We start from the raw sequence: 288,358 nt of genomic DNA on the forward strand, positions 1-288,358 counted from the left end.
TCTCAAGCCGTAGATTATCCAAAGAAGAGAAGAACTATTCTACAACTAAACGCGAGGGGCTAGCTATGGTGTATGCGCTCCAGAAGTACCGACACTACTTGCTAGGAATCCATTTTAAAATGTATATGGATCACTTCATGCTGAAGTACCTGGTCAATAAGCCTGTGTTGGGGGGTGAATCTATAGATGGCTCTTATTGTTCCAAGAGTATGACTTTAAAGTTTTTGTGAAGCCTAGACAATTGAACGCAGGACTAAACCATTTGTCACACATTGAAACAGGGGAGGAGCCTACTAACTTAGAAGAAGGATTGCCTGATGCACAACTATTTGTAGTGCATGTCGCAGATGGCCATTTTGAGGATATAATATGCTTCCTAACAATAGGAACTGCAGTGAAAGGATATTCTGTCAAGCAAAAGAAGGAATTAGTGGTGAGCATAACAGATTTCTCTATCATTGTTGGGAATCTATACAAGATGGGGATTGATGAAATATTGCAATGGTGTGAGTACCTGAGTTAAAACGAGGTAACATCCTCGCGGATGCTCATGGGGGCATTGTAGAAGGACATTATGCAGGGAAAGCAACTACACAGAACATTCTATGCGCAGGGTTGTGGTGGCCAACCCTTCATTAGAATTCAAAAGAATATTGCAAGGCGTGTGATGTATGTCAAAGAATAGGCAGGCCATCATGGAGGGATGAAATGCCTTTGAATTTGCAAATGATGTTACAACTATTCGAGAAATGGGCAATAGATTTTGTGGGACCCATTCATCCTCAAGGAAAGAAGATGGGTGCACGATATATCATCACTGCGATAGAGTATTTGACATGAAGGGTGTTGGCGCAACCTATGAAGGATTGCATAGGCACGACAGCTACAAAGTTCCTATTTGAGTGCGTATTGATGCTATTTGGATGTCCAAAGATTTTGATGAGTGGTCGAGGTTGCTGGGTCTTGAAAATGTCATTCATTTCCATTACACTTTCACTATTATGTCCATTATATCACCTCCATTTCACTACTATGTCACTACATTCATCCCACTTTCATTATCATTGGGCCACATTTATGTTTTTCCAAACTTTATTAATTCTAATCCATTTTAAGTGAATTTGTGGTTAAAAATTAGAAAATAATGTGCATATGCTTATACCTAACAAGTGGGTTGAGATTGTTGACATGTGTAGGTCAAAAGGAGGCTTCTAGCAGAACTTTATGTGGCACTCTAAGGCCAAATTCGAATTTGAGTGGAGAGAATCATGGGATCATGAGGATATTTGTCACATCTCCTAATTGTATTGAAACTCTAAGAAGACATGTGTGTTATCAGTTCCTATTTTGATTAGGACTCTAGAGGTAGAGGGAGAGATTCATGGACTCTCATTAATGAGATGGCTTCTCATCTTTTTGTATAAATAGGAGATCTCTCTCCTTCATTTGTTAGTTTTAGCTTAGCTTGGCTTTTTAGTTCTTTAGCTTGAAGTTTTTAGTTCTTCCTTGATGGATTTGGAAAGCTTTAGAGAGCTTTGTTCTACTTTGTAATTTTGAAGAATTTGAATAAAGATTTGATGTTCTAAACATGGAAGGAGATGTGAAGTAGATGTCATGGAGCACATTAGAATGTAGGGTAGAGTAGATTTTGTTTTGTAATGTTGCTTTGATTTCATTATGTCATTTGATTGCTTTCAAGTTTGATAGATTAGAGTTTCCATTCATGCAATTTTAATTCATGCAAGTGTGTTCAACTGGTTGATTGTAGATTAGTTTTTCTTTACATGTTCTTGTATTTGCTTATTAGTTTTTGCTCGAGCTTTTTAATGTAGTTTTTGCATCAAGTATTGATCTGAGATTTGCTTGTCTGCTGAACCTTTTAGCCTTTAAATTTCAGTTGTTATGCTTTTATCTTAGTGAGATTTGTTCGCTGCTGTTAGCTAGTTTAGATATCAAATTCTGCATGTTATTTGACGTTATCTCCGGAGCCATGGCTTAACCCCAAAAGGCTACTTGGCGAGCTATCAAATTATAAGTGAAGTAATTTGATTTTGCTTTCATTAATCTGCAAGTAGGTAATTTAGATATCAAGTTCTTCATGTTATTTGACGTTACCTCTGGAGCCATGGCTTAACCTTGAAAAACTACTTGGCGAGCTATCAGATTATAAGTGAAGTAATTTGATTTTAGTTTCATTAATTTGCAAGTAGGTAATTTAGATATCAAGTTCTTCATGTTATTTGACATTATCTCCAGAGCCATGGCTTAACCCCGAAAAGCCACTTGGCGAGCTATCGGATTATAAGTGAAGTAAATTGATCTTGCTTTCGTTAGTCTACAATTTTTGGTTTGTTTGAGTGCAATAGTTTATATTTTATTTCTGTAATTAGATGGGCAGCAGAGACAGTGACTTCATGATCAACACTTCATCTTTTGCTTGATTTAAGTAGCTGCGTATTTACACTTTTGTTCAAGTACTGATTTTATCAATAGCATGTTTTGAGATCTTTTGAAGTGCTAAGTTTTAGAAGTTACTATAAAGGACATAAACCTTGTCTTGAAATCTACATCCATACTTGACCTTTAAAACTATTTTTAAGACCTTAGAATAGGATTTCCATTTGCATTAAACACTTTAGGAAACCAACACGACCGAAACCCCAAAAACAACATAAACTATAAAACAATGAAGTAAGAAAAAAGTTAACTAAGCACATATGGTGCACCACACTTCATCAGTTTACGATACCCTTATTGATAATTTATGTAGAGCAATTTAAGATGTTAAATTGACTAGACATTTTGGCATTGTTGCCGGGGACGTGTAATTATGAGACCTTATTTCTTACATCTAAAAAAAAAAAATTAATAATTTCTTGAGTATGCTCTCCTCCTGCACTTTGTGTGATGTGGAGGATTAGAAAAATGATTGTTATGTAAAAAAAAAAAGAAAAAAAAGGAGACAAAATAAACTTCATCATTTCAATTGATTAAATAAAAAAAAAACACTAAAAAAAAAAATGAAACCCAACTACTCTGATAGGTTCAACTGTCCAAGATTGACTGGTTATGGTTTGTAGCGGTCCTCAAAACATTGTGTCCTGTTTTAATAAGATTATGCAATTTAGCTGCGGAATGCAGTCTGATTCCGCAGCTAACTGTGAAATCCGCAAATAATTTCAAGGTTTAGCAGGTTACAGGCGTCCAATGAAGAAACTGACCACATGGGCATCTCCGAAATTGTCTCGACATGGATCCTATGCTAGTCACCGAGCCTAGATCGAAAAAAAAAAAAAAAAAGCTTATATGGCTATCTCCATTCCTAGTTTTCACTGTGGCCTCAACAGAAAATCTGCATTCCTGTTCAAGCTTTGGCCTTAAAACAAACCTGCAAAAGCATTTAAAAAAAAACTGCAATAGCCTCCTCTAGCTATTTTTCTGACTCTTGTAATCAGTAGCAGCAGGCCAATGTTAGTAAAAATCTTCAACATTCATCCATATTCCATCCATTGTTGAAGTATCATCAGCATTGTTACTACTGCTATTTGTCATCTCAATTATTTCTCCTCTTCGATTGAAAGAATTCGACTGAGGTTAGGGGTTCGATTTGCCTTGCGCTGAATTAGAAAATCAACTGAAGAAGTAGGTTTCCCACGATATCCGAAGCTCCGAAACTTGTGAAATTATTTTATCCCTCTGTCCAGCTGAAACATTCCAACTAAGACTATACCTATATGGAGATACCTGCCAACATTTATGAGTAAATCAATAACTTTCCAATGCGATGCAAGGATCATAATATAGGATTATATTGTGCTACGCTATCGATTCAAGAGAACATACCATATACAATATCAATTGAGCGGAGGTTCATTACAACGTAGTTATACAAAGAGTAGGGAGCACGAGCCAGAAAGCGAGAACATATGACCGAGAGCAAAATACCTGTTCAGGATGTCCTTGAAAAATTCCAGCACCGTTCATTTTCTATTCCCTGTGTTCAAATTGCAAATCAAATCAAAAAGCCGAATGCAACAATTCATAAAAGTACATAACAGTTAATCCATAAATGCGTAATAGCTCCAAAAACCTCAAACTTTGAATGCACGATCTGGCCAAACGGAGGCGAATTTGAAAAAACTAAAACATGGGTTTTTTCGAGAATAGGGTCAATTAGACAACCAGAAATGGTTTTAGGAAATTTTCAGCGGTTTGGGAGAATTTATCGGTTCTTTAAAGCCTCTTTTTACATGTCGCGTGAGGAAAAACGATTTTAAATTAATGAATAGTCTGTTGTTTTAACTCGGCGTGCTTGGAGAGGGAAAATTCAATTTGGGAACTTCAAATCATCCTAACTTTCTCGTACAAAATCAGATTTTGATGATTCAAATATCGTTGGAAAGATCTCAACAAGATCTACACAATGAGAAATCCATCATTAGAGTTTCAAATGGTAAATAATGAAATAAATTGCTGAAAAGAAGGAACATCAACTTGAGGCACTAATTCCAAAACATGTATAAATTCTTTTGATTTTTCCTTTGAGAACTTATTTCATTAATACAAATTCTTAGTTTTGTGTGTAAATATCATAACTAGAGAGATTTATCACCTCTCACCTTTGATAATCTTACATTCCATTGCAGAAGAAGTATTAGTTTTTTGCAGGTTCTAGGAGGAGGGACAAATGACTACAAGAGAATGGTGTCTCTCTAAGAGACCAATTTGTTTCATAAGAGGATGATCAACAACAAAGAGGAAATATGCTGATGCAAAATCAGATCCAAACACTTGAAAAACTTTCAGATACTATTGTCTCCATCACATCCATACCTCATAATAAACCATTCACCTCATTTCACTTCATATTTTCCATTTACATTCACATACACTTTCCATTTCTTTTTGTCCATTCATAACCCACAAATAAAAGCAAGAGGCTCATTCACATGCTTATTTCCCATTGCCATTTGTACTTTCCATTGCCATCTTCCATTTTCATCTTCCATTTCTTGTCATTTTCATTTCGCAAATAAACCCTGCTTCAATGCAAATTATTGAGTCCATAGTCCTTTGAGTTTAAGTTCCTTGTAAAGACACCTTGAGGGTTGCATGCCTTAATGGCAAGTTCTCATGCTGACAAACAATGGGAATAAATTAATGTCCCTTGTTCGTCAGATCTTCTAGGTGACTCAATATCGGCAAATTCATTCATACCTAGCAAGATGTGTTTGGGCATCTTGACTCTCATTGTCATCAATGGTGAGAGTTCTCGTGTTGACTAGTGGCATCCATTAATGGTCACTAAGTCAACAATTTCCTACTATGTTTGACATCAGAACATCTTTTCAAATAGTAGGAATTGTGCCAACAAGTTTTGAAGGCATGAAGACTATTATTTTCAGCATTTTGGAGTAAATTCAACAAGTTTTAGTAGAAGCAATAAAAAGTCATCTTAACTCTTTATCCATAACTCTTCTTGTTCAGCCACTTACAGAAGAATATGAACAGAATTTTGCAGCCACCACACATACAGCTCATCCATTCCAAAGGGTAAGTTAAGGTACATCATTTTCTAACTTTTGACCATAGAATTCCATAAAAAGCTAGAATGATAATTGTTGGAAAAACATTTCTCTTCCTCATTTGATAAAATTGCCAATACCATTAGTTGGGGGGAGAATACATTCATCTTCATATCTTTCCATGTCCATATCATACTCAGGAGCCCACATACTTCCAACATATATTAACTATTACATTGTTATTATGAGCATACAATGGCTTTTCAAAAGATGCTTAAAGGATAAATTAGATACAAACAAAATCATGGTTGTCACACAAGAACCAACCATCATGCAATCCAATAAAGATATACTTTGCAACAATAATCAAAATATCATTATGCAAAGTTCAAAGATCAAAATAGAATGCAACAAAAAAATTGGATGTAACACAAGAACCAACCATGTTGCAATTCAAGTAAAATACTTTGTAAAATTATGAAGTTATCAAATGATATCATGCAAAGTTAAGCCAAAGATCAAGGATCAAAAGAGTTAATGTAATATATATTGCATGAGGACATGCAATAACTTCAGTTGGAGGGTATGTTGGGTCTTGAAAATGTCATTCATTTCCATTACATTTTCACTATTATGTCCATTATATCACCTTCATTTCATCTCCATTTCACTACTATGTCACTACATTCATCCCACTTCCATTATCATTGGGCCACATTTGTGTTTTTCCAAACTTTATTAATTCTAAGCCTTTTTAAGTGAATTTGTGGTTAAAAATTAGAAAATAATGTGCATATGCTTATACCTAACAAGTCGGTTGAGATTGTTGACATGTGTAGGTCAAAAGAAGGCTTCTAGCAGACCTTTATGTGGCACTCTAAGGCCAAATTCGAATTTGAGTGGAGAGAATCATGGGATCATGAGGATATGTGTCACATCTCTTAATTGTATTGAAACTCTAAGAAGGCGTGTATTATCAGTTCCTATTTTGATTAGGACTCTAGAGGTAGAGGGAGAGATTCATGGACTCTCATTAATGAGATGGCTTCTCATCTTTTTGTATAAATAGGAGATCACTCTCCTTCATTTGTTAGTTTTAGCTTAGCTTGGCTTTTTAGTTCTTTAGCTTGAAGTTTGTAGTTCTTCCTTGATGGCTTTGGAAAGCTTTGGAGAGCTTTGTTCTACTTTGTAATTTTGAAGAATTTGAATAAAGTTTTGATGTTCTCAACATGGAAGGAGATGTGAAGTAGATGTCATGGAGCACATTAGAATGTAGGGTAGAGTAGATTTTATTTTGTAATGTTGCTTTGATTTCATTATGTCATTTGATTTCTTTCAAGTTTGATAAATTAGAGTTTCCATTCATGCAAGTGTGTTCAACCGGTTGATTGTAGATTAGTTTTTCTTTACATGTTCTTGTATTTACTTATTAGTTTTTGCTCAAGCTTTTTAATGTAGTTTTTGCATCAAGTAGTGATTTGAGATTTGCTTGTCTGCTGAACTTTTTAGCCTTTAAATTTCAGTTGTTATGCTTTGATTTTAGTTAGATTTGTTTGCTGCTATTAGCTAGTTTAGATATCAAATTCTTCATGTTATTTGACGTTATCTCCGGAGCCATGACTTAACCCCGAAAAGCTACTTGGCGAGCTATCAGATTATAAGTGAAGTAATTTGATTTTGCTTTCATTAGTCTACAAGTAGGTAATTTAGATATCAAGTTATTCATGTTATTTGACGTTATCTCCGAAGCCATGGCTTAACCCTGAAAAGCTACTTGGTGATCTATCAGATTATAAGTAAAGTAATTTAATTTTGCTTTAATTAATGTGCAAGTAGGTAATTTAGATATCAAGTTCTTCATGTTATTTGACGTTATCTCTAGAGCCATGGCTTAACCCCGAAAAGCTACTTAGCGAGCTATTGGATTATAAGTGAAGTAAATTGATCTTGCTTTCGTTAGTCTGCAATTTTTGGTTTGTTTGGGTGCAAGAGTTTATATTTTATTTCTGTAATTAGATGGGCAGCAGAGATAGTGATTTCATGATCAAAACTTCATCTTTTTCTTGATTTAAGTAGCTTCATATTTACACTTTTGTTCAAGTACTGATTTTATCAATAGCATGTTTTGAGATCTTTTGAAGTGCTAAATTTTGGAAGTTATTATAAGGGACATAAACCTTGTCTTGAAATCTACATCCATACTTGACCTCTGAAAGTATTCTTAAAACCTTAGAATAGGATTTTCATTTGCATTAAACACTTTAGGAAATCAACAAGAACAAAACACCAAAAACAACATAAACTATAAAACAACGAAGTAAGAAAAAGGTTAACTAAGCACATATGGTGCACCAAACTTCATCAGTTTACGATACTCGGATTGATAATTTATGTAGAGAAATTTAAGATGTTAAATTGACTAGATAGAGGTACACAATTTTTGAATGAAACGATTAGCGCGCTAACGGAAAAATTTAAGGTATCTCACCATAAGGGCACACTGTATCACCCACAGGCTAATGGGATGGTGGAAGCTGTTATCTCAAAATCAAGTCCTGCAAGGCTGCAGACCAGGAAGACTTCAAGTAACTGTTTCAAACCAAACTTTTGGCTGAGGCTTAGCCTTCTCAGCCTGAGAGGGCTCTCTCAAAGGGTTAATGATTTTGATTAAAGAATAAGATAGATGGCTAACTCTATGGTTTGTGATTGTATATGTTTATAGGTTGAAAGATGAAGGTTGGCTACCATTGGGCTATGGAGTCAAAGTATGTTCAGTACCACAGCAAGATCAGCTTAACATGAAGTCAGGGCGTAGAGAGTTTTTATACATCAACAAAACAAAGATACAATGCAAGGAAACACAGTTTATAAATACATGAAGGAAGTTAGAGCATCATTGATGAGTTCTAAGTAACATGTATTCATACCACTGCAAGTAAGTGAAAGAGGAAAGCCATGAGACAATAGGACATTAAAAACCCTCTTTGAATCCTGAGTAGTGAAGCCAAAACATTCTACCTAGCATGGAAGTCAAGGCATTATAGAGTTCAAGTGCAGAAATGCAAATATAAAACAGTGAAACACAGTTAGTTTATCTATGAAGGAAGTCAGAGCATCATTGATGAATTCTGAGTATCATAAGTAAACCTCACTGCAATGTGAGTATTGGAAGATGCCATCAAAACAAGAACATACAAGAACTCTTCATGAATCTTGAGTTGTCTAAGTAGAAATTCTGCATTAGGTTAAAAATATACACAGTCTGCACATAGAGCAGCAGTTGAGCCAAAAAGTCTCCAACCCTTTGCTAATTCGACCTCTTGCTCTATATAAAGCATTTACAATTAGGATTCCATCATCCCTCATCAAGAGAATTCGAATTTGCCATCAGTGACACCTATTCTAACCATAAAACCAACCATTAATTAGAACTAGCTGTTAACTAGGAGTGCTAGTGACCTAATACAACTAGGAGTGTAACTCCTTATTATGATTAAAACATCCTTATCTAAACATTTAAAGAATTATTTGACACCTAACACTCCATGAAGTCGAATTTGATGAAGCCTCCCACGTGGTCATCTGACTGCTAAAGACAAACCCTAGAAATTAGGGAACATGTTTCCCTGTTTTTAGGTTTAGGATCCCTGAAAATGGCACGTGGGACAGAGCCTTTATCTCTTCATCCATGACACATTTTATGAAAATGAAGGAGATTTTTTTAGCCCATGTTGTCCAGAACAAAAACCTCTCCTGGTTTTTTAAAACATTTCTCCAGCTGTCCAGAAACTGTCCTTGAAAAACACGTGGCAAACAGGAAAAATCCGTTTTCTGAAATTAGGGTTTCAAAGAAATCTTATTATCTCCCAACTGAAAACACTTATGAAGAAATTGAGATAGGTTATTGTATTAGGAGAGTTGATGAAGATAAACCTCCTTCAGAATTCCAAAATAACCTTTCATGTGACCAGAAACTGATTTTGAAAAGGACTGCTAAAACCAGTAGACAAAGCTTAACTTTCAGCAGTTTCGTAGCGCAAGTTTAACCATAAATTCCTCCCACCTCAGAACGAATTTGAAGAAACTGAAAGAGGTTTTTGTAGTGCAGCATGTTAGGAAGAAACGCCTCTTTCAGTTTGAAAAATTAAGTTCTCAGCTGCTCAGGAAAGCTTTTGGAAATTGACTAGTAAAAGCAGAAAACATAGTTTTTCTGCTAAAACAAGCTGCTACAGGGGTTTCGTAGCGCGCTACGAAAACTCCTAGTTCAGTGATTTCGAAGCTAGTTTGAAAATTTCTCCAAAGTAATGTGAGATATGACTTCCAAACTCATGGTGAGGCTTCTAGGACATGGAATGAGGCTGTCAAACTTTGATGGAAAAGAGATATGACCTTGAAAGACTTCTAACCTTATGACCTAACTCTTAAAGCATGAAATGACCTAGAGACCTTTTAACACCATGACTGAAAGAAGGGTTTGTAAATGAGAATGACACTAATTGTGATGAGCTGACTCAAAACTTATAAGACTATGATTAGAAACAAGGCAACTTACCAAAGCTTAGAGACAAAGATTTTAGGGTGATAACAGTGGCTCCACTAGGGATAGTGTGCCCTTGTGGTATACTAAGAACTTGCAGCTTCAGTGCCGCTATCCATCCTCCAGAATAAAACTCTGAACCTCTGCCCAATTTTCTCCCCAAGCCTTTAATGATTTCTGAATGAAGAATTCAAACTGCACCTACTGAAACAGATGCTCAGTCAACCTACCCTGAGCTTATTTGCACATTCCTACCTACCCTATCAGCTGCATTCTCCAATTGTAGCTCAAGGAACATGAAACTTCCAATGAAGCCAATCATCAATCTGATCTGAAACTTGGATCTCCTTACTGTGCTTGAAGCATAAATAAACTAGATACTGATATAACCAAGGAAGCATGAGGTGTAACTGTTCTTCAAGATGAACATATAATTGGAAGCCTGATAGTAAATCTTTTCCATGTAGTCAGCTATAGGGTCAAAAAACACATGGTTAGTTTGATGATTCTCATAAAATTCTATATCTTCAAACAACTTATCCTCAGCCACACCAAATTTATTTGATATGCTATCCAACTGCCTTTCTAAATGATGCCCACAAACAATGTAATTTTCTTCATTATAAAGATCATTCTTTGATGCAAGCTGCTGCAAGGAATCACAAAAATGAACAACCTTTTCCTCCGCCTGAGGGTCATAGAAAATTTCCTCCAGTATTTCTTTTTGTTGTGTGTAATCATTTTCATCTTCATTATGATTCGAAGACTGAGAAGTTTGCTGCATCTCTACATCAATCTCAGAGGATGTAATATGATTTTCATAAGTAAACCCCCGCTGATCTTCATGCTGCATTTCATGAGATGTTATACTTTCTTCTTAGTGCTGAAATGAATTGTTATGAAGAGCCTCTAAAATTTCTTCATCCATAAATTCATCATCATCATAACAATCCTCCAAGTACTGAATAAGACTTAAAGAATGTCTACAGCAATCTTTGAGCAACAATAAGGAAGGATGACATTCTTTATACATGTCATAGAACACATCATGGAAATCAGCAAGAGAATATAATGAACCATTTTCCAAACTTTTATACCAAGACCATGCTTTTCCTTCTAAAGTGGTCATAAACATCTTCATGAGACAATCCTCAGGAAAGTGAACCTTAAGACTGCGTACATGCATATGAAACCTAACCAAATGAAGAGCAGCATTGTCTTTCTTTTCATCTTTGAATATCGGAAGATCCTCTAACCAATCAACCTTTGGCATAGGATTTGGAAAACCAGGGATATGAGACCGATTCATAGGAGCATACCTGGCATTCATTCTTGCAGTGGAATTCATCTTGAAACTTCATCAAGCTACTGATCTTCTAGCAGTGGAGTCACCTTCCAATTTCTTATTCGATGTGTGGAGTCGCCAAGGTAGTTTTGCAGCCTCAAATAGATGTCTGAGCTCTTGCTACCTTCAGAAGTTCAACTTCATAATTTCGGGAATGAGTAATCTTCAGACTCCCGGCAGACGCACCAAAATTTTATCTCAAAATCAAGCCCTGGAAGGCTGCAGACCAGGAAGACTTCAAGTAACTGTTTCAAACCAAACTTTTGGCTGAGGCTTAGCCTCCTCAGCCTGAGAGGGCTCTCTCAAAGGGTTAATGATTTTGATTAAAGAATAAGATAGATGGCTAACTCTATGGTTTGTGATTGTATATGTTTATAGGTTGAAAGATGAAGGTTGGCTACCATTGGGCTATGGAGTCAAAGTATGTTCAGTACCACAGCAAGATCAGCTTAACATGAAGTCAGGGCATAGAGAGTTTTTATACATCAACAAAACAAAGATACAATGCAAGGAAACACAGTTTATAAATACATGAAGGAAGTTAGAGCATCATTGATGAGTTCTAAATAACATGTATTCATACCACTGCAAGTAAGTGAAAGAGGAAAGCCATGAGACAATAGGACATTAAAAACCCTCTTTGAATCCTGAGTAGTGAAGCCAAAACATTCTACCTAGCATGGAAGTCAAGGCATTATAGAGTTCAAATGCAGAAATGCAAATATAAAACAGTGAAACACAGTTAGTTTATCTATGAAGGAAGTCAGAGCATCATTGATGAATTCTGAGTATCATAAGTAAACCTCACTGCAATGTGAGTATTGGAAGATGCCATCAAAACAAGAACATACAAGAACTCTTCATGAATCTTGAGTTGTCTAAGTAGAAATTCTGCATTAGGTTAAAAATATACACAGTCTGCACATAGAGCAGCAGTTGAGCCAAAAAGTCTCCAACCCTTTGCTAATTCGACCTCTTGCTCTATATAAAGCATTTACAATTAGGATTCCATCATCCCTCATCAAGAGAATTCGAATTTGCCATTAGTGACACCTATTCTAACCATAAAACCAACCATTAATTAGAACTAGCTGTTAACTAGGAGTGCTAGTGACCTAATACAACTAGGAGTGTAACTCCTTATTATGATTACAACATCCTTATCTAAACATTTAAAGAATTCTTTGACACCTAACACTCCATGAAGTCGAATTTGATGAAGCCTCCCACGTGGTCATCTAATTGCTGAAGACAAACCCTAGAAATTAGGGAACATGTTTCCCTGTTTTTAGGTTTAGGATCCCTGAAAATGGCACGTGGGACAGAGCCTTTATCTCTTCATCCATGACACATTTTACGAAAATGAAGGAGGTTTTTGTAGCCCATGTTGTCCAGAACAAAAACCTCTCCTGGTTTTTTAAAAAATTTCTCCAGCTGTCCAGCAACTGTCCTTGAAAAACACGTGGCAAACAGGAAAAATCCGTTTTCTGAAATTAGGGTTTCAAAGAAATCTTATTATCTCCCAACTGAAAACACTTATGAAAAAATTGAGATAGGTTATTGTAGTAGGAGAGTCTATGAAGATAAAACTCCTTCAGAATTCCAAAATAACCTTTCATGTGGCCAGAAACTGATTTTGAAAAGGACTGCTAAAACCAGTAGACAAAGCTTAACTTTCAGCAGTTTCGTAGCGCAAGTTTAACCATAAATTCCTCCCACCTCAGAACGAATTTGAAGAAACGGAAAGAGGTTTTTGTAGTGCAGCATGTTAGGAAGAAAATCCTCTTTCAGTTTGCAAAATTAAGTTCTCATCTGCTCAGGAAAGCTTTTGGAAATTGACTAGTAAAAGCAGAAAACAGAGTTTTTCTGCTAAAACAGGCTGCTACAGGGGTTTCGTAGCGCGCTACGAAAACTCCTAGTTCAGTGATTTCGAAGCTAGTTTGAAAATTTCTCCAAAGTAATGTGAGATATGACTTCCAAACTCATGGTGAGGCTTCTAGGACATGGAATGAGGCTGTCAAACTTTGATGGAAAAGAGATATGACCTTGAAAGACTTCTAACCTTATGACCTAACTCTTAAAGCATGAAATGACCTAGAGACCTTTTAACACCATGACTAAAAGAAGGGTTTGTAAATGAGAATGACACTAATTGTGATGAGCTGACTCAAAACTTATAAGACTATGATTAGAAACAAGGCAACTTACCAAAGCTTAGAGACAAAGATTTTAGGGTGATAACAGAAGCATTCAATAAAGTGCTAGAGAACACACTGACAAAGGTTTGCAATGCTCAGGAAAATGATTGGGACCTACACATACCTACAATGCTATGGGCATATCGGATGACATGTAAGAAGTTAATGGGATAAACACCCTTTAGGTTGTTATACGGTGTTGAAGCGGTGATGCCCATGTAGTATATTGTGCCTAGTTTATGCATAGCAGCGCTCACGGGTATGATAGATCACAGAGCCCTAGAAGAGAGGCTCACGCAGTTGGATGAGCTTGAAGAAGAGAGATTTTTGGCTAGATTTCATCAAAAGGTCCAAATGCAGCGCGAAAAAGCATGGCATGACCGACATATTAAGATGCGCACCTTTAAGGTGAATGACTTGGTGTTTTTGGATGATAGTAAGTTTGATAAATTTCTAGGGAAATTTAGAATGCATTGGCTGGGGCCCTATGTTATCAAGGAGATTACCGACGGTGGTGCGGTCCAGGTTATTAAGTTGAATGGAGATCCCTTCCAATGAAATGTGAATGGCAGTCGATTGAAGCCATACATAGGTGGCCCGACCATCTGACTATGTAACAGAAGCATAGTCTTAGCGCCCCAGGCAGCTGAAAGGAAGCGCGAGACTATAAACAAAACTGCCCGGGTTGGGAAGCTGTGTGTTTTTAGGACTGCACGAAGCAGGAAAGTGTGACAGGGTCCATGATAGCGTGACCGCAGCTGCACTACTCATGGGAATTGCATGCAGGACTCCTAGAAAGTGACCATTAAAGTCATAGTTCACGATTTGATGGTCGGATTGTGGCCAAATGGAGCAGCCAATAGGCATTTAAGGCAAAATTTATGGATTAGATTCTTGAAAATCTGCTGCCAATCTAGCAGTAATGGGTTGAATGTGGTGGAAATGGTAAAATTTGAATTCAAAAGGCCCTATAAATCACTGGTGGTTGTCCAGCAAAAAACAATTGGCGTTTTGAAAATTCAGTTATTGCGCTATCAAGTGTGTATGGACCGTGTGAACTTTGAGGCTTTGAGAGAAAGTTCGATGTTTGAGAGATTGACGAAGGAGACGTAGTACCTCCTAAATAGAATGATGTCAACACCTACGGAATCCATGGACACATAAGCGGTGACAGCCGAGGAAGCCATGTAGGAAATTGAGGTAGTAGAAACTGCCCCAAAGAGTGTCAAAGTGGTAGTTGATGTCCCTAAATCACCCAGGATATAGAGACATAAGAAGGATAAGAAAACTATGCTACCCATGTGCATCTCATCAAGAAACCCACAGATGATGAAGCTCACTTTGCAAGAGAAGGGGAAAGTCATTAATCTGGAGGCAGATGATGAAGAATCTAAAGAAATCCTGGTCATTGAGTAGGATTTGGAAATGGAAGTTGAAACCCAAGGCGTGGACCCTATTACCAGGTTACCAGAATATGTTCCTCCTTGCAAGGGCAAGGGCGAGGTGCCAAAGGACATAGACAAGAGCAAGAGCTCCCTGTAAACCCCATTTCTCCCAGATGACATTGTTTTTGAGGGGTTGCGCGTAGAGCAGGTTCGTGTACTAAAATTTGAAGATTAGGACCTCACAGATCATGAGAAATTCCCGCATTTAGTGACTGAGGAGCTAATGCGCCAATTGATTGACATGACTACTGGAACGATCGAATTAGAGCCATGGACATGGCTCAACGGTGTAGAGAAAGTTGAGCTACTCAACCTGCTCTAGGTACTGCATTACCACCGCACCCTAGTGACCATCTTCTTCATCAGGCAGCTGCTCTGCTTGGTACATGATGGGTGTTTGTGGTTGGAGGAGCCCATTCCCATCACAGACCACTTGATCCATCGGATCACATGGCTACCTTACTTAGTGTTATAGCTCCAAATCTCACTCTTATGGTTTGTGATGCTGCACTTATGGCCTAGGGCAACCCCTCCTTCCAGACCTGGTCCAAAAATTTAAAAAACAGTGTTTTATTCCCTGTACGCGACTTTGCCCTGTGTTAAACGCGTGTACACGCGGGTCTGTCATACCCAACCCGCGTGTATCTATTAAAACACTTAAAAAAATATAATTTCCTCTTTTTCGGGCGGTGATCGCGGGTTTACCTGCTGGATCACCTGTTAGTGCCCGTGGCCCAACTGTTCCCAACCAACTCCTAACTAAAAAACTACTTTGGAGAGGGTATAAAAAGACATCAAAGGGAAGGCCAAGAGGAGAGAGAAAGGAGAGCAAGATTATTATGCTGAGATTTTTCCCTTAGACCAGGTCTGAAGTCTTTGGTGCATCCTGCACTTCCCCCATTTTGCATAGGAAACCCTTGTTTCCATGTGTATTGGTGATCATTCATCCTTGACATCATCATTGAGTAAGACTTGGAAGGAGCTCTTGTTGAAGGCTGGAGGCTGGAACGAATCCGGGAGGAAGCTTGCTTGGAGCCTGCTGAAGGTGTTCAGGTGATATCTTTCCGATATATGTACTTTATTTGCCTTTATATATAAAGAAACACGTCTTTGTTCCCGAATAATCTTTCTTTATGCTTATGAGATTCTTGTGTTGAATTCTTATGAAAGTAGTTACTTAAAGATTATTTATAACTAACTTTATAGCATAAAGATGATTTATACATAAACTTCTATACATGTACTGTTGTGTTCTTTGATTTGTTTGTCTTGCAGGTCAGAGAAAGAAGAAGGGAACTCCAAGAAGGGTTTGCACCCTAACGGTCTTCTCGGACGTAGGACCTTAGGTATGTACCCTAAACATTAGAATTTGCTTAAAAGTAAAAAAGATGGCTGTGTGTGTGTGTTTCTTTGTATAAGCAATTTTCAGTCTGGTAGAGTCTCAGCCCAAAGGACTCTAGGGGTACTTTCCCTTCAACCAGAATTGGCGACTCCGCTGGGGACAACATTCTTGTTGTTCCTAGTTTGGGTAGTCCTCAAGCCAACCTAGGCTCAGTCCCTCTGTTTGTTGGTTCTGACTGTTTGATATTTTCTTGAACTCCAAGCTGTTCCAGTTTTTCAGTTTGTGTTTTTTATTTTTCTTGAAACACTTCATATACGCACTTTTTCTGGATTACAGAAGCGTATATACGCAAGTTTCACTAAGTAAACCCGCGTATACGCAGGTTGCCTTAGTTACAGTCGCGTGTACACGCATTCTGCAAATAATTGCAGGCGCGTATATCACATAATTTTCAAGATTTATAATTTTTCTTTTGGCTGAATGTCTGTCTGGTGGTTTGGGTCAGTTTAAAGCAGTCAATTCCCAGTGACAGTTCTCTGTTTAACAGGGGGCATCTTGTTTCGAACTCTCTCTAGGAGTGCTAGTCTTGTTTTTCGTTGATTGCAAGCGTCATTGATTTTTGACACACAAGGTTTCTGTTTAAGAATCTTGATTGCTCTGTTTCGGCAGAGTGGGAAGATTGTCTTAAAATCTTTGTGTCCATTTTGTTTTCATGACATTTGTGTTTGCTTAACGAAATCATTTTTATGACCATTTGCTCCTTCGTTTCGGGAAAGTTGTTTGTTACCATTTCCTTGAAACTTGTCTTTTGATTTCTTGGACTTTCATTGCTGCTTTTGATTGTCAAAAGCGACTTCGAACACATTTTATTTTTGTTGAGTTCTCATCATTTCATTGGTGTCAATTCACAAAAGTGTTTGGTTGCTTGTTTATCAATCATTGGTGTCAGTATTTTTGAGAGTTTTTCCTTTGAAAAAGACTTTTTGGTTTGATTGAAAGAAAATCTTTTGAAAGTTTTTGAGTTTTGCTTTCTTAAACTTGCTTCTCATCTGATTTCCTTTTTTGCGAAGTGAAAGTGCTTTGTTTTTTATCTTAAAACTTGTTTTTATTGTTTGGACGAAATGATTAGTAACAAATCATCTTCTATCTAAGCATTTCAGTGGCAAGACAAAATTTGGTAAAGCAGCAACTTTCCTTCTTTGTTTTTAGAGTAGTCTTTGAATTGTGCATCCACATTTAGTTCTTGCATTAGGGAAAGATTTGCATCTCTTTTTAGGCATATTTAGTTTTGTTAGTTTTTGTGAGTGTGGAGTCTGAAAAGAAAAAGGAAAATTTTTTGTTTATATTACAAGTGCCTTCTGAACCTCATAGAAATTGCTATTCATCGAAAACAAAAGTGCATGTGCATGTAGCTAGGTTTTATTAATTTCTTTTGCGTCCATAAAACACCACAAGTTTCACCTCCATTACCTTTGACTTAAAGAACAGCCTAATAAAATCAAGCGCTTAATTAAAATCCACTAGAACTTTTTGTTTTAGTTATTACACCAACAAGTTTAGGATTTTAGGGCCTTGGATTAGGCGAGTGGAGAGTTAACTCTCCAAGGCCACACAAAACGTCAAACATAAGAGTCTGATTAAAGAGAGTAAATCCAATAGCGTTAGGGAGACCAGGAAGACTCCGGATCTGGGAGTTAAGCACGAGGGTCTGTGAAGACAGGGAAGAGAGATACCCCCTCTCCTACTTGTCCGAACTTACCTCACGACTGTTCCGCCTGGCTTCTGCGACGAGTTGGTACCCATAGTTGCCTTTCCTAGGGATCTGCATAGGTGGCTGCGGAGGGGAATCCCGTGGCACCTGAGGTCGACGTTGTATCACTCTCGACAGTACTTCCGGAGGGCACCCTTGCGAAGCTTGGGGGCTTGCACCGGCGCAGACTGTTGTTAGGAGGTCAGCGTAACTTCCTCTGATACCTTCGCTGATAGGACTGGGCCCTCATCATCCCAGACTATCCTCGGAAGGCCCTTTGATTCACTTTCTCGTATTTTGGTGTCCGGTCTCAATCACCCGGAGCGGAAATACTTGAAAGTTGTTTGACTGGCTGTATCTTTAGGAACTTTTTAGTGTGTGCTCTGTGCTCCTAGTTGGCCTAGCTTTTAATTTTTTGAGTCTTTAGATAAGATCATAACAAAAAATTCAAAGTGGCTGACCGGTCTCCAAGACGGTCTCGAAGACTTCGTGGTCTCTCGCCACCTAGTTTAGAGCCTTCTCCTAGAAGGCGCAGAGGGAATACTACCGGTGGGGTCCGTCCCACGCCGGCTGACGCATCGGGGATTGATCCTCCTCTCGGGGATATTAGCGGCCAAGCAAGGCCTGGTACTTTTGAACAAGAGAGGGACGCTCCAGTCTTTTCTCAAGTTCGCTTTCAAGCGGAGGATAACGTAGAGGTAGAAGAACTTTCAGAATCATTAGTGATTCCAAATTCTCCACTACCATCTAGTTACCCAGACGTATTGCAATACGTTGGGCCTCCATTATATAGACCAGCGAGTCCAGGTTACGCTACGCGCTTACCATTTATGATCACTACTGGAAGCATGGCTTCCACAAGTGCTGCGACTATGCAAACCCCAACATCGGTGCAAGGGGGAGGAACCATTTCCATCCCCTCCGCTTCCTTGTTCGGATCGTTTGCTAGCACATCCTTGGTTGGGTCTACCTCCATTCCGTCCACGAGTGGAAATGCCCAAACCAATGCTTTTAGTACTGGTTCCTTCCTTTTTGGCACCCAATCACAGGGTATTCCGTCAGTTCCGTTCAATGCCGCTACGTCCATGATGGGCGGATCGGCTTCATTTCAGGGTTTTCCTTTTGGAAGTGGTCATATTCCACATTCCAACCCAACGGTAGGATCCATGCCTTTTTCTTCAATAGGACAAAGCAGCAATCCTTTCCAAGGTTGGAATAACCCTGGGGCTAGTAACGCAGGAACTGCGAATCCATTCATTGGCCAACAAGGAAGTAGGCCGTATTCCACAGTTAGCATGTTTCAAAGTATTCCTCCCCTCGCTTCGGCTTGGAACCCATATCAGGGGTTATCGACTCCTTACAATTCTATAGGAGGAAACTTTGCAAGCTATGGAGCTTATACGGCAGGAGTTGGTCAAACTCCGAATTTTGCTGGACCACAAGGCTTGCCCTTTGGTTCAGCTGGTTCTACTGGTCACTTGGGGCAGCCTGGTGCCTCTCAAATCCCAGGACAATCTTTTCAGAACTTGGGGAGTTCTGCCCAGTCTGGGTGGAATCCCCTAGGTCCTCCTAGGCTTCCATTTCTGGCAACGTTAAACTTGCCAGATCTCACTAAGCTAACGAACGACCCTATCAGATACAATCCAGCCTGGCCTCCGGTCCCAACCAAACTCCCTTCGGACATCCCAAAATTCGAAGGGAAGAGTGGTGAAGATCCGGGCGATCATGTAACCACATTCCATTTGTGGTGCTCATCTAACTCCCTCATCGAAGATTCGGTTAGGTTGAGACTTTTTCAGCGCACCTTGACTGGTAATGCGGCTAAATGGTACATAGAGTTGCCAGGGGGCAGCTTTACATCGTTCGCAGACTTAGCTAATATCTTCTTGAATCACTTTCAGTTGCCTGTCCGCTATGATGCCGGAACTGAACTTCTGGCTACCTTTCGTCAGGATAAGGCAACCCACATTTCTGATCACATACAGGAATGGAGACGGAGAAAAAGGCTCATTAAAGCCGAAATCCCTCCGGAGTACCGTCTAGAGTGGTTTTTGAAGTCTTTGCAACCTGAGATCTCCAAGGATGTCTCCATGTCTGGGGTCTATTCTGAGGAGCAAGCCATTTTCAGGGCCCAGCAGTTAGAACTGATCTACTCTCAGTCTGGGATCCTCCAAAAGTACTTGCCAGATGCTCCTGGATCTAAGGTTGATTTAGCTAAGCCAAAGCCAGGTCCGCATGCGGATGGTATCGTGGGGTCTGTAGACTCAACTACAGTGAACTTGCTGAATCAATTGCAGCAGTTGTCATTACAAACTGCTCCTAACAACCAAGTCACAATGTCTAATCCTCCTGCTTCCCAAAATTCTTCCATTAACGCCGTCCAATCCAATAACCCCAAAGGAAATCAAAATTCCGATGGGAAAAAGAAAGGACGTGGTAAAAAGAAGAACTCGGATGGGAAGCCCGATGCAAATAAATCCGGCAACAACGCTGGTGGTGGTAAGGGTGAGTCGAGAAAGAAAGTCAAGTTTCCTTGCAAGTTATGCAGTGGAGACCATCTAACTCATCTTTGCCCTAAAATCGAAGACGCTCAGCGCTTGTTAGCACAGCAAGGGACTTCTAGTTCGCAAGCTGTGTTGACTAACCCGTTTCCCCAAGGGCAGCAACTTCTTGCTGGCGCGAATTCGAATCCTGGGACCTCCTCAGGGGGCAACCAGGAAGGGGAAAAAGCATCAAATGTTTTTATGATGGGTTCAAACGTTAACGTGACTACTCGGTCACGTGATTATGGTGAAGCCGAAACATCTAAGGATAAAACGGTTCCCGGAAGTAATGACCTTCATATTGAGCGACCTCCTGTTGAGACTGTACCTAGGATACCGAAAGGTTCCGCCAAACGCGCGACAATTAACCCCAATGCTAGAGCTGCTCAAAATTACTCCATTGTGGAGGATTTGGCTCAAAGCCCATGTGCTATGTCCGCTTTGGAAGTTCTCCAGTCGTGTCCGTCTCAGAGAAGTGCTTTACTCTCCGCCATTGGAGCAGTCGATTCAGCTAACTCTCTAGTGCTCTCTTTTGACATGTCAAATGTCAAAAAGAGACTCCCTCATCATATGGCTTTTCAAGTAAAGTCAACATACCGGAAAATCAATATTTTTCGCACCGTTATAGATGAAGGAGCTTCCACATGCGTCATGTCCATGTCTTGTTGGAAGGCTATCGGTTCACCTTCGGCTGTTCCTTCACCAACCGTCTTAACTGCATTTGATGGCCATTCTCACAAGCCGCATGGGATTATCCCGGCCTTTCCTATATGTGTTGGAGGGAAGGTCGTTAATATCGAAGTTGAAGTCGTAGATGCTAACCTAGACTATAATCTCCTATTAGGAAGGAACTGGGTGTACGAGATGGAAGCCGTTGTTTCGACTTTGTTTCGTGTCATTTGCTTTCCTCATGAGGGGAAAATCGTTAAGGTTGATCAATTGGACTATGCTCCAATCGATCCTCAAGCAACCTCCGACTCTACTGTTCCTTTGGTGGATAACCCTCGCCCGCCGACTGAGAATTTAGGAGTAGGGATGTATTCCTCATTGATGGGTACGTTTGATCTTCCCTCTCCTTTTGCAAGAATCAATGCTATTTCATCATCCAAGGAATCTTCTCGAGAGGGGTTCTTCCGAACTCATCATTTTTCCGACCCTTGGACCTTGCCTTCACCTACGACCACATTAGTTGAAGGGCAAGTTAATGGAATGGCGTTTCCTATATCTGCAGCTGAGCTTAGATATCAGGCTATCGTAGACTCTGCAGATAACCATTCTACTCCCTTTTCCGAAGAGGAGCTAGATGGTCATGTGGCCCCCGCTTGGAGCTTTGATTCTAACTCTGCCTTGGACTGCTTAGATTCGGTTCTACCTTCTGAAGAAGCAATCCTCGAAATTATGATGGGTATAGATCGACCTTGGGAAGACTTACACCATCGCTCATATTTTCTTCCTCCATTGCAGGAAGTAGAATCTAGATTCTCCGAGCTCGTTGGTAGTGATGTTTGTACGGTATCGAACCCTTTGGCTCCAACACACACACGTGCTGAAGGTAATATGTCGGTAATCTCAAAAACGATACCTATAAACATCTCTAAAAATCCTAACATCATCGAGAATATCTTCATCGGAAGTGAGTGTTCCCCTGAAGAAATTCAAATTTACACCGACCTATTCAAGGAATATCGTGATGTATTTGCTTGGTCTTATGAGGAAATGCCCGGCATTGATCCTTCTATAGTCCAACATGAGATCAAGACGTACGAAAACGCAAAACCGATTCGTCAAAGGCTTCGGCCGGTTAACCCTAGGAAAGCAGCGGCTATCAAAGCTGAGGTTGAGAAGCTGCTAAGGGCGAGTTTTATATACCCTGTTCCTCTTACGGATTGGGTTTCGAATCCAGTCCCTGTGGACAAAAAGCAAGGAACAATCCGCGTATGCATCGATTTTAGGGACTTAAACAAGGCTTGTCCAAAAGACAATTACCCCACGCCATTTATTGATCAAATTATTGACGAGTGTGCGGGTAATGCGATTTTCTCCTTTATGGATGGTTTCTCAGGTTATAATCAAATCTCTATTCGTCCTGAGGATCAGCATAAGACTGCCTTCATATGTCCCTGGGGTACCTTTGCATATCGAAAGATGCCCTTCGGTCTTAAAAATGCTGGAGCCACCTTCCAGCGGGCCATGTCTTACGCTTTCCACGACATCAAACATATCATCGAGGCATACTTAGATGATCTCGCTGCTCGTTCTCGAAAGAGAACTGATCATCCTAGTCATCTTCGATTAGTCTTTGAGCGATGTCGTTTTTACAAAATCCGGTTGAATCCTAATAAGTGCGTTTTCGCGGTTACATCAGGTCGGTTGTTAGGGTTTATAGTTTCCAATGAAGGGATACGGGTTGATCCCTTCAAGGTTGAGGCAATAGTTCAGTTGCCTCCCCCGTCTTCAATTCGTCAACTTCAAAGTCTTCAAGGGAAGGCCAATTTCTTAAGAAGGTTTATAGCAAACTATGCCGAGATCACTAAAGGGTTCATGCGTTTGCTACGGAAAGGAGTTCCATTCCTGTGGGACGACTTTGCGCAGCGGTCGTTTGATGCTTTGAAAAAGGCATTAGTCTCTGCCCCGCTTTTGAGTCCACCGGATTACGGTAGAGACTTCCTTTTATATCTCGCTGCCGCAGAATCTACCATTGGTATGGTTCTAGTTCAGGAAGACGATGCTCTTGTCGAGCACGTGATTTATTATTTGAGCCGAGGCTTGATAGGCCCTGAACTCCGCTATTCTCCTGTTGAGAAGTTGGCCTTGGCAGCAGTCCATGCTGTCCAGAGGCTCCGTCATTACATTTTGCTACGCAAAACTTTTGTCTTAGCGGCGGTCAATCCATTCCAATTTGTCCTCAGTAGGCGAGTGATTGGGGGCAAATATAATAGATGGATAGTCATTTTACAAGAATTCGACCTCGAGTTCTTGTCCGCCAAGTCTAAGAAATCTATGGTCTTCGCGGAGCTAATTTCTGAGCTTCCTTGTGGAGAGGATGTTGTTTATGAGGAAAGTTTACCCGACGAACATATATTCCTCATCTCTTCACAAGACCCTTGGTATGGAGATATCATTGTTTATCTCCAGACTTCGAAGTTTCCCTCTACTTCCTCCAAGGATGAACGTCGCAAGTTACGTCACCTGGCTAAAAACTATGTTATCATTGGTGACACTTTATACCGTCGAGGGGTTGATTCAATTCTTCGACGTTGTTTAACCTTAGAGGAAGCAGAGTCTGTTCTTAATGATTGCCACAGTGGAGCTTGTGGTGGTCATCTATCCGGGCTTGCTACAGCCCAGCGCATCTTACGTGCCGGCTACTTTTGGCCTTCACTCTTTAAGGACTGTGTGGAAGCGGTAAAACGCTGTCACCCGTGTCAAATTTTTACTCGCAAGATGCGCGCGCATCCAGCTCCCCTTTTTCCCGTTGTCACCGTCGGTCCCTTTACGAAGTGGGGTATTGATTTTACGACTTGTAATCCGCCTTCAGCGGCAAATCACAAGTACATTATCGTGGCTGTAGACTACTTCACGAAGTGGGCTGAAGCCATGCCTACTTATAAGAACGACAGTGACACGGCAGCTTTGTTTCTTTTCAATCAAGTTATCTCAAGATTCGGTATCCCAAGAGAGATTGTCACTGACCATGGCAGTCATTTCCAAAATCAGCTAATGTCCGAATTGGCTTTTAAATTAGGTTTCCGTCAAGAGCATTCGTCTCCTTACTATCCTCAGGCCAATGGACAGGTCGAGGCGGTCAATAAAACTCTTAAGACGATACTCCAACGGACAATCGATAAAAATCGGTCCAATTGGCACATTATGTTGTATCCGGCTCTTTGGGCATACCGAACCTCCGTTAAAACGGCTACTGGTTTTACTCCTTTTCAGTTAGTTTACGGGGTGGAATCTATCTTTCCGGTCGAATGTGAAATTCCATCTCTGAAATTGGCTGTCGAGCTTCTTCCTGAGACTTCGAGTCTCGAGGAGCGCCTAGTTCATCTGGAACATCTCGATGAGCAGCGTCGAGATGCTGCCACGACGAATGAGGCCCATAAGAAAAGGGTCAAAACTCAGTATGATAAGTCTGTCAGACCTCGTGTTTTTTCTGAAGGTGACCTTGTCTTGGTCTATGACCAAGATAAGGACGCCTTGGGGGCAGGCAAATTCAAGCCTATGTGGTACGGTCCTTTCATTATCAAACGAGTCTTAGAAAAAGGATCGTATGAGTTAATTGATTTCGAAGGAAACAAGCTGGCGGAGCCCCGAAATGGGCTCTATTTAAAGAAGTATTTTGCTTAGTTTTACCAGGCAATGGCTTCTTTGTATTTTATGTATATTTGTACATATCTTATCGAGCGTTTTTCTGATATCAGCACTTTTGGTCTGCTTTGGCAGGTGTTGATGGATGATTTGGTTTATTTTGGATTCGCCGATGGTGCTAGTCGGCACACTCGGAATCTTGCTTCCGCAGCTTGGGTACTTTATTACCCATCTGGTCAGTTGATGACATCGAGAGGCGTGTGTATCGGTCCTGCTTCAAACAATATGGCCGAGTATACAGCTGTTATCAATTTATTATCCGAGGCAATCTCTTACGGGATCGACTCGTTGGTAGTGTATCTTGATTCTCAATTGATAGTGTCTCAGTTAAATAACATTTATCGGGTTAGAGATCCATCATTATATCGCCAATATTTAAGGGTGAGGTTGTTGCAAAGATCATTTATTTACATTAATTATTTGCACATTCCAAGATCTCAAAATTGGTTAGCTGATTCTATCGCTAATCAAGCATTAGACTGGCATATCAATCATTCATCATCATAAAATCATGCATCAAAAAGTCAAACTGTATATATATATATATCACAAAGCGTCTCGAGTGTACATATGTGTGTCCAAAAATATACAAAATTGGGACTCAAATGCCCATAATCATGTCAGGCATATCTAATGCCTCGGCTCTGGATGAGCAGCTAAATAACTAACTATAGCATTGGCCACGCGCCGAAAAACGCGAACCCAGTCACGTGGCATCCCAACCACATGACGCTGCATATCTGGAGGAAGGTCCTCTATCTCGGCCATCGGTACTTGATAGCTCAATCTCGCCAAGTGTCGCTGGACGTTGGCGAGGGTCCTTTCCGCATCCGCAGCCGCCTCTTCGGCTCCTCGGCCACGCCGTCCGTGCCGTGGGAATCCATCTGGTCGCACAGGCCCAATGTCTGAAACATGATCATCATATCAGTCATTTGAATCTCATCAAAAAAAATATATTTTTCAAAGTTCATCATTATGCTTGAAAAATCCTAAAAATCATAAAATCATAAAAACCAAAAAATCTTACCGATCTCGCCCCATGCTGCATCTGGTGGCAGCACTAGGTCAGGATCTCCTCGGAAATCCAGTCCAGCATAGGGGTAGTCGTCTATGGCGATGATCTGTTGCTCCCACCAAGCAAAAAAGTCGTCGTCGAATGCATTCCTGGGCACTTCCCCACCCCCCAGACGTTTCATCAAGTCAGCCCACCGGCCCATACGTGGATCACGTGGACTACTGATGGGAACTGCTACCCTGGGGCGGAGTGCAGGAACCTTCTCGAAGAAAAATGTGCATAAAATGGTCCCATACCCAAAGTTCTTGGTCTGTCCCTTCCTGATAGAAGCAAGCTGCTCCTTCATGTTGGCAAGTAGGGGAGTACACCAGTCAAACACCGTGGTGAGACAGTCCACTGCTACGCTCATGTTTACTCGTGATGCCTGATGTAGCGAAGATGACCCGTTCACTCGAGCTATGGTGAACAGGATTATCCGCAGTGACAAACTCGCCACGTGTGGGATCGAGATCTGACTCCCGACCTTCCGATGACCTGGGCAGTAAAGTTGTACATAGTCGTCTACGCTGAGACTATTCCGGGTCCTGCCCCGGGAGTGGACTACCTCTCCCCTTCGGGAAAGGCCCGTGATGAAATATATATCTTCCACTTCTATCCTGAGTGGCATTTGATCAATCATAAAAGCTTCTTCCTCGACATCCCAGTAATCAATAAGTCTCTCGAGCAGACGCACATTTGCTTTCATATTCGGCAACTTAAAGAATTTTAACAATCCGCATCCCCGTAAGGCATCTAATGCCTCATCATTCTCCATAACTTCATTATCTACAGCTGAGTGCTCTCTTTCACGCCACGTGAGAGTCATCCTGGAAGAAAAAATCAAATTCATCCATTAGTTTTTTATATAAAAATTTTTCGCTGCGCACACGCGGTTTACCCTATACACAGTCGCGTGTAGGGCCGTCGTATACGCGATTTATATACATCCAACCCGCGTGTACGCCGCAGAGCAATTTTTTGCAAAAATCTAACGGTGAAACATTAATTAAACTTCCTAAAAACTATCACAATTGATTGCAAGACAAGTTTAGTGCTTACCTGGAAGTTTTCGGCAAGTTTGAACGGTTGAATAAGTCACGGGGAAAGTTTGCTCCTTTTGCTCCACAATTTGCTCTCCAAGTCAAACGGTGAAAATGGTAAGTCCAAAATTTCTTTTTATAAGTTTTGAAAATGCAAAATTTTTTCAAAATTTTATTTTGTTTGGTTTCATGTCACTTTTAACTTGGGAGCTTGGAATGTCGAGATTGAGTTGTTTTTCAGGACATTTTGGACATTTTTTCGACGGTTCGAGACGGTTCCATGACTGCTGACCCGTCATGGCAGGTATCGTGTTCTCACTGGCATATAGGTTAGGGACACCATTTTTCCGTTGCATTATGCATACTAGCCTCCATTTGACCGATACATCTGCCGTAGGGTCGACCCCATCATGTTATGGTTCGCAAGCCATTTTCACTCGCCGATTCTTTAAATCATGACATGATGGTAGAGCCATCCTTTTACATGGGCATCCTAGTTAGCACCTCACTGACATTTGTTGCCCATGCTGCTTCGTTTTGAGTAGGCTCGGGAGTCCTCTGTAGTCCCGCCATGACTTATGCGTTGAAGACTCATTCTTCCTTGCTTCTTCGCTTCGTTCTGGCCTTATACCCTAGAGGCTCCTATGTGTGTTGAGTTGTACTTCTGCATTGCATGTTGACCATTTGCACCTTTTGGCCTATAACCGGCTTCACTTGGACTCGTGTTTAAGCCCACTTTTGACCATGACGTCTGCAAAAAATCAACCTTGCATACCCTTGACCTCTGCAGCTTGACATACCCAGATCCGTGGAAGGGACATACCTCTGAGTGTCACTGACCAGTTTTTCACCTCCCTGCATTGAGCATAGGAACGTTCCTTTCCCAGGAACTAGAGCATCTGTTTCACCGACACTCGTTCTTTCCACTGTACCATAGCATTCTTTTATTCTTTTTCCGGCTTATCAGAAAAAGACAAAAAAATTAAATATTCCAAAAAGAGCGGGAACAGGGACATTATTTCCATTTATTGTTGGCAGCTAGAGTCAGTCGTGTCGCCCTTGAACAAAGCACTCAAAACAAAGTCTCCTCCGCTTGGGTGGGATTTAGTTTGACTTAGGTAAGCCATAACCTTGTTATCGAGTCAGTTCTCCCCCGATTGGTTATCTCTTCCAATCATATGGAGGGTTCGTTCGTGCCTCCTGCATGACGAACTTATACAGATTCATTATATGCTGCCACATAGTCACATTGAGTCGTGCTTTTGTTCAAGGGAAGTTAGCCTGAGTCGGCCTTTCTGCGGTGTCTCTTGACTCATTTTTCAGTCGGCCATCCCTGGTTGTCAGTGTCATGTCTATCATCACATCAGTTATATTGGTCCTTCACTCGTGCCGGTTTGAGAAGGTCCCCATTGACTTCTTGCTGGCGGGTCTTGTCCTTATCGACGACGACACATTGCTCTGAGGGCAGACCTAGAGACCGCACCCTGGCCCTATTTTCATTATTGATAGGTCACCTTGTGCTCAGCATCGATCAGTATCATGGGTCTTTGACTGAGTGGTTTCCCTTGTGTTCGACATCAGCATACATTATCACACATTGGGATTCGTGCAGTACCTTGGTTTCCATTTGACCCTATTGGTGGATACCTCGCCTCTGTGTCAGCTTTCATTATTGGTTGGTTCAGAGGGTTTCTGCCGTGCGCTAGCCACATCTTGTGTACGCCGGAAACGTACTTTCGGTTGGGTTACTACATCTTTTTCGTCCGATTCCTTCCACATTATTGGCCTACGGGTTACACTCGCGCTAGATTGATGGAGGATGCCTTAATGCCTTCCTTCTAGCGGATCTTTCCCTATCGACTCCGACTCATTGCTCTGGGGCAAAGATCTAGAGTCCATTTGGCAGTACCTTGGGGTTTGCAGTCATTAGTGGCAGATTCCTCGCTATCGACAGTGGGAAACCATCATTGTCTCCTGATTGATAGATTCTTACAGGTGTTCGACTTCAGCTCATCTATTCACACTTGTTAGATTGTACTGGGTACCTTGACGCTCATTATCATTATCGGTGAGTAGTCTCGCGTTTGTTAACGGTATACATTAATGACCGGTAATCAAACGATTTCTCACATGGTCGACTTCAGATCATTTATTCCCATGGTGTAGAAATGTACCACGGCGGTCGGTGAAGACCTCAGGTTGTATCAGCATTCATTGGTTCACTTGACAGTTGCTCCTGTTGCTGCTAGTTGATACCATTCCACCTTATATGTTGCAGTCAGTCATGGCGACATTCTATATGCTGGCACCTGAGTTTGCAGTGTAGTACCATCCTATTCCATCATGTTCAGTTGGTACCTTATGGGATCAGTCTTTGATTTCAGTGATCCGTTGCATCTTTCAGCATCATTGACAGTTTTATATGTGATATTCAGACATGTACTTACTCATTATGATCAGATGATCCATTATGTATTTTTACAGTCATTTATACTTGTATACTTAGTGGATCCGCTTGTACTTGATATGCGGACATGCTTTACTTTTCCTGAGCATGGGTATGCCCGCCTCAGACAGTGTTTCTTTCTGATCTCCTTTCGGTGGCTTGGCAGGCTGAATTCTGGTGAAGTCCTCCTCGGTTTTTCGGCAGAGTTCCTTTCCTTGTACTTACTTAATGTATTTCGGCCATCATGTTCCCCTTCTGACCTCATACATTAGGGGGCATCTGTTATAGCTCCAAATCTCACTCTTATGGTTTGTGATGCTGCACTTATGGCCTAGGGCAACCCCTCCTTCCAGACCTGGTCCAAAAATTTAAAAAACAGTGTTTTATTCCCTGTACGCGACTTTGCCCTGTGTTAAACGCGTGTACACGCGGGTCTGTCATACCCAACCCGCGTGTATCTATTAAAACACTTAAAAAAATATAATTTCCTCTTTTTCGGGCGGTGATCGCGGGTTTACCTGCTGGATCACCTGTTAGTGCCCGTGGCCCAACTGTTCCCAACCAACTCCTAACTAAAAAACTACTTTGGAGAGGGTATAAAAAGACATCAAAGGGAAGGCCAAGAGGAGAGAGAAAGGAGAGCAAGATTATTATGCTGAGATTTTTCCCTTAGACCAGGTCTGAAGTCTTTGGTGCATCCTGCACTTCCCCCATTTTGCATAGGAAACCCTTGTTTCCATGTGTATTGGTGATCATTCATCCTTGACATCATCATTGAGTAAGACTTGGAAGGAGCTCTTGTTGAAGGCTGGAGGCTGGAACGAATCCGGGAGGAAGCTTGCTTGGAGCCTGCTGAAGGTGTTCAGGTGATATCTTTCCGATATATGTACTTTATTTGCCTTTATATATAAAGAAACACGTCTTTGTTCCCGAATAATCTTTCTTTATGCTTATGAGATTCTTGTGTTGAATTCTTATGAAAGTAGTTACTTAAAGATTATTTATAACTAACTTTATAGCATAAAGATGATTTATACATAAACTTCTATACATGTACTGTTGTGTTCTTTGATTTGTTTGTCTTGCAGGTCAGAGAAAGAAGAAGGGAACTCCAAGAAGGGTTTGCACCCTAACGGTCTTCTCGGACGTAGGACCTTAGGTATGTACCCTAAACATTAGAATTTGCTTAAAAGTAAAAAAGATGGCTGTGTGTGTGTGTTTCTTTGTATAAGCAATTTTCAGTCTGGTAGAGTCTCAGCCCAAAGGACTCTAGGGGTACTTTCCCTTCAACCACTTAGGGGAGTATCCAGCCAATATATCAGAAGGAAAATGTAGTGAGTTGGCCCTGGTGGAAGCTATGAAGAAGAAATTCAAGTTGGAGAAGAAGAAGCGGGGATATGCCATCTCCAACATTAACAACCCTGCAGTCAAGGTACCTGTGAAAATATTAGCAGGGAAGGTGATGCGGAAGTGCCACGCGGATGAGGTGCCTGTACCTGTGATTGGATTAGTAGCCCAATGCACTGAGGAAGTCCAGTTCAACTAGGCGAATTATCTATGCGGCGAGTTCCTTGCGAATTGTCACGAGGCATAGGAGTAGAGCAAGACGTTCCACTACATGTGGATCTTTCTCCCAATTGTGCTGGTGGCATGGGAGCTTCCAGAAGACAGCCAATTCCCTTCGGTTGTGCCAAACCTTCTAGAGGCAGCGAAGTATGCTTCATTGTGGGTGACCTAGGATGCATAGCGCGTAAAAGAAAGCAAGATCTTTTGGATCTTGATGGAAATGAGTATCCAGATGGGGATCAATCGCAAGACACGGTTGTTGCCCACAGTATACGCTAGTTTATAGAGCTTTGCAGAGTTCAAAGCGGATTTCAACCATGTCTTTATCAATGCGTGGAAGGACCCTATGAAGACATGGCATAACTTACCATATTTTGCAGTTGATGATGTTATCTTTGTAGTCCTTGAGTCTTGGCCGCCGGAGTGGCATGCTGTAACAGGCTCCACGGTGGAAATGGAAAAGTCCATCACGCAACATAAGAAGGAAGAAAAAAACTTAGAATGGCGCAATTGGCTGAGAAACGCAGGAAAGAGGAATCGAAGGCTAAGACCCAGGTAGCGCACGACACCACAAAATTGGGAGAACAACAAGAGACATGAGGAGAAGAGCGTGAAGGACAGAAGTCACCTTCGCCCAAGGCTAAGGCAAAAAGAGATGAGTCGACAGAACAAGGCGACGCAGACCCGTAGTCGATGTCCACCAAACTCAAGGATCAGCGACCGCAACAGAAGGCAGTGTCATGAAAGAAAACCAAGGCTTCAAAGACATCCTTGGACCTAATCACCGTCACTAAGGGGGATTTGCATGATATTGGAGAAACGGTGAGGAATGTCACCACAAAAGACCTCCAATAGTTCAAAGAGTAGTAGGAATTGGTATTAGGGGCTCTCCGGACAGAGTTGCAGGAGTTGTAGGCTCCACCCCATAGGTTGGCACAGTGTCCACCAGCCTCATAATTGGAACTCTAGCTGCCACGGGGATGTTGCGCACAAAGGTGACCAACACAATAGTGCTACAAGATGGGGCACTTACTATAGAAAATGAGGTTGGCAGGCCCACACTAAGTAGCTTGAAAGGGGTGGGATTGAATATGGCCATGCTCCCTCGAGAGACGCTCCACCTTTTACAGGATGGAATCACTGCGGAACTTAGGGCCTAGGAGAATTGTGCTCTGTAGGTGATGAGCAAGCAGTGCATAAACATTGAGCAGTTGGCCCTACAGTGCAATGAGGCAGTGGAACAAAATAAGAAAATCGTCCAAGTAGTGGAGGAAGCTTGCTGAATGGTCCCAGAGTTGGACATTCAGCCAGAAGAACCGGTTGAGGCACGTGTCTGCAAGTTGGCCATAGGGGTGCGCGATGCTCGGACAGAGATGACCAGGATTTAGCTGGAGCTGAACCTGCAGATCGCAGAATTGCAGTTGAGGGCTTAGCCTTCAGTTCTACTGGAAGTTAGGGAACAACGTACCACCGCTGTTACAACAATAATAACGGTGGTCAACAGTGCAGTAGCAGACTAGACGTGACTTTTTGAACAATCATTCGAGGTCCTGGCCACCCTGTAGGAGGACTCAAATCTAGAGCACCTGGAGACAGAGACGTGCGAGCTACAACAAAGAGATGATGAGGTCAAAGGGACCGTGCAGAAGATCACCCTTACACAGAGCCTCGCACAAGTGCAGGAGGCAAAGGTGCTTAAGGAATAGGTGGATTTCGCTTGGCACAAAGAAGCGATCCCAAAAGTGCACCTACAACCATGGATAGACGAGGCATATATGATCACAACTTCCATTGAAGGAAAGCTCGTGACACTGCAGGAAACTTAATAGAAGATTTAGGGTGGCAGTTCAGCGTTTGCCACCGAGTAGAGAGTGGAAGAAGTCTAGCAGGCAGCCACTCAGTGTGCTGCAAAGGTTACGGTCATCCAAACGAAGCTAGGAGGTCTTCATGCTAAGATCTTCGTGCATGTAAAGTGACTTGAGGGTGATTCACGATGTTTGTGTTGGGGGCCTGTTGGGTGTGGGATCCCCCAAGTGTACTTTTGGGGCTAAAAGCCCATATTTTGGTCAAATTTTGTAATCCAAGTGTAAAGAATCCACATTTTGTGGTCGCGGAGCATGTAGGTGTTAAAGAGTCATGGGGTTGTCTGCCCTTATTTTGGAAATGTAATGTCAGTTGTGTTAGAGTCGGTCTTTACATCCCTCTGTCAGAGATCATTTCTCTTATTACATTTCATTCTTAGGTGTCTCATTCAGCTCGATTATCTGCATTCTGCTAGGGGCATGCCATAATCTAATGGGAGGGTCTTGTCATTTACTACCCCTCATGCGTTATCATTGCTGGCTCAGGTCTGTTCATCAAAATCAAGTTTTAATGTCACTTACAGTCATGTTTTAGTCTATTGATCAGCAAAGGTCATTTCAGTAATTAGGTCTAGGGTTAGTCAATTTGGTCTTCAACAATGTCTAATAATGACAACAGACTAATGAGGGAGGTCCTTAATAGGTTTTCATTTCCAATATTTTCATCATCATATGCTTGACTATGACTTTTCTTCAAAACTCTATTTTGAAGAAAATTCGTCATTTCGCTTTGTAATAAATTGTCATGTAATTTTCAAAAAGTTTTTCAGTTGTTGAAATCTCCAGGTGCAGCCTTGGTCTTCCTTTGTCAAGACATGCCACTATCCCTGCAAAAAATTGACAAAAGACTCATCACTCAAGCCAAAAAATCAAAAGGGAAACAAAAAGACAGAGTTTTATTAATTGTGGAAAAAGTGCCAAGTCAAAACATTACAAAGTGGGTTTGTGAGAAGCAAAAATCAAATCCATCACTATAAGATGTTCTCATGGTTTTAAAACATTCATTTGTATCTAAGAGGTCAAAGAGAGTTGAAGTTTAGTGTTGAGAGGGAAAACTTGCAAAGTTTCAAGCCAAAGCTGTGTTCAAAGCCGGCGCGGCACATAGAGCTGGTGGCGCGGCACGCTGGGGAGGCACGGTGCATTGGGTGCGATCAACCAGTGTAAATTAACACGGGCACGGCACACTGGGATGGCGTGGTGCGTTGGGAAATCTGCGTGGCGCACTCAGCTGTCTGGCCCAAAAAATTCCAGAACGGCCTCCAAACACCCAAAACGTGCAAATTTCTCTTGAATTCAAGTAGGTTGAGCTCCTCCTTCGCTGTTCATCATCCAAGTTTATGGTGTATATTATGTTTGATGTGGTGAATGCTAAAACAAAAACTCAAACCCTACCATGTCAAAATATTCACATGAAAATTGCTCTTTAGGGTTTAAAAAATTGTTTGCCACCAAGGTTACTCTTTTCCATCATTTTCCTTGACTCCATTTTTTCCCCTGTTTTCATTGTTCCCTATCCCCTAAAATTACTAAACCCCTATCCCAAATTCCCTTTCCCAAACTTTTAAATGTGAAACCCTAAACCCTATTCTCCCACATAAATCTCAAACCCTCTCCCATATTTCCCTAACAAATCTATCCCAATAGTTCCTAATCCCTTACTATTATTTCCCCTTCCTAACAGTCCCTATTTCATTTGTTTTCCCCTTGGTGGCAGAATTTAAACTCATCACAAAGAGCAGTCCAACACAGTTTATATATAGCAGCATCTTTTTCTTCAAGGTATTTTGTATAGCAGTCATGGCATCTGAGCATTCATCTGATTATGAAATGGAAACTGAAAGTGACTCACCCATGGAGGAACATGCACCCTGGAGGCCTCATAGAGGAGGTAGACATATCAAAGAAGAACCAATCACCCTCACTGAATTACAGGCTTGCCCTCTTGCCATGTTTTGTTTCCAGCATCAGTCATGCTATGAGTTTTGTAAAAAGGTGGCTAGTGTTCAATTTCATCATGAGTTGGCTTGTCTATTTGTGCTGCATTTACATGGAGATCAGGCTATCTTAGCTGGTGTCACCTTCACACTTACACCAGAATCTGTCTCACTGGCAACCGGCATACCAAACATTGGGGAACCATGGACCAAGAGGAAGAAGATTGATCGACAGCATTATGAGCCATACATTAAAACCGGTTTCTTGAGGCAGCTCAAGAGAGTGTTTCCATTCCGATATCTGAAAGATGAATATGATCCACTAATGAAGTTGATCATGAAGTATTTCAGCTGTGAGAGACGGTTCTCTCGTTTATATGCTTATCACATCAAGTTGCTCATGCATTTCACCAGGGTATAGATGATGAACATTCCATATTTCATTTGCCGGAACATAGAAAGGATGACCACTCTTGTGCAGCACAAAACCCCTCAGCAGCAACTTAACAGTGTTTATCATTTTGCTCTCATCAAGATTTTGGTGGTTCATTAGCTTGGATTGCAGGGCATCACTTGGGATGATTTCATCTCTCGTGGCTTCTTCATAGCTTCACAGGGATTATCAGAGGTTAAGCATGAGACAAGTGGACCTTCTCACCAGTATGAGTGCCATGAGACTGCTAGTGTGCCAGTATTCATCACATATCAGAGGGGCACTAGAAATTTGTTTGCAGCAACGAAGCGAGTGTTATCTCCACCCGGTGTGGAAGGGGCCGCGCTTCCGACATCAACACCATAGGTATAGGGCAAAGGCAAGAGGCCAATGCAGGATGAGAGGCCTTCAGGTGAACAAGAGACTAACTTCATTCTCATTCATGATGATGATACAGATACGGGCCCACAAAATGCACATCTTAGAGAGATCATTCAGGAGAAGAAAACGGAGATCAAAGCCTTATCCCTTGACTTGGAGAGGGCTAAGTGGACTATGAAATACTTGGAGCAGAGGAACAAAAAGCTTGAAGATTAGCAAGCAATCATGGAGTTACAAAACATCCATGAGAATCGCCAAGCTGCACAAAGGAGAAGGGTTGAGCTCACTTCATTGGAGCAAGAGATTAATGATGATCGAGAGTCTTGGCTTGAAAGAGTCAACATCCACTTAGAGGGACTGCTGGACAAGGCTGACAGAGACAAAGCATTGTTGAGACACATGGCTTTCCACTACATGGCACGGAACAAGGTCTGCAAGGCACGAATCAGGAATCTAAAGGCAAAATTAAAGAAGGCAATAAGGAAGAAAAAGAGGCAAAGGGAGCTTGATCGTCTTTAGATATTTGCCGAAGCCTCTTTAGCCCAGCATGACGCTTGATGGAGAAGCTCTAGCCCAAATTTCAAGAAATTTGGGGCATTTTTGGCATTTTGACAAATTTTGGCATAAAAAACAAGGTTTTTCTCCCAATGTGCCGCGCCACGTGGCGCACGCTTTTGCTAGGGAGCTCCAAATTGAAAAAAGTTTACATTTCTAGATTTTTTATGAAAAATCATGGTTTCTGGTGCATGGCCAAGAAATTTGGGCAAGTTTTGAGTCCTCAGGAGGTCAAAAACACTCAAAAAATGACCTCACTGCCCCTATTTTGACACACAGGAAGCAGTCTTGGGAGATTGATGTTTTGGAGGGGCAAATGACATCCAAATCTAGAAATTCTACTTGGTTTGGAAAGTAGAAAGGTAGGGCGTTCCAAAAAGCTATCTTGGGCTCAATTTGGACTTCAGGAAGGGCCTCAAAATCATCTCCAAAGTGGCAAGATGCATAGAGAATCAGGCGCAGTGCATAGAGGATTTTTACCTGTTTTTCACTGTTCAGCTCAGAAATTCACCCAATTTTGACTAGTTTTGCTTCTTGAAGTTACTCTTCACCTTTCATGATGTAATTTGATAACCATGATATAATATTGGCACATTTTTACTTCTTCTAGAGGATTCATTCACTAAAAGGTGAAAATTGAATGAATGAATCAGTTTCCTAGCATATAGGGGTAAGTTGTTTGACTACCTAGATTTCAGTTCCTTGCTTAGAATTAGTTCAAACAGCTCCTAGAAGGATGAGCTCGACCCCTAGAGGCAAGGGAATAGGTTTGGCTTGTCTATATTATGTAATTTCTAAGTCATTTTCGGGGTTGGACACTTGGGATTGATAGCACTTCATTGTACATTTCATTTCTGCAATTTTGGCGAAGGAAAGACTAGGGTTTTGCAGAACTTGTTGGGATCCATGTGGCTTTATGTTTTGATGGTGTGTTTCTATATGTATTTGTAAGTTCACTAATGTTATCATGTATCATTTTACCTTCTCTTGTTTTCTGCAATTAAACAAACAAGAGTGTAAGTAGAATTCATTGAAAGTGCAATGCTCTACTTGAAGTTTGCTTTAGTTGTTTGATGTTTTCAACTGTTTGGGGAGGTTTCTTGATTTCCCTTGCCCTCTTCAACACCTCACCTGTCTTTTCCCTCCATCTCACTAAAATTTGAGTGCTAAAACGATTGCCTACCTTGCCCCATCGAGATCTCTGCAGAACTGAGCCTCAATCCCCGCACCCCAAAATTTGCCTTTCCCTTTTTCCAACAAAAACCCCCAAAAAATCAAATCAAAACTTTGCACTTCATACCTAGCCTAAGATTAGTTGTTAAATTCTGATATTGACTCGGAGAGAGCCCTCTCCTGTCCTCATAGGGCTAGCTAGGAGGCTGAGCGTGGTTTGATGTGGACCTAGAATCTTACCTTTTCAACCTGAGGTAAATCTAGGTTCTAACAAGTTGTAAAAGATCTACCCATGGTCCATGCATCATGGGATTATATAAATAGAGCTAAGCTCTAAGTAGTTTGATATCAAGAAGAATCGAAGATGGACAAGAAGATATGATGTGTGAGAGATATCTCTGAAGTAGAAGTCCATGTTTTGGGTCGTAGCGTAGGTAGAGGCTCTGTAGCTAAGAGCACAGACGCCTAGGGTGGAAGTCTGCAGCTGAGTACATAGACCTCTATAGTTGAGTTCACAGGGTGGGTCGAGTCTGTAATTGTCTAGAATTATCGGTAAAGAGAAGTATTCTACAATTTCTATGTCTTTATTTCATGTTTATGCATCTTGTTATGTTGGGTATAAATTTCACCTATAATGCTTATATGATGTGTGAATGTATGTAAATGTGTTGGTTAAGTGAATGCAAGTAAGAACATCTATTTAATTGAAGCTAACTAAGATCAGTTAACAAGATAAGTAAGAAACTTAGCCTAGTTTGGGAGATATTGCAATTCGCTACCCTAACAACACAAAAGTCCCTGAGCCATAGGTTAGGGCTGCGTGAAAGCCAATTGTACCCTTTCGCGAAGGTACTGGAGGGTGGAATAGAGGGCTAAGAAACCTACACAAGGGTAGGTATAGCCAGAATAAACCTACATCACAACCATCTCTAGGTGTGGAAACTTGTTTCCAGCATCCCACCATACTTCTTTGGTGAGACTTCAATCTACGCTCCACGGGCTAATGCTGAAAGGGCCAGTAGTGTAGGGATTTGTTTGGCTAATTAACGTTGAACCTATTTCGAGCCTCCTCATGCGAACATGTATCAATAGTATATGTGTGACATAAAATGTGTCCTTCCTTTGTTGTCATGAGGTAATGGAGTGCATGTACTGAAGTCAAATCCTAAATTAATCGAAGAGAATGAAATGTTCAAAATGAAACCTTAACCTATTGCAAGAAAGAAAGTACAAGGAAAGATACTGAAATAAAATGCTAAAATACACCATCTTCTAACTAACTTCTAAGAGAATTTGCTTCAAAAGAATGCTAATTTAACATGTATGCAATCCTACTATCTTAAGCATGCAGATTCAAACCATCAAACCTTCTACTGTTGTGAATGAAAATGAATAAAATAAATATGTTTTTATTTTTGTCTTTTTTTATGTGAGAGTGTGAAAGCTAATCCATTTTGTTGATGTGGCAGGTGGCTTGGAGATGATGGTGAATTGTAAAAAGGCTTGGGAGACCCTTAGGTGACCTTATGTGGCTTCCTGGAGGTTTTCCCTCAATTCGGCCTCAAAACAGGGCACTACAGGAAAACCTACAGGATGTACTAAAAACCTACAGGATTCCCTGTATTTCTACAGGATACAGCCGAGAGAAAAATAATGGTTGTTGGAGGTTATGAAATGCTTAGGGAAGGTGGATGGAGGATGGAATGGAATGAGAAAATGTCTAGGATCACTCAAAACTCAAAACCAAAGTTGGGAGATGGATAGATTTGCTCAAAAATCTTGGAGAAATTTCCTTATAAAATGATGAAATTGACGAGGGTTTAATGACAAAGAAAATGAAATCTAAATTGGATGGGAATTTTTTTTATTAACTAGGATTTCTTAGGTCATTATTCCAAGTGGAACCACTCAAAAAGACGTCTGTTAACCCATGCAAAAAAATAAAAAACATTACTAGTCAAAAATCTAGAAATTCGAGAACTATGAGCTAGTAAATCTAAAAAATGGCTAACCAAATCAAGTAAAAATGCAATGGGGTACTTTTTTTATGAACTAGAATGTTTTTTTGATCTAATGCAAGTGGAATCAATTTGATTGAATCTCGTTAGCATGCTCTAAAAAATAGCAGAAATTTATTGTTCTTTGCTAAAAAGGAGGTCCAACAATCTAGATTTGGGAATAAAAAGACTAATCCAAGCAACTCAATGGTTACTATGAACTTCCAAAGCTTTTCCAAGGATGAAATAATGCTTGTGATCCTTCAAAAGAACCTTCGTTAACCATTTAACTCAATCCTACAACAAGAAATCATTAATATTTAATGTAGAAGTAGAAAGAAATAAAAACTAGAGATGCATGTGAATAAGTAGTGAAAAGAAGGAAATAAAATGATACAAAAGGGCTCCGAGGTTCTTGGTGTTAGTGCCTAAATCTACCTTAGGCTAAAGGAAGGCAGGTCTAGGGTGACATCAAACCATGCTTAACCTGGTAGATAGCTCTACCAGGTTGGGAGAGGGCTCCCTCCTTGTCAATCTCAGTTAGAATATGGCAATTAGGGCTTGAGATGATTGATAATAACTGCTGATTTTAGGCTAGGTATATTAGGTCAAAGGATTTTCTTTGATTTTGGTGGTTGGTTGCTGGATCAAGTGAAGAAGGCAGCTTTGGGTCTGGGAAATCAACTCAGATTTGCAGGAGGTTTTGTGGGGCAAGGTAGGCAGGTGTTTTGGCACTTTGAATTGGGTGTGATGGTAAGTCTAAGACCAGTGAAGATATGGAGAGGGCATGCAAGGTTTCATGAGTCCTCTTCAAACAACAGAAAACATTTAAAGCTAAATGTAACCTCAAGGCAGAGCATTGAATATCAATGGATTCCACCTATTAATCTTGATTCATTTAGTTATGAAGAAAAAGATAGATGCTGACACATATACACATAAAAGACACTAAATAACAAAGGAAGAAACAATGCCAAGACACATTACCACAAGAATCCCACAAAATGCTATAAAACATGTTAGGTGTGGAGCTTGATTATCTTCTGTATTCAAAGGTTTTAGTCGAATGTATACCCTAGGAATATTGTACACCCCTCCACGCGGGGAGGGTGTACGGGGGACTTGTCCCCCCCATGGGGGTCCGGGGGGGCTAATCCCCCCCTGGCTGGGGGGTCCGGGGGCTAGCGGTCCCTCGACGGGGGTTTGGGGGCAGCACCCTTGAAGCTAAAAATAGATGTAAAATTGCCGTGTAAAGTCTAGTAATTTCTAGTCAATCTGGGTCATTCATTAGGTGGATGATCTGACAGTATAAGTTATGTTTAATTTAGGGTTTTTTCCCTAGAAGGAAAACCCTCACTATATAAGAGGGAATTGTATTGCAGCTATGTATATCTGTATTCTAACTGAGAAAGAGAGAGGAGATTGAGAGCAAAGAGGGTGTTACAGTAGATCTACTGTAGGTTGTATCTCTTCAGTTTGTTGGATAATATAATAAAAGAAGGACTGGCTATTTCTCTGTGGATGTAGCCGAAACTGGGTGAACCACATATATTTATGTCTCTCTTGTTTTATGCGTTTTCTGTGTTTATATTTCTGCAATATTTTATGTGTTCCATTGCTCTATAATATATAATTTTCTAACAAAACCCTAGTTCATTTCCTTGCCAAACTGTAGAAGTGATTTACAATGAAGCTCAAAGCATCCACAAGAGTCAAACCTTGACAAATGACTGAGAAAGTACATGATATAGGCATCAAACCACCTATGCTAGCCATTAGGGGTTGAATCCATGAGTCAAGGAGTTGTTTCAACAACATCTAAACTAGGAACTAGAAAATAGGCAGTGGAACAACTTTCCTCTAAAACTATGGAAACTGATTCATCCAACCTCAAACCACCTCTAACTGATGTATCTACCCCCTCAAGTCATTTTTCATCATATTTACATTATATTACATCATACTACATCATTGATTTACCAAGGAGAAAAGAAAAAGTCAATTGATAGTCAAACTAGGTGAAATTCTAAGTTTTTAGGCAAAATTGGCAAAAATTTGCCTGATGCGCAGTGTCGTGAGCCTGACGTGCAGTTCCACTTCAAGGCTAATTTTGAAGGCCTTCCACTTCACCAAATCAGGCCCACGATAGCTTGTTTGAAAGCTCTACTTGTTTAGTTTCTGGAACACTTTGAATTTTTTTTATTTGGATTTGATTTTCCCCTCCAAAAGTCATTTCTCCCAAGACTAGTTCCTATGGGTCCAAAAAGTGGCAGAGAGGGCATTTTTTAGGTCTTTTTTTCCTTTTAGGTGACCCAAATCTCCTCCAAATTTAATGAAACTTTCTGGGTTTCATTTTTTTTCCATGAAGAATGCAAAAATGCAAGCCATTTTGCAAAATACTAAGCCAACTCAGTGCGCAGCACCGGTGGTGCTGCGCATCAGCTGAAAATTCCTATGTTTTTAATTACAAAATTGTGAAATGACAAAAATTTCTCAAAATTTCTCCAAATTTGGCAAGAGGCAAGCCTACTAACTACTTTTCTGAGCTAATGAAGCTTCAGCCAAAATTCTAAGTTTATCTTGTTCCTTCTTGGCCCTCAAGGTTCTCCTTAACTTAGCTTTTAGCCTGTTTATCCTTGTCTTGCAAATTTTATTCTGAGCTAAGTAATGATAAGCCATATGGCACAACATTTTCTTTTCCTTGTTAGCTTTCTCAAGCATCTTCTCAAGGTGAATGTTCACCCTTTCCAACCATGACTCTCGGTCAGCCTCAATTTCTTGCTCAAGGGATGTCATTTTGATTTTCTTTCTCTTTGCCTCTTGCCTATTTTCTCTAATTGTTTGCAGCTCCATAATAGCTTGCTTGTCTTCCAGTTGCTTATTTTCCTGCTCAAGATAGTTGATGATCCATTTGGCCCTCTCAAGGTTAAGTAATAAGGCTTGGATTTCAGCCTCCTTCTCTTTGATAATCATATCCTTGAGGATTGAGCTTTGAGAGCCCAAATCAAAGTCGCCCTCCTCAATCAATACAAAATCCCTATCTTGCCCTTCAGTAGGGCCCTCTTCATGCATCTGTTGCTTTCCTTTGTTTCTACCCTGTACCTATTTAGCTGGAGAAGAAGGAAAAGCCCCTTTCACCCTCAGTGAAGATAGCATTTGCCTATGGTCCGGTGAAGAGAACAAGACACCTTCCACCCCTAGTGGAGATAGTACTCATTTGGCAGTTGCAAAAAGCATCCTAGTGCCTATTTCATAAGCAATAAACATAGGAATATGAGCCTCTTCTATTTTGCTTTCAGGCTCTTTTTGTAGCCCGGAAGGTTCACCTTCCTCTTTAGGATCTGCAAATATTTGAGGCCCCTTGAAGCATTCATGGGCAATGAAAGTTTCCCATGACACTCCCAACTGAGTGAGCTGATGCAAAACAACAATTTTGATGACAAAAAAATGATAAATACTATTGAGCTGCTATGGATATGGTTTTCTTTTTGCAATCACAATCATCCTCTCTATGTTTTTACATATGAAATAAGGAATACTCATCATTCTGACCCTGGTGAAGTGCATAAGTAATCTGATATGGTAGGCATAAATTCTGGAGAACCTACCCTCACATGTGAAGTATTTGATGATAAGTTTCATGAGTGGAACATACCGGTCCTCCAAGAATTTGAAAGGAAACACCCTGTGAAGTTTACCATGATATATGGTTCATAATGCTGCTTACTAATATTCTGCCTTTTGTTCCACTTTTCCCCTACATCTGGCATTCTTGTAGCTTTTGCAATGATAGCTGGTGAAAGGGTGAAATTGACCCGAACAAGATGCACAACATTATTTTCCATGTTTATGACAAACTTCCTTGCTAACTCATGGTGATATTTGACCTTCTCAACCATATCACAAAACTAAAAAAAGGACTGATATCTAAAACATGTGGTGGCAAGAGGGCAAGCAAGGAGTTCAGTCATTCTAATAGGTTCCTCCCTAATAATTTTTCCACCCTTGTGAGGTCTCCTGGACTGTAAATTTCTTTCCCTTGATCTATCACTAAGTGTTTCTTCTTCAAAACTGGATTCATTGCTCCTTGCCATGATGTTTGACTTAGGGATGTGATGTGATGATGATATGGTGGAAAATGATAATGGGTTGGGACAAGGAGATGAGTATGAAGATATTTTGCTAATGTGGAATGGAGTAGGGGAATGAAGGGACAGGTTTACGAAATTAGGGTTTTGACTTATGAGGACTTAGGGTTTGATGAAGGGAGTGAGATTTCTTAGGGGAATGGGAAAGGGAAAATGGAATTAATGGGTTGATTTAGGGCAATGAAGTGTGGAAAAGGGGAAAAAGATGTTAGTTTTGTTATGTAGTGAAAGTTTTGCAATGAGATGCAAATATATGAAGACAAGCTAGGGTTTGATTTTCAAGATGCAAAACTCATGAAGAAGACACGAAGAAGACCAAATTTAGCTCAAGATCAATGAAAACTTACTTGAAAGAGTGAAAGGTAGTGTTTGGGAGAGTTGAGGGTGAATTGGAGTGATTTTGGCACCTTCCTGGCTAATGCGTAGCGCACTAGGCCCAATGAGCAGCGCACACCTGATGCGCAGTGCCTATGTATTTTTATACTGGCTGATGCGCAGTGTCGGTTTGATGCGCAACGCCAACCCTCTGATATGCAGCGCCAGGAAAATTTGCTATGAAAATAGGGTTTTCTCCTTCCTTTGCTCTATTTTCCTCCAAATTGCAATTTTGACTCTTCAAAGATGTTTTGCACAATGAAATGGATGGATAACATGAATTCACTTTATAAATGGATGCACTTTGATTTTTCCTCATTGCAAACCCACTTTTATAAAGTCTTAGTCACTTTTTCTCAAAAAATCTATTTTTCATTTGAAGTTTGACTTTTCTTGATCAATTGATGGACTGATGCATTTGGTGCTTGTGTTTTTGCAGTGGGTGGAGTTGGCAAGGTGACCAAGAGCAGCTGCTGAACTTATTACATATAGAAGCACTTAAATTACATGAAATTTGTACATGAAATGAAAAACTCTGTTTTCACCTCAAAACAGAGTTTTGAGGTAAAACAAATTTATTGAGCATATCAATAGTAAATTCATGATTCTATGAGCTTATTAATCCTCCTCATGTGTCTGCTGACCTTTTATTCAACTCTTGGATGACCATGATGACAAACCCTAGACCTAATGAGACTAAAAACCCTAAAACTGATTTTTGTAAATGAAATGAAACAGGATGAAAATAAATAGCCTGAAAAGTATGAGTAGAGGTTAGCAAGATATATGTCACGAGGGAAAAAAATATGAATTAAACCCTACCATTAGTTGATCCACGACCTAATGGAATGCAGCTGATCGAATGAAACACCTAATATGTGTGCAAAAGAGCAATTTGATCACTGATGGAGGTATGAAGATACCAACACTAACACCTGGGATGGCCAAGCCCAAGGAAAATCAAAGACCTATGGAGGAGAACAAGATTTAGAAGCTAAACATGACACCAATCTTCATTATTCCATCAATACGATTACATCCCTACAAGAAAATACAATGGAGCTGTAGAAATACGAGTTCTCTCCACAAGGAGACTAATGAAAATCTATGCCTAGAAGAAAATTCGACTTGGTACTTATAAAAAATGATTAGGAATCATTCCCCATGAATGGAGGAATCTTTGCCCACCAAAATGCCTTGATTAGTGGATATGGTCCCTTGATTAGTGGAACACATTCCTAGATTTTCTCCATCATTGGAGTTCCACAATATGTGCCATAATTCCATAATATCTTGTTGATTTATTATTTATTATTGATCCTCCCATAGTAGGGAACAAGTCCCTAAATTATCTCCTCCTCCAAATCTTCATAATCTGCCCAATATTCTCATAATATTCCACAAAAATAAATAATATTAGGCACAAATATCCAATTATTCATAAACCTTCCTAATGAATATATTAAAGTTAAAAATAAAATATCTAATATAGAAAGAGAGGTTTAATGCGCTGAAGGATGGTCATAAGCCTTAATTTATGTTTATTTTAGAGGCATGGGCCTTAATTTATGTCTAATTTAGAGGCCCATGACTTTGTAAATCCCTATATCACATATTCCTTCTACTTCAAAAGTTAAACCTCCATCTACTCTTGTATCACATACTCCTATGTCAAAAATTCTTGCATCACATATTCCTTCTACTTCAAAAGTTCCAACCCAACCTTCAAGAATTATGTCTGCCAAGTTTTATCCCCTTGCTCTTCCTTCTCAATTACATGTCCTTCCCCATACCTATGGTCAACATATTGTGATGTATAATGGAGAAGGAGACTTTTCAAATCAACAACACTTAGAAAGATTTAATGATTTATGAGACTTGGAAGAAGTATATCATGAGGATGTTAAAATGAGATTATTTGCATAAATGTTTTTTGATGAAGTGAAGAAATGACTTAGAGGGCTTCAGGTTGGGAGTATTTATAATTTCCAGCAATTTGAAGATATTTTCCTCGGGAGATGGGAAGAGAAGAAAATCCCAATATAGGTTTTAACTCAATAAATAATTTGAAAAGGAATAGTGGTGAATCAATGTAAGAATTTTTTGCTAGATTCATGAAAGTCTATAATTCAATTCTAACCCATGTCAAACCACCTCCTAGAGTTACCCATATTCGTTATGTTGATGCTTTTGATAGTGATTTTTCTTTACTGTTAAGAGAAAGAAGGTTTTCACCGTGGCTGATATGAAAAATGATGTTATAGAAGTGGAAGTGAATTTAATGGCATTAGGAAAGATGAAATAGAAATATAAAATTGAGAGGAAAATGGTTAAATGAGATCCTTGTTCTTCTCAATCTGATGGTCTAGATTGGATCATTTTACTTTTTTCATCCATATCAATGCATTTGGAGTGGAAAAATTAGAGTCAGCTCAGCGGACCGTTTTTACCGTTGGGACCCAGTTTGGAAAAATGGGGTCTGCAACATTTCATGAGCGTTTTGAGGCACCAAACAACATTTTTTGGGGGTAAAACCTTGGCACTCTAGCACGACACCATCAAACAATGTTTTTTTGGGGTAAAAATTGTTTCTATAGTGCAACACCATTTAATGCTATTCTACACAAAGATATTTCCAATGGTGTAAGAAACACGTCACTCAGAGTCTGTATACAAAAGTTATGTCACTCATAAAATTTGAGATTCCTATTTTCACACTTATAGTTCAGGAGGATGTCGCAGAAGCTCCCATTATTCATGGAAAAGGGTATAGCTGGGGGAAGGCCCCCAAGATCTTAAAAATTGAAATGCCAGTAGTAAAAGGAGGACACACAATGAAAAAAACTACGAAAAAACATTTTTTTATTAAAACAAAGAATAACTATAAAAGCTACATTGTGGTGGACAATATGTCCTTTTACAAAATGTGACTTGTTACTTATAGCTTTTTTTGTTACAATTTCATAGGTAAATTCCATGGGTGGGTAAATACCATAGGTGAATGAATACCATGGGTGGGTGTCACTTACAGTACCATGGGTAAATTCCATGAGTGGATAAATAACATGGGAGGATGAATAACAAGGGTGGATGCCACTTACAATACTATGGGAAAATACCATGGGTAAATTCCATGGGTGGGTAAATACCATGGGTGGATGAATACCATGGGTAAATTCCTCTTACAATACCATGGTTAAATTCCATGGGTGGATGAATACCATGGGTGGATTCCATTTTCCATTCGAATCAAAAATACTCTAGAAGAGTCTACTTTGTAACTCTAGTTAAGAGTTGATGTAGTCAAAATTAGCCACTAGTAGGCTATCACGTTGTGTTATAACTGAGCCACTATGAGGAAGAGGAATTCCATTCTTTCGAGAGAATTTTTTTCCATAGATGAGAAAAGATAACCAGAAGAGATAAGAGTTAGAGAACAAAGAGAGGATCTATGCATTGTAGCAGCCCACGGGCTATAAACATTACTTATTTATACCTACAACCAAATTTCTAGAGAGAGAAACAGAGCAAAGTGACCTCACCTTCCAATTCATTTTTCTCCTAAAAAGGTTTACTTGAGAGCATATCTTGTGTCTTATGTGTGTGCAATCTTATTTTGACATTCTCTACTCTTCTGCATAATTTTCATTTTCCTGAATGCACTAATTACAGTTAAATCTACAGATCCTAAATTTTAATAAAACTATAATAGTACAGAATATCATATTTTTAATATAATATTATCATATCTGATATGAAAAATTGTCATAGTTTACGTATCATATGAAAATGATAAATTCAATATCATGGTTAAAACTATGTAAATAATTGTGGATAAATTTTCATTAGACAATAGACCTGCTCTAAAGAATCCAGCAGACCCTCAAATCGGAAACCTAAATTTCAAAAGGCCTGTAGTTCCACAAATAACACAAAGAGAACAAAGGAATCTAGATGATCAATAGGTCATACCTCATCTTCTAGAGATATTTTTTATTGAATAAGGTGTTGACCATCCTGAAGATAAAATCAATCATTTTGATGAGAATGGATGAAAAGTCTATTTAACTAAAGAAGAGCATGACAAAGAAGAGTATGACAAAGTGGAGCATGATAATGGTAGTGAAATTTTGGTTACGCATTAATATCAATATAAAAAAGGGTATCAAATTGTAGTTGTAGATATTAAGAGGGAATACAATATTGGAAATAGTGAAGTTCCTATGAGACCAAACAAGCTTCATGTTGATCAACCCTTAACAATACAACAAAAGAAAGATGACCCAAATAAAGATGTACAGAAGAAACTTGAAGAAAGGAGAAAGGAGGTTAATATACGAGAATCATAAAATGTTTCTCCTCATTTTAGTCATGAAAATGAAATCTCTAAGATTAAAATTTCCATCCCATTCAATGAGCTTTTGAAATTTTTTTAGCATAAAAAATAGATCATTAAAATGGTTAAAACACCAGAAGATGAATAATATTCATATACTTTGAATCTTGAAGATGATACCCCTATGTTCTTATTTGGCCCTTGCATTGAGAACAATGTTAATGAATAAGTACCTCCTTTTTATATCAACCTAAATATTTGTGACATGACTTTACATAATGTAATGCTTGATTTCGGGATCACATAATCTAATGCCAAAAATTATCATGGGTTCTCTTGGGTTGGGAATTACAAAGTCGTACAAAAACCTATTTTCTTTTGATTCACGAAATGTGAAATGTTTGTGTTTAATTAAGGATTTAGTTGTGTCATTAGGCCAAATTCTTGGAAAAAACATTCTTATGGATGTTGTGGTTGTTGATATTCCACCTAAGTTTGGGATGTTTCTTTCAAGGTCTTGGGGACCAATGCTGAAAGGCACCTTAAAAATGGATATGTCCTACATAACGATTCTGATTTTTGGTGAACATAGAAGAATGTACAGATAATTGCAGCTAACATACATAGTTAGTATCACAACCAAGCCCAATAATCAACCTTTATATGTTGAGGATACAGATTTTGGTTCATCAAATTTTTATAATGATTTTCATCTTGAAGAAGAAAACCAAAATGTAAATGATCTTCTTGAGAAAAGTACTGAGCAACTAGAGGCAAAACAAATTTCAAGAGAATAAAAAATGATGAAGGTTTGTGGAACATGAGTTTTGGTGGAGCTGTCAGTAAATAAGGTGTTGGAGTAGATATTTGGATCATTCCTATTGGGCACAACCCAACTTGGTCTAGTTTTGGTTATAGACTCTGCATTTTGAGGAGTGAAGTATGTGGAGTCGATGAATTTCTATTTACCTCACAGTCTCTAGGGGCTTTGGGGTGGGTCGAAGCCCCTCATTTTGTAATGAGTATTGGGGTTTTAGTTAATTGTTTTGTTGAGTCCATGGTATGTGGACCATGGTTTTTGTAGCAATGTAATGTATCTAAGGACATGTAATTATTTGTCGAAGATCAAAACATAGAGAGAGCACAAGTGATCGAGTCTTTTGTTATGTGTTTTGGGTCTTCAGGAAAGGCTTTGCAGCTAAGTACGCAGAGGCCTTGGAAGAGTTTGCAACTGAGTGTGCAGACCAGTTGCAGCTAGGTGTGTAGGTCAGGAAGTTGTATATACTAAAATATCTATCTTAATAAAGAATAAGAATTTTTGGCAAAGTATTTTGTTTCTATATTTGTTATTTGCGTTCTGTCTATTTATGCAGAGTAATTGCAAGTAATGGGTATGCTAGTGTAAGTTTTATTATTATGAAATGAGTTTATATTAAAAGGAATGTGACAAAGTATGTAGTTAGAATACAATGTGCAATAATTTTATGAATGTTAGAAGGATGATTAAAGTATATAAAAGTGAAGTTAAGAGCCACTCTGTGCAATCCCTCAAGGCTGCAAAAACCTGGCTCTGGAGTCACCCATAGCCACATTGGGTGAGAATTCCACCTACTTGTGGGTCATTGCCGAAAGGGCCAATGTCTAAGGGTTTTGTTGGTACGAAGGACAAGCTAAACCTATGTCAACCCCAACCAAGCCAACAAATGGTTTCGTTGTTGGGATCAGGATCTGTTTGAGGGATGTGGATGTGGCATCCATTAAAGAAGGAAATACAAGATTGGGTAGATTAGAAAGAATGAGAATTCTCGGTTTAGGGAAAAAAAATCCTTGATTGTCCATTGAAGCCTAGTTGCAGAAGTATCTCTTTATAGAACAACACGAGATCTTCTTCACGAAGTTTCCTAATGAACTATATGAATGGGTATCAAAGTTTACCGAGCATAAGAATTACTTCAAAAATGACAAGCCTACTGGGTGGAGCCCTGAATTGATACATCAAATCAAGAATACTAACAACAGTATCTCAAGAGCGGTTGATTTTTGGATTGACAGTATCTTGGGAGGATTTATTACTGAGTTTTCAATAGAAAAAATTATGTCTTATAGTGAAGTTGAGCGAAGAATTTCATGGGTCTATGAAGTAAGTACCTAAATTCTTTGAAGTTATGGATTAAAATGATTTTTTGTGAAAAGGGCATACTATGAATGTAGTCATATTAATGTTTGGATGAAGAGGGAAAAAGTATGAACCAGGACCAGGGTCTACGCAAAGTGGAAAGTGATATAGAGTAGAACGTGAACCAAAGAAATTTATTGAGACTGAATATAGTCCCTTTTTAGGTGGGTCTGACTGTGAAGAAGAAGGGAGTAATGCCGCAACCCCGTGGTATTCCCCCTCCCATCATGATGGTGCGTTGAAGTTAGGATTTGAGAAAAATCAGGGCATCTTTGGGACTCCTCATCCATCTACTCCCATTACCCCCCACCCTACTCCCCATAATACCCCTAGGCCCTCTCCCCCTACCCCTAATCACCCCCCTTCCGCCCCCCCCCCCAAAAAAAAAAAAATAACCCCTCTTCCCCTCCCCCTAACCCCTCAAGAAGAAAAATGGTCAATTTAATTAAGCTACCTATCCTTAGTGAAATGGTCATTGAAATTAAGCTACCTATCCTTACTGTACTTGGATCAGAGGACCCTAAGTAGTTCTAGTTTGTAGTTGATACAGTATGGAAAGAAAAACACGTCATTGATGAAGATGTAAAGAGGGCACAACTCATCACGATGTTGTGAGAAAGAGCACTGACATGGTACATGAAGTATTTTGTGACTAATCATGTTGCTTCATTGGATGATATTAAGAAAGCACTGGTATCAGAATTCAAGAAGCCGAAATCAGAATCACAGTGCATTATGGAGCTAAAGGAAATCAAACATATGGCTATTGAGTCTATTTCAGAGTTGAATCAATGATTCAAGGTGTTAATGGGACAAGTAAGATTTAACGTATCCATAGAACAACATAAATAATGTTTTATAGTTGCATTGTTGCCACATATCAGGTTACCATTGACGCAGTAGCAGATAATGAATCAAGACGAACCATTGGAGATTGCAATGAAGTTGGAAGCCTTGCCGATCAGAGATACTCATGTAAAAGTATAGAAAATTCATAGTCAACTAGAAAATTTGACCTTGGAATTGAAAGATTTCAAGAAAGGTAAAGAAACCAAATCAAAAGTGTGGTGTACAAAATGCAAAGCAGATGACCATTGTAATGATCAATGCCCTGTGTTCAGAGATTACTTGGCAAGTGGAGCACTTAATCTAGTAAACCCAGGATCAAGTTTGTGGTGTGTGATTTGTATAATGTGAGGCAAAAATCACTATGAAGATTGATATTTATTACAGAAGTACGTGTAGACCTCAAAAGAATGGTTTTGTAACTTTTGTAAATTAGTAGGCCATGATGAGAGAAATTGTCGAATTTATCACTTGATGTTGGAGTGCACTACTGATGCTTATAGACTACAAGATGAAGCACATGCACACGAGGTGCTAGGCCAACATGATAGCCGAGGAAGATTCCAAGGATGAAGATGAGGACGAGGATGAGGACGATGAGCTGGTCGAGGACATGACTAGATTATCTATTATAACTATGGATAGACATGATACTTCGCAAGAGACTGTCAGAACTCTACTACAACCTACAACTATTGCAAATATTTTGATCACATGATAGAATAATGTCCCATCCTTATCGTGAAGATGTGGGAGAGAAGGAACCAATAGCCCACAACAAATATTCAAATGATGACCGCTGAGCAAAGGGAGGATGAACCCTGCATCAACATTATAACAAGGAGTGGAGTTGTGATGTGAGACGATCAAGGTAAGAAGAAAGTAGAAGAGACATGGGTAAGAAAGACCGCAAAAAATTCCCCTAGGTTCAATATACAAAGGGAAAAATAAACATTGATGGGAGCGAAGTGAAGCTTAATGGATGCTAGGGCTTTAACATCTAGTGTGCAACCAAAGTTAATGCCAAAGAAGGATTGTGACATGTCTACTCCAATGCAAGAATTAGATCCAAGTATTTTGAAGTCATTTTTATAGACTTTCATGAATTTGTTAAGGAATCATATGGTTGTTGAAGGACTCTAAGAATTGATAGACTCTTGTTCTTATAAAGAGGTACAGTGAAGTGATATGCTTATAGTGAAAATTACATAGGCATAAGAAGAGAACATAGAAGAAAATGAGATTAACTGCATAGCTCATGGAATATGATATGGATAAGGTATTCCTAGATTTATGATTTGATGCCAACGTGTTACTTAATCAAACTTGGGATTTAATGGGAAGACAAAAGTTTCAATGGTCATCGATACATTTGAGGATGGCCAACCAACAGAAGATCATCCCTATGGGAAGGTAACCTAGCCTCATAGTAGACATCGAAGCAGTCTAAATAGTTGCAAACATGGAAGTGATTCAAATTGTAGATGATAGCAACCCCTATCGAGCGCTTCTTGGATTGGATTGGGAATTTTATAATTGGGTGATAATCAATTTGAAAAAGACGAATGATGTTCAAAAAAGATGATATGAGGGTCATTGTTGCTCTAGACCCCTTGGAAGGAGTGCGTTATACAGAGTCTGTCTTGGATGAGTACTGCGACACAGATGTTGACAACATTTATCAAATAGAAGCTAAGGAGGAAGATTGGATTAATCCCACTGTAGATGAAAAATCGGGTTGGGAAAAGGACAACTCTTGTACTTTAGATTTTAAGGAAGAATTGGAAAATTGGTAGAACAGGTTATATGAAGTCTCTACCACAAAATCGCTTCGCTACATAACTTCTGAGGTATGTGATATGTGTTATTATGATGGGATCAGAGATGTAAGCATGTTTCTTGAGGAATGTGTTCAAAGAGAAATACCAGAAGAATAGAGGTCGCAAGCTTTGGATATAGGAGGTCACGAGGCCTATTCTTTCATAGATGTATTTTTGGGGTAGCATCAGATCATAATTGCACTAGAAGATAGACATAAGACAACTTTTTCAACAGAGTGGGGCTCATTTTAGTACATGGTGATGATTTTTGGCTTAAAGAATGTGCCTGCCATATTTTCTAGAGTTGTAGTTGCATCATTTAAGGAGTACATACATAAATTTTTGGAAGTTTACTTTGATGATTGGAGAGTATTTGGGCTATTAAAGAAGAATATTACGAGCTTAAGGCTTATGCTAGATACATGTAGGCAGCATCATATTTCACTAAAATTGAAGAAGTGTATATTTTTTGTGCCTTGTGGCATACTATTAGGAATATTGTGTGCAAACAAGGTTTGCTAGTGGATCCCACAAAGACAACAGTCATTGTGAACTTGTCAGCACTAAAAACAGTGAGACAACTGTGCATTACACTTGGACACATTGGCTATTATAGAAGGTTTATAAAGGGGTAAGCATAGATAACTGTGCTAATGAAGAATTTTTTGAAGAAATATGTCACTTTTAAATCGGATGAAGAATGTCATAAGAGTTTGGATATACTGAAGGAGAAGATGGTAAATGTGCTAATATTATTCTTTTCCTGACTGGAAGAAGGAATTTCATGTACATGTTGATCTATCTTGCATAGCATTGGGTATAGTGTTGGCACTACCATGAGCAGGTGAAGTTGATCACCCCATAGCTTTTCCAAGCTAGAAAATTGTCCAAGGCAGAAAGGAGTGTTATGCTCTACAACAAACCCCCATTTCATACAATTTTATTCACAAAACTATAATAGAAATGGGTCCCTTTTTATTTTTAATTGGTATCAACTTTGTATTATTCAATAAAGGTCTGAAAACAAAATGAAAACATTACAAAAAACCTTTTTGACAAACTAATTATTTGGTCTTATAATATAAATGATTAATTCTTTATCATTGCGATAAAGCGATCGCAAGATCGCATATCTCAATGACAAAGGAAGCATAACTCAAAGACCCATTAGTTTTCCCCGACGCGATGACATGCAATAGGCTATCGGATATCGGCATTAATAATTTCCCATAACAAAAGTGTCTCTCGCTCTAATGCGATGCGATCAAATGCTTCTCGCTCTGATGCGATGCAATAATGTCCCTTTCGCCCTGATGCGATGCGATATCGCTATCGACGATCGGGGATATACCATGCATGCCTTCTAAAGTGCCCCAGTTAATACTCCCGATGCGATGTGATGCGATATCGCTATCAGCGATCAGGGATTCCAAAAGGTGTCAATTTAAAGATTTAAGTTTTCCCCAATGCTTGATTGCGATAAAGCTAAAAGCAAAAACTTCAAAAAACCGTTAAAGCAGAGGTATTGTGATTAATTCGTATTAAAAGCCTTATCTTTCAAACAATGATTCACCTGCGCTCAACCGCCAAAACATCCAAGGCACGCTTCAACAAATCATTCGGCTGATAAGTGATATGATGGGCATTTAAAAGATTGGAAGGTTTTAACGGCCATTCAATGAAATAGTAAGCTCAAAAAATCTTCTCATAGATTATATCCATGGCCACTTCAAGTTAATCCTTCATCATGCATTGATCAACATATCTCACTCGTATTTGGTTTTCACTACCAATTCTCTGTGTTACGCTTATTTCTACTACTGTGCAGAATTCTTTCGAAGTAATAGATTCAAGTAGAATGGGGAAGAAGTCTAAGAAAACCGCAATCGCTTCCACTACACCAACCACAGGACAAGCCGTCGCTGATCCAGCAACTAAAAAGAAAGGATTAATATCTGATACTACATGTTCAGGACTTGGCAAGACCACTTGGCAAAGTACCTATAATTTGATCGAGGCCGAAGAACCAAAGGTGACGGCAGTACAAGCTACAGCGGGATCCAATAGAAAATCTGATGGTACTTTGAAAGACTTGGCCGACTCTTTCCTTCATCGGATAGCGGCTCGGGAACAAATTCTCCCATATACAGATGTGGTGAGGTGGGCAATTGAGGAAATCCCAATCACAGACAGAACCTTCTGCACCAGAGATGGGAGAATCTTCGGTTCATTCAAGGCTAATGATTTGAGGCAAATGTATCATTTTCCTGAGCCAGAGAAGAAGTACAACAAGGCATTTCTGGAGAAATTCCGAAGTGAGAACGAAACTGAATCCGAACCCATTAGGGAATGGAGACAAAATCCAGTGAAACATAAGCATGAAACTTCTAGTAAGTACTCTATTGATTCTCTATGTTCTCTGTATTGTTATGCTGGGATAATGATGTGTAGATTGTGGGGGTTGCACGATTCCGCTAATTTCACAATAGAAATGGTTCCCTTGATGGAAGCGGCATGTAATAGTGAGATAATGGATTGGGCAACCATACTATCAGATAAGCTAGCGACAACAGTTCTTAGTTTTAGAACTAAAACTTCCGTCTCAGAAAGTTTTATTCCCCCATTCTACTATAGTGCTTATATACTAGATACCCTGTGTTTTAATTCTGATTTTCCTGTACTCGGCTGGAGGTGGACTATGCAAGACCCCACGCCTATTCACATATACCATTAGAAATTGTGGAAGACCTCCTATAAGCACCATTTATACCAAGTCTGCAACGGCTTCATGTTACCCATTCATTATTCTATTTTTAATAAACCTGCTCCAAAATTTCTTACCAAGCAGGGATTGATTTGACATCAATAGGAAGATGGTTCGGAGAGGAGAAATTTACTTATATAAGAATTTTCAGCAGCCAAGCCAAACCTCATGTCCTTCCTTTGTACATACCTGATAAACTGCTGGCAAGGGAGATAGCCTATCAGATTATTGCCGAAGGAGTTACACAAACTCTGAAGAAAAATAAGAAGTAGGTCTGGCCCTCCTTTCCTATGAGATGTGGTGTCTACACTTTGCATGATTTCAAACATGCAGAAAAAGAAGCTACGAAAATGAAATCATTAACTCTAGCAACTCTCCCAAATAGGCGATTTGATCCCAACAAAGTCGCCTATAATGCACATGAACAGGCCAAATTGACAAAGTTTGATCATGTAGAAGATAAGATTGATGACCTGTTCTCTTCAGCTAAATCAATGTATCAAATTAGATCGTTGGCCATAATGCAATACAAAGATGAAGGGTTAGTTGAATTCAACAGACTTAGAGAACAGAGGTTGCAAACTCTGCCTCTAGATCTGTTAGCGACAACCCCAGTAACAAGACCAAGCGAGCCTGAATAGCGACATACTAAGGAACCTATGGTTACAACAAAAGAACAGGAGAAAGTTCAGGAGGAAAGCCAGACTAAAGAACAGGAGAAAGTTCAAGAGGAAACGCAGACTAAAAGGCAGGAACAGAGCAACATAGAGGTAAATGTGGATACTCAAATTGATCCCAAATTGCTCTAGGAATGGCAGCAATTTGATTCAATTATCAGTAATATTGAGTGCTCAAAAGACAACGAAACTACAAAAGTGGCAGACACACAGGAGACCACTTCAAAACAGGTTCCAACTGGAACCAGCGGCCTACCCAGTTCAAAGGAAGTAGAAATAATCCCAAAGGATCCCTCCGATCAAATTATTTTGCAGATAGAAGAAATTCCTCATTTGGATGTCTTCTATAGTCCAAGACACAAAGCTGTGGTAAAACGATAGAGGAAGAGGAGAAGGACTGATCAACCTTCCCTTTTCCTAGAACAGACGATCATGGGCAATGTGGTTTGGAAGGAGGAATTCGACCCCTCTGATGACCTAACAAAACTATCACAATATGCTGGAGCCTATTCGGCAGTAACAATAGACAAGGCATCAGAGGTGAGTCTTTTATTAAAAACAAAAGACCAGGAAATCTTTTTATTGCAAGCACAGCTAACAAAAGCACAGCAGAAAGCGGAGCAGGTAGAACAACAATTGTTAACACAACAACAAATAAATAATCAATTAACTCAACAATTGCGGGAAGAGAAACAGAGGATTGATCACAGCGCAATCCAAAAGCAGAAAGAGTTGTCTGAGGCCTTGGCACAACTGAGGGCAGCAAATGAACAAATCCTGAAGTCAAAAGATGAGCACATTGCTCAACTATCAGCATAGCTTGAGAAGACAAAGGATCTTCCACAAATAGTCGAATTCAAATCAGAAGCATTACAGATAAATAAGGCATTACACACACAAATCAAGCTTCTATGTCAAAAAATCACCCAGGCGGAACCATTATGCAATTTGACAACATCTATAAGTAAACAAACAGAAAAGGCTAGAACAGACTTGGATCAAGTTGAAGAAACATTAACTGAATTTCCTGACTGGCAAGATACCGATCAGGGACAAGTGGCAAATTTACCAAGGATTTTAGAATCACATAAAGAAATATTATTTACAGAATGGCAGTCCCAGTTAATGAAAGCAGAGAGGGAAATTTCAAGATGCAAATCAACCACAAGTAATTTGGTTGATTTGGTTAATAATACTCTCTATTTGTCTAACATGATTTCCCAATGCAGTCCAGGTAAATTGACAGTGGCGAAAACATTGGAGCAGTCATGTTATCCAGATCTAGAGAAAAATGGGAGATTAATTGCTGGAATCAACAGTTTAACATGGGACGCCTATTGGTTCTTCTTGGTAAAACCGCACAGTCAAAGAGCCGCCCTCAAATGCCTTACAGATGCAATCGGGTATATTATTCCCGATATCCAGGATGCCACCTATGCCAGCCAGCTTAACTCTCGCCTCAACAGACCACCCGAAGTGGAGCCAATGCTTGCGATAAGTCAGCTCAGGTTTAAAGGCAAACAACCTACTTGATGATTCATGCCGCCGACTGCCAGGTTGCTAAAAAAAAAGATATTCAAGATCATTTGATACCAATTAAGTAGGATTTCAGTTTCATAGATAGTTAGTTTAATTTAGTATTTATAGACCCTTTCATTGTTTTGGAAAGGGTCGTAAAGTTTTGTACTTGACTTAAAGCCTGAAGTTGCACTACTGTACTTCAGGCATATTCTTTTATAAAACTGGACCAATTATTCTAATTTTGGCAAGGAAGCTTTTATGCAAATGTGCACTACTGTCTTTGTTTGAAAGTATTTCTGCATTGGAAGAAGAATCTCAAATAGCGATTGATATCAAGAGTGACTAGCAGCTCATATGGTACTATTATCTATGTCTGAATTCATTCCTTTTATATGAATTGTCGTTTGGTCACCTTTGCTATTATCGAATATATGTATGTGTTTCAACAGCATTTCTTTATTTCCTCCACTATTGGATGTTTATGGTAATGCTTTTCTTTTGATCATATATATATTGATGATATAAATGATGAGTGTAGCAATATTACGTTAATCACATTGTTTAACTATTTAATCAAAGTAATCCTTGAATGAATAAATGTCCATGTTTATTAGGTGGAGTCATCTATATGCCTGTTAATAAACATAGATCATCAAGCGCTACACTTCAAAGTACAATAGTTCCCAGGATTAGTAGTAGTTCTTTTATTCTGCTGATAAATTAAGTTATTTGCTTATCATTAGATTAGTCAATCAATCATTCATTCATCTCGTTTATTCATTGCTGAGAAACTGGTCCCATTATCCCCAGTTGGAGCCACCATTCCAAACGGAAAAGGAGTTGTATTAAGGTCCGGACTGGGTGGTTATCCCCCAATGTTGATACAACGATTTTCGGGTCATCAACATTTTTGGCGCTAGAAGGAGGGCATCAACTGTGAATGGCAAGAAAACCCAAATCTACAAACCATTCTAAGAGTAATTCTCCCTCCGCATCACCTCCTACTTCCCAATTGCATGCTGGTACTCCAGTATCCAAACAAGAAGAAGAGGAATCAACTACCACTGCTCAAACCCATCATACTCCAGAACAATTAAGTCTTGAATCCCCTGAAGTTCAGTCTCTCATCCACAAACTTCAGAGCTTCTCGATTTCACCACAGAAATCTGAGGTATCTCAAAGCAGTGCGACTTCACAGTTTAATTTACCTCACCCTCTCACCAGACTTCAGAGTGGAAAGCTCGGTATTGAACCCACTGAGTTCCCTTTACCCAAAAGGAAAAAAGCTAAGAAAAACACTGAAGGATCTGATAGTGAAGAATTTTCATCCACATCCTCCATCTCACCTTCCCCCGTGCGAAGTCAACCATCCACTCCTTCATCACACATAGTTGTTCATCAGGGATCAGCAACTGCAACATCCCAAACTACGCAATCCTTAATATTAACTCCTTCCCAGACTTTTGTAAGTTCAACAGTGATATTATCCACTACTGCAGTTACAATGGCAGATCCATGGACCAGGCCTGGTGCAATCAATATGCCTGCTCCATTGCATGCATTACCTGATGCACCTGAAAAATGGCTACCCAAGTTTAACCCAGATGATGGAACACAAGCTGAGGAACATATTAATAACTTCATGTTGGCAGTTAATTTGAAAGGAGTAACGGAGCAAGATGTTGTTGTTAGGCTTTTTCCTTATACCTTGCAAGGATCAGCAGGATCCTGGTATTTTTCTTTACCTTCTGGTTCCATTACCAGTTGGACAACTTGCCAAGAACAATTTCTTACTAAGTATGGTGATGATAGGTCTTTGGCTACACTAATAAATGATCTCTCCAATCTTAGGATAGAGCATAGGGAACCAATTAAGGAATTTAATGCGCGATTCAATAAACTCTTGAATAAAATCCCAACGGCCTCCAAACCAACTAAGAAAATCCGAAGCGAGTGGTATATAACTGCCCTACCTACCAATATAGTTATTTTTGTAGATAGGGCTGGAAAACCTACTTTAGCTGAAAACATGAAAGAAGCACTTGCTGTGGAGAAACGTATTAATGCTCATCCCAAGCCAGCGTCCTCCCATCCATCCTATCTAGCCAGACCAGTCACTATATCCAAAGCCATATCGAGTCGGCCAAAACCAGCAATAGATCCAGATAGAAACAGAAGCAAAGACAGTAGCAGTAGCAGCATAAGATTAAGCCGTTGAAGAAAAGAAAGCTGCTCTTGAAGATAGAAAAGCCAAAAAGTTTCTTTTAAAGATGATTCAAAGAAGAAAACCCCTAAAGATCCATATGACATGGAGGGTCTACAAAAGGTCCTCAAAACTATGTCAAATGAAATGGTTGAAATCAAAAAACAAGTAGCCGAAACCTCAACCAAAAGACCCTTTAGAAATTACAAGAAAACTGAATCAAAACCACCAAATGTTATATGAAATGCAGATTCAAATCTTGAAGAAGGAGAAGAATGTTTTGGGTTGTCTTGGCAATAATTGGATGGTCATGCATCGAAATTCCAATGCCCTCACCCCCTCAAAGAGGTGAGGTGGAGCAAAAGTGGTTAGAAATTTTTGTCAATTGCTCATTTGCTGCCCAACCTAAATAAAGTAGTTTGGGACATGTCAATCTGGCAAAGACTTCATGTCATTACGCAAAACTAATATTGGCCTCCAATTACCTAAACCGGAGAGGTGGGGGAAATGTTGAATTCCTTCATCTACCCCCTCAATATGTAATTCTCCTCATTAAATTTTCCCAATATAAATTCCCATGTCGATGTTCAACTCTAATGACACCCTCTTCCTCCTGGAATGAGAAACTATTTTCAAAGAACTTTACATAATTCTCATCTATATTTAATACATAGTCATAGTCAGACGATAAAAAGAAATGAGCCGTGAAATTAATTATCAAGTTAATATAATATAATACTTTATAATTAATATTATAAAGTCAGTTTTATTTAAAAATTAATTTAATTAGTATTATGTATAAACACAATATAAATTTAAAATATTAAGAGGTTAAAGAATACTATAAAAGAAGTAGGTATGTTAAATAAATAAAAATATAAATACAATGTTGGAAAGTAAACAAATCGGTGATGTTTTGGAACTAAGCTCTACAACCCTAAAGTTTAAGCAGCCATGAGTTAGGTAGTGCTTTGGAAAAACTACAAACTGCTGAAAGCGGCAGACCCAGAAACTAAGATCCAGAGGAGAATGAAAGAGGAGGATAGGGGGGAGAGATCCCCTCGTATCAAGATGCGGTGGCAGGAGAATTTCAAAATACCAGTAACCAACAGCAGGCAGGAGAAACAAGAAAACTAAGACCAATCCTTAGAGTGTGATGGCAGGCTAACAACAGAAGTAAATGTTTACCATGTGCGACGGAGAAACCAAGATTCATAATTCCAATGAACAAACTGGAGTGATACAGAACCATTGGCCTATTAAACTCGAAATCGCTATGAACGAATAGAACCAGAATAGACCCTTTAGGTTTGAGGCTTCCTGGCTAAGAGAAACTACCTTTATTGATAAAATCAAGGAATAGTGGAGATGGACTGAGAATGTGATGGAAGTAAGAAACCAAATGCACACTTTTAAACTCAGATTAAAAGATCTAAAAGGAAGGATAAAGAAATGTAACAAAGAAGAATTTGGGAACATATAGAAGGAACAAGAGATACTTCAGATAAAGATGAAGCAAATACAACAAAAAATCATAGAGGAAGGAAGAAGTGAAGAGCTTGTAGAAGAGGAGGGACTGGTTGATCTGAAAATTATATCTAAGACAAGTAATAAGGTATTACAGTCTCATATGCATGGATGTGCCTATGTTATTTTATGCAATGGATCAATCAGATTGCGAAATACATAGACTTTGAAGCAGTAAAAGACTATAATAGAAAAACACATAAAAACATAGCAGATTTAATAAGGAATTCACCCAATACTCCTGAGCTACATCTCCTAGACCAGCCTTCAGTGGTGGCCTCCCTTTTAAGTCTTCAAGCAGAGTTTTTACAATAGTGAACTCAGTTTGAGCCTCACACACAACAGATGCAATTACAAGAGCTTCACCTGAATCCCTCAAGCTTCCTCTGAGTACAGAGACTCCCTCACAGCTCTCAATCGCTGTCCTAAGTCTGTCTCACACTTGCTTGCAACATTGTGTGCTTGTTTTCTCTCTGTCTGTGGATTTTAAAGCTAACCACGCTACCTGTTCTTTTCATATCCTCAGCTCTTAGTCTCCCTGGCCTCTGAACGCTTTTAATCCCTCTGCCATTGTTATGCAATCATTGCTTAATGCATGGAGAGGAGGTGGCCACCCATTCCACAGCGCTAGAGTGCCTCGGGCCTCTAAAATGCTTGTAAGGGTCGTGCTCTATTTTTACAGTGAAAATACATTTTAATAAAGAAAACCCACCAAAACTCAATATACGAGACTTCAAAGTCCTTCAAATATGATTCATTCCCCTGTCGGGTCCACCCACAGGTCGCTATCGCATACCGAGAGGAACCATTCCTTTGTATTTTGGAAAAGACGTTTAAACTGCAAAAATGCACTAAAACACTATAAAATCCCACATACCAGACTTGAAAATATATGCAATGACGCCTATATTATTATCGAGTTCATAATATTGCTGCCATTATTGTTATCGGCCTCGCTCCACTGCATAGTTCTGATGTGATGCGGCGATGCGATATATCACAATCGCTCATCACAATAACCCTCGGGCTGTTATAAAGTGCTCCACTGAATTCTCTCATAGCAATCCACCGATTTAATATGGGTCCTCGATCTGCATGCTTGATTGAAGGTCCATATTCACTCTACCAAACGCCTCACAATTTATATATATAAAGCGTCGATATACTGTCGATAGTCTCCACCGATTGCGATTACTAATCCAATCTAGACCGTTGATCAGCTAGATTGGATGACTACTGTGCATCACTTATTCTGACTTCAATTACTTTGTTTTTTAATTGATTTCACAAGTTTTGGGCCTTTCGATAGTGTCTTTCTTCATTCTGAAGGTTTTCTCCGCCATGCTAAGGGCATCCCTTTTGTGATATTTTTGATCCTTTAAAGGATTTTGGGCCTTGAGAATGATTTTTAAAAGTTTCATGAAGACTTGGAGAGTTCTTTCGGATCCATTTGGATCACACCTTCCCACTCAAAAAGGATTTTGGACTAGCAAAAGTTGGTTTTCAAGCATCAACCAAGTGAGGATACAGTTGCCTCACTTGTCCAATCTCTATCCATTTTGCACTGCTGGGTTTTGAACCTTTGAGTTCATTCCTTAGGTACTTAACATCTCCTCTACGTGTTGTCCTCACCTTCCTATCCATAACTGTATCTTCCTGCATCTCTTTGAGGCATTCAGGTAACGGATCATCAATGGAAGGCAACTAACATTGCTCTTCAGGATCTTCAATTAATGAAGGTTCAAACAGTCTTAAATTTTCTGCATTTACTACTGAAGAGATGTGCATGTATGCTAGCAGATCAAGGCTGGAAGCATTCTCACCAATTTTCTCAAGTACTTTAAAAGGCCCATACCTTATTGGCTTCAGCTTGTTTCCTTCACCTTGCATTCTATCCTCGCTGATATACAACCAGACTTGATGACCAACCTAGACGTTGTGCTCCACCCGATGTTTATCATGCCTTGCCTTGTATTTGGCTTAGATATTTTCCAATTGTTCCTACACTGCCTGGTGAATCTCTTGGATTTGTTTAATGAATCTAGTTGCTTTGTCCACATCACTGTGTCCGGCCACTACTATGTCTTTTTCAAAGACAAAATCCAAGGGAGACCTTGGTATAAAACCAAAACAGATCTCAAAAGGATATCTTTGTGTAGAAGAATGTTTAGCACAGTTGTAAGCATGTTGCACATAACATAAGTGTTCATCCCAAAGCTTGGGATGCTTTCTGCAATAACCCCTAAGAAACTGGATCACTGTCCTGTTGACTACCTCTATTTGGCCATCTGTTTGTGGATGAAAGGTTGTGCTTTTATTTAGTATGGTGTCCATTAATTCCCACATACTTTACCAAAACTTCCCAACAAATCGGGAGTCTCGATCAGATACTATGGAAGTGGGTAATAAAAAATGCACCCAAACATGCTAAAAGAACAGTTTAGTTGTTTGTTCAGTTGTAATCTGCTTATTACAGGGTATTAAAATACACATTTTGCTGAACCTGTCCACAATAACATATAAATAGTCATGTCCCTTTTCAGATTTTAGCAATCCCCCAACAAACTCCATGGAAAAAACTTTCACAAGGACGGGAGGGAACTGGAAGTGGAGTGTACAAGCCTAGTTTTCTATTGTTGGGCTTGCTTTTAGCACACATGGTACACCCTCTTACATATCTAGAAACTATTTCATGCATATTTGGCCAATAACAATATCTTTGTAGTTATGCAATTGTTTTTCTTACACCAAAATGACATGATATCAGAGAAGTATGTGCTTCCCTAACTACATTAATTCTCTATGTTTATGGAATGCATAGCTTTCCCAAATGATACAAGAGTTGGTCCTTAAGATATACATCTTTAAAGTCTATATCTTGAGCATATTGTTCAATGTAGCTTTTGTGCATTACTAAATTATGCCTAAGTATAGTAGATGCATTTATGATTAGTCTAGACAACATATCTACAACATTATTGTGTATTCCCTTTTTATATCTAATGACTAAATGAAATTGTTGTAGGAAACCCATCCACCTATAGTGTCTTGATTGCTGCAATTTAGTTTGTGAATGCAAGTACTGAAGTGGCTAATGATCAGTATGTATTATTGTTTCTTTGCCCATTAAGTAATGTTTCCACTTCTTCACACTCTGAACTAATGCATACAATTCTTTATCATATGTAGGATAATTAACTACTCCAGAATTAAAAGTCTCAGAATGGTAGAAAATGGGTTTACCATGTTGCATCAACACTGCTCCCATGGCATAATCACTAGCATCTGTTTCAATCTCAAATGGTTGTTGAAGATTTGGCAATGCTAGTATTGGTGTCGTACTAATTTTTCTTTCTAGGTGTCGAAGGCTTTCTGCTATTTTCCTCCCCACTAGAACACCTTGTTCAATCCTATCAAAGCATGTAAGGGAGCTGGAATTAAGGAAAAGTTAGCAATAAACTTTCTCCAATATTGTGCTTCCTCTAAGAAGCTTCTAGCTCCTATAGTAGACTTGGGCTTAGGCCAATTTACAATGATTGCAACCTTAGAGGGATCTATCTTTAATTCACCACTCCCTACAATATGACCCAAATAATTCAAAGATGTCTTACCAAATTCACATTTTGATAATTTAACATAGAGATTTTCCTTTTTCCAAACATCTAGAGTCTGCTTCACATGTTTCAAATGTTCTTCCCATGTTTTACTAAATACAACAATGTCATCCAAATATACAATTACAAAATCATCAATAAAAGGCCTGAGTACATCATTCATAACCCTCATGAAAGTGGCAGGAGCATTAGTTAAGCCAAAAGGCATAACTAGCCATTCATACAGCCCTTACTTCGTTTTGAAAGCAGTATTCCATACATCTTGCTTTGCTACTCTGACCTAATGGTAACCACTACATAGGTACAACTTGGAAAAGTAAACAACTTCCTTCAACTGATCCAATAGATCATCAATGTGAGTAAGGGGATAACAATTCTTGATCGTTATTTTATTCAGTGCTCGGTAATCAATGCACATTCTTCACGAACCATCTTTCTTTCACACCAACATGGTTGGAGATTCGCATGGTGATGTGCTTGGTCTTATGAACCCTTTCTCGAACAACTCCTGTACCTGCTTCTTTATTTCTACATTCTCTATAGTGGATAACCTGTACATTCCGATGTTAGGAAATGGAGCGTATTGCTGCAAATTAATATCATGTACAATTTCCCTTTTGGGTGGTATTCCTTTTGGTTCTTCAAATAAGATATCATATTCTGAAACAAATTTTTCTAAATCAGCTTGTTGTTTAGCATCGCAACCTTCAAATATATTGGTTTTATCAAGTTTCTTTTCCTTTACAACCATCAATAAAAATTTCTTGAATGAATTTACAATTCTTTTCATCTACACTGAGTTTATGAGAGTAAAATTATTCTTGAGTTTATGAGCTCTTACAATATATTCGATTCCATCTTTAACAAGTTGATACTTATTTTCAACTTTATAGAAAATGGATTTTCTATCACACAATTAAGGCCTTCCTAAAAAAATTCCACATATATCCAAGGGAACAATATCTAACTCAACCTCATCCACAAATGTCAACGCAAAAGAAAACCTAAGTTTGCATTGTCTAGTCACTTGTAGTTTTGCTTTATCATATACCCAACCTAATGGATATGGCTTCTTATGACGCGTGGTTAGCAGTCCCAATTTCTTTACAATTGCTTCAGAAATTAAGTTTACTTGTGAGCCATTATCAAACAAAGTATCAATCTTTTGATGCTTGGAAATAACTCTAATGTGAAAAAGATCATGCCTTTTCCTCTCATTTTCTTCACTATCAATAGTTTGTGTAGAATTACTCGTAGATGCTTCAAAATTTTTACCTTTCATACTTGTGGCTGCAATTTTTGTTTCATCACCTAAGTCTGACCACAAATCTTTTTGTATAACAGTAGCAGTCTTATTCTTCTTGCCATCGAACTTCTTGGGTTTCAGCTTTGGATGCAATGACCAACAATGTTCATCATCATGTCCATCCTTCTTGCAGTGAGTGCATGTAGGTTTGGGCTTTTGTACAGTATTTTCCTTTCTCTCTTTCCATTTCTGCTTCCTCTTTTCCTTGTTCTTGCTTGCAGTGGGTTTTGATGATCCCCCAATCTCTGGGTTCACATTCTTGCCTCTAGCCTCTAGATGGGTAGCCTAGACAGATACCTCATCTATGCTAGTAGGGTTAAACATGAGAATGGTATGTCTCAAATAACTGTGTAGACCACCTATATACTTCAGCAAATTTTCAGGTGAGTCTAAAGAAATGCCTAGAATCAAAGCTCTTTTTCTAAATTCTTAATTGTAGCTTTGTACACTTTTCCCTTTTAATTGGAAAAGAGTTTTCCAACTCATCATAGCTTGCTGCATATAAGCTAGTGGATAGAATCGTTTTTTAATTGCAGAAACAAATTCACTCCAAACAGAAAGAATTTTACCATGCTTCTTCAAGTCAGCTTGTGTCCTGCCTTCCCACCATACCAAGGAAGTTCCTCCAAGGTGTAGGTTGGCCAGCTAGATTTTACTCCTGTCTAAGTCAATATTTTTCACCCTGCAATACACATCAATCTGTCTAATTTAGTTATCTAACTTATCTGCATTTAATACTCCATCATACATTGGCAAATTAAATTTAACATCTAATTTAATCAAATATGTTTTCTTCTTTTTATTTTTAGGGCTGTCAAGAGGTGTGGATAGAGGAATCTCTTTTCCTTTCCCTTTGCCTTCAGAATGGCCATCTATAAGAGATTCTTCTATTCCTTTGTCTTGTTTGGAAGTAGAAGAATCTTCAATTTGACCTTTCTTAAATTCTCGGTACACTTACTCTACCATGGCTTTCATGGTCATGAAACTATCCATGAACTGAGAGTCTAACTCCAAGGGGGTTTCTTCTGCCATTTACCTCCTAAGATGGACTCTATCAATTTCTGGGTTAGTTTCAATCAACTCTCATTCTCCTAATTTAAGCTTTGATCTACTGAGAATTCACAAACAGTCCAGCACAAGTTGTCTAACCTTAGCAACCTAAAGCTTTGATACCACTTGATCTGAAAATGAGAACTAAGACAAGTAATAAGGTATTACAGATTCATGTGCATAGATGCGCCTATGTTATTCTATGCAATGGATCAATCCTATTGTGAAATACATAGACGTTGAAGCAGTAAAAGACTATGAGAGAAAAACACATAAAAACACAACAGATTTAATAACGAGTTCACCCAATACTCTTGGGCTACATCTCCTGGTCCAGCCTTCAGTGGTGGCCTCTCTATTAAGTCTTCAAGTAGAGTTTTTACAATAGTGAGCTCAGTTTGAGCCTCACACACAACAGATGCAATTGCAAAAGCTTCACTTGAATCCCTCAAGCTTGCTCTAAGTACGCAGACTCCCTCACAGCTCTCTCTCTGTCCTAACTCTGTCTCGCACTTGTTTGCAACACTGCCTGCATGTTTCCTCTCTGTATGTGGCTTTTAAAGCCAACCGTGTTGCCTATTTGTTTCATATCCTTAGCTCTTAGTCTCCCCAGCCACTGAACGATTTGAATCCCTCTGCCAGCGTTATATAATCATTGCTTAACGCATAGAGAGGAGGTGACTGCCCATTCCGTAGTGCTAGAGTGCCTCAGGCTTATGAAACGCCTATAACGGTTGCCCTCTATTTTTACAGTGAAAATACATTTTAACAAAGAAACCCCACCAAAACTCAATATACAGTAGTTCAAAGTCCTTTATATATGATTCATTCCCCTATCGGGTCTGCCCATAGGTTGCTATCGCATATCGGGAGGAACCATTCCTTCGTATTTTGGAAAATATTTTTAAACTGCAAAAATGCACTAAAACACTATAAAATCCTGCATACCTGACTTGAAAATATATGCAATGCCACCTATATTATTATCGGGTCCATAATATCGTTGTCATTATTGTTATTGGTCCCGCTCCACTGCATAGTTCTGATGTGATGCGGCAATGTGATATATCGCAATCATTCATCGCAATAACCCTCGGGCCATTATAAAGTGCTCCAATGCGTTCTCTGATAGTGATCTGTCGATTTAATATGGGTCTTCAATCTGCGTGCTTGATCGATGGTCCAGATTCACTCCACCAATCGTCATTGCAATTTATATATATAAAACGCCGATGCCCTGCCTATAGTCTCTGCTGATTGTGATCACTAATATGATCTAGACCATTGGTCAGCCAGATTGGATGGCTACTGCACATCACTTATTCCACCTTTAATTGCTCTATCTTTTTCATTGATTTCACCGGTTTTGGGCTTCCCGGTAGTGTTTTTCTTCATTCTAAAGGTTTTCTCCGCCATGCTAAGGGCATCCCTTTTTCATTATTTTCGATCCTTTAAAGGATTTTGGGCCTTGGAAATGATTTTTAAAAGTTTCATCAAGACTTGGAGAGTTCTCTCGGATCCATTTGGATCACTGGTGATAAATAAATTGGAAGAAAGGAGAAAACAAGAGGAAATCATTTGGAAAGAAAAATCGAGAATTCAATGGCTAAAAGAAGGAGAATGAAACATGAAATTATTCCATAAAGCAATGGTACAACACAGACATCAGAATAGAATTTTCTCCCTAATGGACCAGCAAGGCAATAGGCTAACTCAGAAGGAAGAGATGGAGAATCTTCTTGTTCAACATTTCAAAGGGCTTCTGATAGAACTAAATATCAGAAGGGAGGATAACATTCGCAAAATTAGTCAACATATCCCTAACCTAGTGAGTAGAGATCAGAACTTAGCTCTACTAAGAGTAATAACTAAAGCGGAGGTGGAGGAGGTAATTAAAAATATCGTGAAGAATAAAGCACTTGGGCCAAATGGATTTACTACAGAATTCTTCCAAGCAACTTGGAGCTTCATGGGTGAAGACCTAGTGAATGTAGTAGAGGAAACCAAATGCATGAAAAGAATGCACTTGGCCCTGAATGCTACATTTCTAGCCCTGATACCGAAGACAGAGCACTCGGAAGAACCACAAGGGTTCCAACCTATAGCTCTTTACAATGTTATATATATAAAATCTTAGTTACAATAATGGTGAATTGACCAAAACCCATACTACCTGGATTGATATCCCAAGAGAAGATAGGGTTTGTTAAAGGCAGGCAAATAACAAACGGCATAGTGGTGGCAGAAGAAGCAATACACTCCTTGAAAAATTCAAAAACCAAAGAGATGCTGGTAAAATTAGATTTGGCCAAAGCTTATGATAGACAAAACTGGGGATATCTCCAAAAATACCTAAAGGCATTTGGCTTCGATGAAAGATGGATAAGTTGGGTAATTTCAATGGTAACCACTCCACTTCTATTAATTCTACTTAATAGATCACCTACAAAAGCTTTCAATGCTACCAGAGGGCTCAGGCAAGGTGACTTGTTATCGCCTTTATTGTTTATCCTAGCAGCAGAAGGTCTAGGAAGATACATCAAAGAAAAACTCTACAGTGCACAATATATGGGCCTAAGACTCTGGGGGAATGATCTTCCTCTAACCCACCAACAATTTGTAGACGACGTAATGCTATATGGATAGGCAATGCTCAAGGAAGCCAGAAAAATAATGGAAATTCTCACAGAGTTCACAAGTGCCTCTGGACAGAGATAAATAAAGAGAAATCAGATATTTATTTCTTTAACACCCCAGTACCCTCCCAAGCTTTCCTAGCAAGATCCATGGGATTTAGAATTGGGAATTTCCCCACAACTTATCTAGTTATCTAGCTAAATGACCAGCAAAACAGAGTGGCCAATTGGAGTACCTCTTTGGGAAAGATTCAATGGAAAATACAAAACTGGACATTCAGAACGTTGAACATCTCGAGCTGCATAATTCTACTAAAATCAGTTCTACAATCCATTCTGATATACCAGCTAACCAGCCAAGCCACCGCTAAAATAGTTTGTTAGGAAATGGTAGACATGCTTAAAAAATTCTTATGGCAAGGGCCAGTACAACAAAGAAATGGGCACTCCTATCTTGGAGCTGGCTCAACAAATCCCTAAAAGAAGGAGGCCTTAGACTCCGAGATCCTTACATCCTGAATTAGGTACTATGAGCAAATCTATGGTGGAGATGGGTACAGGGAGGGGTAGATCTTTGGAAAAAACTAAGGGAGAGAAAATTTGATATGCCTAGGTCCCTCGAAATAAAAATGAGAAGCTAAAATGATAAGAAAGGATCTACAATCTTGAATATTGCCAGTGCCAATAGGAACCCGATCAGCAAACATAGCTTTTGGGAAGTCAGAGGAGGGGATAAAGTTAACTTTTGGGAAGAAGCATGGCAACAGAGGGAAAAACTCAACAACCAGCCGCAGTTCAGAGATATCCACCGATTCACCAACCTCCATGGGGGAAACATAGTACAAAACTACTGGTGCTAGGAACCTAATGGATACTAGGGAAAGTGGAAACAACAGTAGGATTGGCCAGAAGCACGAGAACCCCCCCAATGGGAACTTTATGACAAGGGAATGGAAACAAGGAAAATAGCGAGAAAAGAAGATTCACACACCCTAAGATGGGACCACAGACTCAAAGGCATGTTTACAATAGGAGAAGGCTACCAAATAAAAGCAGAACACAATAGACATCCAGAAATAAAAAAATGGGAAAACATATGGAAAGTAAAAACATGGCTGAAGATAGCCTTCTTTGTCTTGATCCTGAGCCATGGGAGAGCATTAACATGGGACCAACTGAAAAAAAGGAATGCAAGGCCCATCGAGATGTGCCCTCTACAGAGAACATGAAGATACAATGGAACACCATACCAATGATTGCAACTTCAGCAAAAACATGTGGAAACAACATCAACAACTTTTTGAAATTAGTGACAGGAATCCAAAAAACATGCAAACAACAATAGAGAACTGGAGGAAAAAACCATACTAGAATACGATCCTGAATAGGGCTTAGAGTCTCTCGATAGAATTTGTCCTATGGAATATATGGAAAAAACGAAACAGACTGATCTTCAAGGAGGAAAGTAGATCAAAAACAGAAATATGGAACCCGATAATGCAAAACATCACAGAGACTATTCTAATAGAGAATTGGTTCGAGGAGGACTTTAAAGCTAACCTGAAGGAAGCAAAGATAATGACCCGCTTGAACCTAAAACCAAGAATGATGCATAAGACAGCTAGGAAACACCAAACAAATGAGGTAGAGGAGGTCAACCAATTCAGAAGACCCCATAAGGATTTCATAAAATTAAACTCCGATGGTGCTGCAAAAGGAAATTTTGGCGAAGTAGGGATAGGTGGAGTATTCAGGGATGATAGGGGGAGGACACTCAGAATCTATGCTATGGACTGTGACAATGCGACAAAAAATGAAGCGGAGCTTCACGCCCTAAAAAAGGGTTGGAAATCGCAATAAGAGCAATATCAAAAACTACAGGTTGAAGGAGATTCAAAAACGGCAATCGAAATAGTCAAATAGCTATAGCAAGGAACCCAGTGGGAGAAGATCAAGTGAAGTTGGAGAACTACATGGCTAGTTCAGGAGATTGGTAAACATACTGGAGCAGAAGGAAACACAATGCACCAACTGACAACCTGGCTAATTGGGGAAGTAGCCATGTAGGAAGAACTGTAGATGCAAATGAGGAAGAGTTACACCAAATGCAGGAGATGGAAAACCTAGTAAAAATTTTGGAACAAGACAAAAAAGGAGAGGGGAACCCTTGATCGAGATCCAACACAAGGAAAAAAGAGGGATCGGCGAGATGGGACCAGGATGGGGGAGGAAGAGGCCAAGTGTGTGAAAGGCAAGACGAGGGAAATGAAGTGAGAGGATAGGGGCGAAGGCATGTGGACGAGTAGAGTAGAGAAGGAACAACCCCCAAGAGAATGAGGGTGGAGATGGATAAGCATGACAACAAAGATTGCAAGGAGGACAGTAGGAGGGCGGGCAGAAGGACACTAGCAAGTGGAAGAGTGAGGGCAGTGAGCATACGACAAGAGTTGTTGGGAGTAAGTGAGCGTTAACGTGAGGAGGTGGTAACCAGGATGGAGGGTCATTATTCTGAGGTAACAGCGTAGGGATTAGTGCAGGGAATGATGGTAAACAGGTGGCAGCAAATGGAAATGATAGGAAGGGGATGGGCATAAACTATAAGGGAGATTAGTTCATATATAGACGCATGCAGAAGAAGGAGACGAGAGCCGAGAGAGGAAAGGTGGTTGAAGAAAGATGCTTTAGCCTGCAGTCAGAAGTGGAACCAATCCTAAAAGTTGGTATGTTTCTCCTCCAACCCCTAGGTTCGTAAGGCATAGGATGAATCTCTACAGTAATATAGGAAATTTGATAAGGAAAATGTATGAGTCTAGCAAGGAGGTTCCCAGAAACTCCTGCGACCCTGGTCAGCCAAAAACAGTAGAAGAGGCAACGAAAATCTGGGGTAGGAAGCTAAGGTGGGAGGGAATAGAACCCACGATGGGAAAGGTATACACCACAGAAATTGCTCGAAACAAAATAAATAAGAGTGAGACTATAATCATCCCTGTTGGAAACTCTGAGAGAAAACCAAAAGGTAACAAGGAAAAACCTCGGAGATCAAGTAGAACCGAGAAAAAAGAGAACCAGGGAGACAAAATACCTCTAGGGGAGGAAAAATATAGGGTCAGAATTTTGAGGGAGAACATACCCAAACCCAAGAGACCCTATGAAGCGAGGAATAACAAACCAACCTTCCCTAGTGACGAAACCATGTGGAAGCCCTGGACAGGTGGTTTGCGTGACGGTTGTTGCCATGAGGGAAAAACTTCAAGAGAAATAAGAAAGGAAAGAACCCATAACTTTGAGAGGCCTGGTGAAATTCAAAAAGTAATCTCGAAGAATACTAATTATGGCAATGGAAGGGATAACAAAAAGGACATAGGTAAATTAGAAATTGTTTTGTTTTATTATTATCAAACTAATAATCGTAATGGCTATGTGATAGGTATCACCTCACAGCATGCCCAGCATAGTGAGAAAGATAGAGAAAAACAAGAGGCAGACAACAACAGGCAGGCAAGCTGTAACATGGGAACCATGAGGGGTGAGTGAGACAAAAAGATGATAGAAGGAACGAGCGGCTCGAATAAAGAACAAAGGAAAAGAGGGAGAAATTCAGGCTCTGAACACAAGAAAACCCTCATTGATGCAGACATGGCAAGGAACCTGTCAGACATCAGAGCCCAAATTGTTGGATGGGAGCAAGAACTTAATGACAATATAAAGAATGGAGACATCCCCATGGAGGAATGGGAAAGTATGGTTCCCGATCCAGGGAATTCTCGAGGTCGTCACTTCCTGTTCAGACAAACAATAAAACAATATTGGGTCATGAAGAATGTGGTGGCATGGGCCATGAACATTAATTGGGAACAAGCAACTAGTGGTGGAATAGAGGCAAAGGAGAACACCAAGGAAAAGGATCCTGTCAGGGCAGAACTCCTCAAGGAAATTACAACAGTCTAAATACAGATTTACAGAAACAACTTGGCCTTGCGAAGAATTGAGGAGACACTACAAGACATGAAGAGGAGCGAGATTCTTGGCTCCAGTGCCAAAGCACCAACCCTAGTAATATCCTCGGACGAGGATTGAAGCAGAGGTCTAGTACTTTTTGATTATTTTTTTATGAAAAACTTTTACTTGTTTAATTTGATTAGTAGTATAGACAATTAAGACAATGTCTCTATATGGGTAGGGAAAGACCTTTTCAAATTTTGGATATGTTTTAATGCAGGCAGGTGGCTATTTGGTTTCCCTCAGGTAGGTAAGCCACCTGGAGCAAATGGAAGTTTTTGATTTTGAAAAGCTAATATAAATAGAGGAAGCACCACCAAGTTTACAAAAAAAAAATTATAAATACACTAGAGATATGATAAATAAATAAAAATATAAATAAAATAGAGGTGTGGTAAATATATAAAGCCTCTTTTTATAATTAATCTATAAATCTCTTTATATCTAGGAAAACTCAAAAAATAAGTTTTATTTTGGTGAATCTTATGGGTCAATTACCATGAGAAAAATAGTTATTAATACATGGGTCAAATAAAATATTTATAAAAGAGGAAATGGACGGCGCTAGAAGAGAGGCGAACTAGGGTTTCTGCAACCCGTCCTAGGGTTCTTGCAGCCCCTGCTACAACAGGCTCCACTGACATAGCTCAATATTGACAGAAACAGGGTGGATCAGAGGTTTCGTGGTCCTGCCATAAGCGCGAAGGAACATGCAGCCCCCTCATGGGGAGGGCGATGCGCCTCCCCCAAAAAAGGATAGCCAAAAGCAGCAGACCGAAAACATTAACAAAGAAGACAGACAGAATGAGGACAATACGAACAGCATCAAGCAACAGGACAATGAACAAGATCAGAAAGACAAAAATAAATCAAGTTCCTCCACATGTAGACCGATGGCCACTCACAGGCCAAAAGTGGAATTTCCCAGTCACCGAATCAATGATAGAATACAATTTATGAGGGATCATGCGCTGATTGGCAAGTTTATTGGAATATGGCCAACTGAGAGAGAGTTAAGGAGCTGGATAAATACCAAATGGAAACCAAAGGGACACATCACTTTGCATCTAGAACCAAAGGGGTTTTTTGCTGCCGTTTTTAACTGCTTGGAAGATCGCAATAGGATTCTTAATGGGGGTCCTTACTTTTTCAATTCTGCAGGTCTATATCTCAAACGGTGGGTTGAACGGTTCAATCCAGACAAGGAAGACCTCAGTTATGCTCCCATCTGGATAAGGCTGTACTCGCTTCCTTGGGAATATTGGGAAGAAAGTTCCCTCCAGGAGATTGGAAATGCTCTGGGCGAATTCGTTAAGGTTGCCGAGGAAAAAAAATTATGCAGATACACGTCTTATGCCTGGATCTGCGTTTATATGGACCTCAAGCAAGCCCTGCCAGACACGGTAAGTCTCTTCCATGAAGATGTTGAATGGATTCAACTAATAGACTATGAGAACGTACCATTTAGATGCAGGAAATGCCATGACCTAGGACACCTCTACAAAGATTGTCCTCTGAACAAGAAACCCCCTCCTCAAATGAACTCAGACAACCAGGCGTCTGACGGTTTTACCAAAGTGGTAAACTGCAGAAGAGGGAACAAGAAATCGATAGCCAATCCCAAGACCAATAAAGTTAATATGTCAAAACCCTGAACGAGTAACAGCTTTGCGGCTCTGGCCAGTAATGATATGCAAGATTCTGATAATGGACCTCAAAATGACAAATAAACTAGCAAAGAGCAGCTGGAGGGGACTACACAGCAACCAGGGGAAATCTTATTCAATAAATCAACCCTTCAATCCCAAACCAAAACTCAGGCCTGGAATTTTCAAGGAATGGAAGTTGATAATCCTGAACCCAGTACCAAGGTGCTGAAGGAAAGAGAGGAAGACTCTCAAGAACCCCAGATCATGGAGGAAGACCCTGAGAATATTGATATTGGTGAACTGGATATTCTAGGACTCGAGTAAGCATGCAAGACAGGGAAATTTGACAAAATACCAGACCGCAAGTGGACAACCTGGTGGAGGTCCTCAATCGAGCACAAAAGAAATACTCTCTAGGAGTCCAGATAGGCAGTCAATGGGATAGAAAGTTCATCACCAAAGACAACAAGAAGCAAGGAAGAAAAAAAACCCTCGAAAGAACCACCAAGATAGGCGAAGTGCTAGTTGAGTCAGGTAGGTACGCCAAGCTGACCAAGTACTTCAATGTCAATCCCAACCCTTCTCAATGAAGCTTTTATCATGGAACATTAGGGGGCTCAATAGCCCTAGGAAAGGCAGACTATTAAAAAATATGCTTATGCAGGGAAAACCAAATATACTCTTTTTGCAAGAAACAAAATGTAATTCAACAGTTTTAGAAAAAATAGCAGCGAAATCTTGGCCAGGAGGGCTAGTAACAGCTGTTGATGCTCAAGGGGCATCGGGAGGACTGGCAATTCTCTGGGATGCACGAGTAATTCAACTCGACAATATACATGCAAACAAGAACTTCATCCAGGCAATATTTCATATAATGTTGGAAATAATACTGAGAGGGGGGGGGGTGAATCAGTATTATCAAGTCAATAAAACTTTTTCATTTCCAAACTCTGATTCATATATTCTACTTCCACAACTTCTTATGATTAAGTTAATTGATTTTCAATGAGTGCATTAGAACATTAACAACCATATTATCAGTTAACATATGCAGTAACATAGAGTAGATCATCACACATAAGGCACACACATGAACACCATGATATAAGGTGGAAACCCAATGCGGGAGAAAACCACTTGCTGCAAGTCATCTCAATCTTCTTCTTAATAAGCAAATCCTTTTACAATATTTTGTACTGGTGCAGTCTTATACCAGTACGGGAGCTACAACCCCCTTTGCTATTGTACTAGCCGATCCATTTACTAGTACGCAGGCTGCTACCTGCTACAATGCTCCAAGGATTTCCTTTAGCTCTTGTACTAGCTTAGATACTAGTACGTAGGTGCTGACCTACAATCTTCTCTCCTCCAGGTACTACGTTTCATCAATTTTCAGACTGGATACACTGAAGCACAACACATAACCTGAAAGGCCACTTTCATCCAATTTTGATACTGGACCCAACAACAACATTGAAGCTCATAATCAAACAACCTTCTGAATCACCCAATCACTAGATCAATACATATACAATGAGAGTTATCAACCAGATCTAGTCCACCAGATCATATAAGGATAAGTCATTATGAACCTGATCCATTCATCTATCAATACTGAAGCTAATCATAATCATTCAATCAATCACTGCTGTTATCAGAACATAATACCAGACATCACTTCAAAAACCCATAACACAACAATAATAAATAGGGGCAGCTAAATAGATTTCATGAAAAGTCCGCAGCTTCACCCATAGAACACCTGCGTACATCCGTACTGTTTCCAACTACTTTCCTGCGCACCCACGCACTGTGTCTCACGGACTTCCTGCGCACCTCTGCTCTGTGTCCAATGGAATGCCTGCGCCCCTCCGCATCTTCTGCAATTCTGGGCCTGCGAACCTGCGCACCTGTAGCGCTTCTGCGCCTGCGTACTGCGCACCTACAACGCTTTTGCGCCTGCGTATCTCCACACTTTTCTTTCACTGCACTTGCTGTCCTGCGGGTATAGACAATTTTCAGACTTCAAGAATAACCTAGACTATCAGATCTACAGATCTGATCATGCGCCGAGGAGATATCAACCCATTAGTAGATCCGACTTGTAATTCTCATGTTTCTCCTTGATATTGATTCAACTCTCTCTCACAAAACCGATTACAAGAATTTCAGATCTAGCTTCTCTTAAGATCTTCTAATTTCACAAGTGTCTAGCCAAATGATCTCCTTTGCTTTATATAGGCAAGCTCTTGCTAAAACCATGAGTCAATACCATAGATAACCAATACAAGGGGCCCACAAACATGGGGCTCAATAATAATAATATAAAACAATACCACTGACCAAACCATAGGATCAAAAACGTCGGGCTAAATACTATGGTCCACCATTGGATTCCCACGTGAGAATACTTTTTCACTGCATGAAAGTGCGTGAACTAGGGTCCGCACCTTTTACATGGTGTACCTGCGGATATGTACGCACTTTATCTATGATACTCTTGCGGGTCCGCGCCTTTTGTACTGTGTACCTACGTACTTCTTATTTTCTTCAATATTGTGAGCTAATCATCAATCTCTGCTACTGACTGGTTGTACTGTGATCCATCACCTGTATGAGTTGCCATTAAGGACAACACTTCAGCCATAATGCCAACAATCTCCCCCTTTGGACTTGATGTCAAAGCTTACTTGTGAACTGTCGTCTGATCCCTTTGTACTGTCCTACATCCATGTATTATGTCATATCTGATATCTCTTCTGTGGATTCATCTGAATGTATACAAGTGAGATGATCTTCTATGAGAGGGTTGCCATCAAGCACAACACATACATCATAATGCCAACAATCTCCCCCTTTGGACTTGATGGCAACAACACCACATTACTCTCCCCCTTTGACATCAAGGGCAAAGGGTTATGCTCCCCCTAAGAACATGCTCCTCTTGACTATAAACCAGATTTGTTGAAGTCTCTGAATGAGCTCCCCCTTTGTATATGCCATGGTGCACCAATCTGATCATGCTCTTTCTGAGAACAAGCTGAAATGTCTGCTCTGCTATATAGTGTTGTTTATGCTCAAGCTTCCCCTGACTGTAAGCAAGGTCTGCAAAAAGATGTTCTATAAGAAGAGCATGACTCTATATATCATAAATGACCTTCCTATCACCAAAAGACTCAATACATACATCCATCACCCAACCAAGTGGGGATACATCAGGAACTAAATATATTACATCTTCATCCCAGGAATAGTGGGGAAACCAACATAGGTCGTTACATGACCTGAAGAGATGACTACAATAGATAGAGACACACTATTACATCATGAGTCGTGATATGATATTTATAACAGAGACCAATCACCTAAGATAAGATCATGATAAACATCAGCAACAACATTGTATGATCTGCTTCATAGTATCTGTCAACAGCAATTAGTGCATGAATCATCAAGGTATGTCCGCATCAACATAATTTCACATTCTATGTGAGAAACACCATAGCCATCATGATAATCATTTGGGAATATCTGCATCAATCAACATATGTACGAAACAACCTATCATCATATAGGTAAGAGCTCATCATCATCATGTCTCCAACAATGCAACTTTGAATAATCACCCCTGTATCCAGCCAACAATCCTCATCCATTTGTGCCAAGAATGAAAGGAATCATGCATCATAACTGTAATATATGATCTTCATGCATATGTCAACAGCAGCATATGAGTGACTCATCATCAAGAAGATGTGAATTCAAGCTAAGTGCTTCTCCTTATCCTCATGAAAGTTACCATGTAAGCACCATTAGAGAATCAATCCACAAATCTGATGCAAGAACCATGTGAACAACTCATAACAAGATGAATCATTTATCTATATAAGTATCATCACCAAGGACTATTAACCATAATGCCAACAATGCATTAAAAACATATGCTCCCCCTAAACTGGTGCCATCTGTCAGATCTTATCAACAAGAAAAGTCAGCCAATAAATGCCTTAAGACAGATACGCAGTTTCTCATTATATGGCCTGCGTGGCTCCGCACTTCACCTTCCGCTCCTCTGTGTATCCCTGCATTTGACTTTCTGTGTTTCTGCGTATTCCCATAGAGAGCCTTCTACTACAGTGCGTACCCACGCACTGTTTCTTCAATCACGCCGCGTACTACTACGTGGCCACGCACCCTCAGATGTTATCGCACCATGTATCTACACACCTGCGGCTTCTGTAGAGCCACGTACTTTCACTGTGCCTCCGCACCTGAACCTCTGCCACGCCACGTACCTTTGCGGTTCTTCCGCACCTGAACCTCTATCGCGCTGCGTGCCCACACACTGCGCCTTCTTCTGCTGTGCGTACCCACGCACTGCGCCTTCTTCTGCTGTGCGTACCCACGCACTTGCACTGTTAATCACCTGCGAACCTCTAATTAGGACCAAATTGGCAGTCCACCAGTGTGCCACAGATAGTCAGATGCCCAGATCTGATCTTGTGCTCGAGAGATCATACTTCATAGATTCACTTCCAACTTCACTTTCCCTACTGCCTTTCTTCAAACAGTCATATACGCGATTGTGCAGTATCCAACTCGTGTATATACGCGACTTCCCTTTATGGAGTTTGCATATGAGATTCAGGACACTGAAGTTTTGTACTTTCAGCTCCCTCTGATTCTGGTATATCTGTACGTTGTGCTGTGCCGCCTTTTTCTGATTGTACTTCCTTTTTCCTCCATATCTTCAAGCGTGATGATGTTTTCTCCTTTTGGTGTGATGTCCGTGCTTTGTTCCTGCATTCATTAGCTATATGTCCAAGCTTGTTACATGCATAACATCTTACATGTTTCATATTCCTCCTGTAACAGTCAACAGCTTTATGACCATACATATTGCAAGCAAAGCAATATCCATTAAACTACCTTGAATGCGATGATCTTTCTGCATAATGGTCTTGAACCCTTCTTCTACATCTAGTTGCAACATGTCCAAGATTATGACATACATAACATTCAACATTATTCATAGGAGGAGTAAAGGATTTTCTTTGAGGAATATCTTTCCTTGGTTGATGATGAGATTGATCTTTCATTTCTTCGTTGATCACTTTAGATTTCTCTTTAGAGTTCCTTGCCTCACCTTGCGAACTAGATTCACCTTCAACAGATTCATGGAAACCAAGACCAGTCTTTGTAGCAGGAGACCTTTGACTTCTAAGAATATCATCCAAGACTTTAGAACTATCTTGAAATCATAAAAGCTTATCCTTTTCTTCTAATTTACCTTTCAAGATATTTACCTCAACCTGAAGCTGTTCTTCCTTTTCAAGAGATTTCTTTTTCAAATCTTCTTCAACTTTCCTTCCTTCTTCCATTTGTTCCCTTAGTTTGAGAATCTCCTTTTCTTGTTCTTCATTCAGATCCTGTTGCATTTGACGAACTCGGAAGGCACATTCCAGCTGAGATTTTAAGTTGATGACTTCGTTGTCTTGTTTTTCAATTGCTTGATGTAGATCTTCATTCTGCTTGTTTGATTCTTCAAGATCTCCTTTTAGTGAGAGGATTGTAGCTTCAAGATTTTCATAGTAGCTGGATCTATCTTTGAGTTTCTTGATGGTTGTGCTTCTTTCGTTGACTTCTTTTGTTAATGATGTCACTTCATGCTGCAATTTTTGACATTGGTCTTCCTTGTCCTTGAGTAGTTTTCTTACCTTGTTTCCTTCTTCTAGTTGGGCATTTAGTTTGGTAGCTTCTTCTTTGAAGTCACATTCCCTTTTGTTCAATAGATCTTGTTGATCTCTAATTTTGTCTGTCAGCCTTTTAAATTCTACCTCTATTTGATATCTTTCTTGTTCACCCATAAGAGCAAATTCAGTAGTTTCGCTATCACTTTCATCTCTTCCAAAAGGAAAGATAGCTGGAACATCAGAGGATAATATATTCATACCTGATAGTTCATCTTCATTCTGAAATGATTCTGAATCTGATTCTGAATCTGAAGAGCTTCTTATACCTAATCCCCAATTGATTCTCCCACTGCCATAGTTCTTCTGAGATGTCTTCTTCTTCTTATGAGCTTTCTTCTTAAGCTTCTTTCCCATTGTTCCATGGATCTCCTTCAAGCGATCAAGCTTATATCGAAGGACCGACTCTGATACCAATTGTTGGAAATAATACTGAGAGGGGGGGGGTGAATCGGTATTATCAAGTCAATAAAACTTTTTCATTTCCAAACTCTGATTCATATATTCTACTTCCACAACTTCTTATGATTAAGTTAATTGATTTTCAATGAGTGCATTAGAACATTAAAAACCATATTATCAGTTAACAGATGCAGTAACATAGAGTAGATCATCACACATAAGGCACACACATGAACACCATGATATAAGGTGGAAACCCAATGCATGAGAAAACCACCTGCTGCAAGTCATCTCAATCTTCTTCTTAATAAGAAAATCCTTTTACAATATTTTGTACTGGTGCAGTCTTATACCAGTAGGCTATAACCCCCTTTGCTCTTGTACTAGCCAATCCATTTACTAGTACGCATGCTGCTACCTGCTACAATGCTCCAAGGATTTCCTTTAGCTCTTGTACTAGCTTAGATACTAGTACGTAGGTGCTGACCTACAATCTTCTCTCCTCCAGGTACCACGTTTCATCAATTTTCAGACTGGATACACTGAAGCACAACACATAATCTGAAAGGCCACTTTTCATCCAATTTTGATACTGGACCCAACAACAACATTGAAGCTCATAATCAAACAACCTTCTGAATCACCCAATCACCAGATCAATACATATACAATGAGAGTTATCAACCAGATCTAGTCCACCAGATCATATAAGGATAAGTCATTATGAACCTGATCCATTCATCTATCAATACTGAAGCTAATCATAATCATTCAATCAATCACTGCTGTTATCAGAACATAATACCAGACATCACTTCAAAAACCCAGAACACAACAATAATAAACAGGGGCAGCTAAATAGATTTCATGAAAAGTCCGCAGCTTCACCCATAGAACACCCGCGTACATCCGCAGTATTTCCAACTGCTTTCTTTCGCACCCACGCACTGTGTCTCACAGACTTCCTGCGCACCTCCCCTCTGTGTCCAATGGAATGCCTGCGCCCCTCCGCATCTTCTGCAATTCTGGGCCTGCGCACCTGCAGCGCTTCTGCGCCTGCGTACTGCGCACCTGCAATGCTTCTGCGCCTGCATATCTCCGCACTTTTCTTTCACTGCACTTGTTGTCCTGCGGGTATAGACAATTTTCAAACTTTAAGAATAACCTAGACTATTAGATCTACAGATCTGATCATGCGCCGAGGAGATATCAACCCATTAGTAGATCCGACTTGTAATTCTCATGTTTCTCCTTGATATTGATTCAACTCTCTCTCACAAAACCGATTACAAGAATTTCAGATCTAGCTTCTCTTAAGATCTTCTAATTTCACAAGTGTCTAGCCAAATGATCTCCTTTGCTTTATATAGGCAAGCTCTTGCTAAAACCATGAGTCAATACCATAGATAACCAATACAAGGGGCCCACAAACATGGGGCTCAATAATAATAATATAAAACAATACCACTGACCAAACCATAGGATCAAATACGTCGGGCTAAATACTATGGTCCACCATTGGATTCCCATGTGAGAATACTTTTTCACTGCATGAAAGTGCGTGAACTAGGGTCCGCACCTTTTACATGGTGTACCTGCGGATATGTACGCACTTTATCTATGATATTCCTGCGGGTCTGCGCCTTTTGTACTGTGTACCTGCGTACTTCTTATTTTCTTCATTATTGTGAACTAATCATCAATATTTGCTACTGACTGGTTGTACTGTGATCCATCACCTGTATGAGTTGCCATCAAGGACAATACTTTAGCCATAATGCCAACATATAATTGGCACCAACACCCATGGCCATATAACTAATGTATATTTCCCTCAGGAAACCATACACAAAGCTGAAATTTTGGATACCTTGTCGGAGCTTAACTCAAATAGGTTATACCCGCTTTGGAGAGATAGGGGGAGTGACAAGGGAGAGATGGAGATAAACAAGAGGGGATGGGAGAGCAGGAGTGATGAGAGAGAGAGAGAGGGAGAGGAGTGAGAGATGTAGATAAGGGTAAGAGAGGGAGAGGAGTGAGAGATGTAGAGAAGGGTAAGAGAGGGAGAGGGAGACACAAAAATGTTGGGGGGGTGGGGGGGGAAGGAGAGAGGGAGAGATATAGTAACATAATTGGAGAGATAGAGAGAGAGAGAGGGGAGAGAGAGAAGGAAAGAGGGAGAGATATAGTAACATAATTGGAGAGAGAAAGAGAGAGAGATAGAGAGAGAGAGATGGGGGAAGAGAGATGGAGTAGGAGAGAAAGGGAAAGAGGAATAACGGGAGATGAGAATTGAGAGAGAGGAGGAGAGTGATGGGGGAAGAGAGAGGGAGGTAAGAGAGAAAGACAGAGAGAGAGGAAGTACGAGGGAGTGAACTTAATATAGAGGAGGAGAGAGGGAGGGAGAGAGGAGGAGAGAGGAAGGATAGAGAGATGGAGTTGGAAGGGGAGAGAGGGGGGAAGAATAAATACATAGAGAGTAAGAAGTGGAGAGAGAGTGTGTGTATGTTTAAGGTGAGATAAAGAGACAGAGAAGGAGATATGGAGAGAATGGGGGAGAGAAGGAGAGAGGAGAGGGAGGGATATAGTAATAGAGTTGGAGAGAGAGAGAGAGAGAGAGAGAGAGAGAGAGAGAGAGATGGAGTTGGAGGGGGAGAGAGAGGGAGGTAAGAAGAAATAAATAGAGAGAGAAAGGTGGGGAGAGAGAGAGGGAGAGAGGAAATCGGGAAGGAAGGGAGATAGAAGCGTGGGAGAGGGAGAGAAGGGGAAGAGAGAGAGAGGGAGAGGAGGAGGGAGGGATAGATATATAGATTAGAGAAAGAGAGTGTATGTTTTGGGGGTGATATAGAGAGACAAAGGGAGATAGAGCTATAGATAGAAAGTGAAGAGAGGCAAGAAGAGAGAGATAGGGAGAGGGAGGGAGGAACAAAGAGATTCATATATGGAGTGAGAGAGTGTGTGTGTGTTTGGGGGGGTGAGATAGAGAGAAAAAGAAGGAAAGATGGAGGGAGATGTAAATATAGATGGAGGGAGGAAAGAGGGAATAATATTTCTTGCACTAGATGCATTGATTTCAATATAGATGGTGATTTCTAATCCTATTTGATTGCTTGCACTAGATGCATTGATTTCAATGTAAATGATTTCTAATTCTATTTGATTGCTTGCACTAAATGCATTCATTTCAGTGTACATGGTGATTTCTAATCCTATTTGATTACTTGCACTAGATGCATTGATTTCAATGTAGATATTGATTTGTAATAATATTTGATTGATTTCACTAGATGCATTGATTTCAATGTAGATGATTTCTAATCCTATTTGATCGCTTGCACTAAATGGATTGATTTCAGTGTAGATGATGATTTCTAATCCTATTTGATTGTTTGAACTAGATGCATTGATTTTAGTGTAAATGTTGTTTTCTAATCTTATTTGAGTGTGTGCATTAGATTTATTGATTTCAATGTAGATGTTGATTTGTGATTTGATGTAATTTGATGTATGATGGGACATTATATTTAAAGTGATTGGATTAACATTGTGCATTGATTTCAGTGTAAGCATAAAAAATTATTGACAATGTACATTGGTTTTTGTGTTATAGTAATTAAACCTATTGAGAAAGAGAGACAATGTATGATGTTCATGACAATAACTCAAGCTAAAGATTTAAATTGTTTATGGTTTAACCTGTCATTTTATTATAATCTATATGAAAAGATGAAAAAAGTAACAACGCTGACAATAAGAATAGTAGAAGAAAATAGTTTGAGATTAACCACAATGAAGGCTATTTATAATTGACTATATTTTCATTATTCACATTTTCTATCATTCAACACTATTACATTGTCACTTTACATTCAAAATTTGTATTTCATCACTTTTCATCATTAAAGTTATTAACAATATTTATCATCAACTAAAAAATTTTAAAATACATCGGCACTTTACATTCAAAAATTGCATTTCATCATTTTTTAGCATTAAAGTTATTAACAATAATTATCATCTCAACAAACTGAAGTAACTAAGCAATTTTAAAATTAAAATTACCAGATTAATCTCAAACATACTTAGCATATTCAAAATGATTATATTAATATTATATGAATTTACATATTATTAATAAAATTAATCATATGTTCATTAGATTTTCTTTCACACACAACTGAAACCAGCCTAGATCCATCTTAACTGAGGTGCAAACTTTTCCTCAATTTTTCCAATTCCTCTTGCTCACTTATTAAGTTGTAAGATTTTAAAATTAAAACCTAAAAAAATAAGTTACTTCATCATACTAACAAATTAAAACACACATACTCTTCAATGATATTCATTGATTTGAAGCATTCAATGATTAAAACATCCATTGGAAAAACCTATATGCTATCCAATGATGTTAACTAATTGATTTTAATAAAGCATTTATGAAAACATAATTAACTTTGAATTCCTAAAACTCAAGGGAATCATAATTATAAAGTGACAACTGATTTGAAACAATTTTTTTTTAATAAAAACTATTGAAACATTCATATAAACAATATATTGAAACATTCATATAAACAATATAAACATTATGATTTTTAATAAATCATGATTCTTATATTAATAAAATATTTAAATTTTAATATTAAAAAATATATATATCTTAATATTAAAAAAAAACTATTATAAAAATAATTATATAAAAATGTTTAAATTAGAAATTTAGAATTTTTTAATTAATAACTTTTAAAATTAATTTTGATAACAATAAATTAAAATATTATTGTATTAGATTTTTTTTATTGTATTAGATTTTTTTTTATTACCAAAAAGTATGATACAATAATATACTTTAAAAAATATGATTCCATTTTACATCAAATAAATGACGCATCCAATTTAAATAACATAAAAACAGATTAATTATTTATATATAACAACATGTAAAAGAAATTAATTAACCTAAATATATTTTAAGCTTAGTTTAAATGACGCATCCAATTTAAATAACATAAAAACAGATTAATTATTTATATATAACAACATGTAAAAGAAATTAATTAACCTAAATATATTTTAAGCTTAGTTTATAAGTATTAAGTGAAATCAAAACCATGAAATCAGATTTATTAATATGTAACTTAAATTTAAATAATTAAAAATTTTAAAGTTTTTCAATATTTAATAAATCTAAATTTAAATAAACTGCAAAAATATGTAAAAATGATTATCTCAAAAATATTTCTTTAACTAATATTATTATATTTGAACCTGTGCCACATATAAAAATATAGAAGAGCAATGTTAAATAAGAATATTGTATTAAAAGATGTTGTCTTATTAATTTCTCTATATTATTAGACTTATTTTATTACATTAAAGTATTATTTCAATTTTAAATATCATTGTGATAATGATGTAGAATTTGGTATTATTATTTTTTAATTCAAAGAGAATTTGACCTAAATAATTTTTTTTTCATTTTGGTTGAAGTAGTTCTATTAAATGCTTTCATTATTACAATTTCAATGTCAAATACCATTGTGATAATGATGTAGAATTTGGTATTATTATTTTTTAATTCAAGGGGAATTCTACCTATTTACATTTTGGTTGAAGTAGTTCTATTAAATGCTTTCATTATTACAATTTCAATGTCAAATATCATTGTGATAATGATGTAGAATTTGGTATTATTATTTTTTAATTCAAGGGGAATTCTACCTAGATAGAATTCTTCTTCAATTTGGTTGAAATAGTTCTATTAAATGCTTTCATTAATTTCTCTATATCGTTAGAATTATTTTATTATAGTAAAGTACAATTTCAATTTCAAATATCATTGTGATGATGATATAGAATTTGGTATTATTATTTTTTAATTCAAGGAGATTTCTATCTAGATAGATTTTTTCTTCATTTTGGAAGTAGTTCTATCAAATGCAAGGAGAAGATAATGAGAAGACTAAGATAATTTTCATTATTTTATTAATGGTTTTTTTTATTATTTATAGCACATTAAAGTCTTAACTAAAATTAAATGATCACATAAAATTAAATTAATTATCACCATTCAACATCAATAACCTAATGTAATTGTTCTAAAAACTCCTCTCCATCCATTCATAATCTTCTATTCACATGCATGGATGAGATTGGAAATGAAAACCTTGAATTTTATGAGTTATCTATTTTTTTACTTTATTAAAGTACATAATACAAATTAATAATAAAAATAACATATTTAACAATAAAATATATTTTAATTTAACTATATTTAAACTAATTTAATTCAACTATTTTAATTTAATTACATTTTAATCTAACACCACACATCAAATTTTCTCATAAGAGTGTTTCTAGAAGGCAGTTGAACCTTTTGTCCAAAAAAATAAATTTTCCATATAAATCTATACAAATAATAGATTAAAATAAAGAAAGAAGATTAGAGGTCATTTTTTGGGATTCCACTCTTTTAACAAAGTTATTCATCTGTAACTATTTCCATTTCAAAATTTAAAAACAAATAAGATATTAAAATTTATAGAAAAATATCTAAAAATAGAAATTTTATTATTTCGACGTAGCCAAAAATAATATAATCATAAATTATTTTGACATTTTAATTATAAATTTTATTAATATAAATTTGTATGTGTTTATTGTTTTTTTATTTTAATTCAACTATATTTAAACTAAACTAAGGTAATGATTTTGTAACCATGGTTTAAATATAAAAAAAAATAAAAATAAAAATTCAATAATTAGACTAAAGAACGAAACCATTTATTTATATATTAAAAAATAAAATCATTCTAATATATAGACCACACCTAGTGGGCATATTCCATGTTATCTCGTGACTATTTAGAATCAGAGTATGTCACGTTTTGGCTACGTCAAACAAACGGCTGCAGATGAGATGAGTACTAGGGAGAAATTGGAATTCGAAAATCGAATCTCGTGATTAAATCATATGTTATAATCAAACAATGGCAATTCAACTATTGATGGAGCTCATATTATTAATATTATAATGGAATATTAACTCAATATTAATATTTATTTACTAATGGAATATTAGTATTAACAATAAGTTAATATTATTACAATAAGTTATTTTTAATGAAACAAATAAAAATAATAGATTTAATAGATATATAATATTTATATTATTTTGTGTTTATAAATTAAATTATAAGGCAAAGTTTACAAATTTAAATGTTGTGTGGTTATACTTTAATTCAATTTCTCATTAATCTTGATAAGTGATCATCATAATTATAATTAATAAATTTATAAAAATAGTAAAATAACTAGTGAGTAGAGATCGAAACTTGGCTCTACTAAGAGTAATAACTAAAGTGGAGGTGGAGGAGGTAATTAAAAATATCACGAAGAATAAACCACCTGGGCCAGATGGATTTACTATAGAATTCTTCCAAGCAACTTGGACCTTCATGAGTGAACACCTAGTGAATGTAGTATAGGAATCCAGATGCACCAATAGAATGCACCTGACCCTAAATGCTACATTTCTAGCCTTGATACCGAAGACAGAGCACTCGGAAGAACCACAAGGGTTCCAACCTATAGCTATTTGCAATGTTATATCTAAAATATTAGCTACAATAATGGTGAACCGACTGAAACCCATACTACCTAGATTGATATCCCAAGAGCAGACATGGTTTGTTATAGGCAGACAAATAACAAACGACATAGTGGTGGCACAAGAAGCAATACACTCCTTGAAAAATTCAAAAACCAAAGGGATTATGGTAAAATTAGATATGGCCAAAGCTTATGATAGAATAAACTGGGGATATCTCCAAAAATACCTAAAGGCATTTGGCTTCGATGAAAGATGGATAAGTTGGGTAATGTCAATGGTAACCACTCTAGTTCTATTAATTTTGCTTAATAGATCACCTATAGAAGCTTTCAATGCTACCAGAGGGCTCATGCAAGGTGACCTGTTATTGCCTTTCTTGTTTATACTAGTAGCAGAAGGTCTAGGAAGATACATCAAAGAAAAAGTCTACAACGCACAATATATGGGCCTAAGACTTTGGGGGAATGATCTTCCTCTAACCCACCAGCAATTTGTAGATGACGTAATGCTATATGGATAGGCAATGCTCAAGGAAGCCAGAAAAATATTGGAAATTCTCACAGAATTCACAATTGCCTCTGGGACAGAGATAAATAAAGAGAAATTGGATATTTATTTCTTCAACACCCTAGCACCCTCCCAAGCTTTCCTAGAAAGATCCATGGGATTTAGAATTGGGAATTTCTCCACAAATTATCTAGGTATCTAGCTAAATGAACAACAAAACGCAATGTCTAATTGGAATACCTTGTTGGGAAAGATTCAATGGAAAATAAAAAACTTGACATTCAGAACGCTAAACATCCTGAGCCGCATAATTATGCTAGAATTAGCTCTACAGTCCATTCTGATATACCAGCTAACCAGCCAAGCTACCCCTAAAACAGTCTGCCAGAAAATTGTAGACATGTTTAAAAATTTCTTATGGCAACGGCCTAGTATGACAAAGAAATGGGCACTCCTATTCTAGAGCTGGCTCAGCAAATCCCTAAAAGAAGGAGGCCTTAGACTCTGAGATCCTTACGTCCTGAATTAGGTAATGTGAGCAAATCTATGGTGGAGATGGATACAAGGAGGGGTAGATCTTTGGAAAAAAACTATGGGAGAGAAAATATGATATGCCCAGGTCCCTTGAAGGAAAGCTGAGAAGCTAAAATGATAATAAAGGATCTACAATCTGGAATATCGCCAATGCCAAAAGGAAGTTGATCAGCAAACATAGCTTTTGGGAAGTCAGAGGAGGGGATAAAGCTAACTTCTAGGAAAAAGCATGGCAACAGAGGAAAAAACTCAACAACCAGTCGCAGCTCACAGATATCCACCAATTCACCAACCTCCATGGGGGCAACATAGTATAAAACTACTGGTGCTAGGAACCTAATGGATACTTGAGAAAGTGGAAACAACAGTAGGATTTCCCAGAAGTACCAGAAACACCCCAATGAGAACTTTATGACAAGGAAATGGAAATAAGGAAAATAGTGATAAAAGAAGATTCACACACCCTAGGATGGGACCACAGAATCAAAGGCATGTTTACAATATGAGAACAGTTCACAGCCTTGCTGTCACGCAATAACTTCATGCAGGTCTCCAGGAAGGTTGTAAGCATAGAACGGTCCATCTCCTGATCAGGCTTACCCTTGCTCCCTAAGGTGGAGGCCACACTGAAGCTCTTCTTAGCTTCCATTAATGTTTCGCATTTGCACACCAAATCAAACTCAGACTCCTTCGTTGGAGCTTTACGAACCCATGCGTTGGCTTCGGGTTGTTTCCCCTTATCATCCCCTATTGCAATTCCACTTTAGAGCACTACATTCACATTCGGATCCTCTTCGTGAGGCTCAAACCTCATCATCTGCAGGTTTTGAGTTGGCTTAGTTGGTAGCGCGCCTTTGTCGCATATCCTTGCTGCTAGCATAGGGCAATCCTCCGTTTCATGATCAAACAAAGTGAAATATTTGCACGACGGCATGTAGGGTTAGTGCAATCACATGCATAGTGTCCTGGTCCTCCGTAATTGTAGCAGATTAGTTGTCCCCGACCTCTGCCAGGTCCTCCTCCTCCTCAGCCTCATTCGTACCCTTGAAAGCCTGTTCGGGCCATCCCCTTGCTCTAGTCAGCGGGCCGCGTTTCTGCCTAAACCCTAGAGGCAAGAGTTCTATCCATCATCAATTCATAGCTTCTACAATTGCGCTCATCATACCCTACCAACCTAGAGAAGTTGCAGAACAGTTGTTGTGGCGTTTGTACAAACTTCTGTAGAAAATGATAGTTATCCAACGTATGTTTTCCTGCTACCTAACATATAGCGCACCGCAATGTAGGCTCCGCGTTTAGTCATGCTTGAGCTTCTGGCATCAAAGGCATGGGTCCTTGTCTTGCAATATAGTTCGCAAAGACTAGGCAATGGTCCTTGTCATGCCCTTGACCCTTGCATTTTAAGCACCAGACCTCTTCACGCACCTACGGTCTAACTGTTCTTTTCTACTTCAAACTTTGCATCTCAAGGCAAAGATTGTGCAGCCATCCATGGATTTGGTGAACCCCCATATTTTAATCCTACATCGGTGTTTCATGCAGTCTCATCAAAATTTCCAAGGCCTCTACCTGAGTCATTATCTTATGTTGTGATAGTGCAACCCTTAGGTGTGGTAGGAGTGAAGCTATGAACCACTCGCATTGCTGTATGTATATTAAGTTCATGTTAGCTTCACAAATTTTACAGTTCAACCTATGATCTAATTCCCAAGGTGTCTCGCCTGGTTTCATCGTGATTTCCTTGAACCCTACTATCGACTGTGCCTCAGATTTAGGCCTACTGAATTCTTTATTCAGCGTGGTCTAAATGTCTACCACTGCAGTATTTGGGTTATCATTAAAGTACTTGATGTACCTGGTTAGTGCACGATCCTACAGAGCACTAACCAGTGTTGTCTTCTTCATGTGATCATCTGTAACACCCTGAGCTTCCCATACAAATTTCATGACAAACCAGAACTAGTTTGGGTCCTCGTTTCCCAAGCCTTTGAACAAAGGCAGCTTTACTGAATTTGCCATGCTGAACTGCGGTGGAGGTGGAGGTGGTATGGGTGAAGTCCTAGGTGATGGTGGTGAAGTTGGAGGTGGTGTGGGTGGAGGTGGTAGTCGCCGGAATCCTTGTCTTATTAACTAAATAGCACTTTGTGGAGAAGTCTACACTAATCCCTCTTTGTCACCCAACGGAGGTGAAACCAATGGACTATATTCATGACCCTTTCTTCCTTCATCCCTGTAAGTTTATCCACTTCTCGTAGCTCCAAACATCAAGGTAGCTACATAACCCGTTTTCCGCACAATAATATCTTAATCTAGGTATTCATAGACTTCAAGTACTTACCTCGCAGACCTTTGAAAAAGCGTCGCTCCGCCTCACTGTAGCGAATGAGGTATCGACCACGAATTCAGTCACAAATCCTCCTATGATGCAATTGAGCCAATGATTGATAGCGTGGGTGATTTTATCCATAGATGCTTCCAATCTCTATACTAGCTCCGAGATCTAAACAATAGGACCATTAAGTCTCCACCTTCCTTGGCTATTCGCTAGCTTCATGATCCACTCATATAGCTCAATCGGAAAGGAACATAAAAATTTCTCGTGGATTTCTATATACATGTCCCTGTCAGGCACTATTCCTTTGTCAGTCGCAGGTTTCTATTCTTCGACATCGCGAATTCATGGATCTTCCTATCCAACCAGTCTTCGATCTCTTTCTTAGTTGGATTCCTGTGATATGACATCACACATCTCTTATGCATATTCTGGTCCCAGCAACGAAACCATTTGTTTGCTTGGTGGGGCCTAACCCAGGTTCAACGTTAGTTAGCCAAACAAATCCCTACACTACTGGTCATTTTGGCATCAGCTCGCGGAGTGTGAGACCGAAGTCTCACTTGAAGTAGTATGGGGGGATGCTGGAACGAAGTTTCTGCACCCTGAGATGTTCGTGATGTCAGTTTATTCCTTCTATTCCTGCTTTCGCTCAGGTCATTTAGTTCTAGGGCTTTGCCAAACTAGCCCTTTATTCCACCCTTGAGTACCTTTACGAAAAGGTACGATTGACCTTCGCACAGCCCTAACCTATGGCTTAGGTACTTTTGCACTGCTAGGGCAGCCTATTGTGCAGATTCCCAAACTAGTTTAAGTGTATTACTTATCTTATTAAATAGTCATAGTTAGCATCGCATAAATAGATATCCTATTTTGCGTTCAATTATCCAACTTAATTACATACATTTGTGCATCACATAAGCATTATGAATGAAATTCATACACAATATGACAAGATGCATTAACTAGACATAAAGACACAGAATTTGTAAAATACTCCTCTTTATCGATTTCAAGTGATTACATACTCTATCCATCCTGCAAACACAGTTGCAAGGGTCCATGCACTCAGCTGCGAACTTCTACCCTAGGTCGCTACGCACTCAGCTGCAGAGCCTCTACCTATGCTATGACCCAAAACTTAGACTTCTCTCCTTATCTCTCAAGACTTATTTTACGACATATGACTATGTGTCTCTTTAGAGCTTATTTACTTAGCTCCTTTTATACAACCCCATGGTTCGTGGACCATGGATAGATATTTACAGTCGACTTTTCTCCATCTCTCTGTGTAGTTCTCTAGATTATTCTCACGATCAGAGTTCCCCTTATACTTCGCAATCTCCAACGGGCAGTGTCCTTCTTGCCTAAACCTTTCCCTCATGGCCCCATTGATCTTCTCCCAGTCACGAAGGGTGTTGCGATGTGCTCCCCACCATCTTGTTGAGGTGGCTTGCAATGCAATATCCAATAACAGGATCTTGTGGATTTCCCTTATTGTTCTGTCAACTTTATTCAGAAAAACATCCACTGATTTTATGTCTTGGAAGGTTGGATAATTACATACCTATTTTCAAGTCCAATTTACTCAACATATCTTGGCACAGCATTTGGTATCAACCTCACATCCTCCTTGCTGCCAAGCATCCCAAGCAGCTTCTGAGCTGACTTCTAAGCTTTATAGGATTCTCCAACTGATTGATCCTCCTGTCGTGGGATTGATGTAGTCTTCTCCTTTTCTTGCAGCTATTTTGTACAACTGATCTAGCACTCCAGGTTCATCTTGATCATCTATGGGTTTAGTTAATCTTGGCCCATGGTACAGATCTAGTGGTTGTATTACCCACATCCCTTCTACCTCAAAAATCATCAACTCCTTTTTAAGGTCAATCATGGCATATTTCTCATATGCCCATTCGATACCAAGAAGTGTTGGGTAAGGGTCCTTGTCACCCATTATGTCTATCAATTCAAATTCGATGTGTGTCTTAACCCCTGTCACATCTACCTCCACATCTTCTAGCCCCATGATGGGTAAGATGTACTACTGGTTTTCCATCCGTAGTTGAATTGGTGAGTACTTCAGTTGCGGCTTCCCTACCACTTCCCATGTTTTCCTACAAAGGATGTTAACGTCTGACCCTAGATCTAGCATTGTATATTTAATCTAAAATCCTGCAACTTGAACGTCTATCTGCAACTCCCTACTGGTCATTTTCTTTTTCATTCAGATTCTCCTCGTATTCCTTTAGGTAGATTTGTTGATATTTCTCCTTCTCTTGCTTCTTCTTCCAGTAAAATTGTTATTAGAATCTTGTTCAACTCCCCTAGCATTTTTTCGTTATCAACAATTTGTATGAATAGTCTAAATCATTCCTCAATTGGTTGAAAACTTGTGGTTATGCCTGAGTCTGACACCTTGTTCTTTTGAGACTTTGTTAAGTTATCAAATAGTCTGGCTGCTTCTTAATAGTATTTCTTCTGTTGAGTAGGGTTGTATGACTGCTTCAGGGATGCCACTCAAACAATTGAGTGTTGGTTTGATGCTCCCCAGTCATCCCCTATCTTCTTACCCCCTCTCGTAACTATGTCTATATTGGAGATTGGGACAATTTCAACGGTCTGTGGTTCTGTGTTGATCAAGTTAGTTCCCTATTGCCTGGTTCTTTCTTCCCATCCTGCAATCATATCAGGGAAATCTTCTGTGGCATGTGCATTGACCCGACATTGTGAGAACCAAGGCCTTCTTGGGAGTGGGAATTCCCTTGCAACGTGTCCCTCCTAGTCGTGGTTGTAGCACCTCACAGATCCTCTACCCCCTGTTCTTCATCCTCTCATGCCTCCTCTCCTTCCTCCACGACCATTTTCATTAACCCTGAATGTCAACTAGTCTAATCATTCTACCAAGGCATCAAATGCCCAACACTAGTCAGTGTGGTGAGTCATGGATGCATAGAACTCATAGTAGTTTTTGTTGGGTACATTGGAGTACTACTACAATATTGGGCATAGTTGTGGTAGGTGTCCATAGCTTCTATAGACTTCATAGTAGTATAGTGAATTCCGGCCCAGGAAGTCTCCTCGCAATCCTACCGCTGCAACACCTATTGTTAGGGGGTCCCCTGATGATCCTGCAAGGCCTACTGAACTACTTGTGCCTCTCAGTCTTGGGTATTCAATCACTACATGACCCTCTATCAAGAAATGAGTGCACCATACATTTGGTCTCATCAGCCGAAACGGATGTAAGTATTTAACTTCTCCATCATACTTGTGATCTGGTTTTGGAGGCCCAAGATTGATGGATCCTGAGATCCCATTCCTCTCCAATACTCATCAAGGTACCTTTCCATAGCCTCTATGTGTGTTGCTTGCTCTAGAGTATCTTGGAGGGTTTCGATCCTTTGTTGTGTCAATTATTTTCAAGTAAAGAGTAGGAGCGCCTTAATAAACCAATACCTCTAGTGTTTGAGGTCTATTGCATAGCTTAACGTTCCAATCGCATCTTTGAACCTATGCATTAATTCCCAAGCAGTCTCTCCTTCCTTTTGCTTGATCTCCCATAGTTCTGACAGTCCTTGTTGATCTATTTGCGGCAGTTTGAACTCTTGCACAAAGCTCTTCTTGATGTCTTCTATAAAGGGATTTTGATTCCACTCCACCCTTTTGATGAACCACCTTAAATATCTCTCCCTAAGGGTAGTTTGGAATTCAATCGACTTCACGTTGTCCGATGTTTTTCGAGCTCTCCCTATTGCTTTGCATAGGTACCAATGTTGTTCTACATCTTCGTTCCCCCTACCAGAGAACTCTGGATATCTAGTAAAGGAGCCTATCATGTTGGTTCGAGTATGTGCCAAGAGCACAAATCCTTGGGCTCTGAGCTAATAAGATCCTTGCAATCCCAAGTTACTAACACTTCTAGTCCCACTACTGTTAGATGTATCGAAACTTGTCTTATTTCTAACATGCACATTGTGTACGTGTATCACTTTAAGTAACTTAGAAACAAATTTACTAGGGATATTGTGAAGAACTAAGGGAAGGTTTGGGTGAACACTACCGAAACTTTGGGGATTCAGTCACTGAATTTCATATAGAATATCATTCTCCGCAAACAATTGCACATCTCATCTTCCATTTCTTCCTTGGGATTGTTGTAATTACTTCCTTTTGGTATCTTCCCCGCAACTTGGGAGGGAGGACTCCTATCATTCTCTGAGATTATATATGTCATGTTGACATCCCTCTCTTGCTCTAGGTCATTTACCATATTACTTCTCTCTTTCAGACTCTCTGACATAGCTCCTGCTTGGTGGGGTCCTGCAACTCTATCTTTCAGCGCCTGTACCACTCTTTCCTACCACTTCTCTTCTTTCAGCGCTCTCCTTTGCACTTTGATATCTCTAGCTCTTTGAGATTCTCCTATATCCATTCCTTCAGTAGCATCCTAGTTCCCAAAATGGTAGCATCCTCCCTTTATATCCTTCCCCCAGCACTAGGGTTTTACGTTATCATGCTCACTTTGTGGAAAGGTATCAAACCTTCCTCCACCATCAGAATCTTAATCTAAAGGGGTGCCTCTTTTTGCACTTTTCCTCTCAACCTCGATCTGAACATCGCATCCACTTTCGAGGAGGATTGGTAGCTCTTTGTTGTGACTTGACCACGTACCCCTCTATGGTAGCATGCACCCAGAAATCTACAACCCTTGTTAGGTCATTATCCAAGCATTGGATCATTGTGAGATCTACAAGGACCCAATCATGACATGTTGGCATCGATTCTTCTGGTTAGTTTTTTAATTTTAGTCTCCTTAACTAGTTGCATAGCTCCTCCGAGAATTTACACCAGAAGATCTTGTACTAATCGCTTTCCACCTCCAATTACAATATTTCTTCGTTCATGTTAGCAGTAGATCGATTTTGAAGGGTGGCCTACTCTGACATGAATCGATCCACCAGATTATCCCACTAGCCCTGTATTTCCTTCTTAAAAATTCTTGATACCATATTCCAAACCACTTCTTGTGATTTCAGGTCCCGGCAACAGAACCATTTTTTGGCACAAAAATGTCATGAGGGAAGAGACCCTGGGTTCAGGCACAAGGGTCCAACAAGGATCCGTTGTAGTCTAGGACAATGCTAACATTTTCACCTTACCCGAGGGATAAGGAGTCTGACCCAAGGTGTGTCATGACCAAAACTGGGAAGGGTTGTAGGGATATCAAGTGAGATCCAAACATCAACCATCAATAGCTTAAAGAGATCATTCATCACAACATCATAGTATTACAATCACTATATTCATAAAGAAAAATACCATTAATTAAAATTTTGAGCAGGTCCATAAATTAGAACAATACACTTTACCATAATACAACACCCAAACTATTTCATTCATTCATTAACATCAAAATAGGGAAGATTCAATACAACATACATAAGCCACAAAATCTTTCATCAGATACATAAAATAACATAGACACAAGATGCCTCAGACCTCTTTCTGAGTCTAGCTCTGGCCCTTCCATAATGGCTCGGGTCCTTGGGACCTTGTTTTTCTAAACTCCTGACCCTTGCTGGATACCAACCCCTTTCTCTTGATGTCTTCTGATTTTATCTTTTCTTTCATCGTCCCCACTACCTGTTCTGTTCGGTTGTCCTTGCCCTCGGTTGTTTTTCGCTCTCCTTCTTGTCCGCTCAGTTGTTTTTCTCTCGCCACCTTGTCATAACTTACTGTTTGATGTATGTTCATGCCTCCATCCCTGGTTGTCATATCTGCAATTGAACCATTGCTCCTTACACATGTTCTCCATATTGGTTCCCTCAAAACTTCAAAATTCAAAACAAAGGCCCCAACAAAAAAATTCACATCTCTACATATAGTTACATGTTTTATAATTTTTATAATTAAACCTTTTAATGTGATATGCATAGTATTGATGATATATATAGATATATATGTACATATATAACTTAGAAAAAAGAAATTCAATATTGAATTTTTTTATTAATTAAATTTAAATATGAAGTTATGAAATGTTAAAAGATCTTCACTCTAATTGTTTGGTTTGGTGAACAATTCTTAGACTTAGCAGTCATATCGTTTCTCATAGGTGGGTCCCTTGTTCCACAAACAAGGGGGTCTCATACACCAATTTGGTGTCTAGCTTGGCCGTGACCTTAAAATTGAATAATAATAATAATAATTAAATTGACATTAAAATGTTTACACTCATTTATGAACACTACAACATGACACTGCACAACAAACATTAAAATAACTTTTTATTATTAAGTTTTTTAAATAATATATCATAACCTAATTATGGAAAAAATTAGGCATTTACTTTATCTTAAACAATTTTTTCCAATTAGCATATATATATATATATAGATATATAATCGAAACTTAAAATAATTTTAAAGAATTCAAATTCTAACAAAATATACATTATTTTTTCCTATATTTAAGATAGGGAAGAAAGAAGAGAAATATGAAACCTTAATTTTAACTTGGATTAATGAAATTGTTTATGTTTTATCATTGTTTTAAATGGAAAATTTAATAAGATAAAAATATATGATAATAGAAAAAAATAAGATATAATTAAAAGTGAAAAAAATTATTATTTACATTAATTTATTTACATTTATTGTGCTAACGGGTGCTCTACTATCCCATATGGGGGAGATTTTACTTAACATGTATATATTTCAAAATTAATTTTTATTTTTTTTTAAGTTTGGTTGTTGAGACATTTTTAGGGAAATTGAAATTTCTATCATTTGGATTTACAAGGGCTTATCAACATGATTTCTGTCAATTAGGCATTTGGAGATTTAACTCTTATTTGTTTTGTGTGCATTGAATGAGATTCCTCATCATAAATGTAATTTGGTTAATTATTAATTAGTTGGATCTAAGATATTTAGTCCAACTAAAATAGTTCCTAGATTAGTGTTTGGTTGAGATATTTTCTCAACTAAATAATTGTGTGGTTAAAATAGAATTTTTATCTTCAATCAATAATTGATGTATTTTTATGTGCAATTAATCTAAATAATTGTGTGGTTAAAATAGAATTTTTATCTTCAATCAATAATTGATGTATTTTTATGTGCAATTAATCTAATGCAAGTGTGAAGTTTTGATGTGCAATTGGCTTCACAAAATGGTATTGGAGCCCTTTTGGGATCAACTCCCTTAAAGGAGCAGCCATGATTAGGCTAGAGATATATGTGAGATTGGTATAAGTTTGTGTTTTGAAATTTGTGTGAAATTGTATGTTTCTGTGTGAGATTTGTTGACGCATCTCTGTAGATGCAAGATCAGAGAGATATTTTTTCAAGTCATGAATAAAGTTTTTCATGATGAGTAGAATTTTGATAAACGGCGGCAACGGATATGTGGAAAATATTTTGCCAAAGCCAGTGCTTCAAAAGGTTATTCAAAATTTATATTTTCCATCCCGGTACAACTGCAACTCAGGTTTAGTCCTGTAATGTTTGTTGGTGTTTCTGTGCAGGTGGTTTTCCTAAAGGACCTACAAGTGTAAAGATCCATAGCTAAGGAAGAGCGTTACAAGAAATAATAAGTATAACCCAGTAGGAGTTGCATTCGCTGGAGCAACTGACAGAACAAAGAATCAAGAAGGATTGAGTATTGGCATGGGATCTATTGAATATTTGCCTTGGAAAGTGATCCTACAGAGACATGTGTGGAGCAGACACTGAATACCTGTAAAAGTTCAATGAAGATATGATCCATATGATAGAGGATACAATGTGAGGCCACTTTCAAGGTCCAATAAATGATATCAAAACTCATGATTGAGGTGGGTAGTGGGACAACGATCATGAATATTATCGAGATTGAGGTGGGTGGCGGGACAACGATCATGAATATTGGCAACAGCCAGAAGATATGGATACCCCTAAAACACCGAAACAAATCAACTAATCTTTCCCGACATCAAGTTTACCACCGATGCCTTTGTATTCGTGTCATCTGTAACCATTATTTGGAATAAATTTGATAATGTTCTTCAACGATCATGAATATTATCGAGATCGAGGTGCGTAGTGGGACAACGATCATGGATATTATCGAGATTGAGGTGGATAGTGGGACAATGATCATGAATATTGGCAACAGCTAGAAGATATGGATACCCCTAAAACACTGAAACAAATCAACTAATCTTTTCCCAGCACCGAGTTTACCACCGATGCCTTTGTAGTTGTGTCGTCTGTAACCATTATTTGGAATAAATTTGACAATGTTCTTCAATCTACTCTGTTAAACTCTAAGGATAGAATATGTGGGGGTTCTTTACAGCAAAAAAATGGCTTCACAATTCATGCTCCTTTTTTGAGACATGGTCAAGTTTTGGAGAGATTTGAAAGGTTGGTGAATACAATGCTGGAGACAATCGCGGACTTATGCCATTATATTGTTAGTCGGAGGACTCTACATTAATGTGATCTATTTGCAAGAAGGATATCTCAATTTTAAATCATCACATTGGTAACAAATTAGCACAAACCATGGACTTATTTTTTGTTGGGAAACAATGTATAAGTCATTGGAGTAACTATTGGTGGTGATATAGCTATATTTTTTTTTGATAGAATAAATTTTGTATTATATTTTTGTTTGTAAAATTAAGTGATGATGAATTTCATAATCAGATAAAGAGGTCATATTGTAAAACTGGTTTTAGATACATTTTGTATCTAGATGGCTTCCCTAGATAAATATCGAGTATAGCAGCTGGAACCCATAGAAAGCGGTGGATGGGAGCTCACCCATAGAATGACTAGTAGTTTAGTTATTGCAAATAGAGGATTGATTGTGTCTGAAGCAACTATTTTAAGAGATTGAGTGGTGTAAAACTCAATATGGATGGTTTGCCAAATAATTTGGTAGTTGTGGATCCAAGGAAGGATTCCTCATTTGTTGAAGACATGGGAGTGGTCTTCTCATGATGTTGTGTGACAGCTTGGGATGATGCCCAGTAATTGACTTCAAGATATCCGTGACTCAGGAGTTCGAGAGTGGAACTTGAGAATCCATTTTATTGACTACACCTTTATGAGGGTTATGAGACAACTTGATGGAGTTTTCTCTATGCAATTTCGAAGATGTTTAAGGATGCTAATGAAGAATTTGCAAACATGAAGATCAAAGACAAGTGTTCGTTAAGGGAGGGACTTGGAGATTTAACACCTACGTGTCTATTGCACATTGAATGAGATTCCTCATCATAAATGTAATTTGTTTTATTGTTAATTAGTTTTGTCTAAGATATTTAGTCCAACTAAAATAGTTCCTAGATCAGTGTTTGGTTGAGATATTTACTCAACTAAGTGATTGTGTGGTTAATATGGAATTTATATCTTCAAACAAATATTAATGTATTTATATGTGTGATTAATCTAATGCAAGTGTGAAGATTTGTTGTGCAACTGATTTCAAAATGTGTGTTACCACCCATCCATCTTAATTCTTGATCTATCAGGAGCATTGAGGAACCAAATCTCTTAAGGTGCAAAATTCTTGATTTTTTGCACTAAAAAGAGGTTTTCATCCTAAAGAATTTAATTCCTTTCCACACTTAATATATCTAGAGTTAAGATGAATCTAGATTGGTTTTATTATATTTTAATATATTTTAATTTTTTTTCTCAGCTTGTGGGACTACACCTTCATCATGTCCAATATATCACCCGATCTAGGTGATTTCACATCGAGGAGTGCCTTAACGTAACACCCAATCACTATCTATCCAAGACCTGGTGGACTAAATATATTTTAGTTTTATATGTATTCCATTTGTATTTTAAAAATTTGATTTATTGAGTGTCTCTAATTGATATCATTAATTTAGTGTATTCACATCATATAAATCCACAAACATACCATAGAACTCTTTCGTAACTTTGTGGTAAGTATTAGAATATAAATGGAAAATAGACATTCTAATATGTGAACACAAACAATGGATTATATACATGAAATTCAATGTATGAATAAAAACTAAATTATAATATACCAAATTGAATTGAATAGATTTACTATTTCTGTTACTTTGTTTAATTGAGATGTTATTGTGTTTTATTATTATATTAATCTTTTTATATAATGCTCCATTTTACACACCACAACATCCTTTTACATATTAAGTTGAAATTTAAATCTTTACACTCATTTATGAACACTACACCATAACACTGCACAACAAACATTAAAATATTTTATTATTATTAAGTTCTTTAAATATTATATCATCACAAGAACATATATTTCTCTGCTAGTGTTTCTGATGTGATAGGGTTTCAAGGCTTCTAAATCACCACCACTAAAACTACATTTTTCTGCTTACCCAACTGATAGACAACCTTGACGCCACCCTATAGCTCAATGGGCATATGTCAGGCCCTTCTGGGGGAAGGTGTTCTACCCTCTCCTTCAAATCTATGGTAACCGGTTCTCATCATACCAATAATGGTCCATCTTCCAGTGCATGGCATTAGAAGGGTAAGAAAGCAGACTCACCAGCTCTGGGAGCTTAACGGTAGTCAAATATTTAGGGTCACAGTGTCCCAAAGGCATCTAAAAACTGGCGAGTAGTGATCCCAAACCACTACCTAGAACAACCTTGACAATTAATGCAAGATCATGGAATAATCTGTAAATTTATGGGCATCTGGCCTAACGAGTCAAATATTCTTAGATGGATCCAACTCAAATGGAAACCAAAAGCTCCATTTGATGTTCACCTCCAGGAAAAGGGTTTCTTCACAGTGATATTTGAGGATCTAGAATAACAGAAGATAATTCTGGACAACAAGCCTTACTTCATGACAAGTGCAGGGTTATTCATGAGACATTGGGAACCATGCTACAACCCAGAGAAGGGAAAGTTCCTGGCAGCGCCTATTTCAGTTCGACTTTACTCTTTTCCAGAGGATTTCTAGGACGTGGACATCCTGGAATCAATTGGTAATTTCTTTGGAAATTTTGTGCAATTCTCAGAGATCATCATACACCTACGGTTTTCATCCTAAGCCGTAATTTGTGTTTACATGAACATCTCACAACCCCTTCCAAAATTAGTGGACATTGAGTATCAGGATGAATTTTGGTCTCAACCATTGGACTACGAACATGTCCCCTCAAATGAAAAATATGTCATGAGTATGGGCACTATTCCATGACTTCCCTTGGTGGTAGCAAGAGACCCCCACTCCTCTGGCTAATCCTCCTTGAGACGACTTTCAGGAAGTTCTGCGGCAGTGCCCTTTAGCCAATAAAGGTCATCCCACTAATTCCTTTTCACCACCTCTTGCGGTGACCTTGTATTGCCCATCTAGGAATCCCTTTGCTCTTTTGGTAGATTCCAGTGAAAAGGATCAACCAAAAGCACCAAAAGTTGTGTCTCAATACCAAGCAACAATTGAGGTTGAAGTGACTCTAGAAAACCCTACGAACAAATATCCAAGAAAAATAAAAGCAATAGAAGGTCTATCAACTAGCAAGGGGATTCATCAAGTCCTCATCCAATCCCAGTAAGCCTTAGAGCATGAATTCAAAATGTATTAGCTAAATTCCGATGAGTGGGTTGTGGTAGCTTTCCTACAGAACTGGGCCAAAGCTAGATCAGAAGACATTCCTCAAGAACAATAGGATCAATTCCACTAAATCTACAAATAATGAGAACAACGTCAAGCTACTCTAGAATCCTCCCCTCACCTAGCCTTAGCCTTCTGTGATGAGGAAGCACCCACTAAGTGCGTTGAATCCAGCTTGGGTTCTAGGAAGAAGGGCAGAAAACCCACCAGTGAAGTGATTAGAGAAGCAAGGTCAATCATAGTTAACTCAGGACAAACCAATGTCCTCACGGAGTATGAGCAACATTCTCTACCCCCTCCTCAATGAAGGTTTTTTCTTGGAACATAAGGGGCCTCAACTCAAAGGGAAAGTTAAGGCACCTGAGAGATAGAATTCAGCAGGAAAAACCAGATATCGTAGTCTTGAAAGAAACTAAGGTAACACATGAGAAACTAAGTGAAATCATGAGAAGAAGCTGGCCCATGGTATATTGTATGGAATTGGATGCCAAGGGTAGTACAAGAGGGCTAGGAATCCTTTGTGACTCTACATATATCTCCTTTGGGGCCTAGATCGCTTTCACTAACTCTCTTTCAGGTTAATTTTAATGTATAGGCTCCTCAAAGAAGGTTTGGTTAACAGGGATGTATAGTCCTACTCTTATGGGGTCGAAGCCAACTTTTCTCAGCATTTTATGGCAGCTAAAGGATATTCTAGTTGCAGACAGCTGGATTCTTATAGGTGATTTTAATCTGATCGAGGATTTGGGAAAAAAGAAAGGAGGAGTTAGTCGGTTGGATCCTATCTCTCTCTCCTTTTAGGACACTATTCAATATCTCAAAATAGAAGACATTGATTTCATTAATGGCTCTTTCACATGGAATAATTGACGAGGAGGAAAACACCATAGCGCGTCACATCTGGATCGCTTCCTTATCTCAAATGTTATCCTCTAGCAAGACCTATATTTTCAAGCTTCAATCCTTCCATGCATGGGATCAAATCATAGGCCTATCTGCCTGGAAATTAACTTTAGGATGGCCCTGAGGAATATACTTTTCCACTTTGAATATTTGTGGCTAGAAAGACCCAACTTCATTGCAAATTTAGAGGAATGGTGGAAGAACATCAGTTTGATGGGGCGTAGTCATATGGAAACTTTCCAATTGAAATTGAAAGAAATTAAGGGAAGGATTAAAGCTAGGAATCATTTTGATTTTGGAAATATTCACTATGAAAAGAGGTTTTTGGAGGAGGCAATGTGGTCAATCCAACAACAAATCATCCTAGAAGGTTGGATTGAAACTCTTGCTACATAGGAGGATAAGGTCCTAATGATTTGGTGCAAAGGAGAAAGCAGGATGAAATCCTATGGAGTTAAAAATCGATGATACAATGGCTCAAATAAGGTGAGTGAAACACAAAATTATTTCATAGGAATATGTTAAAGCACCAATAGTTTAACAGGATCTTCTCTTTCAATAAATCAGGAGTTCAATGACTTGTTCAAAATGAGGAGATTTCAGAGGAGTTGATCACCTAGTTCCATACCATGTTCATAGACCCAATGGTAGAGCGAAATGGGGCCATCTCCAGAGTTATGTAATGCATTCCCCAACTAATTCCAGGAGATCTGAATGAGGATATTATGAGGGACATCTCCTAGGTAGAAGTTGAAGAGTTCGTTTGTGCGCTCCCCTCAAACAAAAATTTGGGCCTTGATGGATTAACCTCAATGTTCTTTAAACTTAGTTGGCAATTTCTTGGGATAGAAATCCATAAATTGGTTGAGGAATCACATCACTCCCAAAGAAAATGGTCAGGTTTGAATGCCACATTTTTCACGCTCATCCCAATGAAAGGTGTCATGTTGGATCCTAATGGGTTCAGACCAATTGCCCTATGTAATGCTATATACAAAATTATTTCAGGCATTTCAGTTCAGCTTCTCAAACCTTTACTGAAAACTATTATTAGACCTGAGCAATCAGGCTTTGTGGAAGGTTGGAAAATTATGGATGATATCCTAGTGGCTCGTGATGTATTTCATTCTCTGTATTCATCTAGATCTCTAGGTACTCTTGTTAAACTCAACCTCTCTAAATCGTACGGCAGTTTGAATTGGAATTATTTCTTGTATATTCTTAATGCTTTTGTTTATCTCATTCATGGATCACTTGGGTTAAATCTATGATCAAGACTCCATTCTCATCAATGGTTTGTCATCTCCCACCTTTCTAGGTTCTAGGGGCCTGAGACAACGGGATCCCCTCTCCACCTTTATTTTCATTATTACAGCAGAGGGTTTGGGACATCTCATTAAATCTACATCTAAGCCTTGTCGTCTCCAAGGCTTAAGGCTTTCTCTATAGAACGCTCCTATAACACATCAACAATTTGTTGACAACAATATGTTATGTAGGAAGTCAACTTTAAAAGAAGCTAAGAAAATTGGTTTTGTCCTTAGGGAGTTTCAGCAGGCCTCAGACACACTTATCAATAGGGAAAATCATATATTTTCTTTTTCAATACCCACCCAAGGGTGCAAAGTCATATGGCCCAGACCCTTGGCTTTCATATCGGTTCGCTTCTTAGTAATTATCTAGGAGTTGCCTCAGTCTCCAATTCTCTAAGAATGACATGTTGGAAAGAGTTGTCGACCCATATTTATCGGAAGCTTTCTAGTTGGACCTTTAGGGTTCATAACTTTGTTGGTCAGCTAGTTATTTTAAGAGCAATCTTATAGGCTATATTGATTTATCAATTTTCAACCCTTCCATCCCCTCATAGTATTTACAATGAATTAACAACTAAGTTTTAGATATTTCCTTGGTTGGGGCATAGATCGGGCAGAAGTGAGAGATGGTGGCCTGGGATAAATTATGCAAACCCAAGATCCATGGTGGTCTCATCCTAAAATATCCAGAGCTCTTATCGAAATATTTCAATCACAAAATTTGGTGGCTATGTTTGTAGGGTGGACAAGAGATATGGAAGATCCTCTAGTCATTAATCATTTAGCAGACATGTCCCATTATCTAATCACCAGCATTTGTCGAATGACTCCTCTATCTGGAATATGGCTAAAGCGAATCAGGATATTATAAAGGATCATGGCTTTTGGGAAGTCAGGAATGGATGTAATGCCATATTTTGAGAGGAGGATTTGATGCAATACCCCAAGCTAATCCAAGAAGAGCACATATGGGATATCCAAACATTCACCTCTCAATTAGGAGTCCTGCAGATCAAGGACCTCAGGCTATCAAAATGGAGAGCATGGAAGTCCCCAATGAACTGGCCAGCTCACAATCCCACTTTGGATTGGGAGGTCTTGATCCTCCAACAATGACCTATATTAAACAATGGAGCACTAAATAAAATCAGATGGGGTCATCCTCTGAAAGGTATATTTTCTTTCATGGAAGCATATTCTATTCATTCTTCTTCTGTGTATTTGGCTCCATATTCTTTATGGAAAAGAATCTGGTATTCTTGGTTATGGCCAAAATTTTCTTTCTCTATTTGGTTAATTGGTCATGGAAAACTTCTTACTTGGGACAAGATTAGGAAAAATGGATTATGTTTTCCTTCCCAATTTCCTCTTTGTCATAGCACAAAAGAAATAACGGACCATCTCCTTAACTGTTGTCCCGTGGCAGTGGATCTTTGGGAACAAATTTCCACACTCTTTGGGGTTGTGGATCGATCTGAAAATAGTTTGATAGAATGATTGGAGTCATGGTGTTGGACACTCTTCCATAATCCCATTGTGAATAGAGCATGGTGTCTCTCATAAAGCTTTTCCCTTTGATTTTTTGGAAAACTAGAAATAGAGTAGTGCTCCACTCAGAGTTCATCAGGGTTGATCAGGTTTGGGAAGTAATAAAACGAATAATCCATCTCTATTTCCCCTTGGTCGGAGAAGGATTTGAAAGTCGAGGGTAGGGAGAATGACATTCTAAAGGTCTGACCCCTTAGCCCGAATTCTGTTGCACCGGGGTTTGCTCACTTGCCCTTGATGAGGGGAAGCTCAACTGAAACCTTTATTTTCCCCCCTCTTGGGTTTTTTAAGCTAAAACTTGATGGTTCTTCTAATGGAAACCTTGGTCTAGTTGGCCTTGGTGGTTTAATTCATAATGATAAGAGGAAAGTCATGAAATTTTTTTGCGGCCTCGTGCGGAAGCTATACCAATAATGTCGTTGAATTCATCGTGTTGGAGAAAGGGTTTCAAATTGTAACTAAAATTGGATTAGCTAAATTGCAGGTCTCTCGGGATTCCCAAATTGCAATTTCTATGTTGCAGGAGTTTATTAATGGGTCCCCATAGGATAAGGTGATCAAAATCTAGAGACTTTATCTTATTGGAGAACATATAGAGTCTTGCATTTCCTCCTTCGACTATGTAGTCACAGAGCATGTGGGTCGCGAAGGGAATTAGGCAGCTGATAGGTTAGCCAATTGGAGAAGTGATCACCAAGGTCAATAATTTCTCAATGACTAGCCTTTCAAGTCACAAAATGCCCTACTTAAGGAGTTCAGTATGATAGTGGATTCGGAAGAGGCTTCCCTGATGGGGGTGACAAACATCGAGGTTACTCAAATGTGTGGGTTATGATGATAAACATCTGGTAGATGGTGTGAACGCCGGTCACCTCATCCTCCCATTGTGTTAGTAGTACAGGGTAATTAACGGTGTGACATGCGAGTTTTAAATCGGTCTGTTTGGGATTAAGAGTGGGTGAGGTTCATTGGTATATGGTTATTGTCGATATCCAAGTTTGGTATTGTGTTGTGACAATTTTCTGGTTAGTTGTTCGAGGATTGAGCTTTGGTGGTCTCACAAGTTTCTCTGGTTAGTGTATTTTTTGGGAATGGTGGCAATTTCATAGCCATCGTCTCCTCCTCTGCCTTCAGGTTATAAAAAACAATAAGTTCCCTTCCCTATGTGTGATTTCCTACTTTTTTTAGAGGTTTAAGTGAATTGTGTTTCGTTATCAAGTTGGCCCTCAAGCCCTTCCGTGTGTTGTTAGTTAATTATCTTCCTAGATCCCTTCTGTGTTTACAGGGGTGTTTGTGTATTTTGTCGATCGGTTTTCTTCTTGTGTCTCTTATTTTTATGGCTTTTGTGGACTCCCACGACCCACTGCTCGGTGAATAGGTATTGGTGCTAGAGGGAGGGGGGAATTATCCTAAGGTGTCTATGACAATCAATTATCAAGTGGGGTTCGTGCCTAGTGGGTTAGTGGTTCGATGTGTTGTTGCCTGGCCTGTGTCTTTGCTTCTTATTGCTTCCTCTAATAGAGGTATCAACAAGACTCTGGATAGCTTGGTTTTTTTTCCTAGTTGTGGTATCATTTGTAAGTCCCTGAGCTAGATATAGTGGATCAATTGTTCCTTGTCGCCAAAGTCTTCTGGATAATTAAGGGTTCTTTGTTTCTTTGTTGTGTGTTTTGGTGCATTGGGCGATGATATTGTTTATTGTTGTTCCTGTCTTGAAGAGTTTTCTTAGGCTTTCATAATGTGGCCCATGTCGAATAACTCCCACTCCAAACCCCAAAAGAGCGGAATTTTGGCCAGCTAGGGAAGGCACCATAAGAATTTGAAGGTGGTAGTGGTGGACCATGTGCCTGAGCATTCCGCGTGGGGAGGTAGAACCATTGGTAGCATGGGTTGGGTGATATCGGGGGCCCATGGTGCTAGGGGTGGCTCGAGAGAAGCAGTGATTGGGAAGAAGGGAAGTGTGAAGAGTGGTGGTGAAGTTGGTGGTCGAGGCAGGACATGTTGGTAGAGGTGTGCCGGGGTTGTTTGTCAGCAATGTTTCTCTAAGGATTGTAAGGACCTGGTCTAGCCTGTTATGGATCGATTGGAAATTCATGATAAGGCTAGGAAGGAAGAACATGAAGCTATCATTTTTACGCTCAACCAGTTGCATTACTTCCAATGCCATGTTCAGAAGAGGATCGTGGTGGTATGGCGAGGTCAAAATTTGATATATGGAAAGGTGGAAAATTTGGAGACATGGTTGCCTCATTTCGAGCAGCACGTCCAGTGCACTTACCGTCCCCCTCCTCCTATAGGCCCTGGACTAGGTAATCTTACCTCTATTACTTCTAATGACGGAGCATGGTTACAGGTGTTCTACTCATTTTATTTATCTTTTGGTGTTTTTGGCCTGTTAAGTTGTGGATTGTGTCTCTAGTTTTACTTTTGTTTATTTTCCATATGTTGTTAGCAGTAGTCAAAACAACCTTCACGCTAAGACTATGATAAGTCATAATATTAATAGAACAAAAACAAAAATATTAATAAAAAAAAACAAAAAGAATACCATAATTACTCCCAAATCTAACCATCAAAATCCTCACCACAAAAATCTCCAAACTCACGATACAATAATTATTATAAATTAATAATGAGTTGTAGTGTGAAATATATACTCCCGCATCGAGTGTGATGAGGAACATTTCTGCCGCAGCTTTGAATGACGCTAACCACCTTGGATACGTTGATGAGCTTTGCAATTTGAGGAGTAACCTTGGGACACACGCATCCCATGTTTGCACTTCTTATGAGACCGCAACACGCAGCAGAAGGAGACTTTCCCAACACTATTGAACTGCACTTGTTCACCAAATACTATTGAACCTCATCTCCACATTTTTCGGCTTCTACAGCAGCAGCCAAGATGAGGCAGATGCATACAAATACAAATCCAAATCCTCTGAAATTCGCCATAATTCTGAAATCCTCTCTACAAAATTCTGATTGCAGAGAGGTTGTGTGTGTCTGTGATCACATTATTGTGGAGGAGTGGATTGTTATATAGAATTTTGGAGAGAAGTAAAGTGCGATGACCGTTTACCAACAGAACACGCCTCCTTCCTCCTAAGAAATTGGACTTTGGAATACCGAGCATGACTGACTCACATAACAAAGAGAAGTTGTGATATTGATGAAGGGTTGAAGGCAAGGATTGCATAGACGAAGTCAGAAACCTGGGAGTTCTATGCACTTATTTAATAATCCTTTTCATATTATCTAATGGATATCAGTAGTTATATTTTCATATTTAAGTTATTTGTTTTAATTGATATACATCATATAAACACAAACATATTATACATCTTTTCCATTCCGAAATTTTAACTCTTCACAAATATTACATAGAAAAAATAAACATACTTCAGAATATCTAGAAATAAACAGTCCATATACATGAAATTACAGTACATGAAAACTCTGTTGAAAGTTCGAAAGTTCGAAGCTGAGATTAGAGTTCAGATTCCAAGCAATTCAAATAGTCAATCAAAATATCATATTCTTTTCTTTATATTTGCGATATTCAAGAAGGAAAAGAAATGTGAAAGACTCAATTTCAAGTGGAATTGTTGAATTTCAGGTCCATCTTTATTTATTGGCTTACAAGTCGCCATTACCAAGAAAAGTCGTGGGCAGAAACATGGAATCTGCCATGAACTCTCATGGATTCAGACATATGATTTAAAGAAATATCTACTGTAACACTTGCATAAATAGTATTTATCCTTAAGCTAAATCTGTAGAATATGTGATAGATGGACGCCATTGCAAAGGAGGGCAACTTTTCATCTCCAGGGGCTGGAACTTATACACTAGGGTGTTGTAATGCCTGCATAACAATTGAAATCAAGAACATATGAATAATTACAACATTTAAGGGTTGAAAATAACCAAAGCAATACAATGATTATTATAAATTATTGAGTTGCAGTCTGAAATATATACTCCCGCATTGAGTGTGAGGAGGAACGCTTCTGCCACAGCTTTCAATGACGCCAACCACCTTGGTTACGTTGACGAGCTTTGCAATTTGAGGAGTAACTAGGGGACACACGCATCCCGTGTCTGCACTTCTTATGAGACCACAACACACAGCAGAAGGAGATTCTCCTAACACTACGGGACTGCAATTGTTCTCCAAAGCTTGGATCTCATCTCCACATTTGTCGGCTTCTACAGCAGCAACCAAGATGAGGCAGATGCATACAAATCCAAATCCTCTGAAAGTCGCCATTCTGCCTCGTTTTCTACAAAATTCTGATTGCCGAAAGGTTGTGTGTGTATGATTACAATTTTGTGGAGGAATGGAATGTTATATAGAGCTTTGGAGAGAACGTAAACTGTGATTACTGATTACCAGCAGAACAAGCCGCCACCTGAAAAGCATCCATGTATCAAAATAAAATCATTCACGTCTGTAATAATATTATTCACAGTAAGTATTCACAATTAATCCATAAATAAATAAATAAATATTTTGGACGATATGCATGTTCCTTTCCTAGAATTTAGAATCAGAATATGTATGTCAGAAAAGTATGTCACTTTCTGGAATCGTTCGGTGGTAAAGTTTTGGTTTCCACAGATTTTATATTCCAATGTTAAATAGGATTATATATGCTCAAGTATGATTCTTTTTCTATTAATATTATAATCGGTTGAAAAAAAAAATCTATTCACCTAGTTATTTCTATTAGTTATTTCTATTAATATTATAATTGAATATTAACTTAATATTAATACCTATTCAACCATTTAATAATAACTTTTAACATTGAGTTAATATTAGCACAATAATTTATTTTTTTGGAAACACAACAATTTGGATTACAATGGGAAAAAGAAATTACATATCATGCACCATAAGATTATATATGGTTGCTCTAAAGAATGATTCCTTTTCTATTAATATTATAATTGAATACTAATTCAATATTAATAATAATTTAATAATAATATTAATATAATAATTTTTTTTGTTTTTGGAAACACAATATTTTGTATTATTATTGAAAAAGACATGATTTTTCAGTGAAAAAAAAAAAAAAAAAAACTTATTTATATAGTTATTTTTATGAATATTATAATTGAATACTAACTCAATTTTAATAGTAATTTAACAATAATTAATATAATATTCTTTTTTGTTTTTGAAAACACAATATTTTGTATTATTATTGAAAAATGCATGATTCCTTTAGTTGAAAAAAAAAACCTATCTACCTAGTTATTTCTATTAATATTATAATTGAATATTAATTGAATATTAATACCAATTCAATAATTTAATAATAATTTTAACACTAGTTAATATTAGCAGAATAACCTATTTTCTTGTAAACACAACAATTTATATTACTATTCAAAAAGGAAATTACATATCATGCACCATTGATCTCAAGAAGGATTATATATGGTTGCTAAGGGCGTGATTCTTTTTCTATTAATATTATAATTGAATGCTAACTCAATATTAATAGTCATTGGTGATCGTATCAATACGTGACCCAATAGCCCGATCCGAAGTGAGCGGTGGGATCGGAAGGAATTGATGAAGGTGAGTGGAAAAGTTTTTATCCGGGAGCAGATAAGGTATCTGAATCTGGTATCGTCGGGTGGAGCAAGGATAGAACTTCTGTCACAAAAAAATGGAAAGAGTTATACAAAAATTGGATCAATGACAGCGACCCAAAAACTTGAAAAAGAAAAAAGGGGATACTTTTTATCAAAAACTTACAGCAGCTTGCCAAACAAAGGCTAAGAGAAAAGAGAGAACAGGAATAATTGGCATTACATCGACAATTGGATCAGAAATTGCATAAGCCTCAGGTAATTTTCCAAAAAAGGGATTATTTGAATGAATAAAGGCATCATCTAGAAAAATATTGAACATAACTGGCATTTTTATTCTCCAATAAAAATTAGGGGGGGGGTAAAGCCAGAAAAGTCTTTGATTGATCGAATCGATCGAAGCTCTTCGGCAAGTTTGACCGGACTTGGGGTTGGAAGGGATGATTCTTTCATACATACAACATTTTACCCAATCTAATAGAAAATGATCAATGAATGGATATTCTTGTCACTTTTTCTGTTTCTCCTATTATGTCCAATTCCATCAATAACCTATTTTGTTGAAATATCCACAAAAATTTTTCCCCAATTGAGATCTGATCTAATGAATCTTGGATACTAATGGGTTGACAAAAAATTTGATATAAGTATTCATTAGCATATGAATAGGGAAATAGGATGGGAATGGGGCGTGGCCAAGCGGTAAGGCAGCAGGTTTTGATCCTGTTATTCGGAGGTTCGAATCCTTCCGTCCCAGACTTATTTCATTGGTTCCTGTTTTCCCTTCCTTCGCTCTTCCCTTTTTTCTTTCGTAAAAGATCCAACTTTGTTTTCCTTTTTATCATAATTTAACCATACTTAAAGTTCAGAAGGGAATGTGATTACAATAGGGAAGAGATAAAGGGATATATCTGTGGTGCAAGATGGGAATACGGATCAATTTGAGATAAGGTTCAATTTATGAAATTAGCCCATTGGATGTATGCTGGTCCTGCTCATATTGGAACTCTACGAGTAGCTAGTTCATTCAAAAATGTCCATGCCATTATGCATGCTCCTCTAGGAGATGATTATTTTAATGTAATGCGTTCTATGTTAGAACGGGAAAGAAATTTTACTCCTGCAACTGCTAGTATAGTAGATCGTCACGTACTAGCACGTGGATCTCGAAAAAGAGTTGTGGATCATATTATTCGAAAAGATAAGGAGGAAGGTCCCGATCTGATAATATTAACACCTACATGTACCTCTAGTATCTTAGAAGAGGATTTAAAAAACTTTGTGGATAGAGCATCCATAATCTCCGATTGCAACGTCATTTTTGCGGATGTGGATCATTATCAAGTGAATGAAATTCAGGCAGCGGATAGAACTTTGGAACAGGTAGTTCGATATTATTTGGAGAAATCCCATACATTGGATCAATTCGTAACAGATGCACCTTCTGTAAATATAATTGGGATTCTTACTCTGGGTTTTCATAATCGACATGATTGTCGTGAGTTGAGACGTTTATTAAAAGATCTGGACATCAGAATTAATCAAATAATTCCTGAAGGAGGATCTGTAGAGGATCCGAAAAATTTACCAAGAGCTCGGTTCAATTTAATTCCTTATCGTGAAGTGGGCTTAATGACAGCGATGTATTTGAATAAGGAATTTGGAATGCCTTATGTATCTACAACTCCTATGGGAGTTGTAGATATGGCCGAGTGCATCCGACAGATAAAGAAATCTCTTGAGACCTTGGCGGCTCCTATTTTATCGAGCAAAAGGGTTGATTACGAATCCTATATCGATGGACAAACTCGATTCGTTTCCCAAGCTGCTTGGTTATCAAGATCTATCGATTGTCAGAATTTTACGGGGAAAGAAACAGTCGTTTTTGGTGATGCAACTCATGCTGCTTCAATCACTAAGATACTTGCTAGAGAGATGGGAATTCGTGTGAGTTGTACAGGTACTTATTGTAAACATGATGCAGAATGGTTCAAAGAGCAAATTAAAGATTTTTGTGATGAGATAATCATCACAGATGATCATGCTGAAGTAGGAGATATTATCTCTCGCGTGGAACCCTCTGCAATATTTGGTACTCAAATGGAACATCATATTGGTAAACGTCTTGAAATTCCCTGTGGAGTTATTTCCGCCCCAGCTCATATCCAAAATTTTTCCTTGGGATATCGACCCTTCCTGGGTTACGAAGGTACTAATCAAATAGCTGATCTAGTTTATAACTCATTCGCTCTGGGTATGGAGGATCATCTTCTAGATATTTTTTGTGGTCATGATACGAAGGAAATAATGACTAAATCCTTATCCACGGATATTAGTCCAATTTGGGATCCTGAAAGTCGGCAAGAATTGGGTAAAATCCCCCGTTTTGTAAGGGACGAAGTAAAAAGAAATACAGAAAAATTTGCACGACGAAAGGGCATTTTGAACGTTACTGTCGAGGTAATGCACGCAGCTAAAGAAGCATTAAGTTAAGTACCTAATAAATATCAATTAATTGATTACATTGAGTGTATTCTATACAAAAAGAGTGGATCCGATTCGATACCTATTCCTATCATATCATTTGAGTTAATGACTATTCATAATCACGTCTCGAATCATGATTCGAGATCACTGATCTCGATCATGATTCGAGATCAGGGAGGAATCTTCAAAACATCGTCTGAAACGATGCGGTAGTTTACATAATGGGTTTCGTGGATATGGATTATGACATCATTTCATATTCGGATCAAATGCCCTTGGCTCAACATTATTCTTATTTTATTATATACTCTCCAAGTAAATCTCGTTTCTTTCTTTTTTTTGGAAACACAACATTTTGTATTATTATTGAAAAGCCCAAGTTTAAAAAAAAAAAAAACATATTCACCTAGTTATTTCTATTAATATTATAATTGAATACTAATTCAATATTAATACCAATTCAATAATTTAATAATAATTTTAACACTAAGTTAATGTTAGCACAATAATCTATTTTTTTGGAAACATGACAATTTGTATTACTACTGAAAAAGGAGATTACATATCATGCACCATCCATATCCAAATGGCTCTAAAAGGCAATATAAAAAAAGCTAGAGGACTATAGGGAATTTCACAGGACTGGACTACACATTACAAATCAAGTCTAAATACTGAGCTCCCAAGAGTTGAGACAAGAGAAGACATATGAAAAAAAACCAAACTCTAGGGGCCACATAGTCTAAGCTGGCTAAATGATCACAGATACAATAAAAATTTAGCCTTGAATAGAAAAAGAGCCACTTTGGTAAGGCAACAATAACATAAGCCATAATTTTCCATAGGTACAGCACAGAGATAACTACTTGCAAAATGAGTTTTCCACCAAAGATTGACCTTGTAAATTGCACCAAGCACAAATATCTTGATCCATATAGGTGGAGGTCAACCATGTTCAGTTTTCTAGTGTTTTATGGCTAACACAATCACTTATTGCAATTCTTCTTCAATTAGCAATCAATTTCCAATATAATTCAATCTTCCAGTGCTATTTGTTTTGTTCCTCTTGAAAAAAAAAAAGTAAGGCACTACAAAACCATGTGCATAGCAAAACAAGAGCCAAACTAGGAGAACCACAAATATATCTTCATTTCATGATCCATCTACATTGTCCAAAGATAAAAAAAACATCAGCAACGTTAAGGCGTGTTCAGCCATATAAGCTAAAATGATAAAATGATTTCCTAGGCTTAGTCTGAAGAAATAACAATAAGGTCAAGATCACTGCAAACTAGAGCGTCGGTAGGGTCTCTAGGAGGATCAAAGATATCTCCTGAGGATGAGTCTGACACCAAATAATTCTCCACATGATTCTGGAAAGCATCAACATCATTAAGTCTCAACCTGTGATTCTGTAAAATGTGCTTAATATCCTCTAGTGCAAAAAGGACATTGTAATTGTCAACTTGTTTGTCATTGAGAAATAAGTTTAACATAGTGTCCATCTATTGATGCAATATCTATTGATCCAAAGAGAGAGAATACAAGAAATGAAATCATCTCTTCCGAAACATACCTAGGTATAGAACCTGTTTCAGAACATCACCCCCCACATTCGAATTCTTAATGGTATGGGTGTTCTCCAAACTCTTATGACTCCAATAGGAAATTTTCTTTACACACTTTAAGGGGAACATTATCAAATAAAGTTGCTACTCTGTCAAAAGAAAAGGTTCAACCACATTTTATGACAACATTACCACCACCACCTCTTATACTTGTCATTCTTTGGCGAGCAGGCATGATAGAGGATGCACAATAACAATGTAGATAACCGCTTAGAGTACCCTACCAAAAAAAACAATAAAAATGGACGAGTCAACACTCCTTCAATACCAGACCAAAGAACAAACAAGTCATCCCCCAATTTCCATGAAAGAGGTCCAAATCCAAGAATTTTTTGAAATTCACAACTTTCATTTCACATAATATACCAATAACGCGACCACAAAACTAACATTCAAGAACCAAGAGTACCTGCACATACCACAATTACAGACACAACCCTAAAGAGAAGTGACAGCATAAAAAAGGTGTAGTCAAACTGAAGGAAATAAATTTAAGCCACAATTAACTTGAAACTTACCCAAATCACTAGCCTAGAGAAATTTAAAGCAATAAACTAGAGAAATCAACACAAAACACGAATTGAGAATTGGCCCTTTATTAATAAAGCAAGAAAACCCTGCACTTCAAAACCAGACTGAGAAATAGCCTAGATACCAACAACCACAAACCATAATAGTTAGGAATAACAAATACCTCTAAACTCGCTATCAAGAAGAGGCGAATTAAAGTATATAACCATTAATTCAAAGACATGCCAAATATCTGTAAAATGTAAATAGAGAATGGAAAACATCAGCACCATGCTTGAACCAGCATAGAAGAAAACACAAAGAGGGTTCCCTCCTCATAGATAGAGTTCACAACCTTAGAAGGCAAACAAAGCATTACAAAAATCAAATAGAAATATTGGATGCAAGAGGTTGAGGAGTGAGCCTTTCCTCCGCTTCTCTTCTTAACTTACCTCTTCCACCTTATAACACCCAACATGCATTTACAATGAATGGGAATCATGTGTAAAATCAAGTCCCATTACCCGTCGTGTTCCATGCCATTGCCCAACGATGACAATTGTAAACCTGGCACATGACAATTGTATGTCTATTAAATCCTTTTTTTTGTTAATAATAAGTTATTGTTAATAATACAATAACCTATTATTAACAAAGAAAAGGATTTAACACACATATAATTCTCATTTTTTTTTGTATTACTATTACATGGAACATGTGTCCCTAAGGAATATAGAACAATAAACTAAAAATAGAGACAAATAATGTTTCATAAACCAAGCTATAAGACAAGTTTCACAAATTTAAAAGTTGTATAGTTATATATTGATTTCACTTCTCATTAATTTTGAAAAGTGATCATCATAGTCATAATCATAATAATAAATTTATAAAAATATTGAATAAATGTGAAAATGTGAAAATTTAGAAATGATAAATAGCTATTACTAAAAACTCCATCCTATCATTTAAAAGGGACTAGGAAAATACAACAGCATCTTTCATCCAAAATAATAAATTAAGAAGCGACTAAGAATATACACCAACATCTTTCATCCAAAATAATAAATTAAGATTTATAATTAGAAGAGATTAATATGTGAACATTTAATAATAGGGATACCCATCAACATAACTAGGACCAAAGGGACTTTAGGCTGAGACATTTCATGACATGTGTGCATTAAATTTAGATTAAAAGACTTTGAGTTTTGAGTTTTAATTGATTTATTATTTTATTTTTAATTTAAAATAAATCTAAAAAATCATATATATTGTATTATTAATAAAATTTTGATTATAATATAATTATAATTTTTATTAATTATTTTTTAGATTAATTAAATTAAAATTTTAACCAGAAAGTACCTTGGGTGTCAGGGTCAATTATCATGAGAATTATCTTAGCTTTAGTCTCCTTTTCATTTGTAATTATGTTGTCATGATCTTGCATGTCTTCATTTCTAAGAATGTTGTTATGTAGAACGTTGATTGTTCTGTAAGATATGCCATGTGTATCACAAAATGTTAGTGATCACAATTTATAAGTTGCAACGAATAAAATCATATGTCTATTGGATATAGATGAAACATGTGTATCTGTATTTATTTCTTTGGACGAACATTTCTCAAGTTTCGAGGATTCGAAGGTAACAGATCGAAAAAAATAATATTAATGTTTTAAATCTTTTTTATGTTTTTTTGGTCAAGTAAGAGTGGAGCCTTCAATTAACCGATAAAATGTTACATATGGTACACGTATTTACAAGTGTAAAGACCAGCAAAAGGCAGACCCGTTGATTGTTAATAGACAACAAGGTGAACAAAACCCAAAATCATATATCACATCACGGAGTTACAAAGACTCAAAAGCATATGCACACAGGATTCCCGACTTGCGATATGCGATTTCCCTTTTCCACCGTTGATCTCATCCGATAGATCTACGGCTGTCTAAATATCGCATCGCACCATCATGTAATTTCATCACTCTCGCATGCGATATGCGATAACATCCGGGCTAAATTGAAACCGCACCTATAATATTCTCAGCTCCCCTCGCCCAAGCTTTATCGCTCAATCTCCACTGTTTATCTTACCTTCAATCCGACAGTTAAGACTTCCTCCGATCAACAGAGTTCCTCGGTGATCCAATGCCGAAGATCGAAACACATTTGATCTGACGGTCCACAATGACATTGCATCGGACCACTTACATGACATTTAATAGCCTTACGAAGCCGATAAGAATTATACAACCTTAATCTATAAAATTTCAAGTTCACCCTTGAGGTTAAAGTTTGATCTCTTTATGGCCCGATATCCATTAGATGACGAAGGCCATTAAATCCTAGAGTCTACGACCCTTCATCTAGCATACGGGTTAACTAGCTCTCGACCCCCGTAGTTGACTATGACGTAAGCATTGACTGTGGGATTGAAAATTAGGATTTATTGTGGCATTTCAGCCAGACTCAAGGACTTCCACTCTCGTCTACTCCCACTAGTCTACTAATCATTGTCGATCTGATGGTCCAGATCAATTCTCGCCTTTCACCTTCCACCAATTTTAATATTGAATCTCCTTCATTCATTTTTTAGCTCCATCTTATGCGACTTAAACCTGGCCACCCATCACGAACAAATCTCGTCCATTGATCTTCTATATCCAACGGATACATGCATCAACACTTCACTTCTTCGTTATTCTCTTCATTTGAGTTTTTACAGATAGGATTTACTGCAGCACTTCAACCAGGCACAAGGACTTCCCTTCTCTCCTACTTCTGCTAGTCTTCCTCCTGTTCATTATTCATGGTCTGGAAGTGTGTCATATCTTTGGTAGCATGTCGTTGACAATAATCACGCAGTTTACCAGAGGGTATAGAATTCCAATCATACCGAATATAGCTTTCCTTACATAGCACTCCTTCATTCGCCAGATGATCAGCTAACATACTGGATTTTCTTCGCACATGAACGAAGCTGAAGGTTCTCACGGTTCGCAAGTGGGAATGAATCCACTGAAAGACATGCGATAGCCTGCAATTTTTCTACACTTTTCCATCTATCATTCCATTACACATTTTCTTGGCCGCATTAATGACCAATTCAGAGTCAGCTTCAATGATGGCATTGTGTAAATTTGACTGGATCAGGATTTCCACACACTGCTCTAAGGCCATGAGCTCTGCCATTTTATTAGCGGCAGTCCCCAAATGACTATGAAAGATATCCTTTATGCGCCCTTGCTCATCTCTTATGACACCTCCAAATCTAGCCATCCCTGGGTTGCCCTTAGTAGCCCGAACAATATTGATTTTCAAAAAACCATGAGGAGGAGGCTACTAGATATCTTTACCAAAAGTTGTTTTTCTCACACCCTTATCAGTCCCTTGCGGAACCAGAGAATGGAGACCCAACTGCAGTAATATGCTAGCATCCAGGGGCAATGGAGGGTCCTCAGGAATTTTCCACATAAGGGCTCCTACGGTATCTTTGAGCTGTCATAAAATTTGGCCAATGATGTTCTGTGTTGAGCTTGTTTTTTCTCTTGAAAATATTGCCATTACGTTCTTTCTAAACATCCCATATAATAAAGCCTGGAACCAGAGTCCAATCCTTGTTAATTATTTCATTACCTAAGAAGTATTTCCTCCAATTCTTCAAAGTTTTGGTGATGCTGAGTCAGTCCTTGTCAGTTTGCATGAAGACTGAGGTCGCCCAATCCCACAAGGTTGAGGTGAAGGGGTAAAGGTTTAGTAAATGTTCCATCGTCTCCTCCTGTAAGACACATAGATGGCATTTGGACGGGACAACAAATCCCCTTTTTAGAAGATTCTCCCATGTGAGAATTTTCTTTTGATGAACCAACCACATAAACAACTTGATTTTCATCCATTGTGAGTTCTACCAAAGGTCATTCCAAACCTGATCAGGGTTTGGATAATCAAAACATAGGGCCATGTGTTTAGCTTCTTTGAGGTTAAAGGTGCCTTCAGCATTTCTAGCCCATCTCAGTTGGTCAGATGAGGATGACACCAAAATATTCCTTTGCTCTAAGTCAAGAGCAAGGGAATCTACCTAGGCCTTCAAAGGACTCTCTTCACTATAACTAAGATCCTTCCACATTATCCATTTACCATTGTCCCTCACCTAATCCCAGAAGTCACTAACCATAAGTAAACCTTTGTTTTCAATGTCATTTTTGAGAGCCGATAGTTCTTCTCTAAAAAAATCTAGTTCCTACTACGTGTTATCCTCCCAAAATTGTGCAAGGTTCCCAACTCGAATCTCCCAAAAACTATGCTGATGGAAAATGGCTCTATTCTCCCAAGCAAGGTTCCAAATGTGGGAGCCCTTGATAAGCCCTAACATTCGGATATGATCCCTCTCCTGCCATTTATTTTCATATTTCCGTTTCCAAAGCTTGGCCCAAGGGGTTGCTGATTCCTTGAGCCACATCCACCAAAGTTTGGCTCCCAAAACTCTGCTGAGGATTTCAGGGTCATGAAGCCCCAAACCAACATGGACCTTAGGTTTGCAGAGCTTGTCACAAGCTACCAAAGCCCACTTATTTTTATCTTCTCCCTTTCCCCAAAGAAAATCTCATTCAATACTCTTGATTTGTTGCATAACTCCTTTGGGAGGAGGAAGAGCTGAAAACATGAAAATGGGTATAGCCTATAGGACAACCTTTGTAAGCACAAGATTCCATGCCAAATTCAAAGACCTGCAGGTCCATTTTCTGACTTTTTCCTTAAGTTTATTAGTTACCCACTCCCACACTCCCTTGCTCATATGTTTGTCAGTAAGAGGCATTCCAAGGTACTTGGAAGGTAACTGATCCCTTTGAAACCAAAGAATTTGGGTGAGGTTCCTTTGAATAGAAATGTTAGTGTTGAAAAAAAAACACCTTTGATTTGTCGAGGCTTACCTCTGTACCAGTGGGCAAAGCAAATTCATTCAGGATTCGTTTGAAATCTCTGGCTTCCTTAACCATAGGAATGCCCTGGAGCATTGTGTCATCAACAAATTGTTGATGAGTAGAAGTAACACCATTCGGGGTAAGTTTCAGACCCTGGATTCTTCCTTCAGCATTTTCCATTTTGATCGCTCTGTCTTGCCCTTCCATCATGAGAACAAAGAGGAAGGGGGAGAGGGGATCCCCTTGCCTGAGACCCCTAAAAGGCATAAAGGTTCTAGAGGGAGAGTCGTTAAGCGAAATGGAGAATCTAGCCATGAATACAAGGGCCATAACCCCTCTTATCCAGTTGTGGTCGAAGCCATAAGCTCTTAGCACTACCCTAATGTAATACCATCTTAGCTTATCATACGCTTTTCCTAGGTCTACCTGCATGATCATACTGGCTTGGTTATTGCTCTTAAGAGAGTGTACCACCTCGTGAGTTTGTATGATGTTGTTAAGAATTTGTCTTCCTTCCACTAATCCAGTTTGCTCCTCTAAGATGAGAGAAGGAAGAAGAAGCTTGAGTCTATCAGCGATCACTTTGGAAATAATTTTATACACCACATTACATGAGGCTATGGGTCTGAATCTATCAGGTGTCAGCTTTTTCCTACTTTGGAATCAAGGCTATGAAAGAGGCATTAAGATCTTTCAAAATAGTTTTGGATATTCTAGAGTCTTCCACTACATCAAGGATATCTTCTTTGACTATTTTCCAGCAAGCTGTGAAGAAGTCCACATTGAAACCATTAGGGCCAGGAGCTTTCCCATTTTGCATCTCATTGATAACATCACTAACCTCATCTTCAGACACTGGCCTGTTAATATTGTGGTTGTCTTCCCTGGTTACAAGCTTAGGAATGAACTTTGTGAATTTGTTAATGAACCAGGTTCTATCGATGAGAGGCTCCTTTGCTATGCTAAGGAAGTGTTGAACTAGGAAAGATTCCATTTCTTTATGAGATATGAGCTCTTTCCCTTGAGAATCTTTAAGTTTTGAAATTATTATTCCAAGTAAAAGTGCCATTTATTGTTTCTGAGTCCACTAGCCCCATGTTATGCATGAAGTTATGGAAGGAAATGGATTCTCTGCTTAGTGTTCTGGTACAACCTTTTTTCTCTGTAAGAAATCTGATCATATTAAAATCCCCAGCCAGAATCCAGGGCATATCCAGATATCTCTCTCTCAACTCCTCAAGGGAGGTGAGAAGCTTAAGTTTGTCTTCTAGTTTTTGAGGACCGTAGACATTAGAGATCATGCAGATATCCTTATCACCCAAAGGTTGAATCACCAGGGATAGATAGTTCCTAGAAGCTTCAGCATCCAGGATTCCAAGTTTTTGAGGATCCCATAAGGTAATAATCCCACCCGCCAAGTTATCCACTTTAACCTCTAGATACTCACACTTGATTAACCATTTGTTGTGTATCTGTCTGATCTTGTACATCGAACATTTTTTTTCCCGAATAAAAATGATATCTAATTTTTCTTCTTTTATTCTACTGCTAAGAGTTCTTTGTTTCCTTTTACTTCCTAGACCCATAATGTTCCAAGTTGTAAGCTTCATTAAGAAAGGTTTGTAAAGGAGTAACTGGTGAGATCCCTCATCTTAGCTGAGTTAATCATAAGTTTCCCACATTCGGTCAGCAAGTCATTCTGTTTTTTCCTTCCCCTTTTCCTACCCGGGTTCTTGGAAGAATGCATCAGTATATCCTCCATAATTTTCACTCCCCTATTCTCCTAGATATCATGGTTTCTTTTGAGTCCAGAACACCTTTTTTGTGATCTCTAGAGGAAGAGTTGTTGAACCCTGTCAAACTCCTCTTTTGCTAGAGAGTCTACTCGTTTGGTGATGCCTTGTTCCAGAAACTTTTCTAGATATAAATTCTCCCTCTCTAGAATCTCCTGCAGTTCATGGTCTTCCATTCCAGCCTCACTTGGGGTCACCTCATGGTTCTTTCTGAGCTCCATAATGCTCAGCATATCATCCTTTTGTTTGTTGTTTTCTAGTATATCCTCCATATTAGCATCCCTTTCCTTCTTAGTGGGAATATTCTCTAATTCCTAGTTTTTCCTGTTTTTTTTTACTTCTTCTTCTAAGATCTTGAAACTATTGTGGCTCAGTTGTCCGTCTTCATTAATTTTCTTTTGGTATCACTTGCCTCCTTTCCCTTTACCCCAAACCTTAGTAAAACCTTTAGGATCCTTTCCTGTAGTGGTTTTCGTATTTCTCTCCAGCTTTTTCAATGGGCAGTCCCTGTATAGGTGTTTGTGTTCATGGCACTTACGACACCTAAATGGGACATGTTCATAGCCCACCGTCTGCATCCATTCCTCGTCATACACTTCTAAAATGATTGCATCTGGAATTTCCCTAGATAAGTCCATTTCCACACATATCCAGGTGAAGGAAGTGTATTTGCCTCTTAGAGTAGCATTTGAGATCTTTACAGAATGCCCTAGCTTGTTTCTGATAGCCTTTAGAGACTCCGGCAACCAATAATCTAAAGGAAGGTGTTATGAAACCAAATCACAAAAAGATAGAAAACATAGATCAATGCCTTATAATTCAGCCTCTTTGAGGGGGAAACCTCCTTTACATTACACAAATGAACAATTCTTTGATGTTTCAAATGACAAAACCTCCTTTCTATATATAGGAGTCTAAGGGGTCACAATATAACCAAGCCGGCCTAACAATAATAAAGGCACAAAAACAACAATAGAGGGATTCTATGGGTCACCGTAATAACAATATGGGGACAATAGGGGCACAACAATATTAATAAGGGGTTCAACTACAATAGTAATGGGGGAATCACTAGTATTATAGGGACCCAACATTCCCCTCTCCTTCAAAAAATTGTTGTCCTCAACGCTTTTGTAGTTCTGGATGCTTTTGTATAAAATTCTCATCCTCCCATGTGGAATATTCGGTGGATAAGTTCTTCCACTTGATGAGATACTCCGAAATTGATTGATTTCGTAGCTGTCAAGTTCTTGTTTCTATAACTTCTTCCAGTTCTAATATAAATTTTCCTTCCTCGTCAAGTTCTGGCAATATTCTTTGAACTGGAGCTTGTTGCTTATAACCTTCTTTAAACATGAAACATGGAAAACTGGGTGTACTCGAGAAGCTACAGGAAGATCCAATTTTTATGCCATAGTACCAATCTTTTGTAACACCTTGTACAAACCATAATACTTTGGTGATAATTTATTATCCTTCTTAGCTTGCTTGAGGGACATTTTTTTATATGGTTGTAGTCATAGGAACACCCAGTCACCTACATTAAAACTTCTTTCACTGTGATATTCATCTTCCTGTTGTTTCATTCTATTCTACGCCAACACAAGGTTATCCTTTAAGAGTTGGAGAACTTATTGTTGATGCTCGATGTGATGTTCCACTACTTGAACCTTAGAATTTTCTTTCAAATATGATGTGATATATGGTGGCTAATATCCATAAAGTTCCATAAATGGGGTCATTTTTGCTGCAATATGGAAAGAAGTGCTATACCACCATTCAGCCAGAGGCAACCATTTGACCCATTAAGTCTATTTATCAGATACAAAGCAATGAAGTTATCCTTCCAAACATTTGTTTACTATCTCAGTTTTCCCATCAGATTGAGGATGATAACATGAGCTATGAGCTAACTGAGTACCAAGACATGAAAATAATTCTGTCCAAAAATTTCCAGTTAAAACGGGATCTCTATCACTTACAATAATATTTGGTCTTCCATGCATCTTTTGAATTGTTTCCATAAATGCAGTAGCAACTATACTGGCTTTAAATGTATGTGATAATGCATAAAAATGTGCATACTTGGTAAGTCTGTCAACTACCACCATGATGACAGTCTTTCCTTTAGACTTGGGTAAACTTGTGATAAAATCCATTGAAACCTCCTCCCAACATTAGCTTGGAATGGATAAAGGTTGTAATAGACCTGAGGTCTTAATTGTTTCAACTTTATTTTTTTGGAAAACCAAACATTCTGCCACAAACTTTTGAATATCAGATTTAAGGCCAACCCAACAAAAATTCCTTCTTAACCCTGTGGTAAGTTTTTAAAAATCCCGAGTGCCCCCCTAAGGGAGAAGTGTGCAATTCCATAAGAATTTTTTGTTTGAGTTGGGAATTATTACAGAGGTATAAGCAATATTTGTACCATAACGAATCATTTTTCCAGCTAAATGTATCAGATGTACTGGAATCTTGTTGTAACTTTCGAATAAGTGGCCACACTTCTTCGTCATTCTTCCATTCCTCCCTTGCTTCATTTATCCAATCTGGTTGGATAATAGAAATGGCGCACAACAATGCTTCCACATCCTCATCCTTTCTTGAGAGCGCATCTGCCACAACATTTTTCTTCCCTTTTTTGTAGATGCTTTCAAAGTCATAACCCAACATCTTTGTGACCCATATTTGTTTTTCTTCAGAGGATAATCCTTGTTCTAGAAAGTATTTAAGGCTATCATGATCCGTTTTTACCTTGAAGTGTCGTCCCATTAGGTAGGGTTTCCTTCTCATAAATAGCTTTGTGTAAATACTTTCCCTTGATTGGACGACTTTCGAAAGCACTGGGTCTTTCATCTTGCATTAAAACAACACCAATTCCATTTCTTGAAGCATCACATTCCATAATAAATGTTTTTGTGAAGTCCAATGTAGCTAAGACCAGTGCTTGGCACATTGACTCTTTAAGATGTTCGAAGGCCTTTGTTGCTTCTGGAGTCCATAAAAATGCATCTTTCTTCAATAGTGTTGTTAGAGGTGATGCTATTCTGCAATAATTCTTCACAAATTTGTGATAATACCCTGTCAACCCAAGAAATCCTCGCAGATGCTTTATGGATGTGGGGATCTTCCATTCCTTAATGGCTTTAATTTTACTAGGGTCTACCTTAACACCTTCATGAGATACAATATGACCCAGATATTCCACCTCTTTTACTCCAAAGAAACATTTGGATCTTTTTGCATATAATTGTTTGTCCTCCAATAGTTGTAGCACCCTGTCAACATGTTCAACATGATCCTTCCAAGACTTGTTGTAGATTAGTATATCATCAAAAAATACTAACACAAATTTTCTAAGGGTTTGAAAATGGAATTCATCAAACCTTGAAATGTAGAAGGTGCATTGGTAAGGCCAAAAGGCATGACAAAAAATTCATAATGACCCTCGTGAGTTATAAATGTTATATTCGGAATGTCTTCAATCTTCATTTTGATTTGATGATATCCTGAAGAAAGATCCAACTTGGTGAAGTGAAATGTAGAAGGTGCATTGGTAAGGCCAAAAGGCATGACAAAAAATTCATAATGACCCTCGTGAGTTATAAATGTTATATTCGGAATGTCTTCAATCTTCATTTTGATTTGATGATATCCTGAAGAAAGATCCAACTTGGTGAAGTAAATTGATCCATGCAATTCATCCAATAATTCATCAATGATAGGAATGGGAAATTTATCTTTAATAGTGAGCTTGTTGAGCTCCCTATAATCTGGACACATGCGCCATGATCCATCTTTCTTGTGCACCAATACTACTGGCGAAGAGAAAGAACTTTGACTAGGTTGAATTATACCCGCCTCTAGCATTTTTGCAAACATATGTTTAATTTAACTCTTTTGGGCATAAGGATATCTGTACGGCCTAATGTTTGTAGGAACACTTTCTGGAATCACATGAATAGCATGACCTTGATCACAAATAGGTGGGAGACCTTTGGGAGTCTCAAATACCTTGGAATGATTGTCCAAGACATTTTGGGGATCTGGAGAAATAGGTGATTTCTATGTGGAAACATCTAGCGAAGAGAAATGTTCAATTACACCTCGTTATTCCTTTTTTATAAGCTTTGTCATACCATTAGAGCTGATTATATTTACCGGTTTCCCTGCAATACCCCTTAATTCATCTTCCTTTCCATCCATAGAAAATTTCATGAAAAGTTCTTGAAAATTAAAAGCTATTGTACCCAAGGATTGTAGCCATTAGACTCCTAGTACAACATCAACACCTCCCATTGGAATGGAAATCATTGGGCTATTCAATACATATTCTCCCATGGACAACTTGATATTATGGCACTTTCCAGAGAAATTTATGGTTCCTCCACTTGTAACCATCACTTGACACTTTGGCACTAGATATAAGAAGCAATTCAATTCCTTGCATATCTTACAATGAACAAAATTATGGGTACTTCCTGAAACAATCAACACTATTACTTTTTCTTCTTGATATGTCCTTCTATCTTGATAGTTTGAGGAGTGGTAACTCTAGCCAATGCATTAAAATATATAGTTGGATTCATTTCTTCTTTCTCTAGGGTTTGTACCTGGTGTATATCCTCTTCTTTTGGTGTTTCTTGTTTCTTTTCTTCCTCCTCTTCATAATCTATGTAAAATATTTTTTTCTCATCACACTTATGACCTTTAGCGTATTTTCTATCACAACTATAACAAAGCCCTTTTGCTTTCCTTTCTTCCAATTGTTAGGGTGTCAACGTTGTAGGTTGTGGATGGCTGGGGGAAGCAACATTTCCATCCTTATAGTTCTGAGTGGTAGGCTTCCTTGTTGCCATAATTTTGCTTTACATTTTTCTTGCCAACCTAAATGCCTTCTCCAATGAGTCAGGTTCCCAAAGGGGAACCTCATGTTGGATGTTATCCTTTAAATTCTCTATGAACATATCAATCCTATGCTCCTCTGGAATATTTTTTACCCTTATATTCAATTTTTGGAAGTCCTCAATGTATGAAACCAGCTCACAAAAAGATAGAAAAGAGAGATCCACATCTTAGAATTCAGCCTCTTCGAGGGGGCAACCTCCTTTACATTACATAAATGAACAAATCTTGGATGATACAAATGACAAAACCTCCTTTCTATATATAGGAGTCTAAGGAGTCACAATATAACCCAACTGACCTAACAATAATAATATAAAGCCACAAAAATAGCAATAGAGGGATTCTATGGGGCACAGAAATAAAAATATGGGTGTAATAGGGGCACAACAATATAAATAGGGGTATAACTACAATAGTAATGGGGTAATCACTAGTATTATAGGGACCCAACATGCCCCTCTCCTTCAAAAAAGTGTTGTCCTCAACGCTTGAGCAGTTCTGGATACTTCTGCATAAAATTCTCATCCTCCCATGTGGAATCTTCAGCGGATAAGTTCTTCCACTTGATAAGATACTCTGAAATTGATCGATTTCGTAGCTGTCGAGTTCTTGTTTCTGTGACTGCTTCCGGTTCCAATATAATTTTTCCTTCCTCGTCAAGTTCTGGCAATATTGTTTGAATTGGGAGCTTGTCACCTATAACCTTCTTTAAACATGAAACATGGAAAACTGGGTGCAATCGAGAAGCTGCAGGAAGCTCCAATTTGTATGCCATAGTACCAATCTTTTGCAACACCTTGTACGGACCATAATACTTTGGTGATAATTTATTATCCTTCTTAGCTTGCTTTAGGGACATTTGCTTATATGGTTGTAGCCGTAGGAATACCCAATCACCTACATCAAAACTTCTTTCACTGCGATGTTGATCTGCCTGTTGTTTCATTCTATTTTGTGCCAACACGAGGTTATCCTTTAAGAGTTGGAGGACTTGTTGTTGATGTTCGATGTGATGTTCCACTGCCTGAACCTTAGAATTTTCTCTTAAATATGATGTGATGGATGGTGGTTGATACCCATAAAGTGCCATAAATGGGGTCATTTTTGTTGCTGTATGGAAGGAAGTGTTATACCACCATTCAGCCAGAGGCAACCATTTGACCCATTGTGTCTGTTTATCAGATACAAAGCAACGAAGATATCCTTCCAAACATTTGTTTACTATCTCAGTTTGCCCATCAGATTGAGGATGATAAGATGAGCTATGAGCTAACTGAGTACCAAGACAAGAAAATAATTCTGTCCAAAAATTTCCAGTGAAAATGGGATCTCTGTCACTTACAATAATCTTTGGGTTTCCATGTAGCTTTTGAACTGTTTCCATAAATGCAGTAGAAACTGTACTGGCTTTAAATGGATGTGATAATGCACAAAAGTGTGCATACTTGGTAAGTCTGTCAACTACCACCATGATGACACTCTTTCCCTCAGACTTGGGTAAACCTGTGATAAAATCCATTGAAACCTCCTCCCAACGTTGGCTTGGAATGGATAAAGGTTGTAATAGACCCGGTGTCTTAATTGTTTCAACTTTATTTTGTTGGCAAACCAAACATTCCGCCACAAACTTTTGAATATCTGATTTAAGGCCATCCCAAAAAAATTCCTTCTTAACCCTGTGGTAAGTTTTTAAAAATCCTGAGTGCCCTCCTAAGGGAGAAGTGTGCAATTCCATAAGAATCTTTTGTTTTAGCTGGGAATTCTTACAGAGGTATAAGCGATCTTTGTACCATAACGAATCATTTTGCCAGCTAAATGTATCAGAAGTACTGGAATCTTGTTGTAGCTTTCGAATAAGTGCCCACACTTCTTCGTCATTCTTCCATTCCTCCCTTGCTTCGTTTATCCAATCTGGTTGGATAATAGAAATGGCACACAACAATGCTTCCACATCCTCATCCTTTCTTGAGAGTGCATCTGCCACCACATTTTGCTTCCCTTTTTTGTAGATGATTTCAAAGTCATAACCCAACATCTTTGTGACCCACTTTTGTTGCTCTTCAGAGGATAATCTTTGTTCTAAAAAGTATTTAAGGCTATCATGATCCGTTTTTACCTTGAAGTGTCTTCCCATTAGGTAGGGTCGCCATTTCTTAAGTGCATGGAGTATTGCCAACATTTCCTTCTCATAAATAGCTTTGCTTAAAAACTTTCCCTTGATTGGACGACTTTCAAAAGCAATGGGTCTTTCATCTTGCATTAGAACAGCACCAATTCCATTTCCTGAAGCATCACATTCCACAATAAAGGTTTTTGTGAAGTCCGGTGTAGCTAAGACCGGTGCTTGGCACATTGCCTCTTTAAGATGTTCAAAGGCCTTTGTTGCTTCCGGAGTCCATGAAAATGAATCTTTCTTCAATAATGTTGTTAGAGGTGCTGCTATTCTCCCATAATTCTTAACAAACTTGCGATAATACCCTGTCAACCCAAGAAATCCTCGCAGATGCTTTATGGATGTGGGGATTTTCCATTCCTTAATGGCTTTAATTTTGCTAGGGTCTACCTTAACTCCTTCATGAGATACAATATGACCCAAATATTCCACCTCCTGGACTCCAAAGAAACATTTGGATCTTTTTGCATATAATTGTTTCTCCTCCAATAGTTGTAGCACCCTGTCAACATGTTCAACATGATCCTTCCAAGACTTGCTGTAGATTAGTATATCATCAAAAAATACTAACACAAATTTTCTAAGGAATGGTTTGAAAATTGAATTCATCAAACCTTGAAATGTTGAAGGTGCATTGGTAAGGCCAAAAGGCATGACCAAAAATTCATAATGACCCTCATGAGTTCTAAATGCCGTTTTCGGAATGTCTTCAATCTTCATTCTGATTTGATGATATCCCGAACGAAGATCCAACTTGGTGAAGTAAATTGATCCATGCAATTCATCCAGTAATTCATCAATGACAGGAATGGGGAACTTATCTTTAATAGTGAGCTTGTTGAGCTCCCTATAATCTGGACACATGCGCCATGATCCATCCTTCTTGTGCACCAATACTACTGGAGCTGAGAAAGAACTTTGACTCGGTTGAATTATACCAGCCTCTAGCATTTCTGCAACCATACGTTCAATTTCACTTTTTTGGACATAGGGATATCTGTACGGCCTGATGTTTGGAGGAACACTTCCTGGAATCAGATGAATAGCATGATCATGATCACGCATAGGTGGGAGACCTTTGGGAGTCTCAAATACCTTGGAATGATTGTCCAGGACTTTTTGGAGATCTGGAGAAATAGATGATTCCAATGTGGAAACATCTAGCGAACATAATTGTGCAATTACACCTCTTTGCTCCTTTTTTAGAAGCTTTGTCATGCCATTAGAGCTGATTATCTTTCCTGGTTTCCCTGCAATACCCCTTAATTCAACTTCCTTTCCTTCCACAGAAAATTTCATGAAAAGTTCTTGAAAATTAAAAGCTATTGTACCCAAGGATTGTAGCCATTGGACTCCTAGTACAACATCAGCACCTCCCATTGGAATGGAAAGCATTGGGCTAGTCAATACATATTCTCCCATGGATAGCTTGATATTATGGCACTTTCCAGAGCAATTTATTGTTCCTCCATTTGCAATCATCACTTGACACTCTGGTGCTGGATATAGGAAGCAATTCAATTCTTTTGCTACCCTACAATGAATAAAATTGTGGGTGCTTCCTGAATCAATCAACACTATTACCTTTTTCTTCTTGATTTGTCCTTCTATCTTGATGGTTTGAGGAGTGGTAATTCCCGCCAATGCATTACAAGATATGGTCGGATTTATTTGTTCTTCATCTAGGCTTTGTTCCTGGAATATATCCTCTTCTTTTGACCTTTCTTGCTCCTTTTCTTCTTCCTCTTCACAATCTATGTAGAATAATTTCTTCTCAGCACACTTATGACCTTTTGTGTATTTGCTATCACAATTGTAACAAAGCCCTTTTGCTCTTTTTTCTTCCAATTGTTGTGGTGTCAACCTTGTAGGTTGTGGAAGACTATGGGCAACAACACTTCCGTCTTTATAGTTGTGAGTGGTATGCTTCCTAGTTGCCATAATTTTGCTTTCCATTTTTCTTGCTAACCTGAATGCCTTCTCTAATGAATCAGGTTCCCAAAGGCGAACATCATGTTGGATATTATCCTTTAAAGACCCTATGAACACATCAATCCTATGCTCCTCTGGAATATCTTTTACCCTTATGTTCAATTTTTGGAACTCCTCAATGTGCTCCATTATTGAACCCTTTTGTTTGAGACTTATCAATTGGCTAAAAAAAGTGTTGCTTTTTGTATCCTCATAATGTGCTATCAATTCTTCCGTAAAAATTGCCCAAGTGATAAATTGTTTACGAGAACAAAGCCATTGATACCATACAAACTGATTTGGTTCCAAATATAAAGTTGCCATACGTACCTTTTGTGTGTTTTGCACATTATTGAGATCGAAGAATTGCTCCATCTGTAATATCCATGTGGCGGGATCCTTGCCATCAAACTTCCTCATATCGATTTTTGGAATATGGTGAGTCTTCGATCCAACATTAGAGTCTATGGAATCATGATTAACATTTCTTTTGTTCTCATCATGAGTTTCCTTTACTACCTTTTCACCATTAGTGACCCTTTCTTGTAGCAACTTCTTCAATTCTTCCATGTCTGTCTTCAAATCTATCTTCAAATCATCCATCTTAGCTTCCACTTCAATCATCTTAGCTTCTACACCTTTCTTTAAATAGTCCATCTTAGCTTCTACACCTTTCTTTAAACCATCCATCTTAGATTCTGTTCCTTTTTGTGAAGGGACATTTGTTGCACTTGTTCTTGTAATTTTGATATATCATGTAGCATTTCTTCCTCTTCTTCATGAGTCATGCTAGAGCTTTCAGGTTCCTTACTAGGTGTTTGCATTTTCTTTCCTCGGGGCATCAGTTACCGATAATAATGCTCTACTATGCCCTTTGAATTCCTTCAAAATAAAATTTCAAACCAAGCTTAAGCAAAAATTTAAGAAAATCTACACACCTTTTTTCACTTTGTAGGAGCTCGATATTGCCTCTGATGTATCTCTGTACTTTCTGATCATCTAGTTCTGAATTTGTGACCTATAGTAGCCCTTTGTGTCCTCTTTCCAATGCCACAAGTCTGACCCAAATTGGATTCTCCAAGGAAGAGTTATGCGAAATCTCCCACAGTGACTTGATTATAGACTAGTTCAGTAGAGCGAACTTGTACGACGTGCCACGAGTCACTGTTTCGATCTTTCGATCTAAAAACATCCAAAAGAAACTACAGTCCGTCCTCTTTCTGTACCTTCTTACGAAATTTCAATCCGATCCCCAGAGAGAAAGTTATGACGATTTTCCCCAGGTCACCTGTTTTGAATGTAATTCAGGAGTCTGCAAAAAGACCAACTTCCTCAGATCATATCTCCGCAAATATCACGTAAAAGCTCTGAAATTCGGACCCAAGGTTCAGCGCGATTTCTTCTCAAATGGGTTTTTTTTGCGACTTCTGAAACGTCACAGAAAAAAAGTTATAGCGAAAATTCCACGATGACCTGTTTGGAGCAGCGAAACCCTAGAATCCAAAGCTCTGATACCAAATGTTATGAAACCAGCTCACAAAAAGATAGAAAAGAGAGATCCACGCCTTAGAATTCAGCCTCTTCGAGGGGGCAACCTCCTTTACATTACATAAATGAACAATTCTTGGATGATACAAATGACAAAACCTCCTTTCTATATATAGGAGTCTAAGGAGTCACAATATAATCCAGCCGACCTAACAATAATAATATAAAGCCACAAAAATAACAATAGAGGGATTCTATGGGGCACAGAAATAAAAATATGGGGGTAATAGGGGCACAACAATATAAATAGGGGTTATAACTACAATAGTAATGGGGTAATCACTAGTATTATAGGGACCCAACAGCTCCCTCATTGAACCCTTTTGTTTGAGGTTTATCAGTTGGCTAAAAAAGTGTTTTTTTGTGTATCCTCATAATGTGCTGTCATTTCTTTCATAAAAATTTCCCAAGTCACAATTTGTTTATGAGAGAAAATCCATTGATACCATACAAACTAGTTTGGTTCCAAATATAAAGTTGCAATGTGTACCTTTTGCATGTTTTGCACATTATTGAGATTGAAAAATTGCTCCATCTGTAGTATCCATGTTATGGGATCCTTGCCATCAAAATTCCTCATATCGATCTTTGGAACATGGTGGTTCTTTGTTCCAATGTTAGAGTCTATGAAATCATGATTAGCATTTCTTTTTTTCTCATCATGAGTTTCCTCTACAACATTTTCACCATTAAGAAGCCTTTCTTGTAGCAACTATGTTAAACCTTCCTTCAATCCTTCAATGTCTTTCTTCAAATCTTCCATGTTGTCATTCTTCAAATCATGATTAACATTCCTTTTGTTCTCATTATGAGTTTCCTCTCCTACCTTTTTTCCATTAGGAAGCCTTTCTAGTAACAATGTTTTCATACCATCCATCTCAACTTCCATCTTAGCTTCCATGCCATCCGTCTTAGTTTCCATGCCGTCCATCTTAGCTTCCATGACGTCCATCTTAGTTTCCATGCTGTCCATCATAGCTTCCATTCTATCCATCTTATTTTCCACACCATTCTTCTTAGCTTCCACGCCATTCATCTTAGCTTCCACACCATTTATCTTATATTCCATGCCATTTATCTTAGCTTACGTTAGCTTTTGTGAGAGTGATATTTGTTGCACTTGGTCTCGTAATTTTGATATATCATGTAGCATTTCTTCCTCTCCTTCATGAGTCATGCTAGAGCTTTCAGGTTGTTTACTATGTGTTTCCATTTTCTTTCTCCAGGGCATCAATTACTGATAATAATGCTTCATTATTCCCTTTGAATTCCTTCAAACTAATTTTTTGAACCAAGCTTATGCAAATATTTAAAAAAATACACACATTTTTTCACTTTGTAGGCACTCGATATTGAAGCTGATGTATCTTTGTAATTTCGGATCTTCCAGTTTTGAAATTGCGACCTGCAGTAGCCCTCATGTCCTCTTTCCAATGCCACCAGTCTGATCGAATTTAGATTCTCCAAGAAATAGTTATGCACAATCTCCCAAGATGACCTGATTATATACCTTTTCAGAAGAGAAAACTTGTATGAAGTGACACGTGTCACTGTTTTTACCTTTCGGTGTCCATCCTATTTCTATAACTTCATATGAAATTTCAATCTGATGCTCAAAACAAAAGTTATGATGATTTTCACAAGGTCAGCTATTTGTAATGTAATTCAGGAGTCTATAAAAAGACCAACATCCTTAGATCATATCTCTGCAAATATAACACAAAAAACTCTGAAATTCGGACCCGAGGTTCAGCGCGATTTCATCTAAAATGGTTTTTTTTTTTGGCTTCTGAAACATCGCAGAAAAAAATTATAGCGAAAATGCGAAAATGACCTATTTGGAGCATCGAAACCCTAGAATCCAAAGTTCTGATACCAAATGTTATGAAACCAGCTCACAAAAAGATAGAAAGGATAGATCAACACCTTATAATTCAGCCTCTTCGAGGGGGCAACCTCCTTTACATTACACAAATGAACAATTCTTCGATGTTTCAAATGACAAAACCTCCTTTCTATATATAGGAGTCTAAGGGGTCACAATATAACCAAGCCGACCTAACAATAATAATATAAAGGCACAAAAATAACAATAGAGGGATTCTATGGGGCACAGTGATAACAATATGGGGACAATAAGGGCACAACAATATTAATAAGGGGTACAACTACAATAGTAATGGGGGAATCACTAGTATTATACGGACCCAATAGAAGGGAATAAAGTCTTATCCATACCAGCACCGAGGTGAAAGTTTCTCATTCTGGGACAAAGTTCATTACCCATGGTCTCATACAAAGGCCTGCAGAAGCGTAAAAATAGGGTCTTCCCTCGAACTCTCTATCTTTATCCTCTATGCTTGTGAACACCACCGTGAAGAAGCCCTTGGACCCAAGGTGCAAGTTAATGTTCCCCTTTGGTTTCTATTGGTTCCTTATCCATGCTTGCAAAGCCTTCTCCGTCGGCCAAATCCCCATAAATTTACAAATTACAACATATTACGCCATGTGTTCTCTATGCACCTGCATCACTTTGTCACTTAAGACAACTTGAGGAATAGTGGTCGACTTGGGTTTATAGACCCCAGATCTACTCATAGGAGCAACTTTCTGACTGTTAACCTTTGTCCTCTTCTCCTTTCTAGCTTCCTCATGATTCTCTTCCTCTCCTCGAGGTCTGATGGTTTTCATTTTTCTGTATTCGTAACCTCTGTTACCATCTACGTTGGTTTCTTGAAGTGATATGATCCATCTCCCTTGCTTCTGTCTGAAACCACTTGACTGTAGGAGGGAGCTGAACTCCCTCCTCCTTGCCCCACCATGGTGACCAATGACAAAATGCTAAAGAAAAACCCTAGTTTAGATTGCAGACCGGTGCCAAGGTGAAAAATCCAATCATTTTTATCTTTTATTTTTTATTTAGGAATTTTGTTTATTTTATTCTCTCTTTCGCAAGTAGGTGTATAACGCATTCGATAATATGTTGGAAATGAATTATTTTGGTATTTGACCAAAAGTTAAAATGCATATTGCAATATTTACATTATAGATATATATATATATATATTGAAATTATTTTAATTTTCATTTTCATTAGTTGAAACAGGTTTGGTTTTATTTTCCAATCATTGCAATTCTAACAATATTTCAAATTATAGGCACGACCCTCATCATCAAATTGTTTGAATCATATTAATTTATATATTTTGTTTCACTGGTAACTTTATTTCTTCAGTTCACACAGAAAATTTAAATGATGTCTCACAATAGCCTATCACGTCATCGTACCCATGCTTTAAAAAGTATCCTGCAAAATAATTTAAATCTTATTAAAAACAAATCTTGACTAGGGATATGATTTTTCCAAAATTTAATTCAATTTTAAAATGAGGAAATTGTGTATATATATAATTAAAAATATGTTTACTCAATGCCCTAATACCGACTAACCCACTCTTCATCGAGAATCAGTCTTTTCTCAGCCTTCCCTTTGTGGCTCAGCTCCAAGGGTAGATCTTTGGCTAGTCGGGGTCGGGTATTTTTATTGGTCAGAAAGTTGAGTTTTGCTAAATGTTATATTTGTTATTAATTTTATTAATTTTTACAATAATATCTAAAGAAAGAAAAAAATAAAGAAATTATTTTAATATTTATCACGCTAAAGATAGTTTATGGAACAGATTATTTCTTTATCTGCTTGATGTATTAGGCTATTTTTCTATTTCTTTAAGCAAAGAACAAGAAATAAAATTCAACACCATTAGTTTAATATCCTAAACTGATCCATGACCTAAAATTGAAGTTCATTTACAAATTTGTTGTGTAAACTGTCTCAAAATAATAATATTTTACATTGGCGTTCTCTTTAGTGGAAGTAGAGAATATATAATATATGCATAGGAACGACTAAATAACACAAATTTGCAACTATAAATTCATTGAGGGTGATTGCATAAATCGGAAATTGGACTGAAACAATACCTAAATAAATTTAAAAAAAAATAGAAAAATAATTTAATATGTTTCTCATCCATTACCATCCATGAAGATACTCAAACTATAACACTTGAAGGAAGATGTTTATGTTTTGGGTTGTCTTGGCAATAATTGGATGGTCATGCATCGAAATTCCAATGCCCTCACCCCCTCAAAGAGGTGAGGTGGAGCAAAAGTGGTTAGAAATTTCTGTCAATTGCTCATTTGCTGCCCAACCTAAATAAAGTATTTTGGGAGATGTCAATCTAGCAAAGACTTTATGTCATTATGCAAAACTGATATTGGCCTCCATTTACCTGAACCAGAGAGGTGGGGGAAATGTTGAATACCTTCATCTATCCCCTTAATATTTAATTATCCTCATTAAATTCTCCCCAATAAAAATTCCCATGTCGATGTTCAACTCTAATGACACCCACTTCCTCCTGAAATGAGCAACTATTTTCAAAGAACTTTACATAGCTCTCATCTGTCTTTAATACATAGTCATAGTGAGACGATAAAAATAAATTAGCCGTGAAATTAATTATCAAGTTAATATAATATAATATTTTATAATTAATATTATAAATTTAGTTTTATTTAAAAATTAATTTAATTATTATTATGTATAAACACAATATAAATTTAAAATATTAAGAGGTTAAAGAATACTAAAAAAAGAGGTATGTTAAATAAATAAAAATATAAATAAACTAGAAGTATGGTAAACAAATAAAACATTTTTTATATTTATTTAAGAAGTATGGTAAATAAATAAAAATATAAATACACTGTTGGAAAGTAAACAAATTGGCGATGTTTTGGAACTAAGGTCTGAAACCCTAATGGTTAGGCGGCCATGAGTTAGGTAGTGCTTTGGAAAAACTACAAACTACTGAAAGAAGTAGACCCAAAAACTAAGATACAGAGGAGAATGAAAGAGGAGGAGAGGGGGGAGAGATCCCCTCGTATCGAGATATGGTGGCAAGGGAATTTCAAAATACCAGTAACCAACAGCAGATAAGAGAAACAATAAAACCAAGACCAGTCCTTGGAGTGTGATGGCAGGCTGACAATAGAGGTAAATGTTTACCATATGCGACGGAGAAACAAAGATTCATAATTCTAATGAACAAACTAGAGTGATACAGAACCATTGGCCTATTAAACTCGAAATTGCTATGAACCAACGGAACCAGAACAGACCCTTTAGGTTTGAGGCTTTCTGGTTAAGAGAAACTAGCTTTATTGATAAAATGAAGGAATGGTGGAGAGGGACTGAGAATGTGATGGAAGGAAGAAACCAATTGCACGCCTTTCAACTCATATTAAAAGACCTAAAAGGAAGGATAAAGAAATGTAACAAATAAGAATTTGGGAACATATAGAAGGAACAAGAGATACTTCAGATAAAGATGAAGTAAATACAACAGAAAATCATAGAGGAAGGAATAAGCGAAGAGCTTGTAGAAGAGGAGGGACTGGTTGATCTAAAAATGAGAGCTAAGACAAGTAATAAGGTATTACAGACTCATGTACATGGATGTGCATATGTTATTTTATGCAATGGATCGATCAGATTGCCAAATACATAGAATTTGAAGCAGTAAAAGACTATAATAGAAAAACACATAAAAATACAGCAGATTTAATAAGGAGTTCACCTAATACTCCTAAGCTACATCTCTTGGTCCAGCCTTTAGTGGTGGCCTCTCTATTAAGTCTTCAAGCAGAGTTTTTACAATAGTGAGCTCAGTTTGAGCCTCACATGCAACATATGCAATTACAAGAGCTTCACTTGAATCCCTAAAGCTTCCTCTGAGTACACAAACTCCCTCACAGATCTCAATCTCTTTCCTAACTCTATCTCACACTTGCTTGCAACATTGCGTGCTTGTTTTCTCTTTGTCTGTGGATTTTAAAGCCAACTACATTACCTGTTCATTTCATATCCTCAGCTCTTAGTCTCCCTGGCCTCTGAACACTTTTAATACCTATGCCAACATTATACAATCATTGGTTAACGCATGGAGAGGAGGTGGCCACCCATTCCGTAGCGCTAGAGTGCCTCGGGCCTCTGAAATGCTTGTAATGGTTGTGCTCCATTTTTACAATGAAAATAAATTTTAGCAAAGAAAACCCACCAAAACTCAATATACGAGACTTCAAAGTCCTTTAAATATGATTCATTCCCCTATCGAGTCCACCCATAGATCGCTATCGCATATCGAGAGGAACCATTCCTTTGTATTTTGGAAAATACATTTAAACTGCAAAAATGCACTAAAACACTATAAAATCTCGCATATCGGACTTGAAAATATATGCAATGATTCCTATATTATTATGGGTTCGTAATATTGTTGCCATTATTGTTATCGGCCCTGCTCCACTGCATAGTTCTGATGCGATGCGGCAATGCGATATATCACAATCGCTCATTACAATAACCCTTGGGATGTTATAAAGTGCTCTACTGCATTCTCTGATAACGATCCACCGATTTAATATGGACCATCGATCTACATGCTTGATTGACAGTCCATATTCACTCTGCCAATCGCCTCGCAATTTATATATATAAAGCACCGATATCCTATCGATAGTCTCTGTTGACTGTGAGTACCGATCCGATCTAGACCGTTGATCGGCCAGATTGGACGACTACTATGCATCACTTATTCTGACTTCAATTACTCTATTTTTTTAATTGATTTCACAAGTTTTGGGCCTCCCGATAGTGTCTTTCTTCATTCTGAAGGTTTTCTGCCATGCTAAGGGCATCCCTTTTGCGATATTTTCGATCCTTTAAAGGATTTGGGCCTGGGGAATGGCTTTTAAAAGTTTCATGAAGAATTGGAGAGTTCTTTTGGATCCATTTGGATCACACCTTCCCACTCAAAAAGGCTTTTGGACTACCAAAAGTTGGTTTTCAAGCATTAACCAAGTGAGGATACAGCTGCCTCACTTGTCCAATCTCTTTCCATTTTGCACTGCTGGGTTTTGAACCTTTGAGTTCGATCCTTAGGTACTTAACATCTCCTCTGTGCATTTTCCTCACCTTCCTATCCGGAACTATATATTCCTACATCTCATTGAGGCATTCAGGTAACAGATCATCAATGGAAGGCAACTGACATTGCTCTTCAGGATATTCAATTATTGAAGGTTCAAATACTCTTAAATTTTTTGCATTTACTACTGAATAGATGTGCATGTATGCTAGCAGATCAAGGCAGAAGTCATGCTCACCAATTTTCTCAAGTACATTGAAAGGCCCATACCTTATTGGCTTCCTCTTATTTCCTTCACCTTGCTGATATACAACCAGACTTGATCACCAACCTAGAAGCTGTGCTCCACCCGATGTTTATCATGCCTTGCTTTGTATTTGGCTTGGCCCTTTTCCAGCTATTCTTGCACTGCGTGGTGAATCTCTTGGATTTGTTTAATGAATCTGGTTTCTTTGTCCACATCACTGTGTCCAACAACTACTATGTCCTTTTCAAAGTCAAAATCCAAAAGAGACCTTGGTATAAAACCAAAATAGGTCTCAAAAGGAGATCTCTGTGTAGAAGAATGTTTAGCATGGTTGTAAGCATGTTGCACATGACATAAGTGTTCATCCCAAAGCTTGGGATGCTTTCTGCAATAACCCCTGAGCAACTGAATCACTGTCGTGTTGACTACCTCTATTTGGCCATCTGTTTGTGGATCAAAGGCTGTGCTTTTATTTAGTCTGGTGTCCAATAATTCCCACAGACTTGACCAAAACTTCCCAATAAATCAGGAGTCTCGCTCAGATACTATGGAAGTGGATAATCCAAAATGCACCCAGACATGCTGAAAGAACAATTTCGTTGTTTGTTCAGTTGTAATCTACTTATTACAGGGTATTAAATACACATTTTGCTAAACATGTCCACAATAACATATAAATAGTCATGTCCCTTTTCATATTTTGTCAATCCCCCAACAAACTCCATGGAAACACTTTCCCAAGGACGGGAGGGAACTGGAAGTGGAGTGTACAAGCCTAGTTTTCTATTGCTGGGCTTGCTTTTAGCACACATGGTACACCCTCTTACATATCTAGAAACTATTTCATGCATTTTTTGCCAATAACAGTATCTTTGTAGTTATGCAATTGTTTTTCTTACACCAAAATGACATGATATCAGAGAAGTATGTGCTTCCCTAACTATATTAATTCTCTATGTTTGTGGAATGCATAGCTTTCCCAAATGATACAAGAGTTGGTCCATAACATATATATCTTTAAAGTCTATATCTTGAGCATATTGTTGAATGTAGCTTTTGTGCATTACTGAATTATTCTTAAGTATAGTAGATGCATTTATGATTAGTCTGGACAACATATCTGCGGCTTTATTGTGTATTCCCTTTTTATATCTAATGACTAAATGAAACTGTTGTAGGAAACCCATCCACCTATAGTATCTTGATTGCTGCAATTTAGTTTGTGAGTGCAAGTACTAAAGTGGCTAATGATCAGTATGTATTATTGTTTCTTTTCCCATTAAGTAATGTTTCCACTTCTTCACACTCTGAACTAATGCATACAATTCTTTATCATATGTAGGATAACTAACTATTGCAGAATTAAAAGTCTCAGAATGGTAGCATATGGGTTTACCATGTTGCATCAACACAGCTCCCATGGCATAATCACTGGCATCTGTTTCGATCTTAAATGGTGGTTGAATATTTGGCAATGCTAGTATTGGTGTTGTACTAATTTTTTCTTTCTAGGTGTCAAAGGCTTTCTACTATTTGCCTCTCCACTAGAACACCTTGTTCAATCCTATCAAAGCATGTAAGGGAGCTGCAATTAAGGAAAAGTTAGCAATAAACTTTCTCCAATATTGTGCTGCCCCTAAGAAGCTTCTAGCTTCTGTAGCAGACTTGGGCTTAGGCCACTTTACATTGACTACAACCTTATAGGGATCTATCTTCAATTCACCACCCCTACAATATGACCCAAATAATTCAAAGATGTTTTACCAAATTCACATTTTGATAATTTAACATAGAGGTTTTCATTTTTCAAAACATCTAGAGTCTCCTTCACATGCTTCAAATGTTCTTCCCATTTGTTACTAAATACAACAATGTCATCCAAATATACAATTACAAAATCATCAATAAAAGGCCTGAGTACATCATTCATAACCCTCATGAAAGTGGCAAGAGCCTTAGTTAAGCCAAAAGGCATAACTAGCCATTAATACAGCCCTTGCTTTGTTTTGAAAGCAGTATTCCATGCATCTTGCTCTGCTACTCTGACCTAATGGTAACCACTACGTAGGCCCATATTGGAAGAGTAAACAGCTTCCTTCAACTGATCCAATAGATCATCAATGTGAGGTGTTAACACCCAGGTTGTTCCCTTTGACTCCCAAGGGAATACAGCCGGGGTAACCACTAACCAAGCTTTGGATTATAGGTCCTAGCCTACCTATAATCAGAGAGGGCTCCCTCTTTAAGTTTTAGCTCTGTTTGTGAAAATTTTAGGCTAGTTATGAATTCAGCTTTTGTTTTTAAGGTTTTGGTTGTGAACTGTTGTTTTGAGAAGGGCATGAAATGTTTGAGGGATTTTTAGTCCATTGGGCATATGGAGTTAGAAATTGAGTAGGTCCTGATGTCTGTGATGGAGAAAGATTTACTGCAGAGCTAGATAGCTATTCATGATACAATTTTTGGTTTAAAAATGAAACAGGGTGAAATGGAAACTTATACACGGTGTGACTGTAAGTTGAAAAAGGCCGTTTCTATTCAGTAGCATCTAAGAATTACTGCACAGAAACTGTTAAAGATTTACAGTAAGTTGGAGCATTTAAGAATTCCAATTCAACAGATAAACCTGAAGAAAACATTTATAACAAGGAAAGATTGAATTCAGGGTGTCTCCATGGACAAATCCTGAGTTATTCTTCTTCTTTCTTGTTGAGATTAGACCACATACATGAGAAATGAAATAAACAAGAATTAAACACAGACAGAGATAGAGAAACTTATTGTATCAAGCTATAGCACTAGAATTCTGCAGCATTCAATGGTTCCAACACAGCATACATCAGAAAAGACAATCTCTGAAATCCCGAAACTTCTTTGTATTATCTCTCCAAAAATACAACCAAGTTTCTCTTTTTGAACAAGTAACAACCACCTGCAAGCTTATGCGAGGGGGAATATATGCAGTCAGCTTTTACAAAATATCTGAACTACTGAGTCACTTGATAAATTGAATACGCTCACTAACTTTACAAAATAGTAGATAAAGAAGTTATTACTACTCTAAATACAAAATGAATGCTCTTTAATTCTGTCAGAAGTCTTTTTGACCTTTGGAGGCCACTGAGTCGGTTGAGCGTTCTGCATAAATGCTGAATGATGTGTTTTTACGGCTTTGTCATGCTGTAGCTTTCTCGGCCCTGTCATTTGCAGCTGTCAGTATTGCTTTAGTGGCTGAATCTTTCTGCTGAGTTGGCTCAGTCCACTCTTCTCTAGTCATAGTGTATTCATCACACTTTCTGATCCTGATGACTTATGTTTTTTGATGAAAAACCTGATGAGAGGCTCTTGTTCACAGTATCAACTATATCATTTTGGTCCACCATTCCTGTGTGGGAAATTGATGTCTCAAAATTGCATCTAAGGTCTCATCTGCCTCTGTATATTTGTAGAAGTTTGGAGGCACTTCAAACAAATGTTTGATCTCATTCATAATGAAAAATAAGTTCTCTACTCTGTTATAAAGACTTTGCTAGATGATGGCTCTGTTTCTTCTGAAGTACTTGGTCTTATAGTGATCTGATTGGTAGCAAATGTATTGACCCTTTTAGCATAGTTCTCATGTGAAAGTAGTCTCCCTGCGCTGTTCAGTAAGCCAGGAAGACCTCTGCTTTGTAATGCTGCAAACTTGTCCATAAATTTGTTTACTTCTGTCTGCATGTCCTCGCTTCTTCTTTCCAGTGTTTGTACCAGGCTTCTCAATGTAAGGACCCTCTTTATCAGCAGGATAGTTTCAGTTCTGTTAGGGATTCCTATTGTTGCCAGCTGAGGACCTGTACGGTTATTGAGCACGTTAATCATTCTATTGGCTATCTCAGGCATATTGCCTAGAGATGCCCTTGCTCTCTCGACTTCCATGTGTGCTCTGCCTATGAGCTCCATTTGCTCATGAATGGTCTCTATATATTGCCACTGATCTATGATTGATTGGCCAATGTTGGCCCATAAAACTATCTTGAGCTCAGCCACCACTTTGTCAAGGGTGAGCTCTTTCTCCAGCTCCTTTATCTTCTCTTTGAGAGCCTTCACTTATCTTCCCTTTTCAGCTATGATTTGCTTTGACTTGTCATATTTTTCATTCAGCTTAGCTAAATTCTCCCTGGCTTCATTTAACTCTGCCATTTGGGCTTCTAAGGCCTGAATTTCATTCTTCAACTTCTGCATATCAAGGCTTGGAGCCTGCTCTATTGTTGGTGCTGGTGCTGATGTAGATGGCGCTGTTTGAGCTGTCTGCTCTGTAGGAAGAGCAGTAGTTTGAGGAGATTCCTCAAGGTTGATTATTTGTGGAGGGGGCTGTGATGTTTGGCCTCCTTCCTTCTGTTGTAGGGCTGTCTGCAGCGCAGCCTCTGACTTTCCCAATTTCTCCTCTGTCTGGATCAGCTATTTGTTCTTGCTGCACTGGCTGCTTCTGTTTTTGTTGTTCTTCTTCTTGCTGTACTTCTTCATGAGGTGGTTGTTCTGGCTCCATCTGTTTCTCTTTGCCTTTGCTGGAAGCCTGATAAGTAGCTTTGGCTGCTTGCTGATGTGCTGTAGAAGATGAGGCAGCTGCTCCAAGTTGCCTTTGATATGAAGAGGAAACCTGTCCACAAGTTTCCAAGTCAGCCTCTTTTTCAATATTCTTTGCCTCTCTTTGAATCATTTTCTCTCTAGTAATTGCCTCTTCTAGGGTGCCCTCTTTCCAACTTAGTAGATTGGCATATTTCTCAATATGAGGCAATCTAATGTGAGCATAGCCACCCAATTTATGTTTTACCCTCCTGAGAGAAATGAAATGATTAGGGTCATAAGGTACCCAACGAAAACTGGTTTCCAATTGGAGGGCCTCTAGCATGCCATCTGCTTCCTTCCATCCCTACTCCCTTATGATGTAAAGAAAAGGGCCTAGCTGGTTCCTGACTTTTAGTTGCACTTTCTTGTTTTTACTATGGAAATGGATTTGGTTTGCATTTCCAAACTGCCTGAAATACTCCAAGGCAAATAGTCTCATAGGGACATATCTTGGCAGCCTATAAGGGTTCAACTCACAGCCATATATTCTGATTACTGTATGGTGTTGGTAAAAGTACCAATCACCAATGTTGTAGGCCTTAGAGAGATGGATAATTCTTTGCATTTCATCGGTCAATCTTGGAGGAGGAACACCAAATAACAAAGTCATAGCTGGATGAATGAAAAGGTCTATGAATTCACAGTATGTGTATGGTGAACAAGAGGTATGATGAAAAACTGAAGTCCAAAACACAACCGACCTTGGATTTCCCTGGGCATCAAGTTTCTTGATAGGAATAGGGAAACTGTCAGGTTGATAAAATAAGAACAGATGATATATGTATGAGGTGTATCTAAACACCTTTTCCCTTTCTAGATTCATCAATTGCTCATGAATCTTGTTTGCAATGTATTCAGCATAATCATAGTGCACAGCAGGAGGCTTCCCAGGAGAAAATATGGATAGCATGGCCATAATGGTGTTATCAACATCCTCAACTCCCTTGTAGCCCAGGACATAGCTAATCAAATCTACAAGCATTTTGCCCAAGTCATTGAGATATGGATTTCCAATAGGAGGCGTTCTCATAGCTTCAGAGCTTGGCTTAATAAATAACTGATTAATTTTGATGATTTGGGCACTGGACAGGTTGCCCCCCTTCTTTAATAAGTCCAACATGGAGAGAGGAGTCAATGGTCTTGCAGTGTGACAGTGCAGCATCTCATTTATGGCCTTAGGGGTAATATGGAACAAGACTGAGCATGTGGGACTGAGAACAACTCTCTGACATGGATCATAGCATTCACAGCATATATGGATCAAGTCTGGAAGGGAATTGACTTGAGGAAGGTTAAAAATGGGCAAATTGGAGTCCCAAATCCCCAAGATATCAGCTCCACTGAGGTGTTGGGCCTTTAACTCATTCAGCATATGGATGTTAAATTTGGAATTCATTGGAAATGACTCTATCATCTAATAATCTTTATCACCCAGAGCCTTCCATTCTAACTCTCTCTGTGGGGCATTTAGACGTAGGATATTTAATGCTATTGGTGTTTCCATGGTTAATTGGGACTCTAATTTGTACATGAACTGGTGTTACTGAACAGAGCAACACAGAGGCGTATGTCTCGAACAGAGAGGCGAATTGCAAAGGAACAGAGGGTAACTGGTAGTGACAGCAATTGAAATACTGCACAGAGGACTGATAGAACAAATTCCAGGCCTGGTAAACTCTTTCCTTGGTGAATAAATGGAGCTCGGGACTTTGAGTTCACGAATGCGCGAACTAACTCTGAATTTAGGTAAATTTGGCTAAATGCAGGTTCTGCAGAGGAATTTCGACCCAACAATTGAAAATTGACACTGGCACCGGGGACTGACGGGTAAATACAGTGCTTTCTCACTCTTTTTAAGCTAGCTTTGGACAATTATGGGCAAAACCAGGCGTGGAGGGAATGATTTGAATAAATACCTTGTGAATTGCCAGCATGCAGGTGGATTGGACGCACCCCTGGTCTTTGTAGCGATTTCTGCAGGTTGGCGACGGATTGGTCGTGATTCGCATGCAGGGGGAGCAATAGTTGTTTTTGCAAAAAGTGAGAAAGACGCAATTTTCGGTGAAAATTTGGACTGTTTGGGATATTGGCGCTTTTTTTGGATGACGTCAGCATGACGTCATCAGGTGGGGTCAGGGTCGGGTGACGTCAGCATGACATCATCAAGTGACGTGGCGGCCTGTGAGTGGTCCACGGGGATTGCATAGGTGGCGGAAATGTCGGAGCATTAGCGGACGGGGGCGCTGATGCGGCGGCGACGTGGCGATGATGAGGATGTGACGTGAGCGTGACTGGTCAGCGGAAACCGGAAGTGGTAAGTGGTAAGTTCTCGGACCGCTCTGGATACGGAAGCAGTATTGTCAGAGGGCGACCCGAGAAAATTTGGGGGCGATGTGTGGCAAAGGCCTGACGTCACCCTCTGACAGTTTCTCGGGAGGTAACTTACGGTCGTTGGGGCCGGCCCGATATGTATATGGGCCGTCGGATGGGAAAACCTAGATCCGACGGTCGACGGGTCAATCAGATGCCAGACCGATACGGAAGCGGGCGGGCATATAAAATAATATTATTCGGTGAAATTCGCGCTCGGAAAAACATTGGAAAAGTGGGTTTTTTAACTGTATTACGGGAAAAATGGGTTATGCACACGTTTAGTCACAAAACTGAATTAAGGTTATTAATCCAAGCAGATTTTGGATTAATCCCAGGATTAATATATCAGCGCTCTTTGAGTCGCTCTCTAATGTTTTAGCGCTTAAACCATTTAAAACCAAACTTAGAGCTATAATGCTCGGGGAAGGGGATACATAGGTATTTTGGGGTTTTTTGCATAATTTACATAGTAATAGGGAGAATAGGGTGTATAGGGATTTAAATAATAGGAAATTAGAAGTTAATATGAGTGGAAGAAGTGGATGAGGAGTGGAAACACTAAGTTTTATATGCAATCAACTTAGTTTAGGAAGTAGATCAAAATGAAAAGAATTTCACACAAGAAATGTGGCTTTTAAAGAAACAACAACCACCATAAGATTTTGACTTCTTTCATGAACACAGTTGGTAATGGGATGTTAGTTAATGAATGTGAGGGGGGGGAACAGGCAGTTAGACATGCTCCTTTGTACTGCTGCAAGATGATGGAGAAGAGGAACTTCTCTATCCACTGATGTTTCCTTTATATTCGACCATCAAAATTCAATTGCAAGGAATGACAATTCTGCAACTCCCTCTACCTACCCATTAACTTGCCTAGCATTTTTTGTTTCTTCATGGAGGGTGCACTTAGACTTGCATAACCTCATGTGCCTTTTCTTTTCTTTTGGCTTTTTCTTTTTGTTAGCTACCTATACCAATAGGTTTCATATTTCATGATTGGCTATGGAAGGTCTAAATATGCTCTGCTTTGATGACTCAAACATCACATATTTCCTACAAAGTTTGATTTGTGACAATAACTTGGTAAGGCCTCAAAATTTTGATGGATGGTCCAAAAGTCTAATCTGGATCATGCCATGTTTAAATTTTCTGTTGTAGAATAGAGAAAGGAGTCTGTCCAAACTGCTTAATCTTGGCAGACAACTAGTTTAGGTAGAGAAGAAAAGGATCCCAACAGCCTAATCTGGGACCTTGGAAGAGATAAGGGTAGAAGTAGATAGAAAAGAATAAAGAAAAAGCCAAAGAAAAGAAAAGGCAAGTAAGGGTTTGCAAGTCCAAGTGCACCCTCCAATGGAGAAACAAAAAATGCTAGGAAAATAGCTGGGTAAGCAGTTGTGGTTGCAGAAAGGGTATTTTCACCATTGCACATATGTCAAAAGGTGTTTTGCCAAGGCAAAATCTGTCAATGGACAAAGTGGTTAATTCCATCAAATTGCAGCAAGGAGCATGACTAACCTCCCTTTCCCCCTTCATTCCATTACTAACATTCCCTTTTCAGCTGAGATTTATGGAGAGAGATCATGGTTTTATGGTGGTTCTTGTTCATTCAGAAGCCACATTTCTTGTCTAGAAACTTTTCATTTTGATCTACTCTCTAAACTAAATCAATTTCAGATAAACTCAGTGAGATCCCCTTCATTTGCTCCCTTCATTCATATTAACCTCTAATCTTACTATATAGCTCCCCTATCTTACCTTTCCCCTAATAATACTAACACTATGGTGTATAAAGCCCCAAATATTATAAATACCTCTTCCCTTGGCATTATAGCCATATGTTCTTAAAAAAGGAACCAAAATGACCTCTGGTCACTTTGGTGAACCTATCGCATCCCACTCCCCCTTGCTACAGCCCAACTTACCTTTTGAAACCCTCATTTGCATTAAAAACCTCATAAGAACCCCTTTTTACCCCTAAACCCTCTTTGCAAAGATTACCAAGGTCCAACCCCCCCCTTTAGCGTTTATTCCAAACATCAGCGCGCGGGTTCAATTCAACTGAATTACATTGAAAACCTTACAAAACCCATAATCCAAAGTTTTCCGCCCGCGCATATAATCCGAGCACGTTGTTGCTCCGCCCACCGTCGGATCAAGTCCCGAGGATCCGACGATCCACAATGATATCGGAGCAGCCCCCGCAGCGGACCGTTAACGCCCGAGAAAGTGACGTTGCGTCACGTCAGGGCCAGTCCACGCGTCGCACGATGAAGGCTCTCGGAGCCAGGTCTGACACTTCTGGGACCGTACCCAAACCGCCCCGAGAGACCGTAGCGGCTAGCCTTAACCGTAACCGCTACGGTCCTAACCGCCAACCGTTTTCCAACTGTATATCGCCACGTCACGTCCGCTTGTCCTTGTCTCCGTTATTCGTCCACCTCGCCGTTGACATGGCTGCCACCGCACCATCCCCTGTGGACCAACAGCATACCGCCACGTCACCTGATGACGTCAGCTGACGTCACTTGACCTTGACCCACCAATGACGTCATGCTGACGTCATCACTAAAAAGCGCCAAAATTGTAAAAAGCCCATATTAAGCCAAAAAACGCCTATTTTTCCCATTTTTACGCATTTCTCTACTGTTTTCTCTGCATGGCCGTTTACGTCCTGAACTCTGCCAACCTGCTCAGTTGACCAAGGCGACCTCCACAGCATCAACCTTGCACGCATACACGACCTCTGTTCGTGATATTACCAGGTATTTTTCGTTTTCTATCCTCCATACGCCTGCAGTTGAAAGTAAAATTACTCAGAGGGCTAGAGAAAAGATAAAACTCATAATTTCACCGGCCATTTCCCTCTGCATATAACCCATTTGTAATTGTGAAGTCCAAAAACGCCAGCTGAGCCTTGTTGCCCGTATTTTCACTAAAAAAGAGGTATTGCCTGCGCATTCCCGAAAGACTCTTGTTTACGGAATTCACCTATTGAAGAGGAGATAGTGAGACCACACAGTAGCCTTGATTCCTGATATAAACAGTATTTCAATTGCTGTTGTATAATTTCCTGCTCTGATACCTGAAACTCAACACTGTTTGTACAAAAGCACCTCTGTTCTGTGCTGGTCCTTTTGAGCCATTTACTTAGAGTTGTTGAGCTTAAAGAAAACCATGGACACTCCTATTGCTCTGAATATCAAGCCCCTCAACGCTCCTCACCAGGAATTAGCATGGAAAGCCCTGGGAGATATGGATTATCAAATGCTGGACTGGTTTCTTATGGGCTCCAAGTATAATATTCAGATGATGAATGAGTTGAAAGCCCAGCACCTGAGTGGAGTAGACATCTTAGGGATTTGGGACTCAAACTTGCCCATCTACAACCTCCCCCAGGTAAATCCTATGCCAGAGTTGGTCTACAGCTGCCAGGAATGTTATGACCCAAACCAAAGAGCTGTCATCAGCCCCACAGGCTCAGTCCTGTTCCACATCACCCCAGAGAGTATAAATGAAATGCTGCACTTCCATACTGCCAAGCAATTGACCCCCCTCCATATGCAGAATTTGATAAAGAAAGGGAGCAAGCTGTCAAGTGACCAACTCATTAAAATCAATCAGCTGTTTGTAAAACCAGGCTCTGAATCCATCAGAACTCCTCCTATTGGATATCAGTACTTGAATGAATTGGGCAGGATGTTAGTGGATTTGATCAGCTATGCCCTAGGATTCAAGGGAATGGAGGATGTGGATGAAAGCATAATGGCAATGCTGTCTCTATTCTCTCCTGGTAAGCCCCCAGCTGTACATTATGATTATGCCACATACATTGCAGATAAAATCCATGACCAGTTTATGAACTTGAAGAGGGAAAGACTATTCAGGTATACCTCATACATATACCACCTATTCTTGTTTTATCAGCCAGCCACATTCTCTTTTCCTTTGAAGCAACTCAATGCCCAGGGAAATCCAAGGTCAGTGGTGTTCTGGACCTCTGTTTTTCATCATACCTCTGTATCACCTTACACATACTCTGAGTTCATTGATTTATTCATTTATCCAGCCATGACAGTATTGCATGGTACTCCTCCTCCTAGACTAACTGATGACATGAGGAGAATTCTCCATTTGAATAAGTCCTACAGCATTGGTAATTGGTACCTCTACCAAAACCACACAGTCATCAGGATATATGGCTGTGAGTTGAACCCTTTTAGGTTGCCAAGGTATGTCCCCATGAGGCTTTTTGCCTTGGAATATTTCAGACAGTTTGGGAACTCAGACTACCTCCATTTTCAGAGCAAGAACAAGAAGTCACAGTTAAAAGTAAGGAGCCAGCTGGGTCCTTTCCTATATAACAGAAAAGAGGAGGGGTGGAAGGAGGCAGACAATATCTTGGAGGGCCTCAGACTGCAAACTAGTTTTGAATGGATACCCTATGACCCCAATCATTTTGTCTCCCTCAGGAGGATAAAATACAAATTGGGTAGCTATGCACACAAGACACAACCTGAGATTGAACAGTATGCCAATGCATCGAATTGGGAAGAAGGTACCCTAGAGGAGGAAATTACTAATGAAGAGCTACTAGAGAGAGAGGCTAGAAATATGCAAAAGGAAGCTGACTTAGAAACTTGTGGACAGGTTCCCCTCTCATACAAAAAGCAGCTTGGAGCAGCTACTACATCATCAACAACACAGCAGCAAACTGCTGAGAAAGCACCGCAGACAGCCAGCAAAGATAAAGGGAAGCAGGTGGAACAGCCACCTCCATTGACAGAAGAACAAGTGGAGACATTGCTACAACAGCAAGAAGAGATGGAGCAGCAGGAACAAGGGCAGCAGCAAGAAGAGGTACAATATAATAAACAGCAGCCCTTGCAGCAAGAAAAAGTGATTGATGCTCCAAGTTCCACTGAGCAACAGGCTCAGAAAATAGTGCCTCCTGGGGCAGAAACTACTTTTGATACCTCGGTCCTCCAAACCCCTCAGAAGGAGGACTTAACCAGGAAAAGAGATAGAGAGACTCCCCTGACTTCATCCATCAATCAGGGAGAGAAAAGACAAAGGTTAAATGACTTTCCAGAGGATGACATAGCAATAAGACAAGCAATGGGCATGGGCCCACCCAGCGGAGAAGTTTCAGCCAGTTCATTCCAGCATGAACATGATAGAGCTATAGGAGGAGAGGTCAGCTCCTCCAGCCAGCACAAAGAAGGACAGGTAAGCATCAAACAGCAATTTATTGACATTAAAAGGAGGAGTGATCCTATTAAAGTGCAGCTGTACAATCATTTGCTGAACCTGGCTCCCACCAATCAGCAAAGACTCATGTCTGCCTTTGATGTAAGTGAAGGCAAAATGATCATGAGTCACTTCATGCCCACAACTCTGCATCCCCAATCTACCTCGGATTACCTAAGGACCAACATGGAGGTTCTGGCTAAAGACATACACCCTATGGATAAAATCGAACTGCACAAACAAACTGGTGAAATGGTGTATGCCTCCTTGGCAGATGAAACATTGGAAAACTACAAATTGAAGAGCAGCCTTGATAATACAGCCTCTCAGCTGGAATTGGAGAGAGCATCATCACAAGCCAAGGACAACAGAATCAAGTCCTTGGAAGATGTAATCATATAAATAGGACATGATCCTAAAGATGTTAAAGGTATCCAAGAACTGTTGAAGCTAAGGGATGCAGACATGGCGGCCTTAAGAAAGAAAATCAAGCTCCCAGCTACCATCCATCCACAAATAGATGAGGTTGCCCAGCAAAGGCTGGAAAAGGATGCCACAGATCTAATGATATCTCTGTACAAGGAGCTGGTTCGGACTCAAGACAAACTAGGAGAATCAGAAGCTGCAAAGGCAGCACTACAGACAGCATTAAAGCAAAAAGAAGAGGGCCAAACCTCCCAGCCTCCTCCTGAAATAATCAATCTTGAGGAAGCCCCTCCAACAACTACTCCTCCTCCTCAACAGACAGGGCCTACAGCACCAACTACAGCAACAGCTACGCCAACAACAGAGCAGACTCCTAGTCTGGATATGCAGAGGCTGCAAGCCGAAATCCAAGTTCTTGAGGCTCAAATGAAAGAGCTTGATGAAGTCAAAAAATCTTTGACTACAGTGAATGAAAGATTTGATAAGAGCAAGCAGAGTGAGGCTGCAAAGGAAAGAGAAATAAAAGTTCTAAAGAAGAGGATAACTGAACTGGAAAAGGAACTCACACTAGAAAAGGTAACAGCAGAGTTAAAAGCAGTCCTCTGGGGTAACATTGGTCGGTCCATCACCAGTCAGTGGCAGTATATTGAGACTATGGATGAGCAAATAGTACTCATTACAAAGGCAAACAGAGAAAGACACAGAGCTAGAGCAAGCCTTGGCCACATGCCAGATGCTGCCAGCAGAATGATCAATATTTTAAATAACAAAACTAGCTCTCAACTAGCTACCATGGAAATTACTAACAGGACTGAAACAATCTCAGTAGTTAAAAGAGTCCTGACACTAAGAAGCCTAGTTGGAACGTTGGAGAGGAGAACACAGGATATGCAGACCAAAATCAACAAATTCCTGGACAGATTCCTGGCATTACAAAACAGAGGCCTCCCCAGCATATTAAGCAGTGTAGGAAGACTGCTTACCCTGGAAAATTACATCAAAAGGGTTGATGCCCATGCTGCAGCACAAATTGCAAAACAGCCCAGTACCTCAGCAGAAACAGGGCCAGCATCAGGGCAGAATTTGTATGATAGGGTGGATAACCTGTTTTTTATTATGAATGAAATTGATCACCTGTTTGATACACCACCAAATTTCTTTAAGTATACAGAAGCAGATGAAACTATGGAGGCAATCATAAAACACCAATTGCCCACACAGGAAGTATGGAGGAATTTGACACAGATAATCTTATCAGGCCAGAACCTGTAGTGTTAATTTTCTCCAGTTTATGAACAGTCATGCACAGGCAGAATTTTGGTGGATAAATCCACAAGGAAAAGACAGATGCTGAGCCAACTCAGCAGGGCTATTTACTCACCACAGCAGCAATCACAATCACAGGTGGCAGACCCAAAATACAGCGCACGAGCCATAAAGTCGGGTTCTCCAGCATTTGATCAAAGTATCCCAACCGACTTAGCAGCTCCCAAAGGCCAAAATATCTTCTGACAGAACATCAAGACGCCTTTATTTTGTATTCAATGCTGTAATAAATTTCTGATGATAATATCTCAAAAGTTGGTGAGAACATTAAGTCTGAGATAACTTAGAACTCAGATATTTTTGTAAAATCGTATGTATATATTCGCCCCTCACTGAAGCTTAAGGGGTTGTTGTTATTTTCATTTTGGAGATCTAACTTGCTGTAAAATTCTCAGAGAAATAATACAAAGGGTGAATGGAATTTCCAAAGCTTGGCGTACCTTGATGCATTGTGATGAATGGTGAATGTTGCAGGATTCCAGAGTGTTTCATAAAACAATAAGTCTTTCTTAAATCTCTGTGTTACATGTTTTCGAGTCTTTTGTTCTCTTTTATCGTTTAAATGTTTTACACTTAATAGCGAAGTAGAAGAATAGTTCCAGGATTTAATCACTGATTACCCTGAACTCAATCTGAGCTATTATCCATGTTTTCTTCAGATACAGTGAATGAAGTGTAATTCTTAATTGCTGCACTTTAAAACTATATCTTTTGCAGTGATAGACATTCCCAGGGATTCAAGTTTGCTCCTGAGACATCTATCCGTTTCTTATACCTAGTTTGGTGGAAATACTTAAATACTTTAGTGAAAATTCTTAAATGCTTTCACTGCTTGTTTCATCTGTTCATGTTATAAATCAAAAATTTTGTTGTATGAAGCATCCAAATGGCCCTGTAAGTTTCACCAATTCACCCCAAGGTTCCTAGACACCTGCAGCCACAGACTCCATTGCCCAATGATATTTGACTCTTCGAACATTATATCACAAGACCTGAAAGAAAACCTTCAACCAAAACATAAACAAAACCTGTGCATAATACCTAGCCTAAAACACTATCATAACCGATACAAATCATAAAGAGAGAGCCCTCTCTGATCACAGTTTGGCTAGAAACAGTGATCCAAAGATTGGTTAGTGGTTACCCCGGCCGTATTCCCTTGGGAGTCAAAGGGAACAACCTGGGTGATAACACTTTTGATTTTCTATCTAGAACTAGCCTTATTGCTTCCAAGGTCCCAGATTAAGCAGTTGGGAACCTTAATTCTCTACCTAACTACTGGTCTGCCAAGATTGAACAGTTTGGACAGACTTCTTTCTCTATTCTACAACAAGAAATTGAAACATGGCATGATCCAGATTAGGCTGTTGGATCACCCATCCAAATTGAGTCAACATCAAGCTATGTACACATATTACCTTCTCTTGAAAATATGGGATCTTTGCATCACCAAAGCAGAGCATATTTGAACTTACTTTACCAATCATGAAATATGAAACCTATTGGTATAGGTACCTAACAGTGGCTCCACATGGGGATGGTTTTTCTTCTTGAAAGACCAAGAACAGCAGGTCAGAATGCCTTGGCCCTTTGACTTCTTTTTGCCAAAACTTGGAGTTTTCCTCCTTGAAATCTCAAAATTGGAATCTGTCATACTTGTGGAACTTGCTGAACTAAAAGTCCTTTCCTGATTCTGCAAGACCTTTCAAACTGAGCTATTCGCATGCTGAAAGAAAACATTATATACAACAGATTATGTACAGGGGAACAACCATGCTATGTTCAAGGAAAGTAGTCAAAATAGTGCTTCAACATCCTGCCATTCACGGGACCTTCATCCAAGTCAGTTTCATCCAGATTTTTTAGGAAGTAAGTATTGTTTCCTTGTACTGCTTGAATAGCAAATGGTCCTCTCGAAAGGGAATCAAATTTTCCATGTTTTCCTTTATCTTCCCTTCTTGAATCCCAGTTGAGGACTTTGTCACCAATGTTGAAATCTTCAGCCTTAGTCCTTCTATCAAAAGCTTTCTTTAACTTTTCTTGTAAAACTTGAACTCTGCTATAAACTTGGTCTCTAGTTTGCTGCAAACATATTATTTGATTGATCCTTCTTTGCATGTCATTGGGCTCAGCTTGACTTTCTTGAAGTAGTTTCATAACAGGGACCCCTAGTGATGAAGGAAATCTGGGTTCTAATCCATATACTAACTCATATGGGCTGACCCCAATTGATCTCTTGGTTGTTAGTCTATCTGCCCATAAGGCATTGACCAGCTTCTTATGCCAATTCTTCTTATTTTCTTCCAACACCTTCTTTATGATGTTTACAAGGCTTTTATTTGATGATTCAGCAAGGCCATTTCCTTGGGGATAGTATGCAGTAGAATGGCCCAAGGTAATGTGGAATTTGTGGCAGAAGTTCACCATCTTCTTGGATCTAAAGGCAGCAGCATTGTCTGTTATGATCTTATCAGGACAACCAAATCTAGACAATATGTTATTTTCCAAAAACTGAATGATTGTTGAATCATTTGCCTGTCTACATGGGATGGCCTCAATCCATTTAGTGAAATAGTCTGTGGCTGTGAGGATCCATCTATGTTGGCCTGAAGATGAGGGATGAATTTCCCCAATGAAATCCAAGCCCCATTGTTGAAAAGGTCTCTCTGTTGCAATAGGCCTCAAAGGAAGTGGCAGTAACTTTCTCTTTCCTTCAAATATTTGACACTTATGGCATGAGGTAGTGAAATTTTTAACATCAGAGAACAAAGTGGGCCAATAGTAACCAGCCCTCAGTATTTTATCCATAGTGGACTTCCAATACAGGTGTCCACCACAGTCACCTGCATGGAATTCTTTCATGACATTGTTAGTCTCATTCTTAATTAAAAAGTTTAACAATATACCCTCATGGTTTTTCCAAAGCAAATTGCCATCCATGACATAAAATCTTGAAGCTTTCATTTTTAGGAACCTACATTTAGTTCTGGACAATCCTAGGGGAGCACACAGGTTTTGCAATATATAACAGATATCAGAATACCACAAAGATTGTTCAAAGGCTACATTGATCTTTGGAGTCGCCAGCTCCGATTCATTGTCCAGTTGGTTGATGTCCAAGGCTTGGAAATTTGTTTCAAACATTAATTTGGCCAAACCTTGCCCTTTTATCAGTTTTGTAGGTTTTATTTCAATGTCAAATTCTAAAATGTTGGCAATCCATTTTCCTCTTCTGCCCTCTAAGTTCTCTTGAGTAAGCATGTCTTTCACAATGGGACTTGGTACATAAGCTATAACATGGGAGTATAGGATATAAATCCTAAAGTCTTTGATGGCTTTGACCAAAGCATATGCTTGCTTTTCCATGATCTGATATTTCAGGGGTGCATCTCTGAGAGCTCTACTAAAGAAAGCAATAGGTCTCTCATTTCCTTGGTCATCTTTCTGTAATAAGACAGCAGCAATAGTATGCTGGGAGGCAAAAGATAAAATGATAAACTCTTTGTCAAATTCAGGATTTGTTAAGACTGGAGTTTGGGTAAGGGCCAATTTTATTCCTTCAAAAGCTTGATTTGCTTCTACTGTCCATTTTACTTTTGAATCATTTTTTAGCATGCTATTTAGTAATCTGCTCAATTCTGCCAAATTTGGGATAAATCTCCTTAGGAAGTTGATCTTCCCCAAGAATGCTTGTAATTCTTTGATGTTTCTTTGGTGGGGCATTTGCAAGATGGCCTGTATTCTGTCTGGGTCAATCCTAATGCCATCCTTTGAAATAATATGACCCAATAACTTGCCTTCTTCCAAACCAAACAGGGATTTCTTGGGATTTAAAGAAATTCCATATTTCCTACAAGTTATGAATATTTTCCTTAGATGTTTCAAATGTTCTTGGTCAGATTTTGAGAAAGGTGTGAGGTCATCTAAGTAGATGACAAGGAAATCATGAATTTCTTTCGAAAACGCAATATCCATTGCTCTTTGAAAGGTAGCTCTTGCATTTTTTAACCCAAAAGGCATTTTGACATATTTGAAGGCTCCCCATGGGGTTGTGAATGATGTTTTGTCCTGATCATCAGGGTGAACTAAGATCTGGTTGAAACCTGAGAATTCATCAAGTAAAGAAATTCTTGAGGCCCCCACTACTCTTTGCAAGATGTGATCCATCTTGGGTAAGGGGTAATTATCTTTTAGGGACACTTGATTTAAGTTCCTTAGATCAACACAAAGCCTTATTTCACCAGTTTTCTTTCTTGTAGGGACCAAATTTGAAATCCAATCAGAAAACGTGATTGGTGCTATGATGCCAGCTTTAAACATTTTTTGTAGCTCTTTCTCAATTGAAGGGAGAAGAATGGGATTGATCCTTCTTAGCTTCTGCTTAAATGGATTTTGATTAGGCTTGAGAGGGATTGTGTGCTGGATCACAGAGGTGTCATAGGATTTTAAATCCTCATAACTCCATGCAAAGACATCTTGAAACTCTTTGAAGAGGTCAATGTATTTAGGCTTCTGATCAGGAGGTAAGGATGCAGACAATTTTATTATCTTGGGCTTCTCAATAGTTCCAATGTTGCACTCTTCAATGGCAGCATTAAGAGACTGCAATTTTGGTTTTCTAGGGACATCATTTGAGTAAAAAATGTCCTCTAGTGGAGCTAGGCCTGCTGGAAGAAAATTGTCTCTCAATTGTATAACTTCAGCCTCAGCATCAGCTATTTCCTCAGAATGTAATTGTTCAAGTTCTTGTATTTTCTCCTGGTTAAAGTTTGTTGGACAAAGCATTCGATTTGCTGTTTCGAGTGAGATATTTGTTTGTTGTTGTTCACCTAGTATTTGTGAATCACTTGCAGCCTCAGTATCAATGTTTATTCCTGAAAATTCTTGCTGCAAAGTCAAGAAATTGTTTATTTGTGTATCATCCTCAAACACTTGCCAATCCTTGACATTGTTTGGGACAGAAGGGCTGTGTTTTATCTCAGCTGTAAAGCAATGCTGGGGTTCAAAAGGTAGTTTACAAGTGCTTGCAAATGTAGCCAAACTATGAGCATGAAGATTATGGGTTCTAGGAATTTTGGTAATTTGAAATTCAGTGAAGGAATTTAGTATTTCAGCAGCAGCAGACCTATAAGATCTCAGTCTTTTGTCATTAGTGACAAAATTTCCCTTTACTTGTTGGATAATTAGGTCTGAGTCTCCTAGGATCGAAACTTTTATGGCTTGTAAGGATTTTACTAGCTTGAGGCCTAGTAAGAGAGCTTCATATTCTGCCATATTGTTGGTGCACCTAAAGTTTAGCCTGTAGGCTCGGCCCTCTGCATGACTGTTTTGTTTGTTATGTATCCAAACCCCCGCTCCTGCCCCTAATTTGTTGACTGATCCATCAAAATCAAGGAACCATAAGATCTCCTGTTTTAAGGAATTTTCAACATTCTTTCTATAATTTGGGATTATAAGTTGGAGTTCTTGTTTTTCATCTGGTTTATCTTTTAGGAGTGACTCATCAATTCGTTTCTCAATTTGGATCTCTTGGGGACTTGGTTGCTTACTCTCATGCATGTTTTGTTCAAGTGTGACTGATTTATTATCACTCTCAGGGCTTGTATCATCATTGAACAGAATAAAGGAATGCATATCTGAATGGACTACATAAATGGGGAAATTCTGAGGCTTTTCTTCACTGCTCACCATGTATTTCATAAGTGACTCTCTATATAGCCTCTTGGGTTGACCAAAGACTGAGATGGTGGCATATGACATGTCTAATTGCAGGGAAACTTGGAGTTTAGCCCCCCATGATCTTGATAACAACATTCCATATTTGGGTGGGATATCAGCAACTACAACATCCATTAAGATTGTTTTGTTTGGATACTGGACAAGGGATACACACAGATATTTTATCAAACCTAAACACTTAACTTGGCTGGAGTCAAATGAAAATAGGTCCTTATATGGTCTTGTAATGTCTAGGTTAAGTCTCTCCATCACTGATTTAGGCATAAGGTTATGAGAAGCACCCGAGTCAAACATTGCATTGTGTAATATTTTATCATGAACATGCAAGCTGACATAAAAAGGTAAGATCCCTGTAACTGCTGTCTTTCCATCAACCTCTGGACCGAAAAGTAGTTCTGGGGTATCATCCAACACATTGACATCATCTTTATTATGGGTAAGTTGAAGGGACTTTTTGATTTGTTGTTTGTAAATGTCATGCTTGGCTAGCTCTGAAAGGGGAATGGCTATCTTCAACTTGCCAATTTCAGCTTCTAAGTCAAAGGGTTTTTCAGATTGGACCTTGGTGTTGTGGTTGACAACTCTTTCTTTGTTGTTCAAATTTTCTTCTTGGTTTTCACTCTGATCTTGAGGCTTTTCCTTTTTACTCATCTTCTGCGAAGTAATGCTTGGATTAGGTTGTAAGAGTGATGTATCCATTGATTGATGTTTTGGGGAAGATGCTTCAGTTATTTCTTCCACTGTTACTTCATTTGTAATTGAATCAGTTTTTTCAATTGGCTCTGTGACCATGGTTTTCTTAGGCAGAGGAGTGTCCTTCGTTTTCTCAGGCTGTGTCACATTTATGGTTCTGCTCCTTAGCTTGTATTGTTTATGAACTTCATAAACAGCTATGTCATAGCCTTGTTTAAAGTCGAATGACTCACCTGACTTGGTTTGGAACTGTTTACTATCATCATCCTTATGATCTTCTTGACTTAGGAAAACTTGTTGATCATCATTCAGGTCCATTAGGTTAATGTGGGTGTCATCTATTTGTTCATTAGAAGTGGATGCTTCTGTATAATTTTCTTGGAACGGAGGTCTAATTTCTGGTTCATAATTAGCTTTACCAATATTTGGATTTTGGTTTCTTCTGAAATTTGGATTCCTAATAGGATTATTTTGTGGTGCTTCCCAGCCTGAAGGCTCTTCTTTAAAGGTAGTCTTTCTCTCAGTTCTTGTCCTATTTCTCTTAGCTATTAGGTTAGCTTCTACACTTACTGCTATATCTTGCATTTCAGCTAAAGTTTGGGGAGCCCTTTCCCTTAATTGATATGCCATATCTGAATCAAACCCATCAGGGAAGGTATATAAAGCTAGATCCGATGGGGGTCTAAGATTTTGGGGAATAGCATTATAGACATTGTTAAACCGGGCACAGTAGTCCAGGATAGTTTCTTGGGGACCTCTTTTGATAGTATTGTATTGAGATAATATATGGAGTGGGTCTTTCTTCTTCTCCCATCTGTTGATAAATGTTTGATAGAGGGCTTCAGGGTCAGCTATTGAATTTGGTGCAAGTGACCTAAACCATGTTCTTACATCCCCCGTTAAGCTTTGCACAAAAATTTTCATCCTAACCCCATCATCATCTATTTCGTAGTTTTCAAAGTAGTCCTGCATTTTCTTAGTATGTTGAAGGGCTGGATATGAGCCAGAACCATCAAAGTATGAGATCTTGCTTTGGTACTCTTGAGGCAAAGGAGCTGGATTGGCCGGTAACTGCAGTGGGGCATATCTATTAGCCATGTTTGGTGGGACAACAGGGATAACAGGGATGAATGGGACAAGTGGAGGAAATGGGATGAAAGGGGTGTGTGTAGTTGATGGAGTGGTTGAAAGGATACCTTGTGAAGTGGATGAAGAACTAGGAGATTGTGGGCCAGTTGTATGAGGATGTAGAGAAGCCTTAGCAGGGGTTGGAATGTCAGTTTGGAGACCTGCTTCCGAACTTGAATCTGATAAAGTGCTTTCTGATTTGTGTCTCTTGAGGATTCTTGCAATCAAGTTTGGATTTTGAAACTCAGGTGTTGAATCAGGATTTGGGTTTGATCTTGTGTAACGAGTTTTCTTCTTAGGAGCCAGCTTCCATAACTTTCTTTCTGAGAATTTCTAAGGAGATAGTGATCTTTTGATAAGGATTGGTCAGTTATAGCACAACTATATGAGAATTAATACTGAATAAAGATTGACTGAGGCAGCTTTTATATATCCCTGCAAATGCAAAGCAGAGGCAGTTTCTAAGGCTATCTGGCTGTCACTCAGGCTTTATCTACAACATTAAGAATCCGATAGGAGGCTGCAAAGTTCATCCAGGTCCCCAGCGGAGTCGCCATTTATGTTAACACCCAGGTTCTTCCCTTTGACTCCCAAGGGAATATGGCCGGGGTAACCACTAACCAAGCTTTGGATTATAGGTCCTAGCCTACTTGTAATCAGAGAGGGCTCTCTCTTTAAGTTTTAGCTCTGTTTGTGAAAATTTTAGGCTAGTTATGAATTCAGCTTTTGTTTTTAAGGTTTTGGTTGTGAACTGTTGTTTTGAGAAGGGCATGAAATGTTTGAGGGATTTTTAGTCCATTGGGCATATGGAGTCAGAAATTGAGTAGGTCCTGATGTCTGTGATGGAGAAAGATTTACTGCAGAGCTAGACAGCTATTCATGATACAATTTTTGGTTTAAAAATGAAACAGAGTGAAATGGAAACTTATACACGGTGTGATTGTAAGTTGAAAAAGGTTGTTTATATTCAGTAGCATCTAAGAATTACTGCACAGAAACTGTTAAAGATTTACAGTAAGTTGGAGCATTTAAGAATTCCAATTCAACAGATAAACCTGAAGAAAACATTTATAACAAGGAAAGATTGAATTCAGGGTGTCTCCATGGACAAATCCTGAGTTATTCTTCTTCTTTCTTGTTGAGATTAGACCACATACATGAGAAATGAAATAAACAAGAATTAAATACAGACAGAGATAGAGAAACTTATTGTATCAAGCTATAGCACTAGAATTCTGCAGCATTCAATGGTTCCAACACAGCATACATCAGAAAAGACAATCTCTGAAATCCCGAAACTTCTTTGTATTATCTCTCCAAAAATACAACCGAGTTTCTCTTTTTGAACAAGTAACAACCACCTGCAAGCTTATGCGAGGGGGAATGTATACAGTCAGTTTTTACAAAATATCTAAACTGCTGACTCACTTGATAAATTGAATACGCTCACTAACTTTACAAAATAGAAGATAAAGAAGTTATTACTGCTCTAAATACAAAATGAATGCTCTTTAATTCTGTCAGAAGTCTTTTTGACCTTTGGAGGCCACTGAGTCGGTTGGGCGTTCTGCATAAATGCTGAATGATGTGTTTTTACAGCTTTGTCATGCTGTAGCTTTCTCGGCCCTGTCATTTGCAGCTTTCAGTATTGCTTTAGTGGCTGAATCTTTCTACTGAGTTGGCTCAGTCCACTCTTCTCTAGTCATAGTGTATTCATCACACTTTCTGATCCTGATGACTTATGTTTTTTGATGAAAAACCTGATGAGAGGCTCTTGTTCACAGTATCAACTGTATCATTTTGGTCCACCATTCCTGTGTGGGCAATTGATGTCTCAAAATTGCATCTAAGGTCTCATCTGCCTCTGTATATTTGTAGAAGTTTGGAGGCACTTCAAACAAATGTTTGATCTCATTCATAATGAAAAATAAGTTCTCTACTTTGTTATAAAGACTTTGCCCAAATGCTGGCCCTGTTTCTTCTCAGGTACTTGGTATTACAGTGATCTGATTGGTAGCAAATGTATTGACCCTTTTAGCATAGTTCTCATGTGAAAGTAGTCTCCCTACGCTTTTCAGTAAGCCAAGAAGACCTCTGCTTTGTAATGCTGCAAACTTGTCCATAAATTTGTTTACTTCTGTCTACATGTCCTGGCTTCTTCTTTCCAGTGTTTGTACCAGGCTTCTCAATGTAAGGACCCTCTTTATCAGCAGGATAGTTTCAGTTCTGTTAGGGATTCCTATTGCTGCCAGCTGAGGACCTGTACGGTTATTGAGCACGTTAATCATTCTATGAGCTCTCTAGACTTCCCTGTGTGCTTTGCCTATGAGCTCCATTTGCTCATGAATGGTCTCTATATACTACCATTGATTTGTGATTGATTGGCCAATGTTGGCCCATAAAACTGTCTTGAGCTCAGCCACCACTTTGTCAAGGGTGAGCTCTTTCTCCAGCTCCTTTATCTTCTCTTTGAGAGCCTTCACTTCTCTTCCCTTTTCAGCTATGCTTTGTTTTGACTTGTCATATTTTTCATTCAGCTTAGCTAAATTCTCCCTCGCTTCATTTAACTCTGCCATTTGGGCTTCTAAGGCCTGAATTTCATTCTTCAGCTTCTGCATATCAAGGCTTGGAGCCTGCTCTGTTGTTGGTGCTGGTGCTGATGTAGATGGCGCTGTTTGAGTAGTCTGCTCTGTAGGAGGAGCAGTAGTTTGAGGAGATTCCTCAAGGTTGATTATTTGTGGAGGGGGCTGTGATGTTTGGCCTCCTTCCTTCTGTTGTAGGGCTGCCTGCAGCGCAGCTTCTGAGTTTCCCAATTTCTCCTCTGTCTGGATCAGCTGTTTGTTCTTGCTGCACTGGCTGCTCCTGTTTTTGTTGTTCTTCTTGTTGTTGTACTTCTTCATGAGGTGGTTGTTCTGGCTCCATCTGTTTCTCTTTGCCTTTGCTGGAAGCCTGATAAGTAGCTTTGGCTGCTTGCTGATGTGCTGTAGAAGATGAGGCAGCTGCTCCAAGTTGCCTTTGATATGAAGAGGAAATCTGTCCACAAGTTTCCAAGTCAGCCTCTTTTTCAATATTCTTTGCCTCTCTTTGAATCATTTTCTCTCTAGTAATTGCCTCTTCTAGGATGCCCTCTTTCCAACTTAGTAGATTGGCATATTTCTCAATATGAGGCAATCTAATGTGAGCATAACCACCCAATTTATGTTTTACCCTCCTGAGAGAAATGAAAAGATTAGGGTCATAAGGTACCCAGCGAAAACTGGTTTCCAATCGGAGGGCCTCTAGCATGCCATCTGCTTCCTTCCATCCCTCCTCCCTTATGTTGTAAAGAAAAGGGCCTAGCTGGTTCCTGACTTTTAGTTACACTTTCTTGTTTTTACTATGGAAATGGATTTGGTCTGCATTTCCAAACTGCCTGAAATACTCCAAGGCAAATAGTCTCATAGGGACATATCTTGGCAGCCTATAAGGGTTCAACTCACAGCCATATATTCTGATTACTGTATGGTGTTGGTAAAAGTACCAATCACCAATGCTGTAGGCCTTAGAGAGATGGAGAATTCTTTGCATTTCATCGGTCAATCTCGGAGGAGGAACACCAAATAACAAAGTCATAGCTGGATGAATGAAAAGGTCTATGAATTCACAGTATGTGTATGGTGAACAAGAGGTATGATGAAAAACTGAAGTCCAAAACACAACCGACCTTGGATTTCCCTGGGCATCAAGTTTCTTGAGAGGAATAGGGAAACTGTCAGGTTGATAAAATAAGAACAGATGATATATGTATGAGGTGTATCTAAACACCTTTTCCCTTTCTAGATTCATCAGTTGCTCATGAATCTTGTTTGCAATGTATTCAGCATAGTCATAGTGCACAGCAGGAGGCTTCCCAGGAGAAAATATGGACAGCATGGCCATAATGGTGTTATCAACATCCTCAACTCCCTTGTAGCCCAAGACATAGCTAATCAAATCTACAAGCATTTTTCCCGAGTCATTGAGATATGGATTTCCAATAGGAGGCGTTCTCACAGCTTCAGAGCTTGGCTTAATAAATAACTGATTAATTTTGATGATTTGGGCACTGGACAGGTTGCCCCCCTTCTTTAATAAGTCCAACATGGAGAGAGGAGTCAATGGTCTTGCAGTGTGACAGTGCAGCATCTCATTTATGGCCTCAGGGGTAATATGGAACAAGACTGAGCCTGTGGGACTAAGAACAGCTCTCTGACATGGATCATAGCATTCACAGCATCTATGGATCAAGTCTGGAAGGGAATTGACTTGAGGAAGGTTAAAAATGGGCAAATTGGAGTCCCAAATCCCCAAGATATCAGCTCCACTGAGGTGTTGGGCCTTTAACTCATTCAGCATATGGATGTTAAATTTGGAATTCATTGGAAATGACTCTATCATCTGATAATCTTTATCACCCAGAGCCTTCCATTCTAACTCTCTCTGTGGGGCATTTAGAGGTGGGATATTTAATGCTATTGGTGTTTCCATGGCTAATTGGGACTCTGATTTGTACGTGAACTGGTGTTACTGAACAGAGCAACACAGAGGGGTATCTCTGGAACAGAGAGGCGAATTGCAAAGGAACAGAGGGTAACTGGTAGTGACAGCAATTGAAATACTGCACAGAGGACTGATAGAACAAATTCCAGGCCTAGTAAACTCTTTCCTTGGTGAATAAATGGAGCTCGGGTCTTTAAGTTCACGAATGCGCGAACTAACTGTGAATTTAGGTAAATTTGGCTAAATGCAGGTTCTGCAGAGGAATTTCGACCCAACAATTGAAAATAGACACTGGCACCGGGGACTGACTGGTAAATACAGTGCTTTCTCACTCTTTTTAAGCTAGCTTTGGACAATTATGGACAAAACCAGGCGCGGAGGGAATGATTTGAATAAATACCTTGTGAATTGCCAGCAATGGTTACAAATGCAGGTGGATTGGATGCGCCCCCAGTCTTTGTAGCGATTTCTGCAGGTTGGCGACGGATTGGTCGTGATTCGCATGCAGGGGGAGCAATAGTTGTTTTTGCAAAAAGTGAGAAAAACACAATTTTCGGCGAAAATATGGACTTTTTGGGATATTGGCGCTTTTTTTGGATGACGTCAGCATGACGTCATCAGGTGGGGTCAGGGTCGGGTGACGTCAGCATGACGTCATCGAGTGACATGGCGGCCTGTGAGTGGTCCACGGGGATTGCATAGGTGGCGGAAATGTCGGAGCATTGGCGGACGGGGGCACTGATGCGGCGGCGACGTGGCGATGACGAGGACGTGACGTGAGCGTGACTGGTCAGCAGAAGCTGGAAGTGGTAAGTGGTAAGTTCTCGGACCGCTCTGGATATGGAAGCAGTATTGTCAGAGGGTGACCCGAGAAAATTTGGGGGCGACGTGTGGCAAAGGCCTGACGTCACCCTCTGACAGTTTCTCGGGAGGTAACTTACGGTCATTGGGGCTGGCCTGATATGGATATGGGCCGTCAGATGGGAAAACCCAGATCCGACTGTCGATGGGTCAATCAGATGCCAGGGCGATACGGAAGCGGGCGGGCATATAAAATAATATTATTCGGTGAAATTCGCGCCCGGCAAAACATTGGAAAAGTGGGTTTTTTAACTGTATTACGGGAAAAATGGGTTATGCACAGGTTTAGTCACAAAACCGAATTAAGGTTAATAATCCAAGCATATTTTGGATTAATCCCAGGATTAATATATCAGCGCTCTTTGAGTCGTGCTCTAATGTTTTAGCGCTTAAACCATTTAAAACCAAACTTAGAGCTATAATGCTCGGGGAAGGGGATACATAGGTATTTTGGGGTTTTTTGCATAATTTACATAGTAATAGGGGGAATAGGGTGTATAGGGATTTAAATAATAGGAAATTAGAAGTTAATATGAGTGGAAGAAGTGGATGAGGAGTGGAAACACTAAGTTTTATATGGAATCAACTTAGTTTAGGAAGTAGATCAAAATGAAAAGAATTTTACACAAGAAATGTGGCTTTTAAAGAAACAAGAACCACCATAAGATTTTGACTTCTTTCATGAACACAACTGGTAATGGGATGTTAGTTAATGAATGTGAGGGGGGGAAACAGGAAGTTAGACATGCTCCTTTGTATTGCTGCAAGATGATGGAGAAGAGGAACTTCTCTATCCACTGATGTTTCCTTTATGTTAGACCAGCAAAATTCAATTGAAAGGAATGACAATTCTGCAACCCCCTCTACCTACCCATTAACTTGCCTAGCATTTTTTGTTTCTTCATGGAGGGTGCACTTAGACTTGCAGAACCTCATGTGCCTTTTCTTTTCTTTTGGCTTTTTCTTTTGATTTTCTATCTAGAACTAGCCTTATTGCTTCCAAGGTCCCAGATTAAGCAGTTGGGAACCTTAATTCTCTACCTAACTACTGGTCTGCCAAGATTGAACAGTTTGGACAGACTTCTTTCTCTATTCTACAACAAGAAATTGAAACATGGCATGATCCAGATTAGGCTGTTGGATCACCCATCCAAATTGAGTCAACATCAAGCTATGTACACATATTACCTTCTTTTGACAATATGGGATCTTTGCATCACCAAAGCAGAGCATATTTGAACTTACTTTACCAATCATAAAATATGAAACCTATTGGTATAGGTACCTAACATGAGGAAGGGGATAATGGTTCTTGATCATTATTTTATTCAGTGTTCGGTAATCAATGCACATCCTCCATGAACCATCTTTCTTTCTCACCAACATGGTTGGAGATTCGCATGGTGATGTGCTTGGTCTTATGAACCCTTTCTCAAACAGCTCCTGTACCTACTTTTTTATTTCTGCATTCTCTAAAGTGGATAACTTGTACATTCCAATGTTAGGAAATGGAACACATTGCTGCAAATTAATATCATGTACAATTTCCCTTTTGGGTGGCAGTCCTTTTGGTTCTTGAAATAATATTCTGAAACAACCTTTTCTAAAAAAGCTTGTTGTTTAGCATCACAACCTTCAAATATATTGGTTTTATCAAGTTTCTTTTCCTTTACAACCATCTATAAAAATTTCGTGCATGAATTTACAATTCTTTTCATCTACCCTGAGTTTATGAGAGTAAAATTATTCTTGAGTTTATGAGCTCTTACAATATATTCAATTCCATATTTAACAAGTTGATACTTATTTTCAGCTCTCTAAAAAATGGCTTTTCTATCATACAAGTAAGGACTTCCTAAAACAATTCCACATATATCCAAGGGAACAATATCTAACTCATCCTCATCCACAAATGTTGACCCAAAAGAAAAACTAAGTTTGCATTCTCTAGTCACTTGTAGTTTTGCTTTATCACATACCCAACCTAATGGATATGGCTTCTTGTGAGGTGTGGTTAGCAGTCCCAATTTCTTTACAATTGCTTCAGAAATTAAGGTTACTTGTGAGCCACTATCAAACAAAGTATCAATCTTTTGATGCTTGGAAATAACTCTAATGTGAAAAAGCTCATGTCTTTTCCTCTCATTTTCTTCACTATCAATAGTTTGTGCATAATTACTCGTAGATGCTTAAGAATTCTTATCTTTTATACTTGTGGCCGCAATTGTTGATTCATCACCTAAGTCTGACCCCAAATATTTTTGTATAACAATAGCAGTCTTCTTCTTCTTGCCTTCGAACTTCTTAGGTTTTAGCTCCGGATGCAATGACCAACAATGTTCATCATCATGCCCATCCTTCTTGCAGTGAGTTCATGTAGGTTTGGGATTTTGTACAGTATTTTCCTTTCTCTCTTTCCATTTCTGCTTCCTCTTTTCCTTTTTCTTGCTTGCAATGGGTTTTGATGATCCCACAATCTCTGGGTTCACATTCTTGCCTCTAGCCTCTAGATGGGTAGCCTGGACAGATACCTCATCTATGCTAGTAGGGTTAAACATGAGAATGGTATGTCTCAAATAACTGTGTTTTGTACACTTTTCCCTTTTAATTGGCAAAGAGTTTTCCAACTCATCATAGCTTGCTGCATATAAGCTAGTGGATAGAATTTTTATTTAATTGCAGAAACAAATTCACTCCAAACAGAAATAATTTTACCATGCTTCTTCAAGTTAGCTTGTGTCCTGCCTTCCCACCATACAAGGAAGTTCCTCCAAGGTGTACGTTGGCCAGCTGAATTTTACTCCTATCTAAGTCACTATTTTTCACCTTGCAATACACATCAATCTGTCCAATCCAGCTATCTAACTTATCTGCATTTAGTTCTCCATCATACATTGGCAAATCAAATTTAACATCTAATTCAATCAAATATGTTTTCTTCTTTTTATTTTTAGGGCTATCAAGAGGTGTGGATAGATGAATCTCTTTTCCTTTCCCTTTGCCTTCAGAATGGCCATCTATAAGAGATTCTTCTATTCCTTTGTCTTGTTTAGAAGTAGAAGAATCTTCACTTCGACCTTTCTTAAATTCTAGGTACACTTACTCTACCATGCCTCTCATGGTCATGAAGCTATCCATGAACTAAGAGTCTAACTCCAAGGGGGTTTCTTCTGCCATTTACCTCCTAGGATGGACTCTATCAATTTCTGGGTTCATTTCAACCAACTCTCCTCCTAATTTAAGCTTTGATCTAGTGAGAATTCACAAATAGTCCAGTTCAAGCTTGTCTAACCTTAGCAACCTAAAGCTCGGATACCACTTGATCTGAAAATGAGATCTAAGACAAGTAATAAGGTATTACAGACTCATGTGCATGGATGTGCCTATGTTATTTTATGCAATGGATCAATCATATTGTGAAATACATAGACTTTGAAGCAGTAAAAGACTATAAGAGAAAAACACATAAAAACACAGTAGATTTAATAATGATTTCACCCAATACTCCTAGGCTACATCTCTTGGTCTAGCCTTTAGTGGTGGCCTCCCTATTAAGTCTTCAAGCATAGTTTTTACAATAGTGAGCTCCGTTTGAGCCTCACACACAACAGATGCAATTACAAGAGCTTCACTTGAATCCCTCAAGCTTGCCCTAAGTACACAAACTCCCTCACATCTCTCAATCTCTATCCTAACTCTGTCTCACACTTGCTTGCAACAAAGCCTGCATGTTTGCTATCTGTCTGTGGCTTTTAAAGCCAACTGCGTTGCCTGTTCATTTCATATCCTCGGCTCTTATTCTCCCCAGCCATTGAATGCTTTGAATCCCTATGCCAACGTTATGAAATCGTTGCTTAACACATGGAGAGGAGGTGGCTGCCCATTTCGTAGTGCTAGAGTGCCTCGGGCCTCTAAAACGCTTGTAATAGTTGCCCTCTATTTTTACAGTGAAAATACATTTTAACAGAGAAACCCTGCCAAAACTCAATATATTAGAGTTCAAAGTCCTTTAAATATGATTCATTCCCCTATCGGGTTTGCTCACTGGTTGCTATCACATATCAGGAGGAACCATTCCTTTGTATTTCGGAAAATATGTTTAAACTGCAAAAATTCACTAAAACACTATAAAATCCTGCATACCTAACTTGAAAATATATGCAATGCTACCTATATTATTATCGAGTCCATAATATCGTTGTCATTATTGTTACCGACCCCACTCCACTGCATAGTTCTGATGCGATGCGGCGATGTGATATATCACAATCGTTCATCACAATAACCCTCAGGCCATTATAAAGTGCTCCAATGCAATCTCCGATAGCGATCTGTCGATTTAATAGGGTCTTTGATCTGCGTGCTTGATCGATGGTCTAGATTCACTCCACCAATCGTCGTCGCAATTTATATATATGAAACACTGATGTCCCGATGATAGTCTCTGCTGATTGCGATTACTAACATGATCTAGACCATTGATCAACTAGATCGGATGGCTACTGCGCATCACTTATTCCACCTTTAATTACTCTGTTTTTTTCATTGATTTCACCGGTTTTGGGCCTCCCGGTAGTGTTTTTCTTCATTCTGAAGGTTTTCTCCGCCATGTTAAGGGCATTCCTTTTGTGATATTTTTGATCCTTTAAAGGATATTGGGCCTTGGAAATGATTTTTAAAAGTTTCATGAAGACTTGGAGAGTTCTCTCAGATCCATTTGGATTACTGGTGATAAATAAATTGGAAGAAAGGAGAAAACAAGAGGAAATCATTTGGAAAGAAAAATCAAGAATTAAATGGCTAAAAGAAGGAGAATGAAAAATGAAATTATTCCATAAAGCAATGGTACAACAAAGACATCAGAATATAATTTTCTCCCTAATGGACCAGTAAGGCAATAGGCTAACTCAGAAGGAAGAGATGGAGAATCTTCTTGTTCAACATTTCAAAGGGCTTCTGATAGAACTAAATATCAGAAGGGAGGATAACATTCACAAAATTAGTCAACATATCCCTAACCTAGTGAGTAGAGATCGGAACTTGGCTCTACTAAGAGTAATAACTAAAGCAGAGGTAGAGGAGGTAATTAAAAATATCGTGAACAATAAAGCACCTGGGCCAGATGGATTTACTGCAGAATTCTTCCAAGAAACTTGGACCTTCATGAGTGAAGACCTAGTGAATGTAGTAGAGGAATCCAGATGCACCAAAAGAATGCACCCCGCCCTGCATGCTACATTTCTAGCCCTGATACCAAAGACATAGCACTCAGAATAACCACAAGGGTTCTAACCTATAGCTCTTTGCAGTGTTATATATAAAATCTTAGTTACAATAATGGTGAATTGACCGAAACCCATACTACCTGGATTGATATCCCAAGAGTAGACAGGGTTTGTTAAAGGTAGGCAAATAACAGAGCGCATAGTGATGGCACAAGAAGCAATACACTCCTTGAAAAATTCAGAAACCAAATGGATGCTGGTAAAAATAGATTTGGCCAAAGCTTATGATAGACTAAACTGGGGATATCTCCAAAAATACCTAAAGGCATTTGGCTTCGATGAAAGATGGATAAGTTGGGTAATGTTAATGGTAACCACTCCATTTTTGTCAATTCTGCTTAACAGATCACCTACAGAAGCTTTCAATTCTACCAGGGTGCTCAAGCAAGGTGATTTGTTATCGCCTTTATTGTTTATCCTAGCAGCAGAAGGTCTAGGAAGATACATTAAAGAGAGTCTCTACAACGCACAATATATGGGCCTAAGACTCTGGGGGAATGATCTTCCTCTAACCCACTAGCAATTTGTAGATGACGTAATGCTATATGGATAGGCGATACTGAAGGAAGCCAGAAAAATAATGGAAATTCTCACAGAGTTCACAAGTGCCTCTGGGATAGAGATAAATAAAGAGAAATCAGATATTTATTTCTTCAACACCCCAGTACCCTCCAAAGCTTTCCTAGCAAGATGCATAGGATTCAGAATTGGGAATTTCCCCACAAATTATCTAGTTATCTAGCTAAATGACTAGCAAAACAGATGATCCAGCTGGATGTTGGTGGCCACCCACCTATCCCATTTGGAACCCCACAACTGTATCTTTTAGTCTTTTCAGTTTCCTAAATTGTAGCACAGTTTACTATTTTTAGCAGTTTTTCTGGTCCTGAACTTCCGGAGCCATTTTGAGGCCCTAAACGACGTTTTATTTTGGAATCTAGGGCAACATGGGTCCATGGACCGACTTTTCCTCCGAAAGTGGTAGTACTCGAATAGATCTTTCTAACGAGCTATCGTACGCGTCAAACGGAGATCGTATGCCAAAGTTACGACCCCGGGAAATTGATGTACCAATTTACCCAAACGGGGCCCACAATTTGGCGTTTCATCTTCTAAGGTTAGGTTTTGGGATGTGAAGGGTTTTCCATTGTTTCTCAACAATAAATAGGCCTTCGAGCCTCATTGCAACATAGTTCGGAACAGTTCAGAGGCATGTAGCCACCACATCTCTTCTCAGAGATAAGCTGCCATCGCCCTAGCTGGTTTATTTCCATTTCTAGTTGTAAGCATATTTCAGTATTTTCCATTAATGAAATGAAGTATTATTTCCGCTGCATCTTTGTGTATATGGTTATCTCTGTAATTTGTTGTGTTCCTGTTTAAATCCGGATCAACAGAGTGGCCAATTGGAATACCTTGTTGGGAAAGATTCAACGGGAAATACAACACTGGACATTCAGAACATTGAACATCCTGAGCCACATAATTCTGCTAAAATCAGTTCTACATTCCATTCCGATATATCAGCTAACTAGCCAAGCCACCCCTAAAACTGTTTGCCAGAAAATGGTAGACATGTTTAAAAAAATCTTATGGCAAGGGCCTAGTATGACAAAGAAATGGGTGCTCCTATCCTGGAGCTGGCTCAGCAAATCCCTAAAAGAAGGAGGCCTTGGACTCTGAGATCCTTACATCTTGAATCAGGTACTGTGAGCAAATCTATGGTGGAGATGGGTACAGGGAGGGGTAGATCTTTGGAAAAAACTATGGGAGAGAAAATATGATATGCCTAGGTCCCTCGAAGGAAAGTTGAGAAGCTAAAATGATAAGAAAGGATCTACAATCTAGAATATTGCCAGTGCCAATAGGAACCCGATCAGCAAACATAGCTTTTGGGAAGTCAGAGGAGGGGATAAAGCTCATGTTTGGGAAGAAGCATGGCAACAAAGGGAAAAAATCAACAACCAGCCGCAGCTTAGAGATATCCACCAATTTACCAACCTCCATGGGGGAAACACAGTACAAAACTATTGGTGCTAGGAACCTGATGGATACTAGAGAAAGTGGAACCAATAGTAGGATTGACCAGAAGCATGAGAAACACCCCAATGGGAACTTTATGACAAGGAAATGGAAACAAGGAAAATAGCGAGAAAAGAAGATTCACACACCCTAAGATGGGACCACAGAATCAAAGGCATGTTTACAATAGGAGAAGGCTACCAAATAAAAGCAGAACACAATAGACATCCAGAAATAAAAAAAATGGGAAAACATATGTAAAGTAAAAAAATGGCAGAAGATATCCTTCTTCATCTTGATCTTGAGCCATGGGAGAGCATTAACACATGACCAACTGAAAAAAAGGAATGCAAGGCCCATCGAGATGTGCACTCTATAGAGAATAGGAAGATATAATGGAGCACCTTACCAATGATTGCAACTTCAGCAAAAACATGTGGAAACAACATCAACAACTTTTTGAAATTAGTGACAAGAATCCAAAAAACATGCAAACAACAATAGAGAACTGGAGGAAAAAACCATACTAGAATACGATCCTGAATAGGGCCTGGAGTCTCTTGATAGGATTTTTCCTGTGGAATATATGGAAAAAATGAAACAGACTAATCTTCAAGGAGGAAATTAGATCAAAAACAGAAATATGTAACCCGATAATGGAAAACATTAGAGAGACTATTCTAACAGAGAATTGGTTTGAGGAGGACTAGAAAACTAACCTAAAGGAAGCAAAGATAATGACTCGCCTGAACCTAAAACCAAGCATGATGCATAAGCTAGCTAGGAAACACCAAACCAATGAGGTAAAGGAGGTCAACCAATTCAGAAGACCCCATAAGGATTTCATAAAATTAAACTCTGATGGTGTTGCAAAAGGAAATCCTAGCGAGGTAGGGATAGGTGGAGTATTCAGAGATGATAGGGGGAGGACACTCAGAATCTATGCGATGGACTATGGCAACGCGACAAACAATGAAGAGGAGCTTCACACCCTGAAAAAAGGGTTGGAAATCGCAATAAGAGAGAAATATCAAAAACTACAGGTTGAAGGAGATTCAAAAATGGCAATCGAAATAGTCAAACAGCTACAGCAAGGAACCTAGTGGGAGAATATCAATTGAGGTTGGAGAAATAGTTGCTTGGCTGGTTCAGGGGATTGGTAAACATACTGGACCAGAAGGAAAGGAAATGCACCAACTGACAACCTGGATAATTGGGGAAGTATCCATGTAGGAAGAACTGTAGATGAAAATGAGGAAGAGTTACACCAAATGGAGGAGATGGAAAACCTAGTAAAAATCCTGGAACAAGACAAAAAAGGAGAGGGGAACCCCCGATCGAGATCCAACATAAGGAAAAAAGAGGGATCGAGGAGATGGGGCTAGGATGGGGGAGGAAGAGGCCAAGTGTGTGAAAGGCAAGACGAGGGAAATGAAGTGAGAGGACAGGGGTGAAGGCAAGTGGACAAGTAGAGCAGAGAGGGAACAACCCTCGAGAGAATGAGGGTGGAGATGGATAAGCATGATAACAAAGATGGCAGGGAGGACAGCAGGAGGGCGGGTAGAAGGACAACAACAAGTGGAAGAGCAAGGGCAGTGAGCATACAACAAGAGCAGTCAGGAGTAAGTGAGCATTAATGTGAGGAGGTGGTAACCAGGATGGAGGGTCATCATTCTGAGGTAACGACATAGGAATTAGTACAAGGAATGATGATAAACAGGTAGCATCAAATGGAAACTATAGGAAGGGGATGGGCATAAACTGTAAGGGAGATTAGTTCATATATAGACGCATGCAGAAGAAGGATACGAGAGCCGAAGAGAGGAAAGGTGGTCGAAGAAAGACACTCTAGCCTGCAATCGGAAGTGGAACTAGTCCTGAAAGTTGGTATGTTTCTCCTCCAGCCACTAGGTTCATAAGGCATAGGCTTAATCTCTATAGTAATATAGGAAATTTGATAAGGAAAAGGTATGAGTCTGGCAAGGAGGTTCCCAAAAACTCCGGTGACCCTGGTCGGCCAAAAACAGTAGAAGAGGCAATGAAAATCTAGGGTAGGAAGCTAAGGTGGGAGGGAATAGAACCCCCGATGGGAAAGGTATCCACCACAGCAATTGCTCGAAACAAAATAAAGAAGAGTGAGCCTATAATCATCCCTGTCGGAAACTCTGAGAGAAAACCAAAAGGTAATAAGGAAAAACCTCAGAGAGCAAGTAGAACTGAGAAAAAAGAGAACCAGGGAGACAAAATACCTCCAGGGGAAGAAAAATATAGGGTCAGAACTTTGAGGGAGAACATACCCAAACTTGAGAGACCCTATGAAGTGAGGAATAGCAAACCAACCTTCCCTAGGGACAAAACCATGTGGATGCCCTAGACAGGCGGTTTGTGTGATGGTTGTTGCCATGAGGGAAAAACTTCAAGAGAAATAAGAAAGGAAAGAACCCATAACTTTGAGAGGCCTGGTGAAATTCAAAAAGAAATCTTGAAGAATACTAATTCTGGCAATGGAAGGGATAACAAAAAGGACATAGGTAAATTAGAAATTGTTCTATTTTATTATTATCAAACTAATAATCGTAATGGCTATGTGATAGGTCTCACCTCACAGCACGCCCTGCACAGTGAAAAAGACAAAGAACAACAAGAGGCAGACAACAATAGGAAGGTAGGTTGTAACATGGCGACCATGAGAGGTAAGCGAGACAAAAAGATGGCAGAAGGAACAAGCTTATTGAATAAAGAACAAATTAAAAGAGGGAGAAATTTAGGTTGTGAACACAAGAAAACCCTCATTGATGCAGACATGGCAAGGAACCCACCGGACATCATAGCCCAAATTGCTAGATGGGAGCGAGAACTTAACAACAATATAAAGAATGGAGACATCCCCATGGAGGAATGGGAAAGTATGGTTCACGATCCAGGTAATTCTCAAGGTTGTCACTCCCTCTTCAGATAAACAATAAAAAAATATTGGGTCATGAAGAATGTGGTGGCATGGGCCATGAACCTTAATTGGCAACAAGCAATCAATGGTGGAATAGAGGCAAAGGAGAACACCAAGGAAAAGGATCCTGTCACGGCAGAACTCCTCAAGGAAATTACAACAGTCTAGATACAAACTTACAGAAACAACTTGGCCTTGGGAAGAATTGAGCAAACACTACAAGACATGAAGAGGAGTGAGATTCTTGGCTCCAGTGCCAAAGCACCAGCCCTAGTAATATCCTCGAACGAGGATTGAAGTAGAGGTCTAGTAATTTTCTGATTAATTTTTTATGAAAAACTTTTACTTGTTTAATTTGATTAGTAGTATAGTTTGTCAATACAATGTCTCTAGATGGGTAGGGAAAGACCTTTCAAATTTTGGATATGTTTTAATGTAGGCAGGTGGCTATCTGGTTTCCCTCAGGCAGGTAAGCCACCTGGAGCAAATGGAATTTTTCGATTTTGAAAAGCTAATATAAATAGAGGAAGCACCACCATGTTTACAAAAAAATATTATAAATACACTAGAGATATGATAAAGAAATAAAAATATAAATAAAATAGAGGCGTGGTAAATATATAAAGCCTCTTTTTATAATTAATCTATAAATCTCTTTATATCTAGGAAAACTCAAAAAATAAGTTTTATTTAGGTGAATCTTATGGGTCAAATACCATGAGAAAAATAATTATTAATACATGGGCCAAATAAAATATTTATAAAAGAGATAAGGTAAATAAATAAATATAAAAGAGGTATGGTGAATAAATAAAAATATATCAAATAGGATTAGAAATCAACATCTAATTATGTACCAAGCCTATGGGCCAAATACCATGGGTAAATAAAAGAGATACGATAAATAAATAAAAATAAAAATAAAAATAAATAAAACCTCTTTTTATATTTACTCCGTGAGGATTTATTTAGGTGAAGCTTATGCGACAAATACCATGGGCCAAATTATTATTAATATAATGCAAAAAAAACATTATTAACCCTAATATTAATATTAAGAGATTATACCAAATGTCAATAAATAAAAGGAACCCCACAATGCAGGGAAAGGAATCAAGCAATTGGACTCCGCCGCCCATTAACATGTTCCAGCTTAACTTTGATGGAGCCTCAAAGGGAAATCCAGGGAAAGCAGGATATGGAGGAGTCTTCAGAGATCATAATGGTAATCCTCAATGCATCTTCATGGGCTCGATAGGCTGGGACACCAATAACTCAGCAGAATTGGAGGGCCTATGGAGAGGTCTCAAATTAGCCCATGAAAAAGGTTTCTTTCCTCTAATTATAGAAGGGGATTCGCAAATCATAATTAGAATGATCATAAAACTTTTGCACGGTTCACCCATTCACAAAGTAAGCAACAGTTGGAGAATGGCCCAGAGGCTTGAGCTAATAAACAACTGGCTCTCTCAGCACCAAGCAATCTCATGTAAACACACCAGAAGGGAAGGAAATAAGCTCGCTGACTTTCTTGCCAATCTTGGAGTGGAAGCTAAGGGTGGCTTCTTTGAAGGTACTATCGCCAGCTTAGTTCCTGAGGACCAGATTGCCAAAGTCCAGGAAATTGTCACTCAGGACAATTCTCAGATAAAGAATACTCACCCGGATGCGGGTGACTCTACCAGCATTCAATGATGGACTCCGCCAGACAGACATCTGGCCTGACGGATGGCAGGCGGAAGGACTAAATGGTACACGTCGTAGGTTGGTATATCAGGTTCAGGGCAAGGGAATTAAATACCACGCAGCCTCGAATTTGGTTTGTATTCAATGCAAGCATGGCTGCTCTGCTATTGGAAATAATATTGAGAGGGGGGGTGAATCAGTATTATCAGAAAAAAAAATTCATTTAATGCTCAGAAACATATACGCTACTTCATTTAAGTGAAACAGCGTGTACATGCTACTGTGTCTAAAGAAACCAGCGTATAACAAGAAAACTTATGATTCAGTAGCTTATCTTCAGTAAATGCATCAAGACATTATTAACCATGATAGTAAGACAGGTGCAGTATAACAGAACAGATCATCACACAGAAAACACACACATGAACACCGTGATATAAGGTGGAAACCCAATGTGCGTGAAAACCACCTGCTGCAAGTCGTCTCTATCTTTCTTTAATATGAAACTTTAGTTTACAATCTTTTGTACTGGTGCAGCCTTATACCATTACGCAGGCTACAACCTGCTGAAGGCTTCAACCTTCTCTCGTTCTCCAAACTTCCTTGGAAGGGAGCTCCAACCCCCTTTGCTCTTGTACTAGCTAAGATACTAGTACGTAGAGGCTGGCCTACAATCTTCTTTCCTTCAGGTACCACTTTTCATACATTTTCAGACTGGATATTCCTGAAGCACAACATTACAATCTGAAGACCACAATTCATTCAACTTTCATAACAGATCATTGAAGCACAAAACAACCAATACTAGCATCATCAATCTTTGAATCACTGAACCACTGAAACCCTGTCAACAACAGTCACCAGAAGACAGAGCGGACTACAGAACTCTGCAATAGCAGTCAGACCCAACTGCAACCCCAAAAATCAAAATTCAAAAGATATACGCTACTTCAATGAGAGAAACCCGCGTATACACGCGCTTTTACTGAAGACAACCTGCGTACAGATCTAAAAATAAATTCTCTTAACTTGCAGCTGTACCAGACATCAGTTAGACCCAGAACATAACATTGCGTCAGTATGCAGATCTAGAAATAAGCATAATCAACCATATCATAATAGTGCATTTCAAACCATTAGATCCTGATCTGTCCTTAGATCTAGTCTTCCTTCAACCGGTGTGATCTCTCCTTAGCTTAGATCAAGCAACCCAGAACCTGCATACAAGATCTCTTTCATTTTCAGATATTCAAGACTTTTCAATTGTACTATGCCTAATGATCTTCTTCTCCTTATATAGCCTTAGGCCTTGCTCAATACCAAGGGCCAAAACCATAGAAATCCAATACCATCAACTTCAAAACTAGGGATCAACATGTCCGTCGAGACACCATGGTCCAAAACCATAGGCACAACTTCCAAGGAATAACCGCCACGGACCAAAGATAAGTTTTCCACATACACGCTCTTTTACTGAAGCCAACCTGCGTGTACACGCGACTTGGTATATAGCAAACCTGCATATACGCGACTTGGTATATAGTGAACCTGCTTGTATACGCGACTTGGTATATAGTGAACTAGCATGTATATATTTTCTCTTCATACTTGTAGTCTGATCATCAATTCCTTGCTGCTATCCTTATGCACTATGATTTGTCATCAGTGTGATTTGCCATCAAGGCCAACACTTGTCTCATAATGCCAACAATCTCCCCCTTTGGACTTGATGGCAACCCCAAGATCCTTAGAACCATTCTCCCCCTTTGTCATCAAGGGCAAAGGGCTGTGCTCCCCTGGAGTACATGCTGATATCTCTGCTTGGCTGTGCTGAAACATGCTCCCCCTGACTGTAGGCAATATCTGCAAAAGATGTTCTTCAAAAGAACCAAGAACTTCCTATCACCAAAAGACTCAATACATACATCCATAATCCAAGAGGGGATACATCAGAAAGTTACATATAACAACCAATTATATTACATCATTCATCCCAGGCATAGTGGGGAAACCAACATAGGTCGTTACATGACCTTGACACCATAAAAGAGATGACATAGAGACAATAAATCTAGACCAAGACTTATGAAAGTCACAAGCAGCATCTGATAAACATCTTTTAGATTAGCGACCAAGATTTTCTTCTGAGCTCCTTCTCCTAAAATCAACAACAGTTGTGTACTAGAACCAAAAGCATCTAAATGCCAACAATGTTTTATGAGACTTTAAGCTGTTCCCCCTGAACCTGTGCCCGCTGCACCCCCTGAAACTGTGCATGAAGAATTCTGCCATACCCATCTCAGACCTTCTCCAACCAGAGTTTTCCCTTGCTGTTCAGAACTCCATATACGCGACTTCTTCTCCATAAAACAACATATATATGCGGATATGCTTTCTACAACACGCGCACGTCATACACGCGACTTTCCCAACATAAATCTGCGTATATACGTGGATATCCCTTACGTAACTTGCGTATACCAACTTTTCTGAAGAACAGACAAGCTTCAACAGCAGGATGAAGCATCAACTACTCCCAGCTTTTGTCTGAGATATTCAAAAGTTTCCCTGGGTACTGGTTTTGTGAGAATATCAGCAACTTGTTCCTTAGAAGGAACATACTCCAACTTGACCTTCTGCTCAAGCACTTGTTCCCGAAGAAAATGGTACTTGATTGGTATGTGCTTGGTCTTTGAGTGCATGACTGGATTCTTTGAAATGCTGATTGCACTTGTATTATCACATAAGATAGAGACTGGTGAGGTGCAAGTGATTTGAAAATCCTGCAAGGTCTGCATCATCCAAAGAAGTTGTTTGCAACAAGATGCCGCAGCCACATATTCTGCTTCAGCTGTAGATAAGGCAATCGAACTCTGTTTCTTGCTGAACCAAGATACTAATCTGGAGCCCATAAAGAATGCACCACCACTTGTGCTCTTCCTGTCATCCACGCTTCTGGCCCAATCTGCATCTGTATAAGCATGAAGTGTGAGATTTGTATCTCTAGGATACCATAATCCATAATTTTGTGTCCCTTGAAGATATTTGAAAATTCTCTTCACTGCCTGAAGATGATTCTCCTTTGGATTTGCCTGAAATCTCCCAACTATTCCGACTACATGCATGATGTCTGGTCGGGTACCTGTCAAATAAAGCAAACTCCCAATCATGGATCTATAAGTTGGTTGATGAACTGCTGTTGATTCATCATTTACACTGAGGCTGCATCCTGTAACCATGGGTGTACATACTGGCTTTGAATCTTCCATGCCATACTTCTTCAAGATCTGCTTGAGGTACTTGGTTTGAGACAAGAAGATGCCTCCTTCATTTTGTTGGATTTGCAATCCAAGAAAGTATGTCAATTCTCCAAGTAGTGACATTTCGAATTCTTTTTGCATAACCAAGGCAAAGTTTTGATTCATAGTCTCTTCATTGCTGCCAAAGATAATATCATCTACATAAACAACCAGTATTAGCAATTTGTTATTTTCAACTTTTATATAGAGATTGCTATCTGCTGATCCTTTTGAAAAGCCTTGTTGGTGAAGATATTTGTCCAATCGATAGTACCAAGCCCTTGGAGCTTATTTGAGACCATAGAGATCCTTTTTCAATTTGCATACAAGGTTTGGATCATTCCCAAGAATGAAACCATCTGGCTGCTCAATATATACTTCTTCTTCTAAGTCTCCATTCAGAAAGGCTGATTTCACGTCCATTTGAAATACCTTGAAGTTTTGAAAGCTTGAGAGAGCAAGGAACATTCAGATGGCCTCAAGTCTTGCAACAGGAGCAAAGGTCTCTTCAAAATCTATTCCTTCTTGCTGCGCATACCCTTTACAAACAAGTCTGGCCTTGTTTCTAATTACTTCTCCATTTTCATTCAATTTATTTTTGAAGACCCATTTTGTCCCTATGACATTTTTATCTTTTGGTCTAGGAACCAATTCCCAAGTGTTGTTCTTTTCGATCTGCTCAAGTTCTTCATCCATTGCTTTGACCCAACATTCATCTTTGCATGCCTCTTTCACACTTTGTGGTTCAGTGGAAGAGAGTAATGCCAAATAGCTTGAAGCTTCTGCAATTCTTATTCTTGTTTGTACTCCTGCTTCTTTCTGCCCCACAATCTGAGATTCTGGATGATTCTTTTGAACATATCTGGATGGAGTCTTCTCTTCTATTCTTGCCTGCTCCTCTGGTTCTTCTTGAGGTTATTCTTCTTCTTGAGGTTCTTATTCTTCATCATTCTTCCTTTGAGGGTAGCTTTCATCTTCTTCAATGTCTTCATGATGAACTTGCCTAGGAATATATCCCTTCTCATCAACCACTACATCAATGCTGTCAACAATTCTGCCAAGTCTTTTATTGTAGCACTTGTATGCTTTGCTATGTGGAGAATAACCAAGAAGAATGCCTTCATCTGCTCTTGGTTCAAGTTTGCCAAGTTTCTCATCAGTATTCTTAATATAACATTTGCTCCCAAAGATTTTGAAGTGCTTCACCGAAGGAGTCTCACCACACCAGAGCTCATGAGGTGTTTGAGTGTTGTTTACTCGGACATTTGTTTTGTTAAGAATAATAACCGCAACATGTACAGCTTCACCCCAGAAAGTTGCGAGAGTACCTGATTCATCAAGCATAGCACGAGCCATTTGTTGGATTGTTCTGTTCATTCTTTCCACCACCCCATTTTGCTGAGGAGTTCTAGCTGTAGAGAATTCTCTTCTTATCCCATGTTCTTCACAGAAATCGAAAAATTCGTTTGAGGTAAACTCCCCACCTCTGTCAGATCTGAGGCACTTAATTTTGTGTCCTGATTCATTTTCAACCAAGGCTTTGAAGGATTTGAATTTTTCGAATGCTTCATCTTTGTGCTTCATAAGCCCTAACCAAACAAACCTGGAGAGATCGTCAATGAATAATATCAAATATTCTTCTCCTCGAGGTGTCCTTTTCCTAAATGGACCGCATACATCTATATGGACTAGCTCAAGAGGTATGCTGGCTGATCCTTCCTTCTCTAGAAAGTTAGTTCTGGTTTGCTTCCCAAATTGACGAGATCTGCATATAATGTTGTCTGGAATTTTGATATCTGGAAGACCACGAACTGCCTGATATTTGCATGCTTTCCTTATTTGTGAAAAGCTTAGATGCCCCAACCTCCGATGCCATAGCCAGTGTTCATCATCCTTGCTCAAATAGCATTGTTGTGGTCCTTCTTCAAATATGTATAGATTATTTGGAGTCCTTCTTCCTTTGATCACTGTTTTACCTGTATCAAGATCACGAACACAACATCGATTTGATCTAAATATTACCTCTGTTCCTTGATCGCACATGTGACTGACACTCAGAAGATTATGCTTCAATCCATCAACATACAAAACATTTCCAGCTTTGACCTTCTCTTTTAATGGAGCAACACCTTTTCCTTTTATGGCTGCAGAGACATCGTTTCCAAAAGAAACTTTCTTCCCCTTTTCTAATGCAGTATATGACTCAAGCTTTTCTTTGTCCCTTGTCATATGCTTCGAACATCCGCTGTCAATGTACCATAGACTTTCTTGACCTTCTGCATAAAAGGCTATCCCACATCTTTCTGGTTGCGGTTCCTTTATTCTCCATGTTCTGACATTTGAGGTTTGTTCCTTCTGAGTTGTCTTCCGGAACCTGCTCCTGCATTCAAAGTCTTCATGACCAAAGTTATTACAAATAGAGCATTCAATTTCATTTTCAAGAACCGAAAAGTTGTTATAAGTCCTTTTCATGGTTCCAGTCATTCTCCCTTGCTTTTGAGCTTCTCTAGTCATGATTGTCTTGTAGGAAACACATTGAGCTGCTTTGTGACCGAAGTTATGGCAAGAAAAGCATTGGCCATTAAAGAATCTTCTACGATAATCAGATCTATCATCCAACCGATTGTAGCTTCTATTCACATTCATTCTTGGAGAAAATTGGGAAGATTTTACCTGTGGCTGATTGTAGCTTCTGTTTGTCCTTAAGGTATTTTGTCCCCGAATTTCTTGATGGTCTTTATTTGTTCTTGAGGTAAACTGTCCTTGATTCACCTGATGACTTTTATTTGGCTTTTGCTCACTTCTCCTTGCTGCATCAAGATAACTTTTAGAGGTAGAGGCTTGAGATGTTTCTCCATTATATCCAAGACCTGTCTTGATCAGAGGAGATCGCTGCACATTGATAATCTCATCCAAGGTTTCAGATCCTTTAACAAATTTAAGATTAATCGCTTTTGTTTTCTCAATCTCCTTTCTAAGAAAAACAATCTCACATTCCAATTTTTCAAGATGTTTTTCCTTTTCAGCTAGTTGACATTGTAGAGAATTAATAATAGCACTCTTCTCTTCTAAGCAAACTTTGAGATCTTTCATTTCTTCACAAAAGCCTTCTACATCTATAGCATCCACGTAGTCATTATCTTCAAAAGCCATTAAAAGTTTATATCTATTACCTTGTTCATCTTCATCACTATTTGAAAGACCATCACTATCTTCATGAGTGTAGTAGCTTTTCTTCTTTTCATTTTGTTTCTTGTTCCATTTAACAGGTTCCTTTCCCTTGTCATTCTTATCTTTGTGAGGACATCTGGCAGCATAATGACCTACTCTTCCACAAGCAAAGCATTTAAAAGGTAACTTACCTCTGAACCTTCCAGAACCCCTTTGAAGATTTCTGACAAAATTTGATTCTTCTTCTTCATCTTCTGGCATGTGACTTGCTTCATAATAATCTCCTTTGCCTGAAGCTTTGAAAGCAGCTTCTCTTCTGTCTAATGGGCCTCCCTTTCTCATTTCATAAGCAGTTAGAATTCCATGAAGCTGAGACATAGTAAGAATTCGTAGATTTTCCTTTTCTTCTATTGCAGACACTTTAGATTCAAATTTGGGGGACAATGATCTTAGAACCTTTTCAACCACAATAGCCTCTTTTATTTCTTCACCCAAGTTTTTCATGCAATTAACAATCTCATCAACTCTAAGGAAATAGTTAGCCACACTTTCATCATTATACATTCTGAGAGTCTCATACTTAATCCTGAGAGTTTGAAGTTTAGCATGCTTTACCTGTTCGTCTCCTTCATAGCTCGTGACAATCTTGTCCCATATTTCTTTTGCAGATTTATAGTGCATTACCTTCATGAATTCCGATTGGGATATACATCCCAATAGAGTACTGACTGCTTTCGCATTTGTTTCATATTTCTTTTTCTCGTCTGCATCTGTAGGAGTAGCTGAAGGAAAAGTGTAGCCTGTCTCTACGATGTCCCAAACTTCTATACCAAGAGATTGAAGATAGGCAGTAACTCTTACCTTCCAATAATTGAAGTTTGTCCCATCAAAAACCGGTGGCCTGATTGATGCTTCTCTCTCATAGTTGCTCATGATGAACGATCTACCTTCAAGCGATCAAGCTTCTCTAAAGGACCTGCTCTGATACCAATTGTTGGAAATAATATTGAGAGGGGGGTGAATCAGTATTATCAGAAAAACTTTTTCATTTTATGCTCAGAAACATATACGCTACTTCAGTTAAGTGAAACAGCGTGTACACGCTACTGTGTCTAAAGAAACCAGCGTATAACAAGAAAACTTATGATTCAGTAGCTTATCTTCAGTAAATGCATCAGGACATTATTAACCATGATAGTAAGACAGGTGCAGTATAATAGAACAGATCATCACACAAAAAACACACACATGAACACCATGATATAAGGTGGAAACCCAATGTGGGTGAAAACCACCTGCTGCAAGTCGTCTCTATCTTTCTTTAATATGAAACTTCAGTTTACAATCTTTTGTACTGGTGCAGCCTTATACCATTACGCAGGCTACAACCTGCTGAAGGCTTCAACCTTCTCTCATTCTCCAAAATTCCTTGGAAGGGAGCTCCAACCCCCTTTGCTCTTGTACTAACTAAGATACTAGTACGTAGGTGCTGGCCTACAATCTTCTTTCCTTCAGGTACCACTTTTCATACATTTTCAGACTGGATATTCGTGAAGCACAACATTACAATCTGGAGACCACAATTCATTCAACTTTCATAACAGATCATTGAAGCACAAAACAACCAATACTAGCATCATCAATCTTTGAATCACTGAACCACTGAAACCCTATCAACAACAATCACCAGAACACAGAGCAGACTACAGAACTCTGCAATAGCAGTCAGACCCAACTGCAACCCCAAAAATCAAACTTCAAAAGATATACGCTACTTCAATGAGAGAAACCTGCGTATACACGCGCTTTTACCGAAGACAACCTGCGTACAGATCTAAAAATAAATTCTCTTAACTTGCAGCTGTACCAGACATCAGTTAGACCTAGAACATAACATTGTGTCAGTATGTAGATCTAGAAATAGGCATAATCAACCATATCATAATAGTGCATTTCAAACCATTAGATCCCGATTTCTGTCCTTAGATCTAGTCTTCCTTCAACCGGTGTGATCTCTCCTTAGCTTAGATCAAGCAACCCAGAACCTGCATACAAGATCTCTTTCCTTTTCATATATTCAAGACTTTTCAATTGTACTATGCCTAATGATCTTCTTCTCCTTATATAGCCTTAGGCCTTGCTCAATACCAAGGGCCAAAACCATAGAAATCCAATACCATCAACTTCAAAACTAGGGATCAACACGTCCGTTGAGACACCATGGTCCAAAACCATAGGCACAACTTCCAAGGAATAACCGCCACGGACCAAAGATAAGTTTTCCACATACACGCTCTTTTACTGAAGCCAACCTGCGTGTACACGCGACTTGGTATATAGCGAACCTGCGTATACGCGACTTGGTATATAGTGAACCTGCTTGTATACGCGACTTGGTATATAATGAACCAGCGTGTATATATTTTCTCTTCATACTTGTAGTCTGATCATCAATTCCTTGCTGCTATCCTTCTGCACTATGATTTGTCATCAGTGTGATTTGCCATCAAGGCCAACACTTGTCTCATAATGCCAACATATGCATACACTTTGGCTCATTGACATGGATCCGCGTAACGCAGTTAATGACTATGTTTATTATGAAGCAAAGCCGCTTCAGATCCGCTGTATAGTCATTCGGGTCTGGATGTTAGAAAGGTTCTGGAAATGCCCTGAATTTCTCAGCGCTTTCATTACTTCTGGTTTGCTCTGTTTCAATCGTTCTCCCAGTCCTTCAGTCTCTGTAACCATGCCTCGAAGACGAGGAATCCCGCGCAGAGGCAGTCACTCAGGGAACAGAGGAAGCCTTCTTCGACATGCCCCTCAGAATGTTGCACCCATCGCCTTAGCTCCTCCTTCTTCTCCGCCTTCGGACCAAGATAGGCTTCTCCCGAATAATTCTTATCAGACCTCCAGGTTTACCTTCCAAAGTCGGCTCAACAGGCCCATGGTGACAGTAAATTTTACCATATTTGTCTCGGAGGAGGAGGGCAACCAGTTCAGTTCGTCTCCTTCCGTTCCCTCACTTTCTCAGGATGATAGTGTTCTGCTAGGGGACCTGACGGGGAGAGTGTTTCATGCGGACCACATGCAAGAGGATGCCCCTGTTTCGGAAGCGCCTCAGCAGCCTGATCCAATACAGGAAGATGATTTAGCTTGCAGGACATCTCAACGAGAAGCTGGTATTCTACATTTGGTTACTAATCCTGATGGAGGTGAGCCGGTACTGGACGAAGACGGTCTCGTGACCTGGGTAGCTTCTACTAGCCAGGCAAAGGAGGATACGCCAGCTTCACCAAGTCATGCAGATTGATCACAACTCCTTTTTGCCGGGTCGCTTTCTCGCTTATATGCTTTGCAATCTTGGTCTTGTGTTTTTGAGTCTGAAGTTAGAGGTCTATGTATGGTTTATTCTCATGCTACAGGCAGTAACAACAACCAATACAAGCTTAATTTTTTGTCTTAAAAATGCCTATGCTAGTTGCTACTTTGTTTTTTTGGTCAATGTAGGTAATGAAGATGGTAGGTCTGGTAAGTTTGGTATGTATGTCAGGAACCAAAGAAAAATTTTTGAAGTTTGTACTATAAATCTGGTTGAAGGGTTGAACTGTAATGTCCCTAATTTTTTGGCTGAGGAAAGGCTTCGGCCTCCTCTAAGGTCTTGACCTCATTGTATATATTTTTTCACTTTTTTAATAGAATTAGTATTTACGGAGAAAAAAAAATATTAAGAGATTATTATTATTATTATTATTAAATATAATATTCATATTAATGTATTATAATATTAATATTATTAAATTTAATTAATTTGGATTAATAAAATATTAAAGTTGTTATGTTATTATATATATTCATATAATGATATATATCAACTCTAGATATATATGGGATGGGAGAAAAAAGACATAGAGTCATAGATGTGGAGAGATAGAGGGAGTGACAAGGGAGATATGGAGATAAACAAGAGGAGATGGGAGAGCAGGAATGATGAGAGAGAGAGATGGAGAGGAGTGAGAGACGTAGAGAAGGGTAAGAGAGGGAGAGGGAGACATAAAGATGGAGGGGGGAGGGAAAGAGAAGGAGAGAGGGAGAGATATAGTAACATAATTGGAGAGAGAGATGGGGGAGAGATAGAAGGAGAGAGGGAGAGATATAGTAATATAATTGGAGAGAGAGAGAGATGGGGAAAGATAGAGGAAGGTAGGAGGGAAAGGGAGAGAGGAAGAATGAGAGATGAGAATTGAGAGAGAAGCGGAGAGTGATGGGAGAAGAGAGAGGGAGGTAAGAGAGAAAGGGAGAGAGAGGAAGGATGAGAGAGTGAACTTAATATAGAGGAGGAGAGAGGGAGGGAGAGAGGAAGAGAGAGGGAGGTAAGAGAGAAAGGGAGATAGAGGAAGGATGAGAGAGTGAAATTAATATAGAGGAGGAGAGAGGGAGGGAGAGAGGAAGAGAGAGGGAAGGATAGGGAGATGGAGTTGGAAGGGGAGATGGGGGAAAGAAGAAATACAAAGAGAGTAAGAAGTGGAGAGAGAGTGTGTGTATGTTTAAGGTGAGATAAAGAGACAAAGAAGGAGAGATGGAGAGAATGGGGGAGAGAAGGAAAGAGGAGAGAGGGAGGGATATAGTAATAGAGTTGGAGAGAGAGAGAGAGAGAGAGGGAGAAAGGGAGATGTAGTTGGAGGGGGAGAGAGAGGGAGGTAACAAAACAAGAGGGATCAGGGAGATGGGACCAGGAAGGGGGAGGAAGAGGCCAAGTGTGTGAAAGTACAGATGAGGGAAATGAAGTGAGAGAATAGGGGCAAAGGCAAGTGGATGGACAGAGCAGAGAAGGAACAAACCCCGAGAGAATGAGGGTAGAGACGGATAAGCATGACAATGAAGATGGCAGGGAGGACAGTAGGAGGGTAGAAAAAATGATTCCAGAAAGTGGAAGGGCGAGGGCAACGAGCATACGACAAGAGTAGCCAGGAGTAAGTGAGGGTTAATGTGAGGAGGTGGTAACCAGGATGGAGGGTCATCATTCTGAGGTGATGGCATAGGGATTAGTGTAGGGAATTATGATAGACAGGTGGCAGCAAACAAAAACAACAAGAAGGGGAGGGGCATAAACCATAAGGTAGACCAGTTCATAGATAGATGCATGCAAAAGAACGAGGCGAGAGCCGGAGAGAGGAAATGTGGTTGAAGAACGATGCTCTAACCTGGGTTGAAAGTGGAACTAGTCCTGAATGTTGGTATGTTTCTCCTCTAGCCCCTAGCTTTATAAGGCATAGGATGAATCTCTATAGTAATATAGGAAATTTGATAAGGAAAAGGTATGAGTCCAGCAAGGAGGTTCCCAGAAACTCCTGCAACTCTGGTCGACCAAAACCAATAGAAAAGGCAATGGAAATCTGGGGTAGGAAGCTAAGGTGGGAGGGAATAGAACCTACGATGGGAAATTTCTCCACCACGACAAATGCTCGAAACAAAATAAGGAAGAGAGAGACTATAATCATCCCTGTCAGAAACTCTAAGAGAAAACTAGAAGGTAACAAGGAAAATCCTAGAAGATCAAGTAGACCCGAGAAAAAAGAGAACTAGGGTGCAAGAATACCTCTAGGGGAGGAAAAATATAGGGTCATTACTCTGAGGGAGAACATACCCAACCCTGAGAGACCCTATGAAGTGAGGAATAGCAAACCAACCTTCCCTGGTGATGAAACCATGCGGATGCCCTAGATAGGCGGCTTGCATGATGATTGTTGCCATGAGGGAAAAACTTCAAGAGAAATAAGAAAGGAAAGAACCCATAACTTTGAGAGGATTGGTGCAATTCAACAAGAAATCTTGAAGAATACTAATTCTGCCAATGGAAGGGATAACAAAAAGGACATAGGTAAATGGGAAATTGTTTTGTTTTATTATTATCAAACTAATAATCGTAATGGATATGTGATAGGTCTCACCTCACACCACACCTATCATAGTGAGAGACAGAGAACAATAAGAGACAAATAGTGACAGGCAGGTAGCCTATAACATGGCAACCAGGAGGAGAAAGCGAGACAAAAAGATGGCAGAAGGAATGACTGGCTCGAACAAAGAACAAAGGAAAAGAGGGAGAAAGTCAGGCTATGAACACATGAAAACCCTCATTGACACATACATGGCAGGGAACCCGCCAAACATCAGAGCCCAAATTACTGGATGGGAGGGAGAACTTAACGACAATATAAAGAACGAAGACATCCCCCTGGAGGAATGGGAAAGTATGGTTCCTAATATAGGGAATTCTCGAGACCGTCACTACCTCTTCAGACAAGCAATACAACAATATTGGGTCATGAAGAACATGGTTGCACGGGCCATGACCCTTAATTGGGAACAAGCAGCTAGTGGTGGAACAGAGGCAAAGAGGAACATTAAGGAAAAGGATCTTGTCAGGGCAGAACTCCTCAAGGAAATTACAATAGTCTAGATACAGACTTACATAAAAAACTTGGCCTTGGGAAGAATTGAGCAGACACTACAAGACATGAAGAGGAGCAAGATGCTTGGCTCCAGTGCCGAATCGCCAGCCCCAATAATATACTTGGATGAGGATTGAAGCAGAGGTCTAGTACTTTTCTGATAATTTTTTTATGAAAAACTTTTACTTGTTTAATTTGAAGAATAGTATAGACAGTCAAGACAATGTCTCTAGACGGGTAGGGAAATACCTTTTCAAATTTTGGATAGGTTTTAATGCAGGTAGGTAGCTATCTGGTTTCCCTCAGGCAGGTAAGCCACCTGGGGCAAATGGAAGTTTTTGATTTTGAAACGCTAATATAAATAGAGGAAACATCACCAAGTTTACAAAAAAAAAACACTATAAATACACTATAGATATGATAAATAAATATAAATATAAATAAACTAGAGGTGTGGTACATATATGAAACCTCTTTTTATAATTAATATATAAATCTCTTTATATTGAGGAAAACTAAAAAAATAAGTTTTATTTAGGTGAATCTTATGGGCCAAATAAAATATTTATAAAAGAGATAAGGTAAATAAATAAATGTAAAACATGTATAAAGAGGTATGGTAAATAAATAAAAATATATCAAATACGATTAGAAATCGACATCTAATTATATACAAAGCCTATGGACCAAATATCATGGGTAAATAAAAGAGATATATGATAGATAAATAAAAATAAAAATAAATAAAACATCTTTCTATATTTACTCCGTGATGTTTTATTTAGGTGAAGCTTATGCAACAAATACCATGGGCCAAATTATTATTAATATCATGCAAAAAAAAATAGTATTAACCCTAATATTAATATTAACAGATTATTATTATTATTATTATTATTAAAACTAATATTCATATTAATATATTATAATATTAATATTATTAAATTTAATTAATTTGGATTAATACAATATTAAATTTGTTATATTATAATATATGTTAATATATAATGATATATATCAACTCTAGATATATATGGGAGGGAAGAACAAAGACATAGAGTGGTAGAGGTGGAGAGATAGGGGGAGTGACAAGAGAGAGAGATGGAGATAAACAAGAGGAGATGGGAGAGCGGGAGTGATGAGAGAGAGAGATAGAGGGAGAGGAGTGAGAGACATAGAGAAGGGTAAGAGAGGGAGAGGAGTGAGAGACATAGAGAAGGGTAAGAGAGGGAGAGGGAGACACAAAGATGTTGGGTGGCGGGCGGGGGAGGAGAGAGGGAGAGATATAGTAGCATAATTGGAGAGAGAGGGGGGGGAGAGAGAGAAGGAGACACAAAGATGTTGGGTGTCGGGGGGGAGGAGAGAGGGAGAGATATAGTAACATAATTGGAGAGAGAGAGAGAGAGAGAGAGATGGGGGAAGAGAGAGGGAGGTAGGAGAGAAAGGGAGAGAGGAAGAACGAGAGATGAGAATTGAGAGAGAGGAGGAGAGTGATGGGGGAAGAGAGAGTGAGGTAAGAGAGAAAGATAGAGAGAGAGGAGTACGAGATAGTGAACTTAATATAGAGGAGGAGAGAGGGAGGGAGAGAGGAGGAGAGAGGGAAGGATAGAGAGATGGAGTTGGAAGGGGAGAGGGGGGGGGAGAAGAAATGCATAGAGAGTAAGAAGTGTAGAGAGAGAGTGTGTATGTTTAAGGTGAGATAAAGAGACAAAGAAGGAGAGATGGAGAGAATGGAGGAGAGAGGAGAGGGAGGGATATAGTAATAGAGTTGGAGAGAGAGAGAGAGAGTTGTAGGGGGAGAGAGAGGGAGGTAAGAAGAAATAAATAGAGAGAGAAAAGTGGGGAGAGAGAGAGGGAGTGATAAGGAATGTGGAAAGAGAGGGAGAGAGGAAATCTGGAAGAAAGGGAGATAGAAGCGGGGGAGAGGGAGAGAAGGGGAAGAGAGAGAGAGAGAGAGGGGGGGAGAGGAGGAGGGAGGGATAGATATATACATTGGAGAAAGAGAGTGTATGTTTTGGGGGTGATATAGAGAGACAAAGGGAGATAGAGCTATAGATAGAAAGTGAAGAGAGGCAAGAAGAGAGAGATAGAGAGAGGGAGGGAGGAATAAAGAGATTCATATATGGAGTGAGGGCGTGTGTGTGCATTTGGGGGGGTGAGATAGAGAAAAAAGGAAGGAAAGATGGGGGGAGATATAAATATAGATGGAGGGAGGAAAGAGGGAATAATATTTCTTGCACTAGATGCATTGATTTCAATATAGATGGTGATTTCTAATCCTATTTGATTGCTTTCACTAGATGCATTGATTTCAATGTAACTTATTTCTAGTGCTATTTGATTGCTTGCACTAAATGCATTCATTTCACTGTACATGGTGATTTCTAATCCTATTTGATTGCTTGCACTAGATGCATTGATTTTAATGTAACTTATTTCTAGTGCTATTTGATTGGTTTCACTAAATGCATTCATTTCACTGTACATGGTGATTTCTAATCCTATTTGATTGCTTGCACTAGATGCACTGATTTCAGTGTAGATGTTGATTTGTAATAATATTTGATTGATTTCACTAGATGCATTGATTTCAATGTAGATGATTTCTAATCCTATTTCATCGCTTGCACTAAATGGATTGATTTCAGTGTAGATGATGATTTCTAATCCTATTTGATTGCTTGAACTAGATGCATTGATTTTAGTGTAAATGTTGTTTTCTAATCTTATTTGAGTGTGTGCATTAGATTTATTGATTTCAATGTAGATGTTGATTTGTGATTTGATTTAATTGGATGTATGATGGGACATTATATTTAAAGTGATTGGATTAACATTGTGCATTGATTTCAGTGTAAGCACAAAAAACTATTGACAATGTACATTGGTTTTTGTGTTATAGTAATTAAACCTATTGAGAAAGAGAGATAATGTATGATGTTTATGAAAATAGCTCAAGCTAAAGATTTAAATTGTTTATGATTTAACCTGTCATTTTCTTATAATCTATATGAAAAGATGAAAAAAGTAACAAGGCTGACAATAAGAATAGTAGAAGCAAATAGTTTGAGATTAACCACAATGAGGGCTATTTATAATTGACTATATTTTTATTATTCACATTTTCTATCATTCAACACTATTACATTGTCACTTTACATTCAAAAATTGCATTTCATCATTTTTTAGCATTAAAGTTATTAACAATATTTATCATCTCAACAAACTAAAGTAACTAAGCAATTTTAAAATTAAAATGACCAAATTAATCTCAGACATACTTAACATATTTAAAATGATTATATTAATATTAGATGAATTTACATATTATTAATAAAATTAATCATATGTTCATTAGATTTTCTTTCGCACACAACTGAAACCAGCCTAGATCCATCTTAACTGAGGTGCAAACTTTTCCTCAATTTTTCCAATTCCTCTTGCTCACTTATTAAGTTGTAAGATTTTAAAATTAAAACCTAAAAAAATAAGTTAATTTCATCATACTAACTAATTAAAACACACATACTCTTCAATGATGTTCATTGATTTAAAGCATTCACTGATTAAAACATTTATGGGAGAAACCTATTTGCTATCTAATGACGTTAACTAATTGATTTTAATAAAACATTTATGAAAACATAATTAACTTCAAATTCCTAAAACTCAAGGGAATCATAATTATAAAGTGACAACTCATTTGAAACAATTTTTTTATATAAAAACTATTGAAACATTCATATAAACATTATGATTTTTAATAAATCATGATTCTTATATTAATAAAATATTTAATTAAAAAAAAAAAAAACTATATCTTAATATTAAAAAAAACTATTATAAAAATGTTTAAATTAAAAATTTATAATTTTTTGATTAATAACTTTTAAAATTAATTTTGATAACAATAAATTAAAATATTATTGTATTAGATTTCTTTTATTACCAAAAAATATGATACAATAATATACTTAAAAAAATGATGATTCCATTTTACATCAAATAAATGACGAATCCAATTTAAATAACATAAAAACAGATTAATTATTTATATATAACAACATCTACAAGAAATTAATTAACCTAAATATATTTTAAACTTAGTTTAAGAGTATTAAGTGAAATAAAATTTATTAATGTGTAACCATGAAATCGAATTTATTAATATGTAACTTAAATTTAAATAATTAAAAATTTTAAGGTTTTTCCATATTTTGATAAATCTAAATTTAAATAAACTGCAAAAATATGTAAAAAAATTAACTCAAAAATATTTCTTTAATTAATATTATTATATTTGAATCAGATTAACTCAAAAATATTTCTTTAATTAATATTATTATATTTGAACCTGTGCCACATATAAAAATATAGAAGAGCAATTTTAAATAAGAATATTGTATTAAAAGATGTTTTTTTATTAATTTTTCTATATTATTAGATTTATTTTATTACATTAAAGTATTATTTCAATTTCAAATATCATTGTGATAATGATATAGAATCTGGTATTATTATTTTTTAATTCAAAAAGAATTCTATCTAAATAATTTTTTTTTCATTTTGGTTGAAGTAATTCTAATAAATGCTCTCATTATTACAATTTCAATGTCAAATATCATTGTGATATTGATGTAGAATTTGGTATTATTATTTTTTAATTCAAGGGGAATTCTACCTAGATAGAATTCTTCTTCAATTTGGTTGAAATAATTCTATTAAATGCTCTCATTAATTTCTCTATATCATTAGACTTATTTTATTATATTAAAGTACAATTTCAATTTCAAATATCATTGTGATGATGATATAGAATTTGTTATTATTATTTTTTAATTCAAGGAGATTTCTACCTAGAAAGATTTTTTCTTCATTTTGGAAGTAGTTCTATCAAATGCAAGGAGAGGATAATGAGAAGACTAAGATAATTTTCATTATTTTATTAATGATTTTTTTTATTATTTATAGCACATTAAAGTGGTAACTAAAATTAAATTGTCACATAAAATTAAATTAATTATCACCATTCAACATCAATAACCTAATGTAATTGTTCTAAAAACTCCTCTCCATCCATTCATAATCTTCTATTCACATGCATGGATGAGATTGGAGATGAAAACCTTGAATTTTATGAGTCATCTATTTTTTACTTTATTAAAGTACATAATACAAATTAATAATAAAAATAACATATTTAACAATAAAATATATTTTAATTTAACTATATTTAAACTAAGTTAATTCAACTATTTTAATTTAATTACATTTTAATGTAACACCACACATCGACTTTTCTCATAAGAGTGTTTCTAGAAGGCAGTTGAAACTTTTGTCCAAAAAAAATAAATTTTCTATATAAATCTATACAAATAATAGATTAAAATAAACAAAAAAGATTAGAAGTCATTTTTTGGGATTCCACTCCTTTAACAAAGTTATTCATGTATAACAATTTCTATTTCAAAATTTAAAAACAAATAAGATATTAAAATTTATAGAAAAAAATATCTAAAAATAGAAATTTTATTATTTCCGCGTAGCCAAAAATAATGTAATCATAAATTATCTTGACATTTTAATTATAAATTTTATTAATATAAATTTGTATGTGTTTTTTATTTTTTTATTTTAATTCAATTTAAACTAAACTAAGGTAACGATTTTGTAACCGTGGTTTAAAAAAAAAAAATAAATTAAAATTAAAATTCAATAATTAGACTAAAGAACGAAACCATTTATTTATATATTAAAAAATAAAATCATTCTAATATATGGACCACACCTAGTGGGCGTATTCCATGTTATCTCGTGACTATTTAGAATCAGAGTATGTCACGTTTTGGTTGCCTCAAACAAACGGCTGCAGATGAGACAGATCAATCATTGAGTCAAAAAGGTACTAGGGAGAAATTGGAATTCGAAAATCGAATCTCGTTATTAAGTCATATGTTATAATAAAACAATGGCAATTGAACTATGGATGGAGCTAATATTATTAATATTATAATGGAATATTAACTCAATTTTAATATTTATTTAATATTGGAATATTAATATTAACAATAAGTTAATATTATTACAATAATTTATTTTTAACAGAACAAATAAAAATAATAGATTTAATAGATATATAATATTATATTATTTTGTGTTTATAAACTAAATTATGAGCCAAAGTTTATAATTAAATGTTGTATAGTTATACTTTAATTCAATTTCTCATTAATCTTGATAAGTGATCATCATAATTATAATTAACAAATTTATAAAAATATTAAAATAAATATAAAAATATGAACATAAATTCAGAAATGCTAAATCATTATATTAAAAACATTATCGAATAATTTAAAGAAAAAAAAAAGAAAATACACCGTATACACTAATATCTCTGTTTTTAAATAATAAAATTAAGATTTATACTTTGAATTTGATTATGGTGTAATTATAAATTTTCATCAATTATTTAAAAAAATAATTAAATTAAAATTTTAATAAACAAGACTTTGGATATTAAATAATTAAAAATTTAATGAAAAAGTAAAACGTTGGTATCAATTATTAGTAGAATGATTTTATCTTTATTGTCTTTTTTGTCATTTTTATTTTTATATTAATGGAAGGCATATTATGTTGTTTTTTATTTTGATTAAAATAATGCCTTTTAATTAGTTTAAAAAAAAATGATAATGTATTACCATTTATTATTAATAATAGAAATTGTTGTTTAATTCCAATTCTCAACTTTATCTTATTTAGAAATCCTAGATATTTAAGTATTGGTATTACAAATTAACTAAGCTACCTGGTTTATGTTTGTGTTCGAGTTCAACCACATTGAAATTAGACAAAAATTCTACATTTGAATTTCAATTAATAGCTCATAAAAATAATAAAAGTTAAATGTATAATTTATTCAACTCTTAATATTAATTTACCATGTGGGATTTAAAAAATATTAATAATGATTAAAAATTTCAATGTGTTAAGTAAAAACGATGTATATATTATATAAAGTATGTGGAAAAATATAATTTTATGTATAAAAATTTTCAAGCATTTTGGTCTTTTTTAGGTGTATTTTTTTTATTGATCTTGAATATGTGGAAATAGATAATTTTATGTATAAAAAATTTCAAACATTTTGGCCCTTTTAGGTATGTTTAAGCTAAGTCATTTACACAATCCAAGTGGCCAAGGGGATTTTCAAAGTGTTCGGATCAGCATTAGGGGAATTTAGATATATTTTTTTTATTGATTTTGTATGAAATACAATAAATATTTGTTGGAATTGCGAGTTTAAGCTAAGTCATTTACGCAATCCAAGTGGCCAAGGGGATTTTCAAAGTGTTCGGATCGGCATTAGGGGAATTTTGAGGTCTAAAATGGGCCTCCCAAGAAAAGGGTAGAACCAAAATAAAATTTATAAGGACCAATAGGATTCAAGATGATGATTCAACATTTTTGGAGTAAAAAAGTAAAAAGGTTAAAAAATAATAAAATAATAAAACTATTTTTTTCAACTCGTATTTTCAACTTACCTCCCTAAGATTTTACTGAATTTTTGAGCGACAGTACTCGATGGATGCAATATTTAATTCCTCATGAGTACCCATTTTGGATACTTTTGATGGCCCCAACTACACCAAAAATGAAAAATACATGAAAAACGTGATTGCAATCATGTTTTTCATGTTTTTCTCATCAATCATCTTTTTTCATGTATTTCTCATTTTTCATGTAGTAAGGTCCATCAAACGTATGAAACATGGCTACTCCTTTGATGAGGAATCAAATTTTGCATCCAACAAGTGTCGTCGCTCGAAATTTGAGTAAACCCATAGGGAGATAAGTTGAAAATACTAGTTGAAAAAATATTTTTTTCTTTTTTCCCTCTAAAATTTGATGATGTAATTTAATCTTATTTTATTATTTCCACTATTATTTTATAATTTTCTTAGAAGGCTCATTTTAGACCTCAAAATTTCTGTTATGCATTCAAAAAAACAATTTAAAGGAGTATTTAAAACATGTTAAAGAAAAATGGACATACATATCTCATTTTATTTATTAGGATTTTAATAAAATAAAAAATAAGGATATTCCTATATATAGAAATGTAAAAATTATATAAATATAAATAATGTTAGTAACAATTGACATCGATTTATCTTAACTTTGCATCTACCAAATACTAAAAATGGTAGTAATCAAATCTATCAAGGTGAAAACATTTCCTCATATTTACATATTATATATGTTTAAAATAATAATAATAATAACATTAATAATATATTCCATATTTAAGTTATTTTATTCCATGTATTTAGGGGATTTTCAATGGGTTGAAGGACTCTCAAGGGGTTGAAAATGTAAAAATACAATTTAAAAAATGAAAAATTATATATATATATATATATATATATATATATATATATATATATATATATATATATATATATATATGGAGAAAGAGAGGCTAAATCTTAACAATTATCTACCAAGTCTCTAGAGGGATTCAATCTTTGGAGGTGCAATTTGCACTATAAGAAAAGGTTTCTATCTCAAGAAATTTGATCCCTCTCATCTCTCGCTAGATCTATGGTTAAGATAGATCTATATTGGCTGTAAAACTTGATCTATGGATAATGTGGATCTATATTGGTCGTAAAACTAGATCTATGGTTAAGATGGATCTATATTGGTTGTAAAACAATTATAAACCTTGTGTTGTTTGAGAAAATTATGTACCTCCCCACTACCATTTCGAAAAAGACACATTTTAATGAAGCACAACTTTAATGGGTAATGGTCCATATTTTTGTGTATGTATCCATTATTGCCTTGAGAGGCACATTCTATAGCCTAGTATGGCCACAATCACACACATGAGAAACTAAGTGAAATCATGAGAAGAAGCTGGTCCATGGTATATTGTATGGAATTGGATGCCAAGAGTAGTACAAGAGGGCTAAGAATTCTCTATGACTCCAGATATATCTCCTTCGGGGCCTTGATCGCTTTCACTAATACTCTTTCAGGCCAATTTTAATGTATAGGCTCCTTAAAGAAGGTTTGGTTAACAGGGATGTATAGTCCTACTCTTATGGGGGTGAATCCAACTTTTCTCAGCATTTTATGGTAGCTAAAGGATATTCTAGGTGCAGACAGCTGGATTCTTACAGGTGATTTTAATGTGATCAAGGATTTTGGAAAAAAGAAAGGAGGAGTTATTTGGTTGGATCCTATCTCTCTCTCCTTTTAGGACACTATTCAAAATCTCAAAATAGAAGACATTGATTTCATTAATAGCTCTTTCACATGGAATAATGGATGAGGAGGAAAACACCATAGCGCCTCGCATCTAGATTGCTTCCCTATATCAAATGTTATCCTCTAGCAGGACCTATATTTTCAAGCTTCAATCCTTCCAAGCATGGGATCAAATCATAGGCCTATCTGCCTAGAAATTAACTTGAGGATTGCCCGGAGGAGTATACTTTTCCACTTTGAATATTTGTGGCTAGAAATACCCAACTTCATTGAAAATTTAGAGGTATGGTTGAAGCACATCACCGTGATGGGGTGTAGTCATATGAAAACTTTCCAGTTGAAATTGAAAGAACTTAGGGGAAGGATTAAAGCTAGGAATCATTCCGATTTCAAAAATATCCACTATGAAAAGAAGTGTTTGGAGGAGCCAATGTGGTCAATCCAACAATCGATCATCCTAGAAGGTCGGACTGAAACTCTTCCTACACAAGAGGGTTAGGTCCTAATGATTTGGAGCAAAGGAGAAAGTAGGATGAAATCCTATGGAGTTAAAAATCGATGATCCAATGGCTCAAATAAGGTGAGCGAAACACAAAAGTATTTCATAGGAATATGTTAAAGCACCAACAGTTTAACAAGATCTTCTCTTTCAATAAATCAAGAGGTCAACGACTTGTTCAACATGAGGAGATTCCAAAGGAGTTGATCACCCAGTTCCATACCATGTTCATAGACCAAGGGTAGAGCGAAGTGCGGCCATCTCCAGAATTAAGTAATACATTCCCCAACTAATTTCAGAATATCTAAATGAGGCTCTTATGAGGGATATCTCCTATACAGAAGTTGAAAACGTCGTTCGTGCGCTCCCCTCAAGCAAAAATTTGGGCCCTGATGGATTAACCTCAAAATTCTTTAAAGTTAGTTGGCATTTTCTTGGGATAGAAATCCATAAATTTGTTGAGGAATCACATCACTCCCAGAGAAAAGGGTCAAGTCTGAATGCCACATTTTTCATGCTCATCCCAATGAAAGGTGTCGTGTTGGATCCTAATGATTTCAGACCAATTGCCCTGTGTAACTCTATATAAAAAATTGTTTTAGGAATTTCAGTCCGACTTCTCAAGCCTTTACTGAAAATGATTATTAGACCTAAGCAATCAGGCACAACGAAGGGGGTGCTCCACCCCCCCTCTAATCCTCTGGTTAACTACGTGGGCTAGTTGTGGAAAGAATATAACACAACCCAACATTCTCCCACTTGTTGTTTTCTTTCCACAGGGGGCCACAAGAGAGCTTAGTCATTTATCCAGCCCTGCAATGCCCATTGTTTCTCTACACCAAGAGAACTTCTCAGATCTCATAGATTTTGTTAATGCATCTGCAGTATTCTTCAAAGTGTCCACCTTTACCAGCAACATCCTTTTGTCTTCTATCATATCCCTCACAAAGTGATACTGAACATCAATGTGCTTTGTCTTTGAATGATATGCAAGTTCTTTGCCAAGAAAATTGCACTTTGGCTTTCACAGCCTATCCTTATAGCTACCTATACTAACCCCATACTTGAACACAATCTCTACAACCAAACTGCTTCCTTGCTTGCATGAGTGGCTTCCATGTATTCTACCTCTATAATTGATAGTGCCACTACGTATTGTTCCTTACTCATCCAACTGACTACACCTCCAAATAGGTTAAACACATACCCACTTGTAGATCTTCTCTGATCCAGATCTCCAGCGCAGTCTACATCAACAAATCCACAAATATCCAACACTATGTCCAATCCTTGTCTTCCTTGGTAGCACAAACCATAATCACTAGTGCCACGCAAATACCTAAGAACCCACTTCACCGTTGTCTAATGCTCCTTTCCTGGTTTTTACATATACCTGCTCAATACTCCACTGCATGTGCAATGTCTGGTCCAGTACAGACCATTGCATACATCAAGCTACTGACTGCACTTGCATATGGAACATGAGACATGTCGTCTTCCTCTCCTTGTGTCTTGGGACACTGTTCAGCAGATAACTTTACACCTACATGAATAGGAACCTTCACCGGTTTACTATCTGGCATATTAAATCTCTGCAATATTGTCTCAACATACTTCCTCTGGTTTAACCAGAGCTTCCTCTTTACCCGATCTCTTTTAATTTCCATGCTTAGAATATAGTTTGCAGCACCAAGATCTTTCATGTCGAATTTGGAGGAAAATTGAGTCTTCAATTCCTAAATAATTTCTTTGTCATTTCCAACCAGCAACATATCATCCACATACAAGACCAGATAAATAACACTGTCACCAATTAATTTAAAATACACACAGTGATCTTCTTTGCTTCTGGTGAAGCCAAGTCCCCGTATAAATGTATCAAATTTCTGATACCACATCCTTGGTGACTGTTTTAACCCATACATAGACTTCTTTAATTTACATACCAGTTCTTTCTTACCCTTCACCGAAAAACCTTCAGGTTGCTTCATGTAGATCTCCTCTTCCAGATCCCCGTGAAGAAATGATGTCTTCATATCCATCTATGCTACCTCAAAATCAAAAGGAGTAGCAACAAATAAAAATAATCTAACAGAAGTTATCTTAGCAACAGGAGAAAAAATATCACCAAAATCAATTCCCGGCACCTGGGAATAACCTTTTGCTATCAACCGAGCTTTGTATTTCTCCACCTTCCCTTCTGCATTTGTCTTCTTCTTGAACACCCATTTGCTGCCAATGGGTTTCCTTCCAGCCAGCAACTCCACCAGATCCCAAGCCTCATTTTTATGAAAAGATTCCATTTCATCAACCATGGCCTCTTTCCAGAGTTTTCCACCCTCTGAATCTACTACTTCCTTCATAGTTTTTGGATCATCATCAATAATAGATAAAGAAAAATTTGAACAGAAAGTAGATGGACTATACCTTTCTGGCTGCCTTCTTTCTTGAATTGATCTTCTCACACCCAGAGTTCGTGGCTCTTCATCTTCTGATTCCTCCTCTATTGTAGAGTCTGATTCTTCCTCCTTTAGCTCAAACTCTATCTTCTTAGGTTCCTTTGGTTGGACTTCATGTTTAATAACATATTTCACCTCTCTAAACACAACATCTCAGCTGTACACAACCTTCCTTGTTACTGGGTTCCAAAGCTTATAACTCTTTAAACCATCCTTATACCCAATAAAGATGCACTTTTCAGATTTACTATCCAACTTGGTTCATTTATCCTTTGGAACATGTACGTATGCATCACATCCAAATACTCTCAGATGTGAAAGAGAGGGTTTCTTACCAGTCCATACCTCTTGTGGATTCTTATCCCCCAATGTTGATGAAGGTGACCTGTTGACTAGGTAACATGCAGTCTCCATCGCCTCTGCCTAGAATTCATGTCCTAACCCGACACCACTGAGCATGCTTCTTTCCCTTTCCATCAACGTCTTGCTCATTATTTATACAACTCCATTTTGTTTAGTTGTATATGGAGTAGTCTTTTACCATGCTATACCAAACTTCTTACAGAATTCTTCAAATTCCTTACTACCAAACTCTCCACCGCTATCTGTCCTCAACACCATTATTTTCTTCTTTGTCTGTTTTTCCACCAAAGCCTTAATTTTTTTAAACCTGTCAAAGACTTCAGATTTCTTCTTAAGGAAATATATCCATGTATTCCTTGAGAAGTCACCTACAAATGATACATAGTACATAGACTTACCCAGTGATGGAATCTTGATAGGTCCAAACACATCACTGTGCACAAGCTCTAATATCTGTTTCACCCTCTTACCACCAGAGGGGAAACTCACCCGATTCTACTTCCCATATACACAATTTTCATAGAAATCAAAATCCAAAGAGCTATTACTCATACCTTCTACCATACCTTTACCATGAAGTATTCCAAGGCCTTTCTCTCCAATATGTCCAAGCCTTTGTTGCCACAGTGTTATAGGAAAAAATGACCTCCTCATCAAATAAGAGGTGAAAGACAGGATGACTGAAGCAAATACCACAATTGTAGGCCTTGATTCCACACTATCACTCTTTGCACACTGCTAACCTACTTTATAAAGCTTGCTACCAAGCATAGAGGAGTGTTAGTCACCCCGCTAACTCAAGTTGTTATACCAGGGGGAGCGTTCGTGAAACTAAGGGAAGTTCAATGGGTCAAGCCAACGAATCTGCTCACAAATATCTAGATATTTATCCCTAAATTTGGTCAAGAAAAGCAAGGAAACTCCAAAAATTGAATTATTTGGGGAAATTCCAATATGAGAATGAAGGCAAATGGGAAAAAGGTTGAAAACAGGGTAGGTTCATGGATTTTTCCCTAATGAACTCTAGGAGGAGCTTGGCAGCACTAATTTGATTGCTACATAAGTAGCAAGAGGGCCATTGTGAAAGAGGTCAGAGCATTTGGAAGGATAGCCCATTAAGCTGTTGTGAATCATCATACACTTAACGCATATTTCATTAAAATTGGAATTTTTTTATTACAAGGACATCACTAGAATTGAGTTTTTTGGTTATTTTGAAATTCTATATCCACTATTTAATTCCAAATTTAATAAAATATGTGTTACTTGAAGAAGTGAGCTGAAAGAGGGAGAGAGAGAGAGGAAGAAGGGGCAAGGGAAGGCTGATACAACAGATGGTTGTATTCACTCTTCCACTATAAATACAAAACTGAAGTTGTGTTCCCTACTCCATAGTGTCGGTAATGTTGTTCATTGATTTATTCATTCTAATGCTTGTCGAGATGAGTAGTTAAGTGATACACTAATATATGTTTTTTGTGCATTCTTACATTAGTTTTCAAGAGCGTATGCTATGATTGGTTTTCCTTGTCCTTTGTGCAGGAATTGTCTTGGAGCCGACCTTGGAGGAGTTCTTCTTGCCGCATAGAGATCTCCAAACAAATCTAGAAGGAACTAAAGGTGATACTCTTTCCATAGCTTGTCAATTTATGTTTGATAGATGAACATGTGCATAACTTGGTAGCTTCTGCAGATAATCTTACAGTCTGTCAAAGGTCCCAGGAAGGCCTTTGAGGGTAGCTTTCATTCCACCTACATCGTGCATTTTACCCCATAGCACAATTGGTGACTCCGCTGGGGACTATACATCTAGTTCCCAGTTTACCTAGACTCCTCTTAGTTCTTCTCTTTCTTCTAAGAGCTACCTACTTCTTCAAATCCTTTTCTGATCCACCAACTATCTTGTTACATCCTACTAGTTTGCATTCTCCTTAGAAACTAATCCTAAAGGCCCTTTGTTTGAGCTATTTCCCTCACTAATGCAGGTCGTCAGGCTAAACAGAGCTTTATAAAGCACTGTGCCTGTGTACAGGGAGCGTTAGTGGACCAACTAACTCTCTGTTTACACTAAAATAGAGCATTAGTCTCCCATTTCCATGATTACCAGAAGAGTTTGTGGACCAAAATGGGGGGGGGGTTCTCATGGGCTAAAGTAAGATCTGCAACTATATCATGTTAACAAATTTGGTGTCCTAAAAATTTATTTTTAGGAAAATGTTTTAGTTTTTCTCTCTTAAAATATTTTTTTTTTGAAAGAACGATTAATAAATTGTATTCATCCTTCTGTCGAAATAGTTGTAAGCTGCTTCATTTTGGTTTTCAGTAGTTGTTAGGAAATATTGGAAAAAGAATCTTTTGGTTATGCAAATGTTGAATGGCTTTAGATGCACAGATGAATCCATGAATATGAAAAAATATGAATATGTAAAATAATACTTGTTTACATAAGAAATTGAAAAAAAAATTCAGAGCATTTTTTTGCATGATTTATTGAGTCAAGAGTCTCACCATATTCATATGTCAACACCCCTACCGAAGACAAATAATCAAGTACACTTAAAATTTACATTAAAATCATTAAGTTACTCTTTTGAGCAAACCAACATTAGCTAGGCTAGCACCTTGGGATAAGCATGTGAGTGAACTGCCCAAGGTTGAAAACCAAAACTAGTGTCGTTAACGAGTGAAAAATCCTTCTGCGCTAATATTACCAGGACCACTCCACTAACAACAGAGCGAAATAAGAGACAACATCGGATAGTAATTGAAGGTAGCTCACCTTCTCTTACAAATCCTTTTGGCATTCTATGTACTAAGGGTTCCTTTAGGGATTTCGGAACTGAGTTGGGGACTCAGGTTTCCTGCCCCCACAACATGCTATCTACAACTATGTACCCCCTAGTAATGTTTGTGATATGAGGTATCTCTAGTGGCCAAAACTTCTAGGTACTTATACAAGGTGACTAGGACGGGTTGTCTTGGTACCTAAAACAGACGGATCTACTCTGTTTTCAGTTTTTGGGAGGGTGCTCGTCTTCACGAGAGTACTTGGCCCCTCAATTTGAGGTTTAGGCGAAGCTCTAGAGTAACCATAATTGTACATTTGGCTATCCTTCTTTGTTATTCATTGAGATACTAGGTTTCATCTCCAGTGATCGGTGCTTATCAGACGAGGTACTTTCCATCTATTTGCTGATTGATATATTTAGTGTATTTTTTATTTTTAGGTACCTGAGTGCTATCATTTTTGAGACTTTAAAGAATATCACATTAAAATTTATTTGATAAAACTTAATGGCCATCATGGCTACATATGGCCCTTGTTGTCACTCCAAATGATTGTTATGACTTCCTCCACTCATTGTGGAAGATCTGTTGAGTTCCACTGACTCAGATTCCTCTTCTTCGAGGAATCGGTCTCCTAAATCTCACACAGGATCTGTGTGGATGACCGATGTTTCCAGTTTGCCAAAGGATTTCTTAACGGAAGGATTTCTTCCTCACTTTAACACTCCGCTCACAAATCCGTCGGACCAAATCATGGTTCCCGTGGTACCTGTACTTCCTTCTTTAGTAGGTGGAAATTTCCCATCTATCCAGTCAACACCTCATGGATTGTGGAATTTTAGAGACGCTGTTGGTCCTCTACCACTTCCCCAGTCGGCGGTCATCACAACGCTGGTAATGTGGAATCTCACTATCCCGTTTTTCCCAGGTACAGTAACTCACATAACACCCTCTATAAGTGGAACCTAGCAAATGCCAGGTTCCACTCCTATGGTGCCATAATGCATACCTTCGACAAGTTCCGCATACAGTGCTCCATATAACACTTAATGTGACACTATGGGTAGGGTTCCCATTTACCAACAACACGGTTGGCTGCCAATGTACAGTTCCAACCCCCAAATTCAGATATCTTGGGGGGTTCCCAATATTCATATGCCAATAGGGAATGTCATAGTTCCCCCTCCATTCTTAGGCATGCATGGATAGTCGCTGATTGACATGAGTGTTCCCTCTATCAATCAAAGCCATATGGTTAGTTCTGTGTCAGTAGGGAATCCATAAAGGGTTCCCAACCGATCCATGGGGGCACCCTACTCACAGAATCACATGAGTCAATGGGGCACCACTTATACCGGGGGTAATTTCATTCCCCAGTATGAAAATCCACTCTACAACACCATACCACAAGGCAACTACTACACCATGCAACCCATGTACACTATGGGGAACCAAATCATGGGAGGAGCACAGAGCTCCTTAGGTCATCTGTCATCACCATGGTTCGAGTCGGGGGCACCTAACTCTCTTCCTTTTTTGGCAACGTTGGATATTCTCGACTTATACAAGCTGACAAATGACCCCATCTACCACAACTTACAATGGTCGTCGATCCCACATAAACTACTAACGAACATCCCAAAGTTCAATGGAAAACAAGGGGAGGATCCGGGCACCCATATCACCACCTACCATCTCTGGTGTGTTTCTAAATCTATGGTGGATGATAATGTTCGGTTATGTCTTTTTCCCCACACCCTCACTGGAAATGCCATGAAATGGTATATTGAGATACCACACGCATCAGTAAATACCTTTGACACTTTAGCGATGGAGTTCCTAAAGCACTTTAATTACCTATCTACTATGAGACTGGGACAGAGCTCCTTACTTCATTTCATCACGATACCACCACCCACATCTCCAATCATATTCATCAATGGATATGTAGGCAGAGGTTAGTCAAAGCTCCCCTCCAAGACTTTCACTTATTGGACTGGTTCTGTAGGTCGTTACTTCTGCAAATCGCTAGAGATGTCACTCTAGGTGGTGCGGTCACAAAAGACTAATCCATACGTCATGCCCAACACTTAGATTTGATATATTCACAGTCTGGCACTCTTTATGACATAATCCCCAATGCTCCTAGTAACCCTAATGCTTCCGCCACTCAGCACCCCAGAGTGCACGCCGACGGGATTGTCGGTGCAACCTTTGGGGCTGTTGTAAAACAACTCAGTGGTTCCATTGCCAAGATGGCAGTGGACCCCTCTACCAATATGACTGCTCTTCCTACCACTACGATAAACTCTATGCAGTCTACACAAAACCCTAGTGGTAAGAAAAAGAAGAATAAGAAAAAGACTGCTCCTTTTGAGTAGAAGTCAACAAAGTAGCCCAACCCAAAACAGAAGGTTGTTGCGCCTACTGCTGATGAAAAGGATACACCTGCTAGATTTCCTTACAAACTCTGTACTGAAGACCATGTAACCTGGCGTTGTCTGCGTCTTCAAGAATTCATAGAGTACCTTGCCAAAAGGGATACTGATAAGACCCCCATTGTCCTTAGGAATCCTTTTCCCACTCAGCAATAGAAAAATATTATTGTAAACCAACAACAACCCATGCGAAGGGGCAACGATGGTTCACAAAATCCTTCAGCTGGAGAAGGATCTTCTGCCATTTACACATTTAGAATGGTAGATCTCACCACAAGAGCCAAATCTTATGAAGCTCTTGTTGCTCATGCAATGGAACGTTCCTCAAGTCAAAGCCCACCGTCGCCCAATGATTTGCATATCGCAGGGCCAGTTGCGGACCTTGTAATTCGACCCCCAAAAGGGGCACTTCGACGCACAATGCACAATACATCTGTACGTTCCAACATTGTAGAGGATTTGGCGCAAGCACCGTCGGCTATGTAGGCGCTTGAAGTATTACAAACATGCCCAACATAGCAGAAAGCTTTGCTTCTAGCTATTGGTGGTATCGACCCAGAGGATTCCATGGTTGTTGTTTTCGACATGAACAAGTGTAAACCTCCACTTTCTCACCAGCTTGCATTCCAGGTGCATATCACGACGAAAGGTGAAGGCATACATAGAACTATCATCGACGAAGGTTCTTCGACCTGCGTCATGTCGGCTTCATGTTGGCTCACCTTGGGTTCTCCAACCCTATCCCCGCCATTGAACTCCCTAAAAGCTTTTGACGGCCACACCTTTATACCAAAATGATACTTAGCCAGTTTCCCCATCACTTTGAGTGGGAAAACCGTAATGGTGGACATAGAAGTCATGAACAGAAAACTTGACTATAATCTCTTGCTGGGTTGCAGTTGGACATATGCCATGATGGACATCATATCTACTATCTTTCACATAATCCAATTTCCATTGGATGGAAAGGTAGGTACAGTAGATCTGTTGTCTTTTTGCATTCCTGATTATTCACCATTACCAAGTGGCTTCGTACACCTAGTAGGAGGTGGAACTGAAAGTTATGTCAGTGTAGGTACCGGTCTACTGAAGGCTTCTTCCCTCATGGGTTTTTTCCCTCTTCAGCCACCGCAGGTTTCACACGGGGTCAATATTCTTTCATCTATTCCTCATTGTTACAGGGAAAAGTGTCTACACAGAACTGCTTATCCCACTAAGGTGTGATAGCTACCTTAGAAACAAACAAAGTAAAGCTACTTTTGTTTTTCCTTTATGAATTATAGATAGATAAGAACAAAGAAGACCAACCTCCATCTTGCGCTAATCTCCTGGTTCGATTCCTCTCTCTCTTGATAGTCTTTTGCTACTTGTTCCCTTGCACGCCCGGCTTCACAGAGTACCTGTAAGATCACAATAGCATAGCACTATACAAGAACATGGATCTATAATCATAAACAATCTAGGATCAGATGTAAATTGACCATACAAATGCAGAAAACATAAATGACACAAGAGTATGGAGGAAAACTTGAATAGCTTTTATTGATAAACAAGAAAGAGCCAAGGGAGTCACAACCAGTTGTTCTGACCCAGCATCATCCTCTTAGCAAGGAAGCCCCTCTTCACCTCATACAAAGCTTAGATCACCCAACAATCTGATGTTGTCTCAAGAAACCAACAACAATTCCTTACAATATGCAAAATTCCAGCCTCCGGATCTCTGGGATGAGGGATCCATATATAGATATCTGTAAGGGAGATGAGTTAGCTTGTGATTTGATTAGTGTCTTCCCTCTAATAGTTCTTTCTTCCACTTGGAGATTGATGATCTCTTACTCATCCTTGGTCGAATTTAGAGAGGCAAGTGTCACAGGAGAAGTTTCTGGAAGTTTCCATGCCTCTCCACCTCACGGAATGACACTGCCATTTGCCACTTCTCGCCCATCGCACCCCATAGAAGGGCTTTTTGAAATGCAATGCACCCACACAGTGTGTTTAGGTGAGATGCAATGCACTTTGCCTATGGAGCAGCTGAAATGATCCTGTTTTGACAAGTTCTGAGCAGTTTTTCATGAAGAACTTCTGGGAGAAGCTGTAATCAGTTGACCTTGTTCCTTTAGGGGTTAGAACAACACTTTTAGGGACTTAGGAGTCCTTGGTTTATGGGCATTTCATGCTTGGGGTTGTAGTGCCCGAAAATTTCTATAATAGTTGCCCCCTAAAGCATGAGGTCGTTAATCTTTTGATGTTGGGTGAAATGCTTTATTATGAGGATCCGAAGTTCTTTCAAGCTGGGAGGAGACCTGTAATAAGATAAAATACAATACATTATCTTCATAATATTTTCATGATCTAGCTGAGGTGAGCATCCCCATGCTCAGATTTATAAATTCATTTTCATGTACATAGGACAGATAATCGTACGAGTGTAGACTGATGATTCTGGTAGAGCCATCATCCCTTTGATTGGATGATTATCTGTGCAGCAATGATGTACATTTGATGTCTTTATTTCCCTGAATATATATCGCAGCCTGGGTGGATGAAACTAGATCCGGGGTCTTCAATCTCATTCGATCTTCACTCGAAGTACAAGTCTATCCATGTGAGAGATGTTCTGGAGTCGAACATGGAAAGACATCGCCTGATTACCAGCCAATGATGTAAGTTGTTAACAGGCGCGAGAGGAATCACCGATAATGATAATGACCCTCAAGGTACTGTAGTACAATTCACGTGGTGTTAATAAAGGACTTGGCGTTGAACACCACGCAAAATCTTTTGGTCGAAGGCCATTGATGTAAACCTGTCGCCAGAAGTGAGAAACTTGCCATTGAGGCATGCAAGCTTCAAAGTACTGAACGAGGTGTTCCTAGATCGACTTCTTGGATAATGAGCTGATGTCAACAAGAAGCGATCCGTCATAGGAGGGTCTTGATAAATCCCACATTAATGACATGGAATGGAGCAAATGATTTTAATGGAGGTGAAAACAATCTGATGACATACGATTTAGGGTGGCGGTCATGAAAGAATGGAGTATGAATGTATTGTAGCGGGTGAGACACAGGTGAATTCTCTTAATGACTTCTCTTGAACATATTGGTGACACTAACATGATGGATTGGTATCATTACCCTAAATGTGGATGGTGTGATGGGACCATGGCGATGTGACCAGTGAATGAAACAACCCAACCCGACTTGGATGTGGAGTGAAAGTGTCATGTTCAAGAGCGACTTGCTACCAACAAAGTTTCTTCAAGTTTTCTTCCCAATTTTCCCCAGTCATTGCTGACCAGTACCCCTTTATTTTTGTCAAGCTTGAGGAGGATAACATATGCTTGTTCTATAATTTGCCCTTCGGGAAAACCCATCGCTATGGTTTAACAAGCCTAGCAAAAGTGAAACTCGTTCTTGTCTGTTATGGACAAGTTTGTCGCTATTAAGTTTTAACGAGTTTAATGACAAAGATAACTCGGTCCTTTTCAATTTTAGAGAGTCTGAAAAGGAATGTAAAGGAAACTCCAAAATTCCTTTTTTGTCATCTAATCCCTTAAGTCCGAAAAGGTATAAAACAATACAGAAGGGATGAATTTTCGATACTTTTAACGAGACAAACAAGACAAGCGCTCGATCTTTTTGTGTAATAATCCCTCAGGTCCAAAAAAGATTAAAATTTAGAGGAGGGATAGCACTTATGGTCCCTTTAACGGGCTTGAGAGGCCAATGGCTCAGCAATCTTTTCATATTTTACGAGTCAGTTGAAAATAGCTTAAAGGAGACTCGTCTTTTGAGGAACGAGTGATAAAATTGGGTAGCAGCTGATTCCAAGTAAGGTTTGGAATGTTCCAATCACAACAGTGTTACAAGGATGGCTAGTGAGATCACTCTTTGCAGTTGTTCCTCAAAAGGGGTAAACAATCAAATGGAGGTGAATGATCGGCCAATATAGAGTGGAGGTGATGATGAGAACACGACCAAGGCTTTTAAAGGCTGAAGTACTACATTCACGATGGTAATTTACCGGGAAATAGTTCATTTTTTAATGAGCTTAAACGTGGGGGGAAACATTTGCTCATGGCTTATGTTTATTTTTTAACGAGCTTGAACTATGTGCTAAAACTGCTCGATTAATCCAGTCGTATAATAAGAATGTCCCATTTAAAAACGGAATTTTTTAGAGTTTTGCCCCACATCCTTTCTTTATGCAAGTTAGGAAACAACCTACGAGTTTAAAGGGTTAGAGGACCTACAAATTTAAAAAATAAATGGTCGCTCTTCGCTTGCATTCCAAAAGGTTTGCATGCCCCCAAGTATAAAATAAAGTTTCAAGGCCACCTTTTGTTCTACCAACAAAACATTTGTTTCATCAGGAAAGGTAATCCTCTTTCAGGTTACCAAAGATTGTTCTATTCACAGTGCAAACAAAGCATTTCTTTGGCGATGTCTACCGAAATAGACAAAGTTGAGACAATCCACTCACATAACTTTGACGAGAGAATCTTGTTCCAGTCTAACCCCCTCTTCCAATCATGGACGGGAGTACAGTCTAGTCATATATCTCTCGCGGAAACCTACCCTATACCCAAAGTTTCCCTGCCGAAGCAGACCAGGGTGCATGCCCCCTTGGTTTCATTCATGTCTCTGGAATCACTCGCACTCATCAGGTGGACGGACTGAAGATTGATGAGACATTCCTTGTGTGAAAAGACCATTCAGGGATGTTATATGACTATTTGCTCTGTGTGATCCAGGAAATGAAAGCTGGTCTACGAGCTTGACCACTCTTCCTTCATGCGGAAAACACATCACTCTAAAGAGTGATGAGACAATGGCTGCCATGCAATAAATATAGTCTTGTCCAAGCAGTAGGTTATAATCCAGGGGTCCTTGAACTACCATTACGTTCATGTGAACGATTTTCCCTCTCAGTGTTATGGGCACATTGGGAAGGATCCCTAACGGTCGACTGGTTCCTTTGTCAAAGGCTGTTAGATTTCTCATCTCAGGCAAAAGCGATGGCAAACCAAGCGCTTTCCAAGCAGTCGAGGAAAGGATACTCACAGAAGCCGCTTCATCTATGATGGTACCAGCCATAACCATTCTATATACTTGAGCAATAATTCAGAATGGTACACTAGCCGGTAAATGGGGTCTGCCGATTTGATTCCAGTCGAAGGAGACAACTAGGTTGCTTGGAGGTGGGACCGAATAGACGGTCGGGTACGACTCTGACGAACTTCCCTCCTGTAGTAAAGGAATGGGTAAATTGCCCCCATGTTCATCGGAGTCTGTGGTTACGAAAAGAATTTGGACAGTGTCATCCTTATTCTCTTATGTGATTGTACCATCTGAAGACAGAACCTCTGAAGGCAAGACCAGGTCAACTGCTGCCTCGACCTTTTGACTTTCATCTGGTATGAGTTCAGATGGTTTGTCTTCAATGATAGATGCTTCAGCCGACCATCTGGGCAGGTCAGCCGGTTTTTCAACTAGTGATGGACTCGGCAAGAGTTTTTTATATCCAGGAGGAAGTCGTAATGGTGAAACCGGACGATCGTCCAAAACTCTTTTAGCCTCATCTAAGAAGGGACAACGGTGGATGGCATGATCGCCTTCGCACAGTTTACAAGGAAATCTGTATTTTCCTTTTTGTCCTGGGACTTCACTTTTAGTAGTTGACGGTGTTTTTTCAACATGATCATCACAGGTTGACGACACCGAGTTGTGCAAATGAGGAGACCAGTCCCTTAAGATCCGACGGATGCAAGGACAATCTCTATGATAGTGGTCTTCTTTGCAAATGACACATGGCGATTTAGGCCTGGTCGGTGCAGTGTGTAGATTTTCGCCAGACGACGCTTGGTCGCCCCCTTTCGCTTTCGGCTCCTTCTTCTTCTTCTCCTTCTTCTTCTCAGGTACTTGATTTTTGGCTTTACCAACACCATCAAGCGAAGACGAAGGAGGAGAGGAAGAATTGGAGGAAGTAGAAGGTTGGTGGGTAACTCTGGACTCGTCTAGTTGCTGACTCGACTGTTCAGGAATTGTGGTGTTCTCAATGACAGAGGTTGAGAAGAGCCATACGGGCAAGCCGATTGTCAATCCTGGAAGCGACAATGTGGCCATATGGGGTGCACCAACATCTCCCCAAGAGGAGAAGGGACTAGGATTTCCTCCAAGGGGAATTCCTTGGTTGGTGGGTTCCATTTTCTCAATCTGAGATCAATGTAGGGAAAGGTGATGATTATTCCTTTTAAAATAAATTTTTCCATTGACACAACTTGTTTTTTCAATTTTTAAGAGTCGAGAAAAAACAAAAGATGACTCTAGTCGCCTTCGATTTTTAATGAGCCTAAAGTGACAAGTACTTAGATGGACCTTTTCCGTTAAGGAGTCTGAAAAGGAACAAAAGGGGCTGCTATGGAAATCTAGGTAGAGGGATTACCAAACCAATCGCAAAACTGCAAAATACTTTTTACAGTACGGCAGTCAATCTTCCCGAATGCTGTGTTCAGTGCATTGCGATCGATAGGGCGGCAGACACGGCTTCCTATGGATAAAGGATTAAGCTTATTGTGGTATCCCAAAATATACTCGACGGTACGTGGGAGCTCAAGTCCGTAGTGGCACTTATCATCTCAAAGTGGAGGAATCACCAACCATCAGTGAGAACAACAGTTACCAGGCTTTACGACGCCGGAATACGTCTCTAGCCTAGACTTCTAAATGTTGTGCGTTAGGTTCCAAAGCGTTGTTAGATTCATTGAATTTATTTTATAGTTGATCTTGTTTATGAAGTTTTCCTTTCAGGTTCACCGCGAGATGTAGATGTGTAATTCCTAAAATGCAATCTAATATGATAAACAGTCTTTTATCTTCTTTGTGCAATGAAAATCCTAGCTACTAAGGAAAGAGAGACAATATTCTTTCACAAAGAGCAAAGAGCACACTCTAAATGCACTTTCCTAAATCAAACCAATCAAACAGTCTGAATGAAAATGCACATGCATGTATTTGTTTTCGGCTTTCTTAGTATGTGAATGGAGAAAAGAAAGCTAATGCACAAATCTAAATTACTTTTCAAGTGAAAATTATCAACAAGTTTCTTTTCGAAATCAAAAAATGGAGGCAATCACAACACTTTACGATTTGGAAATGAATACTTGCTTTCGACACAAGAAAAATTACAAATTCAGACCAAATAAAATAGTAACAGGATAATCGACTATCTACAGCAATCAAACTCTTTCCTATGCCTGAAAACGACACTTACGACGCTTTCAAATCAAAGGACGACAGTACGATTACGTTACTTTTGCAAAGGAGAACTGAAAATGACTCAAAAAACACACAAACACATTTACAGTTCTTTTGTACAAAGGAGGCGGAATAACAACAAGGAAAAGGGGTTTCAAACAGAGATATACTGATCATAGGTAGCAAAATTCATGAACAGAACTGGAAAGAATGAATCACAGAAACCAAAACTGAATAATGCCTAGTCTGATCAGCGCACCTGTAACACAAGGAATTTGAAATGCAGCGCACCTACTACACTCGGGAAGTGCGCTGAATTTCAGATTCACAGAACAGTACCCGCGTTGGGCCAGAGACAAGACTTTTCTTGGGTTCCGAGTCACAGTTTGCAGTTCAGTTCATGGGTTTTGGCCGAGCAAATGGTAATCAGTAATGCAACAATCAGGGGTAGATCTAAGGAGGATCTAAGAGCTATCACAAAGGGCAATCAGAGAGTTTGTAAATCAGTTGGTTAAATATATAAACAAATCCCGGAGAGTGACTGAAGCGGCATTTATCTACTTTACATTTTCATAGCAAATGTTGTTCGAAAGCTACCTGGCTCGACTTCAGGCTCCATCTGTAAGTTTATAAAATAGACAACAAGGATGATAAACAAACAAACTAATTCGTCCCCAGCGGAGTCGCCATTTTGTTACAGGGAAAAGTGTCTACACAGAACTGGTTATCCCACTAAGGTGTGATAGCTACCTTAGAAACAAACAAAGTAAAGCTAATTTTGTTTTTCCTTTATGAAGTATAGATAGAGAAGAACAAAGAAGACCAACCTCTGTCTTGCGCTAATCTCCTGGTTTTATTCCTCTCTCTCTTGATAGTCTTTCGCTACTTGTTCCCTTGCATGCCCAGCTTCACAGAGTACCTGTAAGATCACAGTAGCATAGCACTATACAAGAACATGGATCTATAATCATAAACAATCTAGGATCAGATGTAAATTGACCATACAAATGCAGAAAACATAAATGACACAAGAGTATGGAGGAAAACTTGAATAGCTTTTATTGATAAACAAGAAAGAGCCAAGGGAGTTACAACCAGTTGTTCTGACCCAGCATCATCCTCTTAGCAAGGAAGCCCCTCTTCACCTCATACAAAGCTTAGATCACCCAACAATCTGATGTTGTCTCAAGAAACCAACAACAATTCCTTACAATATGCAAAATTCCAGCCTCTGGATCTCTGGGATGAGGGATCCATATATAGATATCTGTAAGGGAGATGAGTCAGTTTGTGATTTGATTAGTGTCTTCCCTCTGATAGTTCTTGCTTCCACTTGGAGATTGATGATCTCTTACTCATCCTTGGTCGAATTCAGAGAGGCAAGTGTCACAGGAGAAGTTTCTGGAAGTTTCACTCTCCACCTCGCGGAATGACACTGCCATTTGTCACTTCTCGCCCATCGCACCCCATAGAAGGGATTTTTGAAATGCAATGAACCCACACAGTGTGTTTAGTTGAGATGAAACGCACTTTGCCTATGGAGCAGTTGAAATGATCTTGTTTTGACCAGTTCTGAGCAGTTTTTCATGGAGAACTTTAGGAAGAAGCTGTAATCAATTGACCTTGTTCGTTTAGGGGTTAGAACAACACTTTTATGGACTTAGGAGTCCTTGGTTTATGGACATTTCATGCTTGGAGTTGTAGTGCCCAAAAATGTCTATAACACCCATGAAAAGACCGATCCATGGATCCTACTGGCTCCTTGAGAAATTGACAGATACGGAGAGAAAATGCCGCTATCACCAGCTGAATCGGCCTACCAAGCTATTCAATTTGCATCTGAATCTCTGGTCACTTTGGTTTCTGCCAATGGTACCACTGCCCCTCTCATAACCATTCTTTCTTTTGATCCACTCAATTAAGTCTTACTGATGGAGGAAGCTATTAGAGAGATCACGAGGTTAGAAGAGCGACCTTGGGAGGATTCACACCATCATGTTTCAATATCTGATTTAGACATGATGCCTCTTCAAATCCTATCACCTGATGCACATGAAATCATTTTCTCACCATGACTATCCAACCTTTGGGCTCGAAAGGAAACAAGGGTAATATTTCAAAAACATTGCTCCTTGATATTTCTGTCATGACAGGCATCGTGGAAAACATACTGATTGGAGCCAATCACAATCCTGAGGAAATTGTGAGATTCACCTACCTGTTTAGGGGCTTCCGTGATGTTTTTCCTTGGTCTTATGAGGAAATCCATGGCATAGACCCTTCTAATGTTAAGAATAATATTAAGTAAGATCGAGCTTTATTTTTATGGTATTTTTCTTGCTCGTTAATTTGAAAAATCCTTGAGTCTCCTTCAGGCTTGTTAAACTACCATGAAGAAGATCAAGTGTCCTTTTCATGGCATTTTTCTTGCTCGTTAATCTAAAAAACCTCGAGTCTACTTCTTTGGGCTCGTTAAACTACTACAAAGATGAATAGAGCACTTTTAGTGATATTTTATTGCTCTTTAAAAAATATAAACATCTCCGAGTTTTCATCGTTGCGCTCGTTAAATCTGTACGACGATGGTCAAAGAACTTTTTGTGATATTTTATTGCTCTTTAAAAAATATAAACACCTCCGAGTTTTCATCATTATTCTCATTAAATACATGAAACGATGCTCTGAGCAGCTCTTTTTTTATCTTTTTCCAGCTCATAAACTAAAAAAGACCAAAGGAGCATTATTTTTAGGTGCTTTTTTCTCGCTCTTTAAACTGAAAAAATCCCGAGCTATGTCTTGTTGCTCGTTAAGCTTGCTAAATATGACCTGAGTACTCTTTTAGGTGATTTTCTTGCTCGTTAAAACTGAAAAATCCTGAGTTTTGTTACTGGGCTCGTTAAAAATAGACGACAGAAATAAGAGAACTTTCTTTTTTGGGACAGTTTCTCACTCTTAAATTGAAAAATCCCTGAGTTTTCCCCTCCTCCGAACTCGTGAAACTATGAAGAAAGGATGAGCCGTTCTTTTCCATCTTTTTCTCACTCATTAAACTGAAAAAGATACCCCAAGCTTTCTTCATCTAACTCATTAAAAATTTTGATGAAGGTATTGAGTTTGTCGTCGCGTGACTCATTAAAAATTCATGACGAAACACGAGTTTAGTCTGTTGCCTTGTACTCATAACAAAATGAGGTCGACATCTATTGGAAAAAGGTTTCTCTTTATCTGGGTTCAATAGATTAAAAGAGGGAAAAGTAACTGATCTGGGTATACTATTAACCTTTTTTCGTACCCGGTTAACAATTATGACAAAGGGACCACCATGGAGTCTCACTTTACAATCTTTTCAAACTCTCTAAATATGAAAAGACCACTGAGTTGTCTAGTCTGGACTCTTTAAATTACACAGACAAGATATATAGTCATTCTTTTTACGATACTTTTCAAACTCTTAAAACATGAAAAAATTAATGAGTTTGCCTGTCTGGACTCATTAAACTAATCAAATAGGGCAAAGAGTCATTCTTTTTGCGATCCTTTTCAGACTCTTTAAACATGAAAATATCGATGAGTTTACCCGTCTGGACTCATTAAATTAATCAGACAGGGAAAGTGGACAATACAACTGTATTCCATATTTGAAAGCATGGTTTGGCAGCAATCGTTCCCTTGAACATGGCACTCCCTCAGATAAACCTTCATTTTGATGGCCTCTCAATATGAACCCTACCAACCTATGAGTTTTAGCCTATATACCCTGATGTAATTGCATCTCCATATCCTAACACTCTGTAGTGTTCATGAGTCTAGTGCTATCTGGTTAAAACCGTTGTCGTGCCTTCTATTATTCAAGGGTCCCCATTTGTTTCCTCTATCAACCAATCATATATATCCCTTCGTCATGCCCTTCATTGTTTAGACCCAAATCTCACAAGATTCCTCAAAAAACAAAATCATTCTTGTTCAGTTTCATGTCAATTGATGTAGGACGCGTCATTGCCTATCTTTCGATAGGTTTCTTCCTATCGACTTCAACAATCTATCAAGGAAGATAACCCAGAAACACATTCATTGCCTTGGTAATTGCAGACATTAGTGGCAAGTTACGTTGTGTTTGATCACAAGTTTTCATTATTGGCTCCTAGTTAAACAATTCTACAAGTGTTCGATGACAAATAAATTTTTCACACTCACTAGTTTGCACTATGCATCTTGGAGACCATCACCATTATTGGTAGCCTTCCTTGTATCTGTTAATGGTCTCCATTATTGACTAGTAATCATATGATTTCATGCATCTTCGACGTCAACACATCTTATCACATGTACCAATCTATGTTGTTCGGTGAAGCGAAAATCCAGATCTTGCATAGAGGCTTGCATCATTCAACCTTGTTTCCTCTCCCAAGCTGTGAATATTGCTCTTTGGAGACAGCTATTTCAGGATGTTCTATTATGACACTAGATCCAATTTATGCTTGTCAGCGACCATCATTGTTATATCTCAGAAGAGAAAATTACTCTGACATAGCTACTGAGCATGGGAATGCCCAACTTAGGACATGATTTTAGCAGTTTATATATATGTATATGTGTTGTATCAGGTTTTCCTTGCCGCCCAAAACTTCTCCCTCTCTACAAAATTTTGACAGAAAATTACAGTTTTAGTAAAGTATTTTGGCCATCATCTTTGCCTCTGATATCATACTTTAGGGGGCATCTATTATAGGACAAAATGACCTCCTCATCAACTCAGAGGTGAAAGACAGGATGACTGAAGAAAAGACCACAATTGCAGGCCTTGATTCCACACTAACACTCTCTGCACACTACTAACCTGCTTTATAAAGCTTGTTACCAAGCATAGAGGAGCATTAGTCACCCTGCTAACACAAGTTGTTAGACTAGGGGGAGCATTAGTGAAACTAAGGGAAGTTCAGTGGGTCAAGCCAACGAATCTGCTCACAAATATCTAGATATTTATCCCTAAATTTGCTCAAGAAAAGCAAGGAAACTCCAAAAATCGAATTATTTGGGGAAATTCCAATCTGAGAATGAAGGGAAATGGGAAAAAGCTTGAAAATAGGGCAGGTTCATGGCTTTCTCCTTAATGAACTCTAGGAGGAGTTTGGCAGCCCTAATTCGATTGCTACATAAGCAACAAGAGGGCCATTGTGAAAGAGGTCAGAGAATTTGGAAGGATAGCCCATTAAGCTGTTGTGAATCGTCATATACTTGAAGAAGTGAGCTGAAAGAGGGAGAGAGAGAGAGGAAGAAGGGGCTATGGAACGTTGATACAATGGATGGTTGTAATCACTCTTCCACTATAAATACATAACTACAGTTGTGTTCCCTACTCCATAGTGTCGATAATGTTGTTCATTGATTTGTTCATTCTGATGCTTGTCGAGATGAGTAATTAATTTATACACTAATATGTGTTTATTTTTCATTCTTACATTAGTTTTCAAGAGTGTATGCTATGATTGGTTTGCCTTTTCCTTTGTGCATGAATTGTCTTGGAGCCAGCCTTGAAGGAGTTCTTCTTGCTGCATAGAGATCTCCAAACAAATCTAGAAGGAACTAAAGGTGATCCTCTTTCCATACCTTGTCAATTTATGTTTGATAAATGAACATGTGCATAACTTGGTAGCTTCTGCAGATAATCTTACAGTCTGTCAAAGGTCCTGGGAAGGCCTTTGAGGGTAGCTTCCATTCCACCTACACCGTGCATTTTGCCCCTCGTCTTCTCTCCATAGACCACTAGATTTTCTGCTCCACTTTCAAGAACCACAGAAATGTTTCACCCATCAACAATAGTTCTACCTTGCAGCTTGTACAGAGTTCCAATATGAACTCCCTGGATCAACACCAGTTCTCCCCAAACCATCTTTCAGGTATCCTTCTCGAACACTATTTTTACAACTGCATCATCCAACTTGCGTACAAAAATCGGATTTCTGGCCAATGCAGGAATATGCAGAACACCCGCAAGTGTTCTAACCCTTACACCTTGCAAATTCAACTTTACTTTTCCGCGACCAACAATTCTAGTCTTCATATCATCCACTAAGAAGACATCACCACCATCGTATTTCTCATACTCGCAGAACCACTCTCTATGGGGAGTGAAGTGAAAGGATGCACCTGAGTCAATCAACTATGCCTCATGGTCTACATGTGTACTTGAAGAAGCCAAGTACACATCCCCACCTTCATCTGAGGTGGTTTTCACCTCTGCAGAAGGAGCATCATCATATCCCTTTCTTTTGTCAAAAGCTTTAGATTTACAGGTTTTCCTTCCTTTCCGCATTTCCAGCACACCACCTTTATAGGTTTTCCTGGAGATTTAGATCTCCCTCTATATTTATATCTCCCACTCAATGACTTATTTTTGTTTCTGTTCTGGGACCGTCCTCGTACAGACAAGGCATCACCATTCTAGCTCTCTGTATTTTTCCGTCTCATCTCCTCCATCATCAAGGATGAAACTATTTTATCAAACTACAAGGCAGTTGCATTGCTACCTATTACAATAACCAGACTATCCCACAAATCAAGTAGAGAACACAACAAACTAATGCACTTATATTCATCTAAAATTCTAATATCAACAAATGCTAACTGACATACCATAGTATTAAATGCGTTCAGATGCTCTGTCACTGAGTCTCCATCTTTCATCCTCAGGTTATACAACTTTTTTAGCAGGAATAGTTTATTCACCAGAGACTTAGATTGGTACAAAGTCCCTAACTTGTCCCACAAAGCTTTCGTTGTAGCTTCCCCTGATACATTAAGCAATACTGAATCTGAGACACACAATCGTATTGTGCTCTTTGCCTTCCAATCCAACTTCCTCCATTCTTCATCGGACACTCCCGTTGGTTTAGTACCCAGATCTACCATGATCCAATAATCTTTATCCACCAACAGATCCTCCATCTTGATTTTCCACAACTCAAAACTCTGACCATTAAATTTCTCAATCTCTATCTTTCCATTGCTCGCCATCTTCTTTCACCACCAGAATCAATCTCGCAGATCTCCCACTGAACAGGGTCTACCACAGTCCCAAGCAAAACCCCTTAGCAACAAAGGCGTTCCCTTGAAGCCAAAACAACTCTGATACCAAATGTAGGTTTTAACCCAGTACAAAAATTACCTGCATATGAATTCTAAAACATAGAAAATAAACAATGTGAGAGCATAACACATAAAACACATATACACATAGATTTTCCCCTAGATCCCAAAACCAGGACTACCAGCTTGATTTTTCATTATATTCCCTTCAATGTTATAATACATATTTATACATGCTAAAGCATCCAATACCATGGACCAAAAACCATCACGTCCAAAACCATGGACCGAAAACCATCGCATCCAAAACCATGTGCAAAATTCATGCACAAAACCATAGGTGGGTTCGCCCAACCTAACATAGGTTCCAAAACCAAAATTTTCTGGGGTGCTGCCCCGGACCCCATAGAGTGGGGTTACCTGCACCCCTCAAATGCCATGTGACCCCCCCGCTATGTAACCGGTCCAACGAAGGGGGTTTCTGCCCCCCCTCTAACCCCCTAGTTAACTACGTGGGCTAGTCGTGGAAATAATATAACACAACCCAACAAATGCCACATTTTTCATGCTCATTCCAATGAAAGGTGTCGTGTTGGATCTTAATGGGTTCAGACCAATTTCCCTATGTAATGCTATATATAAAATTATTTCAGGCATTTAAGTTCGGCTTCTCAAACCTTTACTAAAAATGATTATCAGACCTGAGCAATCAAGCTTTGTGGAAGGTTGGAAAATTATGGATGGTATCCTAATGGCTCATGATGTATTTCATTCTCTGTCTTCGTATAGATCTCCAGGTATTCTTATTAAACTCAACCTCTCTAAATCTTACGACCGTTTGCATTGGAATTATCTCTTATCTATTCTTAAAGCTTGTTTTATCTCATTCATGGATCACTTGGGTTAAATCTATGATCAAGACTCCATTCTCATCAATGGTTCGTCATCTCACACCTTTTGAGGTTCTAGGGGCCTAAGACAACGAGATCCCTTCTCCCCCGTTCCTTTCATTATTACAATAGAGGGTTTGGGACATCTCATTAAATCTACATCTGAGCCTTGTTGTCTCCAAGGCTTAAGGCTTTCTCTATAGACCCATCATATAACGCATCAACAATTTGTCGACAACAATATGTTATATAAGAAGTCAAATTTGAAAGAAGCTAAGAAAATTGGTTTCATCCTTTGGGAGTTTCAGCAGGCCTCAAACACACTCATCAAGGGGAAAATCATATATTTTCCTTTTCAATACCCACCCAAGGGTGCAAATTCATATCGCCCAGACCCTTGGCTTTCATATCAGTTCACTTCCAAGTAATTATCTAGGAGTTTCCTTGGCCTCCAATTCTCTAAGAATGACATGTTGGAAAGAGTTGTCGAGCCATTTTTATCGGAAGCTTTCCATTTGGACCTTTAGGGTTCATAACTTTGTTGGTGGGCTAGTTATTTTAGGAGCAATCTTACAGGCTACACTGATCTATCAATTATCAACCCTTCCATCCTCAAGGCACAGATCGGGCTGAAGTGGGAAATGGTAGCCTGGGATAAATTATGCAAACCCAAGATCCATGGTGGTCTCATCCTAAAAGATCCAGAGCGCTTATCAAAATCCTTCAATCAGAAAATTTGGTATTTTTTTTAGGGTGCACAAGAGATATGGAAGATCCTTTAGTCATTAAAATACATCTCATCTAGCAGCCATGACCCCTTATCTAATCACCAAAATTTATTGAATGGCTCCTCTATATGGAATATAATGGCTAAAACGAATCAGGGTATTATAAAGGATCATGGCTTTTGGGAAGTCGGGAATGGATGTAATGCCATATTTTGAGAGGAGGATTTGATTCAATACCCCAAGCTAATCCAAGAAGAGAACTTATGGGATATCCAAACATTCAGCTCTCAATTAGGACTCGTGCAGGTCAAGGACCTCAGGTCATCAAAATGGAGAGCATGGAAGTCCCCAATGAACTAGCTAGCTCACAATCCCCCTTGTGACTGGGAGGTCTTTATCCTCCAACAATGACTTATATTAAACAATGGAGAACTAAATAAAATCAGATAGGGTCATCCTCCGAGAGGTATTTTTTCTCTCATGGAAGCATATTCTATTCATTCTTCTTCTACATATTTGGCCCCATATTCTTTATGGAAACGAATATGGTATTCTAGGTTATGGCCAAAATTTTCTTTCTTTATTTGGTTAATTGGTCATGGAAAACTTCTTACTTGGGACAAGATTAAGAAAAATGGATTATGTTGTCCTTCCCAGTTTCCTATTTGTTACAGCGCAGAAGAAACAATGGATCATCTCCTTAACTGTTGTCTAATGGCAGTGGATCTTTGGGAATGAATTGCCACACTCTTTGCGGTTGTGGATCGATATGAAAATAGTCTGACAGAATGATTGGAGTCATGGTGTTGGACACTCTTCAATAATCCCATTATGAATAGAGCATGGTGTCTCTCATAAAGCTTTTCACTTTGGAATCTTTGGAAAACTAGAAATAGAGTAGTGCTCCACTCAAAGTTCATCAAGGTTGATCAGGTTTGGGAAGTAATAAAATGTAACAACAAAGAATCCATCTCTATTTCCCCTTGGTCGGAGAAGGATTGGAAAGTTGAGGGTAGGGAGAATGACAGTCTAAAGGTCTTGGCTCTTAGCCCGAATTTTGTTGCACTGGGGTCTGCTCACTTGCCCTTGATGAGAGGAAGCTTGACTGAAACCTTTATCCACCCCCCCTGGGTTTTTTAAGCTAAAATTTGATGGTTCTTCTAAAGGAAACCCTAGTCTAGTTGCAATTGGTGGTTTAATTCATAATGATAAGGGGAAAGTCATGGAATTTTTTTGCGGCCTCGTGCAGAAGCTCTACCAATAATGTCATTGAATTCCTCGTGTTGGAGAAAGGGTTTCAAATTGCAACTGAAATGGGATTGGCTAAATTGCAGGTCTCTGGGGATTCACAAATCACAATTTCTATGTTGTAGAAGTTTATTAATGGGTCCCCACAGGATAAGGTGATCAAAATATAGAGACTTTATCTTATTAGAGAACATATAGAGTCTTGTATTTCCTCCTTCGACTATGTATTCATGGATCACGTGGGTCACGAAGGGAATCAAGTGGCTGATAGGTTAGCCAATTGGGGAAGTGATCACCAAGCTCAATAATTTCTGAATGACTAGCCTTTCAACTCACAAAATGCCAACCTTGAGGAGTTCAGTACGACTATGGCTTTGGCAGAGGCTTCCTTGATGGGGGTGACAAACATCGAGGTTACTTGAATGCATGGGTTATGATGATAAACATCTGGTAGATGGTGTGGAGGCTGGTCACCTCATCCTCCCATTGTGTTAGTAGTACGAGGTAATTAACAGTGTCATTTGTGAGTTTTAAATCGGTCTGTTTTGGATTGAGAGTGGGTGAGGGTCGTTGGTATATGGTGATTGTCAATGTCCAAGTTTGGCATTGTGTTATGACAATTCTCTAGTTAGTTGTTCAAGGATTGAGCTCTTGTGGTCTCACAGGTTTCTCTGGTTAATGGATTTTTTGGGAATGGTGGCAATTTCATAGCCATCGTCTCCTCCTCTGCTTTCAGGTTATAAAAAACAATAAGTTCCCTTCCCTAAGTGTGGTTTCCTACTTTTTTTAGAGGTTTAAGTGAACTTTGTTTGGTTATCAAGTTGACCCTCGAGCCCTTCCGTGTGTTGTTAGTTAATTATCTTCCTGGATCCCTTCTGTGTTTACAGGGGTGTTTGTGTATCTTGTCGATCGGTTTTCTTCTTTTGTCTCTTATTTTCGTGGCTTTTTTGTGGACTCCCGCAACCCACTATTGGGTGAATAGTTATTGGGGTTGGCAGGGGGGGGATTATCCTAAGGTGTCTATGACAATCAGTTATCAGGTGGGGTTCGTGCCTAGTGGGTTGGTGGTTCGATGTCTTGCTGCCTGGCCTGTATCTTTGCTTCTGATCGATTCCTCTAATAGAGGTATCAACAAGACTCTGGTTGGCTTGGTCTTTTTCCTAGTTGTGCCATCATTTGTAAGTCCTCGAGCTAGAGATAGTGGATCGATTGTTCCTCGTCGCCGAAGTCTTCTAGATAATTAGGGGTTGTATGTTACTTTGTTGTGTGTTTTGGTGCATTAGGCGATGATGTTGTTTGTTGTTGTTCCTTCCTTGAAGAGTTTCTTAGGCTTTCATAATGTGACCCATGTCGAATAACTCATGCTCCAAACCCCAAAAGAGGAGAATTTTGGCCAGCCAGGGAAGGCATCGTAAGAATTTGAAGGTGGCAGTTGTGGACCATGTGCCTGAGCATTCCACGCAGGGAGGTAGAAACACTGACAGCATGGGTTGGGTGATCTCGGGGGCCCATGGTGGTAGAGTTGGCTCGAGAGAAACGATGATTGGGAAGAAGGGAAGTGTGAAGCGTGGGAGTGGAGTTGGTGGTCGAGGCAGGACATGTTGGTTGAGGTGTAAAGGGGTTTTTGGTCGGCAATGTTTCTCTAAGGATTGTCAGGACCTGGTCTAGTCTGTTATAGATCAATTGGAAATTCATGATAAGGCTAGGAAGGAATAACATGAAGCTATCATTGCTACGCTCAACCAATTGCATTACCTCCAATGCCATGTCTAGAAGAGGATTGTGGTGGTATGGCAAGGTCAGAATTTCATATCTAGAAAGGTGGAAAATTTGGAAACATGGATGCCTCATTTCAAGTAGTACGTCCAGTGCGCTTACTATCCCCCTCCTCCTATAAGGGCTGGACTAGATAATCTTTCCTCTATTACTTCTAATGACTGAGCATGGTTACAAGTGTTCTACTCATTTTATTTATCTTTTGGTGTTTTTGGCCTGCTAAGTTGTGGATTGTGTCTCTAGTTGTACTTTTGTTTATTTTCCATATGCTGCTAGCAGTAGTCAAAAAACCTGATGTTCAGACTAAGACTACTTGCATTTTGATATCGATATAGTTCCTTTTTGATGAATAAATAGAACCTCGATTTACAAAAAAGAATATTATATCTTAACAATAAGTTAAAATATAGAAACAATTACACATTTACTTTATCTTAAACATTTATTTCCAAATAAAATTTATATATTTTTTATACAATCAAAACTCATATAATTTTAAATAAATTAAATACTAAAAAAACGAATTTCCTACATTTAAAATATCCCACAGAGAAGAAATATGAAACCGAAAAAGAGAAATATGAAACATTCATTTCAAGTGGAATTAATGAAATTTTTTATGGTTGATCATTGTTTTAAGTGGATCTCAAAAGTCATATAATTTTAAAGAATTTAAATTCAAAAAAACCAATTTCCTATATTTAAGCTATGAAGAAATATGAACCAAAAAAAACATTGAAATGTTAACTTTAATTGAAATTAATGAAATTGTTAATGGTTGATCATTGTTTTAAATGGATCACAAAACTCATATAATTTTAAAGAATTTAAATTCTAAAAATCAATTTCCTATATTTAAGATATCCAAGATATCCAAGAAAGAGAAGAAATATGAAACCAAAAAAATATGAAACTTTGATTTTAATTGGGATTGAATTTTTTTTTAAGTTCGGGTTAGTGAGACATGTCTGGGAATTGAACTTTTTAGCAATTAGATTCAAAAGAGGTTATCAACATGCTTTTTGTCCAAAGTAATATCACCCAAAAACATATTTCAAAATCCTTTTTAAAAATAGCATAGATCCATTTTAATTCTAAATCTACAAAAAGTTTAGAATAATCAAATCTTTATAGTTGTAAACTTTTCTTTATATTTTGTACTTAAAAAAATTACATCCTCAGTAATTTTATTTCTATCCTTAATAAATCTCCAATTAAAATAATTCTAAAATAATTTTATTATATAATTAAACATATTTTAATTTTATATTTATTCCATTTGTATTTTAAAAATATCGATATCATATAAACCATATAAACCCACACACATACCATAAAACTGTTTCGTAACTCTTGTAAATATTAGAATATGGAGAGAAAATCGACATTCTCATATGTGAACACAAACAATAGTTTATTTACATGAAATTACAATGTATGGAGACTGTGTTGAAAGCACGAAACACATAATTCAAGCACCAAATTAATGGATGGCATTCAAATATTTAAGATATGGAAACGGCAGGAGAAACATTACCACGAATAAGTCGTGGGCAGAAGATGAAATCTGCCCTGAACTCTCGTGGTTCAGCAGCAATATAATATAAAGCAATATGTATTGTAACACGAAATCTGCCATGAATTCTCATAGAAAATATGTATTGTAAGACATTCCTAATAGAAAATACTGTAACACGAAATCTGCCATAAATTCTCATAAGAAAATATGTATTGTAAGACATTCCTAATAGAAAATATGCATCTGTTCTTGAGCAGAATTCATGTAATATGCAGCAGATTAGATGGACGCCTGGATTTTTATCTCCATTGCAGATTCCAAATATAAGGATGTAGAAAAAAGTCAACAACAATTAACTTTGTAATTATTGAATCTGAAATCGAGATAAGCGCAAGTTCATCACGAACGCTAGGGGAATGTAATACCTGCAAAACAGTTGAATTGAAGAGCATTTAAGGATTGAAATTAGCAAAAGCAATACAGTGAATATGTAATAATGAGTTGTAGTGTGAAATATGTACTCCCGCATTGAGTGTGATGAGGAACAGTTCTGCCGCAGCTTTCAATGCCGCTAATTAACTTGGTTACGTTGATGTGCGCTGCAACTTCACTTCTTATGAGACTGCAACACACAGCAGGAGACCCTCCTGACAGTATGGAACCGCAGTTGTTCTTCAAACCTTGGTCCTCAACTGAACATTCGTCGGCTTCCACATGAATTACAGCAGCAGCCAAGATGAGGCAGATGCATACAAATACAAATCCAAATCCTCTGAAATTCGCCATTCTGCCTCGTTCTCTACAAAATTCTGATTGCAGAAAGGTTGTGTGTGTATGATTACATTTTTGTGGAGGAATGGAATGTTATATAGAGCTTTGGAGAGAACTTAAACTGAGTACCAACCGGACAAGTGAGGCAGCGGTATCTTCACTTGGTTGATGCTTGAAATCCAACTTTTGGTGGTCCAAAAGCTTTTTTCAATGGGAAGGCGTGATCCAAATGGATCTGTGATAAGTCTCAAAGTCTTTATGAAACTTTTAAAAATCATTTCCAAGGCCCAAAATCCTTTAAAGGATCGAAAATATCGCAAAGGGGATGCCCTTAGCATGGCAGAGAAAACCTTCAGAATGAAGAAAAACACTATCGTGAGGCCCAAAACCCCTGAAATCAATGAAAAAACAGAGTAATTGAAGGCGGAATAAGTGATGCACAATAGTTGTCCGATCTAGCTGATCAACGGTCCAGATCGGATTGGTAATCGCAATCGGTGGAAACTATCAGTGGGATATCGCCACTTTATATATATAAATTGCAACGATGACTCGTAGAGTGAATCTAGACCGTCGATCAAGCACGCAAATCGACGACCCATATTAAATTGGCAGATCACTATCAGAGAATGCAGTACAACACTTTATAATGGCCCGAGGGTTATTACGATGAGTGATTACAATATATCACATCGCCGCATTGCATCGGAACTGTGTAGTGGAGTGGGGTCGATAACAACAATGGCAGCGATATTACAGACCCGATAATAATTTAGGCGGCATTGCATATATTTTCAAGTCCGTTATGCGATATTTTATAGTGTTTTAGTGCATTTTTGCAGTTTAAACATATTTTCCAAAATACAAAGGAATGCTTCCTCCCAATATGCGATAACGACCTGTGGGCGGACCCGATAGGGGAATGAATCATATTTAAATGACTTTGAAGTCCAGTGTCTTGAGTTTTTGTGGTTTTTCTTTGTTAAAATGTATTTTCACTGTAAAAACAGAGTGTGGCCGTAACAGGAGTTTCAGAGGCCTGAGGCACTCTAGCGCTACGGAATGGGTGGCCACCTCCTCTCCATGCGTTAAGCAATGATTATATAATGTTGGCAAAGGGATTCAAAGCGTTGAAAGGCCAAAGAGACTAAAAGCTGACGATATGAAATGAACAGGTAGTGCGGTTGGCTTTAAAAGCCACAGATAGAGAGCAAACAGGCAGGCAATGTTGCAAGCAAGTGCGAGACAGAGTTAGGATAGAGATTGAGAGCTGTGAGAGAGTCTATGTACTTAGAAGAAGATTGAGGGATTCAAGTGAAGCTCTTGTAATTGAATCTATTGTGTGTGAGGTTCAAACTGAGATCACTATTGTAAAAACTCTGCTTGAACACTTTATAGAGAGGCCACCACTAAAGGCTAGACTAGGGGATATAGCCCAGGAGTATTGGGTGAACTCCTTATTAAATCTGCTATGTTTTTATGTGTTTGTATATTATAGTCTTTTACAGCTTCAAAGTCTATGTATTTCGCAATCTAATTGATGCATTGCATAAAATAACATAGGCGCATCCATGCACATGAGTCAGTAATACCTTATTACTTGTCTTAGATCTAATTTTCATATCAACTAGTCCCTCTTCTTCTACAAGCTCTTCGCTTCTTCCTTCCTCTATGATTTTATGTTGTATTTGCTTCATCTTTATCTGAAATATCTCTTGTTCCTTCTATATGCTCCCAAATTCTTCTTTGTTCCATTTCTTTAACCTTCCTTTAGGTCTTTTAATACGAGTTGAAATGTGTGCATTTGGTTTCTTCCTTCCATCACATTCTCAGTCCCTTTCCACCATTCCTTCATTTTATCAATAAAGGTAGTTTCTCTTAGCCAGAAAGCCTCAGACCTAAAGGGTCTGTTCTGGTTCTGTTGGTTCATAATGATTTCAAGTTTAATAGGGCAATGGTTTTGTATCACTCTATTTGTTCATCAGAATTATGAATCATGGTTTCTCCATCACACATGGTAAACATTTACCTTTGGTGCCGACCTGCCATCGCACTCCAAGGACTGGTCCTGGTCTTCTTGTTTCTCCTACCTGCTATTGGTTATTGGTATTCTGACATTCCCCACATCTTGATACAACGGGATCTCTCCCCCCCTCTCCTCCTCTGTCATTCTCCTCTGGATCTTAGTGTTTGGGTCTGCCACTTTCAGCAGTCTGTAGATTTTCCAAAGCACTTCCTAACTCATGGCCGCCTAACCATTAGGGTTGCAGAGCTCATTTCCAAAACAGCGTCAATGTGTTTACTTTCCAACAATGTATTTATATTTTTATTTATTTACCATACTTCTTAAATAAATATAAAAAATATTTTATTTATTTACCATACTTCTAATTTATTTGTATTTTTATTTATTTAACGTACCTTTTTTTTTTAGTATTCTTTAACCTCTTAATATTTTAAATTTATATTGTGTTTATATATAATAATAATTAAATTAATTTTTAAATAAAACTCGCTTTATTATATTAATTATAAAGTATTATATTATATTATATTAACTTGATAATTAATTTCACAGCTCGTTTTCTTTTTATCGTCTGACTATGACTATGTATTAAAGACAGACGAGAGTTATGTAAAGTTCTTTGAAAATAGCTGCTCATTCCAGGGGGAAGAGGGTGTCGTTAGAGTTCAACATCGACATGGGAATTTATATTGGGGAGAATTTAATGAGGAGAATTACATATTAAGGGGGCAGGTGAAAGTATTCAACATTTCCCTGACCTCTCTGGTTCAGGTAATTGGAGACCTCTCTGGTTCAGATAATTGGAGGCCAATATCAGTTTTGCGTAATGACATGAAGTCTTTGTTGGATTGACATGTCCCAAACTAGTTTATTTAGGCTGGGCAACAAATCAGCAATTGGCAAAAATTTCTAACCATTTTTGCTCCACCTCACCTCTTTGAGGGGGTGAGGGCATTGAAATTTCAATGCATGACCATCCAATTATTCTGAAGGCAACCCAAAACACAAACATTTGCCTTCAAGTGTTCTAGTTTGAGTATCTTCATGGATGGTAATGGATGAGAAACATATTAAATTATTTTTCTATTTTTTTTTTAAATTTTATTCAGGTATTGTTTCAATCCAATCTTCGATGTATGCAATCACCCTCAATGAATTTCTAGTTGCAAATTTGTGTTATTTAGTCGTTCCTATGCATATATTATATATTCTCTACTTCCACTAAAGAGAACGCCAATGCAAAAATATTGTTATTTCGAGACAATTAACACAACAAATTTGTAAATGAACTTCAATTTTAGGCCACACATCAGTTTAGGATATTAAACTAATGGTGTTGAATTTTATTTATTGGTCTTTGCTTAAAGAAATAGAAAAATAGTCTAATACATCAAGTAGATAAAGAAATAATCTATTCCATAAAATATCTTTAGCCTAATAAATATTATAATTATTTCTTTCTTTATATATTATTGTAAACATTAATAAAATTAATAACAAATATAACATTTAGCAAAACTCAACTTTCTAACCAATAAAATAACTTGACCCCAACTAGCCCAAGATCTACACTTGGAGCTAAGCCACAGAGGGAAGGCTAAGAAAAGCCCGACTCTCGACGAAGAGTGGGTTAGTCGGTATTAGGGCATTGAGTAATTTTTTTTTAATTATATATATACACAATTTCCTCATTTTAAGACTGAATTAAATCTTGAAAAAATCATATCCCTAGTCAAGATTCGTTTTTAATAAGATGTAAATTATTTTGCAGGATACTTTTTAAAGCACAGATACGATGACGTGATAGGCTATTGTGAGACATCATTTAAATTTTCTATGTGAAGTAAAAACATAAAGTTACGAGTGAAATAAAATATATAAATTAATACAATTCAAACAATTTGATGATGAGGATTGTGCCTGTAATTTGAAATATTGTTGGAATTGCAATGATTGGAAAATAAAACCAAAGCTATTTCAACTAATTAAAATTATATATATATATATATATATATATATATATATATATATATATATATATATCATGTAAATATTGTAAGATGCATTTTTATCTTTTGGTCAAATACCAAAATAATTCACTGCCAACACATTATCAAATGCGTTATATACCTACTTGCGAAAGAGAATAAAATAAATAACTTTTCTAAATAAAAGATAAAACATAAAAATGATTGGATTTTGTACCTCGACGCTGGTTTGCAATTTGAACTAGGGTTTTGCTTTAGGGTTTTTTCATTGGTCACTATGGTGGGGCGCGGAGGAGGGAGTTCAGCTCCCTCCTATAGTCAAATGGTTGTGGACAGAAGCAGGGGAGATGGATTGCATCACTTCAAGAAACCAACAGAGATGGTAACAGAGGCTACGAATACAGAAAAACAGAAACCATCAGACCTCAAGGAGAGGAAGAGAATCATGAGAAAGCTAGTAAGGAGAAGAGGACAGAGGTTAGCAGTCATAAATTTAATCCTATGAGTACATTTAGGGTCTGTAAACCCAAGTCGACCACTATTCCTCAAGTTGTTTTAAGTGACCCAGCGATGCAGGTGCACAGAGAACACATGGCGAAATATGTTGTTATCTGTACATTTATGGGGATTTGGCCGATGAAGAAGGCTTTGCAAGCATGGATAAGGAACCATTGGACCAAAGGGGAACATTAACTTTCACCTTCGGTCCAAGGGCTTCTTCACGGTGGCGTTCACAAGCATAGAGGATAAAGACAGAGTGTTCGAGGGAGGACCCTATTTTTACACTTCTGCAGGCCTTTATATAAGACCATGCGTAATGAACTTTGTCCCAAAACGAGAAACTTTAACCTTGGTGCCAATATGGATAAGACTCTACTCCCTTCGTTTAGATTATTCACTGTCGGAGTCTCTAAAGGCTATCGAAAACAAGCTAGGACATTTTATAAATATCTCAGATGCTACTCTAAGAGGCAAATACACTTCCTTCGTCCAGATATGTGTGGAAATGGACTTATCTGGGGCACTTCTAGATGCAATCATTTTAGAAGTGTATGACGAGGAATGGATGCATGTGGTGGACTATGAACACGTCCCATTTAGGTGCCGTAAGTTTCATGAACACGACACCTATACAAGAACTGCCCATTGAACAAGCTGGAGAGCAATATGAAAGCCACTACAGGAAAGGATCCTGAAGGTTTTACTAAAGTTGGGGCTAAAGGGAAAGGAGGCAAGCGATACCAAAAGAAAATTAATCATGACGGATAATCGAGACACAATAGTTTCAAGATCTTAGAAGAAGAAGTCGAAAACAATGAGACAAACCAGGAATCGAGAATATTCCCACTAAGAAGGAAAGGGATGCTAATATGGATGATATACCATAAAACAACAAACAAAAGGATGATATGCCAAGCATTATGGAGCTTAGTAGGGACCACAATATGACCCCAAGTGAGGCTGGAATTGAAGACCATGAACTGTAGGAGATTCTAAAGAGGGAGAATTTAGATCTAGAAAAGTTTCTAGAGCAGGAAATCACCAAAGGGGTAGACTCTCTACCAAAAGAGGAGTTTGACAAGGTTTAACAACTCTTCCTCTGGAGATCACAAACGAAGTGTTTTGGAGTCAAAAGAGACCATGATATCCAGGAGAATAGGGGAGTGAAAATGATGGAGGATATACCGATGCATTCTTCCAAGAACCTGTGTAGGAAAAGAGGAAGGAAAAAATAGAATGAGTTATTGACCGAATATGGGAAACTTATGATTAACTCAGGTAAGATGAGAGATATCACCAGTTACTCCTTTACAAACCTTTCTTAATGAAGCTTACAACTTGGAAAATTAGGGGTCTAGGAAGTAAAAGGAAACAAAAAACTCTTAGCAGTAGAATAAAAGAAGAAAAATCAGATATGGTTTTTATTCAAGAAACAAAATGTTCGATGGACAGGATTAGGCAGATACACAACAAATGGTTAATCAAGTATGAGTATCTAGAGGTTAACGCTGATAACTCGATAGGTGGGATTCTTACCCTATGGGATCCTCAAAAACTTCGAATCCTGGATGCTGAAGCTTCGAGGAACTATCTATCGTTGGTGATTCAACCTTTGGGTGATAAGGAGATCTACATGATCATTAACGTCTACGGTCCCCAAAAACTAGAAGACAAACTTAAGCTTCTTAGCTCCCTTGAGGAGCTGAGAGAGATATCTGGATATGCCCTGTATTCTAGCAGGGGATTTCAATATGATCAGATCTCTTACAGAGAAAAAAGAGGGTACCATAACACTAGGTAGAGAATCCATTGCCTTCCAGAACTTCATGAATAACATGGGGATAGTGGACATAGAAACAATAAATGGAACTTTTACTTGGAATAATAAGAGGGGAGGGGCTTCTCAAGTCACCTCTAAATTAGATAGATTCATAATCTCAGAGGACCTCCTTCTCACAGGTCTTGATATGTCATCTTTAATCCTTCCCATCGGTGGCTCAGACCACTGGCCTTTCAAACTTGAAGCTACTTTTATGGGTACACTGAGGAATAGACCTTTTAGGTTTGAAAATGTCTAGCTTTCTCACCCTGACTTCACCAGTAAGATTGACAAATGGTGGACGAAAGACATGCCCATTCAAGGCACTAAAATGTTCATGTTGCAGCAGAGACTTAAACGCATCAAATATAGGCTTAAATATTGGAACAAAAAATAGTTTCATAATATTTTTAAAGCCAAAATAGAAGTTGAGCAGAAACTCCAGAAGATTAATCAAATCATCATCTTAGAAGGTTTTACCGAGGAATGGAAAATTCAGGCTGACTCTCTTCAGAACAAATGGGAAGATCGGTGAATACAAGAGGATATTTTCTGGAGACAAAAATCGAGGGTGCAATGGATTAGAGAAGGAGAAAGAAACACGAAGTTTTTTCATAGATCAACCTTGGATCACAGATCTCATAACAAAATTTCAAAACTTAAATATTCTCAAGGGAAAGAGCTCACCTCTCACAAAGAAATGAAATCTTTCCTAGTTCAACACTTCCTTAGCATAGCAAAGGAGCCTCTCGTCGATAGAACATGGTTCATTAACAAATTCACAAAGTTCATTCCTAAGCTTGTAACCAGGGAAGACAACCACAATATTAGCAGGCCAGTGTCTAAAGAGGAGGTTAGTGAAGTTATCAATGAGATGCAAAATTGGAAAGCTCCTGGCCCTAATGGTTTCAATGTGGACTTCTACAAAGCTTGCTAGAAAACAATCAAACAAGATATCCTTGATGTTTTGGAAGACTATAGAAGATCCAAAACTATTTTGAAAGCTCTTAATGTGTCTTTCATAGCTTTGATTCCAAAGCAGGAAAAGCTATGACACTGAATAGATTTAGACCCATAGCCTTATGTAATGTGGTGTACAAAATTATTTCCAAAGTGATCGCTAACAGACTTAAGCCTCTTCTTCCTACTCTCGTCCCAGAGGAGCAAACTAGATTTGTGGAAGGAAGACAAATTCTTAACAACATCATACAAGCTCATGAGGCGGTACACTCTCTTAAGAGAAGTAAGCAAGCTGGTATGATCATGCAGCTAGACCTAGCGAAAGCGTATGATAAGCTAAGTTGGTATTACATTAGGGAAGTGCTAAGAGCTATGGCTTCAACCACAACTCGATAAGATGGGCTATGGCCCTTGTATCCATGGCTAGCTTCTCCATTCTGCGTAATGACTCTCCCTCGAGAAACTTTATGCCTTTTAGTGGTTTTAGACAAGGGGATCTCCTCTCCGCCTTCCTCTTTTTTCTGATGATGGAAGGGCTAGGCAGAGCGATCAAAATGGAAAATTCTAAAGGAAGAATCCAGGGTCTGAAACTTACCCAGGATGGTGCTGCTTCTACTCATCAACAATTTTTTGATGACGCAATGTTGCAGGGCATTCCTACGATCAAGGAAGCCAGAGCTTTCAAACAAATCCTGAATGACTTTTCTTTGTTTGTTGGTACAGAGGTAAGCCTCAAGAAATCAAAGGTGTTTTTTCTCAACACTGACATTTATATTCAGAGGAACCTCACCAGAATTCTCGGGTTTCAAAGGGATCAGTTACCTTCCAAGTACCTTGGAATGCCTCTTACTGACAAACCTATGAGCAAGGGAGTGTGGGAGCCGGTAACTAATAAAATTCAGGACAAATTTCAGCAATGGACCTGTAGGTTTTTGAATTTGGTGCAGCGTCCTGTGCTTACAAAGGCTATCCTGCAAGCTATACCCATTTTCATGCTTTCAGCTCTTCCTGCTCCCAAAGGAGTTATGCAACAAATCAGGAGTATTCAATGAGATTTTCTTTGGGGAAAAGGAGAAGAGAAAAAGAAGTGGGATTTGGTAGCTTGGGAAAAGCTCTGCAAACCTAAGGCCCATGGTGGTTTGGGGCTTCATGACCCTGAAATCCTCAGCAGAGTTTTGGGAGCCAAACTTTGGTGGAGGTGGCCCAAGGAATCAGCAACCCCTTGGGCCAAGCTTTGGAAACCGAAATATGTAAATAATTGGAAGGAGAGGGATCATATCTGAATGTTAGGGCTCATCAAGGGCTCCCACATTTGAAACCTTTCTTGGGAGAATAGATCCATTGTCCAACAACATGGTTTTTGGGAGATTCGAGCTGGGAACCTTGCACAGTTTTTGGAGGATAACTAGTAGCAGGAACCAAATTTGTTTAGAGAAGAACTAACTGCTCTCAAAAATGACACTCACAACAAAGGTTTACTTATGGTAAGTGACTTCCGGGATCAGGTAAGGGACAATGGCAAATGGAGAATGTGGGAGGATTTTGGTTATAGTGAAGAGAGTCCTTTGAAGGCCTAGGCAGATTCCCTTGCTCTTAATCTAGAGCAGAGGAAGATTTTGGTGTCATCCCTTCTGACCAACTAAGATGGAGTAGAAATTCCGAAGGCACCTTTAACCTCAAAGAAGCTAAACACATGGCCCTAGGTTTTGATTATCCAAACCCTGATCAGATTTGGAATGACCTTTGGCAGAACTCACAATGGATGAAAATCAAGTTGTTTATATGGTTGGTTCACCAAAAGAAAATTCTCACATGGGAGAATCTTCTGAAAATGGGATTTGTTGGCCCATCCAAATGCCATCTATGTGGCTTACAGGAGGAGACAATGGAACATTTACTAAACCTCTTCCCCTTCACCTCAACCTTGCGTGATTGGGCGACCTCAGTCTTCATGCAAACTGACAGGGACAGACTCAGCATCACCAAAAATTTGAAGAATTGGAGGAAATACTTCTTAGGTAATGAAATAATTAACAAGGCTTGGACTCTAGTTCCACACTTTATTTTATGGGATGTCTAGAAAGAACACAATGGCAGGGTTGTCAAGAATAAAATAGGCTTGTCCCAGAACATCATTGTCCAAATTTTACGATAGCTCAAAGATATCGTACAAGCCCTTATGAGGAAAACTCCTGAGGACCCTCGATCACCCTAGGATGCTAGCATATTGTTGCAGTTGGGTCTCCATTCTCTGGTTCCCCAAGGTGCTGACAAGGATGTGAGAAAAACAACTGTTGGTAATGATATTTGGCAGCCTCCTCCAAATGGTTTTTTGAAAATCAATATTGATGGGGCTTCTAAAGGCAACCCAGGGATGGTTGGATTAGGCGGTGTCATAAGAGATGAGTAGGGGTGCATAAAGGATATCTTTCAAAGTCATTTGAGGACTACCACTAATAACATGGTAGAGCTCATAGCCTTAGAGAAGTGCCTAGAAATCCTGATCAAGTCAAATTTACACAATGCCATCATTGAAGCTGACTCTGAATTGGTCATTAATGCGGCCAAGAAAATGTGTAATGGAATGGCACCTATAAAAGTGTCGAGACATTGGAGGCTATCGCAGGTCTTTCACCAGATTCATTCCCACATGCGAACCTTGAGAACCTTCAACTTCGTTCATGTGCGAAGAAAATCCAATATGTTAGTTGATCATCTGGTGAATGAAGGAGTGCTATGTAAGGAAATATATATTCGGTATGATTGGGATTCTACACCCTTTGGTAAACAGCGTGATGATTGTCAATGACAGGCTGCCAAAGATATGGCGCACTTCCAAACCATGAATAATGAGCAGGAGGAAGACTAGCAGAAGTAGGAGAGAGCGAAAGTCGTTGTGCCTGGTTGAAGTGCCATAGTAAATCCTATCTATAAAAGATCAAATGAAGAGAATAGCGAAGAAGCGAAGTGTTGATGCATAGTATCCATTAGATCTAGAAGATCAATGGATGAGATTTGTTCGTGATGAGCAGCCATGTTTAATTTGCATAAGATGGAGCTAAGAAATGAATGACGAAGATTCAATCTAAGTATTGGCAGAAGGTGAAAGGCGAGAATCAATCTGGGCCGTTAGATCGACATGGTGGATCGATGATGATCAGTAGACTAGCGAGAATAGGAGAGAGCGGAAGTCCTTGAGTTTGGTTGAAATGTCGCAGTAAATCCTAATCATCAATCCCACAGTCAATTCTTACGTCATAGTCAACTACCGGGGTCAAGAGCTAGTTAATCTATATGCTATATGAAGGGTTGCAAACCATAGGATTTAATGGCCTTCGTCATCCAATGGATATCAGGTCGTAAAGAGATCGAACTTTAACCTTAAGGATGAACCCGAACTTTTATAGATTAAGGTTGTATAAACCTTATCGGCTCCACAAGGCTGTTAAATGTCGTATAAGTGGTCCGATGCGATGTCATTGTGGACCATCAGATCAAATTGGTTTTGATCTTCGGCGCTGGATCACCGAGAAACTTTGTTGATCAGAGGAAGTCTTAGTCGTTGGATTGAAGGTAAGATAGACCGTGGAGATTGAGCTATAAGGCTTGGGCAAGCAGTCTCGAGAAGATTATAGGCACGGTTTCAATTTATTTGAAGCTTGGATATTATCGCATATCACATGCGAGAGTGATGAAATCACATGATGGTGCGATGCGATATTTAGACAGTCGTAGATCTCGCGAATGAGATCAACGGTGGAAAAGGGAAATCGCATATCCTAAGTCGAGAATCCTATGTTCATATGCTTTTGAGTCTTTGTAACTCTGCAATGCGACATATGATTTTGGGTTTTGTTGACCCTGTTGTCTGTTAACCATCAACGGGTCTGTCCTTTGTTGGTCTTTACAATTGTAAAAATGTGTACCATATGTAATCTTTTATCGATTAATTGAAGGATCCACTCTTACCTGACCAAAAAAAAACATAAAAATGATTTAAAACTTTAATATTTTTTTTTTTATATGTTACCTTCGAATCCTGGAAACTTGAAAAATGTTTGTCCAAAGAAATAAATACAAATACACATGTTTCATCTATATCCAATAGACATCTGAGTTTATTCATTGAAACTTATAAATTGCGATCACTAACATTTTGTGATACGCATGGCATATCTTACACAACAATCAACATTCTATATAACAACACTCTTAAAAATGAAGACAAGCAGGATCACGACAACATAATTACAAATGAAAAGGAGACTAAAGCTAAGATAATTCTCGTGATAATTGACCCTTAACACCGAAGATACCTTAATTTTTTCTTAAAATTTTAATTTAATTAATCTAAAAAATAATTAATAAAATTATAATTATATCATAATCAAAATTTTATTAATAATACAATATGTATGAGTTATGTATGAGTTTTTAGATTTATTTTAAATTTAAAAAAATAAATAAAGAAATCAATTAAAACTCAAAAGTCAAAGTCTTTTAATATAAATGTAATGCACACATGTCATGAAATGTCTGAGCCTAAAGTCCCTTTGGTCCTAGTTATGTTGATGGGTATCTCTATTATTAAATGTTCACATATTAATCTCTTCTAATTATAAATCTTAATTTATTATTTTGGATGAAAGATGATGATGTATATTCTTAGTCCCTTCTTAATTTGTTATTTTGGATGAAAGATGCCGGTGTATATTGGTGTATTTTCCTAGTCCCTTTTAAATGATAACATGGAGTTTTTAATAATAACTATTTAGCATTTCTAAATATTCACATTTTCACATTTATTTAATATTGTTATAAATTTATCAATTATGATTATCGCTATGATGATCATTTATCAAAACTAATGAGAAGTGAAATCAAAATATAATTATACAACATTTAAATTTATGAAACTTGGTTTATGGATTTGTTTATGAAACATTCTTTGTCTCTATTTTTGGTTTGTTGTTCTGTATTCCTTAGGGACACATGTTCCATGCAATAGTAACACAAAAAAAATATGAGAATTATATGTGTGTTAAATCCTTTTTTTGTTAATAATATGTTATTGTAATATTAACAATAACCTATTATTAACAAAAAAGAGGATTTAATAGACATTCAATTGTCATGGCCAGGTTTACAACTCTCTTCGTATGGAAATGGCGTGGCACACGACAGGTAATGGGACTTGGTTTTACACATAATGCCCATTCGTTATAAATGCATGTTGGGTGTTATAAGGTGGAAGAGGTATGTTAAGAAGAGGAGTGGAGGCAAGGCTCACTCCTCAACCTCTTGCATCCAGTATTTCTATTTGATTTTTGTAATGTTTTGTTTTCCTTCTAAGGTTTTGGACTCTATCTGGGAGGGGGGAACCCTCTTTGGGTTTTATTTTATGTTGGTTCAAGCATGGTGCTAATGTTTTTCATTCTCTATTTACATTTTATAGATATTTGGCTTATCTTTGAATTAATGGTTATATACTTTAATTCGCCTCTTCTTGATAGCAAGTTTAGAGGTATTTGTTATTCTTGACTATTATGGTTTATGGTTGTTGGTATCTAGGGTATTTCTTAGTCTGGTTTTGAAGTGCAGGGTTTTCTTCCTTTATCAATAAAGGGTCAGCTCTCAAATTGTGCTTTGTGTCGATTTCTCTAGTTTATCAGTTTAAATTTCTCTAGGCTAGTGATTTGGGTAGGTTTCAATTCAGTTGTGGCTTAAATTTTTTTCATTCAGTTTCACTACAGCTTTTTTATGCTGTCACTTCTCTTTAGGGTTTTGTCTATAATTGTGGTATGTGCAGGTACTCTTGGTTCTTGAATCTCAGTTTGGTGGTGGAGTTATTGGTATATTATGTCAAATGAAAGTGGTGAATTTTAAAAACTTCTTGAATTTGGGCCTCTTTTATACAAATTGGGGGATTACTTGTGTTGGAAATAATACTGAGAGGGGGGGGTGAATCAGTATTATCAAATTCTTTTAATAAATCTTCCTTATTTGTTCTTTGAATTATTTTTTCATTTCAGTACCATAAAATAATGAGCATGAACAAAGAAAACAGATAGTCACACCAAAGAGCACAAGATGTAAGGTGGAAACCCAATGTGGGTGAAAACCACCTGCTGCAATATGTCTCTATCTTCTTTCAAATTAGAAACTCCTTTTACAATGGTTTTGTACTGGTGCAGTCCTTTACCAGTACGCAGGCTGCAACCTGCAGAGAGCTACAACTCTCTCTCGTTTTCCAGTCTCTCCTGGAAGGGAGCTACAACCCCCTACTTCTTTTCACAAAGCATCAAATGATCATCAAGTACATGTAAGTTACACAGTCAACTGCAGTAACCAGATCAGCAATAACAGAACTAACCCAGAACACCTTATCAACAGAAAAATTCAATCAACAGAAGATTTTAAGACAGATACGTAGTTTTTTCTTTCTCTGGTCTGCGTGCGTACGCACTTCACCTTATGCTCCCCTGCGTATACCCGCAGAGACCCTTCTGCCGCACTGCATACTTTTACTGCAGGTACGCACCCAAAGACACTATCGCGCCGCGTACTGTTACTGCAGGTATGCACCCAGAGACATTATCGCGCCACGTACTGTTATTGCAGGTACGCACCCAGAGATACTATCCCGCCGCGTACTTTTACTGTGCGTACGCACCTGAACCTTTGTCCCTTTGCGTACCCACGTAGTTCTCCTTCTTCTGCTCTGCGTACCCATGCAGTTCTCCTTCTTCTGCTCTGCGTACCCACGCAACTCTCCTGTTTCTGCTCTGCGTACCCACGCAGATCTCCTGTTAAAAACCTGCGTACTTCTGATTAGGGCCGAATTGGCAGTCCACCAGAGTGGCACAGTTGCTCAGATCTGATCATGCGCTATCAACTTCTCTTACATATAGATCAAGCTTTTAAGACCATAACCCAATATTTCAGATCTTAAGATATTCAATTGCAAAATATGCTTAGCCAAGTGATCTCCTTTGCTTTATATAGCCAAGCTCCTCCTAAAATCATGGATCAATACCACGAGCCAAAACCATAATAACACAAATATCATCGGCTAAATACCAAGGGTTAAGCATAAGAAACCCCACGTGTGTTTTTCTCTGCCTTGAAGTAAGTGAATTGGGGGTACGCACCTTCTGAATGGGATAACTGCGGGTATGTACGCACTTTATGTGACACCGGCCTACGTGTACGCACCTTCTATAAGGTGTACCTGCGTACCCCTTATTTTCTTCAATATTTGATAGCTGATCATCAATCTCTGCTGCTAACTTGAAGTATTGTGATCTATCACCTGAATGGGTTGCCATCAAGGACAACACTTTAGCCATAATGCCAACAACTTGTTCGTTCTTTGATCTGGTATTGAAGGAGCGCTGACTCGTCCATTTTTATTGTTTTTCTCGGCAGGGTATTCTAAGTGGTTGTCTACATTGTTATCTTGCATCCTCTATCATGCCTCCTCACCAAAGAATGACAAGTATAAGAGGTGGTGGTGGTAATGTTGTCAAAAATGTGGTTAAACCTTTCTTTTGACAGAGTAGCAACTTTATATGATAATGTTCCCCTTAAGGTGTGTAAAGAAAATTTCCTATTGGAGTCATAAGAGTTTGGAGAACACCCATACCATTCAGAATTAGAAAGTGGTGGATGATATTCTGAAATAGATTCCAGACCTAGGTATATTTCGGAAGAGACGATTGCATTTCTTGTATTCTCTCTCTTTGGATCAATAGATATTGCATCAATAGATGGACACTATGTTAAAGTTAATTCTCAATGACAAACAAGTTGACAATTACAATGTCCTTTTTGTACTAGAGGATATTAAGCACATTTTATGGAATCACAGGTTGAGACTTAATTATGTTGATGCTTTCCTGAATCATGTGGAGAATTATTTGGTGTCAGACTCATCATCAAGAGATATCTTTGATCCTCCTAGAGACCCTACCGATGCTCCAGTTCACAGTGGTCTTGACCTTATCGTTATTTCTTCAGACTAAGACTAGGAAATCATTTTACAATTTTAGTTTATATGGTTGAACACGCCTTAATGTTGCTGATGTTTTTTTTAATCTCGGGGCAATGCAAATGGCTCATGAAATGAAGATATATTTGTGCTTCTCCTATTTTGGCTCTTGTTTTTCTATGCACATGGTTTCGCAGTGCCTTACTTTTTATTTGTTCCAGAGGAATAAAACAAATAATAGTGTAAGATTGAATTATATTGGAAATTGATTGCTAACTGAAGAAGAATTGCAATAAGTGATTGTGTTAGCCACAGAACACTAGAAAACTGAACATGGCTGAATTCCTGCTATATGGATCAAGACATTTGTGGTTTGTGCAATTTACAAGGTCAATCTTTGGTGGAAAAATCATTTTGCAAGTAGTTATCTCTCTGTTGTACCTATGGAAAACTATGGCTTATGTTATTGTTGCCTTACCAAACTGGCTCTTTTTCTATTCAAGGATAAATTTTCATTGTATTTGTGATCATTTAGCGATCTCAGACTATGTGACCCCTGGAGTTTGGTTTTTATTCATATGTCTTCGCTTGTCTCGACTCTTGGGAGCTTGGTATTTAGACTTGATTTGTAACGTGGAGTCCAGTACTATGAAATTCCCTATAGTCCTCTAACTTCTTTTATATTGCCTCTTAGAGCCGGATATGGATGGTGCATGATATGTAATCTCTTTTTCAATAGTAATACAAATTGTAGTGTTTCCAAAAAAATAGGTTATTGTGCTAATATTAACTTAGTGTTAAAATTATTATTAAATTATTGATTTAGTATTAATATTGAATTAGTATTCAATTATAATATTAATAGAAATAACTAGGTGAATGGGTTTCCTTTTTTTTCAACAAAAAGAATCATGTCTTTTTCAATAATAATACAAAATGTTGTGTTTCCAATAAATAAATAAATAAATATATATATATATATATATATATATATATATATATATATATATATATATATATATATATATATATTGTTATTAAATTACTATTGATATTGAGTTAGTATTCAGTTATAATATTAATAGAAAAGCAATCATGCCCTTAGCAACCATATATAATCCTTCTTGAGATGGATGGAGCATGATATGTAATTTATTTTTTGAATAGTAATACAAATTGTTGTGTTTCCAAGAAAATAGGTTATTGTGCTAATATTAACTTAGTGTTAAGATTATTATTAAATTATTGAATTGCTATTAATATTCAATTACAATATTAATAGAAATAGCTAGGTAGATAGGTTTTTTTTTTCAACTAAAGGAATCATGCCTTTTTCAATAATAATACAAAATATTGTGTTTTCAAAAACAAAAAAATATTCTATTAATATTATTATTAAATCACTATTAATATTGAGTTAGTATTCAATTATAATATTAATAGAAAAGGAATCATGTCGTAGAAACCATATATAATCTTGCTTGGGATGGATGGTGTATGATATGTAATTTCTTTTTTCAATACTAATACAGCTTGAGTGGGCCTAATGGTCAATAGCATGTGTTTCCTCCTAAGAGGTCATAGGTTCAAAACCAGAGGGGGGTGGAGTATGTATGCCTTCATAGAGTAGCAGTCACTACATGGAGGTGGGTCCCTTGTGCCACAAACAAGGGGGTCTTATATACCAATTTATTATTATTAATACAAATTACTTCTTTTCCAAAAAAATAAGGTATTGTGCTAATATTAATTTACTGTTAAGATTATTATTAAATTATTGAATTGATATTAATATTGAGTTAGTATTCAATTATAATATTAATAGAAAAGGAATCATGCTAAGAGCAACCATATATAATATTATGTTTCCAAAATAGATAAAAGAATTATTATTTTAATATTATTATTAAATTACTATTAATGTTGAATTGGTATTCACGTTCTCTCCAAAGCTCTATATAACATTGCATTCCTCCACAAAAATGTAATCATACACACACAACCTTTCTGCAATCAAAATTTTGTAGAGAACGAGGCAGAATGGCGAATTTCAGAGGAATTGGATTTGTATTTGTATGCAACTGCCTCATCTTGGATTTGGAGGCGATGTAAGAAAGAAATTACATATCATACACCATCCATATCAAGCAGGATTATATATGGTTGCTACGGTATGATTCTTTCTCTATTAACATTATAATTGAATTCCTTCAATTGAAAAAAAAAACATATCTACCTAGTTATCTCTTTTAATATTATAATTGAATATTAATACCAATTCTATAATTTAATAATAATCTTAACACTAAGTTAATATTAGCACAATAGCTAACTTTCTTGGAAACACACCAATTTGTATTACTATTCAAAAGAGAAATTACATGTCATCCACCATTGATCTCAAGAAGGATTATATATGGTTGCTTAGGACATGATTCCTTTTCTATTAATATTATAATTGAATACTAACCCAATATTAATAGTAATTTAATAACAATATTAATATAGTAAATTCCTTTTTTTTGGGAACACAACATTTTGTATTATTATTGAAAAAGGCATGATTCTTTCTGTTGAAAAAAAAGAAAACCTATTCACCTAGTTATTTCTATTAATATTATAATTGAATACTAATTCAATATTAATACAAATTCAATAATTTAATAATAATTTTAACACTAAATTAATATTAGCACAATAACCTATTTTTTTGGAAACACTACAATTTGTATTACTATTGAAAAAAGAGATTACATATCATGCACCATCCATATCCAAGCAGCTCTAAAATGAAATATAAAAAAAGTTAGACTATAGGGAATTTCATAGGACTCGACTCCACATTACAAATCAAGACTAAATACCAAGCTCCCAAGAGTCAAGACAAGTGAAGACATATGAACAAAAACCAAACTCCAGGGGTCACATAGTCCGAGATGGCTAAATGATCACATATACAATAAAAATTTAGCCTTGAATAGAAACAGAGGCAGTTTGGTAGGGCAACAATAACATAAGCCATAATTTTCCATAGGTACAACACATAGAAAACTACTTGCAAAATGAGTTTTCCACCAAATATTGACCTTGTAAATTGCACCAACCACAAATGTCTTGATCCATATAGGAGGAGGTCAACCATGTTTAGTTTTCCAGTGTTCTATGGCTAACACAATCACTTATTGCAATTATTCTTTAGTTAGCAATCAATTTCCAATATAATTCAATATTACAGTTTTATTTGTTTTGTTCCTCTGGAACAAAAAAAAAGTAAGGCACTGCAAAACCATGTGCATAGAAAAACAAGAGCCAAATTAGGAGAACCACAAATATATCTTCATTTCATGAGCCATCTGCATTGTCCAGATATAAAAAAAAACATCAACAACATTAAGGCATGTTCAACCATATAAACTAAAATTGTAAAATGATTTCCTAGTCTTATTCTGAAGAAATAACAATAAGGTCAAGATCACTGCGAACTGGACTGTTGGTAGGGTCTCTAGGAGAATTAAATATATCTCCTGAGGATGAGTCTGACACCAAATAATTCTCCACATGATTCGGGAAAGCATCAACGTCATTAAGTCTCAACCCGTGATTAAGTAAAATGTGCTTAATATCCTCTAGTGCAAAAAGGACATTGTAATTGTCAACTTGTTTGTCATTGAGAATTAAGTTTAACAGAGTGTCCATTTATTGATGAAATATCTATTGATCCAAAGAGAGAGAATACAAGGAATGCAATCATCTTTTCCAAAATATACCTAGGTCTGGAACCTGTTTCAGAACATCATCCCCCGTGTTCTCAAAACTCTTATGATTCCAATAGGAAATTTTCTCTGATAGTGGTAGTTTGGAATTCAATCGACTTCATGTTATCTAATGTTTGGTGAGATCTCCATATTGCTTTGCATACGTACCAATGTTGTTCTACATCTTCGTTCCCCCAACCAAAGAACTCTGAATATCTAGTAAAGGAGCCTACCATGTTGGTTCGAGTATGTGCTAGAAGCATAAATCCTTGGGCTTCGGGCTGCTAAGATCTTTACAATCCCATGTTACTAACACTTCTAGTCCCATTACTATTAGATGTACCAAAACATGTCTTATATCTAACATGCACATTGTGTACATGTATCACTTTAAGTAACTTAGCAACAAATTTACCAAGGCTATTATAAAGCACCAGGGGAAGGTTGGGTTGAACACTACCTGAACTTTGGGGACTCAGCTGTTGAATTTCATTCTCTGCAAACAATCGCACATCTCATCTTCCATTTCTTCCTTGGGATTGTTGTAATTACTTCCTTTTGGTATCTTCCGTGCAACCTGGGAGGGAGGACTCCTATCATTCTATGAGATTCTATATGTCCTGTTGACATCCCTCTCTTGCTCTGGGTCCTTTACCATCTTACTTCTCTCCTTCAAACTCTCTGACACCGCTCCTGCTTGGTGGGGTCCTACAACTCTCTCTTTTAGTGCCTGTACAAATCTTTCCTACCACTTTTCTTCTTTCAACACTCTCCTTTGCACACTAATATCTCTAGCTTTTTGTGATCCTCCTATATCCATTCCTTCAGCAGCATCCGAGTTCCCCAAATGGTAGCATCCTCCCCTTATATCCTTCCCCCAACACTAGGGTTTTACACTATCATACTCACTCCGTGGAAAGGTATCAAACCTTCCTCCACCATCAACATCTTAATCCAAAGGGGTACCTCTTTTAGCAATTTTCCTCTCAACCCTGATCTGAACATCGCATCCACTTTCAAGGAAGATTGGTAGCTCTCTGCTGCAAACTCAACCACGTACCCCTCTATGGTAGTCTGTACCCAGAAATCTACAGCCCTTGTTAGGTCATTATCCAAGCATTTGAGCATCGTGATATCTACAGGAACCCAATCGTGACGCGTTGGCATCAGTTCTTCTGGCTGGTTTTTTACTTTTAGTCTCCTTAACCAGTTGCACAGCTCCTCTGAGAATTTGCACCAGATAGCAGTAGATTAGTTTCAAAGGGTGGCCTACTCTGATACGAATTGATCCACTAGATTACCCCAATAGCCCCGTATTTCCTTCTTAAAGATCCTTAATACCATATTCCAAACCACTTCTTGTGATTTCAGGTCCCGACAATAGAACCATTTTTTGGCACAAAAATGTCATCAGGGAAGAGACCCTGGGTTCAGGCACAAGGGGCCAACAAGGATCTGTTGTAGTCTAGGACAATGCCAACATTTTCACCTTACCCAAGGGGTAAGGAGTCTCACCCAAGGCGTGCCATGACCGAAAATAGGAAGGGTTGGAGGGATATCAAGGGAGATCCAAACATCAACCATCAATAGCTTAAAGAGATCATTCATCACAACATCATAGTATTACAATCACTATATTCATCAAGAAAAATCCCATTAATTAAAATTTTGAGCAGGTCCATAAATTAGAACAATACACTTGACCATAATACAACACCCAAACTATCTCATTCATTCATTAACATCAACATAGGGAAGGTTCAATACAAAATACATAAGGCACAAAGCCTTTCATCAGATACATAGAATAACATAAACACAAGATGCCTCAGACCTCTTTCTAAGTCTAGCTCTGGCCCTTCCACAATTGCTCAAGTCCTCGGGACCTTGTTTTTCTAAAATCCTGACCCTTTCCAGAAACCAAACCCTTTCTCTTGATGTCTTTTGCTTTTATGTTTTCTTCCATCATCCCCGTTGCCTGTTCTATTTGGTTGTCCTTGCCCTTGGTTGTTTTTCGCTCTCCTTCTTGTCTACTCGGTTGTTGTTATTTTCTTTCACCACCTTATCGTAACTACCTATTTGATGTATGTTCATGCCTCCATCCCTAGCTGTCATATCCAGAACTCAACCGTTGCTCTTGCCACCTATTCTCCACCTTGGTTCCCTCAAAAATTCAAAATTCAAAACAAAGGCCCCAACAATAAATTTCACATCTCTACATATAGTTACATGTTTTTTAATTTTTATAATTAGACATTTTAATGTGATATGCATAGTATTGATGATATATATAGATATATATGTAGATATATAAGTTAGAAAAAATAAATTCAATATTGAATATTTTTATTAATTAAATTTAAATATGAAGTTATGAAATGTTAAAGGATCTTAACTCTAGTTGTTTGGTTTGGTGAACAATTCTTAGACTTACCAGTCATATCGTTGCGCATAGGTGGGTCCTTTGTCCCACAAACAAGGAGGTCTCATACACCAATTTGGTGTCTAGCTTGGTCGTGACCTTAAACTTGAATAATAATAATAATAATAATAATAATAATAATAATAATAAAGTTGACATTAAAATATTTACACTCATTTGTGAATACTACAACATGACATTGCACAACAAACATTAAAATAACTTTTTATTATTAAATATTTTAAATAATATATCATACCATAATTATGGAAAAAATTAGGTATTTACTTTATTTTAAACATTTTTTTCCAATTGACATTTATATATATTTTTATACAACCGAAACTTAAAATAATTTTAAAGAATTCAAATTCTAAAAAAATATTCATTATTTTTTCCTATATTTAAGATACAGAAGAAAGAAGAGAAATATGAAACCTTAATTTTAACTTGAATTAATGAAATTGTTTATGATTTATCAGTGTTTTAAATGGAAATTTTAATAAGATAAAAATATATAATAATAGAAAAAAATAAGATATAATTAAAAGTTAAAAATATTATTTACATCAATTTATTTATATTTATTGTGCTCAGGGGTGCTCTACTATCCCATATGGGAGATTTTACTTCACATGTATATATTTCAAAATTAATTTTTATTTTTTTTAAGATTTGGATGTTGAGACATCTCTAGGGAAATTGAAATTTCTATCACTTGGATTCACAAGGGCTTATCAACATGATTTCTACCAATTAGGCATTTGGAGATTTAACTCCTACTTGTCTTGTGCACATTGAATGAGATTCCTCATCATAAATGTAATTTGGTTAATTATTAATTAGTTGGATCTGAGATATTTAGTCCAACTAAAATAGCTCCTAGATTAGTGTTTGGTTGAGATATTTTCACAACTAAGTGATTGTGTGGTTAAGATAGAATTTTTATCTTCAATCAATGATTGATGTATTTTTATTTGTGATTAATCTAATGTAAGTGTGAAGTTTTGGTGTGCAAATGACTTCACAAAATGGTATTAGAGCCCTTTTGGGATCAACTCCCTTGAAGGAGCTGCCATGATTAGGATAGAGATGTATGTCAGATTAGTATAAGTTTGTGTTTTGAAATTTGTGTGAAATTGTATGTTTGTGTGTGAGATTTGTCGAGGCATCTTTGTCATTTACCATCACTCAACCAAAAGATGCAAGATCATAGAGATATTTGTTGAGGTCATGAATAAAGTTTTTCATGATGAGTGGAATTTTGATAAACGGTGGCAATGGATATCTGGAAAGTATTTTGTCAAAGCCAGTGTGTCAAAAGGTTATTCAAAATTTATATTGTCCATCCCGGTACAGTTGCAACTCAGATTTAGTCCTGTAATGTTTGTTGGTGTTTTTGTGTAGGTGGTTTTCCTAAAGGACCTACGAGTGTAAATATCCAGAGCTAAGGAAGAGTGTTAGAAGAAATAATAAGTATAAGCCAGTAGGAGTCGCATTCGCGAGAGCAACTGACAAAACAAAAAAATCAAGAAGGATTGAGTATTGGCATGGGTTTTGTTGAATCTTTGCCTTAGAAAGTAATCCTACACAAACATGTGTGGAGAATACACTGAATACCTGTAAAAGTTCAAGGAAGATATGACCCATATGATATAGGATATAATGTGAGGCCACTTTCAAGGTCCAATAAATGATATCAAAACTCATGATGTTGGATATTATCGAGATTGAGGTGGATAGTGGGACAATGATCATGAATATTGGTAGCAGCCAAAAGATATGGATGCCCCTAAAACATTGAAACAAATCAACTAATATTTTCCTGGCACTGAGTTTACCACTGATGCCTTTGAAGTTGTGTCGTCTGTAACCATTATTTGGAATAAATTTGACAATTTTATTCAATTTGCTCTGTTAAACTCTAAGGATAGAATATGTGGGGGTTCTTTCCGGCAAAAAGATGGATTCACAACTCATGTTTCTTTTTTGAGACACTTAAAATATCAACATGCACATTATCTATCTTCTATTCATTAAAAATAAGATTACATATATACGTAGTGTTGTCTCAAGATAGGGAGACTATTTTGGACACACAATATGTTGGTTGAGGAAATCTGTCAACCACACACCAAACTAGGAAATGGATCCTAACTACTAGGTAGACTCCTTTACTTAGTGATAATCACAACTAAAGACAAGTAGGAATTAGATATTCCAACACTCCCCCTTAATGAGTACTTGCATCAATATCAGTTTGCAAAATCTAGTTGTGGTCAAATATACCAAAAAAAAGAATATGTTGATGTCCATATAAAGGAGCAACCACCCATCGGAATGCATGGGTACTAACCATTGGAACCACTAGTCTTGTAGGATGTCCTTCGCATACATGGTTCTTCCAACCATTATAATTGCACACCTGTACCTATAAACCCCCTCCATCATTGTTAACGTAGGTTTTTTCAGATTACCCGTAACCATGCTTTGGGTTTTAACGGATGACCCTCAACCATGCCACCAAGTGCTCTCAGCCACCATGGCTCAACTCAGCCACCAAGGCTCAACAATGCCACCAAGACACTCAATTCAGCCACGAAGGCTCTTCATGTTAAAATGATACCATGTTAAAATGAGATACCGCTAGGGCACTCCAGCCACCATGGGCCACAAACTTGCCACTAAGGCACTCCAACCTCTCTGGGCCACAAACTTGCTACCAAGGCACTCCAACCACTCTGGGCCAAGGGTTTTGTCAGCAAACCCTAAACCATGTTTACAGGAATCTCTGTCCCACTTCACTGTTACATGTGGTTTCTGGCTTACCACAAACCGACACTGCAAATACAAAGTGGTTTTTAGATTACCACAAACTATATGGGGATACACATGTCTTACAAGGCTTACATTTCACACTCCAACTTTGGAGTTACTAGGCACATACATTACAAAGACCATGCCAAAACATCCTAGACTTGCTTACATTATAATTGTGATTCACATTACAACATAATAGAGTCTATTCCACAAACACAAACAAACTACTCAAGCAAATTTGGTTGTCCATCATCCTTTAATCACTTTCTGCTTGTGCACTTCATCTTTTGATCACATCTTAGGCATATTTGTCTTTACCAATTAAATATTGGAACTCCATGAACCTGTCATTTGTTAGAATAGCAAATTCTAGAAAAATAGCTTCATATTAAGGTGGCTAATCTCAATATGTATATCAATTTAAATTCCAAAAAAATACTTCACCAAAAAAACATTTACCCAAGTATGCACAAACAACCATGCATTTTCCTTCAAACCGAACACAAAGTTGTTCTCCTCCTTGAATGAAGAATGCAGCTTTTGGTTGGTTTCTTTCCTCAGCAACATAAACCCTTGCCTCTGCATCTCTCTCACTAGCATGATGAGCATGTTTACCAGCACAACCGTTCACTCTATTGCACCTCCAGTTGCTCACCACGCAAAGATTGCATCACCCCTTAGATATATTACATGCAGGTTGACTCTCCAACCTTCATTAATGCCACACCGAAGTCTGCCCTACACACAAACCAATGACTCTTCAAGGAGAATTTGATGGCTATAATTGAAACTCTTCACATATCTTCATTTAATACCATGTAAAATTTTTCTATCCACTCATCTTAAATTAAAAATAAAGAAAATAATTCTTCAACCATGCCATTTTCCATTCTTCAAAACGAGCTCTCCAAGACCCAACAAAAAACACTACATAGCACATCCATCCCTGCCATTTCTTCAATGGCAATCATTCTTTTTGTAATAGCCCCCTGTTGAGAGAGTCTGTGGGAGCCAATTGCCATTGTTACAGATAACACAGTAGGCATTGCGATCGGAATCCCACCAATCAATAGAACTAGAAGATTGTTAATTCCATGTATTTCCTATGTTGAATAGGATACATAACAATGATCTCTACTACCATTCCAATTGCAACGAAGCAAATACAAAAGTTTCCAATGGCTGTAGGAACCTTTTGAAAATGCCCCACATTGTTGGTTGAGTCTACCAAATGAGAAGCCTTCCCAAAGAGTGTGTGAACTCCCATTGCAATAACAACCACCTCAATTTCTTCCTGTGATCTGGATTTAAACAGGAACACAACAAATTACAGAGATAACCATAAATACAGAGATGCAATGGAAATAATACTTCATTTCATTACTGTAAAATATTGAAATATGCTTACAAACAAAAATATAAATAAACCAGCTAGGGCGATGGTAGCTTATCTCTAAGAAGAGATGTGGCGACTACATGCCTCTAAACTGTGTTACAATGAGGCTCGAAGGCCTATTTATTTTTGAGAAGCAACGGAAAACCCTTAACATCCCAAAACCTAACCCTAGAAGATGAAACGCCAAACTGTGGGCCCTGTTTGGGTAAATTGGTACATCAACTTGCCGGGGTCGTAACTTTGGCATATGATCTCTGTTTGACGCGTACAATAGCTCGTTAGAAAGATCTATCTGAGCACGACCACTCTGGGAAGGGCAACAACGTTCCATGGACCCATGTTGCCCCAAGATTTCCCAAAAAGCGTCATTTAGGGCCTCAAAATGGCTCTGGAAGTTCAAGACCCAAAAAACTACTAAAAATAGTAAACTATGCTACAATTTACGAAATTGAAAAATCTGACAGAGACAGTTGTGGGGGTCCAAATGGGATAGGTGGGTGGCCACCAACATCCAACTGGATCATTCCTCCCCCCTTAGGAAGCAATGGTCCCCATTGCGTTGAGCTCCTCCCTGAGATGAGGAAGGTTTTGCTGAGCTGCGTCTCTGGTGAGCTGTTCTGCAATCTTTGAAGTGTCCAAAAACGGTGGGAAGCATGGTCGATGATGGTCCACATTGAACACTTGGTGAAAGAGAAGGAATGGAGGAATGAGTTGCTTCAAAACATTGTTTCCCGTAGCCTTGGTACTAGTGTAAGGACCATGTCAGATTGATCTGAGTTTCTGATGGGTTCTGGTAAGGCGTTCTCTCTACCGATGTAACCAAACTTTGTCACCCACCTGAAACTTGTGTGGTACCCTTATGAGTGAAGATAAGTTGTTCCTGTGTTCTGTCATGACCGTATCCTTTTGCTACTGCTGCTGCGTGGAGGAACCCTTTGCGGGGGTCATGGATGTAGCAACGATCTTCCCCTTACTTTTTGAGTGGACCAGGCACAAAATAAATTTCCTAGTCTGTGATATGAGCTTGCTGCCTTTCTTGGCAGTGACCAAAGAGGTGGCGATAGGTGGGGCTACCTCTGGTATCCTATATAATGAATTATCCAAAGAAATAATAACAGCGCGAGGCCTTGACTCATACACAACATGTCGCCTCCACAAGTATGGCTGGCCTAATAATACATCACAAACATCCACAGGTGTAACATCACATAATACCTCATCTATGAAGGGCTTGATGTTGTAGGGAAGGTGACACTGCTGGTGAAATTTGAGATCTCTTCCTTCATGAAGCCACCCGATACTGTACGGCTGTGGGTGTGGTGTAGTTGGTAGGACCAACCGCTTCACGACCTCTGCTGAAATGAGGTGCTTTTGGCTTCCACTGTCGACAATGAATTCTGGCGGCGAACCCTTCACCCACATCTGTGAGTGGAAAAGACATCCCCCCTCCTCTGGGTCTTCAGGTTCATTCTTCTAGATCTTGTTGGTGGCAACAGTGGCGCTGGGCTCCGCATCAATGATTTGCTTCCCTTTGCCATTCCCCTTGTCGAGTTCTGGCTCAGCGTCGGAACATGCATCTGATTCTAAAGCCTTCAACTCGGCCACCAGCGACTACTTGGTCCGACACTCACTTGTGTTATGAGTGGGACTCTTGTGGAACTCACACCACTTTCCTGTGTCCTTCTTCAGCTTCGTGGTGTTATTCTTTTCTTGCGGCTTTGACGGGTTGTCTTGGGTCACCCCGCGTTGGCTTTGTCCTTTGGGCTTCGGATTTGTAGATCCAAAGTCTCGCTTTTTCTGTTTGAACTTTTGCTCGATTTTGACAACGTATCAGTGCGGCATGCCGAGTGAGGAGATGTTCAGGAACTTGTTGAAGCCCCGAAAATTGGGTCGACAACAAGTGGGATACCCACCCGGTCTGGACCTTGGTTGGCAGCTCCTTATCCGTTTGGTATAGCGGGTCCGACTGGGGATAATGGGACCAGTTTCCCAATCTAAGGGGTGTGTGTGTGTGTAGAGTTGGATGATGCTGATCTAAGAGTATTTTAAGCTAATTTAATTCAAACTTCTAAACTAACTCTATGCTATTGTAATCTAATAAGAAACAACACATCTAATCTACGCTAACCCGGGGTGTATTTCTTCTATTATGCGATCTAAAAAGATTTCGAACAATAACTGGTAATAAAGATCATTCAGCTATCATAAGAATAGAAATCAATTAAGATAAACCACTCTGCATAAAAAGTTAGGCAAAACAGTTGTGAACAGCATATCGCATAATAAGTTATTCATATGTCAAGCACAAATAAATGACTCCACCGTACAGAAGTGCCAAATGGTAACCCACACATTCATACATTAACATATAAACAACTAAAACTGCATATCACTCTAAGAATATAAGCAGAAATTGGTCAAGAGATAAAAGTACCATTTATGACTGATTTCACTCATAAGCTTCAAGCAATAACAATTTATCTCTACTTGTTCCAACATCTACTAAGAGTACAAAAGTGCAACATCAGTAGCAGACATTAAATGCAAACATTGATAAATCTCGATCCATCCATTCATCAAAAACCCCCTCCGAGGGTGCAAAAGTGCATGTTCTGAGGACAAGTTTTTTGAAAAATTTCCGGACCCTTCTCCAAATGCCTGAGAAGGGTTTAAATACTACTAACTAGTTAATCTTAATTACATAAATTTAGGACACGGCTTCAAATGACCGCCCTTCTACTAAAGCAAATTTATTTCTAAAAATTGAATCTAATTTCTAATCGTTTCTGTATTTGCTCCTTAGCGTTGTAATCAATGCAACGTTCGCCTGGGAAGAATCGGCCGGTTGTCTTCTCCTTTCGTTCAAGCGATGAAAATAGAAATAACAAGAGCTGGCACCGTTTTCTGACAAACTAGAAGATATTTTCGAAAATCTTCCTCTGGCTTGGTGTATTCGCTGTGTGTATACTTGGTATAACCCGAATTTCTTTCAAACTAATTGTGTTGTTGCTATTTCGGTTTCTAGCCATGCAAATGACTGAATAAGTTAGGGACTTTGCTCTCTGAACAATTTTCCGTATTGAAAATTGCTTCCGTTCTTTGTTCTAGGCTTTTCTGGAGCGTCTTCCCTCTTTAGCGTTTTTCTTTTTGCTTTACCCAGTTTTAGCTTCAGGATCTTTTGTAAACATGCTGCTTTTGTGCGCCTTTGACTCTGGGTCTTGGATAGTCTATTTCCATCAGTATCTGTTGAGTGATACTCTGGAATCCTCGGTCCTGCTGCATGCGGCATCCGTTTGCGAAGGCATCTCTTCTCTGTTCTCCGAGTATTGATGCTTTCCCCTTTTCCTTAGATGTTTCCTGCACATTGATTTATATTAGTTGTTGCCTTACAGTTTACGCAAAGGAAAAGAGTAATGACGAAAAGATTGACATGAAAGCTTTAAGTTCTAATGAATGTATAATCATGACACTCATAATGACTTGACTCTTCAAAAAACACAACACAATCCTCCTTGGATACTTTGGCGTACAATCATTAATTTCTCTTAAGGCGCGCGCCCAATTTTGGTCTACAGACAACTTTCCTTGAACACTATGTCGAGGAAATTTTGCGATGAGTGATTTCTATGATTCGCATCGCAGTATCGAGGATTGCGATGTCAAGATGTGTCATCACAGGAATTGATGGTCGCATTCATCGCAGATCGCAAATTGCAGATCGCAAGATCGCAAAACGCGCTTAATCATCCAATCATTGTGTGCTGCTTATGCAATGTTTGCGATATGCGACATCGCATATCGGCCTTCGGAGATTCCTTAATTTTTCATTTTAAGAGCGCTTCTCAATATATGCGATGCGATGAATTTCGCGTCGCTCCTTCGCAGCTTAATATTGCACATAGGAAAACGCTTCACTCTCTCTTCGCGATGCGATACAGCTTTAGGGAGTCAAAATACAAAAATTTTGATAAAATGTTTTTTTGGATTTTTTGTTAACGGTCCCCATTTGCTTGGTGTTATTGCTAATACCAAACAAAGAGGGGGGTTGTTGGTGACCACAACAATGGTGATTCACTGTGAAGAACCAGTTATCTCTGCTTTTCTATTGAATTTCCACTTCCGAAGCGGAAAATTTTCATATGTCTAAATTTTGTTATGGACAGATAGAGTACATTACTCCTTATCCTATCAATGATACTTTGTCTCAACCTTTTCATATTCCAATTGTTTGTTTCCTCAGGCTTAGTTCTTTTATCCACACCAGACATTACTCGGTCTTTTTTAAAGATAAAATAAGGTCTTCTCCGCGTGCTGGCTTTTAAAATATCCTCATTTGTCGTAGGTAGAGCCTCTGCTGCCCGCAAGCGTCCATAGCCTCGACACGGTTACCTGTTATCCAGCAATGATCCTTTATCATGATTGAGGTTATTTACAACATTTCAGAGAAAAACCCTTTTTGACACTTTTTCCTTTTTTATTCTCTAAAGAACAATGTCTTGGTTTGGTGGCCAAATTATGACACAGTCATTCACTTGATTTACACTTTTGCTGAACAATCTAGCTCGTGATGAGACCCCTTGTCTTTTGATTGCAACAATCTTGAGTCGTTGCCCTGTTTTGGTAGACAGTATTGGTAAAGTCAGCAAGTTATAATATCTGTGATCATGATAAGCCGGCTCGTGATGAGACCCCTTATTCTTTGAGATATAGTGTTTTCTCGGATTGTTCCTCTGAATGCTGCGATTTCCTTTAGCAGGGAGGAAGTCATTGTTTTTCCTTAAGAAAGCTCTGGACGACAATAATAGAGTTTGAAAACAGCAGCTTTACAGAGAATATTTATTTTATTATTGATACATTTCATTGTGCTGATATAAAACAATTTCTTACCAAAGGTTGCTTTCATCAAAGTTTTTTGAAGTTGAAACTAGCATCATGTCTAGGCTAAAGTTAACTCTACCTGTCAATAATAAAAAATAGATTTTTCGAAAAATTTTGCTACTTGTACAAGCGAAAATCTCAAAATCCGATAGAGAATTGGTGTCTTTTTTATGAACCCTTTTTGTGACCATCTACAATTGGTTTTATTTATAAGAAAGAGAAAAACAAACAAAAACTAAAAACTATCCTACAAAAATAGAAGAATGATCTTCTATGGAAAATACATTTTAAGAATCTGTCCATTAACAGGCAAAGAATCTCTTCTACCTTCCAAATCCTACAACACAAACGTCGATGGGCCTATGACTTCTACAATCTGAAAAGGACCAAGCCACAGCTTCTGAAATTTCGTATGTTTGCCCTTTTCTTCATGAGCCTTATCCCATTTCAAAACTAAATCTCCCATCTGAAAGTTTTTTCTGGTCATTATGCTTGAGTCAAAAGATGATTTTATCAGCGCTTGATGATGTGCATGGGTTTTCTTAGCTTGTTCTCGTTGTTCTTCTAATTTTTTTATTTCCATTTGTCTTAGTTGTATGGAGGAGGTAGATACCTCATCGATGTGTTGTACTAAAGACAAAGAGGGAATGACTAAGTGAGTTGGAAGAACCACTTCTTTCCCATAAACTAAATTAAAGGGAGAAGTGCCGATTGAAGCTTTCTTCGTTATTCTATCTGCCCATAAAGCATTTACCAACGCTTTGTGCCAATTATTTTGGTTTCGGTTGACTGTTCCTTTAATAATCCTGATCAGGTTTTTGTTTGTTGATTCAGCCAATCCATTACCTTGTCGATAGTAGTTGGCTGAATATTTCAATTTGAACCCTCTTTTAATTGCAAACTCAGTCATTGTATTTCCAGAAAAGTATGAAGCATTATCAAATATTAAGGCCGTTGGCAATCCAAACCTAGTGATTATAAATTGATCTATGAATTCAATAATGTTTTCAGAATTAGCTGTCTTGAGAGGAACTGCCTCTACCCATTTAGTAAAATAATCTGTTGCTGTGAGGATGTACCTATGCTACTTAGAAGAGTGAAGAACGATCTCACCTATTATGTCCAAGACCCATTGACTGAATGGTTGCTCGATGTTAACCAGATGTAGTGGCATGGACGATTTCTTTTGTTTCCCTGCAGCAGTCTGGCAGACTTGGCATTTCCTCACGTAACTGTGTGAGTCTTTGAACAGCGTGGGCCAATAATATCCTGCACGTAAGATTTTATGTGCAGTAGCGTCTCCAGCATAGTGTCTGCCTGCTGGTCCATCGTGGAGTTCCTGCAAAACCTTTTCGGCTTCAATTTTCTCAAGACACCTTAGAAGCACAGAATCGTAATTCCTTTTAAACAGAACATCATTTATGAGCTGGTATTGTTTAGCTTTCAATCTCAGAGCTCTTTTCTTGGTGTGATCCAGGTGTGATGGAGCATACCCGTTCTTAAGATAATAAATGGTGTCAGCATATAATGATTCTGCGTCGTTTAGGCTTAGCTCATACGTATGTACCTCCTCAGATGAGTTCTCAAGAATTTGCGATGCTCCAGCCAACATCTTGCAGAAGCCTTGACCTCTTACAATGTTTGCTGGTTTGATCTCAAGATCGCTTTATTGTAAAGCGGTGATCCAATTTGCTCTTTTTTCACCCACATCCTTCTGTATCAGAAGGTTTCTTACCGCTGGAAACGATACTATGACTTTGGTATGGGCTTTAAGTAAGAAAGGTATGAAATACTTGATCGCTTTGAAAACAGCGTATCCCTGTTTTTCCACATCTGAATAGTTGAGTTCAACACCTTGTAAGTTCGAGCTAAAAAATTCGATTGGAGCTTCTGCCTTCTCTTGATTTGCTTGAGTTAGAATCGCGACATAAGATTTCTCTGAGGCAAATGTGTATAAGATAAAAGATTCTGAAAAATTCGGGGTCGCTAAAGATGGAGCGTTAATGATAGCTTGTTTGATCAAGTTGAATTCTTCGTGCTCATCTTGACCCCATTTAAAATTTGAATTCTTTTTAATCATATTTTGCAAAGGAGAAACAATACGTGAGAAGTCTGGGACAAATCTCTTCACAAAATTGATTTGACCAAGGAAAGATTGCATGGCTTTTTTGTTATGAGGCATGGATATTTCAGAAATTTCTTTGATTCTGTCAGGTTCAATGTGAATACCAGATTTTGACACTATGAATCCTAGCAGCTTTCCTTCACTTAATGCGAAAAAAGATTTCTTCGGGTTAAGTGAAATCCCATACCTTAAACATCGTTGAAAGATTTGTTTCAAGTCTTTGAGATGGTCACTTCGCTTCTTGGAGTACACTGTTATATCATCCAGGTAAATCATTACAGATTTATTGACTAAACCTTTAAATGCGATGTCCATGGCTCTCTGAAAGGTAGTGCCGACATTGATCAGACCAAATGGCATCTTCCGATATGCGTATGTGCCCCATTTATTCGGAATGTGGTTTTTAATTGATCATCTGGATGTACCAGCACTTGATTGTATCCTGAAAATCCATCCAAAAAAGACATTAATTCTGAGCCTGCTACTGCCTGTAATATCTGCTCCATAGGTGGGAGGGGAAAATTGTCTTTTTGACTGGCTTTGTTGAGATTCTGGAAATCGATACAGATTCTAATATCTCTGTTTTTCTTTCTAACAGGTACCATATTGGATACCCATTTGGAATGTCTGACGGGGAAAATTATTCTGGCTCTCAACAACTTATTTAGCTCAGGTTTTATCTGATTTTCTAAATTGGGGTGGATTTTTCTGAGTTTCTGCTGGACAGGTTTTTCATTGTCAATCATAGGGATAGTGTGTTGAATGATAGAAGTGTCGTATGTCTTCAGCTCATCGTAATTCTAGGAAAAGACATTTTTGTATTGCCTCAAAAGACGGATATACGCTAATTTTTCTTCAGGGGCTAGGCCGTGGCCTAGATTAACGTTTTGTGGTTTCTCATCGGTTCCTAGGTTTACTAATTCGTAGTTCAGAGTCGAACTGTAGAGTTTAGGATTGGTAGACCTTTTAAACCGACTTTTCAAATCATATAAGTCTTCTAACTTAACCACCGATTTAGGTATAGCATTATCAGTGCCATTTTGTTGTATTTGGTGATCATGATGGTCTTCGTCAATTATTTGATTTGAGTAGGATCCTTCAGAAGTAAGGAAATTTACAATGTCAGGATCATCATTGAATACTCTCCAGTTTGTAATGTTGTCAGGGATGGATGGTCTAAAGATTAATTCTATTGAGAATCTATCTAGACTAAAATCTTCGGAGGGAATAAGTCTAGAGGCTACGTTAGCTAACAGGTCTGCGCTCGCATTTTGAAGTCTTGGGATTGACGAAATATTGAATGCTATGAAATGTGCAGTCAGATCTTGTACTAAAGATTGATAGTGTTTCAAATGACCTGATAGGCAATGTATGGTGTTACGTACCTGTTTGACGATGATCTCAGAGTCTCCGAAAACTTGCAGGTACTTAACGTTCAACCCGATTGCTTTGTATAGGCCTTGCACCAAGGCCTCGTATTCCGCTGTATTGTTTGTGCAATCGAATTCAAGTCTGCACGTAAGCATGGTCTTATTTCCGTCTGGGCTAATCAGAACGCATCCTGCTCCTGCTCCCTCGTTAGATTTAGAGCCATCAAAATATAATTTCCAAAACAAAGATGTATTTACAGGGTTATCTAAAAAATTAACACACTTTGAATTATCAGTTTGGGAAAAATTTTCGACTTGGGACAAAACTGAATTTTCTAAGTAAGGTGAGATATGAGCATTGAAATTGCCGAGGAAAGAATCTACCGAGTAATTGCCTATGATACTGTTGTTGTATGCTATTGACTCATTTTCTCACTCCAATTCCATCACTATGTACTTTTGGTGTAACTCTCGTTCAACCTTTATTTGATTCGGTTTACCATTGTAGGGTAACCACATGTGCGACCAGTCGGTTGAGAAGTATCCATGGAGTTTTTCGGACCAATCCCTGCTAAGAATTAAACCATAGAATTCAGGGATATCAGCTACTAGAATGTCAATCACCTGACATACCTTCGGGTTAGACGACAATCTTATGGTTACTTGATTAAGTTCACCAATCACTTCGACTTGAGATTGATCAAGCTGAACTATGCACACCGCGGATTTTTGTGGTTGAACATTCAACTTGGCACATATTGATCTGGGTAAAATATTCGTTGAAGCACCAGAATCTACCAAACAATTGCGCACATTTTTATTGAAAATTTCATAAGTGAGAAGAAAAGGGGGAGTGTGAGACCTTGATCTTCCTCCAATCAAGGCGATGTCATTTGGGTCAATCTTATTGATCGTGTTGGTTGGAGGTCTTCCCATGTTGTGGGAAGCTACAACTGTAGGTAAAGATGTAGTAGGCATGACATGTAATTCTTTCATCATTATCTTCTGTTGATGTTTCAGTTTGCTCAACTCGTAAAGAGTGATATTAGCCCTAGTCTTTTTCATGTCATCGGTAATGTTGTACTCCATTTCATCCGACACAATGTGTGTTCATGATGGAGGTTTTTGATCTGATTGGACTAGGCTGTATTGAGTCACTTTAGCGGTTGTTTTCTTTGTTGCGACTTTATCTTTTGCGGCAGGGCTTGCGCCCTTCTGCTTAGGGGTAGTTTGGGGAGGATCAAGTTGGTTTTTGCTTCGTGTGCTAACCGGAAATGCTTCTTGATCTTATTCTTGTGGGAGGATGAAATCCCACATTCCTTGTAGTTCCACAACTTCTTCGTCATCGGTCTGCCCTTCAGTGGTATTCTCTTCTTCTTCCTCTTCTTCGGATTCGACGTTTGAGATAGCGTTGGGTGGTTTCACATCCATTGAAGGATTTATTTTAAAAGCTCTATAGGGCTTTTTTGAAGAAGTTTCTGCTACTTGTTTTTTTATGTCAATCATCTCATTGGACATGGTTTTTAACACCTTTTGTAATCCTTCCAAATTGAAAGGATCTTTCGTTTGTTTCTTCTTGGGGTCTTCTTTGTAGGAGACTTTCTTAGATTTGCGTTCCTCTATCGCAGATCTTTTTTCCAGGGCTACTACGCGTTTCTCTACTGCTATCGCCTCTGTCAAGTTTTCAACTAAGGTTGTCTTATTTTCCCTATCGACGAAGATTGCTAAGTTTGATGGTAAGGCTGTAATATACCATTCACATCTCACTTCTTCGCTGGGCTGGGAAGCAGCGGGAATTTTTTTGAGGATTTTATTGAACCATAAATTAAAATCTTTGATGGGTTCTCTAGCCTCGGCTTTAAGATTGGATAGGTCATTGATCAATGTCGTCGTTGATCTGTCATCCCCAAACTTGGTAAGGAATTGACTTTGAAAAATGTCCCAACTTGTGATAGACCCGGAAGGTAATGAAAAGTACCATGACCTGGCTGTCCCTTGCATTGTGTAGGGAAAAAGCCGGAAGATAGCATCCTCGTTGGTAACTCCGTTGAGATTAACAGAAAGCATGAAATTATTGATATGCTCTTCAGCTAGCATGCCTGTTTCTGGATTGAATTTGGGTAGCCATTTCTCAAGATGGGCCGGTATTGGGCTCAGGCGTGGAGGCATTAAAACCGCCCCAGGATTGTTCCATGGAGACTGGGCCATCGTTGAGCTGCTAGTGAATGAAAGTGCAGAGGATTATCCCTGATGCTGGGAAGATGAAGATATTATGATCTTTGATGACTGAAGAGGAGGGCCTGTGGAAGATGGATTAGTGGTTTGGAATGAAGACGTGGGTGGTTGACTTCGTGGTGATGGAGTTGAAATGGACGATGTGGATGAAAGAGTCTCACTGTCAGACTCTGGTGGTGTTTTCCTTGCTCTTTTCCTGGTGGGGAGAGGGAATTTAGTTGGCTGGATGCCAAATTTTTCGCTCTTTAATCTGGTCAGGGGATGAGCAGGATTGTACTGCGAAGTCACGATGCTTTGAGATTTATCAGACCTATGAGTAAAAATAGAGAATCCCTGGAGTTTACGAATTAGGGTTCGAATTTCAGGGGGTTCAATGATAAATTGGTCTGAAATATTAGGGTATGTAGCAGCGGTTGATACTCGAGCGACTTCTGACTCTGGATTTAAACGTACTAGGGAAGTCGGGGGAGTTGATGAGGGAGGTTTACTCTCAGAATGGTATTTAGATTTTGATTTAGGTGCCATTCATAGTTGGGGCCCTCCTTCTAGCGCCAAATATGTTGAAGCCCCGAAAATCGAGTCGACAACAAGGGGGATCCCCACCCGGTCCGGACCTTGGTTGGCAGATCCTTATCCGTTTGGTATAGCGGGTTCGACTGGGGATAATGGGACCATTTTCCCAATTTAAGGGGTGTGCGTGTGTGTAGAGTTGGATGATGCTGATCTAAGAGTATTTTAAGCTAATTTAATTCAAACTTCTAAACTAACTCTATGCTATTGTAATCTAATAAGAAACAACACATCTAATCTACGCTAACCCGGGGTGTATTTCTTCTATTATGCGATCTAAAAAGATTTCGAACAATAACTGGTAATAAATATCATTCAGCTATCATAAGAATAGAAATCAATTAAGATAAACCACTCTGCATAAAAAGTTAGGCAAAACAATTGTGAATAGCATATCGCATAATAAGTTATTCATATGTCAAGCACAAATAAATGACTCCACCATACAGAAGTGCCAAATGGTAACCCACACATTCATACATTAACATATAAACAACTAAAACTGCATATCACTCTAAGAATATAAGCTGAAATTGGTCAAGAGATAAAAGTACCATTTATGACTGATTTCACTCATAAGCTTCAAGCAATAACGATTTATCTCTACTTGTTCTAACATCTACTAAGAGTACAAAAGTGCAACATCAGTAGCAGATGGTGGGCTCCAGTATTGTAGCAATAATGCGACAACTCCTGGAGCTTCCTATCTCTAATTTTATCAACTCGGTAGTTCGTAACAAACTTGGAAGCGACGGTGTTGTATGCACAAGTACTAGCTCTTGTCGCAGCTGTCACTTGGTCAGCTGGCACAAGTCCGCTAGGGCTCAAGCCAACTTCTATATGTTCTCAGAAGAAGCTTTCTAAATGATGGACGAAGGCTATCTCAAAGGAAATTAACCTACTTTGCAATGATGAACTGAAAGCCAACAAAATAGGGAAACCCTAGTAAACCCTAATCTAGCTAGTCTAATCTCTAGGATGCAATGGTGGGAGTGAAAACTTCTAGAAATGATGCCATTACTTCTAGTGATATGAGATGCATGAAACTAAACTACTTCTACTAAAAAGAACATTGTTTTTGTATTTTTGCTTAAGTGGTTTGGAGTTATTATGATTTTGTTTCTTATTAGGGTTTGACTGCGCAGGGGTAGTTCGAAGGGAAAGAAAGCTTGGGAAAGGTCACGAGGGCTAGAAGAGGTTCCAGGGGATCCAAAACATCATTCCACAGAAGTCCACAACGTTCAGGTGCTCGGCAACCGAGGTTACAGGTTTCTACAGGATGTCTGTAGGGGATCCTACAGGAAGCTTGGGATTTCTACAGGAAGTCTGCTAACTTCTATAGGATGTTCTGTGGTTGGAGTTTTGGGTGATGGAGGAGTGGAGGAGTTGTATGGGTGGATAGGTAGGATGGAAAGGGAGCTTATGATGGCTTAGGGATAGAGATATGAGATGAGGAAAGCATGCTTGCAGCTGGTTGGTGAATGGGAGGGTGGAAGCGATGAAAAGTCCAAAAAGATGGAGCTACATGAACAGTAGAAGTGTTGGAAGGAAAACGATCTGAACAGAGGCTGGGTAGGTGGCTTTAGACGCGATCGAGAAGAGGAAGAAGATAACAGAGTGATGCAACGCAGTGTAAAAGAAACAAATCTGCACAAAACCGAGAATTCATCAACCTATCCTAACTGTGTTATTAAATCAACGAACAGCAATGTATACTTCCGAGAAAAATCATGCATGGAGTTGAAATGAAGAAGTACTGCTCAAGATCAGAATGCATGGATGGATCTACAATTGAAATGACTGTGTTGCAGCTTGAATGAAAGTGTAAGACTGCGTTTTTTTTTGTGGTTGGTACGGTCTTCACCCCCAATCTCTAAACAGAGATGGCAATGAGTGCACTGTCAACCTTTTCTTGGAGCTCTAAGGAATGCTGATCCTCCTACTCTAATCTAAGCAATTAAAAGCACTTGAACTGTAAACTAATCCTATTCAATCACATAAAAGAAATCAAATCAACAGACTGTAATTTATAAATGCATGTCAAAACAAAGGAATAAAGTGCTGAAAATAAAGACAAGTCACAATACAAGGAATAGGAGGTCTATTGCTCTCAGGTTGGGCCCTAACCTGAGAGCTATAGCTCCCTTAAAAACTCAGAATTGAATCCGAAGCTGCCTGCCTTTATTGAATAATCATGAGTCTAATATCATGCCAAAACTAGCTTACAAAAAGCAAAAAACCAAGCTGTAGCTCGTGCTTAGAAATTGCAACAGTAGTTCAAAAGTTCAAAAAGCTCCTATCAAAGGCCACGACCTTAATATTTATACATGATGAGGACCCAGCTGGCTTCCTCAATACGTGGAGCTTGGCTTTCCAACTGAAAGTTAAACTGCTGTAAACTGTTGTTCCTGTAGAACCCGTTGGCTGCCTTTAAGCTCGGCGGGGAGAGCTGTTGGAGCTCAGAGTTAGGGTGGAGATCACGAGAGAGGTCATTTAAGGCTATAGAAAACCTCCCTATAAACCTGCAATGCCACCTTTGCTGTCTCCTTGTCTCCTTCTGCGTGGTCTTTGCTCCCTTTAATGCCAAAAAACCTGAAATCATCATGTATTAGCCACATAGATATAATGCCTACCCTTCTTCCTACAAATAACACGAATATACCAAGAAATGAATGCATAAGTGATAAAAGATTAAGGGTTGAGCAAGGTAAGTAGGCCAAATGAGCCCAATTTGTTACCAAAAATTGGGGCTCATCATCACCCCCCAGCTAAAATATTTGCTCATCCTTGAGCAACTTAGTCCAAATCTTCATACTTCATTGCTTTTACTGCTTCCCTTACATCCCAAGCCTCTGTGGTAGTGTCCTCCTTGCTGATATGAAACCCAGATTTCCTGTTCACCTCTTCCCATTGTTCACTGTTATCCTCCTCTGTGCTGCCTTCAGTCAATCCTAGCAGCAGTGGTGGGCCGAGTTTAAGGCCAATCCAGCTGGCCTGGAGGCTTTGCATGGATTTCTTGTAAAGGTCTACCCTTACCAAAGCTTCCCTCATCCGAGTTGGGGTATGGTACTCTCGTATTTTCAAACTGTGTTCCAAGGTATTCCATTTGCGTGTGCATGCTTGGGCAGCATTTTCTCCTAACAGTCTTTCCATGTCTTCAAAATGAGCTATGGCTTGGGCCTGTTGGTCCATAAATATTAAGGAAGCTGTGGGATCAGTAGACAAGTGTTGGTGTGCTGAGATGAGTGCAACTGGATCCTCTGGTTCTGCTCGAATGAACAATGGCTCGTTCAATTCTCGGTTCATGACCGATTTTTCTTCAGCTGCTCTTTGATCCTCATGGTTCAACCATGAAGCGAACGCCATCAATTGCATATCACCCAAGGCAGTATTGGGATCCCAGGAAACTTCATTAGGCAAGGCCAAATTGTGGAGGTAGAACTCTACTAATTTGGCTTTATCTTCTGACGAACTAGTACTGCACAACTCAGAAAATTGCTATGGGTCTTGGATCTGAGAAATACCTCTTTGTGCCAAGGTATTTATTTGGAACTGCAGCCATTGGTCTTTCAAGTACAAACCATAGGATTTTGTAGGTTGTCTACACTGTATTGCCTCCATGGCCCAACTGGCCATGCAGGCCAATTGTGCTTCCTTTTGCTGCAGCTGTTCTTTTAGAGCTTGCACTTCAATTTGTGCTTGTTGTTCTCCTTGCTGTTCTGCTTCCTGTAGAAGTGTCATTGGCTCCTCAAGACCGGTGGTCAGCTCCTTTTTGCCTTGTTGTTCTTCTGTGCTGTCTTTGGAGGATGTACCTGCCCCTGCCCTCAGCTCCTGTAGCTACAATCTTAGCTTTTGGTTTTCTTCCTGTAGGTACACTCTTTGGCAATTAGCCACATGTTTAGCCATGGCAAATTCACTCCTGACCTCCTTGAGTTGCTCTTGTAAGGGACCTATGTCCGCCACACCCTTTGACTTGGCGATCTTCATCCATGTGTGGGTACGGACTCTTTCTTCCTCTAATGCAAAAAACAGGGGTACAGTAAATTTCTGCGGTATGATTTTGCCCGCCTCTAAAAAGGTGTAGTATGAACTCAGACTAGGCTGAGGGCTGGGCTCTGGTATATGTTCTTTTTCTGCCTCTTTAGGTGGCTCTACCTCACCCTCCCTTGGTGGTGATGAGGGTCCTTCTCCTTCCCTCTTCTCTGTTTCCTGTAGCCGGGCCAGAGTGTCCTGTAGAACATTTTCAGCCTCCTGTAGCCGAGCTTTTTCAGTCAACAGGTCTAACCTTTCTTGCCACGTATTTTTCTTTGGGCTCCCCTTCTCATAGGTGACTGTTATCCTTGAGGGGGACTTTTCCTTGGGAGAAGCAGGGGTATCTTCAATGACAATCGGGCTGCTGGACGAAGGCTATGGCTTGCCCGTCTTTATCCTAACACTTCTTCAAGCTTTAAAGTATAGAGGGGTCTCCCTCTTTCTCTTTTCTTTTGGCTTAAGTGGCGTGCTGAGGCCAGCTAGTACAACCGCTGCCTCCCTTGCTAGAATGTCTGCCTTCTTCTCCTTGGGTTTCACCTTTTCAGGGCTTCCTATAGAAGACCCTGTTTTAGCTAATTTTGGGCTTCCTGTAGAAGACCCTGTTTTGGTAATTTTCGGGCTTCCTGTAGAAGACTCTTTTTTTGTTTTTGGGCTTCCTGTAGAAGCCTGTTTCTGCTTTCCTGTAGACACAGGTGTCACCACCTTGGCTTGCTTTGCTGCATGGGTTTTGCTTTTTGATTTGGTTGCGGGTGCTGACGAGGTACTTGTGCTGATGTGGACCTTCTCAGCTTTGTTCGTTCTGCTCTGCAACCTTTTCTCTCTTGCTGACAAGATGGGTGTGTCACCTTTTTCCTCAGCATCCTTTTTCTCGTGCTTCCTCCTTTGTTCTTTCTTTTGCACTGTGGTCAGGGTCTTCTGGCCTGTTTCTTTCTTTCCCGCGGCCACTGCTTCTTTTTCCTCACTACTGGAGGAACCAGTTTCTTCAGTCAACATCCTTATGTCTCCATCTCTTGTCAAATTTCTGAATGCTTCCCATGAGAGGGGAACCTTATATGAATGAAGCCCATCCTCCACGATAAGTTTGATCAATCCATGGTGGGCTACCTGATCTGGTATGCCTTCTTTTAACTTTTTGGTACACTCAATTAGAGACTGTAGCAAGAAATAAGGAATGCTCAGTTTGTTTTCTACAGGAAGATCAATCTCGTGTCTCAATTCAGTGAGCAACCTGAAGTGATACGCGTACACGATGCTAAAACGGCCTTCACAGGTTATATACTTCATGATTTGCAGGCTAACTTCATTCCATGGTGGCAGCAAGCTGGTTCTTCGCACCCCATTTTTGTCCTCCGTGAATTCCTCCTCAGGTGGAAAGAATTATTTCTTTGCCTGCTGGCTCAACTTCCTTTCTTCCTTATCCCATGGAAAACCCATTGGAAGTTCAGTAATGCGATTGATATATTGCGGGGTGAGCTTGAGGCTTAGGCCCCTGAAGTTCACGGTGGCTAGTGTTTTGGATTTCGCCTCAAGGCTTGTAAAAATTCTTCTGCCACTTCGTCGTCATGACCCTGCAACTTGTCACAAAAGGATATCCATTGTGCCCATGTGAAGAGCTCCACCACCTCCTGGTTTTCTCTTAATTTTCATGAATCAGTGGGTTCCCGTCTAATAAACCCACCCGGCATGATAAAAACTGTTACTAGAGGTGGCGAATGCGGAAGAAGTTTAGCTTATTGGGACAGAGCGTAGAATTATGCTTCCGTCGTGCAAATAATCCACAAAACTTATCCCTGAGGACCTTAACACAGTTTAATTCACTGACATCCTGTAGAATGACAGTCTATGCACAGCAGACAACACTTGCAACAACTTTCTATGACCAGACTGTAGACGACGATCCTGCCACCTTTAAAAACCAATTGCATGGAGAGTTCAGGGTTACCTTTTTATCTGCCACCTTTTTACGTGAGGAACCCGCCTTCCTTTAGAAACAGCTTTCCTGTAGGAGCAACTTTCCTGTAGGAGCAGCGCGTGATTTCTGGGGAAGACTGCAGTTGGTCTGCACTCTCGGTGGTGCTTCACAGTCGTTCTGATAGCCAAAGGCTCGGAGTTTCGAACTGCAGAGGGATCCGAATGTTCACTCGAGGTTCAAACGGCGAATGATAAATGCATGCAGCCAATCTAGCCGATTAGATTTGAATCGGAGGAATCCATGGCGCGGGGGTGAGCTGTCCCCGCCGGACCATTGGATGACGTCGTTCCATCATTTGTCTGCGAGTTCACTTACTACTGCATCATCCCTCCAGCAGATCCGCCGTCGTTTCTTCTGCTAAATCCGTTTTTCAGACGGGGATTGTTCTCACGTGTGTGCTGATCATTCCTTTTTTCACGGCTGCCACCCAAACATCTGACTGGACCATTAACCGGTCGACGTGGCCAGTCAACTGGACATACAGCCACTCAACCCATTCTCTTCACACTTTGCAAACAATTCAAAGTAAAATTCATGTGATCTAACGGAAGAAAGGGTCGAGACACTTACCTGCGCGGCTGCAACACGATTGTTTCGAGTTTTGGACAATGATGAATGGATCTATCTGCTGCTGGTGAATTTGCACAGGCCTGGAGGTTCACGTTTACAGGCTGCCGACGATGGAGTTGATGCTTGGCTGCATGCGTCCGCATTCATTGCATATGGCCAGCGCTGTGAATAGTATACACTCTAGCGGGCTTAACTGTTACAGGACTCCTGCGGGATGTCTTGTAACAGTTCTTCCTCCTTGGGTGTATGCTGCACGACGAAGGATCTGGCCTCCCGATCACGCTCCCAGGGCTTCTGGATGACTAGGATGGATATGGTATGAGATCTCAGCATTTTTTCATTTAAAAATTGCTTTTTCTTGATAACTCATTGATCTGCTTTGCTGGTGCAGGTAACTTCGTTGCATGTCGACAAGGATGGCAGGACGAGGTGACAACAATGTGCAAGGGAGATAGCAATAGCTTGCATGCGTCCAAACCGATCCTTAGTCGTTAGATCTCCTCATAAAATGGATTCTGGGCCGTCCTGAATTTCTACAGGAAGTTTCCTGTAGAAATACAGAGCTTCCTGTAGAAAGGTTGCGTTTCCTGTAGAGAGTCTGCACCTTCCTGTAGAAAATCTGCATCTTCCTGTAGAAAATCTGCGTCTTCCTGTAGAAGACTCAAGCCGTGATAAAATTGCACATACCTTGGAGAAAATGAGTATTCTTGGAGGAGGTGCTGGTGAGGTCTCCTGACAGCATGATAAGGACCCTTAGCTTTGAGTTGAGAGGCTTCCTCTCCTCCATAGAACACCTGCAACCTGCATGCAACTTTACATTATGAATTTGTTGACCTTGTTTTTTTTTATTGTTTTTTTTTTTTTTTTTTTTTTTTTGAAAGATAACAGGGGCGCCTCAATGAGGTTTTCACCCTTGCCATCTGCCTTAAGCGCCTCAGAGAGGTTTTCACTCAAGGATCTTTTTTCAAATCTCCTTTTTTTTTGAAAGACAATAGGGGCGCCTCAATGAGGTTTTCACCCCTACCACCTGCCTTGGGCGCCTCAGTAAGGTTTTCACCCAAGGATCTTTATTATTTTTTTTTTTTTTAGATATTTCAGGGTATGCCCAAAGGAGAGGCAGAACCCTTCTCTATGACCAATACTGATTTCTCCATAGTTTTGATGAACTCTTGTCTTGAGAGAGGCTTCCTGTAGATATTCAATCGATGCCCATTGACAAGCATGGGGATGGCTTCCTCATTAATGGTCCGAATAAGAACAGATCCATTGTCATGACATTTTTCCATTGCATATGGTCCTAGCCATCTGGTTCTCAGCTTTCCCTTGAAATCTTTGTATCTGGAGTCATACAACAAAGCCCAATCTCCCGGCTGGAATTGCTTGTCATGGAGATGTTGGTCATGCCACACCTTTCTCTGAAGTTGAACCACTTCTGAGTGAAGGAGGGCCTACATTCGGTGCTCATCCAGTCCATTCAGCTGCAATAACCTTTCTTGTTGTGCATGGCTGAGATCTAGATCTAGCTGAGCTACCATCCTCAAAGTGTTGTATTCAAACTCAATGGACATCAAAGCTTTCTTCCCATAGACCATCTCATAAGGTGTGAAGCCGGTGGTGGTCTTCCAGGTGGTGTTGTAAGCCCATGTGGCCTCAACCAGGCGATCTGCCCAGTCTTTTCTGCTGCTGCTCACCACCTTAGTCAAGATCCCTTCTAATGCTCTATTGGTGACTTCCACCTACCCATTTGCTTGAGGGTGATAGGGGGTGGAAGTCCTATGCTTGATCTTGTGGTGAGCTAGTAAGTCTTCAACCAGGTTAGATGTGAACTGGCTCCCTTGATCGGTGACCAGCTCTCTTGGGTAGCCAAACTTGTAGAAGATGTTTTCTCTTAAGAACTCGGCCACATTTTCTTCTGTTGTTGCTTTGATTGCTTTAGTCTCTGCCCACTTTGTCAGGTAGTCAGTACACACAATGATGTAAGACCTTTGCCTCAAAGGAGGGTTGATTGGACCCACAAAGTCCATGCCCCACTTCTCAAATGGCTCAAGAGTCACTTGAGGTTGGAGAGGCATCTCATCCCTTTGAGTCGGTTTCCCCATTCTTTGGCATTGGTCACATTGGCTGATATATCTTCTGACATCTTGATGAAGTGTGGGCCAATAGTAGCCTGCCTGCAGGATCTTGAAGGAAGTTCTCTTTGCTGCAAAATGTCCTCCACAAGGCCCATCATGACAGGTGAGGAGGATATCAAGGACTTCCTCCTCCCTTACACAACGCCTTAAGATCTGATCAGGGCCAAGCTTGAATAGATTTCCCCCGATCCAAGTAAATGAGGCACTTTTTCTGATGATTCTGCTCTTCTCTCTTGAAGATAGGTGCGGAGGGAACTGTGCTGAAACAAGGTAGTTTTCTATATCAGCAAACCATGGAGAGAGTGCTGAGATAGCAAACAGATGTTCATCGAGCATCTGGTCATCCACTGTTCCATCCTCATCTGCAGACAAATCCAATCTAGATAAAAAGTCAGCAACAACATTTTCTTTACCTGGTTTGTCAACAATGGTCAAATCAAACTGCTGCAACAAAAGTAACCATCTAATAATACGAGCCTTCACATCTGGCTTATTCATTAAATATCTAATTTCAGCATGGTCCATATGTACAAATGTTTGATAGCCAGTGATATAGTGTCGGAACTTGTTCAGTGCATGGACCACAGCCAAAAACTCTTTCTCAGTTACAGTGTAATTCAGCTCAGCTTTGGACAAGTTTTTACTAACAAAGTAAATGGCATATGGAAGTTTTTGTTCAACTTGTCCTAAAGCTGCACCTATGGCTTTGTTCGAGGCATCAGTGTGGATGTGGAAAGGTAGGGCCCAGTTTGGACCTCTCAGGATTGGGGCTGACACCAACTTGTCCTTTAATTCATTCAAAGCCCTCTGACAATCATCAGTCCACTTAAACTCCACATCTTTTGCCAACAGGCCAAACAATGGCGAGGCTAGCTTGCTGAAGTCCTTAATGAATCTCCTGTAATACCCTGCTAATCCTAAGAAACTCCGAACATCCCTTACCTTTTGAGGAGGTGGAACCTTCTTGATGAGAGCAATTTTGTTAGGATCCACCTGTAACCCTTGGCAAGAAATGGTATGGCCTAGCATGGTCCCTTCAGTCATCAGGAATTCACATTTTTCAGGACTAAGGGACAAGTTCATCTCAATGCATTTGGTTAGGACTTTTCCCAGATTGGACAATGCTTCCTGGAAATTGGCCCCATAAGGAGTGAAGTCATCCATATAGATTTCCACTGCATCATGGACCAGCTCCGAGAAGATGCTCAAGACAACTCTCTGGAAGGTAGCAGGAGCATTGCATAGCCCAAAGGGAAGAACTCGATAGGCAAAGGTACCCCAAGGACAAGTGAAGGTGGTCTTATCTTGGTCTTCCAGGCTGATTTGAATCTGGTTGTACCCACTAAACCCATCCAGGAAAGAGAAGAACTTCTTTCCTGCCAGTCCATCCAACACTTGATCTATGAAAGGTAGAGGGAAATGGTCTTTCTTGGTAGCTTTGTTCAGTTCTCGGTAGTCCACACAGATTCTCCACTTCCCATTCTTCTTGGGAACCAACACCAGAGGGGACACCCATTCACTATCTGAGATGGGGTAAATGAATCCAGCATCCAACAGTTTTTGCAATTCTTCCTTGACAATGTCCTTAAGGGCTAGATTCATTCTCCTCTGAGGTTGCCTAACCGGTTTGCAACCCTCTTTGATGTATATGTGATGGGTACAGACTGAGGGATGGACTCCTTTCATCTCCTTATAGCTCCAAGCAAAATCATCTAGGTGACTGGCCAACATGCTACACAGCTCCTTTTCCTGAGAAGGAGATAGGGAGGAGCTGATCTTTAACGTTCTCTCAGGGACGAACTCCACATTCTTGACTCTGGGAGTGACAGGGTTGGTTGTACAAAGATCCACTAAGGTGCTGGCTTGGGCATCCTCCACCAATTTCTCTAAGGAGAGTGCACTGGAAGGTGGATTCTGGATCAAGGTCTCAATCAAGTCATCCTCAGTTGGGGGGTCTCTTCTAGTGGTATCTAGGGTGCACAAAGGTGCTGAGTATACTTCATCCTCTTCTCCATCCTCCAACCAAAGTGGTAAGTCATGCTCTAAGGAAGGTTGGGCAGGAGGATATAAGACTAGCTGCTTGGACATAGGACCATTTTTGATGGTCATATTTCCTGCATGACAACTTATGTAAGCATCTGCAGTGGCTAACCAAGGCCTTCCCAAAATAAGAGGATATCCAGTAAGCTTTGCCTTGGGTTGCAGAACCAAGAAATCTGCAGGGTATTCCCAAGAGTCGACAGAGACCAAGACATCCTCCACAATCCCTTCGGGAGTCACAGTGGAGCGATCTGCAAGTTGCAGAACTGTCGAGGTCTTCCTCAAGGAACCCTGAAGATTGAGTTTGAGCATGGTATCCCTGGTCATCACATTAATGGCAGCCCCCAAATCAATCAAAGTGTGAGGTATGATGATGCCATTGATGTGGACATCTACTACAGGACTCCCAGGATCTAGATACTTTGGGCAGATGACTTGTCCTAACATAAGGTCAGACAGTTGTCCTAAGACATTGATCGTTGAAGCATCTCTCTTTCGTCTGCCTGGGTGTTTAAAACACTTTTCCTTAACCAGTTTGTTGTATATTGGCACATCCTTGATGGCTTGGAGAAGTGGTATTTTCACACACAACTGCTTGAGCTCACCCAGGAGCTCATCCTCCTCTGGGTTGGGTTCTGTGGTGGCTGTTAGTCTCTCAGAAAAGGGTGGAATAGCCTTTGGTTCACTTTCCTGTTTATCTTCCTCATGCTCTGGGGGAGGAGGTTGGTGATCCGGAAGAGTCTTTCCAGATCGAAGATTGATCTCTTGGATCTCCACAGCATAAGTAGGGCATGATGTTTCCCCAGTGTATACCTGCTGGGCCTGTCTATTGTTGGGGTTCGGGTTTGGTTGAGCAGGTATTTGAGGTTGCCTTGGAGGAGCAGGAGGTAATGGTTGAGGTTGAACTGGTGGTGGAGGCAAAATGGCTGGAGGAGTGTTGTATTGGGGCCTCCACCCCGACTGAGGTGCATTCCACTGAGGCTGTGGCTGGGCATGTGAGTGATAAGAATGAGTAGTGGGTTGAGTAGGGTACTGAGGTGGATAAGACCATGGAGGAGGCATAGACCAAGAAGGATGAGCAGGGGGACCCCAGGAAGGCATAGGAGTCGATTGGTTGGGGCTGTAATAGGCTTGAGGTGCCCCTTGCATCCCCTGCTGGTAAGGTCTAGGTTCTTGTGGCCTCCTTTGGTTGAGGTAATAGAGAGGTTCAGTGGGAGCTTTTGTCCCTTGGTACATGGCTTTAAATCCAGGTAAGGCTGGACATTGGTTTGTGGGATGGTCCTCCTCACAAACGAAACACACTTCAACCGAATGCAATGGACATTCGTTCTTAGGGTGTCTCCTGGTACATCTAGGGCAGAAGATAGCCAAGGCTCTCTCAGCTTCTTCCTTCTTCTACTGGATCCTGAATGTGTCCAGCTGCATGGCAATGGTCTATCTCACCTCACTCTTAAGATCTTCCAATTGATTTGCAAACTCATGTTTGGAGAAAGGGACACCAGTTGAGAGGAGGTTTCCTCTACCTCGTTTCCGGGCTACCCTGGAGTGGTTTCTAAACACAGTCTTGATGTGCTCATAAGGCAGTTGGTAAATGTCCCCCCCAGCTAACATGTGAAGGATATCTAAGAGGTCTTCAGGGACTCCTCGGAGCAAGACCAACTTGAGGGATTCAGGGTCAAGTGTGCACCTGGCCCGCTTATAGCTAAGTTGGAACCTCTCCTCATAATCCTCTAAGGACTCATCACTTCCCATGGTCATCCGAAAGATTTCTCCCTTGGTTTCCTTGGACCTACAGTAATCCTGGTACTTGGTATTGAAATCTTGCTGCATCTGAGCCCAAGTGGTGATGCTATTCCCAGGTAAGCCCATGAACCAGCGTAATGCTGCATCCTTAAGAGTTGAAGGGAAGAGTTTCAGCTTTTGCTCATCTTCAGTATAGTCATAGGTTCTACAAAGGATAGCAAACTCAAACAGGAAGGTATCAGGATCTTCAGTAGTCAGTCCATGGAAGTGAGGTAAAGCGGAGGGGCTAATGTTCTTCATTTTCATCTCTCCATTGGTCTCTCGGATGGGGAAGGCACCTTCTATTCTCTCATCTTCTCTTATATTGTCAGCCATAGCTTCAGATGGGATGGTCTCTAATTCTTCTTCTGCTATAGGATCTTCGTATATCTCAGGAGGTTCACCTATAGGTTCTTCTGGATCACTGTCAGCGAAGAAGAGAGAAGGGTGACTCAGAGATGTGGTGGGGGTGTTGGGTAAGAATTTGTCTGTTTTATCTCGATTCCTACGAGGCATGAAATGGAAAGACTTTTTTGATTTCTTTTGTTTTTTCCTATGGTACCTGCAAAACTGAAACAGATTGATCTACAACTAACTATAAAGATGCAGAATTACATTGAAAGCAGGAAAGAACTAATTTACTTTGCTCAAATGAAATTGTTGGAATGGAAATACTAGTCTACGCTTGCACAATTGAAACACTAATCTACACTTGCAGAAATGAAATGGCAGAATTGAAATGCTAATCTATGAAAGCAGGAAATGCTAATCTATGAAAGCAGGAAATGCTAATCTATGAAAGCAGGAAATGTCTATGCTACTTTTGCAGAATGGAAATGAAATAAACTACTTAGCAGAAGGCAAGAGTAAGAAAATAGAAGAAAAGCAACAATTACTAATACTATGATGCTTCCCCGGCAACGGCGCCAAAAAGATGGTGGCCTCCAATATTGTAGCAATAATGCTACAACTCCTGGAGCTTCCTATCTCTAATTTTATCAACCCGGTAGTTCGTAACAAACTTGGAAGCGATGGTGCTGTATGCACAAGTACTAGCTCTTGTCGCAGCTGTCACTTGGTCAGCTGGCACAAGTCCGCTAGGGCTCAAGCCAAATTCTATATGTTCTCAGAAGAAGATTTCTAAATGACGGACGAAGGCTATCTCAAAGGAAATTAACCTACTTTGCAATGATGAACTGAAAGCCAACAAAACAGGGAAACCCTAGTAAACCCTAATCTAGCTAGTCTAATCTCTAGGATGCAATGGTGGGAGTGCAAACTTCTAGAAATGATGCCATTACTTCTAGTGATATGAGATGCATGAAACTAAGCTACTTCTACTGAAAAGAACATTGTTTTTGTATTTTTGCTTAAGTGGTTTGGAGTTATTATGATTTTGTTTCTTATTAGGGTTTGACTGCACAGGGGTAGTTCGAAGGGAAAGAAAGCTTGGGAAAGGTCAGGAGGGCTAGGAGAGGTTCCAGGGGATCCAAAACATCATTCCACAGAAGTCCACAACATTCAGGTGCTCGAAAACCGAGGTTACAGGTTTCTACAGGATGTCTGCAGGGGATCCTACAGGAAGCTTGGGATTTCTACAGGAAGTCTGCTAACTTCTACAGGATGTTCTGTGGTTGGAGTTTTGGGTGATGGAGGAGTGGAGGAGTTGTATGGGTGGATAGGTAGGATGGAAAGGGAGCTTATGATGGCTCAGGGACAGAGATATGAGATGAGGAAAGTGTGCTTGCAGCTGGTTGGTGAATGGAAGGGTGGAAGCGATGAAAAGTCCAAAAAGATGGAGCTACGTCAAAAATAGAAGTGTTGGAAGGAAAACGATCTGAACAGAGGTTGGGTAGGTGGCTTTAGACGCGGTTGAGAAGAAGAAGAAGAAGATAACAGAGTGATGCAACGTAGTGTAAAGGAAACAAATCTGCACAAAACCGAGAATTCATCAACCTATCCTAACTGTGTTATTAAATCAACGAACAGCAATGTATACTTCCGAGAAAAATCGTGCATGGAGTTGAAATGAAGAAGTACTGCTCAAGATCAGAATGCATGGATGGATCTACAATTGAAATGACTATGTTGCAGCTTGAATGAAAGTGTAAGACTGTGTTTTTTTTGGTGGTTGGTACGGTCTTCACCCCCAATCTCTAAACAGAGATGGCAGTGAGTGCACTGTCAACCTTTTCTTGGAGCTCTAAGGAATGTTGATCCTACTACTCTAATCTAAGCAATTAAAAGCACTTGAACTGTAAACTAATCCTATTCAATCACATAAAAGAAATCAAATCAGCAGACTGTAATTTCTAAATGCATGTCAAACAGAGGAATAAAGTGCTGAAAAGAAAGACAAGTCACAATACAAGGAAGAGGAGGTCTATTGCTCTCAGGTTGGGCCCTAACCTGAGAGCTATAGCTCCCTTAAAAACTCAGAATTGAATCCGAAGCTGCCTGCCTTTATTGAATAATCATGAGTCTAATATCATGCCAAAACTAGCTTACAAAAAGCAAAAAACCGAGCTGTAGCTCGTGCTTAGAAATTGCAACAGTAGTTCAAAAGTTCAAAAAGCTCCTATCAAAGTCCACGGCCTTAATATTTATACATGATGAGGGCCCAACTGGCTTCCTCAATACGTGGAGCTTGGCTGTCCAACTGAAAGTTAAACTGCTGTAAACTGTTGTTCCTGTAGAACCCGTTGGCTACCTTTAAGCTCGGCGGGGAGAGTCGTTGGAGCTCGGAGTTAGGGTGGAGATCACGAGAGAGTTCATTTAAGGCTATAGACAACCTCCCTATAAACCTGCAATGCCACCTTTGTTGTCTCCTTGTCTCCTTCTGCGTGGTCTTTGCTCCCTTTAATGCCAAAAAACCTGAAATCATCATGTATTAGCCACATAGATATAATGCATGCCCTTCTTCCTACAAATAACACGAATATACCAAGAAATGAATGCATAAGTGATAAAAGATGAAGGGTTGAGCAAGGTAAGTAGGCCAAATGATCCCAATTTTTTACCAAAAATTGGGGCTCATCAGCAGACATTAAATGCAAATATTGATAAATCTCGATCCATCCATTCATAAAAAACCCCCTCCGAGGGTGCAAAAGTGCATGTTCTGAGGACAAGTTTTTTGACAAATTTTCGGACCCTTCTCCAAATGCCTGATGTTATAGGCATTTTTGTGCCTTACAGCATTGAGCATGAAATATCCATAATTCAAGGGATCCAAAGTCCCTAAAGATGTTGTTACAGCTCCTAAAGGAACAAGGTCAACCAATGACAGCTTCTCCCAGAAGTTCTCCACCAAAAACCACTTAGAAACAGTCAATTCAGGATCAATCAGAGGCTCCACTAGCTGTCTGCGCTGAAATGCAGAGATTACACTGGCTAGGTGCACTGCAACGCAGGTAGAAGTACTACCAGGGTGTGCTGAGCGGGAAATGACAAATGGCAAGTTCATTCAACGAGGTGGAAAGACCCTGGAAGCTTCCAGAATCTTCACCAATGACACTTGCCTCAATGAATTCGACTAGTGATGAGTAAGAGGTTCTCAACCTCCAAGTGGAAGCAAGAACTGACAGAGAGAAGCCACAAGTCAAAAAATGAGCTGACTCATCCTCTCTGCTCACATCTATATATGGATCTCTCACCCAGAGGTTCAGGAGGCTGGAATTTTGTACTTTGCAGAGAATTGTTGTTGGTTTGAGATTGTTATTAGCACATTGGGTGATTTATGCTTTGTTGGAGGAGAGGAATGGATTCCCTTGCTGGGAGGTAGATGCTGGATCGGAACTCACTTGGTTGTATCTCCTCTCAGACTTTATTATCTTATCAATAAACTATTTGAGTTTCTCCTACATGTTGTATACCAATGATGTTTTGTTATGCTTACATGTTTAGCTTAATCTGATCTTGAGCTTTTTATGAATGTATATCTATATCTTTGTGTAGTTTCTCTCTCTTGTGATCTTGCTGGAATTCAGTGAAGCTGGGCCGGTGAAGGAGCAAGAATCTGGGAGCTACCGAAGAGAGGAGTGATTTGGATCGACAAACTAGCAGAAGATACAGGTTAGTTAGATCCTTCTTCCTCACTTGCATTTCATAAAGAACAATACTCGAATAAGTTTCCCTGTTTGTTGCTAAGGCACTATCACCTCTTAGAGTGGGATAGGGGCATTCCGTATTGGATACTTTTCCCAACAACACCTGAGAAGGGTTTAAATACTACTAACTAATTAATCTTAATTACATAAATTTAGGACACCGCTTCAAATGAACGCCATTCTACTAAAGAAAATTTATTTCTAAAAATTGAATCTAATTTCTAACCGTTTCTGTATTTTATCCTTAGTGATGTAAGCAATGCAACGTCTGCCTGGGAAGAGTTGGCTGGTTGTCTTCTCCTTTCGTTCGAGCGATGAAAATAGAAATAACAAGAGCTGGCACCGTTTTCTGACAAACTAGAAGATATTTTCGAAAATCTTCCTCTGGCTTGGTGTATTCGCTGTGTGTATACTTGGTATAACCCGAATTTATTTCAAACTGATTGTGTTGTTGCTATTTCGGTTTCCAGCCGTGTGAATGACTGAATAAATTAGGGACTTT

The 288,358-nt window shown here is 38.7% G+C and overlaps 1 protein-coding gene across 2 annotated transcripts; it reads right to left on the reverse strand.

The window, feature by feature from the left end:
* Window positions 1-112,254: 112,254 nt before the first annotated feature.
* Window positions 112,255-234,379, reverse strand: LOC149224494 (uncharacterized). 2 transcript variants are annotated; one of them, XM_089383571.1, is made up of 2 exons: window positions 234,115-234,379; window positions 112,255-112,552 (listed from the first exon to the last, which is right to left on the reverse strand). In XM_089383571.1, exons 1-2 carry the CDS (start codon window positions 234,377-234,379, stop codon window positions 112,536-112,538), a joined length of 282 nt encoding a protein of 93 aa, XP_089239697.1. In that variant the 3' UTR covers window positions 112,255-112,535. The 2 variants fall into 2 exon arrangements, with proteins under 2 accessions (XP_089239697.1, XP_089239696.1); XM_089383570.1 differs by lacking the exon at window positions 234,115-234,379 and adding an exon at window positions 112,669-112,957.
* Window positions 234,380-288,358: the final 53,979 nt, after the last annotated feature.

Source organism: Pinus tabuliformis, chromosome Q (genome assembly GCF_031772625.1).
Source record: "Pinus tabuliformis cultivar Carrire ecotype Pingquan chromosome Q, CPIR1, whole genome shotgun sequence".
NCBI classification, from domain to species: domain Eukaryota; kingdom Viridiplantae; phylum Streptophyta; class Pinopsida; order Pinales; family Pinaceae; genus Pinus; species Pinus tabuliformis.

Bases quoted from the DNA above. Each gene is read 5' to 3' on its own strand.
- LOC149224494 (XM_089383570.1), bottom strand. From the start codon at position 112,957: ATGGCGACTTTCAGAGGATTTGGATTTGTATGCATCTGCCTCATCTTG.